The 288,358-nt window shown below is 42.7% G+C and overlaps 5 protein-coding genes across 7 annotated transcripts; all 5 read right to left on the bottom strand.

Annotated features, from left to right (window-relative positions):
• Nucleotides 1-7,236: 7,236 nt before the first annotated feature.
• Nucleotides 7,237-10,687, bottom strand: LOC135512339 (cyclic GMP-AMP synthase-like). Of its 2 annotated transcripts, none has more exons than XM_064934262.1 (5): nt 10,143-10,687; nt 9,832-10,048; nt 9,465-9,728; nt 9,040-9,139; nt 7,237-8,864 (listed from the first exon to the last, which is right to left on the bottom strand). In XM_064934262.1, the coding sequence occupies exons 1-5, from the start codon at nt 10,605-10,607 to the stop codon at nt 8,528-8,530; spliced, it is 1,383 nt and encodes a 460-aa protein (XP_064790334.1). In that variant the 5' UTR covers nt 10,608-10,687; the 3' UTR covers nt 7,237-8,527. The 2 variants fall into 2 exon arrangements, with proteins under 2 accessions (XP_064790334.1, XP_064790335.1); XM_064934263.1 differs by having other exon boundaries at nt 9,832-10,000.
• Nucleotides 10,688-18,886: 8,199 nt separating this feature from the next.
• LOC135512338 (elongation factor 1-alpha, somatic form-like) lies at nt 18,887-23,931 on the bottom strand. Its single transcript, XM_064934260.1, has 8 exons — nt 23,592-23,931; nt 22,146-22,312; nt 21,713-21,892; nt 21,193-21,489; nt 20,838-20,988; nt 20,496-20,752; nt 19,815-20,049; nt 18,887-19,679 (listed from the first exon to the last, which is right to left on the bottom strand). The coding sequence occupies exons 2-8, from the start codon at nt 22,287-22,289 to the stop codon at nt 19,555-19,557; spliced, it is 1,389 nt and encodes a 462-aa protein (XP_064790332.1). The 5' UTR covers nt 22,290-22,312; nt 23,592-23,931; the 3' UTR covers nt 18,887-19,554.
• Nucleotides 23,932-38,109: 14,178 nt separating this feature from the next.
• Nucleotides 38,110-86,216, bottom strand: LOC135512336 (ras and Rab interactor 2-like). Of its 2 annotated transcripts, XM_064934257.1 has the most exons (12): nt 85,841-86,216; nt 78,010-78,097; nt 68,422-68,522; nt 65,443-65,647; nt 63,144-63,255; nt 57,382-57,454; nt 52,644-52,732; nt 45,913-47,418; nt 41,495-41,803; nt 40,668-40,799; nt 40,333-40,496; nt 38,110-40,242 (listed from the first exon to the last, which is right to left on the bottom strand). In XM_064934257.1, the coding sequence occupies exons 2-12, from the start codon at nt 78,064-78,066 to the stop codon at nt 39,778-39,780; spliced, it is 3,213 nt and encodes a 1,070-aa protein (XP_064790329.1). In that variant the 5' UTR covers nt 78,067-78,097; nt 85,841-86,216; the 3' UTR covers nt 38,110-39,777. The 2 variants fall into 2 exon arrangements, with proteins under 2 accessions (XP_064790329.1, XP_064790330.1); XM_064934258.1 differs by lacking the exons at nt 78,010-78,097; nt 85,841-86,216 and adding an exon at nt 74,578-74,755.
• A 5,570-nt stretch (nt 86,217-91,786) lies between these two features.
• On the bottom strand, nt 91,787-96,040 carry LOC135512337 (uncharacterized). The gene is made up of 5 exons (XM_064934259.1): nt 95,625-96,040; nt 94,210-94,436; nt 93,921-94,080; nt 93,603-93,792; nt 91,787-92,362 (listed from the first exon to the last, which is right to left on the bottom strand). Exons 1-5 carry the CDS (start codon nt 95,917-95,919, stop codon nt 92,278-92,280), a joined length of 957 nt encoding a protein of 318 aa, XP_064790331.1. The 5' UTR covers nt 95,920-96,040; the 3' UTR covers nt 91,787-92,277.
• A 15,009-nt stretch (nt 96,041-111,049) lies between these two features.
• LOC135512334 (sodium/potassium/calcium exchanger 3-like) lies at nt 111,050-265,464 on the bottom strand. The gene is made up of 17 exons (XM_064934256.1): nt 264,950-265,464; nt 198,382-198,510; nt 139,705-139,781; nt 139,271-139,345; nt 139,054-139,138; nt 124,973-125,076; nt 124,746-124,820; nt 124,522-124,547; nt 124,353-124,406; nt 124,096-124,223; nt 123,836-123,996; nt 123,427-123,694; nt 123,065-123,231; nt 122,415-122,529; nt 117,648-117,760; nt 114,651-114,716; nt 111,050-114,511 (listed from the first exon to the last, which is right to left on the bottom strand). Exons 1-17 carry the CDS (start codon nt 265,140-265,142, stop codon nt 114,362-114,364), a joined length of 1,986 nt encoding a protein of 661 aa, XP_064790328.1. The 5' UTR covers nt 265,143-265,464; the 3' UTR covers nt 111,050-114,361.
• Between the last annotated feature and the right edge of the window lie 22,894 nt (nt 265,465-288,358).

Here is a 288,358-nt window from a genome sequence, read left to right as displayed (position 1 = left end):
TCTGTCCAGACGTCTGAAGACTACCATCCCCGTAGCTAACAAGCTACTTGAGCCCTGCGTCATGGTTGGCGTCATGGACAAACTGCGTCACAGAAAGCAGCTCGCTAAGTGCTTCTACGACCGGACTGCTCGAGAACTACCAGAGCTGGAGGTGGGTGAAACGATAAGGATGAAAACCGCTGCCGGGAGACCACACAGGACTTTGGAGGCTGGGCACATGCCTGCAGAGAGTTGCACCACGTTCTTACCTGGTGGATGTTGGTGGCTCCCTCTATCGTCACAATCGGGTGGATCTGCGCGTAGCAGAGCAGACAAATCAGAACACGCCATACACTCACCTAGATGAGCTGGATCACAGTCCAGGCCTAAGGGTAAGGGGAGTAGAATTGAGACATGGGCCAACTGAAGGTGAGGCTTCTACCCCACCAATCTCTCCAGCTCGTGCCCCTAATCCTACCCCTGTCAGAGCCAATACTTACTCACGGGTGGGTCGGCTGTGCAAGCCACCGGACAGGCTTACTCTGTAAGCAAGGGACTGTTAACTTACCCTCGGTTAATTAAAATATATTTTCTTAAATAATTAAATTAAATTAAAAAAGGAAGATGACAACTGAAGTAAAAAGAAAATGTCATGCTTTTTCTATTGTTATGACCTGACTGTTAAGAACTTAATGTTATGCCTTTATGTTTGCACTTTCTATTGAAAAGGATGATGTTACAGAGTCTGGAGTCTAGTTGATAGGTATTCGACTAGCGGGACTGTTCCCCGGACTCCATGTGTAGGGATTTGTACAATGCACAAACAAGGCTATTGCACCTGACATTGGTGTCTGTCTTTATTCCTTTAGCCAACATATCATACTGAAACAGAGATCACAAACGTCAAGTCTCCCCAGTATGAAAATGTGATTCAAGGGATTGGTCCCGTTCTGAATACTGTTTTCTATTTTACAATGTGTACAAGTTTGCTGTACATTGCTGATTTATACTTGTGTGGGTATATGGAACCTGTTAGGGATTGAGGGTCTTTCTGGGATGTGCTTTGGTATATGATTGCTGTATATAAGTGTGTTAGCTAGCGTGCTGGTCACATAAGCCCACTGCTAACACATTTGTTTTCATGCTACATATTTTACCATCGACAGCCATCAACATCATCAAGCCCTGCACAACTAACGTGCTGTTTCCTATTTAACAACAGCAGATAATAAATAATGCTCAACTGGGACCACTGGCCGGCTCCCCTATCGCCACTGGGTTTCTTTGCCTCTGACCCTATTACGGGGGCTGAGTCACTGGTTTACTAGTGCTCTTGCATGGCATATCTAGGAAGGGTGCCAGGCTTTTATGCATTATACTCTACTTGAGTGGGTTGAGTCACTGACTTGATCTTCCTGTCCGGTCTTGCTCCCCCTCAGGCTTGTGCATTGGAGGAGATCTTCATGGGCTATAATCTGCCTTTTGTCAGTGTAGTAAGTTGGTCTATTGATATCCCTCTAGTAGTGTGGGGGCTGTGGTTTGGCAAAGTGGGTAGGGTTATATCCTGCCTGGTTGGATGGTGCCACAGTGTCCCCTAACCACCCCTGTCTCCCCTAACCACCCCTGTCTCAGCCTCAAGTATCTATGGTGCAATAGTCTATGTGCCAGGGGGCAGGGGTCAGTCTGTTATACCTGGTGTAATTATCTGGTGTCCTGTGTGAATTTAAGTATGCTACCTCTAATTCTCTCTCTCTCCCCGGAGGACCTGAGCCCTAGGATCATGCCTTGGGACTACCTGGCCTGATGACTCCTAGCTGTCCCCAGTCTACTTGGTTCTGCTGCTGCTCCAGTTTCAACTGTTCTGCCTGTGGCTATGGAACCCTGACCTGTTCACCGGAAGTGCTACCTTGTCCTGGACCTGCTGTTTTCTCCTTCTCCCTCTCTCTACCGCACCTGGTGTCTCAACCTCTGAATGCTTGGCTATGAAAAGCCAACTGACATTTACTCCTGAGGTGCTGACCTGTTGCACTCTCTACAGCTGTGATTATTTTTTGATCCTGCTGGTCATCTATGGACGTTTGAACATATTGAAGAACAATCTGGCCTTAATGGCCATGTACTCTTATCTCCACCCTGCACAGCAACCCCTCAGAGCCTGGTACCTCTCTAGGTTTCTTCCTAGGGTCCTGCTTTTCCAGGGAGTTTTTCCTAGGCACCATGCTTCTATGTCTGCATTGCTTGCTGTTTGGGGTTTTAGGCTGGGTTTCTGTATAAGCACTTTGTGACATCTGCTGATGTTAAAAGGGCTGTGTTATCAGTTTGATTGATTGACCTGTGTAATGATTATGCTGTTTAATCATCTTGATTTGACACACCTGTAAAGTGGATTAATTATCTTGGAAAATGAGAAATGTTCACTAAAAGGGCTGTAAACAAATTTGTGCACAAAATTGAGAGAAATAAACTTTTTGTGCATATGGAAAATTTCTGGTATCTTTTCTTTCAGCTCATAAAACATAGGACCAACACTTTACATGTTGTGTTTATATTTTTGTTAAATGCATATATAGTACACATAGTTCAGTTCTCTGTGAAATAAGTGCATTTAAAATTGTGATTTAGTTCATGTAGATACATTTCAATGTTGTTAACACACAGTAACCAAAAATCGGATCAAATTTGCAGAAAACCGTAGAATGTTCAAGTTTCCCAGAATTGTTGGCCAGAAGTTCACAAGTCGCCGCAAATTTGCCACAACAGTTTGCCACAAAACTACTTTGCATGTGAAAATATGAGCTTGCAGCAAGGTTTTCCACAAATGTTTGCCAGAAGCCTGATATTTTGGTAAGGGCATGATTGGAGACGTAAGCAGAATATTGTTTATGACCACACACATGACCAAAATTACAGGCTACTCTGACACTGACCAACAATAGTGGTTTTAGCTCTAGGCTATTGTTACAGAAACAGTAGGCCATGGCTATCCAGCCCTGTTCTTGGAGAGTTAACTTTCTGTAGGTTCTCATTCCATCCCCAGCTGTAACTAACTTGATACAGCTTACAATGCCTTGCAAAAGTTTTCATCCCTGTCACGACTTCTGCCGAAGTCGGTCCCTCTCCTTGTTCGGGTGGTCGATGTCACCGGCCTTCTAGCCATCACTGATCCATTTTTCATTTTCCATTGTTTTTTTTTGTCTTGTCTTCCTTCACACCTGGTTCCAATCCCATAAATTACATGTTTTGTATTTAACCCTCTGTTTCCCCTCATGTCTTTGTTGGAGATTGCTTGATGGTATGTGACGTGCATGTATTATGTTGGTGTATGATGGGTTTTGTACCCACTTTTGTTAATTTATTCATTTAGTTTTTTGGGAGTTTTATCAGCATTTATTAAACAAGTCCGTTCTTCTGCGCCTGACTTCCCTGCCTTCCAACACCCACCCATTACAATCCCCCTTGGCATTTTCCCTATTTTGTTGCATTACAACCTGTAATTTAAATGGATTTTATTTGAATTTAATGTAATGGACATACACAAAATAGTCCAAATAGGTGAAGTGAAAAGAATACTTGTTTAAAAAAGAAAAAGAAAAGAAAAGTGGTGCTTGAATATGCTCCGAAGCCCCAACATAAGATCTGGTGCAATCAATTACATTCAGAAGTCACATAATTAGTTAGATTGCACACAGGTCGACTTTATTTAAGTGTCACATGATCTCAGTATATATACACCTGTTTTGAAAGGCCCCAGAGTCTGCAACACCACTAAGCAAGGGGCACCACCAAGCACGCAGCACCATGAAGACCAAGGAGCTCTCCAAACAGGTCAGGGACAAAGTTGTGGAGATGTTCAGATCAGGGTTGGGTTATAAAAACATATCCCGAAACTTTGAACATCCCACAGAGCACCATTAAATCCATTAATAAAACATTTTAAGAATATTGTATGGAAGGTGGCCAAGCTACAGCAGTGTTTGTCATACCATGAGTAAGTAGCCTTGCTTGTGCAAGCCGAAATGTCTCTTGTTTCAGTAGCATGAGGCAGCTTAATGTACAACTACACCACCTCGCTAGTCTATCTAGCTCCTTGCCAAGCAAAGACATTTACATTACATTTAAGTCATTTAGCAGACGCTCTTATCCAGAGCGACTTACAAATTGGTGAATTCACCTTCTGACATCCAGTGGAACAGCCACTTTACAATAGTGCATCTAAATCATTTAAGGGGGGGTGAGAAGGATTACTTATCCTATCCTAGGTATTCCTTGAAGAGGTGGGGTTTCAGGTGTCTCCGGAAGGTGGTGATTGACTCTGCTGTCCTGGCGTCGTGAGGGAGTTTGTTCCACCATTGGGGGCCAGAGCAGCGAACAGTTTTGACTGGGCTGAGCGGGAACTGTACTTCCTCAGTGGTAGGGAGGCGAGCAGGCCAGAGGTGGATGAACGCAGTGCCCTTGTTTGGGTGTAGGGCCTGATCAGAGCCTGGAGGTACTGCGGTGCCGTTCCCCTCACAGCTCTGTAGGCAAGCACCATGGTCTTGTAGCGGATGCGAGCTTCAACTGGAAGCCAGTGGAGAGAGTGGAGGAGCGGGGTGACGTGAGAGAACTTGGGAAGGTTGAACACCAGACGGGCTGCGGCGTTCTGGATGAGTTGTAGGGGTTTAATGGCACAGGCAGGGAGCCCAGCCAACAGCGAGTTGCAGTAATCCAGACGGGAGATGACAAGTGCCTGGATTAGGACCTGCGCCGCTTCCTGTGTGAGGCAGGGTCGTACTCTGCGGATGTTGTAGAGCATGAACCTACAGGAACGGGCCACCGCCATGATGTTGGTTGAGAACGACAGGGTGTTGTCCAGGATCACGCCAAGGTTCTTAGCGCTCTGGGAGGAGGACACAATGGAGTTGTCAACCGTGATGGCGAGATCATGGAACGGGCAGTCCTTCCCCGGGAGGAAGAGCAGCTCCGTCTTGCCGAGGTTCAGCTTGAGGTGGTGATCCGTCATCCACACTGATATGTCTGCCAGACATGCAGAGATGCGATTCGCCACCTGGTCATCAGAAGGGGGAAAGGAGAAGATTAATTGTGTGTCGTCTGCATAGCAATGATAGGAGAGACCATGTGAGGTTATGACAGAGCCAAGTGACTTGGTGTATAGCGAGAATAGGAGAGGGCCTAGAACAGAGCCCTGGGGGACACCAGTGGTGAGAGCGCGTGGTGAGGAGACAGATTCTCGCCACGCCACCTGGTAGGAGCGACCTGTCAGGTAGGACGCAATCCAAGCGTGGGCCACGCCGGAGATGCCCAACTCGGAGAGGGTGGAGAGGAGGATCTGATGGTTCACAGTATCGAAGGCAGCCGATAGGTCTAGAAGGATGAGAGCAGAGGAGAGAGAGTTAGCTTTAGCAGTGTGGAGCGCCTCCGTGATACAGAGAAGAGCAGTCTCAGTTGAATGACTAGTCTTGAAACCTGACTGATTTGGATCAAGAAGGTCATTCTGAGAGAGATAGCGGGAGAGCTGGCCAAGGACGGCACGTTCAAGAGTTTTGGAGAGAAAAGAAAGAAGGGATACTGGTCTGTAGTTGTTGACATCGGAGGGATCGAGTGTAGGTTTTTTCAGAAGGGGTGCAACTCTCGCTCTCTTGAAGACGGAAGGGACGTAGCCAGCGGTCAGGGATGAGTTGATGAGCGAGGTGAGGTAAGGGAGAAGGTCTCCGGAAATGGTCTGGAGAAGAGAGGAGGGGATAGGGTCAAGCGGGCAGGTTGTTGGGCGGCCGGCCGTCACAAGAAGCGAGATTTCATCTGGAGAGAGAGGGGAGAAAGAGGTCAGAGCACAGGGTAGGGCAGTGTGAGCAGAACCAGCGGTGTCGTTTGACTTAGCAAACGAGGATCGGATGTCGTCGACCTTCTTTTCAAAATGGTTGACGAAGTCATCTGCAGAGAGGGAGGAGGGGGGAGGGGGAGGAGGATTCAGGAGGGAGGAGAAGGTGGCAAAGAGCTTCCTAGGGTTAGAGGCAGATGCTTGGAATTTAGAGTGGTAGAAAGTGGCTTTAGCAGCAGAGACAGAGGAGGAAAATGTAGAGAGGAGGGAGTGAAAGGATGCCAGGTCCGCAGGGAGGCGAGTTTTCCTCCATTTCCGCTCGGCTGCCCGGAGCTCTGTTCTGTGAGCTCGCAATGAGTCGTCGAGCCACGGAGCGGGAGGGGAGGACCGAGCCGGCCTGGAGGATAGGGGACATAGAGAGTCAAAGGATGCAGAAAGGGAAGAGAGGAGGGTTGAGGAGGCAGAATCAGGAGATAGGTTGGAGAAGGTATGAGCAGAGGGAAGAGATGATAGGATGGAAGAGGAGAGAGTAGCGGGGAGAGAGAGCGAAGGTTGGGACGGCGCGATACCATCCGAGTAGGGGCAGTGTGGGAAGTGTTGGATGAGAGCGAGAGGGAAAAGGATACAAGGTAGTGGTCGGAGACTTGGAGGGGAGTTGCAATGAGGTTAGTGGAAGAACAGTATCTAGTAAAGATGAGGTCGAGCGTATTGCCTGCCTTGTGAGTAGGGGGGAAGGTGAGAGGGTGAGGTCAAAAGAGGAGAGGAGTGGAAAGAAGGAGGCAGAGAGGAATGAGTCAAAGGTAGACGTGGGGAGGTTAAAGTCGCCCAGGACTGTGAGAGGTGAGCCGTCCTCAGGAAAGGAGCTTATCAAGGCATCAAGCTCATTGATGAACTCTCCGAGGGAACCTGGAGGGCGATAAATGATAAGGATGTTAAGCTTGAAAGGGCTGGTAATTGTGACAGCATGGAATTCAAAGGAGGCGATAGACAGATGGGTAAGGGGAGAAAGAGAGAATGACCACTTGGGAGAGATGAGGATCCCGGTGCCACCACCCCGCTGACCAGAAGCTCTCGGGGTGTGCGAGAACACGTGGGCGGACGAAGAGAGAGCAGTAGGAGTAGCAGTGTTATCTGTGGTGATCCATGTTTCTGTCAGTGCCAAGAAGTCGAGGGACTGGAGGGAGGCATAGGCTGAGATGAACTCTGCCTTGTTGGCCGCAGGTTGACACATCAGGTCTCATTTTTACAGTCTTTGGTATGACTCAGCCAGGGATTGAACTCACAAAATTCCCATCACAGGGTGTACACTCAACCATAAGGCCACTGAGTTGCCAGACGATGCCTATTGAACAGGTTAAGCATACATGTGTGAAGAAAAGGGGTAGGGTTTCAACAATAGTCTAGTCCTTTGGGTTCACAGAGATAAGAAAGACATCTTTCCATGATGTATTCTGTTTTATTAAAAAGTAGGGCGTTTCACACATGCACATTCCAATTTATTGGTATACAGCTGAAAACACCTCTGCCCTCAGGCCTTAAATTCCAATGAATGTCTAATAATAAACCTGGGTGAACAAAAGCTGAACAGAAATACATATCGGGTAAACAGAGAGGCACCTGCAATGTGTTCACATCACACACACAATCTCTCTCTCTGTTAGACAGTTCAAATCAATGACCGTGGTCACAAAAATTATAGCTGGAGTTTCCCAGCATGCACCTGGACATACTGTCACACAGTCAGTTTCTAACAACTCAAAACAGCAAAACATACACCAGGGAAAATCTGTTTCTTCCTCCTGGTTTGGCCAAGACAGACACACAGGTGGACAAATACTCTGCAAGGAATAGATGGTGTTGACATCCTGAGTAGGTAGAATTTAGTATGGAATTATTTTTAAGCGATTTTAAAAAAGTTATGGAAAATCCTCACCGAAAGCTCATGTTAACTCCTAGTGCTAAAACTACTAATATTTTGTGGTTTAGAGTCCAATATCCCATTGCCAATTGTCTTTCGAATCTAATTTCTTTCCTCAGAAGAAGAAGCAACTGGAACCTCCAGTGTTCAGCCTTTTTTTGTGTTGCACATTTGTATGTTTATTTATTTATTTATTGAACAATTAATAGTGTTGTACTGAGTTTGTTTAACCTTTTACTGCAGTGGGCAAAATGTAGGGTCACACAGAGTGATTCTTGGTAGTCTTAAACAAATATACTTTGAAACAAAAGTATACACCTCAAACATGGTTATGGGCTTAAAAAAGAAGACACCTGTACCGTGTCAGATACAGAGTTCAGATGTATACATTTTTTACTTTGCATCCCAATATTACACTTATATACATCACAGAACACTGATAGCAAAACTGTTTGACATAGAAACTCCAGATTTTCGTCTGGTTTTTAAAAAGAATCTTCGTTATGAAATTATTAAAAAAATATATTAATAACATTCCACCCATGAGTCCTAAGAGCGTGCTTTTGTTCATTGACAGCAGGAAAGGGCTACATTACCTTTTATAATTTGTTGGAGGAGCAGTTGGTTCTCACTCAAAACTCGTCAAGTAAGATCTGAATGAATGAAATTAAACTTCTGACTCCTCTGCTCTTCAATTCCTCCTTCCTATGCCATTGCTTTAAGAATAGACAACATTATGGGACCACCACTGTACTCCACTTATGCCTATTGGGCCTCTGGGTGAGTCATTAAAGGGAGGTGATCGAGGTCCCGACTCACTTGCGGAAAATGGGGAAACCATTGTTGCGTTCCTCCTCGATGAGCCGGGCCAGGAACTGACAGCTCTTGCGGTCATGGCCGGAGCCCAGTAGATTGTGTTTGGGGATAAAGAAGTTGGGGAGCATGCCATCTTTCAGGTGGCCCTCAAAGTCCTCCAGCAGCTGCTGGAAGCAGAGTCCCAGCTGGGCCACCTCCCAGTCGCTGTCCTGGGTCCTGGAGCAGCAGGCGTGGAGCAGGGTGGTCTTGGCGTGGTAGGAACAGAACTTGGACAGACTAGGGTTCTCTGCCTTCAGCAAGCCCAACAGGTGCTTCAGAAGCTTCAGACAGAACTTCCTGAAGCAAGAAAATGGAAAGTCTAAGGCACACATGATAATACACAATTTACCAAAGGAAATGGGTTTAATGACGAGTTCATAAAATGTGGAAATTCAAACGACTAGGAAAAATCCACTTGATCGTTATGACTACAGTTTTCATGTTTGTAGTATTCATTCTATAGTAGGCTTACCTGCAGCAGCGAGTCCCGCTGGCCTCGCAGCAGGTCTTCTGGGAGCCATGATTTGTTAGGATACTCTTCTCCACATGAGAGAATGAGATGCGCCATGCGTCTGTAGGTAACAGGACAAGAAAAACACATTTAGGAAACTCAGAAAAAGGACATAGCTACATGCCACTTCCCCTTTCTCTGGAAAGGGGGGAAGCAGTGCTGAATTTATTTTTGACACCTATATGTGACCTCTAATACAGGACGAGTAAAGGCCCTAATTCTGTGCGATTTTTTCTTCTTCAAACATTTCAAAACATTTTTTAGTCAGGTCAGGGGGGGGGGGGGTTGTAACTCCCATTCATGAAGAAATCTCAACTGAAAGTGATAGTTTTATTCAAGATGTGTTAGCTTTAATAGTGTTGACTTAATGTTTACAAAAAGGTTACCTTTAGCGCAGACACCTTCCCGTTCCACCGTGCCCTTTCCCTCGTACTTCGGAACGAGGTAGTACCCCTTAAGCTTTTGTTCTTTCTTCACTTTGGTCCCGAGCCAGATGTCTATTTTGTCTATGCCTCCTTGGGTGAAAGTGGGCCAGCTCGAGCAGACCTCAAGACCCAGAACAATGTCAAGTGAGATAGGGACCGTTCCCGTCCCGTTTATCAGTAAGGTCACCGCCGGGCAACCCTTCTTTTTCTTCTCCAACCCCACGTCTTGATAGAAGTATGGAAAAAATAAACATTTAATTAACAAATGTTTTGCATACATACGCTACATTACAGGCATTTGGGAAACGCGCGCTACAGACGTACACACCTTTGAGTATCTTCACACACTTTTTAACCTCGTTTCTGAACTCCGTAAGCATTCCACTGGCAGATATTGTGTTGTCTTCACATAGAAAGCGATCCAACGAGTGTTTTCCTCGTTTGAACGCCACGCTGTAAAACGCCCCAACATCCCCAAACGGCCGAATGTCCACCCGCTTGACAGGCACAGTTAACATCACGTCAAATTCGTCGGGATTAGAAATCTATATTGATCAAAAAATCGTTAAACATTTGTGAAGCATGAAAGACTATTGGGTCACACTGGTGATGTATGATTGAATTTAATTCATCACCCACCTTTAAATTCTCGTAATAACTCCCAGTGCGCAGAGCATTTACATCTTTGAAGCATTCTGTACACTTTTTCATGTGGTCCATTATACGCTTTACCGTGTCATTGACAATACTTGCTGATTCCGATTTCTGTTTCTTCTTAATCTTCAATTGTTCAATGGTTGTAAACAGGATCTTATTCGGATTTGAGTCAACGCTGTAACCTTTTTTGACCATCCTTGATCCGGTTTGAACTTCTACGCACTTCTGTGGCACAGGTGTCTTTTCCTCAGTGGTGCGCTTAGGCTGCTTATGTTCCTTGGTTTTCTTGGGGTTGTATTCATCAGTGACCTGTTGCGTTTCCTTCTTAGTGTCTTTCACTGGTTCCTTTGGAGGTTCCCGGGCACTTTTGGCCCGAACCGGATTCTTGGCATGTGCTGGTTCCGGACTCTTTGCGCGCACGCTTCGTGGTTTCCCTCTGCCGCTCATTGTGGTATGTATGATCGTGATGTGACACCGACGAGTTAAATTATATTCTATGCTAGCTAAATGATACTCTCTTCACTGTTTCCGTGTGATGAAAAGTGAATGTGAACACTCCCCTTTCCACATACAGAATCCGTTCGTCGCCCTCTTGTGTCGAAAGCTATTGATGGGCCCTATTGATGGGCAGTGGGCGTGCATGTATGATTGCGCTGAAATGTGCTATTGGCAGGTAAATGACGTAAGAAATGCTTGTTGCTCCAAATCCCTATCTTCCATCGAATAACTTAATGAACTTAACTTTCAGTATGATAGTGATAAATATGTAACGTTTACTATTTTACTCTTACATTAATTAACTATATTACTAAACCGGGGCAAATGACTACCCTAACCATGAACTCCAGAGGGGCTCTTCAGGTCATCAGACTGGTAAACAGTCATCTCTATCCTGGACCATAGAGACTGCTGCCCTATCAACCTGGTCTCAGTGCATTTTGTGTTATTCTGTACGTAAATCCGAGACACTGTATTTAGTGGGATATGTTACATTTTGTAGGGTATGCATTCATTTGTGGATGTCCATCATCCATTTCTCAAATTATATGTTATGAATTTGTATGATATGTTAAGAATTTGCAAAACGTAAAATATGTTACGAATGTGCAAAACTAATGATATGTTATGAATTCGAATATGTTGTGGCTAATGTTAGCTAGGTGGCTAGATTGCTAATGCTAACGTTAGCTAGCTGGCTAACATTGGCTAGGCTAGGAGTTAGGGGTTAGCGATGCAGTGTCTTAGACCACTGCGCCACTCAGGAAGTTCCTCCCACAAAGATTTTAATGCTTATCAATTGTCTTGCACAAAGTACCAAAATACTAAAATACTACACAGGACTCTTAAAGAATTTAATTGAAATGTTAATTGTATTTTTTGATCACAGAAGCAATGAGGAAAATATGGAAAAAATAAATAATTAATGAAATGTTAATTATATAAAGCAGCCCGTGTAATCATCTGCCAGAGAGTAGCCCCAATCGGTCTGAGCCCCAAGTAATAGATTGGGACCGGATAACTGGAATTGGCCCGAGCACCAAGTATTATATACATTTGGGCCAGATAACTCTCACCGGAATTGGCCTGAGCACCAAGTAATATATACATTTGGGCCAGATAACTCACACCGGAAGCGGCCCGAGCATCCAAGCCATAATTAATACTGCCGAGTCTGACTCTCAGCCGAGTGCCCCGACTCTCAGCCGGAATCGGCCCAGCTCCACTGTGCTAGCTGGGTAAGGTTAGGAGTTAGGTTAGACGGTTAAGGTTAGAGTTAGCTACAAGAGTTGAGGTTACTAACTTGAGTGTTAGTAAGGGTTAGCGAACATTCATGGTAGTTGCAAAGTAGCTAAAAAGTTGCAATTAGTTGAAAAGTTGCTAATTAGCTAAAATGCTCAAGTTGGCCAAGATGATATTCAAACACGCAACCTTTGGGTTGCTAGAAGTTCACATTATATGCCTATCCATCCAGCATGACCAACCACCCTCCTTTTGTTTTAGCCTTCAATAATGTTCTGTCTTATGTGACCATAACAAACTTTTTTTAACCTTTGTTTAACTAGTCAAGTCAGTTAAGAACAAATTCTTATTTTCAATGACGGCCTAGGAACAGTGGGTTAACTGCCTGTTCAGGGGCAGAACGAAAGATTTGTACCTTGTCAGCTCGGGGATTTGAACTTGCAACCTTCCGGGAGCAAGAGGAGGTTGGTGGCACCTTAATTGGGCAGGACGGGCACGTGGTAATGGCTGGTGTTTAATGCCATTCACATAACATTAAAAAAACAATTGTTTTTTTGTCTCTGTACTCCAGCACTTTGGCTCATTCTATATAACTACTGCTGTACACACCTTTTCTATTCACATAGGGGAGAGTGGGGTATGTTGAGCCATTATTTACATTCAGTATCACTACTTCAAAGGAAATATAGTATTATTTCTAACAAAGATATCTACATATATTTCAGAATGTTGTGAATCATTGGAAATAATCAGAATTTATGAAATCATAACAGCTTTGAAAAGATAGCTTGACAAAATTTACCCCAGGTGTGGGGTAAGTTGAGCATAGGGACAGGTTAAATTGAGCAGCCTTGGGATAAGTGGGTGATGGTGTCCTGTGACAGTGGACGATGGTGCAGGTACAATTGCAAGGAAAAGTATGTGAACCCTTTGGAATTACCTGGATTTCTGCATAAATTAGTCATAACAGATCTGATCTTCATCTAAGTCACAATAATAGACAAACACATTGTGCTTAAACCAATAACACACAAACTGTTCTATTTTTCTTGTCTATATTGAATACATCATTTAAACATGCACAGTGTAGGTTGGAAAAAGTATGTGAACCCCTAAGCTAATTGGAGTCAGGAATCAGCTAACCTGGAGTCCAATCAATGAGACGAGATTGGAGATGTTGGTTAGAGCTGCCCTGCCCTATAAAAACACTCAACATTTGAGTTTGCAATTCACAAGAAGCATTGCCTGATGTGAACCATGCCCCGAACAAAAGAGATCTCAGAAGACCTCATTTTAATTAAGAATTGTTGACTTGCATAAAACTGGAAAGGGTTACAAAAGTATCTCTAAAAGCCTTGATGTTCATCAGTCCACGATAAGACAAATTGTCTCTAAATGGAGAAAGTTCAGCACTGTTGCTACTCTCCCTAGGAGTGGCCGTCCTGCAAAGATGACTGCAAGAGCACGGTGCAGAATGCTCAAAGAAGAATCCTAGTGTGTCAGCCAAAGACTTACAGAAATCTCTGGAACACGCGAACATCTCTGACGAGTCTACGATACGTTAAACACTAAACAAGAATGGTGTTCATGGGAGGACACCACAGAAGAAGCCACTGCTGTCCAAAAAAAACATTGCTGCACATCGGAAGTTCGCAAAAGAGCACCTGGATGATCCACAGTGCTTCTGGCAAAATATTCTGTGAACAGATTAAACTAAAGTTGAGTTGTTTGGAAGGAACACACAACACCATGTGTGGAGAAAAAAAATCACAGCACACCAACCTCAAAACCTCATCCCAACTGTAAAGTATGGTGGAGGGAGCATCATGGTTTGGGGCTCCTTTGCTGCCTCAGGGCCTGAACAGCTTGCTATCATCGACGAGAAAATGAATTCCCAATTTTATCAAGACATTTTGCAGGAGAATGTAAGGCTATCAGAAGCTCAACAGAAGTTGGGTGATGCAACAGGACAACAACCCAAAACACAGAAGTAAATCACGAACAGAATGGCTTCAACAGAAGAAAATACACCTTTTGGAGTGGCCCAGTCAGAGTCCTGACCTCAACCCGATTTAAAATGCTGTGGCATGACCTCAAGAGAGCAGTTCACACCAGACATCCTAATAATATTGCTGAACTGAAACAGTTTTGTAAAGATGAATGGTCCGAAATTCCTCCTGACCGCTGTGCAGCTCTGATCCATAACTACAGAACATTTTGGTTGAGGTTATTGCTGCCAAAGGAGGGTTAACCAGTTATTAAATCCAAGGGTTCACATACTTTTCCTACCCTACACAGTGAATGTTACATGGGGTGTTCAATACAAACATGAAAACGTATAATTGTTTGTGTCATTAGTTTAAGCAGACTGTGTTTGTCTATTATTGTAACTTAGTTGAAGATCAGATCAAATTCTATGACCTATTTATGCAGAAATCCAGGTAATTCCAAAGGGTTCGCATACTTTTTCTTGCCACTGTAGGTCAAAGTTTAATTAATGGAATGGGGGGTGTGGTATATTGTATATCTTACATGTATGCCTACATTCAGATATACAGAGCCTTCAGACCTTTTCCCCATTTTGTGGTGTTATAGCCTGAATTTAAAATGCATTAAATGTAGATATGTTTTGTCACTGGTCTAGGCACAATACCCAATAATGTCAGTGGAATGTTTTTCAAAATCTTTACAAATTCATAACAAATGAAAAGTTGAAATGTCTTGAGTCAGTACGTATTCAGTCCCTTTGTTATGGCAAGCCTACATAACTTCAAGAGTAAAAATGTGTTTAACAAGTCCAATAGTAAGTTGAATGGTCTCACTGTGTGCAATAATAGTTGTTTAACATGATTTTTAATGACTACCTCATACATACAGGTAGTTAGCTGTAAGTTCCCTCAGTCGAGCAGTGAATTTCAAACACAGATTCAACCACAAAGACCAGGGAGGTTTTCCAGTGCTTCGCAAAGAAGGGCACCTATTGGTCAGTGGATGGGTAAAAAAATAAAAAAAAATAAGATATTGAATATCCCTTTGAGCATGGTGAAGTTATTAATTACATTTTGGATAGTGTATCAATACTCCAGTCACTACAATGATACAGGCGTCCTTCCTAACACAGTTGCCGGAAAGGAAGGAAACCACTCAGGGATTTCACCATGAGGCCAATGGTGACATTAAAACAGTGACAAAGTATAATTGCTGTGATAGGAGAAACTGAGAATGGATGAAAAACATTGTAGTTACTCCACAATATTATCCTAATTGACAGAGTGAAAAGAAAGTAACCTGTACATAATACAAATTTTCCAAAACATGCATCCTGTTGGCAACAAGGCACTAAGCTAATACTGTAAAAAATGTGGCAAAGCAATTCACTTTTTGTCCTGAATACAATGTGTTGTGTTTGGGACAAATCCAATACAACACATTACGGAGTACCACTCTCCATATTTTCAAGCAAAATGGTAGCTGCATCATGTTATGTGTATGTTTGTAATTGTTAAGGACTGGGGAGTTTTTTAGGATAAAAAAAATTAATGGAATGGAGCTAAGCACAGGTAAAATCCTAGAGAAAAACCTGCATCAGTCTGCTTTCCACCAGACACTGGGAGATGAATTCACATTTCAACAGGACAATAACCTAAAACACAAGGCCAAATCTACACTGGAGTTGCTTACCAAGAATACAATGATTGTTTCTGAGTAACCAAGTTACAGTTTTGACTTAAATCTACTTGAAAATCTATGGCAAGACCTGAAAATGGCTTTCTAGCAATGATCAACAACTAATTCAACAAAGCTTGAAGAATTTTGAAAATAATAACTGTAAAATGTTGCACATTTGTGAAAAGCTCTAAGAGACTTACCCAGAAAGACTTGCAGTTGTAATCTCTTTCAAAGGTGCTTCTACAAAGTATTGACTCAGGGGTGTGAATACATACAGTATGTAAATTAGATATTCTAAAATATAGAATTTCTCAAAACATGTTTTCACTTTGTCATTATGGGGTATGGTGTGTAGATGGGTGAGATTGTTTTTCATCGATTTTGAATTCAGGCTGTAACACAAAAAATGGTGGAGTAAGTCAAGGGTTATGAATACTTTCTGAAGGCACTGTAGATCTCTCTGTTCAATATCACTTACCTTTCTATTTCTTGACCCGTTACCTGGGACAGGGATGTTGTATCAATGTGTCAATTTGTGGTTAAGTTCTCTGCATTTGAGGCTACTATGCCCATTAAACTGCTCTGAAGATTCTTGATACCTTGAGCGAGCGCAGCCTCCATGTCATCAGATAAAACTGTGTGTGCCTCTGCTACTCTATCATAGCCTCTCTTTCGCACATATACTCTTTCCTTTTTGTCAATGTACCTCTTCTGTGTCATTCAGTATATTTTTTTCATACCTTGCTGCTGCTCGATTGGACTTCGTCCCTTCTCTCACTTCCTTGACTGCTCTCTCAAGAACCTCACGGGGGAGGGGGGGGGTAGACCCCTGCTTGTTTGATGTTTGTATACAAGCGGCATGATGATGTCTGCTCTGTAACATTAAAAATGTACTTGAGTTCATAAGCATGACACATTGCGAAAATACCATGCATATTACTCAAAACGGACTAAATGTACTCATAATTTGTATGGGGTATGGTGGCCATTGGCTCAATTTACCCCATGGCTATTGGCTCAACCTACCCGTGTTCAAAAACACATGAATATATTAGCCCACACAGCTACAAGGATGCACTTTCATGCTGGGTTAAGGAACTCATATTCTAGCTTATAGAAACCCCAACTGATGTATAAAACAATCTTAAAAATATGTACTTTGGTTTTGATACAAGCATGAAACCTATACAGTGCCTTGCAAAAGTATTCTTCCCCTTTGCCGTTTTTCCTATTTTGTTGCATTACAACCTGTAATTTAAATGGATTTTTATTTGGATTTCATGTAATGGACATACACAAAAAAAATCCAAATAGGTGAAGTGAAATGATAAAAATAACTTGTTTCCAAATATATATATTTTTAAATAAGATCTGGTGCAACCAATTACATTCAGAAGTCACATAATTAGTTAAAAAGTCCACCTGTGTGTAATCTAAGTGTCACATGATTTGTCACATGATCTCAGTATATATACACCTGTTCTGAAAGGCCCCAGAGTCTGCCACACCACTAAGCAAGGGGCACCACCAAGCTAGCGGCACCATGAATACCAGGGAGCTCTCCAAACAGGTCAGGGACAAAGTTGTGGAGAAGCACAGATCAGGGTTGGGTTATAAATAAATATTATGGATATATCATATCCAGCGGAGCACCACTAAATCCATGATTAAAAAATAAATATGAATATGGCACCACGACAAACCTGCCAATAGAGGGCCGCCCACCAAAACTCACAGACCAGGCAAGGACGGCATTAATCAGACAGGCAAAAAAGAGACCAAAGATAACACTGAAGGAGCTGCAAAGCTCCACAGCGGAGATTGGAGTATCTGTCTATGGGATCACTTTAAGCCGTACACTCCACAGAGCTGGGCTTTACGGAAGAGTGGCCAGAAAAAAGCCATTACTTAAAGAAAAAAATAAGCAAATATGTTTGGTGTTCGCCAAAAGGCATGTGGGAGACTCCCCAAACATATGGAAGAAGATACTCTGGTCAGATTAGACAAAAATTTGCTTTTTGGTCATCAAGGAAAACGCTATGTCTGATGCAAACCCAACACAGTGAAGCATGGTGGTGGCAGCATCATGCTGTGAGGATGTTTTTCATCGGCAGGGACTGAGAAACTGGTCAGAATTGAAGGAATGATGGATGGCGCTAAATACATGGAAATTCTTGAGGGAAACCTGTTTCAGTCTTCCAGAGATTTGAGACTGGGACGCAGGTTCACCTTCCAGCAGGACAATGACCCTAAGGATACTGCTAAAGCAACACTTGAGTGGTTTAAAGGGAAACATTTAAATGTCTTGGAATGGCCTAGTCAAAGCCCAGACCTCAATCCAATTGAGAATCTGTGGTATGACTTAAAGATTGCGGTACACCAGCGGAACCCATCCAACTTGAAGGAGCTGGAGCAGTTTTGCCTTGAAGAATGGGCTAAAATCCCATTGGCTAGATGTGCCAAGCTTATAGAGACATACCCAAAGAGACTTTCAGCTGTAGTTGGTGCAAAAGGTGGCTCTACAAAGTATTGACTTTGGGGAAGTGAATAGTTATGTACGCTGAAGTTCAGTTTTTTTGTCTTATTTCTTGTTTGTTTCACAAGAAAAAATATTTAGCATCTTCAAAGTGGTTCACGTGTTGTGTAAATCAAATGATACAAATACCCCAAAAACTATTTTAATTCCAGGTTGCAAGGCAACAAAATTCGAAAAATGCTAAGTGGGGTGAATACTTTTGCAAGCCACTGTAACACAATACATTTATTCGACTGTGAAAATCAGTTTTTTGGACCTAACTTGCTTACCACTTTTTCCATGTGGTTTCTTCCTTCAGGCACCATGTATATAGCCTCGCTATAGTCATCTTACTGCTTCTGTTTAATAAAAATAAAAAAGTTATTTTCTATTTTGTTTTTACATATCTATTTTTACTTAACACTTTTTTCTTAAAACATTGTTGGTTAAGGGCTTGTAAGTAAGCATTTCACTGTAAGTATTCAGCGCATGTGACAAATCAAATTTGATTTGAAGATGACATCTTCCTTAATATTTGGTTAAGATTCATTTTGTGTATGGTTTCCTAGAAAAAGGTGGTGGCTCAAGTAACCCTTCGGCTCAAATGACTTCACTCCCCTACTGTCCATTCTGTCTATACACACCATTCAAATACATTCTGTATACATTTACATTCTGGTCCTGATATTGCTCAACCTGTGTGTATTGTTAATGTATTGCTAGACATTGCTGCATTGTCGGAGCGAGAAACAAGCATTTCGTGCACCTGCGATTGCATCTGCAAAAACTGTGTACGTGAACATTCTGGTTGGTTGAAACATCTTTAATGTCATGAACAGGGCTTCTGCCATCTTGAACAGAGTAAGATGCAACAGCTTCTGCCAATTAAAACGTTTTCCAGTGAAAAGTTAACAAAACGCCAATTAAAAGTGCTTGGAGAGTCAACAATTGTTCAGCTCAGTATGCTTAGAGTGAGACAAATGTAAAATGTTTAGCTTTTTTGTTTCCTTTAAAGCTATAATACAACATACACTTAACTTTTCTCAAATGTTCTACTTATAAGAGTTTTAAGTTGTATTACCATAGGCTGCTATAAAGCACCAGGTAGTTTACAAACAAACACTAAAAGCAAGACAACAGACTGCGTGAAGAGTATAACCGCACCCCTCTATGGTTAAAATATCACACACGGAACATGTTCATTCACTTATTTAACAGTACACGTTTAAAACTAGCAATGTGCTATTACAACGTAAATACATATGAATATAGCCACTTTGAAATGGGAGTAAGAACAAACACTGTCTTAAGGACTAAGCTTTTTTTTTCTTTCCTTCTGATACTTTTGCGATGCATTGTGATTATTAACCAGTCCTTGACTATGGAGTTGAAGCAGCCAATAGGGGGGTGGGGTTGGGTGACCATTGTCCTGCCATGGGTGACTCTGGAGTCGGCAGCACAGCACAACATTCATTTGGTCTTCTGGGCCTTCTGGGCAGACTTGGTGACCTTGCCAGTGGAGGGAGCTTTCTTCTCCACACCCTTGATCACCCCGACTGCCACTGTCTGGCGCATGTCACGCACTGCAAAACGACCTGCAGAGAGAGAGAGAGAGAGAGAGAGAGAGAGAGAGAGAGGATGTCAGATCAATGGTAACTTCAAGGGAGAGTGGAATGATTTTCAAAGAATTCCAACCAGGCCCAAGAGAACTACTACCCAACAATACTCACCCAGTGGAGGGTACTCAGAGAAGCTCTCCACACACATGGGCTTCCCCGGGACCATATCCACGATGGCAGCATCCCCAGACTTCAGGGCCTTGGGGTTGTCCTCCAGTTTCTTGCCTGAGCGACGGTCTATCTTCTCCTTGAGCTCAGCAAACTTGCAAGCGATGTGGGCGGTGTGGCAGTCCAGCACCGGGGCATACCCAGCACTGATCTGACCTGGGTGGTTCAGGATGATCACCTAAAGGGGGGAACATCAGACACAGTTAACATGGTTGTTCTGTCAACACCTGTATCAGCACTGATGTGGTAACCATGACATTCAATGTTGGCCCCTTTTCTGCCATAAATAGTTCCCCACAGCTCATCACACTGTGCCACAAATATATATTTGTGAGAAAAGAGAGAAGAGCAGTATAAAACAGTGGAAAGAAAAATATGGGATATTAATAGTAACTACTAAGCTGTATCATCGCCACAAATACTTTTATCCATGTGATCATTACTGTGTATCATAGCTAAACATAATAATTATTTGTAGTTGTATGACTTTTGGTTCTATGGTTTTTACACCTCTACAGTAGTTTGTGTGTGTGTGTGTGTGTGTGTGTGTGTGTGTGTGTGTGTGTGTGTGTGTGTGTGTGTGTGTGTGTGTGTGTGTGTGTGTGTGTGTGTGACCCTGCCCACCTGAGCAGTGAAGACGGCTGCCTCCATAGGGGGGTCGTTCTTGCTGTCTCCGGCCACGTTGCCACGGCGAATATCTTTGACGGACACGTTCTTGACGTTGAAGCCCACGTTGTCTCCGGGCATTGCTTCAGTCAGAGCCTCGTGGTGCATCTCCACAGACTTCACTTCGGTTGTCACGTTAACAGGGGCAAAGGTCACCACCATGCCTGGCTTGATCATACCCGTCTCCACACGCCCCACGGGCACTGTGCCAATTCCTGAGTGAGAGAGGATAAGAAAGTGAGCATGATAAATGTATCATCATTATGGATGTACAGCCTCTAGGGTGTGTGTGATGCTTACCTCCAATCTTGTAGACATCCTGAAGGGGCAGGCGGAGGGGCTTGTCGGTGGGGCGGGACGGGGGCTGGATGGCATCCAGAGCTTCCAGCAAGGTGGTCCCGGACGAACTGCCATCCTTCCGGGTGATCTTCCATCCCTTAAACCAGGTCATCTGAGTATGCAGGAGACAGGAGTTAGCAGTATGTTCAAAGCAAAGTTATGAAGTGTGCTGTGCTACACATTGACATACTTCAAATTAAAGTGGAGAGCAGATTATATTACATATAGTCATCGATGGCTCACTGTGGCTGCAACGCGATCCTAGAATAATGACCAGAAATAACAAGAAATGCGCTTTAGTTTTGTGCTTACGTACGTTAGGACTGGCCTCCAGCATGTTGTCTCCGTTCCAGCCAGAGATAGGAACAAAGGCTACCATATCCGGGCTGTAGCCAATCTTCTTGATGTAGGTGCTGACTTCCTTCACAATCTCCTCATAGCGCTTCTGGCTGTAGTTGGGCTCAGTGGAGTCCATCTTATTGATTCCCACGATCAGCTGCTTGACCCCCAGGGTGTAGGCTAGGAGGGCGTGCTCGCGGGTCTGCCCGTTCTTTGAGATGCCCGCCTCGAATTCCCCCACGCCAGCCGCCACGATCAGCACTGCACAGTCCGCCTGTAAACACCAGAACATGGGAATAATGCATATAATAAGCTTTCAAAAAAGTAATATGCTACGAAGGCACTTAGCGACTACTGAATTTGTCTGGGGTTATAGTACAGCTATAAGCTAACCTTGAAAACCAAAGCTGCAAGTTTAATAATAGACTTCCAGACCCTGCAAGTGAAGACCTGACAGGTGTCTGTGTGTAAGGAAAGACTGTCATTGTGGTTCAGACCTGGGAGGTTCCAGTAATCATGTTCTTGATGAAGTCCCTGTGTCCGGGAGCATCGATAATGGTGACGTAGTACCTGCTGGTCTCAAACTTCCACAGTGAGATGTCAATGGTAATGCCACGCTCCCTCTCTGCCTTCAGCTTGTCCAGCACCCAGGCATACTTAAAGGAGCCCTTCCCCATCTGAGAAAACCACACATCACTGGTTGTAAACATGTTACAGAGGAGTAACATGGTGGTGAATTTTACTCCCAAGATGAAGGATTGTCGCATTTTTGACACGTAGTGTTTTCTTGTCTATCTTTAAGTAGCCTATAAAGATGATTGGATAATACAATACAACAGCAGTCTACAAACCCTTTTCATAACACGTCGGCTCACAGAAGAACGGACTATCAAGAGTTGATTGCAGAGTACAGTACGAACTCCTACTCACCTCAGCAGCCTCCTTCTCAAACTTCTCGATGGTCCTCTTGTCAATGCCACCGCACTTGTAGATCAGGTGGCCAGTGGTGGTGGACTTTCCAGAGTCCACGTGGCCGATCACCACAATGTTGATGTGAAGCTTTTCCTTGCCCATGGTTAAAGTGACAGTGAGAGAGTCTGCAAACGGAAAACACAACACGGTCAACGGATCTTAAGGGGATTTCCTTGGCAAAAACACAGCAGGGAATACATTGAATTATAGCACAAGGACACTACAACTGACTTGCCATTGCGTAATAGCCCCAGCAGCTACTGCCTCAGTATAACTTCTAAGGGCAAGCACAGTTTACACACACACACAAACAATTTCACATATTTGTCACCACGAGACAAATAAGCAATCACTTAATGTCAGCAAATTGGGCATCACGTCAGTGGGCACAGAATTGTCAAGCTCAGGACACACTGACAGTTTCTTCCCTGTCCTCACATCCCTCCACACACCTCTCTTCTTCCACTTAGCAGGCCAGCTAGTTATCCCTCCTTTCCTCTGCCACCACAGCTCAGCTCAGTAATGAGACATTGAGACGATCAGATCTTATGTCACTAAATATCCTCTGTATTCCGTATCAATTTGCTAACTATAGCCTCACAGATAGTCCTCCATTTTGTCATGATCCTTGCCATTGGAAGTGCAGCAGCCATTTCTGAAGCCAGACTACTGCAGTGGATGCATGCACAGGTTAAATGAAGGGGAATAACATGTCAACAATTTCTGGCTTTACTAGGACAGTAGTGTGGATTCCTTTTCATTGACTTACAACATGACAATGACTGATAAACACAAGATCATCACAAATTCACCTAATTTTGCAATTGCCACATTAATCAACACCCTAGGTTGTTATTTATTTATGACATAACATTTCATTAGCTGAGTAATATATGGAAATTGTTACAGTAGCCAGTTCTGCAAGATTATCTATGTGCACTGGGAGCTGATACCAGATATAATCAGAACTGAGTTATTTTTACTATAAAAGTTTATTTTTCTTTGCAATAGTTTTTTTTCTCCACTGTTCATTTTCCTTTGCTGTCCATGTATTTAAAAATAGGTGACTAGAAAACGGGGGCGGGTGCTACAATTAGCAGCGCGCACCAGATAATTCTAAGGGAGTCTAGGGGATTTAGCAGGCTTTTCGAGCTCTCCTTCTGCCTCTGCCGCCATGTTCTCTCATCCCTCTGTTTACTGGAATAGACTATCTATGCGCATTAGCGGCCGACTGTCGGCTTCCAGCGTCAATGCAATATTCACACGCACACAAACATTACGGACAACAATATTATACGGACACATTGAAAATAGAAAAAGATAATTCAATCATTCGCCATTTACAGCATAGCATTAGAGAACAATTTATCAAAGGGTGAAATATTATCGGAAACTGTTGCCTACCTGCTCAAACGACAGTCAAGTTCGGTGCTGAATGAAAGACCGTGTGTGACGAGATGCTGATCCGCTTATATCCCAGACAGTAGGGAGTTATGCAATTGCGCTCAATTCTCATACCCCCTCCTAGACCGTCCTAGACAGAGCATCAGAGCAAGGGAACGAGTAGATAAGGCACATTCAACTCCGTTTTCTTACACTGAGGCACAGTTGAGTTACGATAACAGGTCCCGCGTTTTGCAAGCGACAACATTGAGCCGCCATCAGTCCATACTTGTAAAAATTGTAATTATGAAAACGCCTACCCTTCATATACAACCGCAGTCCTTCCGCGTGGTGCTGAAATTCAGACTTTTAATAAAAACACTTTTTATCGAATACAACCCCTGACTTTTTCCTAATTTGTATTGCTCAACCTCATTTGAATTCGTCAATGGAAGTGTATTTTTCCTCAATTGGGGAACGAGCTGTTTGGGATATAATCCGTACAAGTATTTTCGGAGAGAAATAATAAGTGTGTATAAACTAAATAAGGTCCTATAAATAAGACCGACCCTATAACATAAGCATGGACTCCTAAACATGAGGTCCTGCTATGGAAGTAAATTAAAGACAATGTATTGTGTAGGCATGTAAAGTATGACTTGCACATGTAAAATATGAGTTGCACCTGTATAATCCGTTTTGTAGTTGCATAAAATATTTGCAAACATGTAAATTATCTTGAGAATAAATGTAGCAATACTCGAAAACATGTAACTTGATATGTGAATAAATTCAATACGATTTGCAAGCATGTAACTCAATTTGAGAATGAATGCAATTTATTTACAACAATTGCAACTGGTGAATCTTCTGTTTTGTAAGAGCTGCTCTGCAAGAAAGTGTAGCACATGGGGATGTGTGAAACGTATTCATCAGCGGGCAGTGTCCCCACTTTTCGCGTGATGCCGACTGGTAAACCATAGTGTGTACTGTATATAAGACGCTTCAGGAGGGCGGTCACATGTACTAGTGAGGCAGAGGTCCCGAGTTCTCGCCAGGTATGTGCCAAAGCGGAAGTGGAAACACTGATCAGTGGTGTAAAGAACTTAAGTAAAAATACTTTGAAGTACTACTTAAGTCGTTTTTGGGGGTATCAGTACATTACTATTTATATTGATAACAACTTTTACTTTTACTCCACTACATTCCTAAAGAAAATATTGTACTTGTTACTACATAAATGAAAAAAATAAATGAAAAACCCTAATGTTAAAAAAAGGATACAATAATGAGATGTATCCACCAATCCAAAGAAGAGATAGGTGGGAGGTAGACAGCACGCTGTGCCGCTTTGTGGACAAACGACTCTCATTGTTTGGTTGGAGAGACATGTATCTTGTCAGTATATCCATAATCTTTGGTGGACCTCGCTAAGTAAGCAGCATGACGTCCTTAACAGCGGTGCCTAGTAACTAGGATCTGCAGTTGCGGTCAGCGGCTGTTAATATCAAGTGTCATGTCTGTCACTCAACCATGAACTGAATTTACTTGCGGTGCTTGTATAATGATTCCTAAAGAAACAAACAAGTAATTCATTGATTGTTAATGTGTAATTAACAAGGAGTGGAGCAAGGAGTGTGATTTTGATTGTTGAGTATTTTCTCAACAGCATTTGTGAAAGAGCGCGACCCTGCCCTACGTATTTCACTGGTTTGGTTTGTGACTCACTGACACCGCCGCTGGTTAGAGGGGAATAAGGCAGTCCAAGAGTTAAAACACATACATAACTTTTATTCACACACAGGACAAGATGAACACGGGTATATACATGGGGTATATGGTTCTGTAAAGGTACAGAAACAGAGAGATAATTAATATACAAATGGAAAGCAATGAATAGAGCAGGGTGAATGTCTGCATATGAAATGGGCTAAAACAGTGAATAAAAAAATGGAAGAGAACCGCAATAGCACAATAGGTAAGGACCATCTCTAATAACCAGGTATTAAATATTAGTACAATAATAACAGCAGAGTTAATGTAAACATCTTACCTAATACTATACAATAAGGCTATACAAATGGGAAACATAAATAGCAAGCATTACACTAAAAGTTAATAATTGCCAATCCTAATAACAACTTCAGCATATAACATTGTAATAGCTACGTAAGCCATACAAAGTCAAGCTAAACAACAATAATTTACTCAAACATCCCATGCACATACTTGTATGTCCACCCACAATCACAGGTTCAGGCTCGCTAGCCAATCAGGACCTGGAGAGACTGCATGGTTAGAGCGTGCACAGGGGTGAGACACATGGCGATTGTCTGATTGGCTGAAGCCATGAGCTGGAGGAGACGTGATCTCTCACGTGAAGGGGAGAAAGGGTGAGGAAGGAGGATGGGTGAGAATCATTCAGCATGGCTCCAGCCAGACATAAACAACAACACACACGCTGGAAATTAGTCCCACAGCGCCCTCTGCAGGGACATTCTGTAACACTTGCTCAAAAAACTGAAAAACATTTGGGGTGCTGCAGTTCGAACTATATTGTGGTTAGTCACAGTGCAGTAAAACTGAATTACACTACAGTATAACTGCAGTTATAGTGCAGTATGCTGGAAATACTGCGTCCAAAACAACACTGTTTTTTTTACTGCAGTAATTTTGCAGTGTAACTGCAGTTACAGTTATTCTGCAAGTACTGTTTCCAAAATACCACAGACGACTGCAGTTACTGCACTTTTACTGCAGTTTCAAAACTGCAATCTTTTTTTGTAATGTTAATACATTCCCGCAAGTAGTTGTTCAAAATCTTGTCCGGTTGCTGCCACAACTAGACCTTGTTTCAAATGTAGCAAGAAATAAAAATATGATTATGTCTAGCCAACAACAAATGTACATTGTTTAAAGCACAATTTTACATGACTCAGTCACAAATAACATCCCCATTAAGCCCCTTATGTAGCGCTGCACGACTTCAGGATTTTTGGAGTCGACTCCAACCAGGAGTTGACTCTTGCTCGACTCCCAAAACACTTGGAAACATGCCTACCTATGGCCCTGCCATCTCTCTCTCTCTCTAGCTCTCTCAAAGTATACTATGGAAATTAGTTTCCTCCTTTCAAAAATACAGAATCGTAGAAGTCTTGACACCCAGAAATAGGAGTCGACAGGTAAGGACTGGTGGAATCAATTCTTTAGGACGTGACTCCCCACTACTACCCTTGTGGTGAACGAAAAGTGAACAAGAGGCTTATAGCATCAATACTCTTTGTTCGCCGGTAGGCAGTCCTGTGTGCTCTGGGCATTACTTATGCAAATTAGTGAAATAAGTCGAATGATTTGTTATTTTCAGTGTGCTAAAGTACTTAAGTAAAAATACTACAAAGTACTACTTAAGTAAAAGTTCAGATACCCCAAAAAACTACTTAACTATTTGTATTTGAAAACTTTTACTTTTACTTCAGTACATTCCCAAAGAAAATATTGTGCTTTTTACTCCATACATTTTCCCTGATACCCAAAAGTACTAGTTACATTTTTATTGCTTAGCAGGACAGGAAAATGGTCCAATTCATGCACTGGTCATCCCTACTGCCTCTGGTCTGGGGGACTCACTAAACACAAATGCTTTGTTTGTAAATTATGTCTGCATATTGTAGTGTGCCCCTGGGTTCCATAATTTAAATAAATATTTTTAAAATTGTTCCGTCTAGTTTGCCTAATATAAGCCATTTGAAATTATTTATACTTTATACTTAATTATCAAAAGTTATTTTTGAAATTACATTTACTTTTGATACTTAAGTATATTTAAAAGCAAATACTTCAAGTAGTACTTTACTGGGTGACTGTAACGGTCTGAGTGTAGTGGGTGAGGAGTCAGGCGCAGGAAGCAGAGAGTTCAGGGGAGTGCTATTTTAATGCACAGAGAAACGCCGAACATAAGCCAACCCCCACGAAAACACAGGGCGTAATGAACAAACAAATGCCCCAAACAGGGGGATTTAAACTGTCCAGAAAAAAACCCACATAATTGGAAACCACAAAACCCATAGACGTGCACACAAGTACACCAAACAGACGGTCACAATAATTAATCCCGCACAAGGAACCAGGCGGGCCGGCTGACTAATAAAGCCTTACTACTAACTACCTAACTCAAAACAGGTGCACTCAATAAACACATAAGGAGGGGGAGGAAATAATCAGTGGCAGCTAGTAGCCCGGCGACGACGACCGCCGAGCGCCACCCGAACGGGAAGGGGAGTGTCCTTCGGTCGGAGTCGTGACAGTGACTTTCACTTTCACTCAAGTGTGACAATAAGGTACTTTTTCCACCACCGGTTAATTTCACTGAACGAGTCGAAAAGATCTGTGTCAGTAAAAAGAGCTGAACTTCCCAACCTTATGTGCTTCTTCCACTTGTGTAGAGACTCATTCAAGGGTTTTTCTTGATTTTTTACTATTTTCTACATTGTAGAATAACAGTGAAGTGATCAAAACTATGAAATAACACATATGGAATCATCAAGTAACCAAAAAAGTGTTAAACAAATCAAAAAATATTTTATATTTGATATTCTTCAAAGTAGTCACCCTTTGCCTTGATGACAGCTTTGCACACTCTTGGCATTCTCTCAACCAGCTTAATGAGGAATGCTTTTCCAAAAGTCTTGAAGGAGTTCCCACATATGCTGAGCACTTGTTAGCTGCTTTTAATTCACTCTGTGGTCCAACTCATCCCATACCCTCTCAATTGGGTTGAGGTCAGGTGATTGTGTAGGCCAGGTCATCTGATGCAACTCTCCATCACTCTCCTTCTTGGTCAAATAGCCCTTACACAGCCTGGAGGTATGTTGGGTCATTGTCCTGTTGAAATACAATTGACAGTCCCACTAATGGCAAACCAGATGTGATGGTGTATTGCTGCAGAATGCTGTGGTAGCCATGCTGGTTAAGTGTGCCTTAAATTCTAAATAAATCACTGACGGTGTCACCAGCAAAGCACTCCCACACCATCACACCTCCATGTTTCACAGTGGAAAGAAATTCCACAAATTAACTTTCACAAGGCACACTGTTATTTGTTATTTGAAATGCATTCCAGGTGACTACCTCATGAAGCAGGTTGAGAGAATACCAAGAGTTGGAAAAGCTGTCATCAAGGCAAAGGGTGGCTACTTTGAAGAATCTAACACTTTTTTGGTTACTACATGATTCCATGTGTTATTTCATAGTTTATGTCTTCACTATTATTCTACAATGTAGAAAATAGTACAAATAAAGAAAAACCCTTGAATGAGTTGGTGTGTCCAAGCTTTGACTGGTACTGTACATGGATTACGATAATGGCATACTGTGCTCTCTATGTATGTAAACCTTACAAAAATATAAACACAACATGTAAAGACTTGGTCCCATGTTTCATGAGCTGAAATAAAATATCTAAAAAATAATAAGCACAAATAGCTTATTTCTCTCAAAAGTTATGCACGAATCTGTTTACATCCTTGTTAGTGAGCATATCTCCTTTGCATTTACATACATTTACATTTAAGTCATTTAGCAGACGCTCTTATCCAGAGCGACTTACAAATTGGTGAATTCACCTTCTGACATCCAGTGGAACAGCCACTTTACAATAGTGCATCTAAATCATTTAAGGGGGGGGGTGAGAAGGATTACTTTATCCTATCCTAGGTATTCCTTGAAGAGGTGGGGTTTCAGGTGTCTCCGGAAGGTGGTGATTGACTCCGCTGTCCTGGCGTCGTGAGGGAGTTTGTTCCACCATTGGGGGCCAGAGCAGCGAACAGTTTTGACTGGGCTGAGCGGGAACTGTACTTCCTCAGTGGTAGGGAGGCGAGCAGGCCAGAGGTGGATGAACGCAGTGCCCTTGTTTGGGTGTAGGGCCTGATCAGAGCCTGGAGGTACTGCGGTGCCGTTCCCCTCACAGCTCCGTAGGCAAGCACCATGGTCTTGTAGCGGATGCGAGCTTCAACTGGAAGCCAGTGGAGAGAGCGGAGGAGCGGGGTGACGTGAGAGAACTTGGGAAGGTTGAACACCAGACGGGCTGCGGCGTTCTGGATGAGTTGTAGGGGTTTAATGGCACAGGCAGGGAGCCCAGCCAACAGCGAGTTGCAGTAATCCAGACGGGAGATGACAAGTGCCTGGATTAGGACCTGCGCCGCTTCCTGTGTGAGGCAGGGTCGTACTCTGCGGATGTTGTAGAGCATGAACCTACAGGAACGGGCCACCGTCATGATGTTAGTTGAGAACGACAGGGTGTTGTCCAGGATCACGCCAAGGTTCTTAGCGCTCTGGGAGGAGGACACAATGGAGTTGTCAACCGTGATGGCGAGATCATGGAACGGGCAGTCCTTCCCCGGGAGGAAGAGCAGCTCCGTCTTGCCGAGGTTCAGCTTGAGGTGGTGATCCGTCATCCACACTGATATGTCTGCCAGACATGCAGAGATGCGATTCGCCACCTGGTCATCAAGAAAGTCCATCCACCTGACATGTGTGGAATATCAAGAAGCTGATTAAACAGTATGATCATTACTCATGTGCTGGGAACAATAAAAGGCCACTCTAAAATGTGAAGATTTGTCACACAACACAATGCCACAGATGTATCAAGTTTTAAAGGAGCATGCAATTGGTATGCTGACTGCAGGAATGTACACCAGAGCAGTTGCCGGAGAATTTGTTTATTTCTCTAGCATAAGCCGCAACCGATGACGTTTTAGAGAATTTGGCACAACATCGAACCCGCCTCACAACCGCAACCCACATTTTTTATTTGAACTTTATTTAACCAGGTAAGCTAGTTGAGAAGAAGTTCTCATTTACAACTGCAACCTGGCCAAGATAAAGCAAAACAGTGCGACACAAGCAGCAACACGGAGTTGGAGTTACACATGGAATAAACAAGTGTACAGTCAATAACACAATAGAAAAAAATGAAGTCTATATACAGGGTATGCAAATGGCGTGAGGAGGTAAGGCAATAAATAGGCCATATTAGCGAAGTAATTACAATTTAGCTAATTAACACTGGAGTGATAGATGAGCAGATGGTGATGTGCAAGTAGAAATGCTGGTGTGCAAAAGAGCAGAAAAGTAAATTAAAAACAATATGGGGATGAGGTAGGTATATTGGGTGGGCTATTTACAGATGGGCTATGTACAGCTGCAGCAATCGGTTAACTTTGCACAGCCATTAAAGAGGAGTGGGACAACATTCCACAGGCCACAATCAACAGCCTTTAAGGTATCTGTGTCCGACAGATGCATATCTGTGAAATCTATGTAAACGCCTAATGAATTTATTTAAATTGACTGATTTCCTTATATGAACTGTAACTCAGTAAAATCATTTAAATTGTTACATTTACATTTTCGTTTAGTATAAATGTATTGTGTAATATTTGTTAAATGCATTTCCAACGTTTTTAGTTTGCCAGATTATCTGTGCCTGTATGTTTAACAACCAAGTGTCAAGTCTTTGTGTCAACAGTAAATCGATTTTGTTTCATGAAAACTTTCTAAATGATGCAAATGTTTCTCCGCTCATCGATTCAAGCACTTAGACCTCACTACAGTGTCCAAAAAATTATGGAGCCAAATGTAAAGAATGTGTTGTGTTTTGTATAGTACTCATGGGTTGTGGCATTGCTTCTTGACCAGTCTCTTCATGGCAGTCTACCCTTTTGTCTACGACTTGCACTACTTCTTCTCCAAGCTGCAAATCATTAGCGTGGCTACTGGCCGCTGCCGGCCACTACCATCCTCTACTTCATCATGATCGTGGTACTCATTTTCCTTCTCTTCACTGTCAACGACAGTGCCACACTACACAAGCCTAGACTCTAACAGGTTTTAGCAGAGGAACTCAAACAAATCTCCTGATTTTCACTAACAAACACAGTGGTGTAGCTTTTGGCAGTCTTTGGCAGATTCATCGGCTGTTTCCAGCCACCCCTCTCAATAGGAATTTTATCTGCCTTTAATAAATGTCAATTTGTGGAATAGCGAGCCGGGCCAGTTGAAAATTGATGTTTTTGGTGTCTGTGCTCCTGAAGTGCTGTGATCCTGTGTGCGCTTTCATTAGTTTTGTGTTTTTATTAATTTATTACTGGTACCCTCCGACCTGAGCGGCATGAGGCCTGTGTGGTGTCACACTGTTAAAATCATCCCAGTGTGGAGATGAAACATTTGATTGTTGCCAAGCCACATGCTTTAAGTCCTCTCTCCTCTACCTAGGTGTTTAAATGGGCTGATGTAGATACAGTAATACTAATACAGAGAAAACCATTGAAAATGTGTTTTCTTCATCTTTACTGCTTTTCCCCTTATGACATTGATTTTACCACTTCAATGCCCTTAATTTAAAAAAAAAAACTTAAGGATCTGACCCTTTTTTTCAATTTTCGCCGCAAATGACATACCCAAATCTACCTGCCTGTATCTCAGGACCTGAAGCAAGACACAGCAGGGGTTCAAACCGTAGAACCCAGTTCCTACATTTGAATATAAAAATTGATTTTATCAAACAAAACTATACTACATTTTATCTCTGGGACCATCAGGATGACAAATCAGAGCAAGTTTACTGAATGTAAGTACATTATTTACCTTCAGAGGTGAATGTATCAAACCAGTTACCATGATTAAAAGATTGCTGTTGTACACTCTCCTCAAACAACAGCATAGTATTGTTTTCACTGTAATCGCTACTGTAAATTGGATACTTCAATTAACAAGAATTTAAGCTTTCTGCCCATATACGACATGTCTATGTTGGCACATAGACTATTGTCCCATCCTAATCTGTTTCAACTGTCTTTGTACTCGTCTCCACCCCCCTCCAGGTGTCGCCCATTATCCCCAGTGTATTTATACCGGTGTTCCCTGTTTGTCTGTTGCCAGTTCATTTTGTTCATCAAGCCTACCTGTATTTTTACCCTTGGTCCTGTCGGTTTCTAGTTCCTGTTTTTTAGTTTTCCAGGTTTTGACCATACTGCCTGCCCTGAGCCTGCCTGCTGTTCTGTACCTTCTCACACTACACTGGAGTATTGACCTCTGCCTGCCCTGACCCTGAGACTGCCTGCCGTTCTGATATTTTTGGACTCTGATCAGGATTATTGACCTCTGCCTGCCCTTGACCTGTCGATTTGCATGCCCACTGTCCTAGTAATACACTTTTGTTACCTTGACACTGTCTGCATCTGGGTCTTCCCTGAAACATGATAATTGTAGGTTTATAATTTGTAATGTAGAAGTTTTGAAAACTCACAGATATACAAGTATGAATATTTATTTTTCGCAAACTATAATTGTGGCTGCCCATAAGATAATGGAATCACATTGTATTTATAAAACATGGTTTAGATATTGTTGTAATCAATTACTGTATATGGTTGTAATAAACTATTTTGGTTAGAGTCCTCCAAAGATTTCCATTGGGAATAGTTTATGCCTGTTGCATCCAGCAATTACCAATGGAAGACGCCTGTGACAATTCTACCCTTTCTCCTATCCTTTTTTTCTTTATCTTAAAACAGGTATGTGGTGTACAAAAGCACATTGTCTATAGAAAATGTCAGTGATACTTACCTTTCATGTTTAAATTGTCAAGTTTAAATGTGTAAATTGATCGAGTGAAAACTGTTAGCGATCTTGAAATATAGGTGACTGGGTAGAGGCTAAGCAAGGCTTGACCAAAGACTAACACAGGAAAAATGGCACCATAATATTCTGGTTTGAATTGACTGATTTATTGCTCCTGAGGCAATATTGTAGGTGTTTTTCGACTCAGTTTACAGTGCAATCGGAAAGTATTCAGACCCCTTGACTTTTTCAAGGTTTTGTTACGTTACAGCCTTATTATACAATGGATTTAAAAAAAATCCTCATCAATCTACACACAATACCCCATAATGAAAAAGTGAAAACTGTTTTTTAGAATTTTTTGCAAATTTATAGAATCACAAACACAAATACCTTATTTACATAACTATTCTGACCCTTTGCAAACAGACTCGAAAATGAGCTCAGGTGCATCCTGTTTCCATTGATCATCCTTGATGTTTCTACAACTTGATTGGAGTCCACCTGTGGTAAATTCAATTGATTAGACACACCTGTCTATTAAGGTCCTACATTTGCAATGCATGTCAGTGCAAAAACCAAGCCATAAGGTCGAAGGAATTGTCCGTAGAGCTCCGATACAGGATTGTGTCGAGGGTCAGATGTGAGAAAGGGTACCAAAACATTCCGAAATATTGAAGGTCCCCAAAAACACAGTGATCTCAATCATTCTTAAATTGAAGAAGTTTGGGACCACCAAGACTCTTCCTAGAGCTGGCCGCCCGGCAAAACTGAGCAATCGGGGGAGAAGGTGGTCAGGGAGGTGACCAAGAACCTGATGATCACTCTGACAGAGCTCCATAGTTCTTCTGTGGGGATTGGAAAACCTTCCAGAAAGACTGCAGTCTCCACCAATCAGTCCTTTATAGTAGTGGCCATGACAGCCCACTTGGAGTTTGCCAAAAGGCACCTAAAGACTCTCAGACCATAAGAAACAAGATTCTCTGGTCTGAAGAAACCAAGATTCAACTCTTTGGCCTGAATGCCAAGAATCACGTCTGGGGGAAACTTAGCACCATCCCTACGGTGAAGCATTGTGGTGGCAGCATCATGCTGTGGGGATGTTTTTCATTAGCAGGGACTGGGAGACTAGTCAGGATCGTGAGAAAGATTAATGGAGCATCGTACAGAGAGAACCTTGGTGAAAACCTGCTCCAGAGCACTCAGGAACTCTGACTGGGGCAAAGGTTCACATTCCAACAAGATAACGACCCTAAGCACACATCCAAGACAACACAGAAACAGCTTTGGGACAAGTCTCTGAATGTTGTTGAGTGGCCCAACCAGAGCCCGGACATGAACTAGATCGAACATCTCTAGAGACCTGAAAATAGCTGTGAAGCAACGCTCCCCATCCAACCTGACAGAGCTTGAGAGGATCTGTAGAGAATAATGGGAGAAACTACCCAAACAGAGGTGCGGCAAGCTTGCAGCGTCATACCCAATAAGACTCAAGGCTGTTATCACTATATACATACATATATACACACACACACACACGCATACACACACCTGTTCTGAAAGGCTCCAGAGTTTGCAAAACCATTAAGCAAGAGGCACCACCAAGCAAGCAGCACCATGAAGACCAAGGAGCTCTCCGAACAGGTCAGGGACAAAGTTGTGGAGAAGTACAGATCAGGGTTGGGTTATAAAAAATATCAGAAACATTGAACATCCCACGGAGCATCATTAAATCCATTATTAAAAAAAGGAAAGAATATGGCACCACAATTAACCTGCGAAGAGAGGGCCGGACGCCCACCAAAACTCACAAACCAGGCAAGGAGGGTATTTATCAGGCACAAAAGATAACCCTGAGGTAGCTGCAAAGCTCCACAGCAGAGATTGGAGTATCTGTCCATAGGACCACTTTAAGCTGTACACTCCACAGAGCTGGGCTAAACGGAAGAGTGGCCAGAAAAAAAAGCCACTGCTTAAAGAAAAAATTAAGCAAACACATTTGGTGCTTGCCAAAAGGTATATGTGGGAGACTCCCCAAACATATAGAAGAAGGTACTCTGGTAAGATGAGACTAAAATGTAGCTTTTGAACATCAAGGAAAACGCGATGTCTGGCGCAAAACAACACCTCTCATCACCCCGAGAACAGCGTCCCCACAGTGAACTATGGTGGTGGCAGCATCATGCTGTGGAGATGTTTTTCATCAGCAGGGACTGGAAAGCTGGTCAGAATTGAAGGAATGATCAATGGCGCTAAATACATAGAAATCCTTGAGGGAAACCTGTTTCAGTCTTCCAGAGATTTGAGACTGTGATGGAGATTGACCCTAAGCCTACTTCTAAAGCAACACTCGAGTGGTTTTAGGGGAAACATTTAAATGTATTGGAATGGCTTAGTCATAGCCCAGACCTCAATCCAATTGAGAATCTGTGGTATGACTTAAAGATTGCTGTACACCAGCAGAACCCATTCAATTTGAAGGAGCTGGATCAGTTTTGCCTTGAAGAATGGGCAAAAATCCCAGTCCTTGCAGCAGCAGACCACGTGTAACACCTGCACAGGATCGGTACATTCGAACATCACACATGCGGGACAGGTACAGGACGGCAACAGCAACTGCCCGAGTTACACCCGGAACGCACAATCCCTCCATCAGTGCTCAGACTGTCTGCAATAGGCTGAGAGAGGCTGGACTGAGGGCTTGAAGGCCTGTTATAAGGCAGGTCCTCACCAGACATCACCAGCAACAACATCGCCCATGGGCACAAACCCACCGTCGCTGGACCAGACAGGACTGGCAAAAAGTGCTCTTCACTGACAAGTCAAGGTTGTATCTCACCGGGGGTGATGGTCGGATTTGCGTTTATCGTCGAAGGGATGAGCGTTTCACCGAGGCCTGTACTCTGGAGTAGGATTGATTTGGAGGTGGAGGGTCCGTCATGGTCTGGGGCGGTGTGTCACAGCATCATCATACTGAGCTTGTTGTCTTTGGCAATCTCAACACTGTGTTACAAGGAAGACATCCTCCTCCCTCATGTGGTACCCTTCCTGCAGGCTCATCCTGACAATGCCACCATCCATACTGCTCTTTCTGTGCGTGATTACCTGCAAGACAGGAATGTCTGTTCTGCCATGGCCAAGGAAGAGCCCGGATCTCAATCCCATTGAGCACGTCTGGGACCTGTTGGATTGGAGGGTGAGGGCCAGGGCCATTCCCCACCAGAAATGATCCGGAACTTGCAGATGCCTTGGTGGAAATGTAGGGTAACATCTCACAGCAAGAACTGGCAAATCTGGTGCAGTCCATGAGGAGGAGATGCACTGAAGTACTTAATGCAGCTGGTGGCCACACCAGATACTGACTGTTATTCTTGATTTTGACCCCTCCTTTGTTCAGAGACACATTCCATTTCTGTTAGTCACATGTCTGTGGAACTTGTTCAGTTTATGTCTCAGTTGTTGAATCTTATGTTCATACAAATATTTACATGTTAAGTTTGCTGAAAATAAACGCAGTTGACAGTGAGGACGTTTATTTTTTTGTTAAGTGTGTGTGTGTGTGTGTGTGTGTATATATATATATCACACACACTTCTTACGGAGCCACTCCTTAGTTTCCCTGGATGTGTGTTTCGGGTTGTTGTCATGCTGGAAGACCCAGCCACGACCCATCTTTAATGCTATTACTGAGGGAAGGAGGTTGTTGGCCAAGATCTCGCGATACATGGCCCCATCCATCCTCCCCTCAATAGGGTGCAGTTGTCCTGTCCCCTTTGCAGAAAAGCATCCTCAAAGAATGATGTTTCCACCTCCATGCTTCACGGTTGGGATGGTGATCTTGGGGTTGTACTCATCCTTCTTCCTCCAAACACGGCGAGTGAAGTTTAGACCAAAAAGCTCTATTTTTGTCTCATCAGACCACATGACCTTCTTCCATTCCTTCTCTGGATCATCCCGATGGTCATTGGCAAACTTCAGACGGGCCTGGACATGCGCTGGCTTGAGCAGGGGGGCCTTGCGTGCACTGCAGGATTTTAATCCATGACGGCGTAGTGTGTTACTAATGGTTTTCTTTGAGACTGTGGTCCCAGCTCTCTTCAGGTCATTGACCAGGTTCTGCCGTGTAGTTCTGGGCTGATCCCTCACCTTCCTCATGATCATCGATGCCCCACGAGGTGAGATCTTGCATGGAGCCCCAGACCGAGGGTCATTGACGTTCATCTTGAACTTCTTCCATTTTCTAATAATTGCGCCAACAGTTGTTGCCTTCTCACAAAGCTGCCTGCCTATTGTCCTGTAGCCCATCCCAGCCATGTGCAGGTCTACAATTTTATCCCTGATGTCCTTACACAGCTCTCTGGTCTTGGCCATTGTAGAGAGGTTGGAGTCTGTTTGATTGAGTGTGTGGACAGGTGTCTTTTATACAAGTAACAAGTTCAAACAGGTGCAGGTAATACAGGTAATGAGTGGAGACCAGGAGGGCTTCTTAAACAAAAACTAACAGGTCTGTGAGAGCCAGAATTCTTACTGGTTGGTAGGTGATCAAATACTTATGTCATGCAATAAAATGCTAATTAATTACTTAAAAATCATACAATGTGATTTTCTGGATTTTTGTTTTAGATTCCGTCTCACAGTTGAAGTGTACCTATGATACAAATTACAGACCTCTACATGCTTTGTAAGTAGGAAAACCTGCAAAATCGGCAGTGTATCAAATACTTGTTCTCCCCACTGTGTGTGTGTGTGTGTGTGTGTGTGTGTGTATATACACACACACATAATTAAGTCCCATCCAGTTAACTACTTCAAAATAGTAGAGTAGAAATGACAGTTCACACAAAGACTGTTTCCACTGTGTGGGCGTGTACTGTTCACACACACAATGGACCGATGGTAATTAGTCATGACCAATGTATTGAGTGCAAAATAATATAATTCAATGATGCAGACAGCATTGGAACATAAGGACATGTCTTGTTGATCTGGGACAACTGCAATACGACAGACATGGGAAAAAAGCCATATGTGAAAAATCCCAGCACCGATACATATAAATACTAACATTTGTATAATTTAAAATATCTTGTTAGAGTAGCAATTGTATTACAGTACACATCTATTATAAAAAGTCCAAATTGTTTAATATATTTGAACTAACATAAGCTACATAGTTTTTCTAACAATAATGCTACTGCTTAACAACCATGCTCTGGCTACTCAACCTTCTCTCAAGCACATTTCCCCATTTCACTTTTTGGTCATCTCTCCAGCAATGCCCATGTTTACATTTCATAATGTAAACATTAAAGAACTGATACAATAGAATACAATTTGTTAACATTATCTGTGTTAAGTTAAAGAACAGAGACAATTTAATTAATGATTCAGTTCTACTTCTCTTCTTACTCCTTTCCCTTCTCTTTCCATCTTTTAAATCTGCACCCTCTCATACTCAACGTTAAAAATCTTACCAGTCAAGAGTCAAAACACACACACACACACACACGTTTGTGTGTGCGTGCAGAATCTCAGACCAGTTTGAGAATCAACACACTAAATTTCACAAGGCAACTTAGGCCTACTTTTAATATTTGTCAGTAGTACAATATTTCATGACCTTGTCGACGATTTGACGCTTGTACCGTAGACCAAGCCAGTCAATCACATATCTTATGATCACACCAATTATTACGGGAGGGATGACCTCGATTAACTAAGTATTAGCTATGAGGGAAGTACAGTATCATATCTCCTGGATAATCATAAAAACATTAAGTTCATAATTTCATCACTGGCAGACATGCCTGCTCCTAACATTTTACTTTAACAAAGAAAAGCAATGCTATAACATAAAAATTCATAACATAAAAATTCTATAAACACAATGCAGTTTACCAGCAACTGCAACAAATAATTCATTATAGAAGTATCACCCAGATAAAATAATTGCTGTATATTTTCTGTAAAGACTTGGAGGCTCTTTTCTGCCTGAAAAGGAACATTTTCGGTCTGAAGAAAAAGTTAATGGACTGAACGAGTACATCACCAGATGGGAACCAAAGCAGATAAAAGTGAACCCTATCCACCGATCTGAGATCAGCTTTCCCTTTACTTAATCCTATGCTTCACCAGTGGGAGTGACAAACCAAAAACTGACCCTGAATCTGCACTTTGACACTTTTGGAATTGAACTGTCTGGCTGTCTGTAACAAGACTGTTTCAAAACCTTTATCCATCTTTTATGAGAGTTGCGTTTGCCCTCACGTGTGCTCCTCGTGTGCCATGTCCCAAAAGTTCACAAATAGAGCTGCAAAATAACCCCATCTGTCGCATTTCCTTCCCTCTTCCTCTCCTTTCCTCTTGTACTCAGACAAAGCTTTACAGTGAGGATTCCCTGCAAGACAGAAGAATCACCAAAAGGGGAAGTGTTTTGGGGCTAAGCTCAGCATGACGCAGCTTAACCCAGTTAGGCCCAGTTCAGCCTAGCTCAGACCAGTTAAACACAGTTCAGCCAGGTTTTGTTGGGGTACAGTAAGAGTGATGGTAGTCCAGATAAGAGTTTCAACTCTCCAGCCCTGTAGTCTCAGATGGATATGGAGTTACCATTGTGCTGGTTGGGGGGTAGACTGAGGCTGAGACTGGGACTGAGACCCAGGTTGAGGTTGGGCTGGGGGTCAGAAGGGGCCAAGGCCACACCATTAAGGTTGGGCTCAGATTCTTTGGTAAGTGTGATGTCATTGAGGTTGGACTGGGGTTCAAACGAGGTCGCGGCCAGGTCATTGAGGTTAGCCACCCGACAGAAGACGAAGTGAAAAGGTGCGGCCTGGGGTTGACTGTGGAGCTCAGCTTTGATCTTCTGGGGGTGTGTGTCGGGGGCTAGCTGCTGGCATGAGCCCTCAGTGAGCAGGATTAGGGCGTAATTCTCAGGGTCGGGAACTTTAAACTTGTAGGCGCAGATCTGGCAGATTTCCTCAGTCGTGGCATAGGGTTGCACCTGCAGAGTTTTGGCAGTGCAACCGCTGTCCTGGAGCGCTACCCGCAGGTAGTTCTGAGAAAAAAATGTAAAAATACGGTTGTTTAGCAGATGCATTTATTCAGGGACTTAGAGTTAAGCATCCAGTGTGTGTGTGTGTATTACCTGGAAGTCATTGACGGAGGGCGCACTGCGCTGGGTGGTGCGGCGACAGTGCCACTGGCGGAGTGTGTTGCGTGTTTCAGAGCTGAGTACACGAGCTGCTTGCTCCTCTTGGAAGTTCCTAATGAGGGACATGGCTCCATATGCACTGGTCAGGTAGTATCCACCTGGAACAAAACAGGAGAGAGGAGGGTCAAACATCTCTGCAGCCTGACACTGCTACAACAGCAGTCAATGACAATCAATATTTTGTTTATTTGAACATTACAATTTACAATAAAATGAAAGGTAAAGTTTAGGAAGGAAGGAAATACATGTAAAGCAGATGTGTGCTGTACCTTCTCCATGCAGCAGAGAAGGATCCAAAACCTCCATCATGTAGAGGATCTCGTTGTCTAGTTGAGGCATGTCACACTGGGCCAACACATAGGTCAGCATGGGCAGGAAGTCATCTGCCCCATACAGACAACCTGAGACACACACAGCATTGGTATTAGCTGTCATCAAGAAGCCGAGGTCTTACAGGTGAATCAAAGCTGGGACCGAGAGACAGAACAGCTTCCATATCAAGGCCATCAGACTTAAATAGCCATCACGAGCCGGCCTCTACCCAGCACCCTGCCCTGAACTTAGTCACTTGCCACCTGATAACTTAACCCCGTACCTTAGAGGCTGCTACTTTATGTACATAGACATGGAATCATTGTTCACTTTAATAGTGTTTACATACTGTTTTACTTATTCCATATCATCATACTGTATTCTAGTCAATGCCATCCTATTCAACTATTGCTGTGTGTATATATATATATATATATATATATATATATATATATATATACACACACAATTCTATTCTACGTATTCTACAGATTGGATATAATAAATATTCTAATATTGTCAATAATGTCTCTATATCACACACAAACATTTATACTCCAGACTCCGACATTGCTCATCCTAATATTTCTTAAATCCATTATTTTACACTACTGCACTGTTGGAGCTAGGAACACAAGCATTTTTCTACACCCGGAATAACATCTGCTAAACCTGTGTATGCGACCAATAAAATTTGAGTTGAGAGTCGGTGCATCTACACTGAGATTTCAAACATTAGGAACACCTTCCTAATATTGAGTTGCATACATGTGTTACTACGTACCTGACTTGTGCTCCATGATGGTATAGATGAGTTTACATACGCGCAGCAGCATGGTCACCTTCTTCTCAGGTGAATAGAGTTTACACATGGTGTGGAACTTGTGCCGGATTTTCTCTATATTAACTGGATCCGGAGGGAAGGCGTTGGCCACGCCCATCTCATGAGGCTGCCGGGCCTTGGCCAATGAGAGGTTCTCCTTGAGCTTCTGCCATGCCCCGCTGCGGACCTGGAACTCCTGGAGGGCCACCCCCACCACACCTTTCAGGGGCTTCAGGACTATCTTATGCATGGCTTTTTCTAGGACATAGTCTGTATGGAGGAGAGTGGGAGAAAGATACTTATTTTGACAGCAAATACTGAAATGGCACCATCCATCTGTATTATTAACGAATTGCAGAAGTCTTACTTGATGCCTGGTAGCAGTAGGAGTGGGATTCAGTCCATATCATGTCATCAAGACATTACGTAGACCTCAGCTTTTACAAGCTTACTCAAAGAGACTGGCTAATAGGAGCCATGATATCATAATATACACAGGATAAATGCAGACAGGGAATCCAAACCACAGAGCTGAATAAGCCCCACAGAGAGAGATCGTACTGACTGTGCAGTTGAATGGGGGCAAACTCAGCAGATTATACTGAAGACATCTGCAGACTGAGCCACAGCTTCCTCCAACACTGAATGTTCAACTCGTTCCCCAATTCTCGACTCACTCAACACCCACTTTTCTTTCTTTCCTATCCCGTCTGCCAGATTGTCAAAGGCGAGTCTCTCGTCCCAAGCATTTGTTTTCTAAACTTCTCAAAAGTTACGACACAGTCTCAGAATGTGCGTATCAACGAGTCCTTCCTTGTTCCATAAGTCAAGATCAGCAACAGATTTCCTTGTAGGTGTAACATCACTGTATCATTATCAAACGTTTTGTTTAAGAATAGACTGATATTTTCCAGTAAGCAGGAAACTACCCAACAGATTAAACCAGACTTGACACGTCACTGGCAATCAGACTTCAAAGCACATATGTTAACTTGGATATCACCCGGTCATCATTAATGAAGTCAGCCTCTCTCCATCTCTGTCGCTTCCCTGTCTTTTCAATGCAGATGTAGAGCACGTCTGGCACCCTATAGTTCTGTTAAAGTGGTTAAAAGCCCTGGAATGCAGTGCTAGCATTTCAAGACCGCAGGCCTGCAGTTGGGCTCAGCGCATGAGTTTCCCAGTGGGAGCACATATGTATACACACACACACGCAAGCAAAATCCCCAGTGGCCTTTGTTTTTGCATGCATGTTTTTCCACTTTAGCTGGACTTGGTCTTTAAACACTGTCTCCAGTTACTGTACTGGTACTGCTCATAACTCTGGTCATTAGCACTGTGGAGTGTAATAACATGTAACCATGGAGTGGTCGCATGTAATCCTGTAGTGTAGGCCTACTAATGCAGTGGTTACACCGGCCTAACTGTATGGCTTATAGGCTATAGACATGTTAGACGTGTAGATGTTGGGAGTGTGTGTGGGCATTAGTAGGGCTGGGAATTGCCAGGGACATCACAATATTATCACGATAGTTAGGTGCCGAAATTATATGGATTGCGATTCGATACTGTGATTTCGAAGGTTCCAAACATATTGCTCACCACATGTCTGCTGCAGAGGGACAAGAGAGAGCCATGAGAAAACAAGTTTGATCAGTCCAAAAAAAGTGCTGAAAATGAATCTGCTCCCTATTTAAAAAAGAAGATGGAGAACAAGGTATGAAGGAAAATACTGGAGTTTTGGAACAGCCAACTGGTGTAAAAAATAATATTGTGATAGTCAAAAGTATACAATATATTGTCAAAAAATAATATCCCGATATGACTATGTTAGATTTTTCCCCCATCACTAGTCTGTAAAGAAGTTGGAGGTCAATGTGTGTAAACAGTATTGCTTCCATCTCTCTCCTCGCCCCAACCTGGGCTTGAACCAGAGACCCTCTGCACACATCGACAAGACACCCTCTTAAGCATAATTACCTATTGCTCCACAAAATATGTCCGAAGCAATGGAAACAACTACTTCAAGGTCTCAGAGCGCGTGACATCACCAATTGAAATGCTACTAGCGTGCACCGCTAACTAGCTAGCCATCTCACACCGGTTACACCTACAGTAAGTAAGTGATGAGTTGTATGGTGTGACAGAGGGACAGATCGACAGAGGCGCAAGCCCACTTAGGAATGAGTTAGCGTAAGCCAAGGTCACACACTTATTTATAGTTAGGCTACTTTCCAACCACAGAAACATGCAGTTTGTACTATCTGAGAGGGCCCTTCCACTTCCAATAAACATCCTCCCTCGCCCCTAATCTCACTCAGAACATCCTCTCTGCAGAGCTTCCGCGTGGACCGGAGTTATGTACGGTTATGTACAGGCAAGCAGACAAACAGGCAGACAGAGCTGGAGAGGAGAAGTGAATCCATTCACACATCCAACACTAATCGTGCCACCACAGTAGTGGCTTATAGCTCAATGTGTGTCACAGAGCAGCAAACACACACGGGCGCACACATGCAGCGCAAACATTCCATCTGGAATTGGGCAATATATTGTCTCCCTTCCGCAAACTTCTCACAAACAGAGCTTCAGAACATTATATTGCGCAACTTGGCACTGAGCATAGAAATTAAAGCAATAGAAGGGAAAAAAACCTGCCGTGTGGGTTTAAGAGACAAGGGTCCCCATTCTCCTCCCCTCCTCCGCGCTCCATGCTCTTTCCTCACACACCCAGAGACACATGCGAGTGTTGAACACAAAAAGAAAGAGGGAGAGAAAAGAGGGAGAGCTATTTAGGGGCACGCAATAAAGGTTTTATCTGTGATTGGAGGAGTGGGAGAGATGAAGAGAGGGACAGAAAGAAGCGAGAGAAGTAATGGTCACATGGGAGAGACTGAAGCAGATCTGCAGAGACAATTCATTCAGCTAAACTGAAAACACTTTCTGCAACTACGAAACCATTGCGAAACAATTCCGATACCAAACACTGCAGAAAAAGTAATTGTGAAGTAGCCTATGAAATTCTTGGGATTAGTTGTCGATCAAGAAGATTTAAGAAACCAGAATGATTTTACTGTCTTTGTCTTAAAGAGAGATCTCTTTGATGGTTGTTCCTGACACACAGCAAACAGGAGAATGGTAATGTAAGGATCAAAAGATGCCTCCCATGTGTGTTACCGCTTCACAATTCCATGCTATTTTGTCTTCTTCACCTGCCAATTCTGTCAAAAGGACCAGTGGGAACAGGCTAGTTCATGTTAGCTAGTTCACAGAATTATCCTCTAGCGGAAACAGGCTTTGTTTTCACTGTTTACAATTCGGGCCAGTTTCCAACCCCAATAATGCCCACACATATCTTTAAGCCCCTCCCCAAGGCAGGTGTTTGACATGTCAGTGTCATAGAGAACTGTAATCGGTTCACATCACTACTTTATGTATCAAAAAGTAGGCTGGCCCTCTTTGAAGTCTTGTAGATCGATGCATTGCACTCTGTTTGTTTATAGTTTAGACTTGTTAATTGTTTACTCCATGTGTAACTCTGTGTTGTCTGTTCACACTGCTAAGCTTTATCTTGGCCAGGTCGCAGTTGCAAATGAGAACTTGTTCTCAACTAGCCTACCTGGTTAAATAAAGGTGAAATAAAATAAAAATAAAAAAAAAATACAGCCCTTCTGCATGAACTTCTGACAGATCTTACTTCATTGTTGCTTACAGACAAGATACCAGACCCGCTCTCAGGGATGGCCAACCCTAGAGATCCCTTCTATCTCCACAGTGTTAAGTAAATCTGCTTTTAGTTTTTTTTTGCAACTTACTTGTGGAATCATGTCCAAGGCTCTCTAAAATGAGATGAATTGATGCCTATAGGGCAATTCAAAAGACTGAGGACCGTTTTAGTGAAGAATGTTTTTTTCTATGATTGTGTTTTGCTTTTTGTGTAATGGTGTATTTTTATTTCACCTTTATTTAACCAGGTAGGCATGTTGAGAACAAGTACATTTGACACAGGACTCATCTCAACCCGAGATTAAATATATAATCCTAACCACAATGGCCAGCTCTCACACACATGCGTACAGACTTGCGCACTGAGCTGCTCTCGCACTGTCTATAGGCATACACTGTCTAGCCCAGTTCGTATATTTCCAGATGTGATAGTTAAAAATATATATTTTCTTTAGCTGTTTGGGTGTCTCAATGTCAACTAATTACCCATTTCAAAGATGGCAATGGAACAGCTGAAGTTCAATGTACATTTTTAGTGTGATGTCGAGCAAATTAGCAACGGTTAATCAGCATCTGATGTCCAATAGTTGCAGAAATGTTGGAAAACAGTAAAAACGCACATATTTGCACCCCCCCTCCCCCTCCCCACTCACCAATTTGGTCCTCTGGGATGAGTGACTCGATGGGGGGCTCCAGCTCAGAGCTCTGCCGCAGGTAGCTCTTCATCTGGGTGATGAACTGGCGTAGCGTCTGCAGCAGCTCCAGCCCTGAGGCGTGGCACTGCCAGGCCTGGCAGCCCCCTCCCTCCTGCAAGAAGCTCAAGTAGTCCTGCACTAGGCATCCAAAGTACGAGCCCTTATCCCTGGACAGCTCCAGGACTCTCCGTATGGCCCGTTTCTCAGGGGTTAGGAGAGAGCTGAACACCCCACTCATCTTACGGAAGTGGCCCCTGAGGGCCTTCTGGATGACCATGGCTCCGACACTGGCTCGTCGTTTGGTGCGCAGCCCGGGAGGGGTGATGGTCAGGTCCTGGTCTTGGTCGTTCTCCACACTCACGCCAAAGTCTGCTTCGTCTTCATCATCGTCTTCCTCCATGCTGCTGTAGGGGTGGGTGAGGGGCAGCACCAGGTTATTGGTGGTGGGTGGGCTGGGTTCAGCGATTGGGGGGTAGAAGCCCTGGGAGAAGTCTACTGAGTCAGTGGAGTCGGTGGAAATACTCATGTCGCTCAGGCGCTGGATGCAGTCCTCTTCTCTTCCGCCTCTTCCTCTTCCGCCTCCTTCCTCTCGGCAGGAGAGGGCTTGGTCTTGAGTGGACGGACTGTTTCCCTCTGTGTTTTCATCGGGGGTGGTGGCGTTTCTCAGTGCCCGCTTAGCCAGACTGAGAGATATGGCGTTCTCAATAGTCTGGTCATCGAGAACAAGACGGCAGTCGACGTCACTTGGGGAGGAGAGGGACAGGGGGATAGAGATGGGGGCACTGATGCTGCGCTTCTTGGGAGGTGAGGAGGAGAGGAAAGATGAGGAAGGGCTGATGCTGAGAGTGGAGCCCAGGCGGGAGAGAAAGCTACTGCCCTTCTCCCTCTCTCCCAACCTCTCCTTCTCTTTGGGGGGATTGATCCAGGATATCTTCTCAGGCATGCTGCGCTGGCGTTGAGGTGAGGCAGGGCGACGGGGGGCACAGCAGGGAGGTGGGGGGCGAGGAGGTGGTGGGAGGGAAACTCTGTTAGCCCGGCTCACGCTGCCACAGCTGTTATGATGCTGGGTGCTATTGTCAGGGCTATCACTCTGAGGGCTGTCGCTATGGGGTTGAGGGCTGTCTTTAAGTTGCTCTGGGTTGCTGGTACAGTGCTGTTGTACTTGTACAGTTGTAGCGGTAGTTGTACTGCTATTGTTTAGGTGCTGGGGGTTGTTGTTGTTGTGGATGGTGTAGGAGGGAAAGGTGTGGTTGCCACCCTCTGGATGGTGAACCTTTAGGAAGAGGGGGTTGATGAAGCAGAGAGCCCCGTTGGACTGGGAACATTCCAGCTGGGACGGGGTGCGGGTGACCAGGGGAGTGTAAACGGATCTCTGCCTCAGGCTCGGTGATCTGTCGTGGGTGGTTGTCCTGGACAACGAGGAGAGAGAACTCCTCCTGCGGCAACGCTCAGAGTCCCAGAACCCTGCAGGAGAGAGAGAGAGGTTCAGACACTACAACAACAACATTACTGTAACATAACACTAACATTACATTAACATCATGCCAATATTATTTCTATGTTGCCCTAACTCACAATAACATTACCGGTCAAACACTGCCAGAATCAGCCTGATATTACACAACAGCAAAACAGAAGGGTAACATGATACTGTAATATAATATAAAACACGTTTAAGGGAGAGTTCGGGATTTTGTCAATGACTCCCTTTATATACTTCCCCAGTATCAGATGAATTTGTGGATACCATTTTTATGTCTCTGTGTTCAGTTTGAAGGAAGTTGCTAACATGCTTTAGCACAATGACGAAGTCTACAGGAACAGCCAGCATTGGCTCGGGAAACTACCAATAACTTCCTTCATGCTGGAGCAGATCAGTGGCGACCTGTCATTCAAGGCAGGTGGGGCTCGCAACTGATCTGCTCCAGTATGAAAGAGACCATGTTTGTATGAGGCTTTATTAACTCTATTATTTATTATTTTTTACAAACTGATGACACATATTAATGCCAAATTAACATGAAAAACGGGCAACAAAAAAAACATGATTTATTATGTTATTTTGGCATTTACGTCACATATCTGCTTGAAAACCAAGCAGATTAAAAATAAAAATCACTTAAAAACATGGTCTCTTTCTTGCTTTCTTGAGGTAGCTCCAAAATGCAGGCGTTTCAGCCTAGCTCAAGTGCTTTATGTGATGGTGCAGCCAGCAGAAGATACGGAGTGTAGGGGCTGGTAATGTTCTCTAGTTGCGCCGTGATTGGCTCAGTGTTCTGTCACCCTACACCGCAAAATCCATTGGACATAAACATTACACAACAAGTTGGAAATTCCAAATCCAACAATGAGTGGTTTGGAAGGAATCAGTGGCTAACTGAAAGCATTGCAAATGCTATTCAGTGGAGTGGGTATGTTTGGTCCAAATCTGGGTTTAAGGGTCTCTTTTCCAAGTTTAAAATGATAAACATTCAACATTGGCCATACTGTCAATCCAGCATGACTTCTGCCGCGTTCAAGACAACTGGAAACTCGGAAATCTGACTTCTGTGAAAATCAAGACAACTGGAAACTCTGGAAAAAAATTAGCTCTGACTGGGAAAATACGTTGTTTTGAATGGTCATCCAACTCGGATTTGTAAATCGTATCTCGGGCCTCTTCCCAGAGCCACGACCTGAAGATCACTGATGTTATGATTCGACCTCGTTATTTTTCCCGGGTTCCCAGTTGTCTTGAAAGCACCATAAATCCAGAAAACGCCAGATTTTGGTGACAAAAGGTTGATGACAACATTTGCACACGAATGACCTCCTCTGAGTCCTAAATATACTGTATGCTGCTGCATAAATTATGTAATATGCCAGGTAGATATGTATACTGTAACTAAAACTAATACTAAGTGTATGTTGTGTAGTAAACTGTTTTCGCCCATGTGCCTCACCCTAATAATTTACATGCTAAAATCGCCACTGGAGCAGATACATACAAATGGTATCGAGAAGTTAATCGGACTCTGGAGAAGTAGATAAATCCGGAACTATCCATTTTAAAAACGGAGGCTACAATAGCCTGATAATAACACTGATACAGCCAAGTTACTGAAAAAGTAGGCACAACAATGCCAATACACATCGTTACATCATCGAGTCAATGAATTACTGCTATCATACCACGTTATCAATGCCTATTACCTACGTCACATATTAATACATGTTGCAAATAAATACAAACATACCTGCATAATGTCAACACAGTAACGGTCCAATCAGTACGATAGAACGTTAACCATAAAGGACTAACGAAGAACAGCGCTGGACACGACTGTACACAGCCACCAACTTCGCAACCAAAGCCATATACCAAACAATGATACTCTATGACAGAACTAAACCTACTGCTACACGAGACACGTCCAACTGAAGAGCTCACACAACAGTGCTGTACTAGACAGAGAAAACTCACTCTATAGAACAATAAAATACACACAGCCGTACCAGACACAGCCAAAGTCACATCACAATGTAAGATAGAGCAAACATTGACTTACTGTACTCACAGAAGACAAAGACCAGCTCTGATATTAGTTGACCGTAGTTTTAGTAGTATGACAACTTTAGAGCACACTGCAACATCTGTCCAGCCTTGCTGTCGTGTCTCACACACACACGGATTGTGTTATGACTCACACATGCTAATAAGTGCGTGGGGGCGGGCTGTCAACAGCGCATTCTCTCCTCCCCCAGTCACCCCCTCACTCGCGCGCCAGCTCTCAACCAAAGTTGTTCCTACCCAACTCCTCCAGACTTCTTTCGCTTGAATGATTTTCGTTATTCTTTCATTAAGCAGCTCTTCAATTTTCTTAATCAGTTACCTTTACAGTCCATTTTTGTGCCTTAACAATAGCACAGTGGCATTTAATCTGATATTTCTTGTTTTCTGGAAAATGTTATTATTGATAAAGAAGTGTCAGCAGCATAGCACCATGCATCCCGCTGCTGGCTTGGATCTGAAGTTAAGCAGGGATGGATGGGAGACGAGAGGTGGTTTTGGAGAGCCAGTAAAGGGCTCTCTTTCCTCTGGCCTTAAAGGACAACTACGCCTTAGAACCGATTTCTCTGGTTGTAAACAGCTTGTGGCACCGATATGAGTCAGAAACAATGTGTCAAAATAGATAATTTTGGTCAAAGGCACATCCAAAATTGAGTTTGGCAAGTGAATGCGTCATGATTTAAGGGGGTTGTTTTAGATTACAATTATATCAACAATTCATGCCCCCTTTTGCCTATTAACACGTGGTGGAACCATGTTTTCTGGGAAAAGACTGGTGTGGTATGGTTTTAAAGGAGCAAACCCACCTACCTGGCAAATCTGGCTATGCAAAACGAATTCACCAGACAATTGTGTGTCTTTGGCAGTAGCTTCAGATGCAATGCACATATTGATCAGAAAACAGTTACTCTAGTGAAAATAGGCTTCCGTAAAGTTGTTCAATCATATGGCCAGGATCTGGATTACATCAAACTCTAGATACACGTTCAAACGTGGAGATTGTGCCTGGTGTTGTTGATGACAGCGAGTTGTTTAGACTAGCTAGCTAGCTACATTATTGGATAATGCTAGCGAGTTGCAAGGTGTTGTAGAACAAGTGTCTCATGAAACACAGGTTCTTGCCATCTTGTTATAACTGTGATTTGACAGAAATATTCACTAGCTAACATTAGATAGGCTGTTCAGGAATCTTATGGCTTGGGGGTAGAAGCTGTTGAGAAGCCTCTTGGACCTAGACTTGGTGTTCCGGTACCACTTGCTGTCCAGTGGCAGAGAGAACAGTCTATGACTAGGGTGGCTGGAGTCTTTCCTCTATCACCGCCTGGTATAGAGGTCCGGGATTGCAGGAAGCTTGGCCTGGTTATGTACTGGGCCACACACACTACCCTCTGAAGTACCTTGCGGTCAGAGGCCGAGCAGTTGCCATACCAGGCAGTGATTGCAACCCATCAGGATGTTCTCGATGGTGTAGCCGTAAAACCTTGAGGTTCTGAGGAGCCATGCCAAATCTTTTCAGTCTCCTGAGGGAGAATAGGTTTTGTCGTGCCCTGTTCACAGCTGTCTTGGTGTGCTTGGACCATGTTAGTTTGTTGGTAATGTAGATGCCAATGAACTTGAAGCTCTCAACCTGCTCCACTACAGCCCGTCCATGAGAATGGGGGCGTACTCTGTCCTCCTTTTCCTGTCGTCCATAATCACCTCCTTTGTCTTGATCACATTAAGGGAGAGGTTGTCGTCCTTGCACCACACAGTCAGGTCTCTGACCTCCTCCCTATAGGCTGTCTCATAGTTGTCAGTGATCAGGCCTACCAGTGTTGTGTCATCAGAAACTTAATGATGGTGTTGGAGTCATGCCTGGCTTTGCAGTCATGAGTGATTTTATCTCATTTGTTGTGATTGAATGGCAAATAAACAACCCCCCAAAAAACACCCACATGAAACCACACCCGAAGACAACTCGTTTGCCTTCATTCATGGCCGCTTGCATTTCTTAATGAGCATTGATGAAAAAACAACGCCAAATCAGGAAGCGCAGTTCTCCGTTAAGATCAAATCCCAATGCCCCTGTTCTGAACATAAAATAATGTAGAAAATCACTTGTCTTGGATGAAAATAACACATTTATCCCCAAAGTGTTAATGATAACTGTTGTCTGCAAGGGGTGAACTTGTTGCAACTAAAATCCTGTCTCGCAGGTTACACACCTGAGGCACTGGGAGGGTGTGGCCTAACGGGGAAACGTTCTGGTCTAAAAAAACTGTCAGCTGGGAAAATCTAGATTGAGCTGAGGAATATGGAGGCGAGTGAAACCTGAAATACAGGCAGATGATGACAGAGTGAATAAATACTACCAAAGATCAGCCTCATGGTAAAGAGAAATGTCTGCTTATGGTTCACTGCTTGAAAAACTTATTTATCAAGCATCTGCTAGTATGTCTAGCAAATGTGCACTTCTTTTTCAATCAAGCTCAACTTCTGCTGGTCTGTTAACCATGGTTGAATAGACAGAATGAAAGAAAGTCTACTTTCTCTGAAGCATAGATGGGCTGTGTCTAACTGTATTGAAATCAGACCCACGTCATGGGTACCGATCTAGATGTCAGAACTCGTGTCTTTTGTTATGTCCAAAGCCATATTTCAGTGACGCGACATAGCCTACCTACACACGGCTCATAGAGCATGGTCACCTATATGAACATCATTAAAATCCATGTGAACCTTCAGTGACGTGCATCTACTTCAACACACACACAAACCCAAGCATTGTTTAAGTCTCAAATCAGTCTCCTCACGTTAATCAGAGGGAAAAGCTACACAGTGGGCCTGTTGTGTGTGAAGATCACTTGAAACCACACCAAAGGAAGTATGTTATCAAATCAGTGCGTCACCGAGGCTAGTATAGGCCTTATACATTAGCTCTTTCAGAGGCAGTGCAACATTACAGCTTTGGCACAGAGAGATCACATTGTACAGTGACTGAGTTAGAGGTCTAAGACCCCAGTGAGGCCTACTCGTGGTTCCAGGGCCCCAATACTCCCCTCATCATGTGCCTAGCAGCCACTGATCTGGGGCTCAGAGAAGCTTCAGATATGTATTAAAATCAATACAAATGTACAGTATCAGTCTAGTGGACATTCACCTGCTCCTAGCTTGGCCACCTCCAAGTCTGTTGGCGTCCTGGCTGCAGAGATGGCTTCAGGAAGCTTTAGCGTGAATGGCAAGACATCCCTAAGAGAGAGGCAGACAGAGCCAATATGATGTGTGATGATTGAGAGATGGGACAGGGATTAATTCACTCTTTCTATCTATACACACAACCAGTCAAAAGTATGGATGCACTTACTCATTTAAGGGTTTTTACTATTTTATACATTGTGAGATCATCAAAACTGTGAAATAACACATATGGAATAATGTAGTAACCAAAAAAGAGTTTTCAACAAATCCAAATATATATAATATATTTGAGATTCTTCAAAGTAGCCACCCTGTGCCTTGATGACAGCTTTGCACACTTAGCATTCTCTCAACCAGCTTCATGAGGTAGTCACATGGAATGCATTTCAATTAACAGGTGTGCCTTGTTAAAAAAAGTTAATTTGTGGAATTTCTTTCCTTCTTAATGCGTTTGAGCCAATCAGTTGTGTTGTGACAAGGTGGGGTGGTATACAGAAGAGAGCCCTATTTGGTAAAAGACCAAGTCCATATTATGGCAAGAACAGCTCAAATAAACAAACAAAGAGAAACAAAAGTCAATCATTACTTTAAGACATCAAGGTCAGTCAATCAGGAACATTAAGAACTTTGAAAGTTTCTTCAAGTGCAGTCGCAAAAACCATCAAGCACTATGATGAAACTGGCTCTCATGAGGACCGCCACAGGAAAAGCAGACCCAGAGTTACCTCTGCTGTAGAGGATAAGTTCATTAGATTTAACTGCACCTCAGATTGCATCCCAAATAAATGCTTCGGAATTCAAGTAACAGACATCTCAACATCAACTGTTCAGACCTTCAGGGTCAAATTGCTAATAAACCACTAATAAAAGGACACTTGCTTGGACCAAGAAACAACAGCAAATAGACAGACCGGTGGATATCTGGCCTTTGGTTTGATGAGTCCAAATTTGAGATTTTTGGTTCCAACCACTCTTTGTGAGATGCAGAGTCGGTGAACGGATGATCTCTGCATGTTTTCAATCAATCACAACCTCTAAGTCTTATCCAAGATTAGCATAGTTTGAATAACATCAAGTGACCCCTTGTTTATAAACCAAATGTACAAAAATAAGAAAATAACAGTTCTGCTGAGCGATAAGTGCTTTTTGAGGACTGTTCTGTAAAAAAAAAAAAAATTGATTTCAAAATAAAAAAAATTACACATGAAATGCATTATGAAATAATTAAAGTAAAATGGTTAGAGCTTTTTAATTGAAATTAAAAGCCCCAAATAGTGAACATTCAATTGCCAAAATGGAAAATATTCCATTGTCTCTGTCAGGTGCAATTGCTATGAAATAATAAAATATTTCAGTTGTGTACATTACAATAATTTTTCATTCCTTAAAGTCATCTCATCTCTGCTCAGACACTAGCAACCAGCCGGCCCATCCTGGTCTCATAGACTAGAGTTACATAGGAAACGTAAATCTAGTACACTGAAATTAGTATGATATGGTTACATAATACAAAAGTTACTTAGTAGGGTGGTTGGTCGGGGCGGATGGGTGGGCATCTAGCATCTGCGAGTTCGAATCTCATCACGGATAACTTTAGCATTTGCGCTAATTAGCAACTTTAACTAATGACATTTTTTCGCAACTACTTAGCATATTAGCTAACCCTAACCCTTCCCAATACCCATTAACCTAACTCCTAAATTGAACCCTAACCCCTAGCCTAGCTAACGTTAACCTAGCTAGAATTCGTAACATATATGTTTAGCAAATTCGTAACATGTCCAAAATATTGGTAATTCGTGACATATCGTACATTTTGCAAATTCGTAACATATAATACAAAATGGTTGATGGACAGCCACCAATGAATACATATCATACTAAATGCAGTGTCTCGGAATTATGTACAAAATAATATGAAATGCTCCGAGACCAGGTTGGCCAGCCAAACAACCATCTAACATCTCTGTATTGTACCGTCTTCAGTCATTCTAGGCTAGCCTGCCTAAGTATGCTGAGAGCTGTATTACAATATTTTTTAAACAAGATTTCAAAGTAGAAAAGGCATACTTTCACGTGCGGTCTCGTGTTGTGTACATTCCTCATATGCGGCGGCGTATGCAGCCTGTGCGTATCTAACACAACGAAGCAGGCATAAAAGTGTATCCATCTCTGTCTGACACAGAAAAGAACAGGCACAATGGATGATGGTCATTGTCGTTAATTCAGTAGCGGTGCTTGGGTAAATCACTGGGGAAGCCAAGCCAAAAAAAAACATTGTTTGTGCTATAACCTGTTAGTTCATATGCCTTGTGGCCATGATATATAGGCCTAAGGCCGAGACAATAACAATTTAGGAAATAGCCAAATTTGAGCTAGCTAGCCACTGGAGGACAAAAACAAGTTGCCACAATAGGAGTGCCGACAAATCCAAACGGGCTTCCCTTGACACTTTTTTTGGTGCGCTAGGACCATTCACAGTTTAGCTCGCTCAGTTTAGCGCAACGCTGATTGGCTATTATTTTTTTTTTTAAATTAAGGGAGAATGCTCGCTGGCAGCCCTTGCATTCAAGTTTACATACACCTGAGCCAAATACATTTAAACTCAGTTTCACAATTCCTGACATTTAATGCTAGTAAAACTTCCCTGTCTTAGGTCAGTTAGGATCACCACTTTATTTTAAGATGGTGAAATGTCAGAATAATAGTTGAGAATTATTTATTTCAGCTTTTATTTCTTTCATCACATTCCCAGTGGGTCAGCAGTTTACATATACTCAATTAGTATTTGGTAGCATTGCCTTTAAATTGTTTAACTTGAGGTAAATGTTTTGCGTAGCCTTCCACACGCTTCCCACAACAAGTTGGGTGAATTTTGGCCCATTCCTCCTGATAGAGCCAGGTGTGTAGGTCTCCTTGCTCACACATGCTTTTTCAGTTCTGCCCACAAATTTTCTAAGGGATTGAGGTCAAGGCATTGTGATGGCAACTCCAATACCTGGACTTTGTTGTCCTTGAGCAATTTTAACACAACTTTGGAAGTATGCTTGGGGTCATTGTCCATTTGGAAGCCCCATTTGCGACCAAGGTTTAATTCCCTGATTGATGTCTTGAGATGTTGCTTCAATATATCCACATAATTTTCCTTGCCTCATGATGCCATCTATTTTGTGAAGTGCACCAGTCCCTCCTGCAGCAAAGCACCGCCACAAGATCATGCTGCCACCAACGTGCTGTCACGGGTGGGATGGGTGTTCTATGGCTTGCAAGCCTCCCCTTTTTCCTCCAAACGTAACGATGGTCATTATGACCAAACAGTTCAATTTTTGTTTCATTTCTCCAAAAAGTACAAATCTTTGTCCCCATGTGCAGTTGCAAACCGTAGTCTGGCTTTTTTATGGCGGTTTTGGAGCAGTGGCTTCTTCCTTGCTGAGCGGCCTTTCAGGTTATGTTGATATAGGACTCGTTTTACTGTGGATATAGATACTTTTGTACCTGTTTCCTCCAACATCTTCACAAGTTCCTTTGCTGTTGTTCTAGGTTTGATTTGCACAGTTTGCACCAAAGTACATTAATCTCTAGGAGACAGAGCGCATCTTCTTCCTGAGCGGTATGATGGCTGCGTGGTCCCATGGTGTTTATACTTGCGTACTATTGTTTGTACAGATGAACCTGGTACCTCAACCGGACTTGTGGATGTCTACAATTTTTTTCTGATGTCTTGGCTGATTTCTTTTGATTTTCCGATGATGTCAAGCAAAGAGACAGAGAGTTTGAAGGTATGCATTGAAATACATCCACAGGTACACCTCCAATTGACTCAAATGATGTCAATTAGCCTATCAGAAGCTTCTAAAGCCATGACATACTTTTCTGGAATTTACCAAGCTGTTTAAAGGCACAGTCAACTTAGTGTATGTAAACTTTTGACCCACTGGAATTGTGATACAGTGAATTATAAGTGAAATAATCTGTCTGTAAACAATTGTCGGAAAAATTACTTGTGGCATGCAAAGTAGGTGTCCTAACCGACTTGCCAAAACTATAGTTGAACAAGATATTTGTGGAGTGGTTGAAAAACAAGTTAATGACCCCAACCTAAGTGTATGTAAACTTCCGACTTCAACTGTACATGGCCTACAAATAGAGACAGAGAGGCTCTGTTTCGCTCACTCGAATGCTTTCTCAGATGAGATACTGTCCATTCTGCTTCTTGCAAATGTAAGGTTTTTTCTAAGTAACATTTTTTGGGGAAGCCTGGCTTCTCTTGGCATCCATAAATACCCCGCCACTGAGTGAAAACTACAACTCCCTTTTGCCCAGTGTCCCATATAGTTAGACTAAATTTCTCTCATAAATTGGATTTCTCTGAAGAAAAACAGCATGTTGGGCTCACAAAAAAACCAAACTGAATGTATTTAAAGTCCTTGAACTGTCTGTCATGTTTTTTTTAATTGCTCAACACTAGTAATTGGAATTGCTATAGTGCAGACTAGACTGATAATGATAGTTTGAAGAAAACAGTGCAATTGTCTCATAACGAACTGATGAGGTGGCCAGTAAATGCCGTTCTCTGAACTTCAACTGATTCAGGTTCTTTCAGTAACCTCTGGGCTCCATGTGTTTGTCTTCAAAAGGAATAGGTGATTTATAGCTGGAATGAAAAGGGTACAGTTTTTTGGGGTGTGTGTGTGTGTTACCTGCTGATGCAGCAGAAAGCCACAAGATGAAACAGGTCTGCAAAGCTGAGGCCTGATCTCTCCAAGGAGAATGCTGTGGAGAAATGTATATTTAACCGTGAGACATTTCCATAGGCTATTTCCATAAATCAGAACAGCAATATTCCTAGATGAGAGAAGGAGTGATGTTTTCACTTGGGAACTACAGTGACATACCATACACACTAGAGGTCGACCGATTAATCGGAATAGCCAATTAATTAGGACCGATTTCAAGTTTTCATAACAATCGGAACTCTGTATTTTTGTACACCGATTTGGCAGATTAAAAAAATATATATTTTTTAACACCTTTATTTAACTAGGCAAGTCAGTTAAGAACACATTCTTATTTTCAATGACGGCCTAGGAACGATGGGTTAACTGCCTTGTTCAGGGGCAGAATGACAGATTTTTACCTTGTCAGCTCGGGGATTCAATCTTGCAACCTTTCAGTTAACTAGTCCAATGCTCTAACCACCTGATTACATTGCACTCCACGAGGAGACTGCCTGTTACGCAAATGCAGTAAGACGCCAAGGTAAGTTGCTAGCTAGCATTAAACTTAACTTATAATAAACAATCAATCATAACCACTAGATAAACTAATAATATCATCAACCATGTGTAGTTATCTAGTGTGTCCTGCGTTGCATATAAATCGATACGGTGCGTATTCGCGAAAAAGGACGGTCTTACTCCAATGTGTACCTAACCATAAACATCAATGCCTTTCTTAATATCAATACACAAGTATATATTTTGTTAATATTGCCTGCTAACCTGGCTCGTTGCGAACTCTGAAGTCTATTACTTCCTAACAAACTTCACCAAACGGGGATGATTTCACAAAAGCGCATTTGCGAAAAAAAGCAATCATTGCACGACTGTCCCTAACCATAAAAATCAATGCCCTTCTTAAAATCAATACACAGAAGTATACAGTGAGAGAAAAAAGTATTTGATCCCCTGCTGATTTTTACGTTTGCCCACTGACAAAGAAATTATCCGTCTATAATTGTAATGGTAGGTTTATTTGAACAGTGAGAGACAGAACAAAAAAAATCCAGAAAAACGCATGTCAAAAATGTAATAAATTGATTAGCATTTTAATGAGGGAAATAAGTATTTGACCCCCTCTCAATCAGAAAGGTATCTGGCTCCCAAGTGTCTTTTATACAAGTAACGAGCTGAGATTAGGAGCACACTCTTAAAGGGAGGGCTCCTAATCTCAGCTTGTTACCTGTATAAAAGACACCTGTCCACAGAAACAATCAATCAGATTCTAAACTCTCCACCATGGCCAAGACCAAAGAGCTCTCCAAGGATGTCAGGGACAAGATTGTGGAATGGGTTTATGGATGCCACCCGTTAAGATAAAATAAGGAATGGTTCCGTATTTCACTGAAAGAATAAAACGTATTGTTTGAGATGATAGTTTCCGGATTCGACCATATTAATGACCTAAGGCTCGTATTTGTGTATTATGTTATAATTAAGTCTGATTTGATAGAGCAGTCTGAGCGATGGTAGGCACCAGCAGGCTCATAAGCATTCATTCAAACAGCACTTTCGTGTGTTTTTCCAGCAGCTCATCGATGTGCTTCAAGCATTGAGCTGTTTATGACTGTTTATAAACTCCCGAGATTAGGTTGGTGTAACCGATGTGAAATGGATAGCTAGTTAGCGGGCTGCCCTCTAATAGTGTTTCAAACATCACTCGCTCTGAGACTTGGAGTGATTGTACCCCTTGCTCTGCAAGGGCCGCAGCTTTTTTGGAGCGATGGGTAATGCTGTTTCGAGGGTGGCTGTTGTCTTCCTGGTTCGAGCCCAGGTTGGGGCGGGGAGAGGGACGGAAGCTACAGTGGGGCAAAAAACTATTTAGTCAGCCAACAAATGTACAAGTTCTCCCACTTAAAAAGATGAGGCCTGTAATTTATCATAGGTACACTTCAACTATGACAGACAAAATGAGAAGAAAAAAAATCCAGAAAATCACATTGTAGGATTTTTAATGAATTTATTTGCAAATTATGGTGGAAAATAAGTATTTGGTCACCTACAAACAAGCAAGATTTCTGGCTCTCACAGACCTGTAACAACTTCTTTAAGAGGCTCCTCTGTCCTCCACTCGTTACCTGTATTAATGGCACCTGTTTGAACTTGTTATCAGTATAAAAGACACCTGTCCACAACCTCAAACAGTCACACTCCAAACTCCACTATGGCCAAGACCAAAGAGCTTTCAAAGGACACCAGAAACAAAATTGTAGACCTGCACCAGGCTGGGAAGACTGAATCTGCAATAGGTAAGCAGCTTGGTTTGAAGAAATCAACTGTGGGAGCAATTATTAGGAAATGGAAGACTTACAAGACCACTGATAATCTCCCTCAGTCTGGGGCTCCACGCAAGATCTCACCCCGTGGGGTCAAAATGATCACAAGACAAAATTCCAGAACCACACGGGGGGGACCTAGTGAATGACCTGCAGAGAGCTGGGACCAAAGTAACAAAGCCTACCATCAGTAACGCACTACGCCGCCAGGGACTCAAATCCTGCAGTGCAAGACGTGTCCCCCTGCTTAAACCAGTACATGTCCAGGCCCGTCTGAAGTTTGCTAGAAAGCATTTGGATGATCCAGAAAAAGATTGGGAGTATGTCATATGGTCAGATGAAACCAAAATATAACTTTTTGGTAAAAACTCAACTCGTCGTGTTTGGAGGACAAAGAATGCTGAGTTGCATCCAAAGAACACCATACCTACTGTGAAGCATGGGGGGGTGGAAACATCATGCTTTTGGGCTGTTTTTCTGCAAAGGGACCAGGACGACTGATCCGTGTAAAGGAAAGAATGAATGGGGCCATGTATCATGAGATTGAGTGAAAACCTCCTTCCATCAGCAAGGGCATTGAAGATGAAATGTGGCTGGGTCTTTCAGCATGACAATGATCCAAAACACACCACCCGGGCAACGAAGGAGTGGCTTCGTAAGAAGCATTTCAAGGTCCTGGAGTGGCCTAGCCAGTCTCCAGATCTCAACCCAATAGAAAATCTTGAGGGAGTTGAAAGTCCGTGTTGCCCAGCAACATCCCCAAAATGTCACTGTTCTAGAGGAGATCTGCATGGAGGAATGGGCCAAATTACCAGCAACAGTGTGTGAAAACCTTGTGAAGACTTACAGAAAACGTTTGACCTATGTCATTGTTATATACCCTTTTTTGGCTAAGTATTGAGATAAACTTTTGTTATTGACCAAATACTTATTTTCCACCATAATTTGCAAATAAATTCATTAAAAATCCCACAATGTGATTTTCTGGATCTCTCATCTTTTTAAGTGGAAGAACTTGCACAATTGGTGGCTGATTAAATACTTTTTTGCCCCACTGTATATTGTTACACTGGCAATACTAAAGTGCCTATGAGAACATCCAACAGTCAAAGGTATTTGAAATACAAATCGTATAGAGAGAAATTGTCCTATAATAACTACAACCTAAAACGTCTTACCTGGGGATATATTGAGGACTCCTGTTAAAAGGAACCACCAACTTTCACATGTTCTGAGCAAGGAACTTAAACGTTAGTTTTTTTTACATGGCACATATTGCACTTACTTTCTTCTGCAACACTTTGTTTTTGCATTATTTAAACTAAATTGAACAGGTTTCATTTTATTTGAGGCTAACTTGATTTTATTGATGTATTATATTCAGTTAAAATAAGTGTTCATTCAGTAGTTGTAATTTATTATTACAAATACATGTAAAAAATGTTGTTGTTTTTTTTTTTAAATAAATCGGCCGATTAATCGGTATCGGGTTTTTTGGGTCCCCCAATAATCGGTATGGGCGTTGACAAATTATAAATCGGTCGACCTCTAATACACACACAAGTTGCATTATCACGAGTAGTTAACTGATCACTGTTTCCCAATGTTTTTCCTTTCATTGTGGTCTTCTGAGACAACTTAATAGAAAAACTGTTGCTCATACGTTTGGGGCACTCTACTAAGACAACAGGGTACACATCTGGTGCCTTGCTGGTTCATTTGCCAAGGCATGAAGAGCCAGACACACAAAGGCAACTGTATACAAGTCTTTAATAACCCATACACGTGTCCCAGATCTGGAAAAAAGGGATGGACGGAGAGAGAGAAAGAAAAAAAAATGTATATTTTAATAGAGATTGGGGTATGCAGGAAGTGAGAGATGGAAGGAAAGAAAGAGGCAAAGAGAGTGAGGAAGGGGGGGGGAGAATGTGTATTTACATTTAAGAGGGGAAATTGGGGAAGTGGGTTAAATCCAGACAGCAGGCCAGCGAGCAGTCCCCATCTGTACACTGAACTCCATTGCTAATGCTTAACTTGGACGAATTCTGAGCTTGAGAAGAGCAACAGGATGTCAAAGTCTGCTGTGTAATGTGAAAACAGTATGTCCACATTTACATAAAAGTACTCTACATTTAAACATTTCTAGCCTGGATACTTGACTCTTGCTGCATCAAACAGTACTCAAGTTAGCAGGAAAAAAATAAACCAACTTATGATCAGCATCTATACTGAACAAAAATATAAACACAACATGAAACAATTTCAAAGCTTTTAATGAGTTACAGTTCATATAAGGAAATGGGTCAATTGAAATAAACAAATGATGCCTTAATCAATGGATGTCACAAGACTATCCCGCCGGTTGGATGTACTGCCAAATTATCTAAAACAACATTGGAGGCAGCTTTTGATAGAGAAATGAACAATCAATTATCTGGCAACAACTCTGGTGGACATTCTTGCAGTCAGCAGGCCAATTGCACACTCTCTCATGCCTTTTAATCAGCTTCTTGATATGCCACACCAGTCAGGTGGATGGATTATCTTGGCAAAGAAAAAAATGCTCAATAACAGGAATATAAACAAATGTGTTCACAAAATGTGAGAGAAACAAGCTTTTTGTGCGTATGGAAAATTTCTGGGATTTTTTTCATTTCAGCTCATGAAACCACCACTTTACATGTTGCGTTTATATTTTTTTTCAGCATACATTTGGACAATGTCACTACTCTCCAACATTATTGTTCCATGGCTAAACAATGCCCAGTTAGCTGTCTTATTCAGTGAGGCTTTTTGCAGGAGAGATGCGTGTGTTTTCCAGTCATTTGTCTACGCCTAGTACAACCGTTTACATAGAATCGGAGAGCAAGCTGCAACACGTACCAGGCTACATCACATTAAGAAACCATACAAAATAACTGGTCAGCCATTTTCTGGGACAACACACCCAACAAATAGTTTAGTCAGATTGTTATATTCAACCCAAGAACATCAAAAGAGAGGCAGCAATATAAAGCCTGGTTTAAGGAGTGAATCTTTGCGTGACTTAACTGCATAACACATAAATACGTTCACTAGGTAAGTATTGGGAAATAGGCCTGGGGAAACACCCAGTGCTCTCTGCATCGACCTCTGAGTAGAGAGAAGAGAATAATGTTGAGGCCCAGGTAGAGAAACACCACATACTGTACTGTGACAGCAGCACGTCAACACAGGTGTTGATTTAGAATGGGGGGAAAACACGAGGGGAAATTAGAGCAAAAGGGATATAGATTCAAATAGAATATTCAAATAATCAGAGGAAAAATAAATGGTGTGTTGAGAAGCTTATAATAAACAGGTCTATGGAGGATACATTTGAATGATAAAGATCCCTAATAGATAGGAATTGATAGGCCATGTGCTTACTGTATTGACACTCCTTCACAGGGAAATCTTTGACGGGTGTCTCAGAGTCCTGGTGCATCCGCAGAGAGATCACCTTCCTCTGCAGGGTAGTCGACTTTCTCACCAGAAACGTCTGCAGCCACGGGGAAAAAGCCCATTGAGAAACAGAGACATCAATAAAAACGTTGAAATGGAAAAATCACAGACACTTCTGAAATATGTGTCTCATTTCGTCCTCCATTGTGTGAGAATGTAAGGGTGTCTGTACTGTGATGTTGTTGCATGAATAGGAGCTTCATTTTTATTTAAACAGAAAAATAAACCCTTGAGGTTAGAAACCTCTGAGGGGGACCTGGCAAGGAAGTAGTCAGTGTGTACATTTAGCACAATACATTAAAAACAATCACGAGTCATTTTCCTCTATCAGAGCTTTAAACTCAGCAAGCGATATCCTCTCCTCCAGTTTTAAAGTATTTCGACAAAAGGAGAATTATAGGAACATTTATTTTTCCAATTTCATCCTGGCCTTAGGTACTGTGAAAGATAGTAGGAGCTGTTTGTGATGACCTTGTTCGGATCACAGATAAGTAGGAAATACTCCAAGCACTGCTTTGCACACAAAGATGTACCAGTGCGTCAGCCTTCTCATAGGAAGAGGGACATTTCACCATGTCATATACACTGAGTGTACAAAACATTAGGAACACATTAATATTGGGTGGGACCCTCTTTTGCCCTCAGAACAACCTCAATTTGTCAGGGCATGGACTCTACAAGGTGTGGAAAGCATTCCACAGTGATGCTGGCCCATGTTAACTCCAATGCTTCCCACAGTTGTGTCAAGTTGGCTGGATGTCCTTTTGGTGGTGGACCATTCTTGATACAGACAGGAAACTGTTGAGTGTGAAAAACCCAGCAGCGTTGCAGTTCTTGACACACTCAAACCGGTGCACTGGCACCAACTACCATACCCCATTCAAAAGCACTTAAATATTTTGTCTTACCCACTCACCCTCTGAATGGCTCACATACACAATTAATTTGTCTCTCGGTTTGAAAATCCTTCTTTAACCTGTCTACTTTTCCTTATCTAGGGGGCGTCAGGTAGCCTAGTGGTTAGAGAGTTGAGCCGGTAACCAAAGGTGGTTCTCACTCAGTGGTTCTGGTGTACGCAAGGGTTCGGCAGGGGGTACCTTAAGGAACTCAGTCAGGCGTTCAACTTACTCCTGAAAGTTGCTCAAGGTGCAATTTCAAAATTGGGTAGTGCGTCAGCAGTTTTCCTCTTGTCATGTCAGTCATTGCAAACCTTCGAGAGCTATTTATAACTTCTTAGAAATGTCCAGATCAACTATCCCATGTGAGCTATAATTTTTTAGCCCATTGATTTTGTTGTAACGTTTGAGTCACTCAAATATCACATGAACACACATAAGACATGACAAAATGTGTAGAATTATAGGAAATACGGGTGAGTGGTCTTTCCTTTGTTATTAATTAAGCGCCAGTCCAGTATCTTATGGGTGCTTGCTGAGGCTTGCATGTAAACAATACCACTATAATCTCTTTAAGAGTCTATTGACACCTACTCGTCAATCGAATTAGCATACAAAATCCCCATCAAAATCCTTAGTTTAAGTTAGAGATGTTTTTTGTTGTTGCATGGGACAACTCACTGCATCCGCCTGTGTGTGTCTTCCGCCTGTGTGTGTCTTCCGCCTGTGTGTGTCTTCCGCCTGTGTGTGTCTTCCGCCTGTGTGTGTCTTCCGCCTGTGTGTGTCTTCCGCATCTGAGGTTGAAAGTGGCAGAGCTACAGCGCTGTTTGTCAGACCAGAAGATATCCTGAAAAATCGGTCTGTAGCATCCGAATGGTTTGGCCGAACATGATGGTTTTACCGTTTTGCTCTACGACCCCAACAACTGTCACGGTACTCGTCTGAAGGCAACACAGTAATGGTTAAAACATTTCATGGAAGTATGAAGGTAGTTTTGTGTCCAAAAAATGTATTGTTAAACGTGTGTCCAAAAACAACTACATTATTTCCTGAGCTTTCTTACATCTCCTAGATATAGGACAGACACTTCAAAACATTGATTCATTTTTTACATGTATTAATGTGTTATTCAATGCATTTCTATGGGCTATAGTAGTGTAGGGCAAATAAAAGGCCACATTCAATATTTTTATGATGCCTACAGGGGTCCTAAAATTCAAAATCAAATGGCTAAATGATCCATGGTATGACCTTAAAAACAATTCCATATGTTAGCTTAGTAGAACATGAATTGGGTCCTGTGACTAGGTGAGTGCATCTGGTCTCACCCCAGTGGGCTGTGGTTGCAGTTTGCATGTGGCTTCTGCCCGGCTCAGTCCCAGCTGCAGCCACACAGCGTGCGTTTGCACCAGCCTGTCCAGCACACTCATCCTTCTACGCAAAGAGTCGTAGCCTGAATCCCGAACTCCAGCAAGCCCTGCACGCACACCAACACAGGGAGGTAGGAACAGACCTCCCACCTGCCCATCTAGCCTGAGAGGGGGAGAAAGAACAAATTAGAAATATACAATTTATATCCTCTATTTGTTTACTACTAGTGATATCTAATGTACAGACACATACATGCACACACAAAAAACTATGCAAACACAAGTGCACACAAACACATAATAAAACCAAGAACGTAATAGATCAGAATGAGAACCAAAAAGTATTATTGAGTTGAATCATAGTTATAAATGGATTTCAAAACTGAGAATAGCATAATAGCCCAGGAGGTTCAGTATTCCAGTGTAAAACATGTACCCAATGAAATGACAACGCAAGAACGCCCACCTTTATCCTTCACCATTCATACTTCTTCAAAAATAGGTGCTTTTTCAATTCCATGGAAACTGCTTTAACATCCTATCAGGGCAGAAGAGACCCGCTGACGCCACTGATAGTACTTGCTGTGACTTGTAGAGCACCGCATTACAGGTGGTATGTAAGCGGGCCAAAATGAATTGACAACCCAAATCATCGCACGGGCTGGATAGAAATGTATCATTGCCCTGTGGGCCTTGAGTTTGACACGTGGTGTAGATTAAGGTGAGGAAACGGGTTAAATAAGGATGTTTAAGCCTTGAAACAATTAAGATATGGATTGTGTGTGTGTGCAATTCAGAGAGAGGGTGAATGGTCAAGACAAAATATATATGTGCCTTTGAACAAAATATGGTAGTAAGTGCCAGGTGCACTTGTTTCAGTGTGTCAAGAACTGCAACCCTGCTGGGTTTTGAATGCTCAACAGTTTCCTGTGTGTATCAAGAATGGTCCACCACCCAAAGGACATCCATCCAATTTGACAATGGTGGGATGCATTGGAGTCAACACGGACCAGCATCTCTGTGGAACGGTTTCAACACCTTGTAGAGTCCATGCCCCGACAAATTGAGGCTGTTCTGAGGGCAAAAGCGGGTGCAACTCCATATTAGGAAGGTGTTTCCTATGTTTTGTACACCCAGTGTAATCTACATGTCATTATGTACCTAATGTCAGGTAATCTGTAAATCTTTTTTTGTAGCCTATAATTTAATCTATACAAACATGCTTGGTGTTCACTTTGGAAATCACTGATACTCTATCCACCTTTCCCTCTGACATCTCGTCAACACAATGACATCATGAAACTCAGCTACCTGAATGACCAGAGCACACTATCCCCACTTGCTGGTGGAGACAGGGAACTACAGAACACCAATCAACTTTACACACTGGCACTCATCATCGTTATCATCATGATCCTCAAATCATGCTTATCAAACATCCAGTAACAATTTTTTATGTATTATTTCACCTTTATTTAACCAGGTAGGCAAGTTGAGAACAAGTTCTCATTTACAATTGCGGCCTGGCCAAGATAAAGCAAAGCAGTTCGACACATACAACAACAGAGTTACACATGGAGTAAAACAAACATACAGTCAATAATACAGTAGAAACAAGTCTATATACAATGTGAGCAAATGAGGTGAGATAAGGGAGGTAAAGGCAAAAAAGGCCATGGTGGCAAAGTAAATACAATATAGCAAGTAAAACACTGGAATAGTAGATTTGCAGTGGAAGAATGTGCAAAGTAGAAATAGAAATAATGGGTGCAAAGGAGCAAAATAAATACAGTAGGGGAAGAGGTAGTTGTTTGGGCTAAATTATAGATGGGCTATGTACAGGTGCAGTAATCTGTGATCTGCTCTGACAGCTGGTGCTTAAAGCTAGTGAGGGAGATAAGCGTTTCGAGTTTCAGAGATTTTTGTAGTTCATTCCAGTCATTTGCAGCAGAGAACTGGAAGGAGAGGCAGCCAAAGGAGGAATTGGTTTTGGGGGTGACCAGAGAGATATACCTGCCCTCGTGCTACAGGTGAGTGCTGCTATGGTGACCAGAGATAAGGGGGGACTTTACCTAGCAGGGTCTTGTAGATGACCTGTAGCCAGTGGGTTTGGCGACGAGTATGAAGCGAGGGCCAGCCAACGAGAGCGTACAGGTCGCAGTGGGTTGTATATGGGGCTTTGGTGACAAAACAGATGGCACTGTGATAGACTGCATCCAATTTATTGAGTAGGGTATTGGAGGCTATTTTGTAAATGACATCGCCGAAGTCGAGGATCGGCAGGATGGTCAGTTTTACGAGGGTATGTTTGGCAGCATGAGTGAAGGATGCTTTGTTGCAGAATTGGAAGCCGATTCTAGATTTAATTTTGGATTGGAGATGCTTAATGTAAGTCTGGAAGGAGAGTTTACAGTCTAACCAGACACCTAGGTATTTGTAGTTGTCCACATATTCTAAGTCAGAACCGTCCAGAGTAGTGATGCTTGACGGGCGGGCAGGTAGCGATCGGTTGAAAAGCATGCATTTAGTTTTATTTGTATTTAAGAGCAGTTGGAGGCCACGGAAGGAGAGTTGTATGGCATTGAAGCTCGTCTGGAGGGTTGTTAACACAGTGTCCAAAGAAGGGTCAGAAGTATACAAAATGGTGTCGTCTGTGTAGAGGTGGATCAGAGACTCACCAACAGCAAGAGCGACATCATTGATGTATACCGAGAAGAATCGGCCAAGAATTGAACCTGTGGCACCCCCATAGAGACTGCCAGAGTCCTTCCGCCTTTTTCTCCCCCCCCTCGCTCTAACATACACAGCTATCGTTAGTTTTCCATCAGCCCATCATAAGGTTGAAGCAAGTCTGCTCATCGTACCACTACTAGAGTAAATGAATGGACAGAAAGAACAATTTTGTTAGTCAGTTTGTCTGTAGGTTTTAACACTTACCCCTGTAGTATTACAGGCTCTGGATCTCTCTCTGCTTGCTCAGCCTTTTGCACCATCTCCTTCTTCAGAGTCCCGATCTCCCAGACAAACGAGTCAATCAGCTATAGCACAGAAAGACAAGTCGATTAGTGACGAGGGATAGAGGGTGTACGAGGCAAACAAGTTGAGAATGTGTGTGTATAGTGAATGTATTTTCGTGTGAGACAACTTTGCACTCATTCCTGCAGACTCAGGAGCTGGAAAAATTGTCACCTCTAGGGTTGTCATTGTAAATAAGAATTTGTTCTTAACTGACTTGCCTCGTCAAATAAACAGGTAAAACAATTAACCACTGCTGGCTGGATCGAAGCAGAACCGATTTGGTGGAAGCTGAGTTTAGTGTCGCTCGTCAGTTTTTGCAGACTGAAATCATCCACTCTGCCTCCAATGAGGACACCTGGACCCTCTCCACTATGCCGACCGTGCTTACTGCACTGAAACATGGACTGACTTTTGGGATGTCCACAGCTACATGTCAATTAATTTTCCACCTTTGATAAATGTTTTCAGTCAGCACCGAAAGAGGATGTTACCAGAGGAAAGCTCCACTAATACAACTGGCATTTGAGGGGGGATCTTACAAGTTTCTAGGGAGAATGGAATTATTGATTATTCAGGAAGGTGGTTGTTTTCTATCCAAATCTGGCTTTAGTCTGTATGGTGCTGTCCATGTTGCTGATAGAGCGCAGCCCTGATTTTGTGCCATTGAACCTGTCACTTCTTGGTCAAAAGCAATTGAACGCATGTTTATTGTGGTATAGCGTGACATAAGCAGAATTCAATAGAATTCCAATGCACTATTCCAAATGACGCCCCTGGGTATAGCTACATATCGATATGTTTCTTCATAGAAACAGACACACTATATTATGGATTTTGTTGCGGTAAATGGAACTGTACGTATTGGAAAAGTGTTTGTGGTTGGCAAGCATTGGGTAATTGGGTTGAATTTGATTCACAGAAGTGTATTGTACCATACAACGTGTTGCTGAACTCACGAGTGAGCGGTACTATTTTCCATGTTTGAAGCGGGCCCGTCTCTGCCTACTTATTTGGCAAGACAGCAGCTCACTGTAGTAGGCTATCTCCAGTCACCTTTTGTTTACTGTTAATATAACTAGCGTAAATATAGATTATGTCATGCCTTTATCGATCTGATATTGTGTTTACTATGCCTACTTGGTACCGCTGCTTTGTTCAAATTAATTTGTTCGCATGTGTCTGTATTCTAAACCAAAATTGCTATTGTTTTTTGTTGTTGTTGTAAGCATGAATAACTAGGCTACTACTTTCAGCATTTAGTTTGCATTATTTTGGTAAGACAGCTGTGTACGGCTGTAATAGGTGTATTACCCTTGTAGCCTATTTTCATGGCCAAAGTGGCCTTGCTGTAGTGCGCTGTCAATTGTGCTGACAGTACAGCAGAGATGGGATATAGATTTCATAAGGACTCAAAGATCAGAGTCTCTGCATTTAAGCTTTGTTTGTTGTGTAGCGTGATTATATAAGCAGAATTAAATATAATTCCAATGCAAGAACCCCCCCCCCAAAAAAATGTGCCCCCTCGCTGATTTCAACTGCCTCCTTAGTCACTTTATCCTGGAGCTGGAAAATTGTGTACATACATAAAACATTGTTAACTATATAGTATTAGGTAAAAATAAATACATCAATCTCTTAGAGAAATACCTAAATATTATTTGCATAACTAGAATTCATTTTTTGCCCTAATTATTCATTTACTAAGTATAAAGGACGGAAAGCTTACTCTGAAGGATTCATGACGCGGAAGTATTTAGTTATTCTTGGCTGCTTCAGAGTTGAGGACGACCTCCCTGCAAAATAACTGCCCAGATGTTGTTTCGCAAAGTTAAACAAAAAGTGGCTTTGAGCGATGTAAGTAAAAAAATGTTTAAAAAATGGACCCGGAAGTGTTTTTCAGTTGTAGAGTTGTGTTTAGTTGTTTAAAGTTTCAAATATGTCATTTTCTTAACCCATCTGGTAACTAAATGACAGCATATGTTTCAAGTATCATGTGGGTGAGACGAAAGTAACAATGTAAACTGATGCTGGAAACAAATTGACTAGAGCATATTTATATTTACAAAACAAAGAGGAACTGTTGCAGACACACAATGTTTTCTGAAGGGTGAGATGGGAAGCATGTGTTAAAGCTAATAGATTGTAAACTACTGCCATATGACACGGTCTTATAGCTTCACTGTTTTTATATCATATTCTCTCAATATGTTTTGCATCATTATGTACACTTGAGTACGAATGGGTGGCTTATTCTCAAATACCTCTGTGTATGAGTCCGGATAATTAACAACGGACTGAGTCAGGCTGAAGAATGTATACTCCCTAGTCTCAAAGCTTCTCCTGACTGATAAGTAGACCAGGAGATGCGTGGAGGAGTATCAAAGGTTCCGTACATGGGCTGGGATGATAACACCACCTGCCTAGCCACAGAGATGCATTGTACAGCCTAGACTCTGGAGGGGGAGGTATTGTCTTGGGGGAGGGTACAAACGGAGGTTATAAATATGTGTGCGTGTATAATCATACTTTGTTTGACCCAGTGTGATTTAATACATCTAGCTGGAAATTTCTTCAGAGTCTGACTAGAATTTGTACCCGAATCTTACAACCGAACACTGATGACCTGGAATAAAATAAACATTTGAGCACAGGCCATTATCTCTAGTTCATATTGCTTTTATAATGTTCACAGAATAGCAACGTGACTGAATGTTTGAAAATTGACATTAGAATTATGCCTTAATCAATTTACTTGACAGAGCAGCTTCTCACATAAGCTTTTAAAATCAACAGGTTAGTGGTTAAAAAATCTATCATTCTGGGGGTCAATTACCTTATGTCAAGCCGTTGGAAATGTGATACACAAAATGAGTATGTCGTTTGTGGCGAGAATAAAGACGGTTATTTTAGCAAGACATGACAAGGACAGCTGGTACGGCTAAGCATGAAAAGTAATTGAAAATTCCAATGAAAGTGAGCTGAGAAAATGATGGTTAGTATAGCTTATGTGATCCATTTTAGTCCAATTAATATTGTAAGGCAAAATATGGTGATGTTGATGCATGGTTCATTTTCACAAATTTCAAACCTATAGCATTAATTATTCAGATAGACACATTAAATTATGGTTGATAGTACATTTGTTGAAAGAACCTTTATTACAGCAGAGCAAAGATTTTAAAAAGCAGTTGTGGAACTGCTTTATCCGACATGTTGCGGTTGCATGAGGCTTGGAGCACAGTGAATCAGTAGGCTATTAAACAAACACTCAAACAGGCAACAGAAGCAGGATCTGTCTTATTGCTGTAGATACAGGGCCTTCAGACAGTATTCACACCCCTTGACTTTTTCCACATTTTGTGTTGTTAGAGCATACATTTTTATTTGGATTACATTTTGTGACACTGGCCTACACACAATACCCCATGTCAACGTGGAATTATGTTTACAAATTAAGAAAATATGAAAAGGTGAAGTGTCTTAAGTATTCAACCCTTTTGTTATGGCAAACCTAAATAAGTTCAGACGAAAATATTTGCTAAACAAATCACATAATATGTTGCATGACTCAGTGTGCAATAGTGTTTCACCAAAATGTTTTAATGACTACCATATCTCTGTACCCCACATACAATTATCTGTAAAGTCTCAGTCCAGCATTGAATTTCAAAACACAGATTCAACCAAAGACCAGGGATGTTTTCCAAATGCCTCGCAAAGAAGGGCACCTATTGGTAGATGGGTTAAAAAAGATTAAATAAAAAAATGTAAGTAGACATTGAATATCCCTTTGAGCATGGTGAAGTTATTAATTACACTTTGGATGGTGTATTAATACACCAGTCACTACAAAGATACAGGCGTACTTCCTAACTCAGTTGCCGGAGAGGAAGAAAAACGCTCAGGGATTTCACCATGAGGTCAATGGTGACTTTAAAACAGTTACAGTTTAATGACTGTGATAGGGGAAAACTGTGGATGGATCAACAACATTGTAGTTACTCCACAATACTAACCTAAATGACAGAGTGAAAAGGAAGCCTGTTCAGAATACAAATATTCCAAAACATGTTGTTTGGAATAAGGCACTAAAGTAAAACTGCAAAAATCTACTTTATGTCTTGAATACAAAGCTTTATGTTTGGAGCAAATCCAGCACGTCACTGAGTACCACTTCATATTTACAAGCATGGTGGTGGCTACATCATGTTATGCTTGTCATCAGCAAGAACTCCCTAGTCTAGGATGAAAAGAAGCAGAAGAGCAAAGCACAGGCAAAATCGGAGAGGAAAACTTGGTTCAGTCTGCTTTCCAACATATACTTGGTGACAAATTCATCTGTGGGTTCGAGCCTCTATCTCTCTGTAATAACGACATCAACCACATTTAAGCTGTGAACTCAGTGAAGAGCCTCTTTCAATAGGTAAGGTTGGGTGGTTATGTGCTGGGACAATAACCTAAAACAAATATACACTGGAGTTGCTTACCAGATGACATTGAATATTCCTGAGTGGCCTAGTTATAGTTTTGACTTAAATAGATTTCCAAGCATATGACAAGACTTCAAAATTGCTACCTAGCATTCATCAACAACCAACTTGCCTGAGCTTGAAGAATAAAAAATAAAGTGCAAATATTGTACAAACCAGGTGTGCAAATCTCTTAGTGACTTATCCTGAAAGACTAAGCTGTAATTGAAAACATATCTAAATTAATATATTTCTTTGTGTGCTTTTAAATTATTTTTTACAAATGTCGATTTTTTTCCCACTTTGAAAGAGTATTTTGTGTAGAGCATTGACAAAATATTACGATTAAAACCATTTTAATTCCACTTGGTAAAAAGAAAAATGTGGAGAAAGTCAAGGGGTGTGAATACTTTCTGAAGGCAATGTATATCGACCAGTCGACTAAATGGGATCAGCCCTAGTCGCCTCCCAGTGTGTGTCAGAGGAGGCTGGTGAGAAGAGCTATAGGAGTAAGGGCTCATTGGAAAAGGCTGGAATTGAATAAATTGAAGAGTATCAAACAAAAAAATATGCAAACCACATGTTTCACTGTTCCATTTCATCAATTGACCCTGTATAACCATTTAACGACATCCTTTTCTGTCACTGTAGTAGAAATATCCAATCAGGACAAGTTAACACACAACCAGCAATGGAATTTAGGTTGTCAGTCAACGTACAGGCATATTTCCATATTTTAACCACAAAATTATTTCACAGAAGAGCCACTTCCCCTTTACTGACTGACCAAGACTACAAGGAAAGAGAAACAGAGAAAAGAAAAGCAAGCCAAAATGCCCACTAAGACAACAAACCAGATGAGAAGCCAGACTCACATAACATCCTCTAACGCTGATACTAAAGTTAACTAGGAGAAATAAACAGCCATGCAAAACAAAGACCAAACCAGTAATCTCGAGAGGCGCAGCAGTCTAAGGCTCTGCATCTCAGTGCTTTAGGTGTCACCACAGACAGCTTGGTTCGAATCCAGGCTGTATCACAACTGGCCGTGACTGGGTATCCCATAGGGTGGCACACAGTTGGCGCAGCATCCTCTGGGTTGGGCCGGTGTAGGCCGTCATTGTAAATAAGAATTTGTTCTTAACCGACTTGCCTCGTTACATAAAAACATCTCCAGAAGAGGTCACGGTTTCAAACATGAACACGGATTTCACACCATTGTAAAATCTGACTGGACTCACACACAACCAGAGCCCATCCTAGCACCACTGAGTAAATGCTCCTACAGTGCCTTTTCATTTTCACAACTACTCACAGGGTTGTTATAGTCTAACCCTAACTGAACCCCAGTCAGCAAACCACACGCATGCAAGCTCTCACGAACACAGGCAATGAAAACACACAGCAGTGGGTCTGCCTGTCCCTCTCCAGTTCACTGCCAAGACACAGCCAGAAAAGCAAACTGACGATGTAGCTTTAACCCTAGAATCCAAAAGGGACTGCAAAATAACCACATTCTCCATGCATAAACTACTGTACATCAGCTATTCTAGTGAATGACTTACTATAGTTCACTATAATCAGTACAGTGTACATTTCTGCTTACCTTGAAAGTGTAAAAAAATAATAGGTAAAATAAGCAAAAGTCTAACATCATTAGTAAAGAAATAAGACCCCAATTTGCCAGCAGTCACCTCTGGGTTTTTTAATTTCATGTGAGACGATAAATGTCTTCCTGAAAATCAAGTGATGCGATTGCTCAATTACATATTCACGAATGCACATGGACACACTCATAAGCACGAGTGTCACTTGTTCCAAGACCAGTTTCAAAATAGATGTTATGCAACTAGGTTCAGCTGTTATAGCGCAGGGTAGAGGGATTTAAACTATTTAAAGAACATTGTGAAAACCACAATTCTAAGAGTTTCCAAGAGCACAGCAAATTCCTTTCCTCCTGCACTAGGCAGCAGTTATACAGGAAGACCGTCAATATGACACATTTACCAGGAGTTCTGCAACTAGCCTCCATGTTGGCAACAAATGCACCATAAGAGATCAGTAAAACAAGCGAACATGCATTCTCCATCAGTATGTCATTGTTTTTCCAATGACGGATACTGTGTGAAATGAAAGGGAGACCGAGAGAAGGGATAAACAAAGTAGGGCCGGTATGTGCCGGGATTCGTATGCACACAGGCGGTAGAATGGAACATGTGCGGGGGGGTTGTGGCCTTAAGAAGATCACCACTCTGGCACCCCAATGAGTTATGAGGGATGTTTCTTAACGTTAAGGATCCCAACTTCGTTTAAACAATTTAATGTTTAAACGTTTTAACATTTCAACTTTCACACCCCTAATTGGAACAATATAACATTTCCAGTGGGCTCTCTGCTACTTTTGTAGAAATTCTACATTTTAATACATAGAAATGTACATTATAGATCATTAACCAATCACAGCCCTCCTGTAGGATTGCACATTCAGCCAATCACCAGCAGAGGGAGATTCCTTTTAATCAATTTTTCCATTCACTGTGTTGGTGGTGCTCATTGGTTGATGCTCATGGTTGATGTCCTTGATCTTTTTGGCTTTCCTGTGATATCAGGTGAAGTAGGTATACTGGGGGTCAGGTAGTTTGCCACCGGTGACCACGCCACCCTCTGGAGAGCCCTGGGGTTGCGGGCATTGCAGTTGCTGTACCAGGCGATGATATAGCCCGACAGGGTTTTAAAGCTTCACACCTCAACTGCGGTCCCGTCGATGTGGATGGGACGTGCTCCCTCTGAAGTCAACGATCAGCTCTTTTGTTTTGTTGACGTTGAGTGAGGTTATTTTCCTAGCACCACTCCCAGGGCCCGAACCTCCTCCCTGTAGGCCGTTTCAGCATTGTTGATAATCAGGCCTACTGTTCATCAAGCCAGATTTCAATGGCGGCAAGCTTTACACCACTCCAGCCGAGGCTTGGAATTGTGCATGGTGATCTTAGGCTTGTGTGCGACTGCTCCGCCATGGAAACCCATTTCATGAAGTTCCCGACAAACAGTTATTATGCGACGTTGCTTACAGAGGCAGTTTGGAACTCGGTAGTGAGTGTTGCAACCGAGGACAGATTATGTTTACGCACCTTTGTGAGCTTGTGTGGCCTACCACTTTGCGGCTGATCGGTTGTTGGTCCGAGACGTTGCCACTTCACAATAACAGTACCGACCCTCCACCAAATTTCACAGTGTGTGCGAGACCTAGCGAGGCCTTACAAGCCACTGTCCCGCACTCACTGAAATTTGGTGGAGGATCGGTGATGATCTGGGGGTGCTTCATTAAGGCTGGAATCGGCCAGATGTGTCTGTGAAGGACACATGAATCAAGCCACGTACAAGGGTGTCCTGGAAGAAAACTTGCTTCCTTCTGCTCAGACAATGTTCCCCAACTCTGAGGATTGGGTTTTCCAGCAGGACACTGCTCCATGCCACACAGCCAGGTCAATCAAGGTGTGGATGGAGGACCACCAGATCAAGACCCTGTCATAGCCAGCCCAATCTCCAGACAAGAACCGCATTGAAAACCTCTGGAATGTGATCAAGAGGAAGATGGATGGTCACAAGCCATCAAACAAAGCCGAGCTGCTTGAATGTTTGTGCCAGGAGTAGCATAAGGTCATCCAACATCAATGTAAAAGACTGGTGGAGAGCATGCCAAGACGCATGAAAGCTGTGATTGAAAATCAGGGTTATTCCACCAAAATATTGATTTCTGAACTCTTCCTAAGTTAAAATATTAGTATGGTGTCGTTTAAAAATGAATATGAACTTATTTTCTTTGCATTATTCGAGGTCTGACAATACCGCATCTTTCAGTTGTCATTTTCTGCAAATAAATGCTCCAAATGACAATATTTTTATTTGGAATTTTGTGAGAAATGTCAGTAGTTTATAAAATAAAGTTTTTTTTTTTTTTTACCCAAACACATACCTATAAATAGTAAAACCAGAGAAACTGATAATTTCACAGTGGTCTCAATTTTTTCCAGAGCTGTATATTTAGCTTCACTGTCCAAATACATATGGTAAGGACTGTATATAGCCTTTCATCTTTCTCTTAGTCTGAAACCATATGAACAGGAACTGATTTATGACTGGATTGATAAGACTCAGGTTGAAGTCAGACAGATTTCTGGAATTTCAGTCTGAAGTGGACCTAGTACTCCTATTCCCATTTCCTCCTCTCTATTTTCATCTCCCCTCTACTTTCCTCTCGTTATCCCCTCATCCCCCTTTCCTGCTATCAAACATCAGCCTTACAGTAACTCATACTGAATGCATAACCCCATCATAGTAAATTAAAGCTATCTGAATTGAATGGCTTCAAAGTGTGAGAAATTGACTGGTCTCAAAATTGAGGGTGTGTTCTATGGACACACAGTTCATTAGAGTAACCTATTACCCTCCCATTCAAAGATAGGATATATAAAGAGTTGATTTGGAATCAGTAGATATTCTACCCCTCTTCACAAACACTGACAAGTGGTGTGGTGGTGTGGAGTGTGCAGGTCTATAATTAGCTAGTGAGCTAGAGGCTCAGCAGGTCCCAGCACATAACCACCCAACAGACCTATTGAAAGAGGCTCTTCACTGAGTTCACAGCTTAAATGTGGTTGATGTTGTTATTACAGAGAGATAGAGGCTCGAACCCACAACTCGGACTAATTACGGTAAACAGTGAGGGCTCAGCCACAGCTATAATGGAGGGTATATATCATAAATCTGTTGCATGGACTTTGAGATGCGAAAATGAAAGAACATGGGGACTTTTTAATTTCAATAACCTACCTAACCCCAACTTCCTCAAATAAGTATCAATTGATTAACTTAACAGACAAAACTAGAACAGGCCGTTACAGACAGATGGACATACTGACAACTACAGCACAAAAGTCACAAGGACAGTTTCAAGAAGGCTCCTCCCCATCTCCCTCTTCTGCCTGACCCCCATAATTCATCTTCTCACTCATTTACTCCCCCCTCCCTCCCACCATACCTTGAAGAAGCTCCCTTTCTTCTCCTCGCTGCGTTCAATGAGTGAGCTGATGGACATGCTATCCTCCTGTCCTTTGTCATGCCCGTCTCTGTGGGGGAGAAAACAGAATGTCATTCTTAGTCCTGTAGGCTACACTCCAGTACTGTCTAGTAGTTAGTGTATTCCAGTAATGCCAAGGTCAACACAATATATCCCTGAATTATTATTTTTGAATGCAAAGATAAATACATTTTCGTTCTTTTCACTAATGGCAAATGATTGGAACTTGTTATTATATTTAGCTAGGCCTACCTATTATTTTGTTATGAATAAAAGGTATCATAGTTACCATTTGCATAAGGCTACTACTAGGCTACTTTTGCCTTCTTGCAATGCAAGATCTCAACCACTAGAAAACATGTGTGTGCATGGTCTAAGCATGTTTTGGGGCATATTTTGTACATACACAATGCTTATAAATGAAATGCAAGCTCTCCAGCCCAGAGAGAGCAGGCATGAGAATGAAACATCATCAATGTGTCTATCTGAAAGGACTACAGTCCCTCAGTCTACATAGATGTACTATATTGTAACTGTAGGAGACTACTTCAGTCTCAGACCTACCTATTTAATTGTAACTGCTAGTGGCCACTGTTTGGGGTTAAAAGGTGAAAGGGTAGTTTTACTTTTTTGGGGGAAACCAGGACAATCACCTGCAGCTCAGGCCCTACCCAGGCTAGCTTTGATCTGACAGCCATGTCTAGGGCTATATAAACATTCTCTGACTTTCTCACACACATCCACACTCTCGCGCAGATGCTGGTCTGTGACCAGACCCCTGTTGCCAATCATTGCATGCTGCTGTATGGATTCTCCAGTATCTGGGACAGAACCCCCCCCCCCCCCTGAAAAAACAAAAATATATTTCCATGTTTTGGTGCATTCCTCAGGAAATACCAGAGGAGAGAGAGAACGGGAAAGAGGAAGTGGAGGAGGTTTGGTTTGAAGGTATTTGAAGGCATTTCCTGAAAAGCCCCAACAGCCAGTGAGAGATTTGACCCAATTCTTTAATTGTTCTGTCTCTGATGTTGTTACTGCCCTGAAACATCCCCATGTTCGTCCATCTTGTCACACACACATACGGTACAAACACACACTGCAAAGGGCCAGGTAAACAGGAAAGCTCCTGCGGCTGACATTTGAGGCAAAATAAACTCTACAGTAACAAATGTCATCACTGACTCAAAGCCCAGCATGGGTATAAATAAATGACCAACTGACCAGAATGAAGTAAAAAACAAAACAGGCCTAAAGTTTTTCTAGGTTATGTAACAATGTCAGGACAAAATAACCCTAGTTATAGCAAAACACAATTCACTGCCAGGGTTGGTGTCAATTCAGAAGTGAATCAAATAATGGAAAATAAATGGCACTTATTATTGATTGCTAGTGTTGACGGCATCAAATGTAGGAACCTACACTGAGTAAACCAAACATTAGAAACAACTAATATTGAGTTGCACCCACTTTTGCCCTAAGAACAGCCTCAATTCATTAGGACATGGACTCTACAAATGTATTGAAAGCATTCCACAGGGATGCTAGCCCATGTTGACTACAATGGGTGGTGGACCATTCTTGATACACACGGGACAACTGTTGAGAGTGGAAAACCCAGCAACATTTTTAGTAATGGCGCAGAAGGGGATGGCTGCCATTTTACTGGATCCTAACCAATTGTGTTATTCTGTGTGTTTTTTCGCATTGTTTGTAACTTGTTTTTGTACAATGTTTCTGCCACCGTCTAATGACCGAAAAGAGTTTCTGGACATCAGAAAAGCGATTATTCACCTTGGACTGGACAAATCATTTTTCTTTAACAAATCGGAGGCGAAAGATGTACAGTGCTCAAAAAAATAAAGGGAACCCTTAAACAACACAATGTAACTCCATGTCAATCACACTTCTGTGAAATCAAACTGTCCACTTAGGAAGCAACACTGATTGACAATACATTTCACATGCTGTTGTGCAAATGGAATAGACAACAGGTGGAAATTATAGGCAATTAGCAAGACACCCCCAATAAAGGAGTGGTTTTGCATCTGAGGACCACAGACCACTTCTCAGTTCCTATGCTTCCTGGCTGATGTTCTGGTCACTTTTGAATGCTGGCGGTGCTTTCACTCTAGTGGTAGCATGAGACGGAGTCTACAACCCACACAAGTGGCTCAGGTAGTGCAGCTCATCCAGGATGGCACATCAATGCGAACTGTGGCAAGAAGGTTTGCTGTGTCTGTCAGCGTAGTGTCCAGAGCATTGAGGTGCTACCAGGAGACAGGCCAGTACATCAGGAGACGTGGAGGAGGCCGTAGGAGGGCAACAACCCAGCAGCAGGACCGCTACCTCCACCTTTGTGCAAGGAGGAGCAGGATCACTGCCAGAGCCCTGCAAAATGACCTCCAGCAGGCCACAAATGTGCACGTGTCTGCTCGAACGGTCAGAAACAGATTCGATGAGGGTGGTATGAGGGCCCGACGTCCACAGGTGGGGGTTGTGCTTACAGCCCAACACCGTGCAGGACGTTTTTCATTTGCCAGAGAACACCAAGATTGGCAAATTCGTCACTGGCGCCCTGTGCTCTTCACAGATGAAAGCAGGTTCACACTGAGCACGTGACAGACGTGACAGTCTGGAGACGCCGTGGAGAACGTTCTGCTGCCTGCAACATCCTCCAGCATGACCGGTTTGGCGGTGGGTCAGTCATGGTGTGGGGTGGCATTTCTTTGGGGGGTCGCACAGCCCTCCATGTTCTCGCCAGAGGTAGCCTAACTGCCATTAGGTACCGAGATGAGATCTGGGACATCATGTCTCGCTCCATCCACCAACGCCACGTTGCACCACAGACTGTCCAGGAGTTGGCGGATGCTTTAGTCCAGGTCTGGGAGGAGATTCCTCAGGAGACCATCCGCCACCTCATCAGGAGCATGCCCAGGCGTTGTCGGGAGGTCATACAGGCACGTGGAGGCCACACACACTACTGAGCCTCATTTGGGCTTGTTTTAAGGACATTACATCAAAGTTGGATCAGCCTGTAGTGTGGTTTTCCACTTTAATTTTGAGTGTGACTCCAAATCCATACCGCCATGGGTTGATACATTTGATTTCCATTGATAATTTGTGTGATTTTGTTGTCAGCACATTCAACTATGTAAAGAAAAAAGTATTTAATAAGAATATTTCATTCAATCAGATCTAGGATGTGTTATTTTAGTGTTCTCTTTATTATTTTGAGCAGTGTATAACTCCTCCCAGGACCAAATCCCCATCATTGGCATGAAGAGGAGACACAGATCCGGGTGCTTGGTGAGAATTATCGGCGAGTGGATAATCCACCTTCACCATCTGTCCTACTGGGAAACGTGCAATCATTGGATGAGCTCCATCGGAGTCTATCCTACCAATGGGACATTAAACTGTAATATCTTACGTTTCACTGAGTCGTGGCTGAACGAGGAAATGGATAATACACAGTTTGCTGTTTTTTGCATGCATTGGAAAGATAGAACAGCAACAAGAACAGGGGCTGGTGGTCTGTGTCTATTTGTCAACAACAGCTGGTGCGCAATCTAATATTAAGGAAGTCTTGAGGTTTTGCTTGCCTGAGGTAGAGTACCTCATGAAAAGCTGTAGACCACCCTATTTACCTGGAGTTTATCTATATTTTTCATAGCTGCCTATTTACCACCACATACCGATGCAGGCTCTCAGACCGCCTTAAGCAAACAAGACTGTTTTTCAGGTACCGAATGGAGTACGTTCTGGGATTCATCCGATGAAATTGAGGAGTATACCACATCCGTCACCAGCTTCATCAGTAAGTGCATTGACGACACGGTCCCCACAGTGACCGTACTTACATATCCCAACCAGAAGCCTTGGATTACAGGCAACATTTGCACTGAGCTAAAGCGTAGAGCTGCCACTTTCAAGGAGCGGACACTCATCCGGACGCTTATAAGAAATCCCACTATGCCCTCAAAAAAACCATCAAACAGTGTGTCAAGTGTCAATAGAGGACTAAGATTGAATCCTACTACACCGGCTCTGACGCTCGTCGGATGTGGCAGGGTTTGAAAACTATAACGGATTACAAAGGGAAACCCAGCCGCAAGCTACACACTGACGTGAGCCTACCAGGCGAGCTAACTGCCTTCTACACTCACTTCGAGGCAAGCAAAATTTAACCATGCATGTGAGCACCAGCTGTTCCGGATGAGTGTGTGATCACACTCTCCGTAGCCAATGTGAGTAAGACCTTGAAACACGTCAACATTGAGATGGATTACCTGGATGTGTACCCCGAGCATGCAATGACCAACTGGCAAGTGTCTTCACTAACATTTTCAACCTCTCCCTGACCAAGTCTAATACCTACATGTTTCAAGCAGACCACCATAGTCCCTGTGCCCAAGAACACCAAAGTAACCTGCTTTCAATAAAATTTGTATCACTCATTTACTCAAGTGTTTCCATTATTTTGGCAGTTACCTGTATATGATGTCCTCTATAAATAAAACTTGAAATAAAGCAACAATAGGTGAATTCCGGATAACTATTGTGTGTTGGAGTGTCAACGCTTGGGGCCAAATGTGGCTCCCTCAAAAAGACACATTCAGCCTGTTTCCATTTGAATTAGGTGTGTGTCCCTGCTTGCATAGGAGGTCACAGCCACTAAGACTCACATGAATCACACATTCACACAGATTGCCAAGAGGGAGTTATCCTAAAAACAGTGGTTGCCCGTTCTAAATTTCTAAAGACAGTACCAGCTATCAAAGCATCCCATGTAACACCCTACAATCGCAACTCCACATCCAACTCCCTGCACTTCTCTCAACACTGCAAACTGCTGAGCTCTGCATCTCCAGCTGTATTTCAGTAGGGTTGGATAAAATAACGCAGTGAAGAGGGTCTAAAAGCAGGCTTTAATGCAAAAGCTGCTCATCTGTCACCACCAAATTATGAACTGACTTGTTTTCTTGCTCTGACAGCAACAGATTTCCTACACTGCATCTACAGTAGTAGTTAGTTGGGGCTAGCAGACAGATGGGTGAGGTGAATGGCTATAGGTTTATTGGCTGTACTGTTGTCATGACTTGTTATGATAGGCTTTATGCCAAACTATATATGACAGCATTTATGGCTACTATTCTCAGAGGTCGAAGTGTTCTCCCTCTCAATCAGAGCCGAATCCTAAATGTATATCCGAGTGTGAAACTCCAACTTCTGACCAAGTCTACCATAAAGAGCTTTTTTTTGCAGTAGTATATCTCCTAGGCTTTCTGTGATTAGAGTCTGAAGTGATGACAAACATTTCTCTATTGGTGATCTGCACGCAACCACAGCAGACTTCTGGGGGAAGAAACAGACAGGTAAAAGAGAACTACAGCCAATTACAATATGGTAATGGAGAGAAATCCTGCCTTGGACGGTAATATTCAGCTGAGTGTGCATGGAAGCTTTGAACACAGGGAACCTGCTAGTCTGTAAAGGAGAGAAGGGGAAAACAAACTATTGGCTAAGTACTGAACTGCCAGTCTTGGCACAGTTCTTCAAATTCTAACCTGTGACTGAAGTTCTACGTAACACCAGTCTGCTTTTTCCCCAAAGCTAAACTTAAAAATATTTCAGAGCATACTGGAAAACTGGCACCTTAGTATGTATATGTAATTAAGAAAAAAGGTAGCTTTTGCTGGAAAAGTTTGAAATGATTGTGGTAACATAACGAAAACAGGTTTTGAATCTAGTTTGGAAATCTACAGAGTGACAGCTACCAACTCAATATAATTTTAAAATCAGAAACTGAAATGGTTGAACACTAGAACAGAAGAAATGCAGAAATTGAACCGCTTGTTAGATCAAACATTCAACTGAAGGCTTATCAGTGAGTTCCTCTTATGACTCAACCTGCTGAACAGAAAGCAAACCTCCCAGTACTGAGTCACAATGAGCTTGCACCTGTATAACTTCTTGTATTCTCAATGCTTACTCGGAGTTCACTTTGTGAAATAATACACAGATAAATCACTTGGAGGCGATTTAGAGGGTAAATTGTGATAAGTACACACAATATCTATATTCTATTTCTATGATAAGTAAAAGTTGGTTAGAGCTTTCTTAGGACTATGTCTTCATACATCTTATCATAAAGGCCCACTACAGTAGGCCTACTTCAATATTCCAATGTACAGTAGGCTATAGACAATCCAGCCATGGTTCAGAGCAACATACAGTAGAGTCCCTACTCCCTAGAGTGAATTGCACAGAATACAAGTGAGCACATGGAGTAGGCTACTGTTTCAATTTACGTTTACAATATCACCATCCCTGACCGAAGAGTCTCGTCGCTCGCTACATTGTATTTCTCAATCAAAGCTGAGACACCGGGCAACAGGTGTTGAATAAGCAATAGCCAGGGCTGGCTAGGTTAGGCCTACTCTCTAAATGTAATACAGTTGCTAGTTATCTGTCCAAAATTGTAAATCAGTGACGTCACTTTTCAACCTGTTCTCTGAGCATTTTGTATTATTCTGTATGTATATCCGAGACGCTCCATTTAGTATGACGTTACATTTCGTATGGTATGCTGTCAGTGAATCAGCATTCAGGGCTCAAACCACGCAGTTATAATTTGTAATATATCATAAGTTTAGCAAATTCATAACATATAATACCAATTGTAATCCGTAACACATACGAATTGGGTGACGGACATCCACAAATGAATGCTGTGGTATATCAGACCATATAACCCAGGTATGACAAAACATATATTTTTACATTGGTAACCAGTTTATAATAGCAATAAGGAACCTTGGGTGTGTGGTATATGGCCAATATACCACGAATAAGAGCTGTATCCAGGCACTCCATGTTGCATTGCACATAAGCACAGCCCTTAGCCATGGAATATAGGCCATATACCTTACCCCCTCATGGCTTATTGCTTAATTATAGCTAGGTGGCAAGCATTAGCTAGCTGGATAATGTTAGCTTTAGGGGTTAGGTAAAAGGGTTAAGGTTAGGGGAAGGGTTAGCTAACATGCTAAGTAGTTGTAAAGTAGCAAGTAGTTGAAAAGTTGCTAATTAGCTCAAATTATCCATGATAAAATTCAAACTCGCAACCTTTGGGTTGCTAGACGTTCCCATTACACACCCAACTTTAGTTTTTGCCTTTAAGTAATCATACCAAACATTACATATCATACTAACTTGACTGTTCCAGATTTGCTCTACTATGTTACATTAAATCTGAGACCAGGCTACACTTTAGGATTACCCAAACTAAGTAAATATCTGACTACTTTTGGATGACTTTCCCCTTAGAGGCATTAGAAGAAGACATAAATTATCGATGAAACGCATTTGGTGTCATCATAGTGGTCTGTAACTTGTGGTCATTCTCGATTAGGTGAACTAATTTAAATGTGCTTCTTTTTTCACATGTTTTTATTATTGCTGCCAACTGTTTACTCACTGTTTCTTTGTAACGTTAATTAGATTACATATAACTGAATGTAATCAGTTACTAGGGAGACAATGTTTGAGATATTCAGTTTCCATCCAAACAGGAGGATAAGTGAGAAGTATTTTCGGGGACAATAGTTCTTTAGACTAAAATAACTGGCGACATGAATACATAGTGCCTACTATCATACTTTCTAAATATGCCGTTTATGATTTACGGACAGGCTTGCTGGCATGGAAATTGAGAAATAAATTGAGAAAAGTTCTATAAACTATGCTGCGAAATGTAAACACAATGAAAACGTATCTGTTTCAAACGTACCAAGTCGGCAGAATTGAGCTCCTAAACCGACAACTCTGATGTATGTTTATTGCCTCCAGTTGTGAAGTAATAAGTCACGTTTGTGTCATTCAAATGATGGAGTTTTTATAGTTCGTCGTAGAAAGTTGGGCTCCGGTCCTTTCCCGAGTCGGCTGCGTCCATGATTTACGCCAGTTCCTGTCTTTCCTTCCTCTACAGTTCAATGCGTGCATTCGACGTCCCAAGCAACAGCTGGAGAACTAAAGTAAAATCAGTGCTTTCACGTCACGTGTCTTTGCAAGGGATGACCTTGGCAGTGGTACACCCCGCTTTATTGGCGTGGATGTCCTGTTTTCCAGCAAAAAATTACAACTTTTTTTCTCTCTTTTTGTATGTGGGCGCAGGCGCGTAACTTGCACGGAATCGGGTGGTCATGACCCCCTCCAATATTAGAGACAGGACAATTTGACCGCCTCAATAATATACCAAGATAAACATATCCCACTGTAAAGCGCCTGGCAGCTACTGTCTTTCTGTGTCTTCTTACACCACACAGTTCTACTGAATGCATCATTTTATGAGTGGATCCGCCCCCCGGCAGGGTAGCCTAGTGGTTAGAGCGTTGGACTAGTAACCGGAAGGTTGCGAGTTCAAACCCCTGAGCCGACAAGGTACAAATCTGTCGTTCTGCCCCTGAACAGCCTGGGAACCCACTGTTCCCAGGCAGTCATTGAAAATAAGAATGTGTTCTTAACTGACTTGCCTGGTTAAATAAAGGTTAAAAAAAAAAAATAAATAATAATATTTGGTTTGTGAAGGGTAAAAAGTTAAGCGGGGCTATGGAGAAACTCACAATATCTCCTCTCTTTCTCTCTTCTTAACAAACCCTCTTATCTGTGAGCAAACATGGAACAAATAAAATAGTAGTCAAAAGGAAAATAGAATATTTATAGGCACGAATAAGAACGATAGAGAAAAAATAAATAAAAAATCAAATGGAGAAAGTTTCTATTGCAAAGTGAAGAAATGTTCATCTCGTGAGTGAACGCTATTTCTCAAAATACAACTGGTAGTATTATGAACCTTAAAATATATTATTTCTAGTAGGCTACAGAATTAGAGAAGGGTTGTTTCTATTAAGGTCAGGCAGTCCGCTCAAGCAAGCCTGTTTCTCTCCCCAGTCAGAGGCAGTGGCTGTCACCCCAACCTGGACTTGGGGGTAGACGTAACATAGTAAAAGTAAATTCAGGGAACTCCAATTTGTAAGATATGTTATATTTTGTATGGTATTCATTTGTCCATCATCCTTTTCGGATGAAAAGTTACAAATTATAATTCGTACAATATGTTACAAATTGCAATTCGTACAATATGTTATCAATTTGTAAAACGCATAATTTGTTATGAATTCCAATTTGTTGTAACACAAGTTAGCTAGCTATGTGGCTAATGCTAATGTTAGCAAGGTAAAAAACGTTAGCTAGGCTAGGGGTTAGGGTCAAGGTTAGGATTTAGGTTAAAGATTTTAAGGTTAGGGCTAAGTAGTTGCAAAGTACCTGAAAAGTAAGATGTAGTTGCAAATTACTAAATATACAAACAGAAATATAAATGCAACATGTAAAGTGTTGTTCCTATCTTTCATGAGCTGAAATAAAAGATTCCAGAAATGTTCCATAAGCACTTGAAGTGTTGTCCTCTCAAATTGTATGCACAAATTTGTTTATGTCCCTGTTAGTGAGCATTTCTCCTTTGCCAAGATAATCCATTCACCTGACAGGTGTGGAATATCAAGAAACTGATTAAACAGTATGATAATTACACAGGTGCACCTCGTGCTAGGGACAATAAAAGGACACTCTATAGTGTGCCGTTTTGTCACACAACACAATGCCACAGGTGTCTCAAGTTTTGAGGGAGCATGCTATTGGCATGCTGACTACAGGAATGTCCACCAGAGCTGTTGCCAGATAATTTAATGTTAATTTCTCTACCATAAGCTGCTACCAATACCATTTTAGAGAATTTGTCAGTACGTCCAACCGGCCTCACAACAGCAGGCCATGTGTAACAACGCCAGCCTAGGACCTCCACATCTGGGTGCTTCACCTGTGGGATCGTCTGAGACCAGCCACCCAGACAGCTGATGAAACTATGGGTTTGCACAACCAAAGAATTTCTGCACAAACTGTCAGAAACCGTCTCAGGGAAGCTCATATACGTGCTTGTCGTCCTCAACAGGGCCTGGACCTGACTGCAGTTGGGCATCGTAACCGACTTCAGTGGGCAACTGCTCACCTTTGATGGCCACTGGCACACTGGAGAAGTGTTCCCTTCACAGATGAATCCCAGTTTCATCTATACTGGGCAGATGGCAGACAGCATCTATGTCGTCGTGTGGTGGAGCGGTTTGCTGATGTGTTAACAGAGTGCTCCATGGTGGCGATAGGGTTATGGTATAGGCAGGCATAACCTACAGACAACAAACACAATTGCATTTTATCGATGGGAATTTGAATGCAAAGAGAAACCGTGACGAGATCCTGAGGCCCATTGTCGTGCCATTCATCCGCCACAATCACCTCATGTTTCAGCATGATAATGCAAAGCCCCATGTTGCAAGATCTGTACACAATTCCTGGAAGCTGAAAATGTCTCAGTTCTTCCATGGCCTGCATACTCACCATACATGTCACCCATTGAGCATGTTTGGGATGCTCTGGATCGACGTGAACGACAGCGTGTCGTAAAAAAGTACATCCTAAGCATAGTGAAGGATACACAAATAGGAATAATGGGTTATAACACGTAAATTGAGTTAAAACAGTGGTTTGGTTGTGACTTTCTGAACTTAAAGCGTTAGACCGATCTTTTAAAGTAATACAGAACGTATTTGTATTTCAGTTGTGGTTGGGATATACATTACCTGTCAAAAGTTTTAGAACACCTACTCATTCAAGGGTTTTTCATTATGTTTACTATTTTCTACATTGTAGAATCATAGTGAAGACATCACAACTATAAAATAACAAATATGGAATCATGTACTAACCAAAAAAAGTGTTAAACAAATCAAAATATATTTAATATTTGAGATTCTTCAAAGTAGCCTTGATGACAGCGTTGAACACTCTCAAACAGCTTCATGAGGTGATCACCTGGAATACATTTAAATTAACAGGTGTGCCTTCTTAAAAGTTCATTTGTGGAATTTATTTCCTTCTTAATGCGTTTGAGCCAATCATTTGTGTTGTGACAAGGTGGAGGGTATGCAGAAGATGGTCTATTACCAAATAGGGCTAAGTCTATATTATGGCAAGAACAGCTCAAATAAGCAAACATAAATTACAGTCCATCATTACTTTAAGACTTGGTCAGTCATTACAGAAAATTTCAAGAACTTAAACCATCAAGTGCTATGATGAAACTGGCTCTCATGAGGACCACCACAGGAATGGAAGACCCAGAGATACCTCTGCTGCAGTTGATAAGTTCATTAGAGTTAACAGCCCCAGAAATTGCAGCCGAAACAAATGCTTCCCAGAGTTCAAGTAACAGACACATCTCAACATCAACTGTTCAGAGGAGAACGTGTGAATCAGGCCTTGAGAGTCGAAATTCTGAAAGGAAACTACTACTAAAGGACACCAATAATAATAAGAGGCTTGCTTGGGCCAAGAAACACAAGCAATGGACATTAGACAGGTGGAAATTCGTTCTTTGGTCTGGAGTCCAAATGTGTGATTTTTGGTTCCAACCGCCGTGTCTTTGTGAGACGCAGTGTGGGTGAACAGATGATCTCTGCATGTGCGGTTCCCACCGTGAAGCATGGAGGAGGAGGTGTTATGGTGCTTTGGTGACACTGATTTATTTAGAATTCAAGGCACACTTAACCAGCATGGCTACCACAGCATTCTGCAGCAATACACTATCGCATCTGGTTTGGGCTTAGTGGGACTATTATTTGTTTTTCAACAGGACAATGACTCAACACACCTCCAGGCTGTGTAAAGGCTATTTTACCAAAAAGGAGAGTGATAGAGTGCTGCATCAGATTACCACAATCACCCAACCTCAACCAAATTGAGATGGTTTGGGATGAGTCGGATCACAGAGTGAAGGAAAAGCAGCCAACAAGTGCTCAGCATACAGTTGAAATCAGAAGTTTACATACACCTTAGCCAAATACATTTAAACTCAGTTTTTCACAATTCCTGACATTTAATCAGAGTAAAAATTCCCTTTTTTAGGTCAGTTAGGATCACCGCTTTATTTTAAGCATGTGAAATTCCAGAATAATAGTAGAGAGAATGATTTATTTCAGCTTTTATTTCTTTCATCACAATCCCAGTGGGTCAGAAGTTTACATATACTTAATGAGTGTTTGGTAGCATTGCCTTTAAATTGTTTAACTTGGGTCAAACGTTTCAGGTAGCCTTCAACAAGCTTCCCACAATAAGGTGGGTGAATTTTGGCCCATTCCTCCTGACAAAGCTGGTGTAACTGAGTCAGGTTTGTAGGCCTCCTGCAGGTCCCTGATGTCGTCATGGAGGAGTGGAAGAGGACTCCAGTGGCAACCTGTGAAGCTCTGGTGAACTCCATGCCCAAGAGGGTTAAGAGAGTGTTTGAAAATGATGGTGGCCACACAAAATATTAACACTTTGGGCCCAATTTGGACATTTTCACTGAGGAGTGTACTCACTTTTGTTGCCAGCGGTTTAGACATTAATGGCTGTGTGTTGAGTTATTTTGAGGGGACAGCAAATTTACGCTGTTACACAAGCTGTACACTCACTACTTTACATTTTAGCAAATTGTCATTTCTTCAGTATTGTCACATGAAAAGATATACTCATATTTACAAAAATGTGAGGGGTGTATTCACTTTTGTGATATACTGTAGATACTTTTGTACCCGTTTCCTCCAGCATCTTCACAAGGTCCTTTGCTGTTGTTCTGGGATTGATTTGCACTTTTCGCACCAAAGTACGTTCATCTCTAGGAAACTGAATGCGTCTCCTTCCTGAGCGGTATGGTGGCTACATGGTCCCATGGGGTTTATAGTTGCATACTATTGTTTGTTCAGATTAGCGTGGTAACTTCAGGCATTTGGAAATTTCTCCCAAGGATGATCCAGACTTGTGGAGATCTACAAAAACAAAATCTGTGGTCTTGGCTGATTTCTTTTGATTTTCACAGGATGTCAAGCAAAGAAGCACTGGGTTTGAAGGTAGGCCTTGAAATACATCCACAGGTACACCTCCAATTGACTCAAATGATGTCAATTAGCCTATCAGAAGTTCTAAGGCCATGACATCCTTTCCGGAATTTAATGGCAGTCAACTTAGTGTATGTGAACTTCTGACCCACTGAAATTGTGATACAGTGAATAAACGAAATAATCTGTCTGTAAACAAGTGTTATTTAAATATTATTTGTGTCATGCACAAAGTAGATGTCCTAACCGACTTGCCAAAACTATAGTTTGTTAACAAGAAATGTGTGGAGTGTTTGAAAAACGAGTTTTAATGACTCCAACCTAAGTGTATGTAAACTACCGAGTTCAACTGTGTTGGAACTCCTTAAAGACTGTTGGAATAGCATTCCAGGTGAAGCTAGTTGAGAGAATGCCAAGTGTCATCAAGGCAAAGGGTGGCTATTTGAAGAATCTCAAATCTAAAATATATTTTGATTTGTTTAACACGTTTTTGGTTGCTACATGATTACAAATGTATTATTTCATAGTTTTTATGTCTTCACTATTATTCTACAATGTAGAAAAATGTAGGTGTTCTAAAACTTTTGAACGATAGTGTATTGACCAAATTATCAGGCATGTTTTGGATGTATTTTCCCTTCAAAATTCACCAGAAACAACCAGAAACACAGCTATTTCTTTAAAAATGCCTGTGTAATTGGGCTGGTACCCCAATTACACATTTTTCTCATTACAAAACAAGGAAACAGAAATTAATGAGAAATATGTATTTACAAATATCAATTTATGGATATTTACAATGTATGATGGTTGTTACAAGAAATAAGCTTATATGGACATTACTTTTTAACATATAGTAAATTGCTTTTGTGTCTCTAACATTCACTCACTCACAGTTATATAGGAAAAATAATGTGCAGAAAGAGGTCACCTGAATGACCCGGAAGCCTGCGTCTTTGTAAGGATGAAAACGTCATAGACCTACTACAAATTGCAATGTTCATGGCCTATATTAACAGCCAAACTGATCAGAAATACAGTGTAGACATAGTTAATGTTGTAAATTACTATTGTAGCTGGAAACTGCATATTTTTAATAGAATATCTACTTTTCTTTGCAACTCTGTATAGAAGGCCAGCGTCCTGGAGTTGCCTCTTCACTGTTGACGTTGATACGGGGGTTTTGTGGGTCCTATTTAATGAAGCTGCCAGTTGAGGACTTGTGAGGCATCTGTTTCTCAAACTAGACACTAATGTACTTGTCCTCTTGCTCAGTTGTGCACCGGGGCCTTCCACTCCTCTTCGGGTTAGAGCCAGTTTGCGCTGTTCTGTGAAGGGAGTAGTACACAGCGTTGTACGAGATCTTCAGTTTCTTGCCTATTTCTCACATGGAATAGCCTTCATTTCTCAGAACATGAATAGACTGATGAGTTTCAGAAGAAAATAATTTGTTTCTGGCCATTTCGAGCCTGTAAGCGAACCCACAAATGCGGATGCTCCAGATACTCAACTGGTCTAAAGAAGGCCAGTTTTATTGCTTCTTTAAATCAACACAACAGTTTTCAGCTGTGCTAACATATTTGCAACATGATTTTCTAATGATTAATTAGCCTTTTAAAATGATAAACTTGGATTAACTAACATAACGTGCCATTGGAACACAGGAGTGCTGATAATGGGCCTGCTGAAGTGCTGATAATGGGCCTCTGTATGCCTATGTTGATATTCCATTAAAAATCAGCCGTTTCCAGCTACAATAGTCATTTACAACATTAACAATGTCTACACTGTATTTCTGATCAATTTTAGGTTATTTTAATGGACAAAAATGTGCTTTTTCAAAAACAAGGACATTTCTATGTAACTCCAAACTTTTGAATGGTCGTGTATATTTGCACATACTTTCATTAGTGGGGTAAAAAGTCTGCCAGAATGCTTTCTAATCAGTACCTTAAAAGCATTAACTGCAATACACAACTTTTATCAACAGGTTTTGCAGCAGTATTCGGTTTGAATTACTCAGGGACAAACATCCAACCACACCTGACAGATCTGTGATTTGAGGAGCGTCATGGGATGTGACTCTATTGGAGACTATACGAGATCATATACATTGTGGGCATAATTTTGAGAACGGTGTGAGAAACTGGACTTTGAGAATACATCTTCAATTTACATCAGGGGTGTCAAACTCATTCCATGTTGTGCCTAGTGTCTGCAGGTTTTTATTATTTATTTTCAATTAATACCTAGAAAACCAGGTGACTGAAGTTATTTACTAATTAGTGACCTTAATTCATCAATCAAGTACAAGGGAGGAGTGAAAACACGCAGACACTCTACCGTCCGTGGAATGAGTTTGGCACGTGATTTACATCGTTGCATGATTTATGCAGGGGTCCAAGTTACTTGAGCAGATCACAGGTTTGGCCCTGTATGAAGTAACATGGGCCAAACCACATGTACTCACATTCAAATAGCATTTATTTTTTGCAATGTAACAAACTTAGGAAAAAATACTCAAATGTTAAACAATATAATATATGTAATAAGCTGATTGTGAGTTACTGTGGATGTGTAGGCTGATGTGTAGGCAGATCTACACATTCTTTTGGACACAGGAAGTCAACAGGTGGTTTATAATGCCGCCGACCACTCCCTCCCTGTCTGAATGGGGCGAACCGCAGCCACTTCTTCACCACGTCTGCAAACTGGTGATGTGTGGCCTCTTTGCCCACTGGGGTTCTTTTCAGAGCACCTATGGTGATAGAAGTAGTGAGGTCAGTGCATCATCACCTACGGTGATAGAAGTAGTGAGGTCTTTCGCATCATGCATCCCTCTCTCCAACCCTAACAGTATGTGTAAGATATGATACCGGTACTCACAGAAGAGAACCCCTTGGAGGCGGGTGTTTCTGAAGCTCCTTTTCTGTCCTCGGCCCACCCAGTTGAGCTCAGAGCCCACAGCAAAAGATAGCACTGCCTGCATGAGCCTTCGCACCGCATCATCAAACGTGGCCCCACCCATTCGTGACAGGTGAGACACCTGTCATAGATAGACACATACACAATTTATAACATAATCACTTCCCATTATTTAGCAGTATTATACTACAACACTAGGTAGTGTGCTTGTCACTGGTTCAAGCCTTTGCGGGTCACTCGGTCTACCTACCATTCTCTTCTGTGCTCCTGCATCCTCCAGGTGCCTCTCTGTGTCATCTAGCTGCTCCATGGTCCTCAGTGGGATGTCAATATCTAGAGCCTCCACCTCTTCCTCTACCACCGGAAAGCTCTGGCCCTGAACCCTGGCCTGCATCTGCCTCAAAACGCCCCACTGTCTCTGCTGCTCCTCCTTAATCTCCACCAGCAGGGAGATGATTTTACGCTGGGCAGCCGTCTCTGAGGAACAGTGGATAGAAACTGATTTAGGATGACACAGGGTCAAGGTAGGGGCCAATGGAGGAAACCTATTCCCCCTCAGGAGACTGAAAAGATTTGGAATGGGTCCTCAGATCCTCAAAAGGTTCTACAGCTGCACCATCGAGGGCATCCTGATTGGTTGCATCACTGCCTGGTATGGCAACTGCTCGGCCTCCGACTGCAAGGCACTACAACAGGCAGTGCGTACAGCCCAGTACATCACTGTGGCAAGCTTCCTGCCATCCAGGACCTCTATACCAGGCAGTGTCAGAGGAAGGTCCTAAAAATAGTTAAACTCCAGCCACCCTAGTCATAGACTTCTACTCCAAGCCAAAAGACTCCTACCCCAAGCCATAAGACCCCTGAACATTAAATCAAATGGCTACCCAGACTATTTGCATTGCCCCCCCACCCCCTCTTTTACGCCGCCGCTACTCTGTTATTATCTATGCATAGTCACTTTAATAACTCTACCTACATGAACATATTACCACAACGAACCGATGCCCTCACACATTGACTCTGTACCGGTACCCCCTGTATATAGTCTCGCTATTGTTATTTCACTGCTGCTCTTTAATTACTTGTTCCTTTATTTCTTATTCATATTTTTTCAACTGCATTTTTGGTTAGGGGCTTGTAAGTAAGCATTTCACTGTAAGGTCTACACCTGTTGTATTCGGCGTATGTGACTAATATCATTTTATTTGATTACAGCATAGGGACTATCAATTTCAGCTGGAGACTACAAAACATGTTTTTTTCTTTGAAGATGTTTCTTATTTTCAAGGAAGTGTTCTTTTCTTAAGAATTGGAAGAAGAAATAAAATAGAATTTCAAGAATTTATTGAATTGACATGTCAGTTTGTTGATTTGTCGTATTTTGTGTAACATTTTGGAACAGTGACAGGCCTAGCTGTAGTCATTTTCCCCATCAATCTAAAACAGCGAGTGAGTCTCATTGGCTACTGTAACTCTTCAGCCAATTAGAAATGTAGCCTGGGGTACTATGTTTCTCCTGAGAATCTGATTGGTCACACAACTGAGTCAATCCTGGGATTCTTTGTTTTTTCCCGATACTTGTTACTTCCAAGAAAATACAAAACAAAGTAGGAAATTCACTTTAAAAACACAACTATAGTTAATCAAGCAAGGGTGAAACGTTACCTGCTGATGATGAGGTGCCGGGGATCGCCAACTTTTCCCCAACACTGCCCGTGCTAAATGTTGCACTCAGTGACTCAACGTCAAAGTTTACATCTGTGCGTCTTGGAATATCATACTTGGGAACATCCTCCGAGCGTCTCGAGACATGTTCCGCAAGATGGTTCATTTCGTCGGACACAGCTGATAGTCTCTGTTGGAGTGTTTCTAGTGCTATGTCTGCCATGTGTTTGTTGACCAAACCTTCCATTCGTCGCTGCATTGACCAGCTAGAAGTATCTCCATTATTATGCTCCATAAATATCTCAACCTGTCAATCTCCTAAACGTGAGTTTTAACCAACAAAAACCTTTCTACAATGTCTTTCTAGGTAAACGCAAATCTTGACCTGCGTGGAAAAAAGCGGAAGTGATTATCAAGCAGTCAACAGCCAGCGCATGATATCACGTTGCAACAACGTCACGGTAATGTTGCGAGAACATTGGGAAGGCCAGAAGAACTACAATTCCCACCGCAACAATCAACATATTTCTTTCCCACGGGTTGACTGCATGGAAAGATGCCAATTAGCATGTATGCCGAATGTAACCATAACAGTAACATTGTAGCCCGCTGATAGAAATTGTTACATTGTAGGACACATTTGATGTAACTTTAACTAACACAATGTAGTGATCATCAAGGTTCCAACATTTAAAGTATATATTTTTTTGTGCCAGCTGTGAGTGATTGGGAAACTTCAATGAAATGGTCTCTGCCTTTCAAAGTGTGTTGCACTATGCTGTTAAACATGACTGATTTGCGCCAACATCAAAGGTTATGAAGTTTTGGCTGTCTGAGATGCACCTCCCCTGACTTCTACTTGTCTACATTCAGTTGCTTTTGCCTTACCACTCAAACACGCCCAATATTTGGTAAACAGTTGTGTTCCCCTGCCAAAGATGATCTATTACAGGACCCTGTTCTTAGAGAGCTACTGTCCTGTAGGTTTTCACTCCAACCTAATCTAGCCCACCTGATTCTAATAATTAGATGCTTAAGGTTAATAAATTGAATCAGGTTAGTTACAACTGGGGTTGGAGCGAAAACCTACAGGAGGGTAGCTCTCCAGGAACAAGGTTGGAGAGCCCGATCTATTATATTGACAAGATAGTCGAGTGCCCACTATAACGAGAAATATATGATTTCAAAGATGGGAGGAGGAGAAAGCAGGTGGGACCATAGAGATAGAGGACTCATCTTTGTATCTGTGCCATTATTTTTATTATATATTTTTTTCTCACCTTTATTTAACCAGGTAGGCTAGTTGAGAACAAGTTCTCATTTACAATTGCGACCTGGCCAAGAATAAAGCAAAGCAGTTCGACACACACAACAACACAGAGTTTCACATGGAGTAAACAAACATACGGTCAATAATACAGTATAAAAAGTCTATGTACAGTGTGTGCAAATGAGGAAAGATAAGGGAGGTAAAGCAATAAATAGGCCATGGTGGCGAAGTAATTACAATATACTAATTAAACACGGGAGTTATTGATGTGCAGAAGATGAATGTGCAAGTAGAGATACTGGGGTGCAAAGGAGTGAGATAAATAAACACAGTATGGGGATGAGGTAGTTGGTAGTTGGATGGGCTATGTACAGGTGCTGTGAGCTGCTCTGACAGCTGGTGAGGGAGATATGAGTCTCCAGCTTCAGTGATTTTTTGCAGTTTCTTCCAGTCATTAGCAGCAGAGAACTGGAAGGAAAGCCGGCCAAAGGAGGAATTGGCTTTGGGGATGACTAGTGAGATATACCTGCTGGAGCGGGTACTACGGGTGGGTGCTGCTATGGTGACCAGTGAGCTGAGATAAGCCGGGGCTTTACCTAGCAGAGACTTGTAGATGACCTGGAGCCAGTGGGTTTGGCGACGAGTATGAAGCAAGGGCCAGCCAACGAGAGCATACAGGTCACAATGGTGGGGAGTATATGGGGCTTTGGTGACAAAACGGATGGCACTGTGATAGACTGCATCCAATTTGTTGAGTAGAGTGTTGGAGGCTATTTTGTAAATGACATCGCAGAGGATCGGTAGGATGGTCAGTTTTACAAGGGTATGTTTGGCAGCATGAGTGAAGGATGCTTTGTTGCTTAATAGGAAGCCTATTCTAGATTTAATTTTGGATTGTAGATGCTTAATGTGAGTCTGGAAGGAGAGTTTACAGTCTAACCAGACACCTAGGTATTTGTAGTTGTCCACATATTCAAAGTCAGAACTGTCCAGAGTAGTGATGCTGGATGGGCGGGCAAGTGCCGGGCAGCGATCGGTTGAAGAGCATGCGTTTAGTTTTACTTGCATTTATGAGCAGTTTGATGCAACGGAAGGAGAGTTGTATGGCATTGAAGCTCGCCTGGAGGTTAGTTAACACAGTGTCCAAAAGAAGGGCCAGAAGTATACAAAATGGTGTCGTCTGCGTAGAGGTGGATCAGAGAATCACCAGCAGCAAGAGCGACATCATTGATGTATACAGAGAAGAGAGTCGGCCCGAGAATTGAACCCTGTGGCACCCCCATATCGACTGCCAGAGGTCCAGACAGCAGGCCCTCCGATTTGACACACTGAACTCTATCAGAGAAGTAGTTGGTGAACCAGGCGAGGCAGTCATTTGAGAAACCAAGGCTGTTTAGTCTGCTGATAAGAATGTGGTGATTGACAGAGTCGAAAGTCTTGGCCAGGTCGATGAATACGGATACACAGTAATGTCTCTTATCGATGGCGGTTATGATATCGTTTAAGACCTTGAGCGTGGCTGAGGTGCACCCATGATCAGCTCTGAAACCAGATTGCATAGTGTCTGTGACAGCATGGGTAGCGCTATTGAGGCTACAACCCATAGGAATACCCACCGAGTTGACTACTTTTGACTACTTTAAAATGGCGGAAGCATGGTGGAAGCCCTCTGGCGCTAACAATACTAAAACGGCCTTTTTGCCACTAGTAGCCTCTTGTTCTCTATGGCTATGAACCCAGCGTGAATTGTCAGGAATTCACCCTTGTTGCCTCACCTCGTACAAAGAGGAAGAAGCTAAGCGAGTGGGATAACTGAGCCCAAAATCTGTTTTCTCCAGAATGTGGCATCTTTTTTTCGCTCACCGACCGAGGAGTTTTTATACTGAGGTCAATGACACAGTGTCGAATTTGGTTAACAAAAAAATGAATGGCTTATTTACTATGTGTGGTTTATTTGATCGAATATAAGTTTCATAATGCTCAGGTTGTTACGAGTGTACTGATATACGTAGGACATGTGACATCCCGGCAATTTTGAGAAAAACCACCATTGGCTAGAATGGTCCCACCTGATCTTGCCTCCTCCCGACTTTGAATACATTTCTTTCCATTGTTAGAGCGGCCACTTGAGTATCTGGTCAATATAATGGATCATCTGTGCCCTGCCCGAGCAGGGGAAGAGGCGAAGCGAGGAAAATTATTCTGCGTGAGATGAGCAAACCAACTAGTGATTTATTTTGTATGGAGGTCAATGAGAGCATGTCAAAGTATGTGAGGCTTATTTGATCAAATTAATGTTTAGGCTGTTTAATCGTTTTCGGATGTACAGCACCAGTCAACAGTTTGGACCTACCTACACCTTCAAGATTTTTATTTTATTTTAAACTATTTTCTACATTGTAGAATGATAGTGAAGACATCAAAACTATGAAATAACACACATGGAATCGTGTAGTAACCAAAAAAGTGTTAAACAAATCGAAATATATTTTATATTCTTCAAAGTAGCCACCCTTTGCCTTGATGACAGCTTTGCACACTCTTGGCATTCTCTCAACCAGCTTCACCTGAAATGCTTTTCCAAGAGTCTTGAAGGAGTTTCCATATATGCTGAGCACTTGTTGGGTGCTTTTCTTTCACTCTGCGGTCCAACTCATCCCAAACCATCTCAATTGGGTTAAGGCTGGGTGCAGCACTCCATTACTATCCTTCTTGGTCAAATAGCCCTTACACATCCTGGAGGTGTGTTGGGTCATTGTCCTCTTGAAAAACATATGATAGTCCCACTAAGCTGAAACCAGTTGGGATGGTGTATCACTGCAGAATGCTGTGGTAGCCATGCTAGTTAAGTGTGCATTGAACTGATCATCCGATCACCAACTCTGCGTCTTTCAAAGACACGGCGGTCTTTGAAATTTGAGATTTGGACTCATCAGACCAAAGGACAGATTTCCACAGATCTAATGTCCATTGCTTATGTTTCTTATTCCAAACAAGTCTCTTCTTATTATTGTTGTCTTTTAGTAGTGGTTTCTTTGCATCAATTCGACCTGATTCACACCGTCTCCTCTGAACAGTTGATGTTGAGATGTGTCTGTTACTTGAACTCTGTGAAGCATTTATTTGGGCTGCAATTTCTGAAGCTGGTAACTCTAATGAACTTATTCTCTGCAGCAGAGGTAACTCTCCTTTCCTGTGGTAGTCATCATGAGAGCCAGTTTCATCATAGAGCTTGATGGTTTTTGCGACTACACTTGAAAAAACTTTCAAAGTTATTTACATTTTCTGCATTGACTGACCTTCATGTCTTAAATTAATGATGGACTGTTGTTTCTCTTTGCTTATTTGAGATGTTCTTGCCATAATATGGACTTAGCCATATTTGGTAAAAGACCATCTTCTGTATACCTCCCCTACCTTGTCACAACTCATTGTCTCAAAGGCATTAAGAAGGAAATAAATTCCACAAATTACACTTGTTAATTGAAATGCATTCCCGGTGACTACCTCATGAAGCTGGTTGAGAGAATGCCAAGAGTGTGCAAAGCTGTCATCAAGGCAAAGGGTGGGTATTTAAAAAAATCTCATATAAAATATATTTTGATTTCTTTAACACTTTGTTTTGGTTACTACATGATTCCATATGTGTTAATTCATAGTTTTCATGTCTTCACTATTATTATACAATGTAAAAATAAAGAAAAACACTTGAATGAGTAGGTTTGTCCAAACATTTGACGGGTACTGTAACGGGATGCACGTTGCATTCAGGCAACTTTGCGAAAAACAACTCAGTTGTGCCTATTGTTCGCACGTGTACCTGCCCTCTCATTGTTCATCGATAGAGAATGATAGAGGCCTATAGTGGCCAAAAGGCTGTTTTAGTATGGACAGTGCCATTGAGGGCTTCCACCGTTTTAATGTCGTCAACTGGGTGGGACTTCCAACTTCTTCATTGGCTGACCCCTCCTGATGAACCTGTTGGAGTTATGCCCAGCTGGGTCATCAGAAGGGGTCAGCCAATTACGATTTTTTTTAGGACTATTTCAAAATGGAGATTGCCTCAATGGTGCTGCCCGTGCACTCACAGATGCTATAATGGGAACTATATTTTGGGATGCTTTCTCTATCATTCTCTATGGGACTGCTTAGTTTATTTTCTAACATTGAACCAGAAAAAAATAGAGAGTGGGATGGTCCCAGGGGTTCTGAATATTAAGAATGAGGATGGGAGGTTGATAGGCATCAAGTACAAAAATGGAAAACAGTATTTCAGTAGCTCGGAAGAAAACAAAATGAGACAGAAAGCTTAAAAGACATAAAAAAACCTGTGACAAAAGACTATGTTGCGAGATCAGTCAAAAAATGGGAAACCGTGCTACAGCAGTTTGGAAGGTGAAACCGACAAGAGAAAGATGGCGGCAGGGTCGAAAGAACAAGGAAAAACACTGAGAAGATGTTAGGTGTCAAGTAGAGGTCTTCACAGGTCTTGGACCTGGGGCTTCACAGGTCTTGGACCGCTGATAAAGCGCAAGAGGAGAGAGAGAGGTGCAGCTCTTGCAGACGGGGAAGGGCCATAATGTGAGGGAGTGACACAGTGAGCAGGGAGGAGGGACTGAGAACAGAGAGACAGAAGCCGACTTGTGCTATAGTATACTAATAGCTGCCATAGCTAGGTTATTTATCATCAAATTTGATTACATAGTACCTGTCTTGACTGCATCAAACCGAGAGAAGCTATTTAGCTAAGTTAACTGAGGCTGCAGTGCATGCGCTTTCTCATCCTGCAGTTACAAATAACAACAACTCCATTCAGAATATTAAGTTGACTCTTGGTTGTTGTAGCCTATCCTTCTCCTTCAACTTTTAATACTTTTAATACCATCTTCCATTGATTAGATATCTCCTAACCTTTGCCACACATGGAGCGATACTCAATGGCTGTAGCCTATTTCTTTGAAAACGTATTGGCCAACAGCAAGCTACAGTTGAAGTCGGAAGTTTACATTCACTTAGGTTGGAGTCATTAAAACTTGTTTTTCAACCACTCCACTAATTTCTTGTTCACAAACTATAGTTTTGGCAAGTCGGTTAGGACATATACTTTGTGCATGACAAGGAACAACAGCAAAGGACCTTTTGAAGATGCTGGAGGAAACTGGTTCCACAGTAATCAAAATCCACAGTAAAACAAGTCCTATATTGACATAACCTGAAAGGCTGCTCAGCAAGGAAGAAGCCACTGCTCCAAAACCGCCATAAAAAAGCCAGACGACAGTTTGCAACTGCACATTGGTTAAAGATTGTACGTTTTGGAGAAATGTCCTCTGGTCTGATAAAACAAAAATAGAACTGTTTGGCCATAATGATCATCAATATGTTTGGAGGTAAAAGGGGGAGGCTTACAAGACAAAGAACACCATCCCAACCGTGAAGCACGGGGTGGCAGCATCATGTTGTGGGGGTGCTTTGCTTCAGGAGGGACTGGTGCACACAAAATAAATGGCATCATGAGGCAAGGAAAATTACGTGGATATATTGAAGCAACATCTCAAGACATCAGTCAGGAGGTTAAAGCTTGGTTGCAAATGGGTCTTCCAAATGGACAATGACCCCAAGCATACTTCCAAAGTTGTGGCAAAATGTGGGCAGAACTGAAAAGGCATGTGTGAGCAAGGAGGCCTACACACCTGACTCAGTTACACCAGCTTTGTCAGGAGGAATGGGCCACAATTCACCCACCTTATTGTGGGAAGGTTGTGGAAGGCTACCCAAAATGTTTGACCCAAGTTAAACAATGTAAAGGCAATGCTACCAAATACTAATTGAGTGTATGTAAACTTCTGACCCACTGGGAATGTGATGGAAGCAATAAAAGCTGAAAGAAATCATTATCTCAACTATTATTTGGACATTTCACATTCTTAAAATAAAGTGGTGATCCTAACTGACCTAAAACAGGGAATTGTTACTCGGATTAAATGTCAGGAATTGTGAAAAACTGAGTTAAAATGTATTTGGCTACGGTGTATGTAAACTTCAGACTTCAACTGTACATGCTCAACTCTTGTGAAAATTTAAGCTGCTGCTCTTGCTTATCAAATTTCTCTCGATGCTGCAACATCACTTTCAGATCTGTACGGGTCCTTCCAGACAAGTCAGTTAGAATTTCACATACCTGAGACCCATAACAATCAGATCTGATCAGATCAGTGGGTTAACTGCCTGTTCAGGTTGCAGAATGACAGATTTGTACCTTGTCAGCTTGGGGATTTGAACTTGCAACCTTTTGGTTACTAGTCCAACGCTCTAACCACTAGGCTACCCTGCCGCCTCAATTATACAGTTGGAAAACTGTACTTCAGTAGCTCAGAACGTGAAACTGATTAGAGTAACATGGTGTTAGAGAGAGAGAGAGAGAGAGAGAGAGAGAGAGAGAGATTCGGAGCAGCATAGTGTAGAGGTTGATGTGTCTGTGAAGAGCGGGGAAGAAGGAAATTATGACAAAGATGATTCTGGCCCAGTGGGAGTGTGATTTCTTTGTTGTCGTTGGAGAGAATGGATTGCCTTCTGGCTGATTCATATTTGGTGTCAGGTTGGGTGGAGAAGAGTTTGGGGACTGTTGAGTTGGTGAAAGTAACTTGAAGTGAACTTGTGATGAGCAGCCACTCCACACCATGTGCCTTGGGACATGAACTGTGACTTGCTTTGCTGTTCGGATTAGGGCACTGTTGAAAGGAGTGATAACTGGGGTTGCATTGTGTTGAGGAGGATCAACTGAAATGAAAGATTCCCATGTCTGTGACGCCCACCGTTTGGTATGACGCAGACCTGGTGGAGGAGAGTGTGGTGAAACAGATGAGACACTGTCTGTCCTGCTGAGTTTTGATGCAGATGCTTATGGTCATGTTGCAGCCGTGAGTTGGAGGAAGATTCCGAGATGTGAGAGATATGTGTAAAACTGGGTAGTATCGGTGGAAAAAAGTTGTGAGTGTTAACTGTAGGAGTACCCATGGTGCTGGAGATCAGAAGTGTCCGGTGAGAGAAAGGCAGGTTGAGGTTGCCAGGGTTATAGTAGTACAGAAGGTGTTGTACGCTGAGGGACTGACAGTAGTAGAAGAACATGGGCCAGGGCGAGGGATCCTAAGAGGCTCCCGGTGAGTAGGCATAGGCATATAGAGAGTGAGAGGAATAACATGTGCTTCAGTAAGGTTGGTTTCTTAGCGTTCATAGCCATGGCTATCAACAGTACCGCGGAACTGGAACGTAAATCACAGAAAATAGATGTGGTGGCAGCAGCAGACAAGTACTTGAGTGCATAAGATTGAGTTTACAAGGTGTGTTGAATGATAGTGTCCCGTCCTCCCAGGCTGCCGGCCTGGTGTAGGATCAGATAGGGTAGTGGAATAGTAGTGATGTTTTAATGGGGGTAGGATTAGTTGGTAGGGTCATTTTTCTTCCCTGTTTACCTGTCCTTTTTACCTTCCCTCTTTTTGCCACAACGTGTGATGAATTAACACTCCAGGACAACAGGCGGAAGGAAGCACAGGGCAAGATTAGAGAAATTGATGAATAGGGAGGCCATGACTGACCTCACACTCCAACAAGTAGGTGGCGGTGTATGCACCGTTCAGTTGGTTGCGATCCACCAATACATATACAGTGCCTTGCGAAAGTATTCGGCCCCCTTGAACTTTGTGACCTTTTGCCACATTTCAGGCTTCAAACATAAAGATATAAAACTGTATTTTTTTGTGAAGAATCAACAACAAGTGGGACACAATCATGAAGTGGAACGACATTTATTGGATATTTCAAACTTTTTTAACAAATCAAAAACTGAAAAATTGGGCGTGCAAAATTATTCAGCCCCTTTACTTTCAGTGCAGCATATTCTCTCAGAAGTTCAGTGAGGATCTCTGAATGATCCAATGTTGACCTAAATGACTAATGATGATAAATACAATCCACCTGTGTGTAATCAAGTCTCCGTATAAATGCACCTGCACTGTGATAGTCTCAGAGGTCTGTTAAAAGCGCAGAGAGCATCATGAAGAACAAGGAACACACCAGGCAGGTCCGAGATACTGTTGTGAAGAAGTTTAAATCCGGATTTGGATACAAAAAGATTTCCCAAGCTTTAAACATCCCAAGGAGCACTGTGCAAGCGATAATATTGAAATGGAAGGAGTATCAGACCACTGCAAATCTACCAAGACCTGGCCGTCCCTCTAAACTTTCAGTTCATACAAGGAGAAGACTGATCAGAGATGCAGCCAAGAGGCCCATGATCACTCTGGATGATCTACAGCTGAGGTGGGAGACTCTGTCCATAGGACAACAATCAGTCATATATTGCACAAATCTGGCCTTTATGGAAGAGTGGGAAGAAGACAGCTATTTCTTAAAGATATCCATAAAAAAGTGTTGTTTAAAGTTTTCCACAAGCTACCTGGGAGACACACCAAACATGTGGAAGAAGGAGCTCTGGTCAGATGAAACCAAAATTGAACTTTTTGGCAACAATGCAAAACGTTATGTTTGGCATAAAAGCAACACAGCTCATCACCCTGACCACACCATCCCCACTGTCATACATGGTGGTGGCAGCATCATGGTTTGGGCCTGCTTTTCTTCAGCAGGGACAGGGAAGATGGTTAAAATTGATGGGAAGATGGATGGAGCCAAATACAGGACCATTCTGGAAGAAAACCTGATGGAGTCTGCAAAAGACCTGAGATTGGGACGGAGATTTGTCTTCCAACAAGACAATGATCCAAAACATAAAGCACAATCTACAATGGAATGGTTCAAAAACAAACATATCCAGGTGTTAGAATGGCCAAGTCAAAGTCCAGACCTGAATCCAATCGAGAATCTGTCGAAAGAACTGAAAACTGCTGTTCACAAATGCTCTCCATCCAACCTCACTGAGCTCGAGCTGTTTTGCAAGGAGGAATGGGAAAAAATTTCAGTCTCTCAATGTGCAAAACTGATAGAGACATACCCCAAGCAACTTACAGCTGTAATCGCAGCAAAAGGTGGCGCTACAAAGTATTAATTTAAGGGGGCTGAATAATTTTGCACGCCCAATTTTTTCAGTTTTTGATTTGTTAAAAAAGTTTGAAATATCCAATAAATGTCGTTCCACTTCATGATTGTGTCCCACTTGTTGTTGATTCTTCACAAAAAAATACAGTTTTATATCTTTATGTTTGAAGCCTGAAATGTGGCAAAAGGTCGCAAAGTTCAAGGGGGGCGAATACTTTCGCAAGGCACTGTATATATTTTTAAAGATGGAGTGGGATGTCTCCCTTCCTTTTCTGTCTCTGGCTCAAGCAGCTCAAAGAACAAAGGAATGTTTTGTGGCAAAGAGGGTTTGAGTCATTGAGATCCTATTAAATTACTTGAGTTCCAGAATGGGGTCAAAATGCCAGCCCTACTTAGAGGTAATAATAAGGAATTCCCCTCGAACATGCCCACAAATTGGTGAAAACAAACATTCTTTCCCATTGACCCCCAGTGTAAAAGAGCCAACTTGGACGTAAATAACAAAACATGCCGAAAAGCTGCTGTGTTTGTTCAAAAATACCGACCTACGGTTCGCAATGCTCTGACTTAGGGAAATATAGCCTGAAAGAAGAGCCCTATGGCTTCAGACTATTCAACGTGGGAGAGTGGGAAATTTTAGAGACCCGATTTCCAAGTAGGCTACACGTAGCTATGTGTGTGGAAAACATTTCACCACAGGTAAGACATTATCTTGTTTAGTATAGTCTGTTTTTAACTGTATTTACTACTGTTAGTAGCATCTGTTTAGTCTGTTTATTTTGTGTTGTTGGTCTTGGCTAGCTTATGTAGCTATTTGGACCATTTGGCTTCACTGACAGGAGGAGCCATATGAGTCTGAGGTCGTCATGTTGATGGTGATGGAGGCTTTGGTGGTCCACACAACGAAGATGCAGGTGTCCCTTCTAGGGATGTGGAGCTGACCTGGTGCCAGTAAGGATGGTCTTTATGGAGGCTGTAAGACCCTCCCTCCTTGATATAGAAATCCTTCAACTTTGTTTCCTTTTTAATGGTAAGGTTCCTTGCACCATAGGGACACTTGACCACCACCACTGCTGCTATGATGCCCACCAGACCATCCGATGAGGCACCCAGGATCCCAGACCTTGTGACCCAAAACCCTGATTCCTGTACACCCATCCTTGTACCCATTTGAATGCCTTGATGCCCTGCTCTTTTACCAGGGCCCCACTTAACAAACAACACTTTATCCAATGACTGATCTGAGGACCCTTTTTAGCAGCGATGGAGTAACGCGCTTGGCCCTAACCACTCCTCCATAATTGCTGGCAGTCAACTTCTCTCTCCTCATGATGTGCCATTTGGGGTTGGTGCGCTGTCCTGTTAGCGTATAGCCTACTGCTCCTCCACCAACAGCAACATGCCAGCCAGGATGCCTGCAGGCCTGCATGCCCAAGGGGCCCTTGTTTTTTTTTAACAATATCCGGTACAGACAGGGAGGGTTGCGGTTGTTCTGGCTCAGGTTCAAAGAGAACCTGCCCCGGAGTCAGTTCCTCAGCCAAGATCCTCCTCTGTGGGCTCTCAGGACAGAGGGTTGTAGTCTTCAGCCAGGAACAGGTCTTCCACTGACTGCACCTGGTTGGGCACGGCTGGCTTCCTCCATTCGCATTCCACATCCGTACAGCCGATATTGTGAACTGCCAAAATAGGCTGCATGGCTACACTCATGAGCTCCACGGAGGCATTCGCATGTGGTAGAGAGAACCCCCTGGTCACCTAAAGGAAGGATTTTGCTACATTCGCATTAACATCTGCTAACCATGTGTATGCGACCAATAACATTTGATTTGATTTTTTAAAGGAACAGTCCACCCAAAACCACTCATTCCTTTAATTTACAGTGTTAAATAACACTAATATGTAAAAACAATATATTTTGTGAACACATGTTTTATTTTCTTCATAATAAGGTTGGTAGCAACATGAAAAATCATTGTGGAAATCTGTAGCTCAAGTCGACTACAAAATTCACAATGCAATGCTCTCTCAATGTGCTTGCTGGCTGGCTAGCTTTGTAGCTAGCTAGCAAGCAAATGTAACCATACACAATAATAAAAGACAATACCAGCATGTAAAGTAGCTAGTTAGTGCCGTTTATTTTGTCAATTTTCGGGCTATCAATTTAGGAGTCTACAATCTCACCATGTTCAGCCTGCAGATCGATGTGTGTCACAGAATGGAGTCGAGTATTTGCAACGGCAGACATACTTTTGAGGAGATGGGAATCGTTGCCCATGCTACATCAATGGACTGCGTGGTGCATTCTGGGCGATGGAATCGTAACATTATACTTTCGTGGAAAATAGACACGTTCCTCGACATACTTGGAGAAGGGATTGCATGACGATTAGCTTAGCAACCGCGTGATACAGCATGAAAATGGGAACGTGATTGGTGGACAGTCTGCTGGATGGGACGTTATACGTTCCTTCATTCATCTCCTTTCTATAATATCTCTGGAAACGGCACCATGCAATGCACCCTGGACTGAACAGGCAGACAAATATGAAAAATGTGCTAGACACTGTTAAATTGAACATTTCTCGAGTTAGGAATATCAAAAAAATATGATCAGTGGCTCATTTGAGAGAAGACATCCTCCCGAATGATATCGGCCAGTATTGAAATATGACATATATGATAGACATTTTTGCCAACTGACTGTTGTATTCCTATTAACTTCCAGTGCAGTGAGAGCGACTTTATCACGGTACTACGTAATACCTGACAGATTTCTGCCTGATTGAACTCCAATAACTCAGATACACATGACAACATAATATGACCCAGGGAATCGATAAAACATTACTCAGAGATCCACAAAAACAATATAATATGAAAAATAGGTGAACCTTTCCTTTAAGTGCCACATGCCTTTCAGTGCAACACCTTGAAATGTATTAGTTGTAAGAAATGTGCTATTTAAAATAGTTTGATTTGATTGACATTATAGCTGTAGAATATTTAATAAACTGTCATTTTCACGAGGACAAGTGCAGCTTTTCCCGACTTATCATGGTCTTCTCCCCTTTTAAGGCTCTTATGCTCATCCTTGAAAAATGCCATGAGGTCTGAAATAGTTGAAATACTGTACAAACAGTTATCTAGGCTATTTTTTGATCTACTGCTCTGCTAACTAGTTAGCTTGTGGAGTCTGTGGCTAGCTAAAACAGTGAAAGGGGATGTAAGAAGATCATGGATTGGACACAGTAGGTCTCTGATTGCGCTGGTAGCTGAGAGTGTCAGCTAAAGATGACCTGCAGGAGCTTCCTGCAGGAATTTGTAGTCTTGCCGAGGTTTTCTCTGTTGCTAATTTGCCTTTTGTGTTAAATTTGGGAGTAAATTGAGTCCAATATATTGATAAAAAACTCCTTGTCCAAGTGAGAATTACACTGTTATCAAAATGTCATGCCAGGGTAAGCCTACAAGAAACACAGACCTTATAATGTAATTATGATGTAGTTCTAAAATCCCAGATGCAAAAATGAATTGTGAAAAAATGATTGGAACCATTACCGGGTTTAACCGCTAGGTTTTGTGGGTATTATGCTGCGTCCACTGTGCCGGACTATAGGCTGGTAGCACGATTTGTTTGATTCTCTGTAATAATGGTATGGAATAATAATGCATTTTATTTTGTGAAGTCGTTTCTTGCATCAATCAACACTACTTGATCACTGTCTGAAACGTTATCTTAGTGGGTACAGCCTCAGTGTTTACAGTAAACATGCACTGGAAGTTGCAAATAATTTGTACTAAGTTCAAGTTTGCGGTCAGCGGACTTGAAATGTGCTCAGTGCTGAAATATATATATTTTTAGGGAACATTGCATGGGAGGTGTGAATGGCAGACAATTACCATGTGCTCAGGTAGAAGCCATTGCCATGAGCCCAATCAAAGAGAACCATGTTTCAAAGTTGGGTGAGAACTTATTTGAGTGAAAATGTTTCTTATGATTCAATACATGTTATTAACAAAGTGTGCTACATTTTTTAAAGTGGAAATCTAAAATAAACTTTGTTACATGAAACTAAACGTTTCATCGTTTTGAGTCTAAAGTAAATAGGTTGACTTATGTTAACCAGAGAGGAAGAGGCGAAGCAAGAGGGATAACTGGCCACAACATCTGTCTTCTCCAGCAGGTGGCGTCTTTTCTTAATTTTGTAGCTCACAAGGCGATGAGTTTTTGTATGGAGATAAATTATAGTGCTGTATTTGGTTGACGTTTCTTTAATGGTTTATTTGAAATGTTATTTGATCGAATAGAAGTTTCGTAGTGATTATTACGAGTGTACTTATAAAAGTACTGTAGGACGTGACATCCCTGCAACTTTGAGAAAAACAAACATGTGATTGGTCATCACTAGTTACCATAGCGACAAAGTCATAAACCCTGCCCATTTCTACAAGTTATCTTCTTAAAATGTGATTTTAAATCTAACCTTGACCACACTGCTAACCTTATGCCTAACCTTGAATGAAGAGCAAAAAGCAACAACAACAAAAATAATTAATTATGATGGCCAATATTTACCGTCATAAGCATATCTGCCCTCTCACTGGCTAGAATTGTCCCACTTGATTTTTTTACAGTTTGTCAAAATTGATTTTGAAGAATGAACGTAGCAGGATAGAAGAATTAGGTTAAATTTAGGAAAAGGGTTAGCTAAAATAATCTTTATCCTATCAAGACATGACCTTGTGGGGGTAGCCTGCAACATTTTTTTCAGCATTATGAGAGTCTGATAGCATTTTTGTAGAATAATGTCAAGAGCAGGCCAGAGTGAGCTGCATGGTCACGTTCTCTGCTAATTTGCCAAGTGCATGTGCTCCAACAATTGTGAATGCCCAATATAATGCCACCACCCTTACACAAGGGGCAGTATGTGTTGTGAAATTAGACAGATAATTGACTCATGAAAATACCCGTTTAGTGAGTATCTCTCTTTCACATTCTCTTTCTCCTCTCTTTTTAATTTCACATCTAAAGTTATGTTATATACTTTATGACAAAAGCTTTTCTGGTGGTAGTGTGGAAAGCAACACAAGGATACATGCATTACCTTAAGCAAATATACTTTATTTATGCGGAAGTACCAAAAGTATTCTAAATTACATCTGAAACATCGGCACACAAGGTAAACCATTCTGTTTTGATCTCCCTGTTCTGGAGGCATACTTCAGGTTATTTTATAACATTACATCATCAAACTTAGCAATCCTATCAGAAACAACATGCAGTCATCTAGGAGATCCAGTTCAACAGCCAAGTTTAGTGCCATCTTTAATATATATCATTCTGATTCAAATGACATTATAATTACCATTAAATAATGTATTATATTAAAATATATCCATGCAAGTTAACAAAGGACAAGGTGATATCAAAATCTCAAACACAACAAAACAAAGGACTAAGGAGGGTACCAAGGGGGACCTAAGATCATATCTATGAAAATATATTGAACAAATATACAGATTAAGACAAAATATAGAAATACATTTACATGTATGTATATATGTACATCAGCAATATATCAGCATGTGAACTTCACAAAATATTAAAATATTCCTTTCCTCAAGACCGCTCACCTGCAGATATGAGTCTTGGTGATGGTTTGGTGAATTTCAAGCACATGGTGGTATAGCAGTTGGGTGGGGGGGGGGGGGAGAAACAGCTCATAATAATGGTTGGAATGGCGCAAATGGAATGGCATCAAAAACCATGTTTGATATGTGATATCATTCCACCAATTCTCGTCCAGCCATTAAAACGAGCCCTGCCTCCCCAATGAAGGTGCCACCAACCTCCTGTGTTGTATAGTACCTGTTTACAGATCATAATCCTCATCAAACCAGGGACAAATGAACAGCAGCACAACATGACATCTGACCATATTTGTCAATGGTATTATGGCTAAGGATGAATATGTCACTGGCTAACATTTCAGTTAGATGTGCCACTGAAGATATCTTTTCAACTGAATGTATTGAATGCTGCATGGGGATATTTGTATGATATTGGCCAATTAGAACTAGTTAGGAGTCTTTGACTTGTAGGCTTGGTAGATATGTAGATAAGTCGCTTTTCATATCAAGCTTCCAGTGCAGACTTCTGTAAACCACTTAGCTTTAGTCTGCCCTACAAGATACATTTTACTCTCTTGACAGAGGGATGTGCAACTGTACATATCATCTAGAAATGTGCCTTCAATCAAATGAAAAAAACAACATATTTACATTGTAAAGCTCATCATTATTGCATTATAAACGATTTTACATTTTAAAAACCCTGTTTTCCTTTGACATTAGAGTTGTGCTCCGTCTCTCCACATTTCCCAAGACAAATAAATATATGAACAAAAAAACAAACGATACACATTCTTCAAAATAAATGCAACCCTAATACTTTGTACATTGAGACTTTTTTAAATCATAATTTATGTATTTGAGATGTTGTGTTATTGGTCCATAAAATGAGTGTTCACAAGATGTCATTCAGAGCAGTTTGTAAAGCAATTTTTTTTTTCAATAAATGTGTGTTATTTGTATTTATTTTAAAAAAACTTACCAGATGAAAAATCTTAGTTTTTACAGATGGTTTTAGGGCTCTATTCAATCTGTAAAACTGAAGCGTTACAGATTCGCAACAGAAATGTAAAAGTAATTCCCGATTGAGTCGACTATATGCAGCGTCTACCGTTAATGTTAACTCTGCTAAAGCGGGAATATTGCCTTTAAATTTCAATCCCGCTTTAAAACTGAACTTCCGCGATGCGGATTGAATAGGGCCCTTAGTCTGCTGTGTGTTTACAGTGGTGTGATAAATATATTTTGTAAACGTCAAATAAAGGTGCGATGGTGTTACTAACATAGCAAACATTCAATCAACGCACGACTGGTTGTCTTGCCTTGAACAAGTGTCCTAGAATCCCCGTCTGATATAATCCCCAAAACTAAAGGCGTAAAGGACATAAGAACTGATTTAAATGTAGCACAACCTACCATCTGGACAAATCTAAACATTGTGCATTACAAAAAATGAATTACCGCAGCTCAACCAACATCAGGTCAGCCAAAGTTCAGATGCTTTATTTAAAGTGCATCTCTACCTCTATGAATCATAACACTGGGAGCACTCATTAGTACAGAAATACCTAATTTCCTCTGTGTGTCGGTGGAACAGGAAACCCATCCTTTATACAGGAAGTCCATCTAGGCAATGTACATTTGGTAAAAAGTTACTTGGAACAAGAAAAGGTCTGTAGGAATCCAATACTGTGCTGTAGTTCATGGTTGTGCCCCTATGTGGCAGCACATATCATTCTCTTGAGCTCCATTTGTGGGAAAAAGGAGTTTACCATTTCACAAAGTTTGCTTCATTTGACCAGATTGCCATAATAATCAGCAAGTAGGGACACTCATTGTCATTGAAACAGAGACCGTCTCCCACCTTGGACAGATGTGACCACATATGATATACTTCAGTGCAGTCTCACTGAATAGGTTTGACTTTGCTAAGGATGCATTTTCTTCGTGTGACGATCTAAATCAAGTCCGTCATAGAGTAAATGCTCAGAATACTTTTAGTAGAGATTCCTCTTTTGCAAGAGTCAAAAGAATGTTGAAAGGTTGTTTCCCCTAAAAGTGACTTTAGACTGGAGTCTCATAACATGCCAAGGGGTGTTGGTGTCACTACGCTTTACAGACAGTATCTCCAATATCTTCGAGACCAACCGGGTTGGTTTGGATTTAAAATAAATAACATTCAATAAATTAATAAATAGAATATCTACCTGCATGTATTTACAAAGCGAGAAACATTTCATTTAATATTATTCAAACAACACTATTCCAATACACATTATAGACTCGTATAAGACCGGCTTTCATCAAAGCCAGTTAGCAGCTAATAAACATTACATTAGAAATTGTCATCACACGGTAGACTATAATGCAGTTTCAGACACCTTTACAAAAGTCCTAAACAAATAAAACTCTTCACATCAAAGTAGGCAGTAGTCGACAAAAATAGCTTTGTTCACGCGTCCTGTGTGAAAGCTTTTTACAAGTCAGTTTTTGCTCCTGCATGTGTGCCCAGTTTATCTCCTCTTTAAACCACACACACACACACACACACACACACACACACACACACACACACACACACACACACACACACACACACACACACACACACACACACACACACACACACACACACACACACACACTACTCCCTATTGCACTGACCATAAAGAAAATAATAATAATACAAATATCTGAGGTGCAGACAGATCCCTCCCAAGCCGGACCATCTCCTGGAGAGTGGAGGAGGATGGGAAGGAGAAAGAGAAGGGAGAGTGAGAACTGGGTTTCAGCGGTCTCTGCAGGTGGGCAGGTTGACAAAGGTGAAGACGTTGTACTCAATGAGGATGGAGAAGCAGAGAAAGATGCAGTACATGAGCAGACACACCAGGCCCAAACGACGGTCCAGTTTCCACCCATTCAGATGTACCCCCAGGACCTAAGAGAGTGAGGGAAGACATTAAGGAATTACATTTATGGTTGCTCTACTCAAATGTAATTCTGCATAGACTGTAAAATACAATACTCAAGTATATTTTATTCTTTAAAATCTGAGACATATACATGGAATGACTCACTGTGAGGAACACAGACCCCAACAGAAGTCCCACAGAGAAGATAAGCCCTTTGCTGTTCAGTTTAATCTAAGAGAAGAAAGGTTTAAACAGGCACAGAAGAAGTTAAACCATGGGGTTGGGAACTGATTTTGCACCGGTATGAAGTGTACAACTGCTATTTCCAGAAGAGAATATTAGTTTCAAAAATGTTTTGAAATGTTTACAGTATCCATAAGCTGTTCTCTGTACAGTGCATTCGGAAAGTATTCAGTCCCCTTTACCTATTTCACATTTTGTTACGTTACAGCCTACCGCTGCTCCATCGAGAGCATCCTGACTGGTTGTAGCACTGCCTGGTATTGCAACTGCTCGGCCACAAGGCAAAAAAAAGAGGGTAGTGCGTATGGCCCAGTACATCACAGCTTCCTGCCATCCAGGACCTCTATACCAGGCGGTGTAGAGGTAAATGGTCAAAGACTCCAGCCACCCTAGTCATAGACTGTTTTCTTTGCTACCGCACGGCAAGCAGTACCAGAGCGCCAAGTCTAGGTCCAAAAGGCTTCTTAACAGTTCTACCCCCAATTCATAAAACTCATGAACATCTAATCAAATGGCTACCCAGACTATTTGCATTGCCCCCCCCTCCTCCCTCTCTTTTATGCTGATGTTTAGCACTTTGACTCTACCTACATGTACATATTATCTCAATTACTCTGTACCAGTACTCCCTGTATATAGCCTCGCTACTGTTATTTTACTGCTGCCCTCATTTTTTACAATTTTTACTTAAGAAATATTAGTGTTAACTGCATTGCTGGTTAAGAGCTTGTAAGTAAGCATTTCACTGTAAGGTTACTGTAAGGTCACCTGTTGTATTTGGTGCATGTGTAACGGATGTGAAACGGCTAGCTTAGTTAGCGGTGCGCGCTAAATATCGTTTCAATCGGTGACGTCACTTGCTCTGAGACCTTGAAGTAGTAGTTCCCCTTGCTCGGCAAGGGCCGCGGCTTTTGTGGAGCGATGGGTAACGATGCTTCGTGGGTGTGCAGAGGGTCCCTGGTTCACGCCCGGGTATGGGCGAGGGGATGGTCTAAAGTTATATACTGTTACACATGTGACAAATAATATTTGATTTATTATAAATGGGTTAAATTATATATTTTTCTCATCAATCTACACACAGTACCCCATAATGACAAAAGCAAAAACAGGTTTATAGAAATGTATGTAAATTTATTAAATATAAAATAGTATTCAGACCCTTTGCTATGAGACTCGAAATTGAGCTCAGCTGCATCCTGTTTCCATTGATCATCCTTGATGTTTCTACAACTTGATGGGAAGTCCACCTGTGGTAAATTCAATTGATTGGACATAATTTGGAAAGGCACACACCTATCTATGTAAGGTCCCACAGTTAACAGTACTTGTCAGAGCTAAAACCAAGCCATGAGGATCGAAGGAATTGTCCGTAGAGCTCCGAGACAGGATTGTGTTGAGGCACGATCTGGGGAAGGGTACCAAAACATTTCTGCAGCATTGCAGGTCCCCAAGAACACAGTAGACTCCATCATTCTTAAATGGAAGAAGTTGGAACCACCAAGACTCTTCCTAGAGCTGGCCATATGGCCAAACTGAGCAATCGGGGGAGAAGTGCCTGGTCAGGGAGGTGATCAAGGACCCAATGGTCAATCTGAGTTACTCTGTGGAGATGTGAAAACCTTCCAGAAGCACAGCCATCTCTGCAGCACTCCTCAGTAAAAGGCACATGACAGCACAATTGGAGTTTGCCAAAAGGCATCTAAAGACTCTCAGACCATGAGAAACAAGATTCTCTGGTCTGATGAAACCAAGATTGAACTCTTTTTTGGCTTCAGGACAAGTCTCCGAATGTCCTTGACCGGCCCAGCCAGGGCCCGGACTAGAACCTGTTCAGCGACACTCCCCATCCGACCTGACAGAGCTTGAGAGGATCTGCAGAGAAGAATGGGAGGAACTCCCCAAATACAGGTGTGCCAAGCTTGTAGCGTCATACCCAAGAATACTCGAGGTTGTAATCACTGCCAAAGTAAAGGCTCTGAATACTAATGTAAATGTGATATTTCCAAAAATAAAATTATACGTTTGCAAAAATGTATAGAAAACTTTTTTTGCTTCATCATTATGGGATATTGTGTGTAGATTGATGGAAAAAAATGATGTAATCAATTTTAGAATAAGGCTGTAACATAACAAAATGTGGAAGAAGTCAACTGCTTCTACACCTGCATTGCTTGCTGTTTGGGGTTTTAGGCTGGGTTTCTGTACAGCACTCTGTGACATCAGCTGATGTAATAAGGGCTTTATAAATACATTGTATTGAAGGGGTCTGAATACGTTTCCGAATGCACTGTATCTCACTCCTACATTAGCCCCCAATACTCAGCTCAATTCCCTAACACACAGTCAAAGCCTTCATTGGGAATAATCATGTAACACGCCACACTCCAAAAGCAGCAAGGCAGCAAAAGCTTGTCTGTCTGCTCCTGGGAACAGATGAATGTAGGCATTCCTTCACTGCCACAGCACCCCCACGTGTGTTTTATCTAGTGTGATTCTGGCACAGTGGGCCACAGGTGCACTCAACGCTGTATTTCTCTTGGACTGCTGACAGCTACTTTTCTCCTATCTCTTTCAGGTGTTAGGACCCAGTCACATGTCAAACAGGAATATATATGTTTATCTACAGTGATCACAAATAGCAGATGCTCCAATGTCTACGTAAACATGTCATGACACTGACTAATACTGTACATAAACATACATAACATGGGTGCCATTTGATAGGAGCTGAGAGGGCTCTGGACAGAATATCAATTGTGTCATCTCTCACAATAAAAAGCAACATCAATATTACCTTCACAGAATAGACATATCACGTATAAGTTTCAGATGTCCGTTTTTATTGTGCATTTCTGATAGAGGTTTACTAAAGACCTTACACAGCCAGGGTTAGGAGAAACAGTGTTAGTTACTTACGTAGGAGCCGTAGTTGATGGCAAGAGTCTGCAGGGCCCAGGGAAGGCCCAGTCCAATAAGGATATCAAACACATTGCTGCCTATAGAGTTAGACACAGCCATGTCCCCAAAACCTGAGAGACACAGCAAGAGGGAGCGAGAGAGAGAAAGGGATGGAAACAGGGAAGGAGAAAAAAAGAGAGGGAGAAAGAAAGAAAGAAATCAAGACAGAGACGTTGGTCAACATCGGTAACATAAATAAATAATTCTGACTTACTGAGATAATCAGGTTGCCACAAACAACAAATACAACAACAACAACAAACAGACTGTCATGGAATGTGTTTCCATTTCCCTCTCTCAGACTCTGATTAATTTTTGAAAGGGGAGCGATAATTAACACCTAACAGAAATCAAGGATGGAGGAAGGCGCCACACTGGGTTCTCTTCAGTCCACCCGTCCCCATCATTTCCACACGACTTGGTCACAGAGGCAGATGACACCCTCTCCCTTCTTCCTATTTTGCAAGTTTTTTTTTACATTGCTCGTAAATTATTTTTTTAACTTATTGCTGCTACCGTCTCTTATGCCAGAAAATAACTTCTGGATATTAGAACAGCGACTACTCACCTCGAAATGGAAGAAACTTTTTCCTTTAACGAGTTCGACGAAAGGACGTACTGCTTTCCCGTGAACAGTCCCAAATCCCCATCATTTGCATGAAGAAAAGACAGAGAAAGGGGGGCGGAGGTCGGACTGCCTTCTGAGAATTCGTAGGCAAGCGAGTAAACTTCCACTGCCATCCATTCTATTGGCCAATGTGCAATCATTGGAAAATAAAATCGATGACCTACGATCAAGATTATTCTACCAACGGGACATTAAAAACGGTAGTATCTTATGTTTCACCGAGTCGTGGATGAACGACGACATGGAGACGACATGGATAATGTAGAGCTGAAGGGATTTTCCATGCCCCCGGAAGAACAGAGAGGCAACATCTGGTAAGACTAGGGGTGGGGGTATGTGTCTATTTGTCAATAACAGCTGGTGCGTGTTGTCTAATATTAAAGATTTCGAGGTATTGCTCGCCTGAGGTAGATTACCTTATGATAAGTTGTAGACCACACTATCTACCAAGAGCATTCTCATCTATATTATTTGCAGCTGTCTATTTACCACCACAAACCAATGCTGTGACTAAGACCACACTCAACCAACTCTATAAGGCCATCAGCCAACAAGCCATCAGCCAGAAGCGGCGCTCCTCGTGGCCGCAAACTTTAATGCAGGCAAACTGAAATCAGTTTTACCTCATTTCTACCAGCTTGTCACATGTGCAACCAGAGGAAAATAACTTTAGACCACTTTTACTCCACACACAGAGATGCATACAAAGCTCTCCCCGCCCTCCATTTGGCAAATCTGACCATAATTATATCCTCCCGATTCCTGCTTACAAGCAAAAACTAAAGCAGGAAGTACCAGTGACTAGCTCAATAGATGTCACGTCCTGACCATAGAAAGCCTTTATTTTCTATGTTGGAGCAGGTCAGGGCGTGACTGGGGGGGGGTGTTTTAGTTTATTATTTCTATGTGTAGTCTGTTTTCTGTTTCTTTGTTGGCCAGGTATGGTTCCCAATCAGAGGCAGCTGTCTATCGTTGTCTCTGATTGGGGATCATACTAAGGCAGCCTTTTCCCACCGGTTGTTTGTGGGATCTTGTTTTTGTGTAGTGCATGTGAGCACTGCATTTTCTTCACGTTTCGTTTGTTCATTTATTGTTTTGGTTTGCTTTGGTTTGCTTCACATAGAAATAAAAGATGTGGAACCCAGATCATGCTACGCTTTGGTCCACTCATTCTTACAAACGTGACAATACGGAAGAGGTCAGATGAACCGGATACTACGCTAAAGGACTGTTTTGCTAGCACAGACTGGAATATGTTCCGGGATTCATCCAATGGCATTGAGGGGTATACCACCTCAGTCATCGGCTTCATCAATACGTGCATCGACGACGTTGTCCCCACAGTGACTGTAAGTACATATCCCAACCAGAAGCCATGGATTACAGGCACCATCCGCATCGAGCTAAAGGCTAGAGCTGCCGCTTTCAAGGAGCGGGACACTAATCCGGACGCTTAACTTCTTGGATATAGGGGGCGCTAATTTTAATTTTTGGATGAAAAACGTTCCCGTTTTAAACAAGATATTTTGTCACGAAAAGATGCTCGACTATGCATATAATTGACAGCTTTGGAAGGAAAACACTCTGACGTTTCCAAAACTGCAAAGATATTGTCTGTGAGTGCCACAGAACTGAACAGAAAAAACCCAGATAAAAATGCAATCAGGAAGTGCCACATTTTTTGAAACCGCCTCATGGCAATGACTCCTTATATGGCTGTGGAGGAGCTAGGAGTCAGCTTACCTTTTCCACGTTTTCCCCAAGGTGTCTGCAGCATTGTGACGTATTTGTAGGCATATCATTGGAAGATTGACCATAAGACACTACATCTACCAGGTGGTCGCTTGGTGTCCTCCGTCGCAATTATTGCGTAATCTCCAGCTGCAGTATTTTTCCGTTTGCCCCGGATGAGAAACCGACTGCCAGGAATGATTTTTCATCGAATAGAATTGTGAAAAACACCATGAGGATTGATTCTACAACGTTTGCCATGTTTCTGTTGATATTATGGCGTTGTGTTGACTGCATTTTCGTTTTTTTTTCTTAGCCAAACGTGATGAACAAAACGGAGCTATTTCTCTTACACAAATAATCTTTTGGGAAAAAAATGAACATTCGCTATCTAACTGAGAGTCTCGTCATTTAAAACATCCGAAGTTCTTCAAAGGGAAATGATTTTATTTGAATGCTTTTCTTGTTTTTGTGAAAATGTTGACTGCTGAATGCTAGGCTTAATGCTATGCTAGGCTATCAATACTCTTACACAAATGCTTGTGTAGCTTTGGTTGAAGCATATTTTGAAAATCTGAGATGACAGTGTTGTTAACAAAAGGCTATGCATGTGTTTCTATATATTTATTTCATTTAATTTGTGATTTTCATGAATAGGAAACGTTGCGTTATGGTAGTGAGCTTGAGGTTATGATTACGCTCCCGGATACGGGATTGCTCGACGCTAGAGGTTAATAGAAATTACGCTATGCTCTCAGACGAACCTACTACACCGGCTCTGACTCTTGTCGGATGTGGCAGGGCTTGAAAACTATTATGGACTACAAAAGGAAACCCAGACGCGAGCTTCCCAGTGACATGAGCCTACCAGACGAGCTAAATGCCTTTTATGATTGCTTCGAGGCAAGCAAAACTGAAGCATGCACGAGAGCACCAGCTCTTCTGGACGACTGTGATAACGCTCTCGGTAACCGATGTGAGCAAGACCTTTAAACAGGTCAACATTTACAAAGCCGCGGGGCCATACAGATTACCAGGATGTGTACTTAAAGCATGCGCGGTCCAACTGGCAAGTGTCTTCACTGACATTTTCAACCTCTCCCTGACTGAGTCTGCCTAAATGATTACCGCCCCGTAGTACTCTTGGGTGGCCATGAAGTGCTTTGAAAGGCTGGTCATGGCTCACATCAACAGCATCCTCCCGGATACCATAGACCCACTCTAAGTCGCATACCGCCCCAACAGATCCACAAGTGACAATCTCAATCGTACTCCACACTGCCCTTTCCCACCTGGACAAAAGGAACACCTATATGAGAATGCTGTTCAATGACTACAGCTCAGCGTTCAACACCATAATGCCCACAAAGCTCATCACTAAGCTAAGGACCCTGGGACTAAACATCTCCCTTTGCAACTGGATCCTGGACTTCCCGACGGGCCGCCCCCAGGTGGTGAGGGTAGGCAACAACAGGTCTGCCATGCTGATCCTCAACACTGGGGCCCCTCAGAGGTGTGTACTTAGTCCCCTCCTGTACTCCCTGTTCACCCACGACTGCATGGCCAAACATGACTCCAACACCATCATTAAGTTTTTTGACGACACCATAGTAGGCCTGATCACCGACAACGATTAGACAGCCTATAGGGAGGAGGTCAGAGACCTGGCAGTGTGGTGTCAGGACAACAACCTCTCTCTCAATGTGAGCAAGACAAAGGAGCTGACTGTGGAGTACAGGAAAAGGTGGGCCGAACCAGGCCCCTATTAACATCAACCGGGCTGTAGTGTAGTGAGTGAGAACTTCAAGTTCCTCGGTGTCCACATCACGAACAAACTATCATGGTCCAAACACACCAAGACAGTCATGAAGAGGGAATGTTTTCCCCCTCAGTAGACTGAAATGATTTGGCATGGGCCCCCAGATCCCCAAGTTCTACAGCTGCACCATCGAGAGCATCCTGCCATCCAGGACCTGAATAATAGGCGGTGTCAGAGGAAAGGCCAAAAAATTGTTAGACTCCTGTCTCCCAGGTCATAGACTGTTCTCTCTGCTACCGCACGGCAAGTGGTACCGGAGCGCCAAGTCTAGGACCAAAAGGCTCCTTAACAGCTTTTACCCCCAAGTCATAAGACTGCTGAACAGTTAGTCAAATGGCCACCGGACTGTTTATTATCAGCGAGTAGCAGCAGTGTACAAAACAAATGGGGGGGGGGGGGGGGGTCAATGTAAATAGTCCGGTGGCCATTTGATGAATTGTTCAGCAGTCTTATGGCTTGGGGTAGAAACTGTTAAGGACACTTATTGTATTCGGCGCATGTGATAAATAAAGTTCGATTTGGTAGAGAAAGTACTCTGTGTTCTCACCTTGCCGTGCCACTATAAGACTGGCCATGCAATCAGGGACACTGGTGCCAGCTGCCAGGAAGGTGATGCCCATGATGACGTCGGGGATACCAAGAGTAAATCCGATCACTGTCACCTGAAGTGAAGAGACAGTTTATTTTAAAATAATTCTCCCCAATTTCGTGGTATCCAATTAGTAGTCGCAATCTTGTCCCATCGCTGCAACTCATGTACGGATTTGGCAGAGGCGAAGGTCGAGAGCCGTGCGTCCTCCGAAACACAAACCAACCAAGCCACGCTGCTATTTGACACAATGCCCACTTATCCCGGAAGCCAGCTGCACCAATGGGTCTGAGGAAACACCGTACACCTGGCGACCGTGTCAGTGTGCATTGCGCCCGGCCCGCCACAGGAGTCGCTAGAGCCCGATGGGACAAGAACATCCCGGCTGGCCAAACCCTCCCCTGACCCAGTCGTCACTGGGCCAATTGTGCCCCATGGGTTTTTTCGGTCGAGGCCGGTTGCGACAGAGCCTGGACTTGACTCTCGTGGCACAGGTAGCACTGTGATGCAGTGCCTTAGACCACTGCGCCACTTGGGAGGCATCAGTGTTGTATGCACGCGTGTGTGTGTATGTGTGTGTGTGCGTGCGTGTGTGTGCGTGCCCTCACCATCCAGACCATGACATAGGAAAAACCAGCAATCCAGAGGGTGGAAGTGACGAAGGAGACCATGAACCATCTCTCCCAGCGAGTGTTGGCACAGTTAGGCACCGTGAAGAACAACAGCAGGCACAGAGGCCAGGCCAACAGCCACTTGATCTTATTACAGCACCCAGCTAGAGAAAGAGATGGAGGGAGAGGGAAAGAAGAGATGCAGTTTCAATTTGTGTTCTTTTGCTGGATTTACATCAATTGATGTTTTTATTGAGGAAATCTAAAAATACCTTTAGGCGAGTGTTGACCAACACAATAAAGAGAGCTCTGAGAGACTGAACGTTTTTGAAACCCTGTAATGTTATATTGGTTTTTACCTGGGACGTGAAAGGGCACAAAAGGTCCCTCCCCTACGTCCTCCTCCTCTTCGTCGTTCTCATTATTCTCATTGTCTTCGTTCTCGTTTTCAGTCTCGTTGCCGGCCTCCACATCTCCCCTGTCGTCCTCTCCATGGTGACCACGGCGACCTTTGACTCCCCTTTCAGGCCCGCCCAGTCCGTTCTCCAGGCCCCGTCTACTGCCGACCTTCACTGTGACCTCTGAGTCTCCGTTAGTGAACGGCCGGGTGCTAATCAGACGCTGTCTCTTCACAAATACATGCATACGCACATGTCATATGCTGTACAAACATTTTCAAAATAAGTATGCTGTAAGAATACAGTTTATTCACACCCACAAAGCAAACAGAAACACGGCCACGTTTGCAGAAGGCATGTGTGGTCATACCTCAGTGATGAGCATGCGTGAGGCCATGGAGAGGCGTGTGCGAGGGGAGAAGTGGCTGGTGATCATGATCCTCATGCCGGCTTCAGAGAAGGACAGCTGGTGGGGGTAGGCTGACAGCAACTCATCTACCATCAACACTGACTGCTTTCTGTGGAAGTTAGCTACAGGAGACATACACACAGAGAGAGAGAAACGTGAGCGATGAGAGAGAGATGAGACAAACACACAGACACATGTATGGCAGAACGGTCAGACTGTACTTTTCTTCAGCAGGACAGCGCTGGCATCACAGTTGTCATCCAGGTCAGCGTTACTGGCTGTGCCGTTCCCCAGGCTGGACGAGTTCTTCTTCCGCCTCTCCAGGAAATGCACAATGTTCGAGTTAAACCTATACACATAAAGGAACAAGAGTTAAACCTAGACAAAGAGGGACAGTACAAGGCTGTGGATACAACTTCATACCTGAAATGGTTTTGAAGTGTGTTTCTGTGTGGTATTGATGGTTTGACAGACTTACTTCATTATCAAAATATAGCCGAAATACATCAGAACCAGTGTCAGAGACTCCCACCTGAAACACACATCAAGCGGGATTCAATTGAAGCTGATTTTTTAACAGCTATACAACACATAACATATAGGTAAGTGTATGTCCTGTATACATAAAAAGTGAAAGCCATACTTACCATGAAACCTTTTCATCATATATGAACTGTAAGGAGACAAAGAAGAATGATACTTGGAACACTTGGAAGAATGATTGGACAGTACAGTATTAGCTTTTGGGGTTCACTTTTCTCTGATGTAAACATGAGTATATGGATCCACTCTGTAGATACACCATCTGATCAGCAGGAGGCAACACACTAAGGCCCACTTCAATGGTTTGCAATGGTCAGGCTCCACTCACCACGATAAGAGCAGTGATGGATAGGGTGTAGTACATAGAGTCTCTCATAAGAGACCAACGAGACAGATGCACTGCCTGAGAGAGAGAGAGAGAGAGAGAGAGAGAGAGAGAGGGGAGGGAGAGGAACGGTCCGTAAGAGTGGAAGACCCAACATTTCACCCCCACGTTTTCATCCCTTCCTGTGTGTCTGTGTCTGTTGCTGTGCAAGCCAAGGTACAGAAACCTACCTGGCCAGCAAATATTCCACACACTCCAATGATGCAGAGGATATTGAAGACAGCTGAGCCCACGATCGTGCCCACCCCCACATCCCCTTTAGTGATGAACACACCTGCACAGAGACAGTGAAAAGACAGAACACCCATGGGTTATACAATGGTTAGGAATTGAGGGTTACACGCTTATACATGTAAACTATTGACATGGTTAACATATACAGTATGCATACAGTTTAAAATATTTTTTTATTTATTTCACCTTTATTTAACCAGGTAGACCAGTTGAGAATAAGTTCTCATTTACAACTGCGACCTGGCCAAGATAAAGCAAAGCAGTGTGACAAAGACAACAGAGTTACACATGGGAAAAACAAATGTACAGTCAATAACACAATCGAAAAATCTATGTACAGCGTGTGCAAATGTAGAAAGATTAAGGAGGTAAGGCAATAAAGAGGCCACAGTGGCAAAATAATTATAATTTAGCATTAACACTGGCGTGATAGATGTGCAGATGATGATGTGCAAGTAGACATACTGGGGTGCAAAAGAGCAACAAAAAAAGAATATGGGGATGAGGTAGTTGGGTGGGCTATTTACAGATGGGCTGTGCACAGGTGCAGTGATCGGCAAACTGCTCTGAGTTATATTGAATATCACTGTCACTCATTAAAAATAAAGTGTTTTTGTCACATACACCGGATAGGTGCAGTTTTACAGGGTCAGCCACAGTAGTACAATCCCCTGAAGCAAATTAGAGTTACGTGCCTTGCTCAAGGGCACACCAACAGATTTTTCACCTTGTTGGCTTGGTATTTGAACAAGTGACCATTTTCAAATCAAATTTTATTTGTCACATTTGCCGAATACAACCTTACCGTGAAATGCTTACTTACAAGCCCTTAACCAACAGTGCAGTTCAAGAAGAGTTAAGAAAATATTTAGCAAATAAACTAAAGTATAAAAAGCAACACAATAACAAAACAATAACAAGACTATATACAGGGGGTACCGGTACTGAGTCAGTGTGCGGGGGTACAGGTTAGAGGTAATTTGTACATGTAGGTAGGGGTGAAGTGACTATGTATAGATAACAAACAGTGAGTAGCAGCAGTGTACAAAACAAATGGAGGAGGGGGGGGTCAATGTAATAGTCCGGTGGCCATTTGATTAATTGTTCAGCAGTCTTATGGCTTGGGGGTAGAAGCTGTTAAGGAGCCTTTTGGTCCTAAACTTGGTGCTCCGGTACCACATGCCGTGCGGTAGCATAGAAAACAGTCTAGAACTTGGGTGACTGCAGTCTGACAATTTTATGGGCTTTCCTCTGATACCGCCTATTATATAGATCCTGGATTGCAGGAAGCTTGGCCCCAGTGTTGCAGTATCCTCTGTAGTGCCTTACGAACAGATGCTGAGCAGTTGCCATACCAGGGGGTGATGCAACTGGTCAGGATGCTCTCGATAGTGCAGCTGTAGAACTTTGAGGATCTGGGGACCCATGCCAAATCTCCTGAGGGGAAAAAGGTGTTGTCATGCCCTCTTCAAGACTGTCTTGGTGTGTTTGGACCATGATAGCTCATTGGTGATCTGGACACCAAGGAACTTGAAACTCTCGAACCCGCTCCACTACAGCCTTGTTGATGTTAATGGGGGCCTGTTCGGCCACATTTTCCTGTAGTCCACCATCAGCTCCTTTGTCTTGCTCACATTGAGGGAGAGGTTGTTGTCCTGGCAGTGACCTCCTCCTTATATGCTGTTCATCGGTCAGTGATCAGGCCTACCACTGTTGTGTCATCAGCAAACTTAATGATGGTGTTGGAGTCGTGTTTGGCCATGCAGTCATAGGTGAACAGAGAGTATAGGATTAAGTACACACCCCTGAGGGGCCCCAGTGTTGAGGATCAGCATGGCAGACGCGCTGTTGCCTACCCTTACCACCTGGGGCGGTCCGTCAGGAAGTTCAGGATCCAGTTGAAGAGGGAGGTGTTTAGTCCCAGGGTCCTTAGCTTAGTGATGAGCTTTGTGGGCCCTATGGAGTTGAACGCTGAGCTGTAGTCAATGAATAGCATTCTCATATAGGTGTGCCTTTTGTCCAGGTGCGAAAGGGCTGTGTGGAGTACGATTGAGATTGCATCATCTGTGGATCTATTGGGGCGGTATGTGAATTGAAGTACATACGGTCACTGTGGGGACGATGTCGTCAATGCACTTATTGATGAAGCCAATTACTGAGGTGGTATACTCCTCAATGCCATTGGCTGAATCCCGGAACATATTCCAGTCTATGCTAGCAATACAGTTCTGTAGTGTAGCAACCGCGCCATTTGACCACTTCCATATTGAGCGAGTCACTGGTACTTCCTGCTTCAGTTTTTGCTTGTAAGCAGGAATCAGGAGGATAGAATTATGGTCAGATTTGCCAAATGGAAGGCGGGGGAGAGCTTTGTATGCATCTCCGTGAGTGGGTAAAGGTGGTCTGGAGTTTTTTTCCTCTGGTTGCATATGTGACATAATGGTAAAAAATTGGTAAAACAGATTTACGTTTGCCTGTATTAAAGTCCCCGGCCACTACGAGCACCGCTTCTGGGTGAGCATTTTCTTGTTTGATTATGGCCTTAGAGTTGTTTGAGTGAGATCTAAGTGGCAGCATTGGTTTGTAAATAGACGGCTACGAATAATATAGCTGAGAACGCTCTTGGTAGATAGTGTGGTCTACAGCTTATCATAAGGTACTCTGCCTCAGGCGAGCAATACCTCGAGACTTCTTTATTATTACACATCGCGCACCAGCTGTTTTGACAAAAATACACATACCCCCACCCCTTGCTTTACCAGACGTATCTTCTCTGTTCTGCTGGTACATTGAAAATCCCTCAGGCTCTATATTATCAGTGTCATTGTTCAGCCACGACTCGGTGACACATAAGATATTACAGTTCTTAATATCCCATTGGTAGGATAATCGTAGGTCATCAATTTTATGTTCCAATGATTGCATGTTAGCAAGTAGAATTGATGGCAGTTTACTCGCTCGCCTATGGATTCTCAAAAGACAGCCTGAACTGCGTCCTCTTTTCTTCCGTCTTTTCTTCATGCAAATGACGGGGATCGGAGCTTGTTCCCGTGAGAGCAGTATATATTTCTCTTTGGACTCGTTAAAGGAAAAAGCTTATTCCAGTTTGCGGTGATAATCCCAGTTCTGATGTCAATAAGTTATTTTCGGTCATAAGAGACAGTAGCAGCCACATTACGTACAAAATAACTAAAAAAATAAGTATATAACACAAAAAAATTAACAAAATAGCAGAATTGGTTACAACATGTAAAATGTCAGCCATCCTCTTTGGCACCATCCTCTTCGGCGTCATCTTAACTAATTTGAACTGGGTATTGGCCCAACCTCCTAACCACTATGCTACTTGCCACCCTAAGACATAAAACATAGTGGGCCTGCTAATAAAGTAATGAAAAAGGTATCCAGCTGGGCACACCATGTCATTTCAACGTGGACATTTGGATGATATTTGGTTGATCAATAAGATTTCAACCTGTATTCACCCACTCAAAAAGAAAGCCAGAACTTTCTTGAATTATGAATGTGTTATCACTATACTTTCAACCATCTAAATGCAAAACAAAGTTCAAATGGCAATACAATGTCAGATATTTTGTATTTATACCTGTAACGACCTTCGTGAGTTGAAGAAGGAGACCAAGGTGCAGAGTTGTAGGTGTTCATGATTTTTAATACAACTGAACACCGCAACAAAGTAGAAAAAACGAAAGCGCACAGTTCTGTCAGGCAACAAAACTGCTAAACAGAAAATAACTCACCACAAAACCCAAACGGATAATCACAACTCATATATGATCCCCAATCAGAGACAACGATAGACAGCTGCCTCTGATTAGGAACCACACTAGGCAAAAACAACAAAGAAATAGAAAACATAGATTCTCCCACCCGAGTCACACCCTGACCTAACCAAACATAGAGAATAAATAAGGATCTCTAAGGTCAGGGCGTGACAATACCACAGCATTATTGAATACTCATTTTTGACTGGTTAGAAGGGCATTCTAGAATGGACAATAAAACCAGATAATGGGACAGTTGAAATAGATATCGGGACACCTTGCAGTCATGACGCAATATGCGCCTACACACCTAGACCCTACTTAATCAAAGTTACAGAAAGCTAAACCAACAACCACACAAACCAAAATTGGATACATTGTAAACACTGGTCCACTGATGAAAAAAATTACGAACAGCTAGCTAGCTAGCATTGATTTGTTTTTGCACTGTCCAATTTACAGTAGCTATTACAGTGAAAGAATACCATGCTATTGTTTGAGGACCATGCACAATTTTGAACATGAAAAGTTATTAATAAACAAATTGGGCACATTTGGGCAGTCTTGGTTCATTGGATCAGTCTAAAACATTGCACATACACTGATGTCATCTAGTGGCCAACATCTAAATTGCAGCTGGGCTGGATTAATACATTATGGCCATGCTCTTGCATTTCAAAGATGGTACAACAAAAATACAAAAGAACGGTTGTTTTTTTCTTTGTATTATCTTTTACCAGATCTGTTGTGTTATATTCTCCTACATTCCTTTCACATTTCCACAAACTTCAAAGTGTTTCCTTTTAAATGGTACCAAGAATATGCATATTCTTGATTCAGGACCTGAAAACACAGGAAGTTAGATTTGGGTATGTCCTTTTAGGCAGAAATTGAAAAAAGGGGTGTATCCTTAATTAAGAGGTTTTAAGAATGATAGAGGCTACTGTGTTCTTGGGGACCTCCAATGCTGCAGACATTTTAAGTTTGAATAAATACTGTTACATTTGTTTGTAAAAATAGGCCTAACTTTAGTCTATATACTGTATTACAAAAGTAGAATGATAAAGGCCACTGTGTTCTTGGGGACCTCCAATGCTGCAGACATTTTTTATACCCCTCTTATGTATAAGGTATTTTCTTTTTTATTTGTAATACATTTGCAAAAATGTCTAAAAACCTGTTTTTGCTTTGTCATTATGGGTTATTGTGTGTAGATTGATGAGGAAAATAATGCATGTTTGGCAATTTTAGAATAAGGCTGTAACGTAACAAAATGTGTAAAAAGTCTGAACACTTTCTGAATGCACTGTGGAACGAACAACTGGTTCTCGTCCATAAATATTGAAGTTATCAAATGAACGACTGGGTCGCGTCTCTAGCAACCAAAAGATGCGAAAGTATGACATCTCTTATAAAAATATCCCCCAAATTGTTTTGGTTTGTAAATGTGTACATTAGTATTGTTGTTTTTTGGCAACTTTGGTATAAGTGGAATAAACACCTCCGTTCTGTACTGTACATTAGCTTGGAAAAATGCCCGCAAAGGGGCTCGGCTCAGCCTCGCCCTGCTGCCTCGTCCATTATTTCCAAAGAATGTACAGAATGTCAGTGTTTACCCCTTACTTATACAACACTTTAATGTGTTATCACTGTGATTCTTTAATGTGTTATCACTGTGCTTCTTTAATGTCTTATCACTGTGCATCTAACAGCACAACCCCCAAATTAAAAAAGCCACATACACCTCAGCTACAATGAAATATGTTGTTTTACAGCGTCAGCCATAGTAGTATGACATCCCTGGAGCAAATTAGAGCTTAGTGCCTTGCTCAAGGGCACATTGTCAGATTATTCACCTTGTCGGCTCAGGTATTCAAACCAGCGACCTTTCGGTTACTGGCAAACACTAACCGCTAGGCTACCTACCACCCTACATGCCCTACACCCTAAATTACCTGGATTGCAGTTGAGATTACATTTAAAGTACATAGTGCAAGTTATCAATGCTGTTCCAAGATTCTGTACAGATTATTATAGCAATTGTGAATATCTTCACAGACCTGCAACCTTTACATGTTATCTTGAACATGCACTCTTTCTATGAATACATAAGTCTCATAGCAAAGGGTCTGAATTCTTATGTAAATGAGGTATTTCCTTTAAGAAATTAGCTGGGCTATTATATTATACATTATATTGAATTGTGTTGGGTTGACAACGCTACCAAATATCAACATTTAAAGTACATTTACTGCTTGGATAATTTCATCTGAGCCACTGGCTTAATCCTATTCTGGTTTCATTGGAGGCGTGAATCCAACATATTATTTCTTAACTTGTCAACAAGTTATTAGGCTATTTACCATATTGAAGATGTTATATTGAATTGTGTTTGGTTGTCAACGAAACCAAATATCAACATTTGAAGAAGATGTATCTTTTGTGAATTTATTAGTGGCTCTAGAATGGCGCAGCTGTCTGAGGCACTGCATCACTACTCGAAGTCGACCGATTAATCAGAATGGCCGATTAATTGGTGCCGATTTCAAGTTTTCATAACAATCGGAAATCTGTATTTTTGGGCACTGATTTTGCCTATTATTATTATTATTTTTTTTACACCTTTATTTAATCTTTATTTAACTAGGCAAGTCAGTTAAGAACACATTCTTATTCTCAATGACGGCCAAGGAACGAGGCAGAACGACAGATTTTTACCTTGTCAGCTCGGGGGATCCAATCTCGCAACCTTACAATTAACTCGTCCAACGCTCCAACCACCTGCCTCACGAGGAGCCTGCCTGTTACGCGAATGCAGTAAGCCAAGGTAAGTTGCAAACTAGCATTAAACTTATCTTATAAAAAACAATCAATCAACGACTGTCGTTGCTCCAAAGTTGTCATGTCTTATTATGTCTGTTCCTGTCCTTTCTCTTCACTCTGTCTCTCTCTGCTGGTCTTATTAGGTTACCTTCTCTGTCTCTCCTTCTCCAGCTGTTCCACATCTCCCCTAACTAGCTCATTCACCCTTCCCCACCTGTTCCCTCTTTTCCCTCTGATTAGGTCTCTATTTCTCTCTCTGTTCCTGCTACTTTCGGTGTCAGATTCTTGTTTGTGTTTTTTCATGCCAGAAGCAAGCTATCGTCTCGTTGCTTCCACCTTGTCCTATCCTGTCGGAGTCTGCCTGGCAGGTGCATCGCACTCTACTAATGTTCTTTTGTTCTATTGACAACGTCGGAAGAGGATCTATGCCGTTCCTGTTTTTTCATTAAAAGAACTCTGTTTTCTGTTAAAACCGCTTTTGGGTCTTCACTCAAGTACATAACAGAAGAATCTGACCAAGAATGGACCCAGCGGCTCCGGACCCTTTTCACTCCGCCGTCGAGATCCAGGGAGCGATGCTAGGCAGACACGAGGAGGAATTGTCTGCTGCTCGACATGCCGTTGAGACCCTGGCCGTCCAAGTCTCCGACCTCACAAGACAGGTTCACCAACTCCACCTCGATCCACCGCCCACTTCCAGGGTTTCCGAGTCTCCGGAGCCCAGGATCAACAACCCGCCGTGTTACTCTGGGGAGCCCACTGAGTGCCGCTCATTCCTCACTCAGTGTGATGTGGTGTTCTCTCTCCAGCCCAACACTTACTCCAGGAGCACAGCCCGCATCGCCTACGTCATTTCTCTCCTTACCGGACGGGCGCGTGAGTGGGGCACAGCAATCTGGGAGGCGAGGGCTGAGTGTATTAACCAGTATCAGGACTTTAAGGAGGAGATGATACGGGTTTTTGACCGTTCTGTTTTTGGGGAGGAGGCTTCCAGGGCCCTGTCTTCCCTATGTCAGGGGAATCGATCCATAACGGATTATTCTATTGAGTTTCGCACTCTCGCTGCCTCTAGTGACTGGAACGAGCCGGCTTTGCTCGCTCGTTTTCTGGAGGGTCTCCTCGCCGAGGTTAAGGATGAGATCCTCTCCCGGGAGGTTCCTTCCAGTCTGGACTCCTTAATAGCTCTCGCTATTCGCATAGAGCGACGGTTTGATCTTCGTCGCCGAGCTCGTGGAAAGGAGTTCGCGTTCTCCGTTGCTCCCCTCTCCACATCACTGCCACCTGCCGCATCACTGCCACCCTCCTCCGCCGGCTCGGATGCTGAGCCTATGCAGCTGGGGGGTATCCGCATCTCGGCCAAGGAGAAGGAACGGAGAATCACCAACCGCCTCTGTCTCTACTGCGGCTCCGCTGGTCATTTTGTCACCTCATGCCCAGTAAAAGCCAGAGCTCATCAGTAAGAGGAGGGCTACTGGTGAGCGCAACTACTCAGGTCTCTCCTTCAAGATCCTGCACTACCTTTCCGGTCCATCTCCGCTGGCCCGGTTCATCTGCTTCCTGCAGTGCCTTGATAGACTCTGGGGCGGAGGGCTGTTTTATGGACGAGACCTGGGCTCGGGAACATGACATTCCTCTCAGACAGTTAGGGGAGCCCACGGCCTTGTTCGCTTTAGATGGTAGTTCTCTCCCCAAGATCCAGCGTGAGACGCTGCCTTTAACCCTCACTGTCTCTGGTAATCATAGCGAAACCATTTCTTTTTTAATTTTTCGTTCACCTTTTACACCTGTTGTTTTGGGTCATCCCTGGCTAGTGCGCCATAACCCTTCTATTAATTGGTCTAGTAATACTATCCTATCCTGGAATGTTTCTTGTCATGTGACCTGTTTAATGTCTGCTATCCCTCCTGTTTCCTCTGTCTCTTCTTCACAGGAGGAGCCTGGTGATTTGACAGGGGTGCCGGAGGAGTATCACGATCTGCGCACGGTGTTCAGTCGTTCCAAGGCCACTTCTCTCCCTCCACACCGGTCGTATGACTGTAGTATTGATCTCCTTCCGGGAACTACTCCCCCGGGGTAGATTATACTTTCTGTCGGCTCCCGAACGTAAGGCTCTCGAGGATTATTTGTCTGTATCGCTCGACGCCGGTACCATAGTCTCCTCCTCCTCTCCCGCCGGAGCGGGGTTTTTTTTTGTTCAGAAGAAGGACGGGTCCCTGCGCCCATGCGTGGATTATTGAGGGCTGAATGACATAACAGTTAAGAATCGTTATCCGCTTCCTCTTATGTCTTCAGCCTTCGAGATCCTGCAGGGAGCCAGGTTTTTCACCAAATTGGACCTTCGTAACGCCTACCATCTCGTGCGCATCAGGGAGGGGGACGAGTGGAAGACGGCGTTTAACACTCCGTTAGGGCACTTTGAATACCGGGTTCTTCCTTTCGGCCTCGTTAACGCTCCAGCTGTCTTTCAGGCACTAGTTAACGACGTCCTGAGAGACATGCTGAACATTTTTGTTTTCGTTTACATGGACGATATCCTGATTTTTTCACCGTCTCTCCCGATTCATGTTCAGCACGTGCGACGCGTCCTCCAGCGCCTTTTGGAGAACTGTCTTTATGTGAAGGCTGAGAAGTGCACTTTCATGCCTCCTCTGTTCCTTTTCTCGGTTCCGTTATTTCCGCTGAGGGCATTAAGATGGATCCCGCTAAGGTCCAGGCTGTCATTGATTGGCCCGTTCCTAAGTCACGCGTCGAGCTGCAGCGCTTTCTTGGCTTCGCGAATTTCTATCGTCGTTTCATCCGTAATTTCGGTCAGGTGGCAGCTCCCCTCACAGCCCTTACTTCTGTTAAGACGTGCTTTAAGTGGTCCGTTTCCGCCCAGGGAGCTTTTGATCTTCTCAAGAATCGTTTTACATCCGCACCTATTCTTGTTACACCTGACATCTCTAGACAGTTTGTTGTTGAGGTTGACGCGTCAGAGGTGGGCGTGGGAGCCATTCTTTCTCAGCGCTCCCTCTCTGACGGCAAGGTCCATCCTTGCGCGTTTTTCGCTCATCGCTTATCGCCGTCAGAACGTAATTATGATGTTGGTAATCGCGAACTGCTCGCCATCCGCTTAGCCCTAGGCGAATGGCGACAGTGGTTGGAGGGGGCGACCGTTCCTTTTGTCGTTTGGACTGACCATAGGAACCTTGAGTACATCCGTTCAGCCAAACGACTTAATGCGCGTCAGGCTCGTTGGGCTCTGTTTTTCGCTCGTTTCGAGTTTATTATTTCTTATCGTCCGGGCTCAAAGAACACCAAGCCTGATGCTTTATCTCGTCTCTTCAGTTCTTCTGACGTCTCCACCGACCCCGAGGGATTCTCCCTGAGGGGCGTGTTGTCGGGTTGACTGTCTGGGGAATTGAGAGGCAGGTAAAGCAAGCACTCGCTCACACTCCGTCGCCGCGAGCTTGTCCTAGGAACCTTCTGTTCGTTCCCGTTCCTACTCGTCCGGCCGTTCTTCAGTGGGCCCACTCTGCCAAGTTAGCCGGCCACCCCGGCGTTCGGGTACGCTCGCTTCCATTCGCCAGCGTTTCTGGTGGCCCACTCGGGAACGTGACGCGCGTCGATTTGTCGCTGCTTGTTCGGTCTGCGCGCAGACTAAATCTGGGAACTCTCCTCCTGCCGGCCGTCTCAGACCGCTTCCCATTCCCTCTCGACCGTGGTCTCACATCGCTTTAGATTTTATCACCGGACTGCCTTCATCAGCGGGGAAGACAGTTATTCTTACGGTTGTCGATAGATTCTCTAAGGCGGCTCATTTCATTCCTCTCGCTAAGCTCCCTTCTGCTAAGGAGACGGCTCAGATCATTATCGAGAATGTTTTCCGAATTCATGGCCTTCCGTCAGACGTCGTTTCAGACAGAGGCCCGCAGTTCACGTCTCAATTTTGGAGGGAGTTTTGCCGTTTGATTGGGGCTTCCGTCAGTCTCTCGTCCGGCTTTCATCCCCAGTCTAACGGTCAAGCCGAACGGGCCAATCAGACTGTTGGTCGCATTTTACGCAGTCTTTCTTTTCGTAACCCTGCGTCTTGGTCAGAACAGCTCCCCTGGGCAGAGTACGCCCACAACTCGCTTCCTTCGTCTGCTACCGGTCTATCTCCTTTTCAGAGTAGCCTCGGGTACCAGCCTCCGCTGTTCTCATCTCAGCTCGCCGAGTCCTGCGTCCCCTCCGCTCAGGCTTTTGTCCAGCGTTGCGAGCGCACCTGGAAGGGGGTCAGGTCGGCACTTTGCCGTAATAGGGCGCAGACTGTGAGGGCCGCTAATAGCGTAGGACCAAGAGTCCTAGATATTGTTGCGGTCAGAGAGTATGGCTCTCCACTCAGAACCTTCCCCTTAAGACAGCTTCTCGCAAGTTGACCCCGCGGTTCATTGGTCCGTTCCGTATTTCTCAAATCATTAATCCTGTCGCAGTGCGACTTCTTCTCCCGCTCTATCTTCGTCGCGTTCACCCGGTCTTCCATGTCTCCTGTGTTAAGCCCGTTCTTCGCGCCCCGCTCGTCCCTCCCCCCATCCTTGTCGAGGGCGCACCTATCTACAGGGTTCGTAAGATTTTGGACATGCGTCCTCGGGGCCGTGGTCATCAGTACCTAGTGGATTGGGAGGGGTACGGTCCTGAGGAGAGGAGTTGGGTTCCCTCTCGGGACGTGCTGGACCGTTCGCTGATCGATGATTTCCTCCGTTGCCGCCAGGTTTCCTCCTCGAGTGCGCCAGGAGGCGCTCGGTGAGTGGGGGGGGGTACTGTCATGTCTTATTATGTCTGTTCCTGTCCTTTCTCTTCACTCTGTCTCTCTCTGCTGGTCTTATTAGGTTACCTTCTCTGTCTCTCCTTCTCCAGCTGTTCCACATCTCCCCTAACTAGCTCATTCACCCTTCCCCACCGGTTCCCTCTTTTCCCTCTGATTAGGTCTCTATTTCTCTCTCTGTTCCTGCTACTTTCGGTGTCAGATTCTTGTTTGTGTTTTTTCATGCCAGAAGCAAGCTATCGTCTCGTTGCTTCCACCTTGTCCTATCCTGTCGGAGTCTGCCTGGCAGGTGCATCCTGCACTCTACTAATGTTCTTTTGTTCTATTGACAACGTCGGAAGAGGATCTATGCCGTTCCTGTTTTTTCATTAAAAGAACTCTGTTTTCTGTTAAAACCGCTTTTGGGTCTTCACTCAAGTACATAACAAAAGTACTTAACCATAAACATCAACGCCTTTCTTAAAATCAATACACAAGTATATATTTTTAAACCTGCATATTTAGCTAAAAGAAATCCAGGTTAGCAGGCAATATTAACCAGGTGAAATTGTGTCACTTCTCTTGCGTTCATTGCACGCAGAGTCAGTGTATATGCAACAGTTTGGGCCGCCTGGCTCTTTGCGAACTAATTTGCCAACATTTTACGTAATTAGGACATAACATTGAAGGTTGTGCAATGTACGTAACAGGAATATTTAGACTCATGGATGCCACCCGTTAGATAAAATACGGAACGGAATAAACGTCTTGTTTTCGAGGTGATAGTTTCCGGATTTGACTTAAGGCTCGTATTTCTGTGTGTTTATTGTAGTTAAGTCTATGATTTGATATTTGATCGAGCAGTCTGACTGAGGGGCGGTAGGCAGCAGCAGGCTCGTAATAGTCAAAGGTATATGGTTTAGAGAGAAATAGTCGGCGCGTTATAATTCTTGTAATAACTTGCGGCTGAACTTGAAAGGGGTTCCTTCGTTATTTTACCGTTCATGTCTTCCATAGAGAATGTCTTGATCTACTTCAATTAAGGTCTGTGTTTCGTGCAGGCTTAACCGCCTCTGCGTTTTGATACCCGTGTAAATCTCACTAGGATACGGTAACGTTTGTCAAAATATTTTCATGAATCCACTCTACAAAAAAAATGACCTTCGCTTATATTTAGCCAATATTGATCAGAGTTACCTTGTCCTATGGATATCTACACAGTTATAAAATTGGCAAGGTGGTGTAAGCCTACACGAAACACAGACCTTATTTTAATTAAGTGAATCTAAAAATATCTTTTGGAATAAATGAATGAAGGAACCGCTTTTCAGATTTTGCTAGTCAATTCTTACCATGTCCATTATTAAAATAGGATTTCCTGCATATAGAAATTACAGTTTTTGTTTTCAACATTCATCACAGGCCACTTGAACTCTATTTTTATTCAAACAGTTGAGAGTATTTGTCTCCTAAGCAGACTCTTCATTATCATTGTCACTTCAGAGCTGTGTGTGTTTTACAGATGGCAGAGAAAAGCAGAGCACCAGTGTGGGACTATTACATGGAATTGGCACCAGGGAAAACAAGGTGTGTTATTTGTGATAAAGATGTAAGGCTAAACGGCTAAATCAAAAAATACCACCAACCTGTGGAATCACCTTAAGAACATCCATCCAAAAGCCCATAATATGTATTATATTAAGTTAAAATAAAAGTATTCATTGTTCATTCAGTATTGTTGCAATTGTCATTATTACAAAAATGTGTGTATAAATATATATATACATTTTAAAAATCGTCCGATTAATCGGTATCGGCTTTTTTGTCCTCCAATAATTGGTATCGGTATCGGTGTTGAAAAGAAAAATCATAATCGGTCGACCTCTAATCACTACAGACCCTGGTTCGATTCCAGGCTGTATCACAACCGGCCGTGATCGGGAGTCCCATAGGGCGGTGCATAATTTGCCCAGCATCGTCCGGGTTAGGGTTTGGCCAGGGTAGACCGTCATTGTAAATAGGCCTCGTTAAATAAAAATAAATAAGATGTTTAATTCCAGTTGGTATACAAGTAATAATATATACAGTATGTTGGATTTAAGTCTCCATCTCAACTAAAAATCTAAGTTAAAAAATATGATTAAATCTAATCAAACTTGAAATACACTTTACATAAAATTTGATTTAGTGCTATTCTTTAACTTAGATTTTTTGGTTGAGATGGAGACCAAAGATGGAGATCTAACATTTAATGATTAACTTGAAGATTACATTTGAAATCAACCAAAGCTTGAAATCCAAGGACAATACAATATATATTGTCTATTTTCAGTTTTTGATCATGTACAGTAAATAGCGTTGAAGATCTGATGCTGTTCCAAAGGTAAAAATTCAACATAGACAAACCCTGTCTAAAATATGTTGAAAATTGGTTACAATGATGACATAATCCTGTGGTTGAAATTTCACCCTCAAAACAACAGTTGATTACTTTTTTCCAAACCAATGTATTTTCCATGTAGATTCCACATCACAATATGTTGACAAATTACTTTGAAAAAACATTGAATCAATCAGTTTGTGCCAAGTGGAACGTGTCTAATAAATGACAAAGATGTGTCCATCCGTGTGTCTGTACATGTCTCACCGATAACAGAGGTGAAGAGTTCAGGAGCTGAACTGCCGGCTGCCATGAAGGTTGCACCTGCCACATCCTCACTAAGATGTAGACGCTGAAAGAGAGAGACAGAGAGAGAGAGAGAGACAGAGAGTAGAAAGCACATCTTGAAAAGAAGAACTGTATCCTTGAAATTCCAAATGAATTGACCCCGACCCTGTTACAGAAGAGTGCATAACCTTCTTACCTCGCATATCTTCTCCAGAGAGGGAACAAAGTAGTCGTCACACACCAGAGCCAGTGCATAGAACATGTACATGGCCTACAGAGGAGTATAGCACAAGACAAAAACACATACCCATGCATGAACAAACTTGGTGATCTCTGCAGTGTTCGGGAACCTTGAGTTTCTTCATGTGATGCACAAATAGTGTCCCTTAGTTCAATGTGTCTGTCTTTTGCGCAAAAGTATCCTAAGCCAAGACACTCTCTGTGCCAGTGGCATCATATGTCAGCTAAGCCTCTGTCCAACATGTCGCACCCCAGCCAGCCAGAGATAAAAATAATCCTGCTTTTAAATGTATGGTCAGTGCATCACACAGTCAGTGGAAGGTAGCGTGGCAAAAGTGTATGTATAGTAGAGCGTGTGTACAGGTGTGTGTTGAGGGGTTGGACACTCACAAACAGGACGTGTAGGGCCACCGCTCCCTCTGTGCGCTCCTGGTTGGTGAACAGGTCTGTGGGGAACTCATGTAACGCTGGAGAGAAAACACACACATATATTACTAAACAGGGAGAAACACAGTCTCATTTAGTGCAGCAGAGACATGCGCACTGGCACAACCATACACAGTCTATTTGAGTGACAAGACCTAAAAATAGCCTTGCCATGATTGCGTGTTTGTTTGTGTGTATTTGTGAGTGGAGCAGTGTGTGTGCATGCATGTTGATGGCTAGTCAATGCGCGGTGACATTCTCACTCTGAACACCCAAGAGGTTGTGTGAGTCAGCTATCTTCAGTCTGCCCTCAGTGCCCAAACACAACACAGCTATCTCAACTCATAGGAATTGACAAGGCCCCAGAGAGAGAGAGAGACAGAGGGGGGTTGAGAAAAGAGACAGCGAGATAGAGAGGAGAGCGGGATGAGTGACAGAGAGAGCCAAGCCATGTGTGGGAGACAAAAACAAGGGAAATATGACCACATTTGAGAAAAGACGAAGGAGCACAGATGTACACTACTGTTCAAAAGTTTGGGGTCACTTAGAAAGGTTCTTGTTTTTGTAAGGAAAAGCTATTTTTATTTTCCATTAAAATAACATCAAATTGATCAGAAATACAGTGTAGACATGGTTAATGTTGTAAATGACAATTGTAGCTGGAAATTGATGTTTTTTTAATGGAATATCTACATAGGCGTACAGAGGCCCATTATCAGCAACCACCACTCCTGTGTTCCAATGGGGCACATCGTGTTAGCTAATCCGAGTTTATCATTTTAAAAGGCTAATTGTTCATTAGAAAAACATTTTGCAATTGTGTTAGCACAGCTGAAAACTGTAGTCCTGATTAAAGAATCAATAAAACTGGCCTTCTTTAGACTAATTGAGTATCTGGAGCATCAGCATTTAGGGGTTCGATTACAGGCTCAAAACGGTCAGAAACAAAGAACTTTCTTCTGAAACTCGTCAGTATATTCTTGTTCTGAGAAATGAAGGCTATTCCATGCGAGAAATTGCCAAGAAACTGAAGAGCTCATACAACTTTGTGTACTACTCGATTCACAGAACAGGGCAAACTGGCTCTAACCACAATAGAAAGAATGGGAGGCCCCAGTGCACAACTGAGCAAGAGGACAAGTACATTAGATTGTCTAGTTTGAAAAACAGACGCCTCACAAGTTCTCAACTGGCAGTTTCATTAAATAGTACTCGCAAAACACCAATCTCAATGTCAACAGTGAAGAGGCGACTCCGGGATGCTGGCCTTCTAGACAGAGTTGCAAATAAAAACCCATCTCATAATGGCCAATAAAAAGAAAAGATAGGCAAAAGAACACAGACACTGGACAGAGGAACTGGCTCTTTTTTCTATGTTTTTATATTTCTTTGTTTTGACTGGGTATGGTTCTCAATCAGGGACAGCTGTCTATTGTTGTCTCTGATTGGGAACCATACTTAGGTACATTTTTCCCACATGGTTTTTGTGGGTAGTTAATTTCTGTTTAGTGTTTTGCACCTTACCGGACTGTTTCGGTTTCGGTTATTCTCTTTGTTTTTTTTGTTATAGTGTTCAGTTCCAATAAAAGGCATGAACACTTGCCACACTGCACTTTGGTCTGATGATCCCTCTTCCTCTTCTTCAGACGACGAATTACAGAACTACCCACCACAAGCGGACCAAGCAGTGTGGTATGGAGGAGCAGAGGTTTCAGGACTCCTGGACATGGGAGGAGATATTGGACGGACAGGGACCCTGGAGACTGGCTGGGAAATATCGCCGCCCAAAAGAAGAGCTGGAGGCAGCTAAAGCTGAGAGGTGGAGATATGAGGCAAGGCAGTGCAGCAGGCACACGGGGAGATTGGCGGAGTCAGGCGATAGACCTGAGCCAACTCCCCGTGCTTACCGGAAGCAGCGTGGTACTGGTCAAGCACTGTGTTATGCGGTAAAGCGCACGGTGCCTCCAGTGCGCGCTCATAGCCCGGAGCGCTATAGGCCAGCCCCCCACAAGTGCTATGCAAGAGTGGGCATCCATCCAGGGCGGATTGTGCCAGCTCAGCACGCTTGGTCTCTGGTGAGCCGTTTCAGCCCAGGGTATCCTGCGCCGGCTCTGCATCCTGTGTCTCCAGGGTGCTGGGACGGTTCAGTTTGTCCTATGCCTAATGGAGAGGTGCTAGTAGTAAGCACCAGATCTCCAGTGCTCCCCCACAGCCCGGTTCGACCTGTGCCTGCACTCTGGAGGGGCCGGGCTAAAGTGGGCATTCAGCCTGGAGGAGTGGTGCCAAGGCTGCGCACCAGAGCTCCAGTGCTCCCCCACAGCCCGGTTCATCCGGTGCCTCCTCTATGCGCCAGGCCTCCTGTAGGTCTCCCCAGCCTGGTGGGCCCTGTGGCAGCCCCACTCACCAGGCTGTCTCTGCGTCTCCCCCCTCCAAAGTCGCCCTCCAGTCCGGACACTCCAGTGATGCCCTCCAGTCCGGACCCTCCAGCGATGCCCTCCAGTCCGGACCCTCCAGCGATGCCCTCCAGTCCGGAGCCTCCAGTGTCGCCCTCCAGTCCGGAGCCTCCAGTGTCGGCCTCCAGTCAGAAGCTTCCTGCGATGCCCTCCAGTCCGGAGCTCTCAACGAGGGTGCCCAGTCCGGGGCCCACAATGAGGGTGCCCAGTCCGGGCCCCGCTACGAGGGTGCCCAGTCCCGGCCCCGCTACGAGGGTGCCCAGTCCCGGGGCCTGCTACGAGGGTGCCCAGTCCCGGGGCCCGCTACGAGGGTGCCCAGTCCCGGTGTCGGCGGCGATGGTCCCCAGTCCGGGGTCGGCGGCGAGGGTTCCAACTCGAGATGCGCCACCTAAGTGAGCCAAGCCAGAGGTGGAGCGGGTTCTACGTCCCTCACTAGAGCCGCTACCGCAGAGAAATGCCCACCCAGACCCTCCCCTATAGGTTCAGGTTATGCGGCCGGAGTCCGTACCTTTGGGGGGGTACTGTCATGCCCTGACCTTAGAGCTTTTTATGTCTCTATTTTGGTTTGGTCAGGGTGTGATTTGGGTGGGCCTTCTATGTTCTTTTTTCTATATTTTTGCATTTCTTTGTTTTGGCTAGGTATGGTTCTCAATCAGGGACAGCTGTCTATCATTGTCTCTGATTGGGAACCATACTTATGTAGCTTTTTCCCACATGGTTTTTGTGGGTAGTTAATTTTTGTTTAGTGTTTTGCAACTTACAGGACTGTTTCGGTTTCGGTTATTCTCTTTGTTATTTTTGTTATAGTGTTCAGTTCCAATAAAAGGCATGAACACTTACCACACTGCACTTTGGTCTGATGATTCCTCTTCCTCTTCTTCAGACGACAAATACCGTTACACAGGGTCAATACCCTGCTCAAGGGCATGTTGACCGCTATACCACCAGGCCCAAAAAAACGTGAACCCGAACCCTCCAAGATCCCCCCACAGTTCCCCAATAGCTGTCCCTCAACAATTCGAGACACCTCCCACAGTACCCCAGGAAGAAAAAATAAATAATAAAATTAATTCCATTCCCCACCCCCCAAGAATGCACCAACAACCAAGAGAAGGAACTAAAGAGAAAAAAGGAAAAGACAGAAGAAAACATCAGCTTCTTGATATTCCACACCTGTCAGGTGGATGGATTATCTTGGCAAAGGATAAATGCTCGCTAACAGGGATGTAAACAAATTTGCACACATCATTTGAGAGAAAAGCTTTTTCAGCTCATGAAACATGGGACGAACTCATTACATGTTACGTTTATATTTGTGTTCAGTATAGCTTCATTCTTGTGTATTTTATTCTTCTTGTGTTACTATTTTTAACTCTGCACTTTTGGGAAGGCCTCATAAGTAAACATTTCACGGTAAAGTCTACACCTGTTGTATTCGAACCATGTGACAAATAAAATTAGGTTGATCCCTCCCTTCCTACCACCATCCCTTAAGTGCAGTACAGACACATTCTCCCAGTAGGCAACACACCGGAATGCATTTTACACAGTGGCTCTGCAGCCAAAGCAAGCAGGCCCAAGGCTATTGTCCACTCTGTACCCAGTGCTGGACTAGTGCTGCCTACACTTATACAGGGTAACCACTCAGGGACCCACTCACCCCACCAACCCTGCTGCCAACAGCACAACTAACAAGAATAGCTTCACTACTCAGAGCTCCACACACAAACACACAGACATATACAAAGGCACACACACATGGTGCGAGTCATTACAAACCACATGCCAACCAGCAAAAACCAACCAACAAATAACTACATTAACAACAACAAAACAAGAGCTGGCAAGATGATTAGATAAACAAAATAGCTCTCTCCATCAATAAAGAGAGGGCTTTTGTGTTGGAGTTCACATCAGCTTATTTCAGTTCAGTGATTCTTGCTAGTGGTAGTGGTATTTTGTTGAATTATGAATCAACTGAATAAAGCCCTTTTGGGGCATCTTTTACCATGTCATTCTTCCTAGTCTTAAAACACATAACAGAAGATCAAGCTCTATCCAGTATGATCTTTTGCTCTTTGTATTGAAGCAGTATGAAAGCATACAGGGCATTCAGAAAGTATTCAGACCCCTTCCCCTTTTCCACATTTTGTTACGTTACAGCCAAAGTGGATTAAATAAAAAAAATGACACTCATCAATCTACACACAATACCTGATAATGACCAAGCAAAAACAGGTTTTTAAAAATGTTTGCAATTAAAAAAATAAATAAAAACAGAAATACTTAATTTACATAAGTATTCAGACCCTTTTCTATGAGACTCGAAATTGAGCTCAGGTGCATCTTGTTTCCATTTATTTTTTGTTTAACCTTTATTTAACTAGGCAAGTCCGTTAAGAACACATTCTTATTTTCAATGACGGCCTAGGAACGGTGGGTTAACTGCCTTGTTCAGGGGCAGAACGACAGATTTTTACCTTGTCAGCTCCGGGATTCAATCCTGCAACCTTACAGTTAACTAGTCCAACGCTCTAACCACCTGCCTCTTATTGCACTCCACGAGGAGCCTGCCTGTTACGCGAATGCAGTAAGAAGCCAAGGTAAGTTGCTAGCTAGCATAAAACTTACCTTATAAAAAACAATCAATCAATCAATCATAATCAATAGTTAACTACACATGGTTGATGGTATTACTAGTTTATCTAGCGTGTCCTGCGTTGCATATAATCGATGCAAAGCAGGGGGATGATTTAACAAAAGCGCATTTGCGAAAAAAGCACAATCGTTGCACGACGGTACCTAACCATAAACACCAATGCCTTTCTTAAAATCAATACACAGAAGTATATATTTTTAAACCTGCATATTTAGGTCAAATAAATCCAGGTTAGCAGGCAATATTAACCAGATGAAATTGTATCACTTCTCTTGCGTTCATTGCACACAGAGTCAGGGTATATGCAACAGTTTGGGCAGCCTGGCTCGTTGCGAACTAATTTGCCAGAATTTTATGTAATTATGACATGATATTGAAGGTTGTGCAATGTAACAGCAATATTTAGGCTTATGGATGCCACCCGTTAGATGAAATACAGAACGGTTCCTTATTTCACTGAAAGAATAAATGTTTTGTTTTTCAAAACTATAGTTTCCGGATTCGACCATATTAATGACCAAAGGCTCGTATTTCTGTGTGTTATTATGTTATAATTAAGTCTATGATTTGATATTTGATAGAGCAGTCTGACTGAGCGATGGTAGGCAGCATCAGGCTCGTAAGCATTCATTCTAACAGCACTCTCGTGCGTTTTGCCAGCAGCTCTTTGCTGTGCTTCAAGCATTGAGCTGTTTATGACTTCTGTTCTAATTTATTCTATGAAATCCTGCGATTTCTTTGGGGCAGTTCCCCCTTATATGTTAGCTAGCTATCTCCAGTTAGATAATGTGTTACACATATTGCATCTGCATGCTTGTTGCATTCTCCCTGGTGAACTCGTTCGTTCATGAGCTAGCTGTTCATTCTAAATATATTGAACAAAATTATAAAACACAATATATAAATATGTAAAGATCCCAGAAAAGCTCATTACATGATCATTACACAGGTGCACCTTGTGCTGGTGACAATAAAAGTGCCACAGATGTCTCAATTTTTGAGGGAGTGTGCAATTGGCATGCTGGCTGCATGAATGTCCACGAGAGCTGTTGCCAAATGTCCGACCCTTTGCAACCCTAGTTGGGGGTATTCAAGGACTGCGGTTGGTAAACATTGCATTACAGTAAGTACTGCCAGTTAGAGACCATCGACCCATGCCCCTATGTGAAAAAGTGATATTGCTACCATGGGGATGAGGTCATTCATAGAGTAATCTCAGCATAGATTCTGTGAATATTCTGATGCCATAGTAATAGCTTTGAGTGCTCTGTCCCTTATTTAGCCCTACACTAAAGTCTACTCCATGTTCTTTCTGATGGCTCAAAACAGTATGCTTTTCTCTGCATAAGCCATTGCTGGAAATACAGAATCTACTACTGAACATAATGCAGAAGTCTGGTTAAGTGCATATTGCCATACTGACAAAAAAAGTGAGAATGACACAGTATTAGGACATCATAAGTGCTGTAAGGGGTGTTAGAAGAGCTACGGTTGTTGTAACTATTGTTAAAAAACGTTAAGCGGGGTAGAATACAATCTGGTTTTACTCAAAAGAACATTACACAACATATAAGTAAATTCTTGTGAAATTTGGTCAGCTTCCTTATTTACTTCTGGGTCCAAACGTGTTAACAATTGGGATTTCTGTATGTGCGTGGTGCTAATTTTGCTCCATGTGACACTGACCGTATGTGACCTTAAGATGACCTATCACTGTTGTGTATGACATCAAAGTGTAACCTAAGTGGATGGCGTGTTACCCATGAGACCTTCACACTCTGGCCACATCTGTCCCTTTAGGGCTTTGGTTGTTGTCATGACTTTGGTGGATGGTTATATCTCTGATGTACTCTATACATAACTTAGATACACAAAACAGGATGCTCTTTATTGTTTTTCTAATCTATTCAGTCTTAAGCCAAACCTGACACACACATAAGCACCCACCCATGCTTGTGCGTACACACACACACACACACACAAATACACGCACGCGCATGTGCGTGCACACGCACACACCTAAAATCACTGACTTTTAAATCTAGACTGGATCAGGCAGGATTGACCTGGGCGCTCCGGGAGCTGTGATGGCTTGCAGGGGGCAGAGAGCTGCTGAGGAACAACAAAGACTTGACTACTCTCTCTCTCTCTCTGCTTACATAAGCATCACAATCATTACATAAGGCTGTGTGCTGGAGAGAGAGAGAGTAGGACGAGTCCTCCAAATCCTCTACATCATTAAAGAGATCTCAGATCTCAGGAGGGGCATCCTTTTGAGAGCAGTAAAAAAAACACACTGAGTGCAGACAGACACCACAAAACAGATGGTTTTCACCTGGCGGTGTAGTTTGTTTTTCTTTGTGATGGGAATATGGGAGTGTATGTTGTTAGAGAGACAGCACTGAGCTAGCTTTCTACATCCCAGAAGGCACATACACACACGGTTCACCTATTCATAGTTTCCTCCTTTCGTGTTAAGCACATTGGATTGCACCCACTTTGTTTGAAATGTGCTATATGAGTACAGATTAACTTGATTGAGGCTTGCAGTTATACACGCACGCACATATCACAGTGGCATTGTAGCGCCATTCTTGGGTCACACAGCTGCTTTCACCACAGCTGATGTTGTTGGTGGGACAGCCGGGAAATATAGTCTTCAACATCTATAAACGCGACATTCCAATGCAGTGGTCATACACCTTTTCTGAGTCAAGATCACTTTCTGAGTCAAAATGCAATTCAAGATCTACCGATCAGATTTTTTTTTTCAAATCATGACTTCAAAAATGTAAGGCATCCTTAAACAATTAAAAACAGTTATGTAGCAATGAGGTTTTGTGCAGTGGGCTATTGGCCCAATACACTATCACTGCATATTAGCTATGCTTGAATTTCCCTGCCAATGTTGTTCTTCTCAGACCATTTTGAAATTATATTTCAAAATTCAAGGTATATGATCACACTGGCAATAGGTACTTTGTTGTATTACTTGTGAAGCACAGCTGAGTGAGCAAAATAATTAGCTTTTTTTTACTGGACTATTGGCCTGCACATCTGATAGTCAGTCTGAGTGAAGTGAGGGAGGGAGAAACAGTAAGGCTAGGCTGCCTCTCACCCGGCTCAACGTCTCTCCTCTCCCTCCCTCCCCTGAGAAAAGGGGACACAGTCTTCCACAGTCATGCAGCCTCATGCACCAATTCATGTTGTTACTCCTATGACCAGAGAAAGTGAAATATTCCTGCATATTAACCCTTTGAGGTGTACGGTCATATATATGTGATCATTGTTGACTCGTGCCTGCAGCGACCCATCACAAATATGTGATTGGAACAGTAGCAACGGGACGTATGATGCAACAAATGTGTCTAAACAGCATTGTCTGAAAAGCATCTAAACAATGTTTTGTACTGCTGGGAAATAAAGGTATTCGTAAATTTATGCCTCAATTTCACCTTTTATTGTAAAAGATAAATGCAAAACTTTATCATCCAAACATCACACGGAACACATCCACAGCCAAACTCATCCCATAAACCAATCTAAATAACAGGTTGCGCTGACAAAAAAACAAAACATAAGTTAGCCACCTAACAGCGAGAGTTGTTTACAATGTATCACAGCTCTGGTGAGTACAAGGGAGAAATTAAATATTGTTTAGAAAAGAGATGTGTGTCAGCTAAGCTAACAAACAGCAGGTACTTTCTTTATGATGGCAGCCATCTTTGTTTATGTTAGACAAGAGAAAACTCCCTAAACCCAGAATGCCATTCACCATAAGACGCAAACAAACAAAGTCAAATTCAAAGATAGCAGTGCCCATTGTCTGAAAAATATTAAATTAGTTTGGCCCCTTTTCAGCATATTACAAATCTTTGATGTACTTGTTACAGTGTATACAAGAACCGGAGCACATGACTTAACAATTCGTTTACCATTTTTGAGACATCACAAAGCAAATAAAATGTTATCACCACACAGATCATCACCCCAGATGTGGGGGAGGGTTAATTTCATTTGTGGGGGGTTTTCAAGTCTATGGGGGGCAGAAACCGTGGAAGGTATCGTGGGGGGATATGATGCAGGAAATATTACTATGATGGGGGATTTATCAATAAATGGGGGGCAAACACAGGATAAGTTTATACGCTAAATTAAAAGAAAACCCCTGGAAAGTGTGGTCTGAGCTGGCAACCCTGTGGTACCATACCATACTGAACGTGACAATCTGATGTCACGTTCAAAACCACTGGGAACTCGATACAAAAACAAGCTCCGTCTGGGAAAAATAGTTTTGAACGGTCTTCCAACTCAGAATTCCAACTCAGGAACTCGGGCCTCTTTCTAGAGCTTAGACCTTCCGACCTGAAGATCACTGACGTCATGATTTGACCTCGTATTTTTCACAGTTCCCAGTTGTCTTGAAAGCACCATAAATCAGTCGAGTGAACTACCCCTTGTTATAAAATCTTTTATCTGACAGATGCTTACGTGACAAACAGAATGCATTGTATGTTGTCAACAAATATGGCGCCACACATAGCTGGCAAATAGCTTAGCATTAGCTCATCATAAATAGTACAAACTTCAAAAAAGTATTTTACACCTTTATAATCTATGCAGGAATCGGAACGCATGATTTGTCACCAGTACATGAAAACGTGAATAAAACAGTAAATAAATTACGATCCATATATACATACAGAATGCTACTCTAGAAACAACAACACAATATACAGAAAATTAGGCACTGACTTTGATAAGAACGCATACATTTACAAAGTTATTATTTGTTTTAAGTCCAATTTGTAAGGAAAACAACAATGAAGGCAATGCGGGCGCTAGCCTTAAAATGTGCTGGGGGAAAAAGTTTGAACAATTCTGACTCGAGATGTGCAATGTCTTCATACTTGATCTGGGGAAACACTGGGGAAGTGCTTGGGAGAAGAGAGAAGTTTCTCCGGCTCAGTAAAGCCTCAAACATAAATTGTCCACAACAGTGAAATGGGCTACTTCTTATGTGAATTAATGAGGAGGCGGAACACACCTCAATTCAAACTGTTGTTTATTTATTTTTAATACAAAAACTTGTTAGAAAATAATTTGAAATTAACAAGTTGAAACAACCTATAGATAATTAGCAGGCAGCGTGCTTTGGTTTGAGGGCAGCGCAGGTTAACTGTCCTGTTGCGTAACAAGTATGTTACAGTCCCTGATGTCTCTCTGGAAGGAGATTTTTGCCCTGAGCTCATCTACTCACCCTGAGCTCTTCAGAGTGTGCAGCTTAACATTGTAAGCTGGGTAACACTCGGTTTGTTATTTTGTGATTGAAACACAACCAATATTCATTAAATATGAATACAGGAGGAAGTGGGGGACTTCCAACAATGGCGATGCTCTAACAAGACGCATCTGCGTAGCATCCTCGAACTTTCAAACAATTTTAAGGCATTTTGACATGGTTTACCTGTTCGTTAACAGTGAGTAGGAAGTTAAAACATCTATTGTATCCCCAAAGCAAAAGATGCCCAATATGTCAAAACCTAAGATGAGGCATGGAAAAATGCCCCTCTCTGACAGCCCTCCTTCGGCCTTGGCGGATGCTAGCTCAGAAGAAGCACTCGCATGGTTCAGAATGGAGATGGACAAGGGTATAACAAAAATCCAAGAGACAATTTCTGAACACCTCAGCAAAATTGATGTACTGGTCGATAAACTCCATGAAGACCAGAAAGTCACAAAGGGACGAGTGACAAAGTTAGAAAAAGACCATGCTGACCACCAGGCTGGCATCCTGGATGTGGCACTCAAATTTGAGACTTCAAGGTTTGCCGGAGGCCGTGGAGGGAAGAGACGCAATCTCCTTTCTACAGGAATGGATTCCCGAAATTCCCGCTGGAGATCGAGAGGGCCCAATCGCACCCTACAGAGGTGCTGCTTGGCCAGGTTGCACCCAGAGCATTTGTCATTACATTTCTATGGTACCAGGACATTGTACGCATCCTCTCTGCTGCCCGAGCAAAGGGAGAGCTCAAGTACGGAGATGCCAGAATCATGATCTTTCCGGATCTTTCTCCCACACTACACAATAGGAGGATTGCTTTCTCCCCACTGAAGAGACTTCTGATTTAGGCTGGCTTGGCATACGGCCTGTGCTACCCAGCGACTTTGTGGATCGAAACTAAGAATGGCGAGCGTACATTTGACTATGTGAAGATGGCTGAAACATACATGAGGAAAGAACTTCCTGACTTGTTCACATCTACTACACCCCGAGGAACTGTCTTTTGGATACAGTGGATAGTGAACTGTTAGCACATGAGGAAACAACAAAATTACTCATATGATCGACTGGCTGGCTGGCCTGCTAGATGGCTAGGGTGATAATGACTGGCAAGGTAAAGTTGGATCATAGCTAATGTTGGCTGTGCTATTTAGCCAGCTCGCTAAGTTTACATGGGTGTAGCTATAGCTACTATACATCCACACTATGCCAGGTAGCTAAAGTTTTGCTGTATACTTTTATTTTACGCAGAGGTCCAGTCGGGTTTGGTTAAATAGTTATGTGACTTTTGACTGGGTTTCAAGCCTAACTATGTTGTTTACATTACTTCAGGGAATTTTAGCTTCTTTTACGTTTGCTGGCTTGTTTATTGTTAGAGATGTATGCAATCGTTAGTGATACCGAGACAGGGATAAGCTACTCACTGGCGGGCCACCTAATTGCCAACTAGCTGATAGCTTTACACTTGTGCATGTGCGTACATGTGTGTATTTATAATATTTTTGGGGGAGGGTGAACTCAGGAGGATGGTGATTGTTTAACTACTTGTCCCTATTTTATATTTGAGAGATGATCGTTATCGTCTGGTAAAGGTTTTCATTTATACATCATAGCTTGATGTCTTTTTTCCTGACCAGCTGGGGTGCGTTTGTGGTCATCGCTTTTGTCGCCGCGCAGCACAGGGTTTGTGGTAGGGTCAAGGTATTAGCTCACGAGATGTTTACTACTTTATGCTTTCATAATTTCCTTTTATACATGTTGTATACAATTTTGTTTCTTTCCCTATGTCTTATTTTCTTTAAAGATGTCGGCACCTAATAACTATACACTTATGACACTATTACCATTGTGAATGACTGTACTAAATGCCCAGTCAAGCGCCAACAGAGTCTGAATCATCTAAAGCAGCATAAGGTTGATATAGCTCTTCTTCCAGAGACACACCTGACTGACTCTGAGCATGATAAACTGAAGAGAGAGTGGGTGGGTCAAGTGTACTATTCATCTTTCACCTCTCGGGCAAGAAAGGTGGCCATACTCATCAATAAGCATTGCCCCTTTCAGATACAATCTCAGATTAAAGACAAAGGGGGTAGGTTTGTGATCATTCACCGTTTCATTAACACGGAGCCCATTACCATTGTGAATGTGTACCGGCCTAACCATAATGATCCTACATTTTACCAAGACATCTTTTAGAAGTTAACGTGTCCATCATCAGAGATAATAACGGCAGAGGATTTTAACTTGGTACTGGACCCTTCCAGTGATAGATCTTCCTCTAATAGTATCAACCTCACACAGGCAGCTAAAATGTTAAAAGCAGAAATGAAACATTTTGGACTTGTAGAAGTATGGAGATTTCACAACCAAAAGGTTAAAGAATAATTTTACTCCCTTTTACTCCCCAGTTGTTCACAGCCCTGAGGAAATTAATCTAGTCTTCAGGGAGTTTTATGAAACATTGTACAAGTCTGAAGGTGATGCCCCTGCCACAATGCATGAGTTTTTGAACAAACTCAATTTACAAACTTTAACTTATGAGGATAGAGAGCATTGGAAAAAGAGATTACATAAGAGGAAATTAGGGAATCCATTTTCAACACTGCTGGGGGAAAATCACCAGGGTTAGACAGATTTCTTATTGAATTCTATCGATCCTTTTTACCCAAACTAATTGAGCCTCTTTGCAGTATGTTTAATTATACCATAGAGACAGAAAAGCTCCCAGCTCCCATACCGAAGTATGGTTCTCAATCAGAGACAACGATAGACAGCTGTCCCTGATTGAGAACCATACCAGGCCAAGACATAGAAATACAAAACATAGAAAAAAGGACAGAATGACAACCCTAGTCACACAGAATTATGTAGAGAATGACCAAGAATCTGTAGTGGTGGCTTCATTAGATGCGGAAAAGCTTTTGACCACACTGAATGGAACTACCTGTTTGAAGTTTTACAGAGGATAATTATTGTACCTAAGTACAGTATGTTGATCTGATTAGATTACTGTACAAATGTCAGGTAGCTCAGATTCTGACTAATGGAAACATTTCCTCACAGTTCTCTCTATCACGTGGCACAAGAGAGGGTTGTCCCACTAGTCCTCTCATTTTTTCTTTGGCTATAGAGCCACTGGCAAAAACTTTTAGATCTCATCCATCCATCCATGGTGTTCGTATAGGTGGGAGTGAACATCTGGTCTCGCTATATGCCAATGACATTTTGCTTTACCTCACTAAACCAGAAATTTCACTCCGAACATTAGTTGACATCCTAAAAGAATATGGGACGTTTTCAGGATGTAAAATAAACCTATCGAAGAGTATAATTATGCCTTTTAACAGGGCAGCTATGCAGCACCCAATCTTAGACCAGCCGTTTTCTTGGAAACCACAGAAAATGACATATCTTGGATTGAAAATTCCTTCTGAAATTATTAAGACATATCAACTGAAATATACTCCACTTCTCAAAACGGTTGGGTAAGAATTGGATAGATGGCAGGATTCACCAATTTCTCTTATTGGGCGGGTCAATTGTGTAAAGATGAATATATTACCAAAATTCTTGTACATTTTTCAAACCCTGCCCTATTCCCCAAGTTTTTTCAAACAACTTAATAGGACGGTCTCTTCATTTCTGTGGAAAGGGAAACCCCCCCAGAGCGAAACTTACAACTTTATGCAAACCATTCTCAGAAGGAGGACTTACTCAACTGACTTCCAGTTGTATTACTGGGCATCTCAGTTAAAGGCTGTGTGGGTATGGCAAAATACAACAACAAGTTCACCCTCTTGGAGACAGAAGAGGAGTGTCTGACCCCTGCTACATTGGCATCTATACCTTATATTAGCCCACCTAAAGCTTTGCTAGGTCTCATAACCAACCCTTTCATTAAAAACACTTTAAATATATGGATTGAAGTCTGTAAACTAACAGAAGGGCTTAGATCTATATATGAACAAACATCTTTCTATAATAATCCCATCCTACCCAAAGCCCTGAGAGATGGTATTACATTTTCTTGGTGCAACAAAGAAATTAAAACATTTGGTAATCTCTACAGAGAAGGTGAACTACTATCCTTTCAACAACTGGCATCTCATTTTCAGTTACCTCAAACTAATTTCTTCAAGTACCTACAGGTTAGGCATTATATTGCCACTCAGTAGGGAGTTAGGATTCAGCCCATAGGTACACCTAAAACTGATAAACTGTGGCTGGAAAGGAAAGGGGTAAAAGGTGTCATTTCCTCCATGTACTCTGGTCTTCAAGCTCTGTTGGGGAATGATGACCTCTGAAAGCTTGCATGAAGTGGCATGATGACCTTGGTTTCATTTTTGAGGATGAGAAATGGGGAAAGCTCTTTTTTAGATGCTCACGTCTTTCATTTAACACAAAGCACAAGTTGATGCAATTCAATATTTTACATGGGGTCTACTTCACACCAGAGAGACAGTATAAGATCAATTCTAAATATTCAACATTTTGCCCAAGGTGTAAAATGGGAGTGGGCACACTTATTCATGTTTTTGTCCTGCCCTGAACTAATCAATTATAGGAAAGACATTATTGTCACGTTCTGACCTTAGTTCTTTTGTTATGTCTTTGTTTTAGTATGGTCAGGGCGTGAGTTGGGTGGGTTGTCTATGTTCCTTTTTCTATGTTTTGAGATTTCTGTGTTTGGCCTGGTAGGGTTGTCAATCAGAGGCAGCTGTCAATCGTTGTCCCTGATTGAGAACCATACTTGGGTAGCCTGGTTTCACTTTTGAGTTGTGGGTGATTGTTTCCTGTGTCTGTGTTTTTCGACCATACGGGACTGTTTTGATTTTTTTTTGTTCTTTCACTTTGTTATTTTGTAGTGTTCAGTTTTACATATTAAAATGGACACTTACCATGCTGCAAATTTGTCCGATATCTCTTACTCCTCGTCAGAAGAAGAAGACGATCGTTACGATTATTCAGATCTTATCACAGGTCACTAATATGACGGTACCACTTGATCCTTCCCTTATTCTTCTTGGAGATTATCCTGTTCTACCAGTTAATATTTGTAGCAAAACCAGATTCAATAAATTAGCAGTCATTGCAGCCAATAAATGCACAGCTATTATATGGAAGAGTGACACTCCGCCAAGCAAGCAGATGTGGCTAAAATAACTATCTTCCTATATTTAATCTGAAAAAATAACATACAAATTACGTAATAAACCCTTTGAATTTCCTGATGTCTGGGGGGACTTTCAGTAGTTTCTAGAGACGTCAACTTAGCTGCCTCATTACTACTTTCCTCATGAATCTATTATTATTATTTGTTTTTGTGTTGAATAATTTATTTTCTAGCATGGAATGTGAAGGTCATTCTGTTTCTTTTTTTGTTGTTAATCAGTGAAGCTGATACCGGTAGAGGGGAGGGAGGGGGTGTTCCTGTGTGGCAAGGGAAGGGTTTCACACGATGTGCCCCAATATAGCATGGTGTTTTGTGTAGGTGGAAGGAATAATGGGGCATTATCTGTGTTATTTTTGATGATTGTTCAATTGTAAAAAATAAATAATTGGCAATAAATATATTGTACAAAAAAAAAATACAATTACAGAACGTGTTTTTGCGTGGATTCCGCGATGCAGTTAGCTTTTAACAGCAAGGACCACTATTTCTTGTCCCGGAATCCCACTTAACAGACAGGTTTAAACGTTCTTGACAGAGACGCTAAGCTGCTAGCCATCTAAGCTAACATCGTTGGTACCAGATTAGTTTTGCAATGGAGCCCTCTTTGTCTGGAGAAATAAATGAATGGTTCCAGCACTGGATAAAAAGATGAACAGTTCCAGGACTGTAGGAGCTGTATCTATTACGCACTGTTTTGGGACAAACCGGACCACTCGGAATTCCAATGCGGCAACTGTTTACTTGCCGAGGATTATAGGCTTGAGGTGGCTTCATTGATCACACAGGTTGCCTGCCTACGTAAGAAAAGAAAGAGTGGAATGTTGACATTTTCTACACCGGTGGCTGGACGGCGTTCACACTTGTTGGATGCATCTCCACCTTGTCGTTTGTCATTATCCGACTGGCCTGTGTTGCCCGGAGATCCCCCATCTGATAAAGGAGTCGAAGGAGCACAGCAAGAGAAGCAAGACAATCAACGATGGTCACGTCATGAGCCGTGGAAGCCGAAGACAGCGACTTCACGCAAAGCAGTATACACTCCAAACGAGAGGCCTGGAGAGGATACAAACAACAAATAGTTTGGCTGTCCTGGAGCCTGATCTTCCTGCACCTTCGTCGCTGGGGGTACCTGTGTCTGCGGCCGCAGTGCCTACAACTACGAATTCAACGTTGACAACCTTCCGTCTCTGTTCTGGATCAAGCAGGGCTTCCCCATCTGTCGGAGGCCTGCCACAGGCGCCGGGAGCAACAGGCTCAAGTTATCCTGCCTCTCGCCCATCCATAAAGGGTTCTCCGAATCATGAGAAGAGTGGGAGTGGGCAGATTTCCTCGTCCTTCTCGCCAGCAGTGATTCTGGGCAGCTCCATGGTAAGAAATGTGACCGTTCCTGGTGCAAAAACAATGTCTTATCCCGGAGCTCGAATAAATTACATTACTAAGCTGCTCCCGAATGTACTACGCCAGGACATGGAAATTGATTCTATGGTAGTCCATGTGGGTTTTAATGACATTATGAAGGGCAATTCTGAAAAGTTGAACCTGGATTTGAAAGTGTTGATTGACTCTCTGCTAAACACTAACAAAAGACCCATCATATCTGGCCCGCTGCCATCTCTGAATCGCGGCATTGAACACTTTAGCAGGATTCTTTCTCTTCACAACTGGCTATGTGATTATTGCAGCTCAATGGGTGTAACTTTTGTTGACAATTTTGATACCTTTTGGAAACAAAACACGTTTTATAAGGAGGATGGGATCCACCCAAATCATTTGGGATCCTGGATGCTTTCACAGCGCTACAAGGCTACGTTGAGACAATGATTTATCAATGACTCAAGCCCAGCGCAGCTAATCCCTACCATTGTGACAAAGAGTTGTCATAATGCTTCAGCAAGTGTACATTACACCAGGGGTGTCAGTAGACACAATATAAGTAACTTCATTTATGTCCCTTTATCTGCCCTGAATGCCGCTACTGATCCCATAGCTATTGTGTGCAGTAATCATGTGCCTATGAACCATATTTATACTGTTAGCACTAAGCCGGTGTGCCCTAGGAGGAAGTGCACTGTGAGCAGCTCACCCTGTGTCACAACTTCTGCCAAAGTCGTTGCCTCTCCTTGTTCGGGCGGTGCTCGAGGGTCGACGTCACCGGTCTTCTAGCCATCATTGATCCATTTTTCATTTTCCATTGGTTTTGTCTTGTCTTCCCACACACCTGTTTTCAATCCCATTCCTTACCTGTTGTGTATTTAACCCTCTGTTTCCCCTCATGTCTTTGTCAGAGATTGTCTATTGTCAGTGTTGTGTTTATTGTGTAGGTGCGCGACGGGTCCTCGTACCCATGTTTGTTTATATTCTATTCTTATTAGTGTTATGGAGCATGTTACGTGGACATTCATTAAAAGACTCCATTTTACACTCCGTTTGACTCTCCTGCGCCTGACTTCCCTGCCACCTATACACACGACTCTGATACCCTACACTAACATAAAGAACATGAGCACATCTACTGCCGCTAATCTTCCCAGTAAAGAAATGAAAGCAAGTAAGCATCTCAGAAGAAAATTACTTAAAATAGCCCACGTTAAAATATGTATCATAAGAAAGGTTCATGAAATCCGTAAATTTGCTAGTAACATTTGACATTCATATTCTGATCTCTGATACTCACTTAGAAAATACCTTTGACGATAAAGTGGTAGCAATATAAGGTTTTAACATTTATAGAAAATATAGAAATGCCATTGGTGGAGGGGTTGCTGTTTATATTCAGAACCACATTCCTGTAAAGATTAGAGAGGATCTTATGTTAAATACTGTTGAAGTAATATGAAGTAATATGGCTACAGGTTCATCTGCCTCACCTAAAGCCCATTCTGTGGGAAGCTGCTATAGACCACTAAGTGCTAACAGTCAATATCTGGATAACATGTGTTAAATGCTTGATAATGTATGTGATATCAACAGAGGTATTTTTTATGGATGATTTAAATATTGACTGGCTTTCATCAAGCTGCCCACTATCAACAATGACAAGCCACTGACAGTTTGGATCGAAAATTATTGAGCATAATATTGGAGGATATTGCCACTCCTATTTTCCCACATCTTCAATTTAAGTCTATGATAAAGTGTGTGCCCTCAGGCTTGGAGGGAAGCAAAAGTCATTCTGCTACCTAAGAATAGTAAAGCCCCCTTTACTGGCTCAAATAGTAAACTTTTGGAAAAAATTGTGTTTGACCAGATACAATGCTATTATACAGTAAACAAATTGACAACAAACTTAGTAAACTTTTGACAAATTGACAACAAACTTAGTAAACTTTTGGAAAAAATTGTGTTTGACCAGATACAGTGCTATTATACAGTAAACAAATTGACAACAAACTTTCAGTATGCTTATAGAGAAGGACATTCAACAAGCACATCACTTATGACTGATGATTGGCTGAGAGAAATTGATGATAAAACGATTGTGGGGGCTGTTTTGTTAGACTTCAGTGTGGCATTTGACATTATCGACCAGAGTCTGCTGCTGGCAAAACTTATGTCTTATGACTTTACACCCCCTGCTATATTGTGGATAAAGAGTTGCCTGTCTAACAGAACACAGAGGGTCTTCTTTAATGGAAGCCTCTTCAACATAATCCATGTAGAATCAGGAATTTTCCAAGGCAGCTGTCTAGGCCCTTTACTTTTTTCAATCTTTACTAATGAATTGCCACTGGCTTTGAGGAAAGCCAGAGTGTCTATGTATGCGGATGACTCAACACTATACATATCAGCTACTACAGGAACTGAAATGACTGCAACACTTTAACAAAGAGTTGCAGTTAGTTTAAGAGTGGGTGGCAAGGAATAAGTTAGTCCTAGATATTTCTAAAACTAAAAACATTGTATCTGGGACAAATATTTCACTAAACCCGAAAACCTCAACTAAATCTTGTAATAAATAACGTGGTAATTGAGCATTCTCAAATTGAGCATTCTGACATCACGTGCATAAAAAAAACTCACGCTGAGGCGACCGTTAAGAGATATTTGGAACTCACACTTGAAAAGGTTGAAAAAGACACAAGCCAGGCCCTCCCGAGTGGCGCAGCGGTCTAAGGCACTACATCACGGAGGTGTCACTGCAGACCCAGGTTCGATCCCAGGTTGCGTTGCAGCTGACCGAGACTGGGAGACCCATGAGGCGGCGCACAATTGGCCCAGCGTTGTCCGGGTTAGGGCAGGGATTGGCCGGCCGGGATGTCCTTGTCCCATTGTGCTCCAGTGACTCCTTGTGGCGGGCTTGGCGCATGCTCGCTGACTTTGGCCGCCAGCTGTATGGTGTTTCTTCCGACACATTGGTGTAGCTTTACTTATGTAAATAAGGTAGTTTTGTTTTTTAACCTATGTCTCGGAGCTCTACGGACAATTCCTTTGATCTCATGGCTTGGTTTTTGTTTTGACATGTACTGTCTACTGTGGGACCTTACATAGACAGGTGTGTGCCTTTCCAAATCATGTCCAATCAATTCAATTTACCACAGCTGGACACCAAGGATAATCAAGGATAATCAATGGAAATAGAATGCACCTGAGCTCAATTTTGAGTCTCATAGCAAAGGGTCTTAATACTTATGTAAATATAATTTTAATTTGTCTCGGAGCTCTATCGACTAAAATTTCTAAAAAACTGTTTTTGCTTGTGATTATGGGGTATTGTGTGTAGATTGATGAGGAAATTGTTTTATTTAATCCATTTTAGAATAAGGCTGTAACGTAACAAAATGTGGAAAAAGTCAATGGGTCTAAACACTTTCTGAATGATCAACTTTGCTGTGCATTCGAGGATTCTACTTACAGCCTATGTCGCTAGGAAACTATGCAGACACTGTGATCTTAGCTATCTGATTGACCTGCTGTATGCCTATAAGTGCACTTGATTTGCTCTCTGGGCCTGTCGGGTATGGGAAGTTCTGCCTTCAGACACGTTAAATGGTTAAAAATGGGAACAGTTTGCCTTCCCAGTGCTTGGGCTGCTGAATCAAGTGCACCTACCACCAGCAGCATGAAACAAATAAAAAAATATGAACACAATGCTTTATCATAGGATTTTGACAGAAATGTTTGGTGATCGACTAGAATGCCTTGGAGATCGAACGTTGGTGACCACTGTTCTAATGCATGAGTTCAAGTATTTATTCAATGTGCGTTTAAAGTCTATGTATACATGTGCATGTTGCATTAACAGTGTCATCGAGGGTTCCATGTGGCTATTCAAGTACATCATTAATATGAACTAGATTTACATTTCCCATGAATAAAACATATGGAGAGTTGCTTTAACTCTTTTTTTAAATATTTTTTTTGTGGTAGTGGAAGAAGAAGTTAAATATAGTCAAAATTTTATTTGACTAAATATAAGTTCAATTTAGTAAAATAGTTGGTCTGATTACTGATACCTTAGGAGACGGTCAATAACTTCAAATTCCTCGGATTTCACATCTCAGAGAAGCGGAAATGGTCTAATCAGACGGACACCGTGCTGAAGAAGGCACGACTGTGACTCTTTAACCTCAGGATGCTGAAGAAAGTTAGCCCTTACAGTGATCTACAGGAGCAACATCGAGAGAGCATACTGTCGGGCTGCATCACAGCCTGGTATGGCAACTCCACCATGGACCACAAGGCGCTTCAGAGGGTGATAAGTGCAGCTGAAAGCACCAACTTTTTGGAACCGTGAAGTCCTCAAATGCACAGTGAGACCAAATGTTGCTATGGTAACCAGGTAAGTGTCACCAACGAATGTACATGACAGTGGGCGGTTAGCTTAAAGGTTGAGTAAGTCTGATAGTGATTTATTAATACAAATGGTGCTGAGCCATTCAGTGTCTTTCAAAAGGAGGCAACTCACAAATGCGGAAATTCTGGAGATTTAAAAACATTCTGACAATGAGTCTGAAAGTCAGGAATCAGATTCTGACAGTGAGGAGCTGCCCCTCAGCCGCCATATAGAACCCTGAATCTGAGGACCCCTTGACCACTGACAAAGTCCCAGTTCACTTTGAAGATGCTGGTGGTGATGGAGGCAGACTGACAATGGATGAAGTACAGGAGTTCTGTGGTAGCTGGAAGGCTGCTAGCAATTTCACCCCTCCTGGCCCTGCAGGTTGCTTTGATGAGTTCCAGTCTGGAGTGCAACGCCCCTTGCCATTTCCATCTGAGGCAGAGTGCTTCAAGTTGTTTCTGACAGAGGAGCTGGTGGGAGACATAGCAGAGACCAATCGCTATGCCTTGGAGCTACTGGAGAAGAGAGAGCCAGGAGTGGGGGGGACAACCACAATTAGTGAAATGTATACTGTCGTGACGTTGGCCTATTGAGGGAGGTTTATGACCCCCATAAATACCTCCCCTCACCCCGTTTCTCTCTCTCTACTCTATAGAGTTGACTCTTGAAAAGCCCTTTGTTAACATAGAGAGTCTGGGAACATCAAAACGTGGGGGAAAGGAACCATATTTCTGTAATCCAACCAGCTGAAAATATGCATTGGTACTTAGAGAATATGATGTCAGAACAGTTGGCTTCTGAGACATTATTACTGATGATAGGACGACATAAACTGTATCTTGGAAAGCCTACACATTCTAGTCATCAGATTCACATGGAATTGTTGTGCAATTTAAATGTTTAAACATGAAACTATTTGTGAAAAGGTGAAATGTAATTTTAGCTTCTAAAGGAGAGAATTGGTTGTCATAGAGTAAACTCTGCTCACTCAGAGGCCCCGCCCAATTGAACAGACATTGGTTGTAAACTATGAAACACACCCTTCTCTTCATCACTATATGAACCCGTTGACGAAAATTCAAGGACAAGAAGACGGCGGTCCCCACATTGAAAGGGCTAAATCAAGAACCTAACGAAATTAGCATCGAATTTCAACGTGAAGATGACGATCAACACGCCGAAAGGATCAATTTCGACTATACCAGCCAGAATATAACATGACCTTAAAGTATGGCAACTTGGTGTGAACTTTGAACTCTTATTCACTAAAGAACTTATACCTCCTAGCCGATTGAGTTAGCCGCAGCAATGGTAAACGTGGTCTAGGAGAGGACGGACAGAATATCCATTCTACCATGCTCCAGTTCACCACTAGACATTCTTCAGGGGCCAAGAGATCCATGCTGGACAACCCGGCCTTCTATCTACGACCAATCTACCGAAGCGCAGCTCAGAGTAAATATTTATTACATTTTCCTTTTTCAAATGGCCGGTTATTTAGAATGTATAAGATACTGTATTTACGATAGCATAGCTTCTCCCTTCGTTACTCAGTCTTCCCGCTCTTTCACTTAAACCCAACCCCCTTTATTTGTGTAACAAGCCGTCATATCTGTTCCGTCCTTTAGGGACGTTTTCCTTTATGACAATTAGTATTCAATGTATGATCTATTCTGTGTACATGTAATTCTGTGTGATTATTTAGGTATTTAGTAAATAAATAATTAAACCAAATTTTGTATTGCTGATTCAACTTCTTAGCCAGGGTTCGTGAAGATATTTCAGATGAGACTGAATAAGTTGAGGATTAAATATGGACTGCTACTGATGTAAAAGATTACTCGGTCTTTAAGAGTTTATTCGGAAGATAACAGCTCTATAAACATTATTTCGTGGTGCCCCGACTTTCTAGTTAATTACATTTACCTGATTAGCTTAATCAGGTAATATTAATTACAGAGAAATTGTTTTATAGAATAGCATGTCATATCACTTAATCCAGCATAGGCAAAGACACGACAATACCTTCCTGGTGACAGTCCTTCTCATGGGGATAGTAAATAAGAACTCCATATGTTTGCAACTCCCTTCTTTGCCACCCTCTTTTCCCAAGACTACATTTCATCAACAATGCTACTGCCATCCTAAATGGCCCGTTATACAAAATAAGAAATGTCAACAGCTGGCAGTAAAGTAGCATGACAAATGAGACATCTATGTCCTCTCCACTGTCCATACAGCAACCATGTCGGCCACAGGGAAAGTGAACCACCTGACCGGAGAGAGAAAAATCAAACCAGACTGCGTGCTTTACTATAACCTCAAAATGGGGGCAGTGGATAAGGCGGACATGATAAACAGCTTTGTGGAATGCACTCAGAAAACGACCAAGTGGTATGCAAAATACAACAAGCCAATACTTCTCTGACACAATTAGCATTGTTTTACAGAGCAAATAGAAGAATGTAACTAACTACATAAAGCATGATTGAGTATAACACCATAAAGGTTATGAAATTAGTAACGTTACCTCGCGTGTCCGCGGTTATAAGGAATATACACAAATATATTATGCTCCATACACACAGTGAGCTACAGTAGAAATGGTATAACACAACATACAGAAACTATTATAATGTAATAAGGTGCTTATTTTGATAGAAACACAGTCTGGATTTGAACATCGGTGTCTGTAGTGACGCCTCTAGCACTGAGACACTGTTCCTTACAGCTGCACCATTTGGAAGTCATAAGGCCAGGGAGGGCAGCTTCAAAATACAACACATGCTAATTCTTCTCTGATGCATTTAGCATTGTTTTCCAGAGCTAATGGAAGAATATACGTAGCTAGCTACCTATGCAGAGCATAACACCATAAAGGTTATGAAATGAGTAACGTTACCTCGTGTGTCCGCGCTAAATAAGGAATATACACAAAAATATTATGCTCCAGTAGAAACGACTTAACAGACATGCAGAAACTATTATGACGTAATAAGGCACTTACAGAAAACAACTGTGACTGTGATGCAGGCAACAGACGGAAAATGTGAACACGGGTGTGCAGGATGGGAGATGAGCAAATGTCTGCAGACTGGAACTGCACTAACAATTGGGAAGAAATGTCCAGAAAATAATTGGTCCACAAAGGTAAAAAAGACTACTTTTATGTGAATGAATGAGGTGGAACACACCTCAATTCAAACTGTTTGTAGAAAATAAAAAACTTGTTAGAAAATCATTTGAAACAGCCTATAAATAAAGCACGTGTTACTAGGCAACCCCACTACACTTGCCTTGGCAGGCCCTCCATAGCTAAAGGCAGTATAAGAAACATGCTAACAACATTTATGCTATGAAACTAACTAAATACTGCACACTGACCCACAAAACATATTTGCTAGATTCACAATAGAGTTTTTATACAAAACAAGGAAAGTGAACTTCAAAATGTGATGCAGTTTTATTAGAATTTACAGCTGTTTTTAGTAAGTAATGAATCTGCTAGATTCTGACAGGTCTTACATTGATTTAAAGAAGCAGTTAATGCAGTTACTAAAACAGCTCTATTTCTTCATTGATTGATTTCAGAATTGAAAAGCAGAGAAGTACAGGAAAATATCATATGCTCTAAATTGTTGTCTACTTCGTTGGGAAAGTGGTCAAAAGGGCAGTTGTTTCAAAACGTTAGGAAGAAAAGCAGTTAATGCGGTTACTAACACAGCTGTACCATTTGATTGGTAGAAGATATTTCTGTTATTTATTTGAATAGCAGGGAAATAGACAAAGATGTCATACTATCTAAGGTTTTGTCTACCCTTTTATGATAGTCGAAATTTCAGCTGTTTATAAAAAGTTGGAGGAAATGTCATTGATGTGGTTACTAAAACAGCTGTATTGTTTGAACAGTGGAGTTTTTTTTGTCTGATTTCAGATTTGAACAGCAGAGAAGTAGAGGAAGATTCCAGATGTTGTAATTGTTGTTGGAAAAGTGGTCAAAGTAGTTGATTTGTGTCAAAAGTTACATTGTTTACAGGAAATAGAATAGAATGTTGGGAGTCATGGTGTCACAATGGGCCCTTTAAAATGCTGAGGAAATCCTGTGAATGTGGAAGGAGGACAAAAAGAAGGACAAAAAGCTTAATAGTTTCAAAAGTATGTGGACTCCCGCTCAAATTTGTGGATTCGGCTATGTGTACAATCGAGCACACAGCCATGCAATCTCCATAGACAAACATTGAATGGCCTTACTGAAGAGCTCACTGAATTTCAACGTGGATGCCACATTTCCAACAAGTCAGTTTCTGCCCTGCTCGAGCTGCCTCAGTCAACTACAGTGCCTTGCGAAAGTATTCGCCCCCTTGAACTTTGCGACCTTTTGCCACATTTCAGGCTTCAAACATAAAGATATAAAACTGTATTTTTTGTGAAGAATCAACAACAAGTGGGACACAATCATGAAGTGGAAGGACATTTATTGGAAATTTCAAACTTTTTTAACAAATCAAAAACTGAAAAATTGGGCGTGCAAAATTATTCAGCCCCTTTACTTTCAGTGCAGCAAACTCTCTCCAAAAGTTCAGTGAGGATCTCTGAATGATCCAATGTTGACCTAAATGACTAATGATGATAAATACAATCCACCTGTGTGTAATCAAGTCTCCGTATAAATGCACCTGCACTGTGATAGTCTCAGAGGTCCGTTAAAAGCGCAGAGAGCATCATGAAGAACAAGGAACACACCAGGCAGGTCCGATATACTGTTGTGAAGAAGTTTAAAGCCGGATTTGGATACAAAAAGAATTCCCAAGCTTTAAACATCCCAAGGAGCACTGTGCAAGCGATAATATTGAAATGGAAGGAGTATCAGACCACTGTAAATCTACCAAGACCTGGCCGTCCCTCTAAACTTTCAGCTCATACAAGGAGAAGACTGATCAGAGATGCAGCCAAGAGGCCCATGATCACTCTGGATGAACTGCAGAGATCTACCGCTGAGGTGGTAGTCGTATATTGCACAATCAGTCGTATATTGCACAAATCTGGCCTTTATGGAAGAGTGGCAAGAAGAAAGCCATTTCTTAAAGATATCCATAAAAAGTGTTGTTTAAAGTTTGCCACAAGCCACCTGGGAGACACACCAAACATATGGAAGAAGGTGCTCTGGTCAGATGAAACCAATATTGAACTTTTTGGCAACAATGCAAAACGTTATGTTTGGCGTAAAAGCAACACAGCTCATCACCCTGAACACACCATACCCACTGTCAAACATGGTGGTGGCAGCATCATGGTTTGGGCCTGCTTTTCTTCAGCAGGGACAGGGAAGATGGTTAAAATTGATGGGAAGATGGATGGAGCCAAATACAGGACCATTCTGGAAGAAAACCTGATGGAGTCTGCAAAAGACCTGAGACTGGGACGGAGATTTGTCTTCCAACAAGACAATGATCCAAAACATAAAGCAAAATCTACAATGGAATGGTTAAAAAATAAACATATCCAGGTGTTAGAATGGCCAAGTCAAAGTCCAGACCTGAATCCAATCGAGAATCTGTGGAAAGAACTGAAAACTGCTGTTCACAAATGCTCTCCATCCAACCTCACTGAGCTCGAGCTGTTTTGCAAGGAGGAATGGGAAAAATTTCAGTCTCTCGATGTGCAAAACTGATAGAGACATACCCCAAGTGACTTACAGCTGTAATCGCAGCAAAAGGTGGCGCTACAAAGTATTAACTTAAGGGGGCTGAATAATTTTGCACGCCCAATTTTTCAGTTTTTGATTTGTTAAAAAAGTTTGAAATATCCAATAAATGTCGTTCCACTTCATGATTGTGTCCCACTTGTTGTTGATTCTTCACAAAAAAATACAGTTTTATATCTTTATGTTTGAAGCCTGAAATGTGGCAAAAGGTCGCAAAGTTCAAGGGGGCCGAATACTTTCTCAAGGCACTGTATATGTTCTGTTATTGTGAAGTGGAAAGGTCTAGGAGCAACAACGGCTCAGCCGTGAATTGGTATGCCACAGAAGATCACAGAACGGGACCGCCGAGTGCTGAAGGGCGTAGCACGTAAAGATCGTTTATTCTCTATCCTGCAACACTCACTACCGAGTTCTAAACTGCCTCTGGAAGCAACGTCAGCACAAGAACTGTTCGTCGGGAGCTTCATGAAATGGGTATCTCTGGCCGAGCAGCCGCACACAAGCCAAAGATCATCATGTGCAATGGCAAGCGGCGGCTGCAGTGGTGTAAAAACCGCCACCATTGGACTCTGGAGCAGTGGAAACGCATTCTCAGGAGTGGTGAATCATGCTTTACCATCTGGCAGTCCGAAGGACGGGCCTGGGTTTGGCGGATGGCAGAAGAACGCTACCTGCCCCAATGCATAGTGGCAACTGTAAAGTTTGGTGGAGAAGGAATAATTATCTAGGGCTATTTTTCATGGTTCGGGTTAGGCCCATTATGGGAAATCTTAACACTACAGCATACAATGACAATCAAGACGATTCTGTGCTTCCAACAGTTTGCGGAAGGCCCTTTCCTATTTCAGCATGACAATACCCCCGTGCACAAATCAAGGTCCATACAGAAATGGTTTGTTGAGATCGGTGTGGAAGAACTTGACAGAGCCTGACCTCAACCCTATCAAACCCGTTTGGGATGATTTGGAACGCCGACTGCAAGCCAGGCTTAATCGCCCAACATCACTGTCCAACCTCACTAATGCTCTTGTGGCTGAATGAAAGCAAGTCCCCACAACAATGTTCCAACATCTAGTGGAAAGCCTTCCCAGAAGAATGGAGGCTCCATATTAATGCCCATGATTTTGGAATAAGATGTTTGATGCGCATGTGTCCACATACTTTTGGCCATGTGGTCCTTATGCTCCCAGATGGGACAAAAGCAACCTCCAACAAAGAAATAACCAAGGTAATTGAACCAAGGCAGTGATGCCACACACACGCACACATACACACACACGCACACAGTCACCCTCGAAAAGGGATCAAAGTCTCCCATCCTTTAAATTTCCCACCTCTCTCCATAGCGCTCCTGAAAACATGTGTAAATGGAAACATGTGGTTACACTTCACAAGTGCTTAAAAACAACTGGGTGGCATTACCAAATGTGTTCGGGATTTATCTAATTGTGCAGAAAAGTGAAGAGGGGAAGGGGAAAAAAATAGGAAAGAGTGACTGAGTGAGTTTAGTGATGGTGTGGTTGAGTTGTGACATTAGGACATGAGCTTGATCATCCCTCTGGACAGGAATTAAATGAGAGTAAAGGGAAAAGGAGAGGAGAGGGGCAGCCACACAAGTTGAGTAGCTTCAGGCTCCACCACTCTGTAAAGTGCTCCTACAGTTTGAGTGTCTCCAACTATGAGCTTCAATTAGCACCAGGGGTGGTACTGAGAGGGGGTAAGATGGTTAATCTTAGCCCACCTCAGAGCTCCTCTGGCTGGGTTACTGACCTCTAGTGCTGAGCGAATATTGTTTTTTTGAGGTCAGTTCAGTTTTGGTTAGACTATTAAAAAAATAATAATTGTTTTTGATTTCAGTTTTGACAATTTTTAAACATTAAATGCACTATGCATTATAGCGGTAGAATGCTGTAACAACACAGAATAAAACTAATGAAAGTCCCATGATGATAGTGACTGACCATGCAATTTGGACTATCTTGTGTATGTTCAAATAAAAATCAATTTAAATTACAGGTTGAAATGCAACAAAATAGGAAGAACACCAAGGGGATGAATACTTTTGCAAGGCACTGTACCTCGCATATTCTTCTCTTTTCTCTCCCTCTCAGTTTCTGCCCCACACAGACTGGTCAAGTAGGCTTCCAATGGATTATGGTCATTGTAGTTAATTACAACATTTTCTAAACTATGTCGTATATTGGCCTGTTTGGAAACTTCAACTCCCAGACTACTATATCGCACAGTTCGGGCTTGATTTGATTTCTCTCCAGAAAAACTGCACAATAGAGCTCACAGCAACCACAATAATTAAAAAAATAAAGGAATTTAACCCATGTAGGTCAATTAGTTGTTTAAAAAACTAAAGAATAACCAACTTTTCAGTTAATCGCTCAGCAATATAACCGACATTTCGGTTAATCCCTCAGCACTACTGACCTCACACAACCCTGCTCATTAACTCAGCCATCCACACCGCAGACCATACTAAAACCAACACTCCTCAATTAGCTTCTGTCAATCAATTAGTCAGTCATTCAATGCAGTGGGCAGCTGTGTTTTGGTATTTTTTACCCAGCTGAGTAACAGTGGTGTAAAGTAATTAATTCGTTTTTTGGGGTATCTGTACTTTACTTTACTATTTATATTTTTGACAACTTTTACTTTTACTTTACTACATTCCTAAAGAAAATAATTTACTCTTTACTGCATACATTTTCCCTGACACCCAAAAGTACTCGTTACATTTTGAATGCTTAGCAGGATAAGAAAAGGGTCCAATTAATGCACTTATCAAGAGAATATCCCTGGTCATCCCTCTGCCTCTGATCTGGTGGACTCACATGATTAGTTTGTAATTATGTCTAAGAGTTGGAGTGTGGCCCTGGCTTTCCCTAAATAAATAAAAACAAAATGGCGCCATCTGGTTTGCTTAAAATAAGGAATTTGAAATGATTTGTACTTTGACTTTTGATACTTAAGAATATTTTAGCAATTACATTTACTTTTGATACTTAAGTATATTTAAAATCAAATACTTTTAGACTTTTACCCCAAGTAGTATTTTACTGGGTGACTTTCACTTTTACTTGAGTCCTTTTCTATTAAGGTATCTTTACTTTTACCCAAGTATGACAATTGGATTCCTTTTCAAACACTGCTGAGAAACAATGAATCGCCTCCCGGGTGGCGCAGTGGTTAAGGGTGCTGTACTACCAGAGACTCTGGGTTTGCGCCCAGCCTCTGTAGTAACCGGCCGTGACCGGGAGGTCCAATTGTCATAGCGTCGTCCAGGTTAGGGAGGGCTTGGCCAGGAAGCGATATCCTTGTCTCATCGCACACCAGCGCCCCTGTGGTGGGCCAGGCGCAGTGCGCGCTAACCAAGGTTGTCAGGTGCACGGTGTTTCCTCTGACACATTTGGCTTCCGGGTTGGATGCGCGCTGTGTTAAGAAGCAGGGCGGCTTGGTTGGGTAGTGTATTGGAGGACGCATGACTTTCAACCTTCGTCTCTCCCGAGCCCGTACGGGAATTGTGGCAATGAGACAAGATAGTAACTACTAACAATTGGATACCATGAAAAAGAGAAACAATTAATGTTAATCTCTTGTGTGAGAGTTTCAAATAATATAATACCCATTTTCCTGAACTAATTAAAGCAGTACTTCAATTTTGATATTGTTTTGTTTTCATAATTAATTTCCTCATTGAGGATAACAACATTTGTGACCTAATCTAATGTACAATATCACAGGCTCAGCAACATACTTATCTAATGTTCCACACTTATTATGATTCACTTTTCCACATTGTCCTCAATGGAACAGCTAACATCTAAATTAGAGTAGTGCGTCATATGATTTTTAACACAACCTCTCAGTCAATTATCAGCGTCTCCTTAGCGGCAGGTTTACAGCTCCAGACCGCTCCTGCGCCACAGCCTGAAATAGGCACTACTCCTCGTCGGAAGTTACAGCGTTCTGGTCTCCAAGGAGGCTTGTTCCCTAGAGACGTCATATTCATGGTAACATGGCTATTTCTGACTCAGAGAAGGGAGAGAGCATAAATCATGCAACACAGGGATCAGGTCAGCAGCAGCGCACCAGGAGGGATGTGTGTGTGTGTGTGTGTGTGTGTGTGTGTGTGTGTGTGTGTGTGTGTGTGTGTGTGTGTGTGTGTGTGTGTGTGTGTGTGTGTGTGTGTGTGTGTGTGTGTGTGTGTGTGTGTGTGTGTAAGTGTGTGTTTTAGAGAGAGAAAGAGAGAGAGAGAGAGAGAGAGGGGGATTGAGTCTGTATCTGTGTGCACATGCTTGTGAAGAAACAAACCAAGCAGGGGGGAGAGTGGGAGAGGGACAGGAGAAGGCGCTGGGTTTGGTGGGACCATCAACGAGCGAAAGGTTACATGGTAATGCTGGCATTTTAATCAGAACGCCAGCCAACGTGGGCAGAAAGAAATCAGGGTGCCAAGGTCGCTCTACTGACCCAGACCAAAGGAACACAGTCGAAGAGTGTAGTCTCACAAAGCGAGTCCCTGCTAAATTCTGTTGCTCAGTGGTGGGATAACGGGTATCTTCAGCAGTATTTCCCAAAGTTATTCCTAGGCAGGGCACACATGCTCCTGACAAAACATTATAGGATGCAAACCCTTATGTTTCAATGGGCAATATTGGTTTTGTCTTGATTGCATGATTTCTCTGTCCTTATTAGCATACATAGCTTTGGGGTTTCCTGCAGGTGAGTGACATCACCAGCACACCGGTGGTCTCTCTCCACGGAAGTCCCAACAGCCTAAGTAATGATAGAGGAAATACTGCTCTTTGATCTCAATCTATCTAAATTCAGAATACTATTTGCATAGATGTTTAATTGATACAACAGAATAATATGACAGAGATTGAAGTCAGAAGTGCAAGCCAATTCCAATTACTTTGTTTCAACGTAAGTTGTCAATGTATTGTGAGGTGGAATCTATGGGGAAATATGTTGGATTCAAAAAAAGTAAAAGGTGAAATTTCAAACCACATGATCACGTCATCATGGTAACCAAACTTCAACATAGACAAACCTTGTCTAAAATATGTTGAATTTGTATCTTTAAAACAACGCCAGATTTTTAACGTTATATCCAATATCAGAAAAAAATAGGCTGGGCAGCACATCCCACTGGAGAATTGATCTATCTACAGCTAACCTTTGGTTTCCCATCTAAAGGTTTTAACCAAGCCCTGTTTAGCTATGATGTCACTAACTTTGACCAATGTGCTCTCATGAGAATGATTATTGCGAGATCTCCACTTAAAAAACGAAATAGAATCACTATTGCTGTTGAAGTCATTCCAAAAGATGCAAATGAAATGTGACTATACTTTATCACTCATATATCATCAATGAGGCTATTTCGGCATCTAGCATTTGCCAAGTCATCAACAGCATTTGTTTCAATTCAATCCAGAATTCAACTAAAAAAGACAATATAATAGGCTCTGTTTTTTTTCTTCCAATGTAATGATATTTAGTGATTTTTAATTTTGTTTGATTGTCAAAGCAACCAATTAGGTATAATGGTCAGGAGGGGATGGCTGCCGTTTTACGGGCTCCTAACCAACTGTGCTATTTTGTTAGTTTTTTTTCACATTGTTTGTAACTTATTTTGTACATAAAGTTGCTGCTACCATCTCTTATGACCGAAAAGAGCTTCTGGGCATCAGAACAGTGATTACTCACCTCGAACTAGACAAAGATTTTTTCTTTAATGAGTCTGACACAAAGGATATACTGATCTCCGGAGACAAGGCCCAAATCCCTGTCATTCGCATGAAGAAAAGACGGAGATACAGGGGTGTTGTGTCATCTGCAAATGTGATGATTGAGTTGGAGGTGTGCGTGGCCTCATAGTCATGGGTGAACAGGGAGTACTGGAGGGGGTTGAGCACGCATCCTTGTGAGCTCCCAATTGGATCAGCGAAGTGGAGGTGTTGTTTCCTTCACCACCTGGGGCGGCCCGTCAGGAAGTCCAGGACCCAGTTGCACAGGGTGAGGATCAGACCCAGCTATAGTCAATGAACAGCATTCTTACATGGGTATTCCTCAGGTCCAAATGGGGTAAGGCAGTATGCGCTGAGATGGTGATTGCATCGTCTGTGGATCTATTGGGCCGGTAAGCGAATTGAAGTGGGTCTAGGGTGTCAGGTAAGGTAGAGGTGATATGATCCTTGACTAGTCTCTCAAAGCACTTTATGATGACAGATGGGCGATAGTCATTTAGTTCAGTTACCTTTGCTTTCTTGTGTCCAGGAACAATGGTGGACATATTGAAGCATGTGGGGACAGCAGACTGGGATAGGGAGAGATTGAATAAATTTGTAAACACTCCAGCCAGCTGGGCTGGGCCGGCAGCCTTGCGAGGGTTAACACGCTTAAATGTCTTACTCACGTCGGCCACAGAGAAGGAGTCCTCACAGTCCTTGGCAGCGGACTGTGTTATCCTGTGCACTGTGTTATCCTCAAAGCAGGCGAAGAAGGTGTTTGGCTTGTCCGGAAGCAAGTCGTCGGTATCCGCGACATGGCTGCTTTTCCCTTTGTAGTCTGTGATTGTCTGTAGACCCTGCCACATACGTCTTGTGTCTGAGCTGTTGAATTGCGACTCCACTTTGTCTCTATTCTAACGTTTTGCCTGTTTGATTGCCATACGAAGGGAATAACTACACTATTTGTATTCATCCATATTCCCAGTCACCTTGCCATGGTTAAATGTGATGGTTCGCGCTTTCAGTTTTACGTGAATGCTGCCATCTATCCACGGTTTCTGGTTAGGGTAGGTTTTAATAATCACAGTGGGTAAATCTCCTACACACTTCCCGATGAACTCAGTCACCGTATCAGTGTATTCATCAATGTTATTCTCGGAGGCTACCCGGAACATGTCCCAGTCAGCATGATCAACACAATCTTGAAGCATGGATTCCGATTGGTCAGACCAGCTTTGAATAGTGCTTAGCACAGGTACTTCCTGTTTGAGTTTCTGCCTATAGGAAGGGAGGAGCAAAATGGAGTCGTGATCATATTGGCTGAAAGGAGGGCCTTGTAGACATCCCGGAAATTGGAGTAGCAGTGGTCGAGTGTTTTAGCAGCGCGAGTACTACAGTCAATATGTTGATAGAACTTTGGTAGAGTTTTCTCAAATTTGCTTTGTTAAAATCCCCAGCTACAATAAATGTAGCCTCAGGATATGTGGTTTCCAGTTTGCATAAAGTCCAGTGAAGTCCTTTGAGGGTCGTCGTGGTATCGGCTTGAGGGGGAATATACACGGCTGTGACTATAACATAATTCTCTTGGGAGGTAATGTGGTTGGCATTTGATTGTGAGGTATTCTAGGTTGGGTGAACAAAATAACTTGAGTTCCTGTATGTTATCACAATTACACCATGAGTAGTTAATCCTGAAACATACACACCCTCACCCCTTCTTCTTCCCAGAGGGATATTTATTCCTGTCTGTGTGATGAACTGAGAACCCAACTGGATGTACAGACTCAGACAGTATATCCAGAGAGAGCTAAGGTTTCTGGGAAACAGAGCATGTTACAATCCCTGACATCTCTCTGGAAGGAAATCCTTGCCCTGAGCACGTCATACTTTATTATCCAGAGACTGAACATTAGCGAGTCAGACTAGATGTCCACCCTGAGAGCCTCTCCTCTGCTGCGGGAGTTTTTGGTCAGCCTCTGGAATGAGTTCAATTGCCCTGGTGGGTGCGAACAAAGGATCCGATTCGGGAAAGTCGTATTCCTGGTCGTAATACTGGTAATTCTGGTGACTTACCGCTGTTCTTCCCGGTTGTATGTACAGTGCCTTGCGAAAGTATTCGGCCCCCTTGAACTTTGCGACCTTTTGCCACATTTCAGGCTTCAAACATAAAGATATAAAACTGTATTGTTTTGTGAAGAATCAACAACAAGTGGGACACAATCATGAAGTGGAACGACATTTATTGGATATTTCAAACTTTTTTAACAAATCAAAAACTGAAAAATGCGTGCCAAACCTCTTCAATAAACGACATTTATTGGATATTTCAAACTTTTTTAACAAATCAAAAACTGAAAAATTGGGCGTGCAAAATTATTCAGCCCCCTTAAGTTAATACTTTGTAGCGCCACCTTTTGCTGCGATTACAAATGTAAGTCGCTTGGGCTATGTCTCTATCAGTATTAACTTAAGGGGGCTGAATAATTTTTCACGCCCAATTTTTCAGTTTTTGATTTGTTAAAAAAGTTTGAAATATCCAATAAATGTCGTTCCACTTCATGATTGTGTCCCACTTGTTGTTAATTCTTCACAAAAATACAGTTTTATATCTTTATGTTTGAAGCCTGAAATGTGGCAAAAGGTCGCAAAGTTCAAGGGGGCCAAATACTTTCGCAAGGCACTGTAATAAAACAAAAAATGTTCTGGGCTAATAATGAATAGGACTCCCCTTTCCCTTTCCCTTTCAATTGCACTCCACACTAACCTTTCACACCTGGACTGGACTAAAGGAACACATATGAGAGAATACTGTTCATTGACTACAGCTCAGCGTTCAACACCATAGTGCCCACAAAGCTCATCACAAAGGACCCTCAGACTGAACACCTCCCTCTGCAACTGGATCCTTGACTTCCCGACGGGCCGCCCCCAGGTGGTAAGGGTAAGCAACAACACATCTGCCACGTGCGTGCTTGGTCCACTACTGTATTCCCTGTTCACCCACGATTGCGTGGCCAAGCACAACTCCAACACCATCATTACGTTTGCTGACGACACAACAGCGCTAGGCCTGATCACCGACAACGATGACTCTGGAAAGGAGGGAGGAGTTCAGAGACCTGGCAGTGTGGTGCCAGGACAACAACATCTCCCTCAATGTGAGCAAGACAAAGGAGATGATCGTGGACTACAGGAAAAGGAGGGCTGAACAGGCCCCCATTAACATTGACTGGGCTGCAGTGGAGCGGGTCGAGAGTTTCAACAAACTATCATGGTCCAAACACAACAAGTCAGTTGTGAAGAGGGCACAACAACACTTTTTCCAACCTCAGGAGACTGAAGAGGTTTGGCATGAGTCCCCAGATCTTCAAACATTCTACAGCTGCCCAATCGAGAGCATCCTGAAGTTTACATCACTGCCAAGGTATGTCAACTGCTTGGCATCCGACGACAAAGCGCTAACGGAGGTTAGTGCCCACGGCCCAATACATCACTGGGGCCAAGCTTCCTGCTATCCAGGACCTATATACTAGGCGGTATCAGAGGAAGGCCTCCAGCCCCCAATGTCATAGACTGTTCCCTCTGCTACTGCATGGCAAGTAGTACCGGAGAGCCAGGTCTAGGACCAAAAGGCTCCTTAACAGCTTCTACCCCCAAGCCATAAGACTGCTGAACAATTCATCAAATGGCCCAACGGACTATTTACATTGACCCCCCCCACCCCTCTCCCCTATTATCTATGCATAGTCACTTTACCTCTGCCTACATGTACAAACTACCTTGACTAAACTGTACCCCTGCACATTGACTCGGAACTGGTATATACAGTACCAGTCAAATATTTGAAATGGCACATATGGAATCATATAGTAACCAAAAATGTGTCAAACAAATCAAAATATATTTTAGATTTTAGATTCTTCAAAGTAGCCACCTTTTGCCTTGATGAATGCCAAGATTGTGCAAAGCTGCCATCAAGGCAAAGGGTGGCTACTTTAAAGAATCTAAAATATATTTGATTTGTTTAACACTTTTTTGGTTACTAAATGATTCCTTGTATGTTTTTTCATACTTTTGATATCTTCACTATTATTCTACAATGTAGAAAATAGTACAAATAAAGAAAAACAATTGAATGACTGTAATTTTGAAAGTACAATGATAGGACATTTTGTGTGGTTGAAAATACTGTAGGTTGTAAACTCATTGATCAACTAAACCAAATATTACCAACTTTTCCATGTCGAAAATACGTAGTGTGCCCGGTGGGCTACTCCGTACAAAGGGGTCCCAGTGTAAAGAAAAGTTTGTGCAAGAGAGATCTATGGAAAATAAGTCGACAGAGAGATGAACCTGGAGAATAGTCCCCTAAGCAAGCTGGTCCTGGGACTCTGTTCACAAACACAAACAGACCCCAAAGAGCCCCAGGACAGCAACACAATTAAACCCAACCAAATCATGAGAAAACAAAATGATAATTACTTGTAAAGAATTAACAAAAAAACGGAGCAAACAAGAATGCTAATTGCCCTAAACAGAGAGTACAAAGTGGCAGAATACCTGACCACAGTAACTCACCCAAACTTAAGGAAAGCTTTGATTATGTACAGACCTAGCAAGCATAGCCTTGCTATTGAGAAAGACTGCCGTAGGCAGACCTGGCTCTCAAGAGAAGACAGACTATATGCACACTGCCCACAAAATGAGGTGGAAACTGAGCTGCACTTCCTAACCTCCTGCCAAGTGTATGACCATATTAGAGACACATATTTCCTTCAGATTACACAGATCCACAAAGAATTCGAAAACCCAATCTTGTTAAACTCCCATATCTACTTGGTGAAATACCAGTGTGCCATCACAGCAGCAAGATTTGTGACCTGTTGCTACAAGAAAAGGGTAACCAGTGAAGAACAAACACCATTGTAAATACAACCCCATATTTATGTTAATGTATTTTCCCTTTTGTACTTCAACTATTTGCACATCATTGCAACACTGTGTATAGACATAATATGACATTTCAAATATATTTATTATTTTGGAACTTTTGTGAGTGTAATGTTTACTGTTAATTTTTAATGTTTAGTTCACTTTTGCTTATTAACTACTTCACTTGCTTTGGCAATGTTAACATATGTTTCCCATGCTAATAGAGAGAGAGTGAGAGAGAGAGAGAGAGAGAGAGAGACTGTCTGTGGCAGAGGTGTTATTCTGACGAGACTTTGTGTGTTGTGCTAACTTCTAGAAATAAGCATCCAGAAAACATCCTAAACAGAAACATCTTATATTTATTTCCCTGTTATAGAGTAACTAACATAAATCTCTCACTGTCTCCTGACCTATCCCCTCTCTACCGTGTAACCCACCCCACAAATTCATTGGAGAGAAGTGGGAGCATCAATAAACACAGTCTTGAGGAAACCACAAGCACCCCAATCAATCCCTGCAGTTTAAATATAGCACGCATAGCTCTTAGTGAATTAGCAACACACATGCACGCACACTCATGACATGATTTAATCAGCTCAAAATGGGCCTGGCTCGTTTGAAAGCCTCTTAGGAGCATTACATATCATTGATTATTAAGAGGCTACAGTTCTCTTCTGGACAGAGGGTACAGGGCTTGGAGAGCTATGTTGGTTTGCACGCGGACATTTACAATGGCAATGGAAATGAATGAATCCTAAGGGACTAAGAGTACATGTGATAGAGAGGAGGATGGAAGTGTGTGTACTAACGTGGGTAGACATAGACACATACATACGTAACGCACGTGTAGCACATAATGCTAGTACACACACACACACACACACACACACACACACACACACACACACACACACACACACACACACACACACACACACACACACACACACACACACACACACACACACACACACACACACACACACACACACACACGGTGGGAGCAGGAAGAACAGTGTCCCCATAAGACTCAGTTCATAATTCAGAAGTGTTAATAATGAAGCATTGTTTTCATTTCACATCATGTACAGTCCATCATGCTACAGTCCAATACTCCAATACAGCTGAGCCCTTGCAGCTCTGACCATATTGGTTAGAGAGATTACGGTGTGCTGTGCAGTCAGCCCGTGCAGTGTGTGTGTGTGTGTGTGTGTGTGTGACGGCTCATATACTCGGTTTTACTCGAAGAGGGCCTACAATAATTGAACAGGGTAAATCCATTTCAAATGTACTTGCTTCAGGAAACTAGGCGTATGTCACATGTCACTACTTCGATGGGCTGGACATGCCGAGAGATGCGTTCGGATTGGTCTGCCATGTATGCCGATTCTGTCTATAACATGAGCTGGTCAGTATATGTAAGTTATCCTTTCTAATGCGGCTTTTTTGAAAGATATCATGTAGTAGTTCTTTAAGTGTTGCTCTCCACTTTCTGGAGGACATAGTTTTGAAGTCAGAGGAATGCCCGATGGATTTAGAATATGATAGCTAAGGAAATTGAGAAAATTCTGGAGTTTGATTGCAAATGTGCAGAGAGAGTCGAAAAGAGAACACACAGAAGGCTGTTGTATAAAACACCTGTCTCTCCGGATTGCATCTTCAAACTATGGGCAACCATGGCATCCGTGACAGAGAGGCAGAAGCGTCCATCCACTTATACGGGTAAGATAGTCTAGCTAGCTACATATTCAGATATTATACGTTTAACATTTTGTCAGAAAGTTGTTTTAATTTCAAGTTAAAGCATACTGTTAGCTACCTAGCTAACGTTAGCTGGCTGGCTCGATAGCTAACATTATGTGTATGATCTGTGTAGTAATATTATTCATATTTCAGATCCATTTGCATTGCTAGCTATAGCCTAATGTTACCTAGCTGCAGATTCATGCAGGGTAGTAACGTTATGAGTTGGGATTATGGTTAATTGTTTAGCTAGCTAGCCACATGTCTAAACAAAAGACTCCACTATGGAACAAACCATTTCACTACACCTTCTGTGTCCTGTGCATGTTACAAATAAACTTAAATTTTATTTGATATAGTATATGTTTACCAGAGACGGTAATGTGAAGAACATGACCTACACCAAAGTCAAATTAGGATATAATTTTAGGCCAATGAAACAGTGTCCAAGTTCTAAAATTCTCCAGTAGAATGCCCTACTTTTATTTTGTCAAACTTACAAGCATAGCATAAGCTATTTTCTGTAATTGGCTCATCATCTACTTGTAAATAAGGATCTTGTTGTGAGTTTATTTTCCTGTAATAATGAAGACAAATTAGCTAAAGTGAAGACATTTTCAGCTATATGATATGGTCATTATTTGAACTGGCTGGAAAGCTAACTTAACATTCGCTAGCTAGCTAACAAGCTAGAAACAAACCAAAACATTGTTTAGAAAGTTGTTTTTCATTGCCTGGTCTGCTAGATTGACATATACTAAATTCATTTTTAAACGTGTGGATTTCAATGTGTTAAAATACACTAGTTATGCTATTTTGGACCAGCAGGCTGCTGACAACATGCAGCCTGTATTTTTTGTGTTTATACTTTTTCATAACGACAATGACAAGTTTAATGTCGGACAACATCAGTCTTGAAATCTTTGGTTGTTTAGTCTTGAAATCTTTGGGTGGGGCTAAGGCTGAAGAGGATGTGAACAATGCTGAATCAGTGTAGACAAAGAGGAGCTCTCCAGTAGGTTTACCTAAACATTCAAGGGCCTATTTTACATTATCTAAAGTTTTTGTGCCGGTTGAGACACAACATGCTCTTGCATACAGGGTGGGTGTCATGTTTTGGCTGATAAATGTACTAAACTGGGAATAAAATCGTAACTTCAACTTTCAAATGGTACCACAAAGATGATACACACATCAGATAAGTTTTACTTGTATGGGAATATATGTTTTTTTTTTAAATTATACCATCAATCCTCCGTAGGAAACCTATTTAAATCATAGAAATATAGATACTAGAATAGACATGACAATTTAAGTTGACATTCTTCTTTGTGGTAGTAATTAGAAGATATAAGCTAAATTGCAATGGTCTAAAGGGATAGGTCCATTCTATTAATTATATTTCTATGATTGTAATCAAAGTTTTCTGTACTCTGTATTCTGTATTCAACCGATGGTGGGAATAACACAAAAACCTCAGATGATGTGAAATAGGGTCAACGTTACAACATACGACTATGATTTGTTTTTACACGTTTTTAAATTGACGTTAAAAGGTTTAAAAATAATATACATGGTTGTCTCGTGGAATGGTGTGGTATGCAAAATAGGTCAACTTGGAGCACCTTTATCTCCTGAATGTTTTGGCCTTCAGGTCCAAAAAATCACTTTCTGACTAATTCTTCCATTGGCAAACATGTCTGGAAAGCTCTGTGTTAAATCAAAAGGTACACTGTCAAAATCTTCTTTAGAAAACACGGTCAAACCAATAGATTTTTCCTGACAACGAATAACATCACTAAGTAGGCCTCCCCTATACTATACCATTTGCCCTACTGTACTATAGCATTTGCCCTATTGTACTATACCATTTGCCCTATTGTACTATACCATTTGCCCTACTGTACTATAGCATTTGCCCTATTGTACTATACCATTTGCCCTATTGTACTATACCATTTGCCCTACTGTACTATACCATTTGCCCTATTGTACTATACCATTTGCCCTACTGTACTATACCATTTGCCCTATTGTACTATACCATTTGCCCTACTGTACTATACCATTTGCCCTACTGTACTATACCATTTGGCCTATTATACTATACCATTTGCCCTACTGTACTATACCATTTGCCCTACTGTACTAAACCATTTGCCCTACTGTACTATAGCATTTGCCGTATTGTACTATACCATTTGCCCTATTGTACTATACCATTTGCCCTACTGTACTATACCATTTGCCCTACTGTACTATACCATTTGCCCTACTGTACTATACCATTTGCCCTATTGTACTATACCATTTGCCCTACTGTACTATACCATTTGCCCTATTGTACTATACCATTTGCCCTACTGTACTATACCATTTGCCCTACTGTACTATACCATTTGCCCTATTGTACTATACCATTAGCCCTATTGTACTATACCATTTGCCCTACTGTACTATAGCATTTGCCCTATTGTACTATACCATTTGCCCTATTGTACTATACCATTTGCCCTACTGTACTATACCATTTGCCCTACTGTACTATACCATTTGCCCTACTGTACTATACCATTTGCCCTATTGTACTATACCATTTGCCCTACTGTACTATACCATTTGCCCTATTGTACTATACCATTTGCCCTACTGTACTATACCATTTGCCCTACTGTACTATACCATTTGGCCTATTATACTATACCATTTGCCCTACTGTACTATACCATTTGCCCTACTGTACTATACCATTTGCCCTACTGTACTATAGCATTTGCCGTATTGTACTATACCATTTGCCCTATTGTACTATACCATTTGCCCTAAGGTACTATACCATTTGCCCTGCTGTACTATACCATTTGCCCTATTGTACTATACCATTTGCCCTATTGTACTATACCATTTGCCCTGCTGTACTATACCATTTGCCCTGCTGTACTATACCATTTGCCCTATTGTACTATACCATTTGCCCTATTTTACTATATCATTTGCACTCATATATTTCACATGATCATTAGGATAATCACTAAACCCATGCAAGCGCATAGTTACATTAGATCAGTATTGACAGATAATATTACATATGACATTTTATTAAATTTAGCAGACGCTCTTATCCAGAGCGACTTACAGTAGTGAGTGCATACATTTGTGTATTTTTTCATTTTATTACGTAATACTAATCATGTCTAATGTGCCTTTTAATCCATCCATCCAGTCCCTCCCTACTCCGGACCTCGGCTCTCTTAATGATGACATCATTCTAGCGTTGAAATTTGGTGTGTTGCGTAATCACAGTTGTCTGATTTGGCTACTTGGCACAGACGGTTTAAACAGAGCTGCGATGGTGATGACATTTTACTAGAACTGGTTGTCTTGGTAACGCACACGCAATGAACAAATGCATGGGCGATTTGAAGGACAGGATCTTATAAGGGATATTGAAAATAACCTAAAATAGAAGAGGGGGAGAGGCACAGGGAGAGAGAGAGAGAAAAGAGGGGGAGATGGAGAAAAATAGGAGATAACAAGAGGGATGGACAGGTAGAGACTAATAAAGAGAGACAGCTTCACAAGTACAGTACACCATGTCTTCAAATGCACAGATCCCTTTTCCTTTTTTTCTTGGGTCCTCTACCCTTTACAGTTCTACCTCCCTTCTGCGGTTGTGAGTTGCTGAAATGAAAACATCTGCTGCGGGAGAGACACATCTTCACATGCACATGTACAGTACAGCATGTCTTAAAATGCACAGATCCCTAGGTGGAAGGTTAAGACAACCTAATATCTAACCACATCACACACAACTGAGACAAGCAAAGGGTCAAGCTGCAGTGCAGCGCCCCTGGATGAAGAGTATGTTGTGGGGATAAGGGTCTTACTGAAGGGCTCAACTGTAGTGGAATGTCTTTTAGGATGTGAACCCAGCTGCCCTCCTGTTGCCAGAGCAATTCCCCCCTTTTTCCATTGCCTGGCCCGGGATTCGGCCACCCTTCAGATCCAACTCCTTAGCCGCTGGGCTACCTACCTATTAGAATACTCTAGTCTTAAACTTCGTTATAGGGAGATCCCTTTTTCTTTTGTCTTGGGTCCTCTACCTTCTCCAGTTCCACCTCCCTTCTGCAGTTGTGAGTTGCTAAAATGAAAAGGCCAGCATGGAGGTGGAATGTAAAAAGGAGAGGCCCGGCGAGAGGGAGAGATAGTGAATGCCAGGGTGCGTGAGTAACACACACACACAGCTGGGCACGTGCGCAATTGGCACTCTGCAGTGGCGTGAGAGTCGTGTCCAGTAACTGCTGTGCCAACACACACAAACACACACACACACACACAAACACTGGATGGATACTAGGGTCATGGCAGGTTGCCATGGTAACTGGAGGGGAATGAGGGGGTTGTTCAGTGCATCGGCCAAGCTGCCTGTGTGCATACCTGATGGGAGACGCTGACTCGTCTGAGCAAGGGAATAGAATATACTGTAGAGTCCTTAGGTCAGTCACATACACAGGCAAGCAGCACATGGCAATTTGAAGAAAAAAACCTCAGAAGTCCTCTAAAGAGAGGGAGAGTGAGAGAGAAGGAGAGAAAGAAAGAGAGTGTATAGGCCATTCTGACAAGAACATCTGTTAAAGATCAACAGACATAGAAATCCTGACTGAGTGTGGACAGATGCAGCAGAATAGATTGTGAGGGGGCCACAATGTTCGACAGTGCCGGAACAGGTGTGTGTGTGGGTGAGGGCAGATGTATTGCTCTAGTTTAATAGCAGATCATGATCCTAATTAAGATCAAGATCCTAATTAGACACTCCGGTGGCCGAGATTTTTTTCTCCAGATAACCTTGGTGTGCTGCTGGTATATAGGCCGAGGTCACATGATGTAATACACCTACCAGAGTGATGGATGTTTAATCATTAATACATGTATGAAACGGATAAATAACTACATTCAACAGCAGAGGCCCGAGCTGGTGAAAAGCGTTATAGTAGAACTCTGCTGACCTCTACTTGATATGTTAAAGGTGTCAACTGTTGAAGTATAGCAGCAGTTCCATTTGCCAAGACAAGAACTATCCCCACTGTTTACAAACAAGTGCAGGGGCAAAACTTTGAACTGGATATGCAAATAGCAGATTGTTCCTTTAATGTGGCGAGGTGTGTTGTGGGCAGTGGTTTTGGCTGCTCATACTTCAAATTTGATCTGTCTTATAAGCTCAAGGCTAGAGAAAATCAATATGTATGTCCTCTCTGGCTGTATTTGTGATGATTGTATATATATTTTGATTTGTTTATTTGTTGCAATAAAATAAAATAAAACTACACATGCACGCACGCACACACACACACACACACACACACACACACACAGACCTCACAGTGTCACATCTCATAATAGTTTGCTTTGCTTTCTGTCACTGTGCTGAGTAATATGACATTTAAGCCTGATACATGCACGCGTGCATACGCACACACACTCCTTAAGGGTTCTATCCCTCTACCCCAGAGTGTAATGTGTATTTTAGCCAACGACAGCTAATAAAAGCTAACATAGTCACGGCAAACTCTGAAACGACACCGAACTAGGTGCCTTTTCCTTTGTTTGAGCTGTTTCGCATGACATTGACAGGCTTTACATATTAATGATGCTACTGTATGATCCCGCCTGTTCAGAAAAATGGCTAGCTGTCTCATCAGCGCAAATCATATCAAATCACATTCTATTGGTCACATACACATGGTTAGCAGGTGTGATTGCGAGTGTCACGAAATGCTTGTGCTTCTAGTTCCGACAGTGCAGTAATATCTAACAATTCCACAACAAATACCTAATACACACAAATCTAAGTAAAGGGATGGAATAAGAATATATACATATAAGTATAGGAATGAGCAATGACAGTGGCATTCACTTAAAGTGGCAGGGGGAGATTGTTGCAGAGGTTAGAGAGGCAAGCAGAAAGGTTAATACAAACCGGTGCTGTTGCAAACTAAACTGACACTGGCAATTAGCCAATTGTTACTTTTGTTTCAGTATTTCAGTGTGGAGTCAAGTGAGGGCGTTATGTTTCATGAAGCCATATTACAAAACTGTTGTTGACCTATGTTGGATGCATGTGATGGGCAGTGGGCTGACTAAGAGGGGGTACCGTATCTAAATAAGTCTTGGTTAATCATTACATGACTTTGACCACACTGCCTATGTTTTGCTCAGAGTCTGGCAGTGAACCAACTATCAGAGGCAGAGGATGTGCTCTTTCGGCTGCTGCTGCTGCCGATGACAACAAGTTGTTCTTCTACATCATCATAATTATACGTCTGCATTTTGTCTTCATTTTCACTCATGTTTTAGCTCCTTTTTTTCTTCTTCTCAGGAACCAGCCAGGCAGCAACTGTAGCCTTCTGTTCCATGAAGAAGTCAGTCAGAGTTGGTAACAATGACTGGATACATGAATGGACAAAACCCTCCATTATTTGACACCATTCATTCCTATGTGAAGACTCAATAGCGCATTGAAGTCGGTTAAGATGGCATCTTATTGAGACATAACATGCACAGTTTGAGCTACTCCAGAAAGTGACTTTGCAGGCTAGCTCAGTGCTGCCCCCTCTCATTGAGTAAGTCCAGTTGTAGGCCGCCCGGGGTATGCAGGCTGCCATTAGCAACTAAATGATCCTTATAATTTCTCCATATGATTATAAACAAATCGGTTCAAGGACATACATCTGATGTATTAGAAGCAATTATTGGTACTATGATTGACTTCAAATACACTTTTCTTGTACATGAAGATTGACCACGAAGATTGCCTTTTTTCCATTCACTATAATGTGGGATCCTGTATCTGCTAACAATGCCTGCAGTAACATGGTTGGTCTTGAAATCCAATGGCTCCAGTCGTTCTCCCCTGGTGGGTACCAAGATTGTGGGCCATCATTCAAACAAAGATAGGCCTCCCTGGCCACCAGTGCATATTTCCAAACTATGTTTGCATTTAGAATAATGGCAATAAAATAAAAAATGAGGCTGGTATTCTTTTGTCCATTATTTAATTGTTTATTAAATTATATTCTGAGCTTGAAATATATTTACAAACATGTATAGTAGTCATAATTCATAAATGGCACCATACAGGGTTCTATATGAAACCAATTTTGGTTCAGTGAAGAAGAGTCCTTGGGGTTCTATATTTTGGTTCAGTGAAGAACCCATAGGATTCTGATCAAAGAACCCCATAAAAGGGTTCTACCATATATAGAACTTTTAGGGGTTACATATATGAAGCAAGCAGTAAAACCCTGTCTTTCTAGTCTAATGGTTAGAGCGTTGGGCTAGTAACAGACGGGTTGCTGGATCGAATCCCTAAGCTGCTGGCTGAGGTAAAAATCTGTTGTTCTTCTCCTAGGTAGTTAACCCACTTTTCCCCTGGTGCTGAAGACATGGATGTTGATTATGGCAGCCCCCTGCACTGCTCTGATTCAGAGGGGTTGGGTTAAATGAGGAAGACACATTTCAGTTGAAGGTATTCAGTTGTATGACTGAATTAGTATCCCTTTATCCTTTCTAAAAAAGAAGCCACCTAGCACTGTTAGCATGCCCTGGCTATTCCAGTCAACACAGAAAGGACAGACATACAACATGCAATGGTCATGCACAATCAGATCATCCAGTTTGTACTTTCTGCATGCTCTCTGTTTGTCTTTCCTGTCTCTTTTTATTTCCTGCTGGCGTGATTTCTTACAGGATGTGATGTGATGGGAAGTGACATCGTACCCCCCCCCCCCCCTCCTTCCAGTCTGTGAAGTTTACCGGAGTAACAGGTTTGCCCAGGGCTAGGAGGGGACTGAGCAGACACACACACACACACACACACACACACACACACACACACACACACACACACACACACACACACACACACACACACACACACACACACACACACACATACACACACACAAACGTTCATGCTGGTACACACATAGCACAAGTACCTCCATCACTCCATTCTCTCACAGGGCCCTTCTTCCTCAGAATCTCCTTTTCAGGGAGACGGAATTTTTCATAGGGAATGGAAAGCCTGACTGGTGGGGGAAACACATTGTTATGGGGGGATGCTGTAAGTAGAACATGACTTGTGTGCCTTTAAAACCATGTTTGTTCTCTGTCAGATGCACCATGGGGAAGAAAGCAAATACCTTTGTCCCACAGTCCCATGAATCATTAATAAAACACACTGAAAAAGAGAATATTTGTGGAAAATTATATCTCTGGCATTCATCTTTTTGTGAAAGTACACTACATGATCAAAAGTATGTGGTCATCTCCTCATTCTCATTCCAAAATCATGGGCATTAATATGGAGTTGGTCCCCCCTGTTGCTGCAGGGACTTGCTTCCATTCAGCCACAAGAGCATTAGTGAGGTTGTGCTGGGCGATTAGGCCTGGCTCGCAGTCGGCATTCCAATTCTTCCCAAAGGTGTAAGATAGAGTTGAGGTCAGGGCTCTGTGCAGGCCAGTAAAGTTCTTCCACACCGATCTTGACAAATCATTTCTGTATGGACCTCGCTTTGTGCACAAGGGCATTGTCATGCTGAATGCTGAAACAGGAAAGGGCCTTCTCCAAACTGTTGCCACATAGTTGGAAGCACATCTAGAACGTCATTGTATGCTGTAGCATTAAGATTTCCCTTCACTGGAACTAAGGGGCCTAGACCAAACTATGAAAAACAGCCCCAGACCATTTTTCCTCCTCCACCAAACTTTACAGTTGGCACTATGCATTCGGACAGGTAGCGTTCTCCTGGCATCCGCCAAACCCAGATTTGTCCGTCGGACTGCCAGATGGTGAAGCGTGATTCATGACTACAGAGAACGCATTTCCACTGCTCCAATGGTGGCGGGCTTTACACCACTGCAGCCAACGCTTGGCATTGCGCAAGGTGATCTTTGGCTTGTGCGCGGATGCTCGGCCATGGAAACCCATTTCATGAAGCTCCCGACGAACAGTTATTGTGCTGACGTTGCTTCCAGAAGCAGTTTAGAACTCGGAAGTGTATGTTGCAACCGAGGACAGACGATTTTTACGCGCTAGGTGCTTCAGCAACTTGGTGGTCCTGTTCTGTGAGCTTGTGTGGCCTACCACTATGACGGTGCCACGTTGAAAGTCAGTGAGCTCTTCAGTAAGGCCATTCTACTGCTAATGTTTGTCTACGGATATTGCATGACTGTGTGCTCGATTTTATATACCGATCAGCAACGGGTGAGGCTGAAAAAGCCGAATCCACTAATTGGAAGGGGTGTTCACAAACTTTGTATATATATAGTGTAGCTATTATACAGATACAGTTGAAGTCGGAAGTTTACATGCACCTTAGCCAAATACATTTAAACTCAGTTTTTCACAATTCCTGACATTTAAACTGAATAAAAATTCCCTGTCTTAGGTCAGTTAGGATCACCACCTTATTTTAAGAATGTGAAATGTCAGAATAATAGTAGAGAGAATGATTTATTTCAGCCTTTATTTCTTTCATCACATTCCCAGTAGGTCAGAAGTTTACATACACTCATTAAGTATTAGGTAGCATTGCCTTTAAATTGTTTAACTTGGGTCAAACGTTTCGGGTAGCCTTCCACAAGCATCCCACAGTAATTTGGGTGAAATTTGGCCCATTCCTCCCGACAGAGCTGGTGAAACTAAGTCAGGTTTGTAGGCCTCCTTGCTCACACACACTTTTTCAGTTCAGCCCACAAATTTTCTACTGGATTGAGATCAGGGCTTTGTGATGGCTACTCCAATACCTTGACTTTGTTGTCCTCGAGCCATTTTGCCACAACTGTGGAAGTATGTTTGGGGTCTTTGTCCACTTGAAAGACCCGTTTGCGACCAAGCTTTAACTCCTGACTGATGTCTTGAGAGGTTCGCTGAATATATCCACGTAATTTTCCTTTCCTCATGATGCCATCCTTTTTGTAAAGTGCACCAGTCCCTTGTGCAGCAAAGCACCCCCACAACATGATGCTGCCACCCCCGTGCTTCATGGTTTGGATGGTGTTCTTCGGCTTGCAAGCCTCCCGATTTTTCCTCCAAACGATGGTCATTATGGCCAAACAGTTCTATTGTTGTTTCATCAGACCAGAGGACATTTCTCCAAAAGTACAATCTTTGTCCCCATGTGCAGTTGCAAACCGTAGTCTGGCTTTTTTATGGCGGTTTTGGAGCAGTGGCTTCTTCCTTGCTGAGCGGCCTTTCAGGTTATGTCGATATAGGACTTGTTTTACTGTAGATATAGATACTTTTGTTTCTGTTTCCTTCAGCATCTTCACAAGGTCCTTTGCTGTTGTTCTGGGAGTCATTTGCACTTTTTGTACCAAAGTACGTTCATCTCTGGGAGAAAGAACGCGTGTCTCCTTCCAGAGCAGTATGACAGCTGCGTGGTCCCATGGTGTTAATACTTGCGTACTATTGTTGGTACAGATGAACGTAGTACCTTCAGGCGTTTGGAAATTGCTCCCAAGAATGAACCAGACTTTGTGTAGGTCTACAATTTTTTTCCCGAGGTCTTGGCTGATTTCTTATGATTTTCCCATGATGTCAAGCAAAGAGGCACTGACTTTGAAGGTAGGCCTTGGAATACATACACAGGTACACCTCCAATTGACTCAAATTATGTCAATTAGCCTCTAGCCTCCAGAAGCTTCTAAAGCCATGACATAATTTTCTTGAATTTTCCAAGCTGTTTAAAGCACAGTCAATTTATTGTATGTAAACTTCTCACCCACTGGAATCATGAATTATAAGTGAAATAATCTGTAAACAATTGTTCAAAAAATTACTTGTGTCATGCACAAAGTAGATGTCCTAACCGACATGCCAAAACTATAGTTTGTTAACAAGAAATTTGTGGAGTGGTTGAAAAACTAGTTTTAATGACTACCTAAATGTATGTACACTTCCGACTTCAACTGTATATACTGCTATAGGGAGATGTGAGAAGAAAGGAATCTTTACTATACTATGAAAGTGAATGCGTCATTTTGATACTGAATATACCTTGGAGACACTTACCGTTTATGGTAATTTGAGAAGAAATTACAGTTAATTTTGTTTTGTCTCAAGCATGTATTCTTGCTATGTATGTTGCCAGAGAAGGTTAAGTGCCTTTTACTACAGTTCATGTTAATTCCATTGTAACAAGTATTGTAACAAGTTAATGTGTGCTGACTTCCTGTCTTTTCTTTAGTTTGGGGGAAATTATGTTAGCAGCTGTTAATGTGAAACTTGCACACACGCACACACGCCGCACACACACACACACACACACACACACACACACACACACACACACACACACACACACACACACACACACACACACACACACACACACACACACACACACACACACACACACACACACACACACACACACACACACACACACACACACACACACACACACACACACACACACACACACACACTCAGAGAGGCATTCTAATGAGGTGTCTGCCTCTTTTTTGTTTGGAGTAAGTGAGGAGGGGAGAATCTAGGTGACGTAAACATGTTTATCTCTAATCTGAAAGACCACACTGAGATCCTGCATAATGAAGGAATGGTGGTTGGGGGCTCTGTATGTTGTAGATGTCTGTGAGAGATGCTAGAGGAGAGAATGGTGTCATTGATCAAGCCACTGTGAGGCAATTACAGGGATACACAGCACAGAGCAGAGTCCCTGCACAACTCTGAGAGTCTAACATAGAGCCTCTTCACACTTACTACACGTTTTGTAAAAATACAGTCGGCTACACACAATACTCAAATGTATACTTGGTACGTCTCGACTACTACCTAGAGCGCGACATTCACCCGACAGTTGCATACCTCGAAGCAGGAGGCAATCAGCTGTAAGGGAAGGAACTATGTGTCACGCCCTGGTCGAAATATATTATGTTTATCTTCATTTATTTCGTCAGGCCAGGGTGTGACATGGGTTATTGTGGTGTGTTTTTGTCTTGGGGTTTTGTGGGGTGTCTAGCATAGTCTATGGCTGCCTGAGGCGGTTCTCAATCAGAGTCAGGTGATTTTCATTGTCTCTGATTGGGAACCATATTTAGGCAGTCATATTCTTTGAGTGTTTCGTGGGTGATTGTTCCTGTCTCTGTGTTTATGTTCACCAGATAGGCTGTATAGTTTTTCACGTTCCGTCTGTTGTTTTGTACATTCAGTTATTTCATGTCTAGTCGTATTTTCATTAATAAACATTAGTAACCACCACGCCGCATTTTGGTCCGCACCTCCTTCAACAGAAGAACGTCGTTACAGAATCACCCACCACAACAGGACTAAGCGGCGTGGTAATAGGCAACAGCCGCAGAAGGAGCAGCGTAACAAGAATTTCTGGACTTGGGAGGAAATCCTCGACGGGCGAGGACCCTGGGCTAAACCAGGGGAGTGTAGCCGCCCCAAGGTGCAGCAGGAGAAGGAATGGACATGGGAGGACGAATTGTTCAGAGAAGGATCCTGGGATCAGCCTGGAGAATATCGCCGCCCCAAAGAAGAACTGGAGGCGGCGAGAGCTGAGAGGCGCTGGTATGAGGAAGCAGCGTAGCGACGCGGATGGAAGCCCGAGAGTCAGCACCAAAAATGTATTGAGGGGGGAGGGCTCAGGGAGAGTGTGGCAGAGTCAGGAGTCAGACCTGAGCCAACTCTCCCTGTTTATCGTGAGGAGCCAAGGAGGAGACCAGAATCAGAGCCGGTGTTGGAGGTGAGCGAAGCAGAGACTGTGAAGGAGTTAATGGGGAAATTGGAGGAGAGAGTAATGAGGGAGTTGCTGTGTTGGTGCATTAAGCATGATATTCGCCCGACGGAGCGTTTCGGGGATTTGATGGCACCTGGGTCAGCGCTCCATACTCGTCCTGAGGTGCGTGTTAGTCGGCTGGTTAAGATGGTGCCAGCCTCACGCACCAGGCCTCCTGTGCACCTTCCTAGCCTTACACGTCCTGTGCCAGCACTGCTCTCAAGATCTCCAGTACGCCTTCACGGTCTAGCCCATCCTGTGCCACCTTCACACACCAGTCCTCCGATGGCAGCTCCCCGCACCAGGCTTCCTGTGCGTGTCCTCGGCCCAGTACCACCAGTGCCAGCACCACGCATCAGGCCTACAGTGCGCCTCGCCTCTCCAGCGCTGCCGGAGCCTTCCTCCACTCCTGCGCTGCCGGAGTCTCCCGCCTGTTCAGCGCTGCCCGAGCCTTTCTCATCTCCTGCACTGCCGGAGTATCCCGCCTGTTCAGCGCAGCCAAAGCCTTCCTCCTCTACAGCGCTGACAGAGTATCCCACCTGTTCATCGCAGCCAGAGCCTTTCTCCTCTCCTGCGCTGCTGGAGTCTCCTGCCTGTTTAGCTCTGCCAGAGCCTTCCGCCTCTACAGCGTTGCCGGAGTCTCCTGCCTGTTTAGCGCAGCCAGAGCTGCCAGCCTGCATGGAGCAGCCAGAGCTGCCAGCCTGCATGAAGCAGCCAGAGCTGCCAGTCTGCATGGAGCAGCCAGAGATGCCAGTCTGCATGGAGCAGCCTGAGCTGCCAGTCTGCATGGAGCAGCCAGAGCTGTCAGTCTGCATGGAGCAGCCAGAGCTGTCAGTCTGCATGGAGCAGCCAGAGCTGTCAGTCTGCATGGAGCTGCCGGAGCTGCCAGTCTGCATAGAGCTGCCAGTCTGCAATGAGCTGCCAGTCTGCAAGGAGCTGCCAGTCTGCAAGGAGCTGCCAGTCTGCATGGAGCTGCCAGTCTGCAAGGAGCTGCCAGTCTGCAAAGAGCTGCCAGTCTGCAAGGAGCTGCCAGTCTGCAAGGAGCTGCCAGTATGCAAGGAGCTGCCAGTCAGCCAGACTCTTCCAGATCTGCCAGTCAGCCAGACTCTTCCAGATCTGCCAGTCAGCCAGACTCTTCCAGATCCGCCAGTCAGCCAGGATCTGCCAGAGCCTTCCTCCTCTCCGCTGCTGCCGGAGTATCTCGCCTGTCCGGCGCTGCTGAAGGAGTCTCTCGCCTGTCCGGCGCTGCTGCCGGAGTCTCTCGCCTGTCCGGCGCTGCTGAAGGAGTCTCTCGCCTGTCCGGCGCTGCTGCCGGAGTCTCTCGCCTGTCCGACTCTTCTAGATCTGCCAGTCAACCAGACTCCTCCAGATCTGCCAGTCAGCCAGACTCTTCCAGATCTGCCAGTCAACCAGACTCTTCTAGATCTGCCAGTCAACCAGACTCTTCCAGATCTGCCAGTCAAAACCTTCCAGATCTGCTTCTCTTCCAGATCTGCCAGTCAACCAGACTCTTCCAGATCTGCCAGTCAGCCAGACTCTTCCAGATCTGCCAGTCAGCCAGACTCTTCCAGATCTGCCAGTCAACCAGACTCTTCTCCAGTCAACCAGACTTCCAGATCTGCCAGTCCACTCTTCCAGATCTGCCAGTCAGCCAGACTCTTCCAGATCTGCCAGTCAGCCAGACTCTTCCAGATCTGCCAGTCAGCCAGACTCAGACTCCAGTCAGCCAGACTCTTCCAGATCTAAAGATCTGCCAGTCAGCCAGACTCTTCCAGATCTGCCAGTCAGCCAGACTCTTCCAGATCTGCCAGTCAGCCAGACACTTCCAGATCTGCCAGTCAGCCAGACTCTTCCAGATCTGCCAGTCAACCAGACTCTTCTAGATCTGCCAGTCAACCAGACTCTTCCAGATTTGCCAGTCAACCAGACTCTTCCAGATCTGCCAGTCAGCCAGACTCTTCCAGATCTGCCAGTCAGCCAGACTCTTCCAGATCTGCCAGTCAACCAGACTCCTCCAGACCAGACTCTTCCAGATCTGCCAGTCAGCCAGACTCTTCCAGATCTGCCAGTCAGCCAGACTCTTCCAGATCCGCCAGTCAGCCAGGATCTGCCAGAGCCTTCCTCCTCTCCGCTGCTCCTGGAGTCTCTCGCCTGTCCGGCGCTGCTGCCGGAGTCTCCTGCCAGTCAGGCGCTGCTGCCGGAGTCTCCCGCCTGTCCGGCGCTGCTGCCGGAGTCTGAGGAGCCCCTCTGTCCCGAGCTGCCCCTCTGTCCCGAGCTGCCCCTCTGTCCCTTTTTATTTAGCAGGGTTGCCGTGGTTAGGAGGTCACGGAAGCGGACAAGGCGGGGGAGGACTACGGTGAAGTGGGGGCCACGTCCAGCACCGGAGCCGCCACCATGGACAGACGCCCACCCGGACCCTCCCTATTGTTTTGATGTGCGTTCGGGAGTCCGCACCTTAGGGGGGAGGTTCTGTCACGCCCTGGTCGAAATATATTATGTTTATCTTCATTTATTTCGTCAGGCCAGGGTGTGACATGGGTTATTGTGGAGTGTTTTTGTCTTGGGGTTTTGTGGGGTGTCTAGCATAGTCTATGGCTGCCTGAGGCGGTTCTCAATCAGAGTCAGGTGATTTTCATTGTCTGTGATTGGGAACCATATTTAGGCAGTCATATTCTTTGAGTGTTTCGTGGGTGATTGTTCCTGTCTCTGTGTTTATGTTCACCAGATAGGCTGTATAGGTTTTCACGTTCCGTCTGTTGTTTTGTACATTCAGTTATTTCATGTCTAGTCGTATTTTCATTAATAAACATGAGTAACCACCACGCTGCATTTTGGTCCGCTCCTCCTTCAACAGAAGAACGTCGTTACACTATGGCCCTATGAGGAAGAGTCTGAGTAGCAGGATGGCAAAATAGTATTCTTCTTTTCAATTCACATTACCACCTGACGGTTACACAATTACATAATAATTCTGCCAGCCATAGTTAAATAAAGGTTTTAAATATATATATATAATACTTACATACAATGGGTATCATAAGTATTGGATTTTGAAAAAACATTTTGTTGCTTTAAAAAGCCAGATTTAAATACATTCAATTTAAAAAAAAATCATTGATCTACACAAAATATTGCATAAGAATTACAAATGAATTCAAATTAAATAACTAAAATATGGTCTTTACATAAGTATTCACCCCCTTTGTTTAGACAAGCCTAATTAGTTCAGTCATACAATTTGGTTTAACAAATCACATAATATGTTGGACTCACTCTGTGAAATAAGAGAGGTTGATGTGGTTTATTAAAGACTACGCCTTCCTTTGTCCCCATTCATACAACATCTGTAAGATCCCTCATCTAAGTATTGAATTTCAATCACAGATTCAGCAACAAAGACCTGGGAAGGGCAGTGATTGTTAGATGGATAACAATAACAAATCAGACATTGAATATCTCTCTAAGCATCATCAAGTTAATAATTATGCTGTGGATGATGTATTAAACCACCCAGACACATCAAAGTTGTATTTATTCATTCTTCTGAACTGAGCTGTAGCTCAGGGATGTCTGTGTGTGTGTTTGTGTGTGTGTGTGTGTGTGACAGAGTTGGGCTCAATTCGAATTGAATGCAGTCAATTCAGGAAGTGATATGATTTTTAATTTGTAATTTTATAAATAAACTTTTTAGAATTTTTATAAATAGCTTCTACTTTTCAGTTTATGGAGAAGTCAGGAAAATAAATGCCCTTTTTGTTTGTAATTTCATTTTTTTAACTTCCTGAATTGACTGCCTTCAATTTGAATTGAGCCCAACCTTGGTGGGTGTTGTGAAGATATGCAGATATGTAAGCTGTATTCTAACTCCGATAACGGCACTCTGTGTGTTTGCATTGCCCGTGGGCGTGTGTTTGTCTTTCCGTGGGCGTGTGTGTTTTTCTGGGTCCTTGTATGTGTGAGGGTTTTCCATGTGGAATCCTGGGGCTTTATGAGACTGCATTCTGCCAAGCAATCTCTTGATCTCACTGTTAACACACCGCCTCCCAAAACTCGCCCCTGTCCTAGATACAACGCGCACACACACGAACCAAACTCACACCTAAGCCGAATGCGCACACACACACACACACACACACACACACACACACACACACACACACACACACACACACACACACACACACACACACACACACACACACACACACACACACACACATGCTCTCGACAGCTCTTTATCCTATTGCCTGCTTCCAACCCCTGCTCTCTCCGAGTAAGTTATATGGGAGTTATATTTAGACAGTAATACTTAATAGCCTGTTTTCCGCTTAATCACGCTTTGCATCCTGAAACGCTGGAATTATTTTAATAGGGATTCTTCCTGCTTTTCTGCACAAAAGAGCCCGTCTCATCTATCTCTCATTCTCTCACCCCCTCATGATCATTGTCTCTGTCTCTCTTCCTCTCTCAATCTCTCACTCCCTCTTGATCATTCTCCCCCCTTCTTTCTCTATCTCTCGCTCTCCTTTCCACTATTCCTCCAATCCAACATCCTTAAACATCGCTCAACTTGGGCCAGTAGACCAGGCTATATATGCATAGAAAGCGAGAGATCAGAGTTTCATCATCACAGATTAATGTGGACGTCCATTCGCGTCATTAGTAATGATTACACATTAACGATGATCTCACAATCTATCAGATCTCATTCTACTCACTGGATCCAGTCAAATGTCAATTCTCATTGAGTCTTTTATAGCTTGTGGCCTTATTCCTTCCAGAACATTCCCATTGTAGGACACAGAAGGACACAAAATCACATAATGTACAGTAACACATATTCACGCACACACGCACACACTCCGCCTGACTGCTTGACTGCCAGTGTGTGAGCGTTTTCCTGTGTGTCAGCTGTAGCCATGCTGACCGGGGGAATTGAAAGTGCTAATTGTTCAGGTCTTGTTTCCATTGACCCGTGTGGACATGGAGCATTAAAGGGAGATTTGTGTTACTCTGGAAATGATTCAGAATTTATTTATTTTCAGTGTTATAGTCAGGGTTTTTGTCTATATTTTTGCTATATTTGCTACATGAAACAATCACTCAACAAACTAACAGTTGAAAAAAATGTTGAAGTGTCATATGCATTCCTGTTGACATGTAAGCATCAGCAATAAATTAATTCCATAGAGACTCATCTGATTGCAGGGCTCCCGAGTGGCGCCGTGGTCGAAGGCACTGCATCTCAGTGCTAGAGGCATCACTACAGACCCTGGTTTGTTTCCAGGCTGTATCACAACCGGATGTGATTGGGAGTCCCGTAGGGCAGTGCCCAGTGTCGTCTGGGTTAGGGTTTGGCTGGGGTAGGCCATCATTGTAAATAAGAATTTGTTTTTAACTGCCTTGCCTAGTTAAATAAAGGTAATAAAAAACAACAGAAGGACAGGAGGCTATCAGCTGTAAAGCTCTACTTCTTGCCTTGCTTGGGGCAAGGGAAGGTACTACGGCCCTATGAAGAAGAGTCTGAGGAGCAGGATGGAGAAAGAGCATTCATCTTTCTATTCACAATACAACCAGACAGTTACACAATTATACACACACAACTGACATCCCTGAGCAGTTTCCTTCTTGTCCTGTAGCTCAGTTCAGAAGAACGACAAAATAAATGTTTGATGTGTCTGGGTGGTTTAATACATCATCCACAGCATAATTATTAATTTCATGATGCTTAGAGAGATATTCAATGTCTGATTTGTTATTGTTAACCATCTAACAATCACTGCCCTTCTTTACAGGGCTTTTGAATAGTTCCCTCGTCTTTATTGTTGAATCTGTGCTTGAAATTCAATACTTAGATGAGGGATCTTTACAGATGTTGTATGAATGGGGACAAAGGAAGGCGTAGTCATTAAAAAATCATGTCAACCCCTCTTATTTCACAGAGTGAGTCCAACATATTATGTGATTTGTTAATCCACATTTTACTCCTGAACTAATTAGGCTTGCCTAAACAAAGGGGTTGAATACTTATATAAAGACCATATTTTAGTTATTTAATATGTATTAACTTGTCATTCTTATGCAGTATTTGAATAATGAATCATTACCAAAAATTCCAGAATCGCCACAGCCCTATCCGTAAGGCTATCCCTACTTGTCTGAATTTTCAATCCCCCTTCATTTATTTTATTTCATTTCTACTCCAGTCTTCCCTATATCCTGCAGGAATCCCACATGGGACTCCCATGTATACTAATTCCAAAGCTTCAACTCCACTACAGAATTTCTCGCTTGGCCAATAGTTTCACCAACCTGGCAACCAAAAGTTGAATCACAACTTCTAAAGCCGGGCCTGCCCTACCTGGCTCAGTGCAGTTTTTGGACGGGGGATCCAACAGAAGGTCTGTCTCGTTGTCCCAGGACTCCTGTAGTAGCCTCCGACTCTCCCATCTGGCACCCTCCTCAGTAATAAGGCTGGAGATGTCATAACCTGGGATAGAAAGATAGAGCATTGTTAAGAGTTAAAATTACACTGGAAGTTTTGCATACCGTAAAAGAGTGGGCCACCTCAAAAATGTTAGAATAATAGAGCTAATGCTTTCCATGATAAACAACTGGATATATCTGTTGTGTGAGGCTAGAATGGAGCTAGCAAGGCACACAGTTCATGGAATGTGTCACATAGGACACATAGCTCAGAGCTCACACAGAGCTCAGCCCAATTCTAATTATCAGATACCAGAACTCAGAAATTCAAATTCCAACCAAACCTAGCTTGGCATGTCAGAATAAAATGAGACACTGTAGTTATGAAATCATTAGGAGCGTTCCTACGACAACACAGTCAGCAGTGGAATGCTCAAGAGGCCCTGGGGTGATCATTTCGGCAGCTCATTCATCTGGGTCACCATGTCCTCAAGCCACCTCCTCCAATTCAATGCAGCTCCCAAGATGCAACAGGGCACGACATTACGATTTGGCAATGCCTGATAATAATAGCCCTTACCATATTGATCAAAACTGGAAATAAAAACAATCACAGCTTTGCTCGCCTGTCTACTGTAAATGTTGAGGAGCAGGCGGATAGGATGAAGACACATGGACACTGAGCAGGAAGGGTCCATGTTGTGTGACTGTAATCATAGATAATGAATACAGATCCTAGAAATAAATATAATGGAATATGTCTGTCCTTGTGTGTTTGTAAGACTGCAGAGCATTTCCTCTTTGTAGGACAATATTCTATTTTATGATCTGAAGTGTTTATTTCAACCTTGGTTATATCAGAAAAGCCCACTGTGTCTCTCCCCTTCCCACTTTTTTTTTCTCTCTCTCTCTCTCTCTCTCTCTCTCTCTGGCCACTCTACCATAAAGGCCTGATTGGTGGAGTGCTCCAGAGATGGTTGTCCTTCTGGAAGGTTTTCCCATCTACACAGAGGAACTCTGGAGCTCTGTCAGAGTGACCATCGTGTTCTTGGTCACCTCCCTGAACAAAACCCCTCTCCCCCGATTGCTGAGTGTGGTCGGGTGCCCAGCTCTAGGAGGAGTCTTGGTGGTTCCAAACTTCTTCCGTTTAATGATGGAGGCCACTGTGATCTTGGGGACCTTCAATGCTGCAGAAATGTTTTGGTACTCTTCCCCAGATCTGTGCCTCTACACAATCCTGTCTCAGCACTCTACGGACAATTCCTTCAACCCCATGGCTTGGTTTTTGCTCTGACATGCACTGTCAACTGTGGGACCTTAAATAGACAAGTGTGTGCCTTTCCAAATCATGTACAATCAATTGAATTTAACACAGGTGGACTCCAATCAAGTTGTAGAAACATCTCAAGTATGATAAATGGAGTCTCATAGAAAAGGGTCTGAAAACGGGGTCTGAAAAAGTAGATAAGGTATTTCTGCTTTTTATTTTTATAAACGTGAAAAAATTTATAAAAACCTGTCTTCACTTTGACATTGTCTGTAGATTGGTGAGGAAAATGTTTAATTTAATCCATTTTAGAATTAGGCTGTAACGTAACAACATGTGGAACAAGTCAAGGGGTCTGAATACTTTTTGAATGCACCTTACACGTACACATACGTATGCACGCAGAATGAATTTCTGTCGTGGAGTAGAGGCAGTAGAAGCCTGTTCAATGAGCCCCTACCTGAATGCACCAGGAGCTGGAGTTGTCTACCGAGATGTGTATAGCACTGGTGTCCCCAGGGCATATTACAGCCCACCAGCAGTCATGAGTCATGACTGCAGTAAAATCCCACGTGACCATTTAGGTAATCTCCTTTAATGCACTCTGGACACACGTTAGTAGTATCCAACTTGTTAACGATCATCAGGTCCTAATGGCTTGGTACTCAGGACTCTATTGTCCCTCTAACCACTCTGACATCAAGGCAAATGCAATCGAAAATCACATCAAACACCTACCAGCAAAACGGTAGGCCTATCGTACTTTTAAAACACCTCACTATGATGATAATTTGAATAAAGAAGTTTAACTCCAGGGTTGAAACTGAGTGTAAAACATGGTTGTTGTGGATGTTGTTTCAAAGCCTGACAACAAAATGGACAGCGCTTTCCAAGGTGATGATTAATTCAAAACACCCATACGCATATTAAATGTTATGCGTATAGGCTTAGGAGCACAAGACCGAACACACAAAAACTGAAAAAATCCCGTCTGGATTGCACTGGCAATTAGCTGTTGGCTTTTTTTGGGGAATATTCAGAGATAGAAACTTTCCATGTGACTTAAAGGGAATATATGGGAATTAATGGAAATATATGCAAATTAATATTAATACCATTTAAATGTAGATGTTTTTTGCATTGGATATATTCACCATATCATATGGAGACAGAAACATAAACCTTTTACCTTATCATAAGTAGACATAATTGCAAATTATTAAATTCTTCCTATATATATATATACACCCAAATTATTTAGCTACTTGAACTTTAATTAAATGAGTTGACTCTTCACATGGGATGATTTCACTGAACAACAGTCCATCGCATCTCCCAAAAAGTTTTCAACATGATAGTCAAGAAACTAAAGCTTTGGTTGTCTTCCTCTCAGGCTTCCATGTCTTCTCCCTGGATCTCCTCAATGTTCACCTCTTGAACATCAGACTCTGAGGCCTCATCTTTACTGTCACTTGCCAACCCTGTTGAGGATTGTAAACCCTGCTGGCTCGTTCCACTGGATGTCAAAGGGATGGCCACCAATTTTTAAACCGTTGTATTGGTCAGCCTGTTGAATGCTTTGGTGTGTGTACCCAAAGAAAGGCCAGTTGCGCTCTGAGGCGGCTGATGTTGGTGGGATTTGGAGGATGATGGAGGCAACAGGGGAAAGAGCCTGTAATTCACAAAGTCCCTTCCACCAGGTGGTTGATGAGATATGTTAGCACGACGGCCATATTGCATCTCCATTCCAAAGCCCTTGTTTGGATGTGTACCTTGCCAGACTGCCAATAGCATTGCCCTCATCCAGGCCAAGGTGGTGAGACACGGTAGTGATGAAACCATAGGCCTTGTTGATCTATGCACCAGACAGGATGTCCTTGCCAGCATACTTGGGGTCCAACATGTACGCTGCGGCATGTATGGGCTTCAGGCAGAAGTCTTCACACTTTTGATGTATTTGAATAAAACTGCAGTTTCCTCTGCTTGGGCAACAGTGTAAAACATGGATATTTTCTCTTACATCTGCAAGTAGAGTCTGAACATCAGACAGGATGGCATTGTCTCTCTCAATCCGTGCAATGGCCACTGCTATAGGTTTCAGGAGTTTCAGGCTACTTACCACTCTCTCCCAAAATACATAATCTAGGAGGATCCTCTTGATGGGGCTGACCATATTCAGCAGACTGAGATATGGCCATTCTTGGAGAGATTCCTTCCCTTCCAGGAGACTGTCAAACATGATGACACCCCAATGGGTGTTGCTGGGCATTTCAATGTGGTGCTCTTATTCTTCTCACTTTGCTTGGTGAGGTAGATTGTTGTTGTAACTTGATGACCCTTAAACATCCTAACCATTTCCTTGGCTCCCTTGTAGAGTGTATCCATTCTTTCAGTGCCAAGATGTCCTTAAATGAGCAGATTCAATGCAAGAGCAGCACAGCCAATGGGTGTGATGTGAATGACTCCACTTTAGACCAAGCAGCCTTCATGTTCACAGCATTGTCTGTCACCAGTGCAAATAACTTCTGTGGTCCAATGTCATTGATGACTGCCTTCAGCTCATCTGCAATGTAGAGACCGGTGAGTCTGTTACCCCTCTTGTCTGTGCTTTTGTTGAGGGGTGGATATGATGTAGTTAATTATTCCTTGCCCACGAACATTCGAACACCCATCAGAGATGATTGCAATACAGTCTGCTTTCTCTATGATTTGCCTGACCTTCTTTAACCTGTTGATGCTCTGGGGGCGCTATTTCATTTTTGGATGAAAAGGCCCGTTTTAAACAAGATATTTTGTCACAAAAAGATGCTCGACTATGCATGTAATTGATAGCTTTCGAAAGAAAACACTTGCACTCCCATTACCAAGATATTTTTGGATGTGTGTTGCCAGACTGACTGCCAATAGCATTGCCCTCATCCAGGCCAAGATGAGACGGCATCCAGGAAATGAGCAGGATTTTTGAGGCTCTGTTTTCCATTGTCTCCTTATATGGCTGTGAATGCGAGAGGAATGAGCCTGCCACTTTCTGTCGTTTCCCCAAGGTGTCTGCAGCATTGTGAACGTATTTGTAGGCAGATCATTGGAAGATTGACCATAAGAGACCACATTTACCAGGTGTCCGCCCGGTGTCCTGCGCAATCCGCGCAAAAGACAGCTGCCAGTATTTTTCCATGGGATACAGAGAGGAAAGCAAGCTTCCACGAACTGCATATAAATGAAGAGATATGTGAAAAAACACCTTGAGGATTGATTCCAAACAACGATTGCCATGTTTGGAGATATTATGTAGTTAATCCGGAAAAAGTTTTACGTTGTAGGTGACTGAATTTTCGGTTCGTTTCTGGTAGCCAGACGCAATGTAATGTGGTGCTCTTTTCTCCTCACACAGACGCTTTCAGGAAAAACTGCGCATTTGGTATGTAACTGAGAGTCTCCTCATTGAAAACATCAGAAGCTCTTCAAAGGTAAATGATTTTATTTATTTGGTTATCTGGTTTTTGTGAAAATGTTGAGTGCAAATGCTACTCAAAATGCTATGCTAGCTTTGCATGCTCTTACACAAATTAGTCAATTTCTATGGTTCAAAAGCATATTTTGAAAATCTGAGATGACAGTGTTGTTAAGAAAACTGCTAAGCTTCTGAGAGCAGACGCATTATTTTCATTTTATTTGCGATTTTCAGAAATCGTTAAGGGGTGGATGCGTTATGCTAATGAGCCTGAGGCTTTAGTCACGATCCCGGATCCGGGATGGGGAGTTCCAAGAGGTTAACTCTGTTGAACTCTGTATCTGGCAAATGAGTAGATAAAGCATGTCTGGTTGGTGGGGTGTATGCTGGGCGAAGAACATTTATAAATCTCTCCCAATACACATTGCCTGTGTATGGGTCATTTCATCAGCATTTCTCTGACTACGTTCCTCCATTGAGTCCAAACATTTCTGATTCCAGGAGGACCATGAGCTGTTGCTATCGATAAGGTGTCTGATTCATTATTTTCACCTCGAATAGAAGTAGAGGGACTTTTGTCAGAGATGGCTTGTTGTAAGCACTGAGGGAACTTTATGCACTTGGCCAAATGATTCTGCATCTTTGTTGCATTCTTCCCATTTAATTTGGCACAGTATTTGCAAATGTACACAGCTTTTCCTTCTACGTCAGCTGCAGTGAAATGTCTCCACACATCACATAGTGCCTGTGGCATTTTCCTGTAAAGATGATTAAAAAAATAGTAAAAACAAATACAATTCCATGTACAGATAAATAGTTAAGCAGTTAGAATTAACAACTCCTTTGTAAGATAACTGCTTTAAAATGAAACATGTATGGGAACAGGTGAATTAACACTCCTCAGTTAGCAGGCTCAAGCAAGCTAAAGTCCACATGGTAGCAAAAACTAACTAGCAGAAATTGTTAACAAGTTAGAAATGATTTAAACAGACTTTGCTGTTGGCTACGATTTACTAATTAGCAAACAAATCATGTATGTCATATAAAATATATTCACCCCATGCAGTATTGTAATCATAACCAGAAAGCATGTAGTCCTTGGCTCAGACAGTGTAGTAGTGTGGTCTCAATAGCATCTCATTAGTACATGCTGTACATGTGATGGAAGAATGCACTGTGCATGCAGAGGGTTGCAATTCCATTGAATTGGGGATAGTTTAATCAAAATATGCCACAATACCTAGAATTGCCTTATGTGTATCCCACAAAAAAGGTTCACTGTTATAAGCTAACTTTTTTGATGAATTTAAGCAAAATTCCCAATATTGCCGGGCTTAACTTGACCCTAATTGTGCCGTAACACAATACATAGCATAACAGCATATTACGCATGGCAGGAACACATAAAATTTAACTGATTTAAGATGTCTTTGGTACATAATTGGTCTAGCCTATGCTCCACAATTAGTGTGGGCTGTATTATTATGCATACTGGGTGGACTGGTTACCTTATGCTACACTCCAAAATGTCTATCCATGAGTCTGGGAGAGAAGGTATAGCTCAAGGCGATGTTGTTGGTTCATGTTTATGAACCAACTGTCAATTACCATGACACCGGCAATCTTTTGCATGACAATAACCTGGCTGAAAAAATTCACAAGCCTAGATGTGACGTAATTGCCAATCCTGGGACCAGGGAGAGTAGTGATGACATCGCACACACACACACACACACACACACACACACACACACACACACACACACACACACACACACACACACACACACACACACACACACACACACACACACACACACACACACACACACACACACACACACACACACACACACACACACACACACACACATACTTACTTATAGGCCGCATCTTGGCAGAGAACAATAAAGCCTCACTCATCGTATCAGTTACATGGAAGGTCCACTTTTAAACTAGACAAAGATATTTGCTATCATTAGACATGTGCTTGATAGTGACCTTTTAGTGTCTATGGACAACATCCACCTACACAGCATGCAGAGGAGTTTACATAAGGCCCATTCACACCTTAGCCCAGGGCTATGAGAGATTTTAGCCTGGGGCTAAGCGAGTGTTCACATTCTAAAGTGGGCTAGCACCAAACTTAGCCAAGGGCTAGCTGGCCCTGCTCCTGACTTTTAGGGTCTAGCCCCGGAAACACGGTGCCAAAATAGCCTAGAATGCTCACTGTCCAATTACAAAAGCTGGATTTAGGACAGCATTAACACCACAGAGCCTGCTGCTTTTTCTCCAAATTGTAAAAGCAAGCAGAGCATAGTTGACTGATATAGAGGACAAGGTAACTGCTGTTTGACAGAAAAAAAGTATGAATTCCAAGTGCTGAGCTAGTAATGTAACTGACATTTTATCTTAGCTAATGTTTCATTCCCTTTTGACTGAAGTGAATGAACTCCTAGCAGCTAGCTAGTAGCTACCACAGCCACTTCAGCTCTACCTAGCCTCTAGCTATCTTTCAGGTAGCAGTATCTAACGGCTGTACTGTATATGGGAATTTTTGTAGCCTTTGTTTTGTCCCGTTTCAATAGAAGTAAATTTGATGATGTACCATTAGCTAGAGCTAGCCAAAAGACCAATATGCTGATGTTCTTTCAGCGCAATATGAGTTTTTATTGTTCAGTATAACAATGTAACATTATTGATTTGTCAGTTTCCCTAGCTAATTACTTACTTTTCACACTGACATGGTATTAGCAGGTTACAGGCTTCACTGTCATGGTGCACAGTCAGTACACACCACTATACTCATCATTTCTTATCAGGATCAGATAGTGACAGGTGTTCCTGCAGGGTCAGACAGCCAGAGAAAACCAGTCTACGGAGCTCAAGTGAATTTTGCAGTATATTATAACAATCAGTGAATGGATATAAAGTTCCATCTTGAGTTCATGGCTAGGCTACAGTCTGGGATCTGGGAATAATGGTCATTTCAATTATTGAACCATTGATTCTATTCATGGATAATATAATGTATAAATGTACACCAAGGTAATTCTTTGTCATGCCTCATCTGAGCAGGATCAGATAGTGACAGGGGTCTCATCAGGGTCTGGCAGCAAGGGAAGACCAGTCTGTGACAGCGCAGAGTGGGTTTTTGCCAACATAACACTTAATTTTCTCTGGGCAGCAAACACTGGACAAGCAAGAAGCTTCAAATATTGAAACTTTTTGAAGGCAATCTGACAACCTCTAAAGTTGATTTCCAAACTGATGACACAAAACACGTCAAACAAAACTGTGAGGAAGACCTGGGAGACGCTATTCATGATGATAAATGGATACAGATATTTTAGAATGCCCAGTCATGTTTATATCATCTCAGACATAGGGTACTGCAGTTTAAGACCATCCATAGAACGTTCTATTGTAAAGTGGCTGTCTATTGTAAAGTGGCTGTTCCACTGGATGTCAGAAGGTGAATTCACCAATTTGTAAGTCGCTCTGGATAAGAGCGTCTGCTAAATGACTTAAATGTAATGTAAATGTACTATATGCCAAGGACACTGAATATCATGCAATATCATGCACTCAGAAACTGTATTCTTCTGCTGCATAAGTCATGGTCTTGTGAAGGCATGCAGAATTCTGGCAAAGAGTATGTTATTTTATGTCAGCATGTCTACAGATTCTCCCATTTTTATTTGCTTGGAAAGGTTGATACTGGAGACTGCTAACAGAAGAAACTGTGTAACCTAGCAGTTATAGCGGCTAAGAAATCCATTTAATTAATTGGAAGGTTAGTGTTAGAAATGTCAAGTTATGTACAGTGCATTCGGAAAGTATTCAGACCCCTTGACTTTTTTTCACATTTTGTCAGGTTATTTTTCCCCCTCGTCAATCTGCACACAATACCTCATAATGACAAATCGAAAACAGGTTTTTAGACATTTTTGCAAATGTATAAAAAAACTGAAATACCTTATTTACCAAAGTATTGATACTTTGCTATGAGACTCGAAATTGAGCTCAAGTGCATCCTGTTTCCATTGATCATCCTTGAGATGTTTCTACATCTTGATTGGAGCCCACCGGTGGTAAATTCAATTGATTGTACATGATTTAGAAAGGCACACACCAGTCTATTTAAGGTCCCACAGTTGACGGTGCATGTCAGAGCAAAAATCAAGCCATAAGGTCGAACGGATTTGTCCGTAGAGTGCCGAGACAGGGCTGTGCGGAGGCACAGATCTGGGGAAGGGTACCAAAACATTTCTGCAGCATTGAAGGTCCCCAAGAACACAGTGGCCTCCATCATTCTTAACTGGAAAAAGTTTGAAACAACAGGACTCTTCCTAAAGCTAGCCGTCCGGCCAAACTGAGCAATCGGTGGAGAAGGGCCTTGGTCAGGGAAGTGAGTTCCTCCAGAGTTTCTTTGTGGAGATGGGAGAACTTTCCAGAAGGACAACCATCTCTGCAGCACTCCACCAATCAGGCCTTGATGGTAGAGTGGCCAGACACTAGGCACTCCTCAGTAAAAGGCACATGACAGCCCACTCTTAAGACCATGAGAAACAATATTCTCTGGTCTGATGAAACCAAGATTGAACTCTTTGGCCTGAATGCCAAGCGACACATCTGGAGGAAACCTGGCACCATCCCTAAGGTGAAGTATAGTGGTAGCAGCATCATGCTGTGTGGATGTTTTTCAGTGGCAGGGACTGGGAGACTAGTCAGGACCGAGGGAAAGATGAACCGCGCCAAGTACAGAGAGAACCTTGATGTAAACCTGCTCCAGAGTGCTCAGGACCTCAGACTGGGGCGAAGGTTCACCTTCCAACAGGACAACGACCCTAAGCACACAGCCAATACAACGCAGGAGTGGCTTGGGGACAAGTCTCTGAATGTTGTTGAGTGGCCCAGCTAGAACCCGGACTTGAACCCGATCAAACATCTCTGGAGAGACCTGGAAATAGGTGTGTACCGACGCTCTCTGTCCAACCTGACAGAGCATGAGAGGATCTGCAGAGAAGATTGGGAGAAACTCCCCAAATACACATGTGCCAAGCTTAAAGTATCATACGCACAAAGTCTTGAGGCTGTAATTGCTGGCAAAGGTGATTCAACAACGTACTGAGTAAAGGGTTTGAATACTAATATTTTTGTTTTTAATTTTTCATAAATGTGCAAAAATATCTAAAAAACCTGCTTTGTCATTATGGGATATTGTGTGCAGATTGATGAGGAGAAAAAAATATTTAATCCATTTTAGAATAAGGCTGTAACGTAAAGAAATGTGGAAAAAGTCAAGGGGTTTGAATACTTTCCGAATGCACTGTATCACTAGATTTGTTTTATTACAATATTAAGGGTATACTGTGCAACTTTCAAAGGTCTGGGTGGCTTATATGGAAAACTGTACGACAAAAGGAGTCAGTATTGAAAAAATGCCATCATCAGGGGATACACTATATATACAAAGATATGTGGACACCCCTTCAAATGTGTGTATTTGGCGATGTTACTGCCACACCTGTTGCTGTCAGGTGTATAAAATCGAGCACAAAGCCATGCAATCTCCATAGACAAACATTGGCAGTAGAACAGCCTTACTGAAGAGCTCAGTGACTTTGAACGTGGCACCGTCAGAGGATGCCACCTTTCCTACAAGTCAGTTCATCACATTTTCTGCCCAGCTAGAGCTGCCCTGGTCAACTGTAAGTGATGTTATTGTGAAGTGGAAACGTCTAGCAGCAACAACGGATCAGCCATGGAGTGGTAGGCCACAACAGGTTTTCCGAGTGCTGAAGCGAGTAACAGCCACACACAAGTCTAAGATAAACATGAGCAATGACGGACGTCTGGTGGAGTGGTGTAGAGTTCGCTGCCATTGGACTCTGGAGCAAGGAAAACGTGTTGTCAGGAGTGATGAATCACGCTTCACCATCTAGTAGTCCGAGGGACAAATCTGGGTTTGGGGTTCTTTTTTTATGAATCGATGCTAGGCCCCTCAGCAATGTTCCAACATCTAGTGGAAAGCCTTCCCAGAAGAGTAGAGGCTGTTAAATCAGCAAAGGGGGGACCAACTCCATATTAATGCCCATGATTTAGGAATGAGATATTTGATGAGCAGGTGTCCACATATGTACAGTATGCATATGCATAAGCTCTAATATGCTTATGGGTGTTTTGAATAAATGATCACCTTAGAAAGTGCTGTCCATTTCGGTGTGTTAGGCATTGAAACAACATCCACAACAACTATATTTTACACTGTTTCAACCTGCTGTTGAACGTTCTTGAAATTGGTCATCACAGTGATGTGAGTTTTAGAAGTATGATATGCCGAGTGTTTTGATGATAAGAGTTTGATGTGATTTTCGATTGCATTTGCATTGATGTCAGAGTGGTTAGAGAGACAATAGAGCCCTGAATAGACAATAGAGCCCAGGTGAATAGGCCCTGATGGTAGTTAGTAAATTGTGTACTACCAAAGCATATCCAGTGTACATAAAAGGAGATTACTGTGACTCAACGGTCATGTGGAATTTTACTGCGGTCATGACTCAGGAATGCCTGTGTGGTGGCAATATGGTCACTGCAACAGCCCTAGTATGAGAAAGAACGTTGTGTGGAGTAAGTGGAGTTACAAACAGACTGTACTAAACAAGTTAAATGCCTTACCTGTGATTAAATGTTTTCCACACACATAGTGACTGTACATTTTGACTACCTGGACACCGTGTCCACACATTTCCCACAACGAATAACCTGACGCCACAGGGCTCTTCTCGTAGACCCTATTTCCCTATGTGGGAGTATTTTTTAAATGTATTTTATTTCACCTTTATTTAACCAGGTAGGCTAGTTGAGAACAAGTTTTCATTTGCAACTGTGATCTGGCCAAGATAAAGCGAAGCAGTTTGACACATACAACAACACAGAGTTACACACGGAATAAACAAACATACAATCAAAAATACAGTAGAAAAATCTATATACAGCATGTGCAAATGAGGTAGGATAAGAGAGGTAAGGCAATAAATAGGCCATGGTGGCGAAGTAATTACAATATAGCAATTAAACACTGGAATGGTAGGATGTACAGAAGATGAATGCGCAAGTAGAGATACTGGGGTGCAAAGGAGCAAGATAAATAAATAAATATAGTATGGGGATGAGGTAGGTTGGATGGGCTAATTACAGACGAGCTATGTACAGGTGCAGTGATCTGTGAGCTGCTCTGATAGCTGGTGCTTAAAGCTAGTGAGGGAGGTATGTGTACGTGTTTGCATTGAGAAACATAGGTCGGGATTGTTTACCTGGCTACCTGGCTACACACCATTCAAAAGTTTGAGGTCCTTGTTTTTGAAAAGCAAATGTGTCCATTAAAATAACATCCAATTGATCAGAAATACATTGTAGACATTGTTAATGATGTAAATGACTATTGTAGCTGGAAACAGCTGATATTTAATGGAATATCTACATAGGCGTACAGAGGCCCATTATCACCAACCATCACGACTGTGTTCCAATGGCACGTCATGTTAGCTAATCCAAGTTTATAATTTTAAAAGGATAATTGATCATTAGAAAACCCTTTTGAAATTATGCTAGCACAGCTGAAAACTGTTCTTCTGATTAAAGAAGCAATAAAACTGGCCTCCTTTAGAGTTGGGTATCTGGAGCATCAGCACTTGGGGGTTCGATTACAGGCTCAAAATGGCCAAAAACAAAGAACTTTCTTCTGAAACTCGCCAGTCTATTCTCATTCTGAGAAATGAAGGCTATTCCATGTGAGAAATTGCCAAGAAACTGAAGATCTCGCACAACGCTGTGTACAACTCGATTCACAGAACAGGGCAAACTGGCTCTAACCACAATAGAAAGAATGGGAGGCCACGGTGCACAACTGAGCAAGAGGACAAGTACATTAGATTGTATAGTTTGAGAAACAGACGCCTCACAAGTCCTCAACTGGCAGCATCTTTAAATAGTACCCGCAAAACACCAATCTCAACGTCAACAGTGAAGAGGCAAGTCCTCTGTCCAATGTCTGTGTTCTTTTGCCCATCTTAAATGTTATTTTTTATTGACCAGTCTGAAACAAGGCTTTTTCTTTGCATCACTGCCTAGAAGGCCAGCATCTTGGATTCGCCTCTTTACTCTTTGTCACGTTAGTATGGAGAGATTCGGAAGATAGAAGCAGGGATGCGTAAAAGATTTTTTTATTCAGCCCAAATTAAGGCGTGCCGTTTAAGGGCATGGGGACGAAGACCATACAAACACGTACAAAAAACACAGGGTTGAAAACCAAACAAAAGAATGAGGAGTACCTAGAATAAATACACAGGAGTACAATGATTAACACACGGGATGAGACCTGTAATCATCTGCGCAATCCACAAGGGCACGAAAGCCCAAAACACACAGCACAGGTACTCACAGGCACCAACAGACATTGGAACAATAATCGACAAGACCATGAAAACCAAAGGGCACATATATACAAATACTAATCAGTGGGAATAGGGGACAGTTGTGCATGATGAAAGTTCCGGAGGGATCTGTGACATTGTTGACGTTGAGACTGTTTTTTTGAGGGTACTATTTAATGAGGACTTGTGAGGCGTCTGTTTCTCAAACTAGACAATCTAATGTTCCTGTCCTCTTGCTCAGTTGTGCACCGGAGCCTCCCACTCCTCTTTCTATTCTGGTTAGAGACAGTTTGCGCTGTTCTGTGAAGGGAGTAGTACACAGCGTTGTAAGAGATCTTCAGTTTCTTGGCAATTTCTCACATGAAATAGCCCTAATGTCTCAGAACAAGAATAAACTGACAAGTTTTTGTAATGGGTGCGTGTCGGCGTCAGGGAAGTCAGGAGCAGGAAAATGAACTTGGTATAAACGGAGTCGTTTAATAAGTGCCCAATAAACTAAAACAATATATATATATATATATATATATATATATATATATATATATATATATATATATATATATATATATATATATACAAAAAATAATATAAGTGGGTACAAAACCCGTCGCACACCAACACATGACTTACAATTGCACATAAATATACAATAAAACAATCTCCGACAAGGACATGAGGGGAAACAGAGGGTTAAATACACAACATGTGATTAATGGGATTGGAACCAGGTGTGAAAGAAGACAAGACAAAACCAATGGAAAATGAAAAATGGATCAGGAATGGCTAGAAGGTCGGTGACGTCGACCACCGAACACCGCCCGAACAAGGAGAGGGACCGACTTCGGCAGAAGTCATGACGGTTTGTGAAGAAAGTTCTTTGTTTCTGTCCATTTTAAGCCCATAATCGAAACTACAAATGCTGATGCTCCAGATACTCAACTAGTCTAAAGAAGGGCGATTCTATTGCTTCTTTAATCAGAAGAACAGTTTTCTGCTGTGCTAACATAATTGCAAAAGGGTTTTCTAATGATAAATTATCCTTTTAAAATTATGAACTTGGATTAGTTAACACAATGTGCCATTGGAACAATGTGACATTGGACTGATGGTTGCTGATAATCGGCCATTGTATGCCCACGTAGAGATTTTACTAAAAATCAGCCGTTTCCAGCTACAATAGTCATTTACAATATTAACAATGTCTAAACTGTATTTCTGATCAATTTTATGTTATTTTAATGGACAAAACATTTGCTTTTCTTCCAAAAACAAGGACATTTCCAAGTGACCCCAAACTTTTGAATGGTCGTGTATATTCAATAGCAGTTTTTTATCATGTTTTGTTATTTCTGTATAACAAAAAAATTTGACGACGACGTTGCCTCTTTTACAATGGAGGTCAATAGGAAAGAATGTTGGTTTTTCCCAAATTGTGGGCGTGGTTGAGGGGAATTCCTTATTATTATATGAATACTGACTGGGACTATACGAGCACGGCAGGAAGTAAAAGTAGGAAGTAAAAGCTGGAAGTCTACCCATCAACATGTGCTGTGATTCGTTGATTCAACTCAACTGACATAACAAAGACGTGTGAAGATGCAGCATTTCCCCCAGTACTTTTCAATTTGGTGTTGCGTTGCCACAGCACTTTCAAAGCAGCTTATTGGACAAGTTGACATAGTACCTCCAACAATTTCAGACCGTATGTCTTTGTTTTGTCTAGTGAAAACAACCCTGCCCCTGTGATTTCACTCAGGAACCCACACGCTCTCTGCGACAGGTGGATTCACCTGTCAGTCACAGTGGTTTCCTAACTACAGCCGGCTACAGAGAACTTTTTAAAAGCTTTGTGGCTGTGGTAACTAGCGACAACATCTCCTGCCTACATGAATGCCTTCCTCATGAGAGAGTGAACACACATTTTAATGGAAAACAAGGTAGCTATGTATTAATAGAGGCAGTTAATACAATCAGTTTAGTCATCCTCTAAAACGATCTAGAACAGTGGTTCCCAATCTTTTATCGTCCCGTACCCCTTCAAACATTCAACCTCCTGCTGCGTACCCCCTCTAACACCAGGGTCAGCGCACTCTCAAATTTTGTTTTTTTGCCATCATTGTAAGCCTGCCACACACACACTATACAATACATTTATTAAACATAAGAATGAGTGTGAATTTTGTCACAACTCGGCTTGTGGGAAGTGACAAAGAGCCCTTATATGACCAGGACACTAATAATAATAATCAATCATTTTGCCCTTTATTTAACCATCTTACATATAAAATCTTATTTGTTCATCAAAAATTGTGAATAACTTACCACAGGTTAATGAGAAGGGTGTGCTTGAAAGGATGCACATAACTCTGCAATGTTGGGTTGTATTGGAGAGAGTCTCAGTCTTAAATTATTTTCCACAGTCTGTGACTGTATTTAGTTTTCTTACTAGTGAGGGCCGAGAATCCACTCTCACATAGATACGTGGTTGCAAAGGGCATCAGTGTCTTAACAGCGCGATTTGCCAAGGCAGGATACTCTGAGCGCAGCCCAATCCAGAAATCTGGCAGAGGCTTCTGATTAAATTCAATGTTCACAGTACCGCTTGTTGCAATTTCGATGAGGCTTTCTTGTTCAGATATCAGTTAGTGGACTGGAGGCAGGGCACGAAAGGGATAACGAATCCAGTTGTTTGTGTCATCCGTTTCGGAACAGTACCTGTGTGCTACCATCCTGTTAGAAGGTAACAGATTATTTTATTACAGTGGTTAAAATGGATTTTCATATGTTCCATGGTGTTTATCACCCCCTAGTGGAGCTTGCTGGTACTTTGAAAGACTGTAAGGAAACAGGAAAAGACATGCAGAGAAGCAGCTAAAAACAACGCTATGGTGCAGGTCTTTCGGTGCAGTTATTTCTTGCCTCAGAAAATATTTGCTTGTAAGTTTGATTCAAGCATATTGCTAGTGATGTTAATCTTGTTATTGATAGAATTGCTTACTTATCAATATTAGTTGGTTGTATTTACTCACACAAATTGCCTTGCCTTTCATGTATGCCGTCAGCTGTATTACTTTGTAAATGAATTGTAAAACATACAATGCGGTGGTTTTGTAACTTTTCCTAGTGTAATATGCTTTGTCACTGTACGGAGGTGGTTGCACATTACTAGAGTAACGAAAGGACTTAGCCAATTACCTTATGAGTAACAATTAGCTATATGGTTTGGCACCATTGCCAGATACATGGTACCTTGGCACGTGCTTTGTATTTATGCAACTTCAAATTGAAATGTATAATGTACAGCTACAGTATGTCGGTGTGAATTGAATAATAAACTATATTATTTTCTGTATTTTGCAGTTTCACAACATAAACATTTTCAATGTATTCATTCAAGAAAAGTCACGCCTTGGGAGATTTATTGAAGACTTAGTTTTTAGCTATCTGTCTAGTTTTGCATGGGAAAGCAATTCCAGGACAGAATAACCTGCTTAATTGCGCACCCAACTCACTCAGGTTGTTCGCTATATCACATTTGACATTGTCCGTAAGCTTGAGTTAATTTGCACACAGAAAATCACACAATGATGGAAATACCTGTGTGTTGTCCTTGTTAATGCAGTCAGAGAATAGCTCCAACTTCTTAATCATAGCCTCAGTATTGTCCTGCACATTGAATGTAGTTCCTGTAATCCTAGATTCAGATCATTCAGACGGAAAAAAACATCCCCCAGATAGGCCAGTCATGTGAGAAACTCGTCATCATGCAAGCGGTCAAACAAGTAAAAATGATGGTCAGTAAAGAAAGCTTTAAGCTCGCCTCTCAATTTAAAAAAAACGTGTCAATACTTTGTCCCTTGATAACCGGTATGTTGTAAAAGCTTTACATGGTCGCTGCCCATATCATTGCATAGTGCAGAAAATACACAAGAGTTCAGGGGCCTTGCTTTAACAAAGTTAACCATTTTCACAGTAGTGTCCAAAACGTCAATCAAGCTGTCAGGCATTCCCTTAGCAGCAAGAGCCTCTCGGTGGATGCTGCAGTGTACCCAAGTGGTGTCGGGAGCAACTGCTTGCATGAGCGTTACCACTCCACTGTGTCTCCCTGTCATGTCTTTTGCGCCATCAGTACAGATACCAACATGAGCAGCAGCTACGTTTGGCTACATACGGACCGTTAGTGGAAAGAGAGTAACGGTTAATGTGATTGAATGTTAATTATTTGACTTGGCTACCAATATTTGACATTGTGTTGTTATTTCGCTGAACACTAGATGGTTTAATTTAATTTTTGGCAGTGAAACGAGGCTACTTAGGCGAGAGAGAAAAAAACTCACCCAAATGTATAGCCCTGTTGGAACATATAAATGGACTGTTTGAAAATGTGAAAAAAAAAATAGAAATAAATGTGAATCGCATTTTTATTTGGCGTAACCCCGACGGCATTGTGCGTACCCCTGGGGGTAGTTTGGGAATACCTGGTGTAGATGAAGGGGAGGAGACGGGTTAAAGAAGGATTTTTAACCTTTTCATACGTGAGTTCCAAATATCTCTAACAGTTGCCCCAGTGTGAGTTCTGTTCTGCACGTGATGTCAGAATGCACTTACGGTTCCAAAATGTGATTATTACGCGAGAGGACAGTTAAGATGCGCTGCCTGCTAATTATCTATAGGCTATGTTTCAACTTGTCAATTTCAAATGATTTTCTAAGAAGTTGTATTTTCTAACAACAGTTTGAATTGAGGTGTGTTCCGCCTCCTTATTAATTCACATAGAAGTAGCCCATTTCAGCGTTGAGGACCATTTATGTTTGAGGCTTTACTGAGCCGGACAAACTTCTCTTTGAGAGCCGACTCACTTCACCAATGTTTGCGCAGATCAAGTCTACAGACATTTGCACAGTCTTGCACAAATTGTAACATTTTCTGACTGGGGACATGTGTGCATTCCTATCAAAATAAGTTCCTTATTTTCTGTATATCATTTTGTCATCTCTACTGTAGGCGCATACAGTACAGTATGTATGTATGAATGTATGTATGTATGGAGCATAATGTATTTACGGTTTTATTCACATGTTTTCAGGTACGGCTGACAAATAATGCATTCCGATTATTGCATAGATTGGATTGGACACTTGTGATGTGTATAAAATACTTTCATGAAGGTTGTACTGATTATAATGAGCTAATGCTAAGCTATTTGCCAGCTATGTGTAGCGCCATGTTTGTTGACATTATACAATTCATTCTGGGTGTCACGTAAATGTCTGTCAGACCAAAGTTGTCATAATGAGGTGAAGGAATGGTTCACTCATCTTTCGGGTAAACTTCCGGAAGTGAATGAAGGGAAGTGAATGATCATAGACAACACACCCTCTTCAACATGCATACTATAAACAGACCAAACTCATCTTGTCTCCTCTTATTATCTTTGGTTTACATTAGAGAGGCTGCCATTAAAGAACACCTGTTAGATAGGTATCTCTCTGTTAGTAATATCACATACAGCATGAAGCATTTTTACAGATATTATCCAGATACTGACTGTTAGCACTTGGTGGTCTATAGCAACTTCCCACAAGAATGGGCTGTAGGTGAGGCAAGTGAACCTGTAGACATATTACTTCATATTATTTCAACAGTATTTGATATGATATCCTCTCTAAGCTTTACAGGAATATGACTCTGAATATATACAGCAACACCTCCTACTGATGTTATAAACTTGTATTGCTACCACTGTATCATCAAAGGAATAATCTAGGTGAGTTTCAGATAGGGCCAGTTCATGAATCTTATCTGATGTTACCAAGTAATCGATTTCATGAACCTTGTTTCTAAGGCAACATACTGTATGTTGATGTGGGCTATTGTTAGCCCTTTTCTGGGTTGCTTGTTTGTTTTTAGTGCTTTACTGGGAAGCTTATCAAAGCTAAACATGACAGTGATATTTACATTTCAGATGAAAGTGCAGGGTGAACTGCTCACAGTGGGCTTCCTACTAGGGTTAACTGTCTCAGTGCTAACAGTTTAACTTGTGTTTTTAGGCACATGATTGCTGCTGACAAGAGCTGTCGGATTGATAGAGGCATTCAGGAGCGTTAGAGGAATATAAATCAGGTTGCTTACATTGAATATACTACCATTTCCACAGGGGTTTATATGCTTTTTATGTTGCTGGTTATGACTGAAGCACTAATAGACCCAGAAACGAGCATTAAGTCTCTGGTTGCCTAAGCAACACCCCCCACAATGCAGTAGCAGCACACATAGAAATAGAATGAATAGAAAAGGTTTGGAACCTCTAACCCTGGCAATATGACTGATAGATACTTGCACCATGGCATTGCTCTCTCTAGCTCTGCTGTGTGTATTTTGCTGAAGCTCATTGCCTAGAACTCAAATTACAGCACAGATTCCAGAAAAACAGTCGCTTTCAAACTAGGGTTTTTGTGGTTAATTGAGGTAAAACAGTAATTCTGCTCATAGATTATGCATGTATGAACTACACATTGATAGTCTGAGTACCAGTCTCTTCAACTAACATTCCACCCCTTATCATTCCTTGTCATTGTCAAAGAGACTGGCGAACTCAGTGTTCAATATGCACTGGATAGAGGGCAGAATTGCTCATTGGTTGTGGGAAATAACATACATATTTACCATGACAACATCTGGAGCCTCGTAAACAGAATTAGAATTTATAAAAAAAAGTCAAAAACAAACATTTAGCTGTTAGCGAGGCAAGTTGTTGTATTTTGAGACTTTTTGTGGTTGGAATTGCAGTATGTATTTAGCTTGGAGAATGTAGACATGTGCTAGCAACATTTGACAGATTGGTTTCGGTTGGACAAACAAAAAACGGTTGCTAAGCAACTGGATACCAATGTGTTCTGTGGAGTTCCAATATTTGTATAATCGTTGTGATTAGATGTCGACCAATTAATCGGGAATGGTCGATTAATTAGGGCCGATTTCCAGTTTTCATAACAATCGGAAATAGGTATTTTTGGACACCGATTTGGCCATTTTTTTCACACCTTTATTTAACTGGGCAAGTCAGTTAAGAACACATTCTTATTTTCAGTGACAGCCTAGGAACGGTGGGTTAACTGCCTTGTTCAGGGGCAGTACGACAGATTTTTACCTTGTCAGCTCGGGGATTCAATCTTGCCACTTTACTAGTCCAACGCTCTAACCACCTGCCTTACATTGCCTGCCTATTACGCGAATGCAGTAAGAAGCCAAGGAAAGTTGCTAGCTAGCATTAAACTTATCTTATAAAAAACAATCAATCATAATCAATCAATCATAATCACTAGTTAACTACACATGGTTGATGGTATTACTAGTTTATCTAGCGCGTCGTGCGTTGCATATAATCGATGCGGTGCGCATTCGCAAAAAAGGACTGTCGTTGCTCCAACGTGTACCTAACCATAAACATCAAAAATCTGTCGTTCTGCCCCTGAACAAGGCAGTTAACCCACCGTTCCTAGGCCGTCATTGAAAATAAGAATGTGTTCTTAACTGACTTTCCAAGTTAAACAAAGGTGTAAAAAATAAATAGTCATAAAAAATAAAAAAAATCGGCCAAATCGGCGTCCAAAAATAACGATTTCTGATTGTTATGAAAACTTGAAATCGGCCCTAATTAATTGGCCATTCCGATTAATCGGTCAACCTCTACTTAAAGCTGCAGCAAAAGGTAATTAAACTACTGTGTTCCTAAAATGTTTTAAATTGTTTTATTGTTATGACGGTATTCATCTATAACTGTCGATTACACGGTTATTGAGGCCAGCCCCAGGTCTATATCTGCTTTAGGCTTCTAGCCTATTATACAATGTATTTGGGTTTTTTCTGAATATTCTTTTTGCATTGTTTACCACCAGTTATTTGTCATTGGTATGTGCCGGGGAGGGTCTAACTTAATATAAGCACCTGTTTTGGGGCTTCTTGGGCAGATTCGTTTTGGTAATGTGGGAATGTGGGGGGCAGGCAGGTAAGCTGAACCTGGTACCTTTGTGACCCATTTCAAGAAGCTAGGCATTTGAATGTAATATATATATATATTTTTTTATAAAAACTTTTTTTTGGCAGAAATGCCTTCTGGAACATGTGGACTTTCATATGCCTTAATAACAAACGTGTATGCCATCTGTAAATACAGCAACTTCCAGCATGTGTTTACTGTAAACACTGAGTCTGTACCCGCTTTAAATTACAGTTTCAGACAGTAGTCAAGTAGGCTACTGTGGCTATTTAATCATAGTCAGCCAACCGGAGTGGCGTACCATCAAAACAAAATGCATCCCATAACATTTTAACATGGGAATAGCCATTATATCATTCAGCCTACGGTAGCAGCCAAAGTGTGGTGTTCAATCTACACCTACAGTACATTCCATGAGACTTCTGACTTCTGAAAAAAACATGCAGGGCCTGACATTAACATGCTTATCCACTTGTCCTTTAGACAAGAAGGGTGACTGAATGTCACACACACCCTGACCATAGTTTACTTTGTATGTTTCTATGTTTTGGTTGGTCAGGGTGTGATCTGAGTGGGCATTCTATGTTGGATGTCTTGTTTGTCTATTTCTATTTCTGGCCTGATATGGTTCTCAATCAGAGGCAGGTGTTAGTCATTGTCTCTGATTGGGAACCATATTTAGGTAGCCTGGGTTTCACTGTGTGTTTGTGGGTGATTGTTCCTGTCTCTGTGTTTGCACCAGATAGGACTGTTTAGGTTTTCGTTCATTTATTGTTTTGTTAGTTATTTCATGTCTAGTTCCTTTATTAAAGAATATGAATAACCACCACGCTGCATTTTGGTCCGCTTCTCCTTCACCAGAGGAAAACCCTTACAGAATCACCCACCACAACAGGACCAAGCGGCGGTCCCCAGTGCATCTCCTTGGGCCGGCTTACATGGCACCAGCCTTGCGCACGGTGTCCCCGGTTCGCCTGCATAGCCCGGTGCGGGCTATTCCACCTTGTCGCACTGGCAGAGCGACCGGGAGTATTCAACCAGGTAAGGTTGGGCAGGCTCTGTGCTCAAGAGCTCCAGTGCGCCTGCACGGTCCGGTCTACCCAGTACCACCTCCACGCACCAGTCCTCCGGTGGCAGCTCCCGGCACCAGGCTTCCTGTGCGTGTCCTCGGCCCAGTACCACCAGTGCCAGCACCACGCATCAGGCCTTCAGTGCGCCTCGCTTCTCCAGCGCTGCCAGAGCCTTCCTCCTCTCCTGCGCTGCCCGGAGTCTCCCGCCTGTTTAGCGCTGTCAGAGCCTTCCTCCTCTACAGCACTGCTGGAGTCTCCTGCCTGTTCAGAGCAGCCAGAGCTGCCAGTCTGCATGGAGCAGCCAGAGCTGCCAGTCTGCATGGAGCAGCCGGAGCTGCCAGTCTGCATGGAGCAGCCGGAGCTGCCAGTCTGCATGGAGCAGCCAGAGCTGCCAGTCTGCATGGAGCAGCCAGAGATGCCAGTCTGCAAGGAGCTGCCAGTCTGCAAGGAGCTGCCAGTCTGCAAGAAGCTGCCAGAGCTGCCAGCTGCAAGGAGCCACCAGAGCAGCCAGCTGCAAGGAGCCGCCAGAGCTGCCAGCTGCAAGGAGCCGCCAGAGCTGCCAGCTGCAAGGAGCAGCCAGAGCTGCCAGTCTGCAAGAAGCCGCCAGAGCTGCCAGTCTGCAAGAAGCCGCCAGAGCTGCTGTCTGCATGGAGCAGCCAGAGCTGCCTGTCAGCGTGGAGCAGCCAGAGCCGTCAGTCTGCCAGGATCCGCCAGTCAGCCAGACTCTTCCAGATCCGCCAGTCAGCCAGACTCTTCCAGATCCGCCAGTCAGCCAGACTCTTCCAGATCCGCCAGTCAGCCAGGATCTTCCAGATCCGCCAGTCAGCCAGGATCCGCCAGTCAGCCAGACTCTTCCAGATCCGCTAGTCAGCCAGGATCTGCCAGAACTGCCAGTCAGCCAGACTCTTCCAGATCCGACAGTCAGCCAGGATCTGCCAGAACCGCCAGCCAGCCAGGATCTGCCAGAGCCTTCCTCCTCTCCTGTGCTGCCGGAGTGTGAAGAGCCCCTCTGTCCCGAGCTGCCCCTCTGTCCCGAGCTGCCCCTCAGTCCAGTGTCGTTAAGTAGGGTTGCCGTGGCCAGGAGGCCACGGAAGCGGACAAGGTGGGGGACTAAGACTACAGTGAAGTGGGGGCCACGTCCAGCACGAGAGCCGCCACCGAGGACAGATGCCCACCCAGACCTTCCCCGATAGGTTCAGGTTTTGCGGCCGGAGTCCGCACCTTGGGGGGGGTACTGTCACACCCTGACCATAGTTTACTTTGTATGCTTCTATGTTTTTGTTGGTCAGGGTGTGATCTGAGTGGGCATTAGATGTTGGATGTCTTGTTTGTCTATTTCTATTTCTGATATGGTTCTCAATCAGAGGCAGGTGTTAGTCATTGTCTCTGATTGGGAACCATATTTAGGTAGCCTGGGTTTCACTGTGTGTTTGTGGGTGATTGTTCCTGTCTCTGTGTTTGCACCAGATAGGACTGTTTAGGTTTTCGTTCATTTATTGTTTTGTTAGTTATTTCATGTCTAGTTCCTTTATTAAAGAACATGAATAACCACCACGCTGCATTTTGGTCCGCTTCTCCTTCACCAGAGGAAAACCCTTACACTGAAAGTGTTGTTGTTTGACACAAGAAACCACTTTACAAAATAAAATGCATTATTATTTCCATACCATTATTACAGAGATTCAGAGAAATTAGGCTACCCTCTGCCTATTGGCTACTACTTATTCAAGCCTGTCTCAAAATACAACACTGTCCCTTTAAGACAAACTATTTAACCGACTTGCTTTTCAAAGATGTCTAGAAATGTACACGTTTTGTGCTCTTGTAGGAAGCAATCACTCCCCCATTGCTGACTACAAATTATCTATAACTGGGCCAATAACTCACTAACTAACAAAGGATATGAACAAATGTGTACACGTGGCTACATGCAGCCTTCACTTTGATCTCAAAACAAGCGCATCTACTCATGACTGTTAATGCTGTAAACATAGTCCAGTTCAAAATGAATGACACATCCATATACAGTATGGCAATGTTCTATTTGCAAATAGGCCTACTGCAGCTCTGGTTATGTTGCACCGGTTTGTGTAGAGTAAGGCCTGAGTTGTGCATGTCAATAAAATATAGAATCCTACTCCCATGCGTTCTGCCTACAACATAATCTCTTACATAGTTTTGCACACTTCATTTTGTTTCAGTATGTTGCATTGAAAGTGACTAATATTACGGTGATTCGATCACAATTCCCACAGTAAAGGGAAACGTTGATAGTGTTAAGATGGAAAACTCTAAGTTGAGTGATGTTTCTCTACACGGACTGATCATAGAGGGAACATTGTTAGGGAGTGTATACATTTCTTTTTACTTTTTCATACTGCTACCACTTGAGAGTCACCCTCACAACCCTGTTGTTGCAAGACCCATGCTTTACCAACTGAGCCACAGGAATAACCACAACCTAGCCTGGTTGGTAAACCACATCCTAGCCTCACCGAGAAACAGACTTCCCTATTATGGTAACCTGATGAAGTCTATGGCCAAAAGTAGCTATAGGGGTGGAGACCCGGGATAAATCAGTGACTCCTCACAACACATCAACTCAATCAAAGGCCTTGCATGGGCAGAGTTTAACACGCAGGAGGGTTCTTGAAATGTAACATCCAATAACAATGTAGTCGCTGGAAGTCAGCAGGCCAACGAGCGAGTTCGTTTTGCATGACCCGGTGCCCCAAGTAAGCGATTTGTACATATAGACCATTCCATTGGTTGTTACGTGAAATCTCCACCCAGGTGGGGCACCGGGCCATGCAAAACGAATTAAGCCATTTAAACCGTTTAGGATATTCCAAAATTCTCTGGACCTCCAAAGGAGGCATGACAACAATGTTTTTGGAGGTATGGCAACGCGAGACTAACAACAACCTGAGTCTCAATGGAATGGACAGGTTTGCCTGCTTCTTTTTCATTGTGAAGTTATGGGAAGTTTGTAAATATAATTTTGTTAATATTGCCAGTTGCACCTGTAGACCACCACCTTCAAAAGTAAATAAAAGCACAACTTCTGGACCGGATCCTGCCTTTCTCCTGCAACACTTCTGTTCTTTACAACTGTTACAAGGTCCCTATATCACAGCGCGAATAAAGGTAAGGAGGTGACCAAATGAATACAGGTGGTGCTACATTTTCCTATTTGCTGATTTTATAACGTAAGCATGTGCTGAACCTACAGGTCTTTCCCAATAGGAATCTGGGGCAGCTGTGTGTGTACTATGTGTGTCAGCAGGCAAGCTGTATGTGTCCTCCCTCTGTGCTTTGTGACCATTGTCTGACTGATCGTCTCACTTTACCTTCGCACACACACACACACACACACACACACACACACACACACACACACACACACACACACACACACACACACACACACACACACACACACACACTAGAGGTCGACCGATTAGGATTTTTCAACCCCGATACCGATTATTGGAAGACAAAAAAAAGCCGATACCGATTAATCGGCCAATTTTTATATATACCTGTATATATATTTGTAATAATGACAATTACAACAATATTGAATGAACACTTATTTTAACTTATTATAATACATAAATAAAATCTATTTAATCTCAAATAAATAATGAAACATGTTCAATTTGGTTTTAATAATATAAAAACAAAGTGTTGGAGAAGAAAGTATAAGTGCAATATGTGCCAAGTTTCTTGCTCAGAACATGAGAACATATGAAAGCTGGTGGTTCCTTTTAACATGAGTCTTCAATATTCCCAGGTAAGACGTTTTAGGTTGTAGTTATTATAGGACCATTTCTCTTTACCGCTCAGTCAGACTGCTCTATCAAATCATAGACTTAATTATAATATAATAACACACAGAAATACAAGCCTTACGTTATTAATATGGTCATATCCGGTAACTAGCATCTCAAAAACAAGACATTTTATTATTCTTTCAGTGAAATACGGAACCGTTCCGTATTTTATCTAACGGGTGGCATCCATTAGTCTAAATATTGCTGTTAGATTGCACAACCTTCAATGTTACGTCATAATTATGTAACTTTCTGGCAAATTAATTACGGTCTTTGTTGGAAAAGTGACACAATTTCCCTCGTTAAAAGAAATTCATGTTTGCAGGCAATATTAACTAAATATGCAGGTTTAAAAATATATACTTGTGTATTTATTTTAAGAAAGGCATTGATGTTTATGGTTAGGTACACATTGGTGCAACGACAGTGCTTTTTTCACAAATGCGCTTGTCAAATCACCCGTTTGGCGAAGTAGGCTGTAATTCAATGACAAATTAACAGGTTTTTTCATAAGATAAGTTTAATTCTAGCTAGCACCTTACCTTGGCTCCTTGCTGCACTCGCATAACAGGTAGTCAGCCTGCCACGCAGTCTCCTCGTGGAGTGCAATGTAATAGGCCATAATCGGTGTCAAAAAATGCTGATTACAGATTGTTAGGAAAACTTGAAATCGCCCCTAATTAATCGGCCATTCCGATTAATCGATTGACCTCTAACACACACGCACACACACACATACATACAAACATGTCCCAGATCTCTATAGTGTCCCCACCCAGCCCTATAGGTTCAGACTGACCCCATAACGTCAGTGTTGGGGTATATTTGTTGCCACCCCCCAAAACAGTGTATACAGTGTATTGAGCCATCACATTTTACATACTTTAATACACATGACCACATTGTGCATGTTCATTTATAAAGTCATTATTATTCATCATGTCCTCACATGGGATTTGAACTCTCAACCTCTCAGTTCACAGTACTCGTCTTCCTGCTAAATCTGTGTCATGTGTTGATTACTCTGAAACCGTCTCAGGGATGCTCTTCTGCGTGCTCGTCGTCCTCACCAGGGTCTTGACCTGACTCCAGTTTGGTGTCGTAAACCGAATTCAGTAGGTAGGTGCTCACCTTCGATAGCCACTGGCACGCTGGAGAAGTGTGCTCTTCAAGGATGAATTCCGGTTTCAACTGTACCGGGCAGATGGCAGACAACGTGTATAGTGTCGTGTGGGCGAGCAGTTTGATGTCAAAATTGTTAACATAGTGGCCCATGGCGGCGGTGGGGTTATGGTATGGACAGGCATAAGCCACGGACAATGAACATCATTGCATTGTATTAATGGCAATTTGAATGCACAGAGAAACCATGACGAGATCCCAAGGCCCATTGTCATGCCATTCACCTCATGTTTCAGCATGATAATGCATGGCCCCATGTAGCAAGGATTTGTACACAATTCCTGGTAACTGAAAATGTCCCAGTTCAGTTGATATTGAAACAGACCTTGTATATAAACTCAGCAAAAAAATACATTTTCAGCAAACTTATCATGTGTAAATATTTATATGAACATAACAAGATTTAACAACTGAGACATGAACTGAGTTCCACAGACATGTGACTAACAGAAATGGAATAATGTGTCCCTGAACAAAGGGGGTTCAAAATCAAAAGTAACAGTCAGTATCTGGTGTGGACACCAGCTGCATTAACTACTGCAGTGCATCTCCTCCTCATGGACTGCACCAGATATGACAGATCTTGCTGTGAGATGTTACCCCACTCTTCCACCAAGGCCTCACCAAGGCCTCCCGGACATTTCTGGGGGTAATGGCCCAAGTCCTCACCCTCCGATCCAACAGATCCCAGATGTTCTCAATGGGATTGAGATCCGGGCTCTTCGCTGTCCATGGCAGAACACTGACTTTCCTGTCTTGTAGGAAATCATGCACAGAAGAAGCAGTATGGCTGGTGGCATTGTTATGCTGGAGGATCATGTCAAGATGAGCTTGCAGGAAGGGTACCACATGAGGGGGGTTGATGTCTTCCCTGTAACACAGTGTTGAGATTGCCTGCAATGACAACAAGCTCAGTCCGATGATGCAGTGACACACCGTCCCAGACCATAACGGACCCTCCACCTCCAAATCGATCCCGCTCCAGAGTACAGGCCTTGGTGTAACGCTCATTCCTTCGACGATAAACGCGAATCCGACCATCACCCGCGGTTAGACAACACCGCGACTCGTCAGTGAAGAGCACTTTTTGCCAGTCCTTTCTGGTCGGTGGGTTTTTGCTGAGTTTCTTTACTTACTTTCCCGTGTTCTTCTTATTTCTCTTATTCTTATTTCTTTTTTAAATTTCTGTTTTTGTTTTTGTTCTATGTTAATTTTATTGCTACATTGATACTGATTACTGCATTGTTGGGTTTGGAGCTTGCAAGAAAGGCATTTCACTGTGCTTGTGCACGTGACATAAAAAAACATGAAACTAAACTTGAACTTGAATTTGAAAAAAAAAGGCAAGGCACACAGGCTATACGGCTCACTGTATGTCTCCAGGAATCTCCAGGAATCGTTGGCAGCCGATGCTCACAATTTCTCCATCAATAAATAATGTTGTGCTTAATGAGATAATCCACCCCAGAAATAAAAATCAGGAAACTCCTGTCAATTTGGTGAAAGCCAATGGTCTGTCAGTGAGTAAAATACAACTTTTCACCATGATTTAACTTCTAAGTGGTCCATCTGTGAAAATCAGGAAATCGTGTAGGAACACGTCCTTGCTACATAATTATAGTCACTGGAGATAGGGGATAACACCCCATCACATTTCATAAGACTTTTATAACAATTACCTGCAATCCAGATCGTCTAGTCAGCAAATAGATGGTATGGGCATACTTGTCTAGAACACATCCATCAGTTTATTTGAGATTTGCTCAATCTAAACAGTGTACCATATTATTCCAACTCCATTTTACCTTTAAGTACCATGTTTCAATACACCCTGTCTCTGTGGGAAACAGATATATTACAGAAAGGAGGAGAATGGATAAATGCCCCACCCAACTGACTTTCGACCCATTGCATTCACATTGTCATGCTGCGTCACATGGTTGCTAAGCTAATCGTCACATAATTCCTTCTCAAAGTCAGGGTATGAGTGAAGAAATCTGCCTATTTTCCTCAAAAGTACGTAATGTCATGGTTCCAAAGGTATACGATATTACAGAGAACAAGTTCATTATCTCACAATCTTGGAAAATATGTCCAATGTTGTTCTTCTTGTTCACAAAATTGATGCTAATGTTCAGTTTCTGAGCTAGCGCCCAACTGACTCCCATTCACTCCTTGAAGGAGAGCTCTCCTCATCCCAGAATCACCCAGAATGCACTGCAGGACTCATTAACCTCTTACACTTATGGTGGCGCTATTTCATTTTTGGAAGAAAAACGTTCCCGTTTTAAACAAGATATTTTGTCACAAAAAGATGCTCGACTATGCATATAATTGCTACTGTTCGAAAGAAAACACTCTGACGTGTCCAGAAATACAAATATCTTCTCTGTGCGTGCCCTAGAACGTGAGCTTCAGGCAAAACCAAGATGACTTGGCATCCAGGAAATGACAAGGATTTTTGAGGCTCTGTCTTTCATGATCTCCTTATATGGCTGTGAACGCAAGAGGAATGAGTCTGCCCTTTCTGTCGTTTCCCCAAGGTGTCTGCAGCATTGTGACGTATTTGTAGGCAGATCGTTGGAAGATTGACCATAAGAGACCACATTTACCACGTGTCCGCCCGGTGTCCTGCGCCAAAATTGGTGCGCAAAAGTCACCTGCCAGTATTTTTCCATGGAGCAGAGAGAGAGAAGCAAGCTTCCAAGAACTGCATGTCAATGAAGAGATATGTGAAAAAACAACTTGAGGATTGATTCCAAACAACGTTTGCCATGTTTCGGTCGATATTATGTAGTTAATCCGGAAAAAGTTTCACGTTGTAGGTGACTGCATTTTCGGTTCGTTTCGGTAGCCAGGCGCAATGTAGAAAACGGAACGATTTCTCCTACACACAGACGCTTTCAGGAAACACTGCGCATTTGGTATGTGGCTGGGAGTCTCCTCATTGAAAACATCAGAAGCTCTTCAAAGGTAAATGATTTTATTTATTTGGTTATCTGGCTTTTGTGAAAATGTTGCGTGCTACATGCTACACAAAATGCTATGCTAGCTTTGCATACTCTTACACAAATTAGTCAATTTCTATGGTTCAAAAGCATATTTTGAAAATCTGAGATGACAGTGTTGTTAAGAAAAGGCTAAGCTTGAGAGCAAACGCATTATTTTAATTTTATTTGCGATTTTCAGAAATCGTTAACGTTGCGTTATGCTAATGAGCCTGAGGCTTAGTCACAATCCCGGATCCGGGATGGGGAGTTTCAAGAGGTTAAAGACTTATGGGCAAAGTACACAATAGGCGTTAATACGATTCTAATGGAGTTTCACTCTTCAAAACCATCTCTGTGAGAAAGAAACGTTTCTCTGCTCTCGCTCTGGGCAGAGACGCAGTTTATAGCTCAGTGGCAGAGAAGGAGCTGCAAGTTGAACTTGGTGAGTAAGACTCCTAAATTGATAGTGCAGTTTGTTTATGCGGTTTTAGCTAGCTAGCTGCTAGCTAACTACTTCACATGCTGATATTGATTTTAGTATTATTGTGTGTAGCTATGTTTTCTAGCTAGCTAACCAGCCATCCCAGAGAGAGAGCATTGCATTGTGGGTTTTGTAGTACACTCGAGCTGCAACAGATTTCCAAAAAACGAGTTTCTACCAACCTTGTTATAATGACGAAATGTTCACAAAAAATGTTGTTTTCACATATTAATGTTATATACCAATATTTACCACTATTTAATCATAAGAATTTGTGGTTTGGCCTAGATTATCCCTTTAAATGGGATGAACGACGTTGGGAAAAAAAATCTGCAAGCGTCCTTCTAGCCCACCTCAGCATTAATAGATTTCCCTACAGGTGCCCGAGGATGAGCCTGAACACACACACACGAAAAAAACATATCACATCAACAGTGGGTAAAAAAATAAGGCCCACCTGAGGGCTTCGATAATTGGCAGATTACGAGTATGACAGTTCATTAATGGGTACGTTAATAGGCTCTTTAGCTGAAGGTGTCAGGAGCCCTCCCACTGTGTGTGAGAGTGTGTTGTCAGTTTGAAGGTATTCCAACGGTCATCTATCTCTCCATCAGAAGCTCTAGGACAGGCAGGCTTTGAAGAGCTGCTTCCCACAGAGAGAGAAAGAGAGAAAGAGGAGTTTCATAGGCTATACGGGCTCTGTGAAGTCCCCAAACTCTCTCTCCTGTGGAGCTCATGGAAGGCAAGGTACATTGCCTTCAGAAAGTATTCACAACCCATGACTTTTTCACATTTTGTTGTTTTACAAAATTAGATTAAAATGGATCTACACAAGAAAAATGCTAACATTGATTTTAAATTAATGGAAGCCAACTCTAATATAGCGTGAATAGATAAGTATTCAACTCTCTGAGTCAATATATGTTAGAATCACCTTTGGCAGCGATTACAGCTGTGAGTCTTTCTGGGTAAGTCTCTCAGAGCTTTTCACACCTGGAATGTAAAATATTTGCCCATTATTCTTTTCAAAATTCTTCAAGCTCTGTCAAATTGGTTGATGATCATTGCAAGACAAAAATGTTCAAGTCTTGCCTTAGATTTTTTTTTTAAGACGATGTAACTCAAAACTGTAACTCTGCCACTCAAGACAGTCGTGAAGAGGGCATGACAAAACCTAAAACAAAACCATCTTCTTGGTAAGCAACTCCAGTGTACATTTGGCCTTGTGTTTTAGGTTATTGTCCTGCTGAAAGGTGAAATCATCTTCTAATGTCTGATGGAAAGCAGACTGATCCAGGTTTTCCTCTTGGACTTTGCCTGAGCTTATTAATATTTTTTTTATCCTGAAAAACTCCCCAGTACTTAATGATTACAAGCATACCCATAACAAGATACGGCCATCGCAATGCTTGAACATATGAAGAGTGGTACTCAGTAATGTGTTGTATTGGATTTGCACCAAATATAACACTTTGTATTCAGGAAAAAAGGGAATAGCTTTGCCACACATATTACTTTAGTGCCTTGTTGCAAACAGAATGCATGTTTTGGAATATTTGTATTCTATACAGGGTTCCTTCTTATCACTCTGTCAATTAGGTTAGTATTGTGGAGTAAATACAATGTTGTTGATCCATCCTCAGTTTTGTCCCATCACAGCCATTAAACTCTGTAACTGTTTTAAAGTCACTATTGGCCTCATGGTGAAATCCCTGAGCGGCTTCCTTCCTCTACGGAATTAATAACTTCACCATGCTCAAAGGAATATTCAATGTCTGCTTTTTTTTACCCATCTACATATCGGTGCCCTTCCTTGTGAGGCATTAGAAAACTTCCATGGTCTTTGTGGTTGAATCTGTGTTTGAAATGCACTGCTCGACTGAAGGACCTTACAGATAATTGTATTTGTGGGGCATGGAGATGAGGTAGTCATTCAAAAATCATGTTAAACACTATTAATGCAGATGGTCGACTTTAGCTTTGAATTTATATTAATTTGTGTGAAAACCTTTTGAAGGCATTGTAGCAGCATCTGACAATTGGAGGTATATACAGTGGCTTCAGAAAGTATTCACACCTGAGACTTTTTCCACATTTTGTTGTGTTATAGCTGAATTTCAAATAGATTAAATTCAGATTTTGTGTTACTGGCATTTTTGTGTGACATTCTTTAGAAATGTATAAAAAATTAAAAGCTGAAATGTCTTCAGTCAATAAGTATTCAGTTTCTTTGTTATGGCAAGCCTAAATAAGTTCAGGAGTAACTTGCTTAAAAGCTAGTTAGGGATAGGCGGGACGCAAATATCTCAACTGGCCAATTGCCAGGGTAAATGCAGAGCGCCAGATTTAAAAAATATACTATAAAATTCAAACTTTCATTAAATCACACATGTAAGATACTCAATTAAAGCTACACTCGTTGTGAATCCAGCCAACATGTCAGATTTAAAAAATGCTTTTCAGCAAAAGCATAAGAAGCTATTATCTGATAGCCTGCACCATCTGCGCCAGCAGTAAACAAAGGAGTTAGCATATTTCAACCCTGCAGGCGCTACACAAAACGCTGAAATAAAATATAAAACATGCATTACCTTTGACGAGCTTCTTTTGTTGGCACTCCAATATGTCCTATAAACATCACAATTGGTCCTTTTGTTCGATTAATTCTGTCCATATACAGTGGAGCAAAAAAGTATTTAGGCAGCCACCAATTGTGCAAGTTCTCCCACTTAAAAAGATGAGAGAGGTCTGTAATTTTCATCATATGTACACTTCAACTATGACAGATAAAATTATCACATTGTAGGATTTTTAATGAATTTATTTGCAAATTATGGTGGCAAATAAGTATTTGGGCACCTACAAACAAGCAAGATTTCTGGCTCTCACAGACCTGTAACTTCTTCTTTAAGAGGATCCTGTGTCCTCCACTCGTTACCTGTTTGAACTTGTTATCAGTATAAAAGACACCTGTCCACAACCTCAAACAGTCACACTCCAAACTCCACTATGGCCAAGACCAAAGAGCTGTCAAAGGACACCAGAAACAAAATTGTGACCTGCACCAGGCTGGGAAGACTGAATCTGCAATAGGTAAGCAGCTTGGTTTGAAGAAATCAACTGTGGGAGCAATTATTAGGAAATGGAAGACATACAAGACCACTGATATTCTCCCTCGATCTGGGGCTCCACGCAAGATCTCACCACGTGGGGTCAAAATGGTCACAAGAACGGTGAGCAAAAACCCCAGAACCACACGGGGGGACCTAGTGAATGACCTGCAGAGAGCTGGGACCAAAGTAACAAAGCCTACCATCAGTAACACACTACGCCGCCAGGGACTCAAATCCTGTAGTGCCAGACGTGTCCCCCTTGTCACGCCCTGGTCGAAGTATTTTGTGTTTTTCTTCATTTATTTGGTCAGGCCAGGGTGTGGCATGGGTTTTTGTATGTGGTGTGTTTTGTATTGGGATTTTTTCACATGTATTGGGATGGTAGCTTAGTGTGGTGCTCTAGGTAAATCTATGGCTGTCTGAAGTGGTTCTCAATCAGAGGCAGGTGTTGATCGTTGTCTCTGATTGGGAACCATATATAGGCAGCCATATTCTTTGAGTGTTTCGTGGGTGATTGTCCTTATGTCCTTAGTGTCCTTGTTCTGTGTTCGTTTAAACAAGTGTAGGCTGTTTCGGTTTTTGTTACGTTCATTACGTTTATTGTTTTGTAGTGTTTGTGTTTAGTGTGTTCGTCATTAAACATGAATCGTAATCTACACGCCGCATTTTGGTCCGACTCTCCTTCCCATACAGAAAACCGTAACAGAATCACCCACGACAACAGGACCAAGCGGCGTGTCAACAGGCAGGAGCCGCAGGAGAAGCAACAGCGGCAGCAGGAGCAACAAAATCTGGACTATTCAACTTGGGAGGAGATAGACAGGTGGGCGGTCAACCCAGGGAGAGTGCCGGAGCCCGCCTGGGATTCGATGGAGCAGTGTGCGGAAGGTTACGAGAGAATGAGGTTGGCGAAGCAAACACGTCGGCGCAGAAGGAAACACGGGAGTCAGCCCCAAAAATTTCTTGGGGGGCTCACAGGGAGTATGGCGACGTCAGGTAGGAGACCTGCGTCAACTTCCTGTGGTTACCGGGGGGCTAGAGAGCCTGGGCAGGCACCCTGTTATGCTGTGGTGCGCACGGTGTTCCCAGTGCGGGTGCATAGCCCGGTGCGGTGTATTCCAGCTCCGCGTATCGGCCGGGCTAGATTGAGCGTCGAGCCAAATGCCATGAAGCCGGCTCTACGCATCTGGTCCCCAGTGCATCTCCTTGGGCCGGCTTACTTGGCACCAGCCTTGTGCACGGTGTCCCCGGTTCGCCTGCAAAGCCCAGTGCGGGCTATTCCACCTTGCCGCACTGACAGAGCGACCGGAAGTATTCAACCAGGTAAGGTTGGGCAGGCTCGGTGCTCAAGAGCTCCAGTGTGCCTGCACGGTCCGGTCTACCCAGTACCACCTCCACGCACCAGCCCTCCGGTCGCAGCTCCCCGCACCAGGCTTCCTGTGCGTGTCCTCAGCCCAGTACCACCAGTGCCAGCACCACGCATCAGGCCTACAGTGCGCCTCGCCTCTCCAGCGCTGCCAGAGCCTTCCTCCTCTCCTGAGCTGCCGGAGTCTCCCACCTGTCCAGCGCTGCCAGAGCCTTCCTCCTCTACAGCGCTGCCGGAGTCTCCCGCCTGTTCAGCGCTGCCAGAGCCTTCCTCCTCTACAGCGCTGCTGGAGTCTCCTGCCTGTTCAGCGCAGCAAGAGCTGCCAGCCTGCAAGGAACAGCCAGAGCTGTCAGTCTGCATGGAGCAGTCAGAGCTGCCAGTCTGCATGGAGAAGCCAGAGCTGCCAGTCTGCATGGAGCAGCCAGAGCTGTCAGTCTGCAAGGAGCTGCCAGTCTGCAAGGAGCTGCCAGTCTGCAAGGAGCTGCCAGAGCTGCCAGTCTGCATGGAGCTGCCAGAGCTGCCAGTCTGTAAGAAGCCGCCAGAGCTGCCAGTCTGCAAGAAGCCACCAGAGCTGCCAGTCTGCATGGAGCAGCCAGAGCCGTCAGTCAGTATGGAGCAGCCAGAGCCGTCAGTCAGCATGGAGCAGCCAGAGCCGCCAGTCAGCATGGAGCAGCCAGAGCCGCCAGTCAGCATGGAGCAGCCAGAGCTGCCAGTCAGCATGGAGCAGCCAGATCCGTCAGTCTGCCAGGACCCACCAGTCAGCCAGACTCTTCCAGATCCGCCAGTCTGCCAGGATCCGCCAGTCAGCCAGACTCTTCCAGATCCGCCAGTCTGCCAGACTTTCAGTCCCGAGCTACCCCTCAGTCCCGAGCTGCCTCAGTCCCGAGCTGCCCCTCAGTCCAGTGGGGTTCTACTAGGCTATGGTCGGCGGCGAGGGTGGACTATCCAAGGACGCGAGGAGGAGGGACTAAGACATTGATAGAGTGGGGTTCACGTCCCGCGCCGGAGCCGCCACCATGGATGGACGCCCACCCGGACCCTCCCCTATGGTTTTTGGTGTGCATCCGTGAGTCTGCACCTTGGGGGGGGTTCTGTCACGCCCTGGTCGAAGTATTTTGTGTTTTTCTTCATTTATTTGGTCAGGCCAGGGTGTGGCATGGGTTTTTGTATGTGGTGTGTTTTGTATTGGGTTTTTTCACATGTATTGGGATGGTAGCTTAGTGGGGTGTTCTATGGCTGTCTGATGTGGTTCTCAATCAGAGGCAGGTATTGATTGTTGTCTCTGATTGGGAACCATATTTAGGCAGCCATTTTCTTTGAGTGTTTCGTGGGTGATTGTCCTTATGTCCTTAGTGTCCTTGTTCTGTGTTCGTTTACACAAGTATAGGCTGTTTCGTTTTTTGTTACGTTCATTACGTTTATTGTTTTGTAGTGTTTGTGTTTAGTGTGTTCGTCATTAAACATGAATCGTAATCTACACGCCGCATTTTGGTTCGAATCTCCTTCCCATACAGAAAACCGTAACACCCCTGCTTAAGCCAGTACATGTCCAGGCCCGTCTGAAGTTTGCTAGAGAGCATTTGGATGATCCAGAAGAAGATTGGGAGAATGTCCTATGGTCAGATGAAACCAAAATATTACTTTTTGGTAAAAACTCAACTCGTCGTGTTTGGAGGACAAAGAATGCTGAGTTGTATCCAAAGAACACCATACCTACTGTGAAGCATGGGGGTGGAAACATCATGCTTTGGGTTTGTTTTTCTGCAAAGGGACCAGGACGACTGATCCGTGTAAAGGAAAGAATGAATGGGGCCATGTATCGTGAGATTTTGAGTGAAAACCTCCTTCCATCAGCAAGGGCATTGAAGATGAAACGTGGCTGGGTCTTTCAGCAGGACAATTTTCCCAAACACACCGCCCGGGCAACGAAGGAGTAGCTTCGTAAGAAGCATTTCAAGGTCCTGGAGTGGCCTAGCCAGTCTCCAGATCTCAACCCCATAGAAAATCTTTGGAGGGAATTGAAAGTCCGTGTTGCACAGCAACAGCCCCAAAACATCACTGCTCTAGAGGAGATCTGCATGGAGGAATGGGCCAAAATATCAGCAACAGTGTGTGAAAACTTTATGAAGACTTACAGAAAACGTTTGACCTCTGTCATTGCCAACAAAGGGTATATAACAAAGTATTGAGATAAACTTTTGTTATTGACCAAATACTTATTTTCCACCATAATTTGCAAATAAAATAAATTAATTATTAAAAATCCTACAATGTGATTTTCTGGATTGTTTTTCTCATTTTGTCTGTCATAGTTGAAGTGTACCTATGATGAAAATTATAGGCCTCTCTCATCTTTTTAAGTGGGAGAACTTGCACAATTGGTGGCTGACTAAATACTTTTTTGCCCCACTGTATATCCAAAATGTCCATTTATAAAGCGCGTTTGATCCAGAAAAAAACAGCTTACAAAAAACGCAACGTCACTACAAAATATTTCAAAAGTTGCCTATAAACTTTGCCAAAATATTTCAAACTACTTATGTAATACAACTTTACGTATTTTGAAATGTTAATAATCGATCAAATTGTAGACGGGGCAATCTGTGTTCAACAAACCAGCACGTCTTGCACGTCTTTTCACATCTTGCGCAACTCACAAAAGTGTAGCCAGTTCCGAGTTGGCCTACTTCTTCATTGCACAAAGGAATAACCTCAACCAAATTCCAAAGACTGGTGACATCCAGTGGAAGCGGTAGGAACTGAAAACAGGTTACTAAGAAATATCCCTTGGCAATAACAGGTCAGGGTTATTATCCAAAAGTGAAAATTCTGCCCCCTAGCCCCAAGAGGTTTAACAAGTCACATAATAAGTTGCATAAACTCACTCAATAATAGTGAGTGCAATAATAGAGTTTTAAATATGATTTTTGAATAACTACCTCATCTCTGTACGTCACACATACAATTATCTGTAAGGTCCCTCAGTCGATTAGTGAATTTCAAACACAAATCCAATACAGCACATTACTGAATACCAATCTCCATATTTGAAACATTGTGGTGGCTGCATCATGTTATGGGTATGCTTGTTATCGGCATGGACCACAGCATATTTTTTAGGATGAAAATAAATGGAATAGAACTAAGCACAGGCAAAGGCCTAGAGGAAAAGCTGGTTCAATCTGCTTTCCAGCTGACACTGAGAGACAAAGTCACCTTTCAGCAGGACAATAAGCTGAAACACATGGCCAAATATACACTGGAGTTGCTTACCAAGACGACATTGAATGTTCCTGAGTGGCCTAGCTGAAGTTTTGACTTTCGGCTTGAAAATCTATGGCAAGACATGAAAATGGCTGTCTAGCAATGATTAATTTGAAGAATTGTAATAATAATGTGCAAATATTGTACAATCCAGGTGTGCAACGCTGTTAGAGACTCACAGCTGTAATTGCTGCCAAAGGTGATTTTTTTCTGTGAATACCTATGCAAATTATGTGAAAAATGTGGAATAAGTCAAGAGGTATGAATACTTTCTGAAGGCACTTTACAGGAGTCTGCTCAATCTCACACACAAACAAACATACACTCTTGCTGCCTCTTATCTCATTCTGTCTCTCTGACACACATACACAACACACTCACACAGGCATGCTCACGTACCTGCTGACACACACACACAAGCACACACGTGTGCACACACACACGCACGCACGCACACACACACACACACACACACACACACACACACACACACACACACACACACACACACACACACACACACACACACACACACACACACACACACACACACACACACACACACACACACACACACACACACACACACACACACACACACACACAGGGAACATGCGAAAGCCCATGTTGTATCTGTCCTGCTGACTTGGAGGTTTGGCTCCCCACCACAGATGAGGAGATGAATCCTCTACAGCTCTAGAGACTAGCGGCCCATTAACAGTTCTTTTAAAGGATCAGCCAATTTACAGACAGTATCGTACTGTCCAAGCAGGTTGGTTTTCTCCTTGTTTTGTTTTCTGACAATGGCACTAATCAAATTAGATGTCCACAAGCAATCAAGATGATGTCAGATAATGTCAGATGTCAGTCACGGTGAGAGCAGACACCGGAGCAGAGGTGGTTGTTAGAGTTTAAACGCAGATGGGTTCGATGTGTTGCCTTGACAGCATATAGTGACCACTCCATGGCCTAGGACTGTGGGTAGGCAGTTTTTTACCAGCCCTGTACAGCCACATGGTGGGGGACTGTGGTGTGTGTGTGTGTGTGTGTGTGTGTGTGTGTGTGTGTGTGTGTGTGTGTGTGTGTGTGTGTGTGTGTGTGTGTGTGTGTGTGTGTGTGTGTGTGTGTGTGTGTGTGTGTGTGTGTGTGTGTGTGTGTGTGTGAGGGTCCTTTCTCCTGCAATTCCAAAAATACTCCATTGTCAGATGTCACATCTGGGCTCAAACCAATCACACACTGTAGATTCAACAACAAATCATATAGATTCATGGGACGTGACATGTCCAGGTGACGACCATGATGAAGAATGTCACACCTCACTTCCCAGAGAGAGTTATATCTCCTTGACCTCACAGAATGACACCACACCCCAGCACAGCTAATTCTTACAGCACAGATGTGGTTTAAACAACTCCCCATGCAAAAATGACTTCAGATAATAGATTAATGCAGTCAAGCAGGACATCCAAAAAGGGATTACCTGATTTCTACTTTTCTGAAATGACACTACACTCTAGTACTGCTTTAGCTTATCTTGTCTCACACACATCTTTAACCAATTATGACTTTTGGTGGATTGACAATAGATCGGTGCAATTCTGCATATCTAAACGTGGATTCAAACAATAAGGAGCAGTCTGAAGACAAGTCTCTCCATTATAGAGATTGATATCATAAGCAAATGTGTCTTTTCATAGGGAGGAGATTGCTGACAGAGAACCCTTCTAAACCCTACAGTAAAGTAATGAACTATACACACACACACACACACACACACGGGCACACAGGTCAGGTACACACACGCTTTCTCTGTCTCTCTCTCACACATACACACACGCACGCACGCACACACACACACACACACTTAATTTTCCCTCCAAGACTCTGATCAGACGATTCATGTGCTCTGAGTAATTAAAAAGCTAATGGGTTCCTCTAGCCCTGGAAGTGCAAGTGAAGAGATCTCTGATTGTGTTTGCTTTGTTCAAGTGAAGAAAGGCCCCGGGCTAATCTCTATTGGAGAGCTCCGGCTATTTCACACACAGTGAGAGACTTCTGACTTTAGGAGGTGAGGAAGACAGAGCGGAGTGTTGATGATTGGGAAATAAGCATCTGTTGCCTCAGGCTGTATAAAAATATGGACACCCCTTCCCTCCCTACCTCACACACACAAACACAGGTCCTCAAACAATCCCTCTCTGTGAGTGTAGTACCTACTGTGTGCGTCATCCAGTCACAGATGGGACCTTGCTGGCAGTACAGTATACTTGCCATTCCACTGTTTTGTTGTCTGGGAAACTCTTTCCACATATTCCCTTCCAATATTTTTCCTAATCTTTACTTCCAATACAGTGCCTCTCCAATGGACGATGTTATAAATTCCAAAACATCATGGATTGTCTCAAAGCTCAATCTCCAAATGTTCAAATCTGACAGAAGTGAATTACGTAAAGTGCATGTATGCGAGTGTATAACAGAAAGTGTATCTCTGTGTCTGTGTCTGTGTTGAGTGTATAAAAGAGCTTTGCACATTTGAACCCAGGCATGTAGTCAAGGAGCTTGTTACATTACTCATGATACCGTGAGTGTGTGTGTGTGTGTGTGTGTGTGTGTGTGTGTGTGTGTGTGTGTGTGTGTGTGTGTGTGTGTGTGTGTGTGTGTGTGTGTGTGTGTGTGTGTGTGTGTGTGTGTGTGTGTGTGTGTGTGTGTGAGAGAGAGAGAGGTGAGGTCGTGTCTGTGTTTCTGTGTGTGCGCCTGTGTTTACACTCAACACACCACATCTTTACACAATTACAGTTCCGTTCTGTTTCTCCTCCTGTAGCGTCAGAGCTATTCAAACCAGCTGCCTGCCATCCATCCCTACTCTGCCTCAGACTTAAAGAGTTCAGCACTCTTACCAAGGTTAAAGGTCCAGGTTTAAATCAACAGAGACCATAATAGAGTCGTGGCTGGTTCATTGGATGAGGATGGATGTAGAGGCCAATAGAGAGGCATAGCAGGACTCACCCAATCTCATCAATCACTTGCTTATTGAGGACATTTATGGGACTTCTATATATAACAGGCGGGGATATGGGATGGACCTCACAGTCAACAAACCACCACCCCTCTCAGGAATTACTGGTGCGAGGTACAGGCCCACTCCTCTCCCCATCAAGGGTTGGTGTGAAAGGGGGGAAGAAGAGAGGAGATGAAGCAGAGAGGAGAGGATAAACCCTTCTCTCACCTCATCTACAGTGCATTCGAAAAGTATTCAGACCCCTTGAATTTTCCACATTTTTTTACGTTACAGCCTTATTCTAAAATGTATTAAATAGTTTTTTTTTACCCTCATCAATCTACACACAATACCCCATAATGACAAAGCAAAAACAGGTTTTTAGAAATGTGTGCAAATTAAAAAAAAATACAAAAACTGAAATAGAACATTTACATAACTATTCAAACCCTTTACTCAGTACTTTGTTGACAGCAATTACAGCCTTGAGTCTTGTTGGGTCTTGTTGGGTATGACACTACTAGCTTGACACACCTGTATTCTGAGAGTTTCTCTCATTTTTCTCTGCAGATCCTCTCAAGCTTTGTCGTAGTAGTATGGGAGCATCGCTGCACAGCTATTTTCAGGTCTCTCCAAAGATGTTAGATCGGGTTCAAGTCCAGGCTTTGGCTGGGCCACTCAAAGACATTCAGAGACTTGTCCCATAGCCCCTCCTGTGTTGTCTTGGCTGTGTGCTTAGGGTCATTGTCCTGTTGGATTGTGAATATTGGTCCTCAGTCTGAGGTTCTGAGCACTCCGGAGCAGGTTTTTTATCAATGATCTCCCTGTACTCAGCTTTCCCTCAATCCTAACTAGTCTCCCAATCCCTGCTGCTGACAAACATCGCCACAGCATGATGCTGTCACCACCATATTTCACCGTAGGGATGGGTGCCAGGTTTCCTCCAGAAGTGATGCTTGGCTTTTGGCCAAAGAGTTCAATCTTGGTTTCACCAGAGCAGATAATCTTGTTTCTCATGGTCTGAGAGTCCTTTAGGTGCCTTTAGCAAATTACAAGTGGGCTGTCAGAGTGACCATCGGGTTCTTGGTCACCTCCCTGACCAAGGCCCTTCTCGCCCGATTGCTCTGTTTGGCTGGCCGGCCAGCTCTAGGAATAGTCTTGGGGGTTTCAAACGTCTTCCATTTAAGAATGATGAAGGCCACTGTGTTCTTGGGAACCTTCAATGCTGCAGAAATGTTTTCTCCAGATCTGAGCCTCGACACAATCCTGTCTCTGAGCTTTACGGACAATTCCTTTGACCTCATGGCTTGTTTTTTGCTCTGACATGCACTGTCAACAGGTGTGTTCCTTTCCAAATAATGGTCAATCAACTGAATTTATCACAGGTGGACTCCAATCAAGTTGTAGAAACATCTCAAGGATGATCAAAGGAAACAGGATTCCCCTGAACTCAATTTCAAGTCCCTTAGCAAAGGGTCTGAGTACTTATGTAAATAAGGTATTTCTGTTTTTTTATTTGTAAAAAATATCTAAAAACTTGTTTTTTTCTCGCTTTGTCATTATAGGGAATTGTGTGTAGATTGATGAAAAAAATATGTTCTATCAATTTTAGAATAAGGCTGTATGTAATGTAACAAAATATTTAAAAAGTCAAGGGGTCTGAATACTTTACAAATGCACTGTAAGTCTTCAGCTACAGAACGCTATCCCCCACCTCCTATCCATTTCTCCTCCCATCCTCCTGTCCTCCCTCTATTCTTTTCCAGGTCCTATGGGTTCCCAGAATACATGTAAAGTCTAAATTTGGGTGGGGGTGATGAATTAGGCACGGTGTATTTGGGGAGCTGGGAGCAGAATAGTTCAGTGTTTAATCACAGCCAGAGCTAATACTGTACTGCAGAACATGAATAGACTCAATAGACTCTGTGTGTCTGTGTGCATGTGTGTGTGTGTGTGTCTGCTCGCACAGTGACAGAAATGAATGCTCTTCTCTATAGCTAATATTATCTAATATTTACAAAAATGTTACTCCCACTTCAAATCAGTCCAATTCCCTGACTTCAACAAAACAGAGTCCATTGCTGTTTGCAAGCAAAGAAACTAACACAGTTTTCCCACACACACTCTTACAACCCAACTTCCATTAGTATTCATTAACCATATCAGGGACCAAATTAGTAATAATCTGGGACTTCCATAGAATCAACCAGTTTCTTATAATAATGACATTGGAGCTGACTGGACATAATCAGAGAGGGTGGACATGTATGCTTAAGAGATATATAAAAGAGCGTGGGTGCATGTGTGCGTGTGTGCGTGTGTGCGTGTAAATTTGTGTATGTGGGTGTGCATCTGTGAGAAAGCAAGAGAAGGGGAGGGCGAAAATATTTTAGGTATCTCAGTTTGTTCTGGCAATTCTCACATAGAAACGTCATTGGGAGGAAGGATGTTTGACATGCCTTTTTATCTTACAAATCATGATGAAAGTGGCCATTTTAAGCCCTTTGTAGACCTATACATGCTTGCTGTATAACAACACTGATTCCCTCCATTCAACTGGCTAATGTACAATCCCTTGATAATAAAATGGATGACCTCCAATTGCGGATTACCAACGGGATTCTCGGAACTGCAATATTCTTTGCTTTTCAGAAACATGGACAATATACCCCCACGACTATCCAACTCGATGGATTCTTCATTCACCGGGCAGACAGGACAGTTGAGTCAGGGAAATGGATTGGGGGAGGTGTTTGCCTCATCGTCAACTCCAACTGGTGTGCTAATTCCAGCGTGGTGGAAGTGTTGACCTACTGTTTCAAACGTCTTGGAATACCTGATGGTCAAATGCCTACCCTTCTACCTCCCGAGGGAGTTTTCTGCTATTATCGTGATTCGGCGTCACGTCACTAAGACACGTGATGCCCAACTTCCATCAACATCTCCAATGCCACTAGGAGTTATAAAGTCCTAGACCACTGCTATTCTACCCACAAGCAAGCATACAAGGCCCTCCCTCGTCCGCCATTCGGCAAATCAGATCATGACTCCTTACTCTTGCTCCCTGTTTACAAGCAGAAACATAAACAGGAAGTACCCACAATTCGCTCTGTTGACAAAAGGTCACCATAACCAGAGGTTATGCTAAAGGACTGCTTTGCTAGGGGGAATATGTTTAGAGACTCCGCCGACAACATTGCCGAGCTAACCACCTCCATCACCGGCTTCATTAGAAAATGCATTGGAGACGTTGGTGAGGGTTCGATGCTTTCCCAATCAAAAGCCCTGGATTAACACCAATGTTGGCGCTAAACTGAAGAACAGGGCTACCGCACACAGAGCTATCGTAGACAACCCTGATGCTACGGCCACAGACAGGAATAAGTACAAGAAGGCCCGCTATGTCCTCTGCAGAGTCATCAAACGAGAAAAAGGACAATATAGGAATAAGGTGGAATCATATTACAGAAGCGCCGATGCCCGCTGCATGTGGCAGGGGATACAGTCCATTACGGATGACAAAGAAAGACCCAACCATGATCTGCCAACGATGCCTCTCTACCAAACGTATTCAATGCATTTTATGCACGCTTTGACAACAAGAACACCGAGCCGGGTGTGAGGCCCGTCACCGACCCAGAGGATATGGTGGGTCTCGCTCAGACCGACACCTGCAAGGCTGTGGGCCCCGACAGTATTCCATGGACGCGTTCTCAGAGCATGCGCAGAACAGCTCACAATAATTTTTAATCTCTCCTTGTCTCAGTCTGAACAATCATTCCTTTTTCTAAGAAATCTAAGGTTTTATGCCACAATGACTACCACCCTGTCACACTCACTTCTGTAATAATTAAGTGCTTTGAGAGGCTGGTTATGGCAAACATTAACTTCATGCGACGCGCAATCCTGTATCCGGGATCCTATTTATAGCCTCAAGCTCATTAGCATAACGCAACGTTAAAACCTCTTGAAACTCTAGGGGCGCAATTTCATTTTTGGATGAAAAACGTTCCCGTTTTAAACAAGATATTTTGTCACAAAAAGATGCTTGACTATGCATATAATTGATAGCTTTGGAAAGAAAACACTCTGAATTTTCCAGAACTGCAAAGATATTGTCTGTGGGTGCCCTAGAACGGGAGCTACAGGCAAAACCAAGATGAAACGGCAACCAGGAAACCAGCAGGATTTTTGAGGCTCCGTTTTCCATTGTCTCCTTATATGGCTGTGAATGCGAGAGGAATGAGCCTGCCCTTTCTGTCGTTTCCCCAAGGTGTCTGCAGCATTGTGACGTATTTGTAGGCATATCATTGGAAGATTGACCATAAGAGACTACATTTTCCAGGTGTCCGCCCGGTGTCCTCCGTCGAAATTGGTGCGTCTTTTTCAGCTGCTGGTATTTTTCCATGCGATTCTGAGGGGAAAGCAGGCTTCCACGAACTGCATATCAATGAAGAGATATGTGAAAAAACACCTTGAGGATTGATTCCAAACAACGTTTGCCATGTTTCGGTCGATATTATGGAGTTAATTCGGAAAAAGTTTGACGTTTTGGTGACTGAACTTCCGGTTCGTTTCGGTAGCCAAATGTGATGTACAAAAAGGAGCGATTTCTCTTAAAACAAAGATTCTTTCAGGAAAAACTGAACATTTGCTATGTAACTGAGAGTCTCCTCATTGAAAACATCCGAAGCTCTTCAAAGGTAAATTATTTTATTTATTTGGTTATCTGGTTTTTGTGAAAATGTTGCGTGCTAAATGCTACTCAAAATGCTAAGCTAGCTTAGCATACTCTTACACAAATTAGTGATTTGTTATGGTTCAAAAGCATATTTTGAAAATCTGAGATGACAGTGTTGTTAAGAAAAGGCTAAGCTTGAGAGCAGGCGCCTTATTTTCATTTTATTTGCGATTTTCAGAAATCGTTAACGTTGCGTTATGCTAATGAGCCTGAGGCTTTATTCCCGATCCCGGATCCGGGATGGGGAGTATCAAGTTCCTCTTGGAACTCTAGGGGCAGTATTTCATTTTTGGATAAAAAATCCGTTCCCGTTTTAAACAAGATAGTTTGTCACGAAAAGATGCTCGACTATGCATATAATTGACAGCTTTGGAAAGAAAACACTCTGACATTTCCAAAACTGCAAAGATATTATCTGTGAGTGCCACAGAACGGATGCTACAAGCGAAACCAAGATGAAACTTCAAACAGGAAATTAGCTAAATTTTTGAAGCGCTGTTTTCCAATGTCTCCTTATATGGCTGTGAATGCGCCAGGAATGAGCCCACAATTTCTGCCGTTTCCCCAAGGTGTCTGCAGCATTGTGACATATTTGTAGGCATATCATTCGAAGATTGACCATAAGAGACCACATTTACCAGGTGTCCGCCCGGTGTCCTGCGTCGAAATTGGTGCGTAAACCTCAGCTGCAAGTATTTTTCCATGTAATTCAGAGAAGAAAGCAGACTTCCACGAACGATATATCAATGAAGAGATATGTGAAAAACACCTTGAGGATTGATTCTAAACGACGTTTGCCATGTTTCAGTCGATATTATGGAGTTAATTTGGAAAAAAGGTGGGCGATTTGGTGACTGAATTTTTTTTTTTTTTTTTTTTGGTAGCCAAACGTGATGTACAAAACGGAGCTATTTCTCCTACACAAAGAATCTTTCAGGAAAAACTGAACATTTGCTATCTAACTGAGAGTCTCCTCATTGAAAACATCCGAAGTTCTTCAAAGGTAAATGATTTTATTTGAATGCTTTTCTGGTTTTTGTGAAAATGTTGCCCGCTAAATGCTACGCTAAATGCTACGCTAGCTATCAATACTCTTACACAAATGCTTGTTTTGCTATGGTTGAAAAGCATATTTTGAAAATCTGAGATGACAGTGTTGTTAAGAAAAGGCTAAGCTTGAGAGCTAGCATATTTATTTCATTTCATTTGCGATTTTCATAAATAGTTAACGTTACGTTATGCTAATGAGCTTGAGGCTATAACTGGATACAGGTTTCTTTCATAGCCAAACGTGAACAAAACGTAGCGTTATGTCCTACACAAATAATATTTTTTGAAAAACTGAACATTTGCTATCTAACTGAGAGTCTCCTCATTGAAAAAATCTGAAGTTCTTCAAAGGTAAATGATTTTATTTGAATGCTTTTCTTGTTTTTGTGAAAATGTTGCTGGCTGAATTCTAGGCTTATAGCTATGCTAGATATCAATACTCTTACACAAATGCTTGTTTAGCTATAGTTCAATAGCATATTTTGAAAATCTGAGATGACAGTGTTGTTAACAAAAGTCTAAGCTTGAGAGCAAATATATTTATTTCATTTCATTTGCGATTTTCATGAATAGTTAACTCCACTATGCCAGCTACCCTAAACCCACTCCAATTTGCATACTACCCCAACAGATCCAAAGACGACGACATCTGAATTACTCTCCGCACTGCCCTCCCCTACCTAGATAAGAAGAATACCTATGTGAGAATGTCGTTCATTGATTACAGCTCAGTGTTCAACACCATTGTTCCCTCCAAGCTCATCACCAAGCATAGGACTCTGGGTCTGAACACCTCCCTCTGTAACTGAATCCTGGACTTCCTGGCGGGCTGACCCCAAGTGGTGAGGGTAGGCACATCACCTACGCTACACTGACCCTTAACACATGAGCCCCACAGGGGTGTGTGCTTAGTCCCCTTTTGTACTCCCTGTTCACCCACAACTGTGTGGCCACGCACGACTCCAACACCATTCACTGACGACACAAAGGTGTGTCAGCCTACAAGCAGGAGGTCAGTGAACTGGCAGTGTGGTGCCGGAGCAACAACCTCTCCCTCTCCCTCAACGTCAGCAAGGTCAAGGAGCTGACCAAGGAGCTGATTGTGGACTACAGGAAACTTCAAGTTCCTCTGTCTCCAAATCATTAAAGACTTAAAATGTTCCAAACACACAAGCACAGCCATGAAGAAGTGTCTCTTCCCCCTCAGGAGGTTGAAAAAGTTTGGCATGGGCCCTCAAATCCTCAAAAGGTTCAACAGCTGTACCATTGAGAGCATATTGACTGGCTGTATCACTGCTTGGTATGGAAATAGCACTGCCCTCGATCGCATGGCACTACAGAGGGTTGTGTGGACAGCCCAGTACATCACTGGGGCCGAGTTCCCTGCCATACAGGACCTCTATATCAGGCGGTATGAAAAAAAGGCCCAGAAAATCGTCAAAGACTCCAACCACCCAGGCCATAGACTATTTTCACTGCTGCCGCACAGCATTAGGTACCGGTGAATCAAATCTGACACCAACAGGCTCTTGAACAGCTTCTATCCTCAAGCAATAAGACTGATTAATAGCTACACATATCTTCATTGACCTTTTATTTCAATCTTTGCACTGTCTCTATGCATACTCCAACTGTCACTCCAACACACAAACACTAAGTCCATCATAACATGCAAAAACAGTACCAGTCAAAAGTTTGGACACACCTACTTATGCTAGGGTATTTCTTTATTTTTTACTATTTTATAGAATAACAGTGAAGAAATCAAAACTATGAAATAACACATGGATTTATATAATAACTGTGACGGTTTTCATGCGGTGAAAGAGAGTCGGACCAAAATGCAGCGTGTAGATTGTGATCCATGTTTAACAAACAAACGTAAACACGAATCAATACAAAACAAAGAACGTAAATGAACGTAACGAAAACCGAAACAGCCTATACTAGTGTAAACTAACACAGCAACAGGAACAAGGACACTAAGGACAATCACCCACGAAACACACAAAGAATATGGCTGCCTAAATATGGTTCCCAATCAGAGACAACGATAATCACCTGACTCTGATTGAGAACCGCCTCAGGCAGCCATAGACTAACGCTAGACATCCCACAAAACCCCAAGACAAAAACACACCGCAATAACCCATGCCACACCCTGGCCTGACCGAATAAATGAAGAATAAACATAATATATTTCGACCAGGGCGTGACAGAACCCCCACCCCCCCTAAGGTGCGGACTCCCGGACGCACATCAAAACAATAGGGAGGGTCCGGGTGGGCGTCTGTCCATGGTGGCGGCTCCGGCTCCAGCGCGGGACGTGGAACCGACTCTATAAATGTCTTAGTCCCCTCTCCTCGCGTCCTAGGATAGTCCACCTTCGCCGCCGACCATGGCCTAGTAGTCCTCAACCAGGACCCCACTGGACTGAGGGTCAGCTCGGGACAGAGGGGCAGCTCGGGAATGAGGGGCAGCTCGGAACAGAGGGGCAGCTCGGAACAGAGGGGCAGCTCGGGACAGAGGGGCAGCTCGGGACAGAGGGGCAGCTCGGGACAGAGGGGCAGCTCGGTACAGGGGCAGCTCAGCACTGAGGGGAAGCTCAGCACTGAGGGGAAGCTCAGCACTGAGGGGAAGCTCAGCACTGTGGGGAAGCTCGGGACTGAGAGGAAGCCCAGCACTGAGAGGAAGCTCAGCACTGAGAGGAAGCTCAGGCAGGTAGTTGGCTCCGGCAGATCCTGGCTGGCTGGCGGATCTGGAAGAGTCTGGTTGGCTGGCGGATCTGGAAGAGTCTGGTTGACTGGCAGATCTGGAAGAGTCTGGTTGACTGGCAGATCTGAAAGAGTCTGGTTGACTGGCAGATCTGGAAGAGTCTGGCTGACTGGCAGATCTGGAAGAGTCTGGCTGACTGGCAGATCTGGAAGAGTCTGGCTGACTGGCGGATCTGGAAGACTCTGGCTGACTGGCGGTTCCGGCAGATCCTGGCTGACTGGCGGTTCCGGCAGATCCTGGCTGACTGGCGGTTCTGGGCAGACTGGCGGCACTGGGCAGACTGGCGGCACTGGGCAGACTGGCGGCACTGGCCGCGCTGGGCAGACTGGCGGCTCCTTGCAGACTGGCAGCTCTGGCTGCTTCATGCAGACTGGCCGCTCTGGCTGCTCCATACAGACTGGCAGCTCTGGCTGCTTCATGCAGACTGACAGCTCTGGCTGCTCCATGCAGGCTTGCAGCTCTGGCTGCTCCATGCAGGCTGGCAGCTCTGGCTGCACTGAACAAGCGAGGCGCACAGTAGGTCTGATGTGTAGTGCTGGCACTGGTGGTACTGGGCCGAGAACACGCACAGGAAGCCTGGTGCGGGGAGCTGCCACCGGAGGGCTGGGGTGTGGAGGTGGTACTGGGTAGACCGGACCGTGCAGGCGCACTGGAGCTCTTGAGCACCGAGCCTGCCCAACCTTACCTGGCTCGATGGCCACTCTAGCCCTGCCGATACGAGGAGCTGGAATATACCGCACCGGGCTATGCACCCGCACTGGGGACACCGTGCGCACCACTGCATAACACGGTGCCTGCCCGGTCTCTCTAGCTCCCCGGTAAGCACAGGGAGTTTGCACAGGTCTCCTACCTGGCGTAGCCCACTCCCTGTGAGCCCTCCCCAATACATTTTTGGGGCTGACTCTCGGGCTTCCTTGCCAACCGTGTTCCCTCATATCGCCGGCTCCTCTCTCCAGCTGCCTCTGCTCTCCTAAGTGCCTCCACCTGTTCCCATGGAAGGCGATCTCTTCCAGCCAGTATCTCCTCCCAAGTGTAACAACCTTTGCCATCCAAAACGTCTTCCCATGTCCATTCCTCCTTTCGCTGCACCTGCCTGTTAACACGCTGCTTGGTCCGTTTAGGGTGGGTGATTCTGTGACGGTTTTCATGCGGTGAAAGAGAGTCGGACCAAAATGCAGCGTGTAGATTGCGATCCATGTTTAATAAACAAACGTAAACACGAATCAATACAAAACAAAGAACGTAAATGAACGTAACGAAAACCGAAACAGCCTATACTAGTGTAAACTAACACAGCGACAGGAACAAGGACACTAAGGACAATCACCCACGAAACACACAAAGAATATGGCTGCCTAAATATGGTTCCCAATCAGAGACAACGATAATCACCTGACTCTGATTGATAACCGCCTCAGGCAGCCATAGACTAACGCTAGACATCCCACAAAACCCCAAGACAAAAACACACCACAATAACCCATGTCACACCCTGGCCTGACCGAATAAATGAAGAATAAACATAACATATTTCGACCAGGGCGTGACAATAACCAAAAAAGTGTTAAAGAAATCCAATTATATTTCATATGCGAGATTCTTCAATGTAGCTACCCTTTGCCTTGATGACAGCTTTGCACACTCTTGGCATTCTCTCAATTGGCTTCATGAGGTAGTCATTTGGAATGCATTTCAATTAACAATTAACAGAGTGCCTTCCTTCTTAATGCATTTGAGCCAACCAGTTTTGTTGTGACAAGGTAGGGTTGGTATACAGAAGATAGCCCTATTTGGTAAAAGACCAAGTCCATATTATGGCAAGAACAGCTCAAATAAGCAAAGAGAAACAACAATCCATCATTACGTTAAGACATGACGGTCAGTCAATATGGAACATTTCAAGAACTTTCAAAGATTCTTCAAGTGCAGTCACAAAAACCATCAAGCACTATGATGAAACTGTGATGATCCATGGCACGAAGCCTCCAGTGATGATCCAGGGCACGAAGCCTCCAGTGATGATCTATGGCACGAAGCCTCCAGTGATGATACATGGCACGAAGCCTTCAGTGATGATCCACGGCACGAAGCCTCAAGTGATGATCCGTGGCACAAAGCCTCCAGGGATGATCCATGGCCCGGAGCCTGCGGCGACGGTCCCCGGTCCGGAGCCTCTGGCGATGATCGGTGGTCTGGGTTCTCCGGCGATGATCTGCGGCCCGGTTCCACCGGCGATGATCTGCGCCCCGGTTCCACCAGTGAAGGTCCATGCACTAGGGCCGCCACCAAAGCGGAGGGATCTGCGGGTGGAGGGGGTCTACGTCCCGCACCGGAGCCGCCGCCGTGAAGAGATGCCAGTACCAGTAAAAAGTTTGGTCACAACTACTCATTGTTTTTTCTTTATTATGACTATTTTCTACATTGTAGAAAAATAGTGAAGACATCAAAACTTTGAAATAACACATGGAGGCCAGGTCATCTGATGCAGCACTCCATCATCCTCCTTCTTGGTTAAATAGCCCTTACACAACCTGGAAGTATGTTTTAGGTCATTGTCCCATTGAAAAACAAATGATAGTCCCACTAAGCGCAAACCAGATGGGATAGCATATCGCTGGAGAAGGCTGTGGTTGCCATGCTGGTTAAGTGTGCCTTGAATTCTAAATAAATAAATCACTCTACACACCCACTTACATACTGTCACGACTCCTACCGAAGGTGGCTCCCCTTCCTGTTCGGGTGGCGCTCGGCGGTCGTCGTTGCCGGCCTTTTCCCCCTCTCTGTTTATTGGTTTCACCTGTGTTCATTTTAGGCTGATTGGTCGGGCTTTATTTACCAGCAGGCCTGCCTGCGGGATTGTTTGGTGTACGTGTGTCTCGGTTTGCCCATGTTCTTGGGTTTTGCTGGACTGTTTAAGTCCCCCGTGTTTGGGGAATTTGTTTTTGGTGTTCCGTGGGGTTGGTGTATGTTCACCGGTTTTTGTGCATTAAACGATATAGCACTACCCTGAAATCTCTGCTTCCTGCGCCTGACTTCTCACCCACTACACCCCGGGCGTTATACATACAAGCTGCTGCTATTCTGTTTATCTTATATTCTGTTGCCTAGTCCCCGTACCCCTATACGTATCCACCTCCATCACTCCAGTATCCCTGCACATGTAAATATGGGTTTGGAACTGACCTTTTAAAATATTTCCTGTATATAGCATTCTTACTTTTTGTGTATTTCATATTTCCTTTTCTTATTTCTTATGTTTTTTTTCTAGTAATACATTGTTAATGATTATTGCATTTTGAATTTGCAAGAAAGGCATTTCACTGTAGTTGTGCATGTGAAGTGGAAACTTTGGAAATCCATGTCAATGACGTGTAACTTTTTCTGACTTAGGTGTCAGTTATAGGGATGTTCTCTACAAACATGTTAGAGAACACATGTGGGCTCATTACAATCTGTTGCTACTGTGGCTGCGGTCTGCAATGCATTTAGACTGTTGGGAGATGTTGGAAGGGCTGATGCCAGTGAAACGGGGAGAAAGAAAATAGCTACATTATTCTGAAGAGTGGGTTAAGTGAATACGTGAAATGCCAACACAACTGGAACATTTCATTGCTTCTGAAGAAACATTGTACATGGCGGCACTACTGCAAGAGTGTAGCTAGCTAGCCAGTAAGTAGCAGTTGCTCGCTAAGTATACACGTTTGGCTGGCTAGCTAGCTAAAGCTAGCATAGTTAACTGTGCAGTAAAGTAAATCCATATGAAGGAGGTTAATATATAGCTCAGTGTCTCCAAAACTTCAAGGTGTCTCTACAGTAATAAACCTAGCTGTCAAAGGGAAAGTGTTTGCTGGAATATGTGATACAAAATACTGCCAAGCAATGTCAAAACGTGCAAACAAAACAATGTGTAAAGATTTGGGCTATTGTAGTAGCTAGCTATATATTGCTATAAACGTATTGATCTATATTCTAGCTAGAGTCCATAACAAAAAGCTATATTGGTCGTCTAGTAGCTAGCTAGCGGGGAAACTTGTAAACATTACAGATAGGTCGTTCCAGCTGTTGTTTAGTTAGCTAGCCGGGTAGCTAGATAGCTAGCTAACAAGCTAGCAAAATGTTTAGTACATTAGCTACAATAACTACCTAACCTTTACTCTTTAGATACTCAGAAAAACATCTGAATGGTAGCTAGCCTGCATAGTTACAGGTACTCTGATGCTTAAAACAACTTTGGAACCAATTATCCACAGTTGCTAATAGTTACCGGTCCAATTAGTAGGTTAGCTAGCCTCTAGCTTTTACAGGTAAAACTCCAGTATTACTGCATAACGCTATATTTATCTTTGATCATTCAATTCTGTTGCAGAAGAGTGAGGAGGAGAGTGGATGTCGTAGATACTGTTAGCTGTGCTGTGCTCCATAGCGATTAGCAAAGTTACCTTGACCCTGGTTTTTATAAATCACAGTGTGGACTGAGCCAGAGACCATACACTGAGCAAAAACTATCCATATCAGGGGATATCTTTACATGTCAGATTTTTGATATTCTAGAGAATACAGAGCATTTTCTTTGTAAATTTTGAGTTTTGTGGATATGCACCATATCCTGACAAATTCTGAATCCAGATGTGTCTTCTAGACATAATGTTAACTTTCACTGCTATGCGGATGAGGCACAACTGTATATTTCAATGAAACATGGTGAAGCCCCAAAATTTCCCTCGCTAGAAGCATGTGTTTCAGACATAAGGAAGTGGATGGCTGCAAACTGTCTACTTTTAAACTCGGACAAAACAGAGATGCTTGTTCTAGGTCCCAAGAAACAAAAAGATCTTCTGTTGAATCTGACAATTAATCTTAATGGTTGTACAGTCGTCTCAAATAAAACTGTGAAGGGACCTCGGCGTTACTCTGGACCTTGATCTCTCTTTTGAAGAACATATCAAGACTGTTTCAAGGACAGCTTTTTTCCATCTACGTAACATTGCAAAATCAGAAACTTTCTGTCCAAAGATGATGCAGAAAAATGTATCCATGCTTTTGTCACATCTAGGTTAGACTACTGCAATGCTCTACTTTCCGGCTACCCAGATAAAGCACTAAATAAACTTCAGTTAATGCTAAATACGGCTGCTAGAATCCTGACTAGAACCCCAAAATTTGATCATATTACTCCAGTGCTAGCCTCCCTACACTGGCTTCCTGTCAAGGCAAGGGCTGATTTCAAGGTTTTACTGCTAACCTACAAAGCATTACATGGGCTTGCTCCTACCTATCTCTCTGATTTGGTCCTGCCGTACATACCTACACGTACGCTACGGTCACAAGACACAGGCCTCCTAATTGTCCCTAGAATTTCTAAGCAAACAGCTGCAGGCAGGGCTTTCTCCTATAGAGCTCCATTTTTATGGAATGGTCTGCCTACCCATGTGAGAGACGCAAACGCAGTCTCAACCTTTAAGTCTTTACTGAAGTCTCATCTCTTCAGTGGGTCATATGATTGAGTGTAGTCTGGCCCAGGAGTGTGAAGGTGAACGGAAAGGCTCTGGAGCAACGAACCACCCTTGCTGTCTCTGCCTGGCCGGTTCCCCTCTTTCCACTGGGATTCTCTGCCTCTAACCCTATTACAGGGGCTGAATCACTGGCTTACTAGGGCTCTTTCATACCGTCCCTAGGAGGGGTGCGTCACTTGAGTCACTGATGTGATCTTCCTGTCTGGGTTGGCGCCCACCCTTGGGTTGTGCCGTGGCGGAGATCTTTGTGGGCTATTGTCTCAGGATGGTAAGTTGGTGGTTGAAGATATCCCTCTAGTGGTGTGGGGGCTGTACTTTGGCAAAGTGGGTGGGGTATATCCTTCCTGTTTGGCCCTGTCCGGGGGTGTCATCGGATGGGGCCACAGTGTCTCCTGACCCCTCCTGCCTCAGCCTCCAGTATTTATGCTGCAGTAGTTTATGTGTCGGGGGGCTAGGGTCAGTTTGTTATATCTGGAGTACTTCTCCTGTCCTATCCGGTGTCCTGTGTGAATTTAAGTATGCTCTCTCTAATTCTCTCTTTCTCTCTTTCTTTCTCTCTCTCGGAGGACCTGAACCCTAGGACCATGCCTCAGGACTATCTGACATGATGGCTCCTTGCTGTCCCCAGTCCACCTGGCCGTGCTGCTACTCCAGTTTCAACTGTTCTGCCTGTGATTATTATTATTTGACCATGCTGGTCATTTATGAACATTTGAACATCATGGCCATGTTCTGTTATAATCTACACCCGGCACAGCCAGAAGAGGACTGGCCACCCCACATAGCCTGGTTCCTCTCTAGGTTTCTTCCTAGGTTTTGACCTTTCTAGGGAGTTTTTCCTAGCCACCGTTTTTCTACACCTGCATTGCTTGCTGTTTGGGGTTTTAGTACAGCACTTTGAGATATCAGCTGATGTACGAAGGGCTATATAAATAAATTTGATTTGATTTGATATTGGAATTACTCCGCATATCACACATGGATGGACATTTCCTATGGCCAGATATGGACTCATTCAATATCCTATGATATGGGACATGTTGACAAAAATTGACTGTATACATCACATCTGTGTTTTCTCAGCCCATTCCAGATATGAAGCTATATTCATATGCTTCTCTTGGCTGAGGTCCATATCTGGATCTTGATATGCTGAAAATAAGGACAGCACATGCTCAATAATTTGACAAATTTGAAATCCATATTATTCTTTCATGCACAAATCATTTTTGAATTCCTTCCAGATATCATACATGGTATTGCCAGATATTGACTCATAAGCTATCCTGAGATCCCATGTGAACATCTTTTTTTCTCTATATGATGACACATACTGACAGTAGGCCTACACAGTATATTTCCTCAGCACATACAATGCATATGCTCTTGACTAAATATGATATGATATGTATTTTGATATTTAAATAACTACAATTTCTGATGCTTATTTGAGTTTTGAGCACATGCTCAATACTTTGACAAATATTACATCTATATCATTCTTTCAGACAGAGGCTATAATTTTTGTATTCCATCTGGATAAAGGCGTGCGCAAACCGCAAGCTAAAAGCACTGTAACAGGTAGCCTAGCAACAATAATCAACTTTCATTCTTGAATTTGGGCACCACAAATGAGTGTGTAAATGGTGGGTGATCGACCTGACAATTGGAGAAACAAAGAAGTGAAAAGCTGTTTAGAAAATACCTAAAAGAAGTTAAAGCTAAAGTGAGTTGCTAATTTGAGATGTTTCTACAGCTATTCTTGCTAGCCGCTGTCTTTGTTAGTGGGCGAGAGGCTATACTGTATCAGAGTGCCAGCTTTTGTCTGACAGAAAGGCAGATACAGCACACTAACAAGGTATGTCCTTACCCAAGCCCACATCCTTCCCTCTACCATGTTTCAAAGAGAATAGCCAATTATTATATGTTGTTGTTTTGGGGATGGGGGTATGTGTATAATATCTATTTGATAGAAGAGAGATAGTGTGTGTGTGTGTGTGTATGTACAGTATGTGTGTGGGCATGCGTGGGCGTGCATGTGTGTGTATACGGCAAAGGCTGCTCTCTTCTTTGGTGGAGGAGATAAAGGAGTTGTTTTTATCACTGGATGTTATATCAGTATATAAAGCATGGTTGTGGGAACCTCTTGCTGCACTGGGAGAGTTGATTCAAATGTGACAGTAGAGGGCTCTCTCTAAAATTAGCTTACATTCCCCAGTCCTAAACCTTAACCATTACGGAATGGAGAAAATGCAACATTTTAGATCAGCGTCTCTAGGGGGCAACTTTACCCCAGTCTGTCATTCTCTCCTGTTCAACAAACCACACCAGGTAGGCACAGTGCCGTGCAAAATTATTCATCCCCCTTGACGTTTTTCCCATTTTGTTGCATTACCTGATTTTTATTTGGATTTCATGTAATGGACATACACAAAATAGTCCAAATTGGTGAAGTGAAATGGAAAAAATAATGTGTTTCAACAAAAACTGAAAAGTGGTGCGTGCAAATATATATATATTCTCACCCCCTTTGCTATGACGGCCCTAAATAAGATCTGGTGCAAACAATTACCTTCAGAAGTCACATAATTAGTTAATAAAGTCCACCTGTGTGCAATGTATGTGTCACATGATACATACATCTGTTCTGAAAGGGTTGGGTTATAAAACATATTCTAAACTTTGAACATCCCACAGAGCAACATTAAATCCATTATTAAAAAATTTAAAGAATATTGCACCAATATTGCACCATAAAATACCTGCCAAGAGCGGGCTGCACCTCAAAACTCACAGACCAGGCAAGGAGGGCATTAATCAGAGAGGCAAAAAAAAGACCAAAGCTAACACTGAAGGAGCTGCAAAGCTCCACAGTGGAGATAGGAGTATCGGTCCATAGGACCGCTTTAAGCCGTACACTCCACAGAGCTGGGCTTTATGGAAGAGTGGCCAGAAAAAAGCCATTGCTTAAAGACAAAAATAAGCAAACACATTTGGTGTTTGCCAAAAGGCATGTGGGAGACTCCCCAAACATATGGAAGAATGTACTCTGGTCAGATGAGACTAAAATTGAGCTTTGTGACCTTCAAGGAAAACGCTATGTCTGGCACAAACCCAACACCTGCATCACCCCGAGAACACCATCCCCACAGTGAAGCCTGGTGGTGGCAGCATCATGCTATGGGGGACTGGGAAACTGGTCAGAATTGAAGGAATGATGGATGGTGCTAAATACATGGAAATTCTTGACAGAAACTTGTTTCAGTCTTCCAGAGATTTGAGACTTAGACGGAGGTTCACCTTCCAGCAGGACAATATCCCTAAGCATACTGCTAATGTAACACTCCAGTGGTTTTAGGAGGAAACATTTAAATGTCTTGGAATGGCCTAGTCAATGTCCAGACCTCAATCTATTTGAGAATCTGTCGTATTACTTACAGATGGCTGTACACCAGCGGAAGACATCCAACCTGAAGGAGCTGGAGCAGTTTTGCCTTGAAGACTGGGCAAAAATCCCAGTGGCTAGATGTGCCAAGCTTATAGAGACGTACCCCAAGAGACTTGCAGCTGTAATTGCTGCAAAAGGTGGCTCTACAAAGTATTAATTCTGGGGGGTGAATAGTTATGCACACTCAAGTTTTCTGTTTTTTTGTCTTATTTCTTGTTTGCTTCACAATAAAAAATATTTTGCATCTTCAAAGTGGGCATGTTGCGTAAATCAAATGATACAAACCCCCCAAAAATCTATTTTAATTCCAGGTTATAAGGCAACAAAATAGGAAAAATGCCAAAGGGGGTGAATACTTTCGCAAGTCACTGTCACTCACAGAGATTTGATGTAAATAATCCCTGTTTACCTGGGCCTTGTCAATCACATAACAGCCTCCACTTTACTGATTAGGTAAATTCTGCATTGTAGGTTGAAGAGTGTGAGACAGAGGTATTGAGAGAGCATAAGAGAGGGATAGATAAAGAAAAGAAGAAGAAGAGATCATCTAAAAGGGAGAGGAAAGGAGAAAAAGCAAGAGAGTAACAGAAAGTGAATGCGAAGGACAGAGATAAAGTTTGAGAGAGATGGAGACAGAGTGAGTGATGGAGGAAAGAAGATGTTGTTTGCATCTGTGTTCTCCCAGTCAGACTGGAGCAGAGCTCTGCTCTCTGTTCAAACCAGCTGACCCAGATGAAGCTGAATTAAAGACAGCCTCAGAGAGAGAGAGAGAGAGAGAGAGAGAGAGAGACAACATTGTTAATACCACCAATACGTATCTGTTTATTTATCTTCCCATATTCGTACTACAAATATTTGCACATTGTTAAAACACTTTACATAGCTGATAATATAACACCTGAAATGTCTTTTTTATCTTTAAAAATATTTTTTAAACCTTTGAGTTCAATGTTTACTGTTCATTTCTAATAGTTTTTGGTTAATGTTGTGATATATGTTTCTTGTCAGTTTTGTTTTCTAATGTAAACATGTTTCTCATGCCAATAAAGCCCCTTTGAATTGAATTGAGAGAGAGTGTGTGTGTGTGTGTTTGTGTGTGTGTATGTAAAACAGGAAGTGAGAGATGAAGAAACTAGCTAAAGTGCAGGCTATCTCCCTCCCGGGTGGCGCAGGGGTCTAAGGCACTGCATCGCAGTGCTAGCTGTGCCACCAGAGACTCTGGGTTTGAGCCCAGGCTCTGTCGCAGCAGGCTGTGACCAGGAGGTCCATGGTGCGACGCACAATTGGCCTAGCGTCGTCCTGGTTAGGGAGGGTTTGGCCGGTAGGGATATCCTTGTCTCATCGTGTACTCCTGTGGCAGGCCGGGCGCAGTGCACGCTGACCAGGATGCTAGGTGCACGGTGTTTCCTCCGACACATTGGTGCGGCTGGCTTCCAAGTTGGATGCGTGCTGTGGTAAGAAGCAGTGCGGCTTGGCTTGAAGAAACTAGCTAAAGTGCAGGCTACCTGCCTCCCGGGTGGCGCAGGGGTCTAAGGCACTGCATCGCAGTGCTAGCTGTTGAGTTGTGTTTCGGAGGGCATGGCTCTCAACCTTCATCTCTCCAGAGCCCGTATGGGAGCTGTAGCGATGAGACAAGATAACAATTGGATACCATGAAATTGGGGAGAAAAAGGGGGTAAAATTAAAAACAAAAAAGGGGCAGGCTCATTCCCACTCTACCTCCACTACTAACAATTGGATACCATGAAATTGGGGAGAAAAAGGGGGTAAAATTAAAAACAAAAAAGGGGTAGGCTCGTTCCCACTCTACCTCCATACATATGTCACTTTCTCTGTTTTTTCAGTATTCTCAATCATTGCAACCTCAGGGTTCATAGTCATAAAGTACTCCTTTGCTCTGTGTGCTGTTTGTAAGTGTTCCGCCATCATTCACCACTCACAACCATGTTACACGATGAGATGATCTTCAGACCAGAAGAGTACATTTGTGCCCAGATGACACTCCATACATTGAATGTGTCCATTTGTATCAGTGACATCTAGGCATAGAGATCCTAATAGATTACTCGAGGGGGTATGTCATTAACCATCAAAGATCCAGAATGGGATAAAAATGGCAGCCATATTGCTCAGGGAGAAATGCAAACCAGTCTGATTGGAAGGAATGGCTGAAGAGCACTGTTTCCCAAACTCGGTCCTGGGGACCCTAAGAGGTGCACGTTTTGTTTTTTATCCTAGCACTACACATCTGATTAAAATAATGAACTCATCATTGATTATTTGAATCAGCTGTGAACTGCTAAGGCAAAAATCAAAATGTGCACCCCTTAGGGTCCCCAGACTGAGTTTGGGAAAACGCTGCAGTAGAGATATGATCCTGATTTTACTTATTCATAAAAATTAAAGTAAGGCATGTGGTAAATTAGCAATTGTGTAATAGAAGTATTGTCAACCTAAAATATAGTAATATAATTATAAATAAGGTTTCTACATGTTTTATACAAACGTTCTGTATACAGTGCATTTGTAAAGATTTCAGACCCCTTGACTTTTTCCACAATTATGACTTTTTCCACAATTATTACAGCCTTATCTTGAAATGTATTTTTTTTTATTCCCCCATCAATCTAAACACAATACCCCATAATGACAAAGCAAAAACTTGTTTTTTGAAATGTATGCAAATTTATAAAAAAGAAACATCTGAAATATCACATTTACATAAGTATTTTGTTGAAGCACGTTTGGCAGCGATTACAGCCTTGCGTCTTATTGGGTATACAAGCTTGGCACACCTGTATTTGAGGAGTTTCTCCTATTCTTCTCTGCAGATCCTTTCAAGCTCTGTCAGGTTGGATAGGGAGCGATGCTGTACAGATATTTTCAGGTCTCTCCAGAGATGTTCGATCGGCTTCAAGTCCGGGCTCTGGCTGGGGCACACAAGGACATTCAGAGGCTTGTCTTGAAGCCACTCCTGCGTTGTCTTGGCTGTGTGCTTAGGCTTATTGTCCTGTTGGAAGGTGAAACTTCACCCCAGTCTGAGGTCCTGAGTGCTCTGGAGTAGGTTTTCATCAATGATCTCTCTGTACTTTGCTCTGTTCCTCTTTGCCTGGATCCTGACTAGTCTCCCAATCCTTGCCGCTGAAAAACATCCCCACAGCATGATGCTGCCACCACCATGCTTCATCGTAGGGATGGTGCCAGGTCTCCTCCAGATGTGACACTTGGCATTCAGGTCAAAGAGTTCAATGTTGGTTTCATCCGACCAGATAATCTTCTTTCTAATAATCTGAGAGTCCATTAGGTGCCTTTTGGCAAACTCAAAGCAGGCTGTCATGTGCCTTTTACTGAGGAGTGGCTTCCATCTGGCCATTCTAATATAAAGGCCTGATTGGTGGAGTGCTGTAGAGATGGTTGTCCTTCTGGAAGCTTCTCCCATTTCCTGATTGCTTAGTTTGGCTGGGCGGCCAGCTCTAGTCTTGGTGGTTCCAAACTCCTTTCATTTAAGAATGATGGAGGCCACTGTGTTCTTGGGGACCTTTAATGCTGCAGACATTTTTTGGTACCCTTCCCCAGATCTGTGCCTCCACACAATCCTGTCTCAGAGCTCTAAGGACAATTCCTTCGATCTCATGGCTTGTTTCTTGCTTTGACATGCACTGTCAACTGTGGGACCTTAAATAGACAGGTGTGTGCCTTTCCAAATCATGTCCAATCAATTGAATTTACCACAGGTGGACTCCAATCAAGTTGTAGAAACATCTCAAGGATGAACAATGGAAACAGGATGACCTGAACTCAATTTTGAGTCTCATAGCATAGGGTCTTGAATACTTATGTAAATAAGGTATTTCATATTAGTATTATTTTTTATATATTTGCAAACATTTCTAAAAACCAATTTTTGCTTCGTCATTATGGGGTATTGTGTGTACATTAGATTGATTAGGAAAGTGTTTCATTTAATCCATTTTAGAATAACGCTGTAACGTAACAAAATGTGTAAAAAGTCAAGGGGTCTGAATACTTTCCGAATCCACTGTAATAAAGTCCAAAAATAATATTGCAATATGCAACTGTATCGATTTTCTCCACCATCACTACCATCGTCATGTCAGTCATTTCTTTGACACATATAGTCACAACAAACATTCAGCTTCCCCATAAGATAAAACTTCATTCTGTATTTGGTCAGTAGCATTATGTGAAAATGATTGATTGTTTTATGATATTTCTTGTTTTGACAGTGTGTAAGGGGAATAATGAAGGAAGATGTCACCAGAATCTCACTTCCCTCTTGGAAACTCTTTTGACTTTGCAAGAACGTGCATTTTTTTCACTTTTCTTCAGTTTATGTTCAGGTGAAAATACTAAGGTCATCTTATGCTTAGTTCCTCTTTCAATAGACCCATATTGCACAAAGGGTTAAGTAATTTGGTGACAGAGCAACAGACGCGCAGCTACCAACTCCAGAGGATTATTAAATGCCACACAAACCTAAAACTATATTCGTAACCAACTGGGAATTGGGAATTTACCAGTTGTGAAGTCGTAAATACCAGTTGGATGCATTTACGTGCTTTGAACTGGTTGACAAAGGCTAATTGGCTAATGGCCAACAAGCTGCGTAAACAGGATGTAAATACACGTAAATGTAGTTTAGTCAGCTTATTATTTTTTAAATAGCGTTTAGTCATCTTTTTATTTAATTAATTATCATTCACCCACTTATTATTGCGTTCCTATCAATTTTCCACTGCGAACAAGTGGAATCATGATTCAGGTATGCTCGTTTTGTTTGCCTACTCCCCCTGGATTTTCCTTGTTAGCAGCGCATTCATTCACCACTCTGTCCAATGGCAAACTCCGGCCAAGGCACAGGCCGAGACGCGAAATGAACTACCTCAGCCCAGACCAACGCTGACAGTGGCCTTGCATGATAACGGACATAAGGCCATTTTTTAAAACTTCCCTCGACTCCTGCTGTGTCAACAGACTCTCTGAGAATGAGTGTAGGCTACAACTGGTAAATAGTCGCTGATATTTCAGTCAGAAGCCAGCTAAAATCATAACAAAAGATAGGCTACTATAAGTTCTCATAACAAAATAATTTTGCTTTACAGAGAGTAGTGTGAGACAGACAATTTTGAGGCAGGCTGCAATGCAAAGGAGACACAGAGAGAGGAAGCAAGCAGAGAGAGGTTTGTAGTACAGTGGTTCCCAAACTTGGGGTCGGGGACCCATGTGGTGTCCCCAGAATTTTAAATAGGGTCCCCTGAGAGAATATTTCATCTTATCAAACAGATGAATAACTTGTTTCTCTTCAAATAGGTATAGAATACAATATTTTAGAGTAAACTAAGAGCCTTTTACACTGGTGCACTTTAGCGGCATACAATACAGAAAACTGAATTGCAGTGCAGCTCACATGAGATGCTGTAAACATGAACGTGATTAAAAAGATAACACTTTTCTAGTGTCCAGTCCAAATTAACTATTTTGAGAGGGCGACCTGATGTGCATTTTGTGTAATTTTTAACTACAGAAAATTACATTTGGCCTTTTTTCATAGGTGTGGATTGGTTCAAATCACAAGTTTGTTTGGGAAGCCCGTAATTTGGGTAGTGTGCGTGGCAATAGGTCTAGCTGATTGAGCTGCGGCTGTCAGTGAAAAGCGTCTAAAATATTTGTGAAGATAACGTGTCTTGAGTATAATTGAAAATATTGCATCAAGAAGAAGGGGAGGGGTGTGTGTCTCTCTCCAGAATGCATGCATACAGTATGTAGGAAAGTGCCCATTTGGCAATGTCTTATTTCTGATTGTCTTAACTCACCACATACACCACATGTTTTTTCCCCGCCTCACACAGGTCAACAAAGCCTGTTTTTTAGCATCCATTGCGAATGATAGATCCTCAGTATTTGAACAATCTTTCCAACACTCCCGGCCTTGATAATCACCAAGCCTCAGTGTGAAAGAATAAAATATTATGATCTGATGATCCCATACAGTATACCAAGTGGAAACATCATAAAAAACTGCTTTCTGTCCTGAGCAAACTAGAGCAGGAACCCTTGAGGGCCCAGAAAAGGCTAGTTGGTAGAATGTTGCAAGTTTATTAGCAATAGTTTCAGCCCGGACCCTGTGATGCTTTCATACAATATTGAACTTCACTAGCAATAGTTCAAGTCAAGACGGATAGAAAGGGAGGCAGACAGGTGGACAAGAGAGATGAATGTGATTGAAAGAACCAGAATTTTCATCAGGATATTTTCTACTCTTTTAATTTCTAGGCTTTAGGGCGGCCTATGTATTTTACTTAGTTGACGATGAAGTTATTGGCTTACTGATGCATTGGTTATAGGATATCTCTGAGTTTTATGCTCTAATTTTTTTAGCCGCCAATGAATCACAGTCTATCAATGTGTCCATATGGCAGAGGCTAGTGCTCTCACCAAAGTTTAATTTTAAAGTTCAGATTTTTATGATTAACCACGTGACAATGATTTTGAGAAACTGAAACGTTATTATTTCAATGAAACTGTTCCACGAAAATGTGCATATAAAAGTAATCATAACTGGCACGCAGATTGGTAGAAATGGTAGGATAAATTGTAAGCTTCCCCAAACTTGAAACTCAGGAGAAGACTATGGTCTTTATTTACTATTCCAGCCATTTAAAAAATATGCACAAGCTCGTGCACACATAGGAGGTCCCGTGAAAAAAACAGGCCCGCCAATGGAAATCAAACGCCTCCCCTCTTGATTTGTCCGGGCGCCAGGTCTGTGGAAACCATGTGTTTGATGTACTTGATACCATCCCACTCATTTTGCTCCAGCCATTACCACGAGCCAGTCCTCACCAATTAAAGTGCCTGGGACTAAACACCCCCCCTCTGTACCTGGACCTCCCGTGTTCTGCATTGACCCCCCCCCCCCACCCCCTTGCAGTCTTTTGACTCATCACATGCGCTGCTGCAACTGCTTATTAGCCTATTTATCCTGTTGCCGAGTCACTTTACCTCTACCTACAGCATATGTATATCTACCTCAATTACCTCATACCACTGCACGTCAACTCAGTACTGGTACCCCGTGTATATAGCAAAGTTATCGTTACTCATTGTGTACTTATTCCTTGCGTTATTATCTTTCTATTATATTTACATTTTTCACTCTGTATTGTTTGGAAGGGCCGTAATTATGCATTTCACGGTTAGTCTAGACCTGTTGTTTACAAGGCATGTGACACATGATTTGATTTGTTGCAACTCATTTATGGACAATCCTTGCTTTAGGCCTACATAACAACAATAATTTATATGGAACGTAAAGGTCAAACTCAGATAATGAAGCGCACTCAAAAACATCATAGCCTATATAGATATTAGTGAACAAATAGTCTAGAATCGCTTTATGTCCCTTCTTAGGAGCCTCACAAAATAGTGAAACTGAAAAAAAACATACCTCTCGCAAATAGGCAACTGTTCAACAAGACATTCTGACAACAAGCATCTCACCTGCTTTCTCGACCAAACACGAGAGCCCCTTTACAAGAGCGAGCAGCACCCCCATGAAGAACATCTGCCCACCGAACAAATCCTTTCGCTTTTTCCGCTGAGCTTTGGTCTTCCGCTGGTTCAGCATCCCTTGAAGCGGCTTACTCCGCACCCGGACGGTCCCGGGCATCATGCCAAAGGCTATCCCATCCATGGAGACGTTTTCACGGGCCAGAGTTTCTGGGAACCCGGACAGGGAACGCGGAGGAGTCGAAGGGAGCGGGGAGGAAGAGGGGTTCGGAAAGTTACACAATGGAAGAGGTGGGTTGTCGACGCGTGAAAGACGATGTTGGTATTCTATCTTGAGTCGGTTGCGATGTTGTCTTCTATATTACTTCGCACGGAAGTGTTGCTGTGCGTCGTGGATGTTGTGATAGGACGGAGCGCTCCATGGATGCGTCAGTTCTGTGCCAGTTTTCACCGGACACAGTCTTCAACAAGGCTGGCGATGTACAAGAGAGAGCGCGGAAAGGAGGATGTAGAGGGGTGAGTGTGTTTGTGTATGAGAGAGAGAGAGCGCGGAAAGGAGGGTGTAGAGGGGTGAGTGTGTTTGTGTATGAGAGAGAGAGAGAGAGAGAGAGATAAAGCTATAGAGAAATAGTAATTGAACAATGTAGCGAGATGGGGAGAAAGGACAGAGCGAAGAGAGAAATCCCACTGTGCATAAACTGTATTTCAACAAATATTATATTTCACCCAAAAATGTAATGGGGTGACGTTGAATCAACGGGGAAAGCGAATTGAATTCTCAAAGTCATCAATGTTAAGGAATTGTGGGAATTTTTGTGTCTTTTTTTCACCCAACGTTTAGCCTAAATCCAATAACATGCTTCAAATGTATGTTGGTTTCATGTTAAATTCAGATAGTTGAAAACTCAATCAAATGTATATTAAAACTAGACCTTGAACTGGCATCAGTGTCCAGTGCATACATTTTTCAAGCAGCAGGCTTCATTGTGAACGACAAACTACGTGCTCATCGTTGCCCTCTCCTGGATGTAAACTCAGCAAAAAAAGAAACGTCTCTTTTTCAGGACTCTATCTTTCAAAGATAATTCGAAAAAATCCAAATAACTTCACAGATCTTTATTGTAAAGGGTTTAAACACTGTTTCCCATGCTTGTTCAATGAACCATAAACAATTAATGTGGAACTGTCCTTAAAACACTAACAGTTTACAGATGGTAGGCAATTAAGGTCACAGTTTTAAAAACTTAGGACACTAAAGAGGCCTTTCTACTGACTCTGAAAAAGACCAAAAGAAAGATGTCGAGGGTCCCTGCTCATCTGCGTGAACTTGCCTTAGGCATGCTGCAAGGAGGCATGAGGACTGCAGATGTGGCCAGGACAATAAATTGCAATGACTGTACTGTGAGACACCTAAGATAGAGCTACAGGGAGACAGAACGGACTCCATCAGTGCTCAGACTGTCCACAATAGGCTGAGAGAGGCTGGACTGAGGGCTTGTAGGCCTGTTGTAAGGCAGGTCCTCACCAGACATCACAACAACATCGCCTATGGGCACAACAACATCACCTATGGGCACAAACCCACCGTCGCTGGACCAGAAAGGACTGGCAAAAAGTGCTCTTTACTGACGAGTTGCGGTTTTGTCTCACCGGGGGTGATGGTCTGATTCGCTTTATCGTCGAAGGAATGAGCGTTACACCGAGGCCTGTGCTCTGGAGCAGGATCGAGGTGGAGGGTCCATCATGGTCTGGGGAGATGTGTCACAGCATCATCGGACTGAGCTTGTTGTCATTGCAGGCAGTCTCAATGCTAAGCATTACAGGGAAGACATCCTCCCCCTCAAGTGGTACCCTTCCTGCAGGCTCATCTTGACATGACCCTCCAGCATAACAATGCCACCAGCCATGCTGCTCCTTCTGTGCGTGATTTCCTACAAGACAGGAATGTCAGTGTTCTGCCATGGCCAGCGAAGAGCCTGGATCTCAATCCCATTGAGCACGTCTGGGACCTGTTGGATTGGATGGTGAGGGCTAGGGCCATTCCCCCGGGAAATGTCCGGGAACTTGCAGGTGCCTTGGTGGAAGAGTGGGGTAACATCTCATAGCAAGAACTGGCAAATCTGGTGCAGTCCATGAGGAGGAGATGCACTGCAGTACTTAATGCAGCTTAATGCAGCAGTCACATGTCTGTGGAACTTGTTCAGTTTATGTCTCAGTTGTTGAATCTTGTTATACAAATATTTGCAAATAATTTTTAAGTTTGTTGAAAATAAGTGCAGTTGACAGTGAGAGAATATTTATTTATTTGCTGAGTTTAGTATATTGCATAATTTCTTTCAGTAGCCTACTGAAGTAGATAGGCCTACCTATACAAACTACTCCGACTCTGCATAAACTAAAGTGAGCTATAGACAAATTATTGTGTTTTGCAGACATCCGTTTGGCAATGGGTGGCAAATTCAACATTGTAATTATCCTTTACATGAGAATGGTAGGCACATGTACGCACACACGCAAACGGGTCTTTCTATGAATAATGGAGTCAACGTGTGACATTGGGATAAACATTTCCAATTGGCTTGAAACAAAACTAAAAAAGGATTTTCATGCAGTTCCACGTGTGTAATTAGAGGAATAAAACTTCCTATATGCAAATGCACCCATTACTCCACCTGTACAACACCATAGGCCTAGGACTACACACCCGTTAACCCTCCTGTTGTATTCGTTTCATGTTAATTAGTTCTGTGTTCCGGTCCAAAATGACCATCCCATTATAGCTGATTAAAAATCCATAATAATACATATACTATCACCTAATGTTGTGTTCAATCTTTTTTATCAACTTAAGTTATTGTGAACATTACAAGTTCTGAACTTCTATTTGCTATTTATGGCCTGTAGGCCTCATTGCCCTGAGCTCATACAACTTGTTTTGAGTTTAAAAAAAAGCATAATGTATGGATTATTTTGACTATAACAAATACTCAGATGAAACGTATTGTGGAATTTATCACAGACTACTTTGTGTCAAAGTTTTACAAGGACTCTCTCCTCCTCACCAGTGTCATGGTCAAAGATATGTTCAAGAGCCTCACATACAGTATATCGTTTGTGTCACGTTCTGACCATAGTTCTGTTATTTTATTCTTTGTTTTAGTATGGTCAGGGCATGAGTTGGGGTGGGCAGTCTATGTTTGTTTTTCTATGTGGGTTTTTGAGTTCGGCCTAGTATGGTCTCAATCAGAGGCAGCTGTCAATTGTTGTCCCTGATTGAGAATCATACTTAGGTAGCCTGGGTTTCACTTTTGGTTTGTGGGTGTTTGTTTCCGTGTGAGTGTTTGGGCCACACGGTACTGTTTCGGCTTTCATTTTGTTCACATCGTTCATTGTTTTGTATTTCAGTGTTCAGTTCGTCAGATTTATTTATCAGCCGGAGAGAGGAGCCAGCGATACGAGGGAACACGGCTGGCAAGGAAGCCCGAGAGGCAGCCCCAAAAATTTATTGGGGGTGGCACACGGGTAGTGTGGCTAAGGCAGGTAGGAGACCTGCGCCAACTCCCCGTGATTAACGGAGAGCGAGAGGGACCGGGCAGGCACCGTGTTATGCAGTGGAGCACACGGTGTCCCCGATGCGTGTGCATAGCCCGGTGCGGTACATTCCAGCTCCTCGTATCGGCCGGGCTAGAGTGGGCATCGAGCCAGGTGCCATGAAACCGGCTCTACGCATCTGGAGTCCTCGGTTCGCCAGCACAGCCCAGTGCGGGCTATTTCACTTCGCCGCACTGGCCTGGCTACGGGGAGCATTCAACCAGGTAAGGTTGGGCAGGCTCGGTGCTCAAGAGCTCCAGTGCGCCTTCACGGTCCGGTCTATCCGGTGCCATCTCCATGCACCAGCCCTCCGTGGCAGCCCCCCGCACCAGGCTGTCTCTCCATCGTCTCCCTACAGGTGCTCCCGCCTGTCCAGCGCTGCCAGAGCCTTCCTCCTGCCCAGCGCCGCCAGAGTCTCCCGTCTGTCCTGAGCCGCCAGAATCTCCCGTCTGTCCTGAGCCGCCAGAGTCTCCCGTCTGTCCTGAGCCGCCAGAGTCTCCCGTCTGTCCTGAGCCGCCAGAGTCTCCCGTCTGTCCTGAGCCGCCAGAGTCTCCCGTCTGTCCTGAGCCGCCAGAGTCTCCCGTCTGTCCTGAGCCGCCAGAGTCTCCCGTCTGTCCTGAGCCGCCAGAGTCTCCCGTCTGTCCTAAGCCGCCAGAGTCTCCCGCCTGTCCTGAGCCGCCAGAGTCTCTTTATATACCAGAGCTGTGAGAAAAGTTCTATATATTATTGAATCAATGTTGTGATTGTTTGTGAGAATGCAAACAGATGTGGTTCCCATGGGGGAAATATTATATTGGGGAAAGGTTCCCGTGGGGGTTGCCATGGAAGCCAAGCAGGGGAGTGAGGTGTGTGTGCTCAAACAAATATGCATGTGGGGGTCTGGGAGAGGAAGTGTGTCCATCTGATGAATGGGCATGTGCCTGAACTCAATTTTATACACTAATTGTTGTCTCACCCATTAATTTCTGTGTGTTCCTAGGCTGTCATTGAAAATAAGAATTTGTTCTTAACTGACTTGCCTAGTTAAATAAAGGTAAAAAATAAAATTTCTAATGACTGGTCATTTTTGACCGGGAACACCACAGGTGTACAAAAGTGAGAGAAAAAACACCCAAAATGTAATGAAAATTATCTAAATGTATTTTGTGTGTTCAGATGCCCTGTGTGGACAAAGTCATTGAACCTTATGACAATCAGATTAAATTAACTACATTTTTCAGAGAGTAAACTTGTAAATTGGTCCAATTCGACCAGAACACAGCAGGAGGGTTAAGCAGGGTTCATACAGACATTGGCAAGTCAATGAAAGGACTTTCAGGGACTTTTTCGAGCACTTAATTGTAATTTTCAAGGACCTCAATGATATAAAATTGTATAATATATCTATTTGTACATATAGGCCTAATATAGATCCCCCTCCCCCCAAAAGCATGTAAAAAGTATTTTATAAAGTAGGCCATTACCACAAAAATCATGAAGAATAAAGATTTATGGATGCCTCGCCGATGCATTGATATTCAAATTATTATTACATTCTAAAATATGGAAGAATAATGTGGATATTGCCTGACTAAATAGATTGGACGCATGCAACCGATTTTTCTGTAGGTTCCGTTTTTAATGGAAGGATTTGTATCGAAACCAAGTTGAAGCCAACATTAGATGTTGTACTTCTAATAACAGCACATGGTTTAACCGCAACAGTGTAGCTCAACACTCTTTTTAACTGATATGGATTTGACGGTTAAAAACATATAGATGAGCTGGTTAAGAAGCAAAGATTTAAAGTTAGCTTTTTCTACAGAAACAGATCGTCCCTTTCTCTAAGCAGTAGGAAGCAGATTATTCAGTCAACCTTTTTATCTGTTCATGATTATGGTGATATTATTTATCAAAGTGCAGCTGCTACTATTCTTAAACATTTGGAGGCCATCTACCATTGTGCCCTTTGTTTTGTTACAGGTGATAGTGTTGATAATCATCAAGATCCTGTATCAAAAGGTTGTCTGGACTTCGCTAAAGACTGTAGATATCAGACACCCGAGTTGCCTAACCTGTTCACATTTGATTGAGGTTCCTAGGGTCTCCGCCGAGCTAGGTAAATCTGCTTTTAGTTTTAATGCACCATATTGCTGGAACAAAATAAAAAATGTGTTTCATCTTGATGTTCTGGTGCCTTTCTGCAATTTATAGTATTGATTGTGTACTTATTTTAGAAGGAATGTAACAGTTTTTCTGGCTGATTTTGGACGTTTTATTTGTGCCTCCCATGACAATTTACACACAACACACAAGGCACTGCATCTCAGTGCTAGAGAGGGTCACTACAGACACCCTGGTTCGAATCCAGGCTGTATCACAACCAGCCGTGATTGGGAGTCCCAGGCACACAATTGGCCCAGCATCGTCTGGGTTTGTCCGGTGTAAGACGTCATTGTAAATAAGAATTTATTCTTAACTGACTTGCATAGTTAAATAAAGGTTACATTTAAATAATGACAAAGCAGTTTTAGAATCCTCTTGGACCTAGACTTAGCGCTCCGGTACTGCTTGCCATGCGGTAGCAGAGAGAACAGTCTATGATTAGGGTGGCTGGAGTCTTTGACAATTTTAGGGCCTTCCTCTGACACAGCCTGGTATAGAGGTCCTGGATGGCAGGAAGTTTGGCCCCGGTGATGTACTGGGCGGTACGCACTACCCTCTGTACTGCCTTGTGGTCGGAGGGCCCGAGAAGTTACCATAGCAGGCAGTGGTGCAAACCGTCAGGATGCTCTCGATGGTGAACCTGTAAAAACTTTTATGGATCTGAGGACCCATGCCAAGTCTTTTCAGTCTCCAGAGGGGGAATAGGTTTTGTCGTGTCCTCTTCATGACTGTCTTGGTGTGCTTGAACCATGTTACTTTGTTGGTGATGTGGATGCCAAGGAACTTGAAGCTCTCAACCTGCTCCACTACAGCCCAGTCGATGAGAATGGGGATGTGCTTGGTCCTCCTTTTCCTGTAGTACACAATCATCTCCTTTGTCTTTATCACATTAAGGGAGAGGTTGTTGTCCTTGCACCACACAGTCAGGTCTCTGACCTCCTCCCTATAGGCTGTCTCATAGTTGTCGGTGATCAGGCTCGATTTGGCCCAAACATAAACGTCTATGTTTCAAATGTTTTGACAGCATAGTACACTAGAGTAGAGCACAGCATAGTACAGTAACTTAGAGCACAGCAGAGTACAGTACTGTACAGTATAGTGTCAGTGTAGTAGAGTATAGTTCAGTACAGTACATTAGAGCACAGTAGAGTAAAGTACAGTGTAATGTACTATATTGTATTATACTGTAACCTACTGTATTGCTGTACATTACTCTACTGAACTATACTATACTTTACTATACTTTACATCCGTAAATTACATTTTTTCATTATCTGGAAAATACGGATATTCAACATCCGGAAAATACACCTTTTTAACTTTCGCTCAGAACTGAAAATTAACCTGATTTAATCGTCTGGAAAATACATATTTTATGTCTTTTCAACATCATTTTGAAGTAGTTTTGATATTACTGAATTGGAGTACAGGCAACATTGATGTACCTTTTTCGGTGAGCCTGTTGCAGCATAATCTTGTATGATTGGCAGAAATACTTGATAATGACATCATAGGATGGAGGCATCCTCAGGCCCAGCTATCCCATAATTCCCTCTGATGGAGGGTGTGTTGTTAGCCAATGGGCTGCCAGATTAGAGCTATAGCTCCTTGGCCCATACTCACACAATCTCGCTCTAACACACTCATATGCTCACGCAAACACACACCACATGCACACACTTCCTGTTTGTGAGATTGAGCATAATCCTAGTCCAGAGCGCATCATAGCAGTGATTCAGAACATTGAGTGTGTGATATCTCTCGCTCGCTCTCTCTCTCTCTCTCTGGCATAATTTATCTCTGTCCAGTCTTTGATGTGCTGTTAGCCTTGCATTGTCCTCTAACTCAGTGGGATTCTGTGTGAAGCTGGTTTCAGTTCAATACAGCTCAGTTTTTTCCTTCTTTTGATCAATAGAGACAGAGGTTTTGTTTGTCAAGTTAAAAGGCTTCATACTGTATCAGAGTGGCCAGCTGTGTAGGTGAATACATCACTCAGACGCATCCCTCAATGCATCACTCACTGGCGGCCATGTAATTTCAGACAGCCTTCGGTAGATATTGTCATTAACCTGTCTGAACCAGGGATGGGCAACTTTGATGGGGGTGGGGGCCACAAAAAAACGGATCTCATCATGAGGGGCCGCAGTGGCTCGTGGGTCTATGTACCCACATCCATAATTTTTTTATATATTTTTTTAAGTTGTTCTGGATAAGATTGTCTGTTAAATGACTATAATGTAAAACATTTAAATGCCAGTAAACAAGGAATATGCAGTATCACAGTGTTTTACCAGTAGCAGAGAAGTCTTTCTTTTTCTAGCATGCGTTGTGGTAAATATCCATCCATATTCATGTGTTGTTAATGCCATCAACTCTCAATGGACCACACGTTCCTTCCCTCACTGTACTCTGGCGTGAGAGATAGATTACAACTAAATCCTATTAACTAATTAGATCCTATAAATTGAAATGGCCAATTCGGGTGCAATCAATTAGCTTAATTTCTCAGTGATCAAAGTATATTTAAACAAACTAATGCTGTAGGAATACTGATCTTATCGGTTTCTAACTGCGGAAACGATTTCAGAACCATCTGAGATGGTTGGTGTCATGGCTTGCTGAATTGAAATGGGACTACCCAAAGGTCATACAGCCCTGTACAGTACGTCGACATTTATATAATTCTGTGTATCAGAATGATAAACCCATGAAATGACATCTGTGCTCTCCATTTCCACATGACAGTGCCACCTCAGGGATTAAATGAATAAGAGGTGTATAATGACTTGACGCCCATGTCATATTAATGCTACTGTCCTCGCTATCCTGTTGCTGCCTCCACTGAATACCAATGTCTCCTGGTTTTGCAGGACAGTCAGAGAAGTAACTGGAGTAACTGGAGTGACAAGCTAGCTTCTTGCTTTAGAATGTTGAGCGGTTGGCGTGAGTGTGTTATTTACTTGGGGATGCAGGGATGCGGGTTCGAATGCACATACACAGTGCACATACACAGCGGTGCTCATTGGGTGACTAATCCAGAAATTATCTGCCACTGGCACTGAGTAAAACCTGTGTGTCTATGTATGCTGATGACTCAACACTGTACACATTAGCTACCACAGCAAGTGAAATCACTGCAACACTTAACAAAGAGCTGCAGTCAGTATGAGTGGCAAGAAATGAGCTGGTCCTAAATATTTCAAAAACAAAAAGCATTGTATTTGAGCATGTTGAGGAGATTAAACTGCTGTAAGGTCCTTCTGTCGAGCTGTGAATTTCAAACAAATCAAATTTTATTTGTCACATACACATGGTTAGCAGATGTTAATGCGAGTGTAGCGAAATGCTTGTGCTTCTAGTTCCGACAATGCAGTAATAACCAACAAGTAATCTAACTAACAATTCCTAAACTACTGTCTTATACACAGTGTAAGGGGATAAAGAATATGTACATAAGGATATATGAATGAGTGATGGTACAGAGCAGCATAGGCAAGATACAGTAGATGGTATCGAGTACAATATATACATATGAGATGAGTATGTAAACAAAGTGGCATAGTTAAAGTGGCTAGTGATACATGTATTACATAAGGATGCAGTCAATGATATAGAGTACAGTATATACGTATGCATATGAGATTCATAATGTAGGGTAAGTAACATTATATAAGGTAGCATTGTTTAAAGTGGCTAGTGATATATTTACATCATTTCCCATCAATTCCCATTATTAAAGTGGCTGGAGTTGAGTCAGTGTCAGTGTGTTGGCAGCAGCCACTCAATGTTAGTGGTGGCTGTTTAACAGTCTGATGGGCCTTGAGATAGAAGCTGTTTTTCAGTCTCTCGGTCCCAGCTTTGATGCACCTGTACTGACCTCGCCTTCTGGATGATAGCGGGGTGAACAGGCAGTGGCTCGGGTGGTTGATGTCCTTGATGATCTTTATGGCCTTCCTGTAACATCGGGTGGTGTAGGTGTCCTGGAGGGCAGGTAGTTTTCCCCCGGTGATGCGTTGTGCAGACCTCACTACCCTCTGGAGAGCCTTACGGTTGAGGGCGGAGCAGTTGCCGTACCAGGCGGTGATACGCCCGCCAGGATGCTCTCGATTGTGCATCTGTAGAAGTTTGTGAGTGCTTTTGGTGACAAACACAGATTCACCCACAAAAAAACAGGGATATTCTCCAATGCTTTGCATAGATTTTTATCTTTACTTAAATAGGCAAGTCAGTTAAGAACAAATTCTTATTTTCAATGACAGCCTAGGAACAGTGGGTTAACTGACTTGTTCAGGGGCAGAACAAATTTCTTTACCTTGTCAGCTTGGTGGATTTGATCCTGCAACCTTTTGGTTACTTGTCCAATGCTCCAACCACTAGGCTACCTGCCACCCCAAAGGGTGGTCCATTAGATAAGAAGGGCAGCTATTGGTAGATGGGTAAAAAAAAAAGCAGACATTGAATATAAGCATGGAGAAGTTATTAATTACACAATGGATGGTGTACCAATACACCCAGTCACTACAAAGATAAAGGAGTCCTTCCTAACGCAATTGCCTAACTCAATTGAGGAAGGAAACCAATCAGGGATTTCACCATGGTGACTTTAAAACAGTTGCAGAGTTTAATGGCTGTGATCGGAGAAAACTGAGGATGGATCAACAACATTGTAGTAACTCTAATTGACAGTTAAAAGAAGGAAGTCTGTACGGAATAAAAAAAATCCAAAACAAGCATCCTGTTTGCAACAAGGCACTAAAGTAAAATTGCAAAGAATTTGGCAAAGCAATAAACATTTTTGTCCTGAATCCATTACATCACATTACTCAGTACCAGTCTCCATATTTTCAAGCATAGGTGTGACGGCATCATGTTATGGGTATCCTTGTTATCGTTAAGGACTGGGGAGTTTTTCAGGATAAAAAAGAAAGGAAACATCCTCGAGGAAAACCTGGTTCAGTTTAGAATCTACAGTCTAGAAATCTAAGATTACATTTCTGCCCCCAGGGAAGCATAATAGTCCATTCCAATTTGTAAGTGTATATAGCTTATTCTACTAAATATTTTGCTAAAGTAAGTGGGATCTGATTTAATGGTATATTTGAGACCTATCTAGCTAGCTAGCTCTATTATGACTCAACATTAGAAAGAGTTTGCTATCTGTTAGCCAACTAGCTCTGTTTAGCTTAGCATTTTATGTTGCTACCCCTGGGGCAGTGTAACTGTCCATGCTCATTTTTTGAAGTTCATATAGCTTATTCAACTTAACTTTTCAATAAAGCAAATGTTACCTGACTTACTTGTATATTTGACAGCTAGCTAGCTCTATTTTTTTAATTCAACATGAGTAGATACGTGGTTGCTAAATGCTTAGCTAGCTAGCTTGCTCTGTTTCGCTTAGAGTTTTTCTGCTGGCTTGCTACATTTTACTCTTTGCTTCAAGTAATGGGACCGGTTGTATCTTAGAGATATTGTCACATTTGTCTAACTACTGTAATCTCTGCTGAGTCCCCAACAACCGGATGTCCTGGTTTTCAGGAGAAATGGAAAAAGAGCCTATGAAGAGACTTCTGATTTTGGACTTTAACAAGGTGACACTCCATCTTAACTCATCCTATTGGAGTTTTACTGGATTGTTTGAACAGTACTTACAAATGGAATTTAGAATGGTCATACCCACAGAAAAAGTCTCATTTATCAAATAATCCTATGAGTGTCATACACACACTGGTAGGAGATAACCATAATCATGATAAATACCAATTGCTCTCAATTGCTCTCAGCCTCTGTCCTTGTGCATGACCTTGGCTGTTTGCATTTTGAAACGCCCAGGTCCGGGGTTGTCGATGTGCCTTAGGGGCTTGGCCCGCCCTACCGTACCTCCTTGCCCGTCCAAATAACATTTTGAAATATTGATTATTTATATGACCGAGACGCGCGTGTCACGCCCTAGTCAAAATATATTATGTTTATTCTTCATTTTTTCGGTCAGGCCAGGGTGTGACATGGGTTATTGTGGTGTGTTTTTGTCTTGGGGTTTTGTGGGATGTCTAGCGTTAGTCTATGGCTGCCTGAGGCGGTTATCAATCAGAGTCAGGTGATTATCGTTGTCTCTGATTGGGAACCATATTTAGGCAGCCATATTCTTTGTGTGTTTGGTGGGTGATTGTCCTTAGTGTCCTTGTTCCTATCTCTATGTTAGTTTACACTAGTATAGGCTGTTTCTGTTTTCGTTACGTTCTTTTTGTTTTGTAGTATTTGTATTGATTCGTGTTTTACATTTTTTCATTAAACATGGATCGCAATCTACACGCTGCATTTTGGTCCGACTCTCCTTCACCGCATGAAAACCGTTACAGAATCACCCACCACAAACGGACCAAGCAGCTTGTTAACAGGCAGGTGCAGCGAAAGGAGGAATGGATATGGGAAGACGTTTTGGATGGCAAAGGTTGTTACACTTGGGAGGACATACTGGCTGGAAGAGATTGCCTCCCATGGGAACAGGTGGAGGCAGCCGGAGAGAGGAGCCGGCGATATGAGGGAACACGGTTGGCAAGGAAGCCCGAGAGTCAGCCCCAAAAATATCTTGGGTGGGGATCACAGGGAGTAGGGCTACGCCAGGTAGGAGACCTGTGCAAACTCCCTGTGCTTACCGGAGGCTAGAGAGACCGGGCAGGCACCGTGTTATGCAGTGGTGCGCACGGTGTCCCCAGTGCGGGTGCATAGCCCTGTGCGGTATATTCCAGCTCCTTGTATCGGCCGGGCTAGAGTGGGCGTCGAGCCAGGTAAGGTTGGGCAGGCTCGGTGCTCAAGAGCTCCAGTGCGCCTGCACGGTCCGGTCTACCCAGTACCACCTCCACACCCCAGCCCTCCGGTGGCAGCTCCCCGCACCAGGCTTCCTGTGCGTGTCCTCGGCCCAGTACCACCAGTGCCAGCACCACGCATCAGACCTACTGTGCGACTCGCCTGTTCAGCGCAGCCAGAGCCTTCCTCCTCTCCTGCGCTGCTGGAGTCTCCCGTCTGTTTAGCGCAGCCAGAGCCTTCCTCCTCTCCTGCGCTGCCGGAGCCTCCCGCCTGTTCAGCGCTATCGGAGCCTTTCTCCTCTCCAGCGCTGACGGAGTCTCCCACCTGTTTAGCGCAGCCGGAGCTGCCAGTCTGCATGGAGCTGTCAGTCTGCAAGGAGCTGTCAGTCTGCAAGGAGCTGTCAGTCTGCAAGGAGCTGTCAGTTTGCAAGGAGCTGTCAGTCTGCATGGAGCTGCCAGTCTGCATGGAGCAGCCAGAGCTGTCAGTCTGCAAGAAGCCGCCAGAGCTGTCAGTCTACATGGAGCAGCCAGAGCCGCCAGTCAACATGGAGCAGCCAGATCTGCCAGTCAGCCAGACTCTTCCAGATCCGCCAGTCAGCCAGACTCTTCCAGATCCGCCAGTCAGCCAGACTCTTCCAGATCCGCCAGTCAGCCAGACTCTTCCAGATCCGCCAGTCAGCCAGACTCTTCCAGATCCGCCAGTCAGCCAGACTCTTCCAGATCCGCCAGTCAGCCAGACTCTTCCAGATCCGCCAGTCAGCCAGACTCTTCCAGATCTGCCAGTCAGCCAGACTCTTCCAGATCCGCCAGTCAGCCAGACTCTTCCAGATCCGCCAGTCAACCAGATTCTTCCAGATCTGCCAGTCAACCAGACTCTTCCAGATCTGCCAGTCAGCCAGGATCTGCCAGAACCGTCAACCAGCCAGGATCTGCCGGATCCTACTACCTGGCTGAGCTTCCTCTCAGTGCTGGGCTTCCTCTCTGTGCTGGGCTTCCTCTCAGTGCTGGGCTTCCTCTCAGTCCCGAGCTTCCCCTCAGTGCTGAGCTTCCCCTCAGTGCTGAGCTGCATCTCAGTGCTGAGCTGCCCCTGTCCCGAGCTGCCCCTCTGTCCCGAGCTGCCCCTCTGTCCCGAGCTGCCCCTCAGTCCCGAGCTGCCCCTCAGTCCAGTGGGGTTCTGGGTGAGGACTACTAGGCCATGGTCGGCGGCGAAGGTGGACTATCCTAGGACGCGAGGAGGGGGGACTAAGACATTTATAGAGTGGGTTCCGCCACCATGGACAGACGCCCACCCGGACCCTCCCTATTGTTTTGATGTGCGTCCGGGAGTCCGCACCTTAGGGGGGGGTTCTGTCATGCCCTGGTCGAAATATATTATGTATATTCTTCATTTTTTCGGTCAGGCCAGGGTGTGACATGGGTTATTGTGGTGTGTTTTTGCCTTGGGGTTTTGTGGGATGTCTAGCGTTAGTCTATGACTGCCTGAGGCGGTTCTCAATCAGAGTCAGGTGATTATCGTTGTCTCTGATTGGGAACCATATTTAGGCAGCCATATTCTTTGTGTGTTTGGTGGGTGATTGTCCTTAGTGTCCTTGTTCCTGTCTCTATGTTAGTTTACACTAGTATAGGCTGTTTCGGTTTTCGATACGTTCTTTTTGTTTTGTAGTATTTGTATTGATTCGTGTTTTACGTTTTTTCATTAAACATGGATCGCAATCTACACGCTGCATTTTGGTCCGACTCTCCTTCACCGCATGAAAACCGTTACAGCGCGACAACAGAAAGAAGCATCAATCTCATTTAAAGCATCCTAGCAAGTGAAACAGCGCCCCTCTGTCTCAGTATGTGTAGACCATTTATCTGATGCTATCTGAACCAAAATAGTATGGCATGTCATACTATTTCTGTCCAGACAGTATCAGGTAGACAGGCTACATACAGAGCGGCACTGTTTCGCTCACTCAGATGCTTTCTCAGGTGACATAGTTTCAGCAGAGAGGAAGAGGCGAAGCAAGAGAGTTAACTTGCCAAAATCTGTCCAGAATATGCCCAATGGGTTTTCATGGTCATAATATGCAGACTTAAGCTTGTCGCTTGCCTTCCCACCTTTGGGACAAAGAGTCCCATTATTAGGGCGGAGTCATGAGCATCTAATCATTATATACTGATCTCTAGTTTCAGCCTCTTGCGAACTGGAAAGGAAAGTTGGCGGGTGCACAGTGCATTGTTAGGATTCTGAATTCCCCCAAAGTAAATTGATATTTCACCAAAATTATATACAGTAATTACTCCTGTATAAATAAAGTCATTTATAATACTTCTTCAGGGCACATGACTTAGCCACGTTAGCTTTAAAAAAGCTAGTTTAAAAAAAAATAGCTGTGGATTGTTTCAAATCACAATTGTGTAGGCCTATGCCTATTTGAGAAGACCGCAATTTGTGAGTGTGTGTGGCAATAGGTCTAGCTGATTGAGTTGCAGCTGTGTTAAGAATCTAAAATATGTGGGAAGATAATATGTCTTCAGTAAAATATAAATGTTGCAACAAGAAGAAGGGGAGGGGTGTGTGGTAAAGACATGGCGAGTCTCTCTCCAGAATGCATGCACTCAGCTCTCCAGAATGCATGCACTCAGCTCTCCAGAATGCATGCACTCAGCTCTCCAAGAATGCATGCACTCAGCTCTCCAGAATGCATGCACTCAGCTCTCCAGAATGCATGCGTTCAGCTCTCCAGAATGCGCTCAGCAGTCTCCCACCAATTTTTGCACATTCTTTGTTACCTTGTGGGAATTGTTTGCCCTTTGATTGTTTACTTTCAATCAATTCCCCATTACAAATGTCACCAGTAAGCCAAGTAAATGTACTGTTAATCCCTCGTCATTTGGTTACATTAGTCTCTGTTAATGCATGTATTAATTACAGTCGTTTACCATTGTCATTCTCGGACTGTAATCATTGTTGGGGCGGCAGGGTAGCCTAGTGGTTAGAGCGTTGGATTAGCAACCGTGAAGGTTGCAAGTTCAAACCCCCGAGCCGACAAGGTACAGATCTGTCCTTCTGCCCCAGAACAGGCAGTTAACCCACTGTTCCTAAAATAAGAATTTGTTAACTGACTTGCCTGGTTAAAGGTAAAATAAAAATTGTTTTGGGAGTTCACAACCTGCTACACTTGTGAGAAACAAGTTTTTTAATAACCATTAAAAATTCAACGTTTTTACATTTTGTACATTGTAGAATAACAGTGAAGACATAAAAACCATGACATAACACATCTGTAATCATGTAGTAACCAAAAAAGTGGTAAACAAATCAACATATATTATATATGTGAGATTCTTCAAAGTAGCCACCCTTTGCCTTGATGACAACTTTGCATACTCTTGGCATTCTCTCAACCAGCTTTATAAGTTAGTCACCTGGAATGTATTTCAATTAACAGGTGTGCCTTGTTAAAAGTTAATTTGTGTAACGGGTGCGTGTTGGTGGCAGGGAAGTCAGGCGCAGGAGAACGAACTTGGTATAAACAGAGTTGTTTAAAGTCACCATTGGCCTCATGGTGAAATCCCTGAGTAGTTTCCTTCCACTCCAGTAAATGAGCTGGGAAGGACACACGTGTCTTTGTAGTGGCTGGGTGTATTTATACACTATCCAAAGTGTAATTAATAACTTCACCATGCTCAAAGGAATATTCAATGTCTGTGTTTTTTTACCCATCTACCAATGGGTGCCCTTTGCGAGGTATTGGAAAACCTCCCTGGTCTTTGTGGTTGAATCGGTGTTAGAAATTCCCTGATCAACGGAGGGACCTTACAGATGACTGTTAATTAATCTGTAAATATTTTGAAAAACATAATTCCATTTTGAGATTATGGGGTATTGTGTGTCGGCAAAAAGTGGAACGAAATGTGGAAAAAGTCAAGGGGTGTGGATATTTTCTGAAGGCACTCTACAGATGACACACACTGGATCAGTGGCTCTATATTTAACAGGAGAGAAACGGAGAGAAATATTTTAGTACTTGTACACATATCTAAGACAAGGAAGACACACACGCACACACGCACACACGCGCACACACACACACACACACACACACACACACACACACACACACACACACACACACACACACACACACACACACACACACACACACAGGCACACACACACAGGCACACAAACACACTGCCTTTATGACTGAGATCTAAGAGGAAACCGACACACCAGTAGTAAAAATCTACTCTAACTTGCTGGATGATGCAACCATCCATCCTTGACTTTATCCACCAATTCATTGTACACGCTTCTGCTTCAAACAGGCTTCCCTGTGTCTGTATCATTAGAGTCCTCCTGTGTTGGGTCTGTATGGTAACTTGATAATCAGCTGTAAATTGGTGTGTGTGTGTGTTCCTGTTGAATGGCTCCACAGCTTTAACCGATAGCCCTGGTCCAGGGAGAGGGAGCAGAGGGACCCCTGTACACAATGTCGCTGGCTCTACTTTCACAATAAATATTGGCCTACAAACACAAAGGGGAAAACAATTTACTGGTGATTATTTTTTTATTTTGTTGTGTGGGTGAGAGAGAGAGAGAGCGAGAGAGAGAATTCCCTCTTCTGATTAATATTCAAAAAATAGCCACCAAATGCTAGAATCATTTACAAACAAGTCAACCCCACTCCTACCATTACAAAGCCCTTAAATGCCAAGAGTTAGAACCATAGAAAAGAGTCCCCTCGGCCAGCTGGTTCTGAGGCTCAGTTCACTAACCCCTACCAACCCAACAAAGCATCAGGGGAGCACTCAGAAAATCTGTCCCAACCAACAATATATCACCTATTGGAAAGACACCACAGAAAATCCAAAAGAAATGTAACATTTGAAACCAAACAGAAAATGAGAAAATCCAATATCTACAGTACTGGGAGAAAAACCCATTTGTGCCATATTAGCTACAAATTATGTAGATCCTGGCCACACCCGTAGGGACAGCCAGTTGAATGACCAACTAGAGGAATGACCAACCAGAGATTAACATTGCTACCTGTGTCTTTTTTATTTATTAGTGTGTACTGTTAATTGTTACTACTCATTGAGTATTATCATTTTTCCTGTTATTATCTACAGAATCTGTGCCATCATTAGGCCATCATTGTAAATAAGAGAAAGAGAGAGTGCTCTGGCACACACACCTGGGATTGTTATGCTGTGCTGTCATGGACAACATTTTCACCCATTGGATGTGGCAGTGGATCAACCAATCGGGACCTATCATAAGGAGTGTGCTTAGGACAGTATACGTTCTGAAAGCCAACTCAACTCATCTCTCCATTGTCTGAATGCCAGGTCTAAGGTCTAAGGGATTCAATCTGATCACAGGTTATAGGCATTGTGGCTTTTAAAGGTAATGTTCCCATGTTCACAGAGATCCTATTCACGGTAAATGCTGCATATGTAGGTCAATCGGAAATTGCTTTTAAAGCTGGAATACTTAACGGTGAAACTGCCACGTCTGCTTGGGATTTTACAAGCCACAAAGAAGCTACTGCAAACAACAAACACTGCCCCCCCACCCCCCCATACACCATTGCACGTGTGATGGAGCAGCAGAATATGTACTGCAATTTTTTACCCCGCTCCTCCCCTCTAATTAGGCAACAAAACAAAAACAATAACAAAGGGGCCGGGGCGAACAGTGGCGATGTTTCCCCTAATGCTGATTCCGTCTTTAAAAGCAGCAATGCTCAAAACCCGCATTCAGGTTGAATCCGGGCCTGTATTTTTATCTTCAGGATTGTATCTTTGTTTGGGTTTCCCAATGTCAACAACCAGTTTGCAAGTATTATCTATGTGAATACTAGGTAATGACTAGCTAAATCAGACCTGTTAGTAAATGGCTCACCTACTCTCCCACTGCTGTCCTTGTGTTTTTCAATGTTTGTGTTTAACAGAGTGAGAGAGAGAGATAAAGAGAGAGAGAGATGTTGTGTGTGCGTGTGCATGTGTGCATGTTTGTGTGTTTATGAAGCGTCATTCAGAAATGATAAGTCACAATCAGCCCGAGGAAAGCAGATGCATGCAAAGTTTGGTCTGTGACGGAGAGCTATGGGAGCACAATTTTGAGGTATTTACTGTGTGTGTGTGTGTGTGTTTGTGTGTGTGTGTGTGTGTGTCTGCATGCCTGTGTGTGTTGGGGGGCTGATGTGTGTGAGAGCGAGACACATAGTGGTCCATCACACGGGCCTTTCTCGAAATACAGGCCCCAAACCACAGCTATTCAGTTCATCGGAGACACACACACACACAGTGGATTTATTAAAATGGGAAATGATGTTCCATTATATGCCTATGCTGCATCAGTGCGTGAAAGGAATCTCAATTTCCTGCATACTTGGCGGATGTTTGTATGTGGGGGTTTGGCATACCTCAAACCTATCCTTCAGTGTCTCTCTCCTCTCATCATCCATTCCTCTCTCTCCTCTCATCATCCAATGACACAGGCAGAGCAATTTCAAATAAAATGTTATTTTATTTGTCACGTCCGCCAAATACAACAGGTGTAGACCTTAGCCCTTAACCAACAATGCAGTTCAAGAAATAGAGTTAAAAAATATTTACTAAATAAAGTAAAAAATAAAAAGTAATACAATAAAATAACAATAACGAGGCTTTATACAGGGGGTACCTGTACTGAGTTCATGTGCGCGCGTACAGGTTAGTCGAGGTAATTTGTACATGTAGGTAGGGGTAAAGTGACTATGCATAGATAATAAACAGTGAGAAGCAGCAGTGTAAAAACAAAAGGGGGTTCCAATGTAAATAGCCCGGGGGGCGATTTGATTAATTGTTATGCAGTCTCATGGCTTGGGGGTAGAAGCTGTTAAGGAACCTTTTGGACCTAGACTTGGCGCTCCGGTACCGCTTGCCGTGCAGTAGCAAAGAGAACACTCTGTGACTTGGGTGACTGGAATAACATTCAGACGTCCAGGAAATGTGATACGTTTCCCTTTATCCATACCGAAAAAAATGTTTTAAATAATTGTATAAAAGCATGTTGTGTAAGTTAGTGTGTGTGTGTGTGTGTGTGCGTGTGTGTGAGCGTGTGCGTGTGTGTGTCTATTATTGTAGAATAATAGTGAAGACATCAAAACTATGAAATAACACATATGGAGTTATGAAGTATCCAAAAAAGTGTTAAACAAATCAAAATACATTTTATAATTCAGTATTCTTTCACTGCAATAGCTACTGTAAATTGTACAGTGCTGTTAGATTAACAGGAATTTAAGCTTTCTGCCAATATCAGATATGTCTATGTCCTGGGAAATGTTCTTGTTGCTTACAACTTCATGCTAATCACATTAGCCCACGTTAGCTCAACCGTCCCACGGGGGACCCACTGATCCTGTAGGGTTTTAATTTAAATGCATTCCAGGTGACAACCTGGAATGCATGGTTGAGAGAATGCCAAGAGTGTGCAAAGCTGTCATCAAGTCAAAGGGTGGCTACTTTGAGGTATCTGACATATAAAATATATTTGGATTTGTTTAACACTTTTTTGGTTACTACATGATTCCATGTGTTATTTCAGAGTTTTGATGTCTTCACTATTATTCTACAATGTAGAAAATAGTACAAATAAAGAAAAACCCTTGAATGAGTAGGTGTATCCAAACTTTTCACTGGTACTGTACATACAAACACAAACACTGCTCCCAGGCACCACTTTGCCTTATTTCGGTCCAGCAGAGCCGCTGAACAACTAGTGACAGTCAACCCTTATTTGGAATGGAAAATAAAATTATAACCTCCCATTGTTACAGCTGGTGGAAGGAAATCACATATGAAAAAAAGCGCAATGTCCGAACTTGATATGCTCCCCGGGCCCCACAGTGATTTACTTGTGAGACAGTATTATTTTGAGACTGTGCACACTTAGTATATTCAAAGGCAGAATGTTGTTGTTGTGTCTTTAAACGAAAAACTACAGATGGTCGCTATGTGAAACGTCTTGTTGTATTTACATCCTGTGAGAAGATATGCAGAGTTTATTTCCAAAATGCTAGATCCACAAATTTTTCACATTTGTGTTTTTTCATCAGAAATGAATACTTATGGGTACCTTTATGTGTGTGTAAAATATTACTGTCCTTAGACTTTTTTATTAACAGATTTTAGATGTGCATTAGAACTGATTTTGTTGCAAAATGCTACATATCCATTGTTCAGCCAAAATGGAATGTTCGAATCCTGTATATTTAACATAAATTCAACACATCAAGAATCTAGTCTCATGCTATAGTGTGTGGTTAGTTAAGACTCATCCCAAATGGCACCCTATTCCCTGTAGTGCACTACTTTTGACCAGAGCCCAGATCTCACATTATTGTATTGCTACATTTTTCTTTATTAATTGATGTAATTATAATTACATATTGATGTAATTATTTATAACATTTGACTGTGTAAAAGCATCCAGTGCTACTTTTTTTCTCTGATAGTGAAGCAGATATACTGTATCTCTTTAGGCAAAACATGTAATTGGTCATCTCTCATTTACTCAAGTGCTTCCTATATTTTGGCAGTTTTCTGTACATGGCAACGGACGTGATGAGGGAAAGAATTCTGCCATTTTCCTGATTTCCCAGAAGAAAAAAAATATTATCACTGACCCATCTGTGACCTCAACAGGTTGCTCTAGAGACTTACCCCCCCCCCCCCCCCCTGTGCTGGACTTGAGCTCCATGCAGCATAAGGTCTGTCTGTCTGTCTGTCTGTCTGTCTGTCTCTCTCTCTCTCTCTCTCTCTCTCTCTCTCTCTCTCTCTCTCTCTCTCTCTCTCTCATGTTTGTCTTTGTGCTTGCATGTGTCGTGTGTGAAGGCTTGAATTTATTTGTGTGTGTGTGGTTGTGTACATGCTTGTAAGAGCGTGTGAGATCTCAGTGTCTGTTTAAGATCAGTTAACCTAGGAATCTAGTTTCACAACATTTCCAAACTAACTGATTAGTGCTGGAAAGATCAGCAAAGTATTTAGGGATTGTACTCATTCCTAGACGTTTTCTCTCTAAACACAAATGGCCTGATTCAGACTTAAATGCCGACCACACTGCTAGTGTCAAATGTGCGCGTGCACGAGCGTTGCAAAATAAATTTACACATACAGCAAGCGTACGCGTAAAATAGAACTTGGTTGCTGCAAGTCTTGTCTCTCAAATCTCCTCATTGGTTTTTAGGAGCATATACCCACGTGGGTGATTGAAAGATGAACTGAGGACCACAGTCTGCCACACTACGGGAGTCTTGACATAGCTGGAGCAGCCTCTCTCACGGACAACGAAGAATCAAACACCTTCTATACTTCTGCCACAAACTCCTCCAGACTGAGGCAGATGGCAGACTGTTGCTCCTACACCGCCATAGCCCAGGTGAATGCCCTCCCAGACATCAGCATTATGAGATACGCTATCTTTGAGCGTTTAGAGGGGAAAGAAGAAGACTGTAGCTCAAAGATGAGGGAGCACTGGGAGAGAAAGGCCCTGCAGTTTCCAGAATCTCCAACGTAGCGCTCCGGAGGAGGTAAGCGGGTTCTTGGGAGACTGCCAGGGTAAAGAGCCCCTCCATGAGGCAATGCAGTAACTCCTTGTGTCTTCCAATGGTGGCACCTTGCTGGGAGACAGCATTGTGGAGCTGGTCTGAGTCTGCCGGGTCAGTCATGGCCAGTTCGTACTATCACGACTCAGGATTTGATCCAGATGCAGACACAGGAGGCGGATAGTACAGTTCTCAGATGATTTATTGTAAACACAGGGGCAGGCAAAGGGCAGGTTGAGGACAGGCAGGGGATCGTGATCAGGTCAGAGTCATGCAGGTACAGGACGACAGGCAGGCTCAAGGTCAGGGCAGGCAGACTTTGTAATTAGGTCAGAGTCATGCAGGTACATGACGGCAGGCAGGCTCAGGGTCAGGGCAGGCAGAAGGGGGGTGGAGACATGCACAAAGACAGGTGAAACGGATCAGAGTGTGACAATGTTCCTAGCTGCAACAGTGCAGTAATACCAAACAATACAAAACCATACACTCAAATCTAAAAAAAAATTAAAGAAAGGAATTTAGAAATAATAGAACGATCAATGTCAGAGTCCAGAATATAAATACACTACCGGTCAGTTTTTGCTTTATTTTTACTATTTTCTACATTGTAGAATAATACTGAAGACATCAAAACTATGAAATAACACATATGGAATCATGTAGTAACCAAAAAAGTGGTAAACAATAAAAATATATTTGAGATTCTTCAAATAGCCACCCTTTGCCTTGATGACAGCTTTGCACTCTCTTGACATTCTCTCAACCAGCTTCACCTGGACTGCTTTTCCAACAGTCTTCAAGAAGTTCCCACATATTTTGAGCACTTGTTGGCTGCTTTTTCTTCACTCTGCGGTCCCAACTCATCCCAAACCATCTCAGTTTGGTTGAGGTCGGGGGATTGTGGCGGCCAGGTCATCTGATGCAGCACTCCATCACTCTCTTTCTTGGTAAAATAGCCCTTACACAGCCTGGAGGTGTGTTGGGCCATTGTCCTGTTGAAAAACAATTGATAGTCACACGAAGCCCAAATCAGATGGGATGGCGTATCGATACAGAATGCTATGGTAGCCATGCTGGTTAAGTGTGCCTTGAATTCTAAATAAATCATAGACAGTGTCACAAGCAAAGGATCCCCACACCATCACACCTCCTCCATGCTTTACGGTGGAAAATATACATGCAGAGATCATCCGTTTTCCCACACCGTGTCTCACAAAGACACACGTCTCACAAATCTCCACTCCAATTTGGACTCCAGACTAAAGGACACCTTT

This window comes from Oncorhynchus masou, chromosome 24 (assembly GCF_036934945.1).
Source record: "Oncorhynchus masou masou isolate Uvic2021 chromosome 24, UVic_Omas_1.1, whole genome shotgun sequence".
In the NCBI taxonomy this organism is placed as follows: Eukaryota; Metazoa; Chordata; class Actinopteri; order Salmoniformes; family Salmonidae; genus Oncorhynchus; species Oncorhynchus masou.
Note: the sequence above shows the minus strand (reverse complement) of the source record. Positions and strands in the feature narration are given on the sequence as shown.

Excerpts from the sequence above, each read along its gene's own strand:
- LOC135512336 (XM_064934257.1), bottom strand. The coding sequence starts at position 78,066 with ATGTCCATCAGCTCACTCATTGAACGCAGCGAGGAGAAGAAAGGGAGC. Across the intron at positions 63,256-65,442 it reads TGCAACCACAGCCCACTGGG|ACGTTTCTGGTGAGAAAGTC; the intron begins GTGAGACCAGAT and ends CCGTGGCTGCAG. Across the intron at positions 57,455-63,143 it reads TGTGAAGGAGTGTCAATACA|CATTCTCCTTGGAGAGATCA; the intron begins GTAAGCACATGG and ends ATTTCTCCACAG.
- LOC135512337 (XM_064934259.1), bottom strand. The coding sequence starts at position 95,919 with ATGGAGCATAATAATGGAGATACTTCTAGCTGGTCAATGCAGCGACGA. Across the intron at positions 94,081-94,209 it reads CAGGAGCACAGAAGAGAATG|GTGTCTCACCTGTCACGAAT; the intron begins GTAGGTAGACCG and ends TATCTATGACAG. Across the intron at positions 93,793-93,920 it reads CCTCCAAGGGGTTCTCTTCT|GTGCTCTGAAAAGAACCCCA; the intron begins GTGAGTACCGGT and ends CTATCACCATAG.
- LOC135512338 (XM_064934260.1), bottom strand. The coding sequence starts at position 22,289 with ATGGGCAAGGAAAAGCTTCACATCAACATTGTGGTGATCGGCCACGTG. Across the intron at positions 21,490-21,712 it reads TGATTACTGGAACCTCCCAG|GCGGACTGTGCAGTGCTGAT; the intron begins GTCTGAACCACA and ends TGGTGTTTACAG. Across the intron at positions 20,989-21,192 it reads TGCTGGAGGCCAGTCCTAAC|ATGACCTGGTTTAAGGGATG; the intron begins GTACGTAAGCAC and ends CTGCATACTCAG.
- LOC135512334 (XM_064934256.1), bottom strand. The coding sequence starts at position 265,142 with ATGGATGGGATAGCCTTTGGCATGATGCCCGGGACCGTCCGGGTGCGG. Across the intron at positions 139,346-139,704 it reads TGGCCCTACACGTCCTGTTT|GCCATGTACATGTTCTATGC; the intron begins GTGAGTGTCCAA and ends ACTCCTCTGTAG. Across the intron at positions 139,139-139,270 it reads CTCTGGAGAAGATATGCGAG|CGTCTACATCTTAGTGAGGA; the intron begins GTAAGAAGGTTA and ends TCTCTCTTTCAG.
- LOC135512339 (XM_064934262.1), bottom strand. The coding sequence starts at position 10,607 with ATGAGCGGCAGAGGGAAACCACGAAGCGTGCGCGCAAAGAGTCCGGAA. Across the intron at positions 9,140-9,464 it reads GGAAGGTGTCTGCGCTAAAG|ACGCATGGCGCATCTCATTC; the intron begins GTAACCTTTTTG and ends TGTTACCTACAG. Across the intron at positions 8,865-9,039 it reads AGCGGGACTCGCTGCTGCAG|GAAGTTCTGTCTGAAGCTTC; the intron begins GTAAGCCTACTA and ends TTCTTGCTTCAG.